We start from the raw sequence: 288,358 nt of genomic DNA on the forward strand, positions 1-288,358 counted from the left end.
GAATAGCACACAGTCCAATTGGTCATATTTCAGATGTACTACTCAAAGTAGGCTAACTCCTGTAACATGTAACCTTCGACTTTCAATGGCTTGATGAAATAAAAGCCTAACATTATTTTTCCTGTACAGTACAATCCAATGTGGAGAATCAGAAGTTGAAGGGATGCTTGGTCTACATAGTCATTCAAGGTCCTAGACTCCCTTCATTTTGTGTCTTCTCCCTCTGTTAGGTCACAGGAGAACTTGCCATCCAGCTAGTGCAAGAGGAAAAAGAGAGATTGGGAAGTTTATTAATGGGTCAGTTCTGGAAGTGTCATGTGTAACTTTTATTTACATCTTATTGAACCAAACCTAGTCATGTGGCCACATCCCACTTTAAAGGAAGGGTAGGAAATGCAGCCTAGATGTGGGTTAAAGAGGAGATCAAGTGTGTTGGTCAATACTGGAGTCTCCAGCACAATAGAGCACATGTAGGATAGGGCTTTGATCATTTGTTCTTTCATTCATTCCTTTAAGACAGGATTTCTCAACCTTGACATTCTTGGGCTGGACAACCCTTTGCTATACAGGGTTATTCTCTGCCTTGTAGGAAATTAACCAGCATCTTGGCCTCTACCTTAATGTGCCAGCACCACTGCCTCCCACCCCAGTCACGTCAATAAAAAATGTCTTCAAATATTTCCATTTGCCCTGGGGGTAGTGCTGGAGGGGATCACCCCTGGTTTGATGTCATATTCCTTTATTCAGTATTTTCCGAATGTCATGAAATATCTCCTATTTGTTAGGGTGGTAGAATTACAGAATTCTTTATTTAATGACATCAGGAGGTTTTTGGTTGTTGTTGTTTTTTTTTTCCTTCCTGATCCTTTATACACAGCTGTCCCTCAAGCATCACAGCAAGGAGAAACCAACTGTAGACAACAGGCCTAATATCAATTTTCAGCCCATTTATTTGCCTGCATGTAATATTTATCTCCACTTTCATCTCTCTGGATCTCCTGTCTCATATTCAATCACTGGCCTCTAGATTATCTTCTATTTTTAAATCCCTTTAGTCATCTCATCCTGGAATATTGAGTGCACCTTCTCACAACTCTCAAATCTACATGCTTAGTCCAAGATAATCTTTCTCCTATTCTCTAACAGAGAATAGGAATCGTACAGGAACTAAAAGCATCATACGTACACCAAGCACGTAAAAAAAAAATGGCACTCATGTTGTCATTTCCACATCCTGTGCCCTTGGTAGACATTGCTAATCAGCCTTGATACTCTTCCCCCCGAGCCTGGAGTCTGCCACTGAATCAAGGAAGTATTTGAAACAGTCACTATTGATTGAACAGGGTTGTAACAAGAGATTAAAATGATTCGGTCTCTGAGTTCTGGTCCCACTCCTTCATTTCAGAGAAAAGGAAACTGAGAACCAGATTATGAAATGGATTGCTCAGGCCACATAGAATTTTGACATTTTGGCCTTTTGTTTCTTCTCTCGTTCCTGTGGTAAGAATTAACAACGAGGCTCGCCCAAGTCCTGTGGAAATGAAGCCTTGAAAAAGGTTGCTAAAAGCAGGACAGTTGCTTAGGAGTGTGTTAGGGTGAACTTGAGCTCAGGCAGATTCTTTTTTCTCTGCTTTTTTGAACAACAAAGTACACTCTAGTATATTGAGCAGAGATTGGAGGGGTATAATTACCCCCACCACGCTGGTTTTTTAAGAGATCAAAGAAAAAGGAAGATTCTGAATACTAACTAAATGCCTGAATTTAAAATTCAAGAAAAATGCCACATGAAAATAGGGTTAACTGCAGGAGAATTCGCCAAGGGTGAATGTGATATGTATATTTGAATGATAGGATTTGAGATTCAATGTTAGGCAGAGTCTTTTTAGGGAAAAAAAAAAGCATCAGTGTCTGGTGGGAAATCAGAGGCTGTTTATGCTTTATCATTTGTATACAATAAAGTACATTGGGAAGAAAAATTGACCCTGGTTCATTTTCTCATCTGGGTTTTATTTCTCTACTTTCAGCTTTCCTGGCCAAGGCTCATACCATCCATGTTTATGTGAAATGGGCCAGTGCGCCCATCTTGCCTTTCGATAATTATAGGTCTCCCCAGGAAAATGGCTTTACAGAGGGATTTTATACAGGTTTTAAAGATTTTATTATGAAGGATTCAGCTCTTCCACAATTATTAGTTTTAAAAGGTGCTTTGTAGCCGCTGCTGGTAGAACAGATATTGATCCCTTTACAATGGGAAGCCTAACTCTCATATACCCACGTGAGTGCTGTACTTTGGCATCTTTTAAACTGATATAAGAATGCAGTGAAGCAAAATGATAATTTTCCTTGTTGGAAGGCCTTGTATCCCCACTAATGATGACAGAATAAACTTAGACCCGTGGGCAATAGTAACCACAAATTTCACTTTGGTTTTAGCAGTTACACTGGAGGCTGTAATGAACTTCACACAGTTGCATGGCGTTTGCTCAAGAGGCAATTGCTAAACTTGTTAAATAGACAACATTCTAAGTATCTTTTCACTCAGTCATCTCCTCTCCATCATCTCTGCCTTAGCTACCACCTCCTTTGGTGACTCACTTCCTAGTGGTTATCTCTTTGGCTTGTTTGCTTCCCTGTTGTAATTATTTAGTGCCAGGATCTCCCTTGCTATAGGAGTGAATCCAAACTGTACCGTATGTATTCCAAACCCCTGGCACTCTGGTTCATATATACTTTGTGTCTTCACTTTCTCTCACATGAACCTCATGAACCAGGCTAACAAATTAACAAACATAGCATATCTCATTTGGCAGAATAAAACAATTTATGGTGTGTATTTCAATGCAGCTATATGGTCCAAAAAATGGCATGGAAGTTTTAGAGCCAGCCTGATTATATCTATATCTATATCATCTATATCTATATCTATATCTATATCTATCTACATCTATATTTTTAATTTTTTTGTTTCTTCACTTGGTGAATGGCCTTGAGAAAATCATTTAACTTATCAGAATCATACGTCCTAAAATGAGCATAACGGTGAAGAGAAACAGATGTAAGGGGCCAGACGCAGTGGCTGGCGTATCACTGCTATGCCATTAAAAAAGGGAACTATATTTCCTGGATAGTGCTGGAGCCCAGGCAAAGGCAGGGGGATGCCACAGGGCTGGAAGAGTATTGGCAGAAGGTAGGGGCTTAGGCTGGAGGTGATGGAGACCACTGAAGATTTTTGAACACCAGAGCAACATGGTCAGAGAAATACATGGTCAGACGGCTCTGAAAGACAGGATAGGGGAGGGACAAGATGGAGATTTGGAGACCAGTTAGAGGCTGTTATAATAATCCAGGTAAGAGTTAACAAGGGGACTGAGGTGTTTATCATGGAAATAAAAGAAAAGTCCAGATGTGAGAAAGACTGCAGCTGTTCTAAGGGAATGAACATTTAGTCAATTATTACTATGTGGGGAACACTGTACTTTTTGTTAATTATTGCTGTGTTCTGGCTTGTAAGCCCAGTAATTATTTTGATGTTTAGACAAGAAAAGTTTCTCTCATCCAAAGCAAATTTTGTTAGCAAATATGGTCAGGTGACTTTTCTATGGCCACCCTACAGTCGATGTTGGAACCAAGATTAGAATGTAGATTGGTTCAAAAAATAGAACTACCCTATGATCCAGCAATCAAACTACTGAGTATTTAACTCAACAAATACAAAAACACCAATTCAAAGGGATATATACACCCCTACATTTATTGCAGCATTATTTCCAATAGCCAAACTATTACTCAGCCATAAAAAAGTATGAAATCTTAACCATTTGCAATGACATGGAAAGAGCTAGAAAGTATAATGCTGAGCGAAGTAAATAATTCAGAGAAAGACAAATGCCACACAATTTCATTTATATGTGGAATTTAAGAAACAAAACAAACGAGCAAAGGAAAAATAAAAGAGAGAGACATACAGACCAAGAAACAGACTCCTTAACTATAGAGAACAAACTGATGATCCCATCACCAGAGGGGAGGTGGGTGTGGGAATGAGTGAAATAGGGGATGAGGATTAAAGAGGGCACTTGTAATGATGAAAAAATAAAGTAAAATATAATAAAATAATAAAATAATTGAAAAAATATAGGTTGACCTGGATCCAAAGTTTATGTACTTTCCATGTGTGTGTTCTATCACGCTGCCTTCTGGAAAGGCATGTGCTAGGGTACTTTGCTTTGCTAGGGAAGGTGTGATGAGAGCATAAAGTTCATAGAGGAAAGTGATGAGAGATGAAGCCATACACATAGACAAGGATTAGGTCCCAGGAAGCCTAGTGTGCCAGATGGTGGAGTCGGACCCTGTGGGTGATGTGGAATGCTTGAAGAGTTTGTGAAGTTAAGAAACAAGAACATGGGAAAGAATGGAGGCAGGGAGATAGGTTAGGGATTCTTACAAAAATTCAGGCAAGAAAACTAAGGAAACTTGAACTCAGTCAAGGCGGTGGGAGTGGAAGTGTATTTATTGATATAGAAGATATTGGCTATGTATTGCCAATGAGTAAAAACAAGTTTCTAAATAATGTGAAACCCACTTTGCATTCCAAAGATAAATAGATATGTCTGTATCTTTATATGGATCTTTCTCCCTCTCTCTCTCCCTCTGTGTGTGTGTGTGGGGGGGGGGTGTCTGTCTGTCTGTCTGTCTCTGTAATGTCTTCATTGATAATCCTGGAGTGAGAGGGTGACTGGCATTTTTTCCTGCTCTTTTTGATTCTAGTTAATACATTTTAAGTAATTCCTATATCAGGAACTATGCTAAAAGCTTTATGGCCCTTTGCTTATTTAATAACTATAATAGATGAGGCGGATACTAATATGAAATCAAGTTTTATGGAAAGTAAGCAGTTTGCCTAGAACGTAGTTGCCTTGTTGAATGAATGAATACAGGCTGTGTGTATTTTAGTGGTAGGGGGAGAACCCCCAAAATACCAGCATGCGTCTGTGGATTGGTCTTTTAACCATTACATAATATTTTATAATTCATCTATTAGTTTATTTGAGGCAAAATAGAGCTTGAACAACATGGGTCCACTTACATGTGGATTTTTTCCCAATAAATACATTACAGTACTCTAAATGTATTTTTTCTTCCTTGTGATTTTCTAAGAAACATTTTCTTTTCTCAAGCTTACGCTATTGTTTTTTTTTTAAGAATTTTTTTAAGGGGTATTTATTTTTCACAGAGAGAGAGACACTGAGCGCAAGCAGGGGAGGGGCAGAGAGACAGGGAGACACAGAATCTGAAGCAGGCTCTGGGCTCTGAACTGTCAGCATAGAACCCAACGTGGCACTTGAACTCACAGATCGTGAGATCATGACCTGAGTTGGATGCTGAAGTTGGATGCTTAACTGACTGAGCCACCCAGGCGCCCCTTGAGCTTACTTTATTATAAGAATGCAGCATATAATACAGATAACATGTGTGTTAGTTGACTATTGATGTTGTTGGTAAATCTTCTGGTCAACAATAGTCTATTAGTAAAGTTTTGGGGGAGTCAAAAGTTATATGTGGATTTTCTACTGTGTGGGGTTTGGAGGCCCCACCCCGTACTGTGCAGGAGTCAACTGTAAAATACATCGTATGTATTTGAAAACTGATTTAATAAGGTATAACGTAGTTGTTACAGGGCGCCTGGGTGGCTCAGTCGGTTAAGTGCCTGACTTCAACCCAGGTCACGATCTCACGGTGGGTGAGTTCTAGTCCCACGTCGGGCTCTGTGCTGTCAGCTAGGAGCCTGGAGCCTGCTTCAGATTCTGTGTCTCCCTCCCTCTCTCTCTCTCTCTCTCTCTGCCCTTCCCTTGCTTGCGTTCACTCTCTCTCTCAAAAATAAATATAAATAAACATTAAAAAATTTTTGAAAAATATTTGTTACAAATAATATAGTTATCCAGCTCTCACTCATTCATAGGAAAAATGACCATTTTGTCTATTTTTAAACTTTTATTATAAAAGAAATGCATGCATACGGTAAAAATATAAATCATTTAAATAATAAAATAATAAAAAAGAGTCTCCCTGAAAAGTCAGCTTCACATTTACACACCAAAGAATACCACTGTGGATTGCTTATATGTGTGTATGCGTGTATGAATCTTTCCAGAAATGTTGAAAGCACAAGCAAGCATATGTATATATCCTTTATTTAATTTGTTAAAAACAGATGAGGTCATACTATATACACTGTTTGAAACATTGATCTTGTTTTTCTCTAAATGTGGATTAAAGATCCTTCTGTAATTGCGCATAAGAAAGTCCTCAATCTTTTTGTAGACTGTAAAAAACAAAACAAATGAAGAAACACAAAGCAGAAACAGACCCATAAACACAGAGAACAAACTGGTGGTTGCCAGAGGGATGGGGAGTGGGGGGGGGGATGGGCAAAATGGGTAAAGGGGAGTAGGAGATACAGGCTTCCAGTTATGGAATGAAGTCATGGAGATAAAGGTACAGCATAGGGAATATTGTCAATGGTATTGTAATAGCATCATATGGTGACTGATGGTAGCTACACTCCCGGTGAGCACAGCATAACCTACAGACTTGTCCAATCACTGTGTTATACACCTGAAACTAATGCAACACTGTGTATCAGCTGTGCTTCAATTAAAAAAATAAAGTCTCAGTTTTTTTAATGGAATAAAGAGTTGCATGAGTATACCTTACTTAATTTGATTCATCTTTTATGGACATTAGGAAAGTTCTTACATATACATGACCAACAGTATCTAGGGATAAATTATTAGAAATTAAATTGCTGGCTAAAAGAACCTGTACATATTTAATTTTACTTGAGATGGCCAAATTGACTCTCTCTCTCTTTCTCTCTCTCTATATATATCTATCTATCTCTATCTATCTATCTATGTCTATATATCTCTCTCTATATATAGAGATAGATAGAGATAGAGATAGATAGAGATATAGATATATCAGAAAATATATATATATATCCACAATTTATATATATCAGCAATATATGTATATATATGTATATATGGAAATATATATGCTGATATATACATATATATGTATATATCAGTGGTACATGATAATGTCTTTTTCCCCTTATACTTACTTGCTAACACATTTGCTCTTTGGCAAAATGATAAATAAAAATGGTGTCTACTTATTATTTTAATTTTTTTCCTTTAATTATGAGAAATTTTGGCCATCTTATATACATGTTCACTGGCTATTTGTGTGTGTCTGTGCATGAGTGAAATTTTCTATGAACGACGTTTTTATGTCCTTTCCAGCTTCTCATTGAGCAATAGTTATTTTTTTCTTACTAATTGGTAACGGTTCCTTAAATATTAAGGGGATTAACTATTTTCCCTGTGTTGCATATAAAATTCTCATGACTTATGTTTATATTTTGGCTATGTCTCTAAATGTTACACAAAGTATTTATGTATGTATAGTTAATAGTCTATATGTTGGTAGTTTGTGGTTTTAGGCCAAGTATATTAAGACTGTCCCAACTCAAGACTTTCTTTGGCATTTTTCTCGTTATGTTTCCACTTCATCTTGGATCTTTGCTCCATCTAGAATTTATTTTGGTGTGAAAAAAAGATGGGGGATTTAGCTTCTACTGTGCTACTCACTCTAAATGGCTAGCCTGTTGTCCCAGAAAATCTATTTAATAAGCCATCTTTCCCTCACATTTGAAACACTGTAATAATGCATTTGTTCAATGTACATTTGGGCCCATTTGGAAAATTTTTATTATGTTCCATTAATTTGTTAGTATTTTCTTGCTACAATGGCACATCGTTTTTACTACTATTTCCTTGTAATACATTTTAGTATCTGATGGGACTTGGCCCCTCTCATGTTCTCTTGTTCAAAATGGTTCTCGCAATTTCCTCATGCTTATTTTCCAGATGGATTTTGGAATGACATATTCAAGTTCTAAGGTGAAATATTATATTAATATATTTGTTGGGGTTACCATGAATATTTAGATTAATATAATTGACTTTTTAAGCCATTTACACCTTCTTGTACAAGAATAAAGTAGGTCTTTTTATTCACTATGGTATTCTTTTATGGTTATCAGTAGAGTTTTACAGGCTTTTTTTTTCATACATGCCTTGTACATATCTTATGTTTATTTCTAGGAAATTAATCCTTATTATTACTTTTATAAATGAGATATGTTCATAGGTTAAATTTATATTAATATAATATATAAGCATTGTTGAATTTTGTATTAATAATTCTAACCAATTATCTTATGATCCTCTTCTAATAATTTAAGTAATTTCTCTGTTTTTAATGATAGAGTCATTTCATTTGATGATAATTTTCTATTTTTCCTTTTATATAATTTTCTTTTCTAAAAAATTTTTTTAATGTTTTTTAATTTATTTTGAGACAGAGAGAGACAGAGCATGAGCAGGGGAGGGGCAGAGAGAGGGAAACACAGAATCTGAAGCAGGCTCCAGGCTCTGAACTGGAGCACAGCACAGAGCCTGAGTGGGGCTTGAACTCACGGACTGTGAGATCATGACCTGAGCTGAAGTCGGATGCCCCAACCAACTGAGCCACCCAGGCGCCCCTATAATTTTCTTTTCTAAATGCAATGGCTAATACAACCAGAGCAATATTAAATAATAGATGACATGGTATGTCCCTTCCTTGTTCTTTATTATAATGAAAAAGCTTTCATTATTTCAAAATATTAACATTTTGTTTGACATAGGGCTAAGGGAGTATCTATCTATTTCATACTTTATTAAGTACCAAAAAAATCAGGTATAGACAAATCTGATCATTTTTCTGTTTTGGTGTTTATTGAGATAACCACATGCTGAGTGTTCCCCTTGATTTAGTAAAATATTGACTACTGTTAATTCATACTTAATCTCGAATAGTTCTTTCCTTCCTAGGTGAAGAAAAAATCTATTTGGTTATAATGTGTTAATGTGTTAATTCATGTGAAGATGGGCTCTATTTGCTAGAAGTTTAGGGTTTTAAAATCAGCATTCAGAGGGGCGCCTTAGTGGCTCAGTTGGTTAAGCCACTGACTTGGTCTCAGGTATGATCTCGTGGTCCGTGAGCTCGAGCCCCACATTGGGCTCTGGCTGACAGCTCAGAGCCTGGAGCCCGCTTTGGATTCTGTGTCTCCCTTCCCCACTCGCGCTCTGTCTCTTTCTGCCTTTCAAAAATGAATAAATGTTAAAAAAAAAATTTTTTTTTAATCAGTATTCAGAGATGGGATGTGTCTGCATTTTCCTATTTTGTCCTAATTATCTGATTTTGGAATCAATATTGTCTTTTTCCAGTCACTTCCCCCTGCTCAACATACATAAACACACATACACTCTTTAAAGTAGATAGTCAATGGGGGCACCTGGGTAGCGTCCAACTTCGGCTCAGGTTGTGATCTCACGGTCTGTGAGTTCAAGCCCCGCATTGGGCTCTGTGCTGACAGCTCAGAGCCTGGAGCGGGCTTCAGACTCTGTTTCTCCCTCTCTCTCTGCCCCCTCCCCTACTTGTACTCTGACTCTCTCTCTCTCAAAAATGAATAAACATTAAAAAAAATTTTTTTTAATAAAGTAGATAATGGATGGTCTAATTTTTCCTGCAAACAACTGTCTTTCATTTTATTTATTCTACTGTGTTTCTGTTTTCAAAATCATTAATTTTGATTTTTACTTATTAATTCCCACCTTTTTCCTTCCTTTTATTTTATGTTGCATTTCCTAACCTTTTTAGTTGGATAATTAATTCATTTATTTTCATGCTTTTTGAATATAGCAATGTGTATGCATCTATGAATAGTTCCCTGAGCATAATTATGACTTTATTACATAAGACCCTATCTATGGTATTTTCATCACTGCTATTTTTTAAATATTCAGCATTTTTAGCTGTGCTTTTCTCTTTGTTCTAGGGGTCATTCAAAGAGGGTGGAATCAGTGAGGATTCTGATTTTGTCCCTGTCCTTACAAACCCATTATGACTTTACTGTGATCAGAAAATATGATCTTTTAAACTGTTTAGACCTTCTTTAAAAAAAATTTTTTTTAATGTTTGTTTATTTTTGAGAGAGAGACAGACAAAAAGACTGTGAGTGGGGGGAGGGGCAGAGCGGGAGAAGGAGGCACAGAATCCGAAGCAGGCTCCAGGCTCTGAGCTGTCAGCTCAGAGCTCGATGTGGGACTCAGACCCATGAACCGTGAGATCATGACCTGAGCTGAAGTCAGATGCTCAGCTGACTGAGCCACCCGGGTGCCTCAACTGTTTAGACCTTCTTATACAAGAAGAAGGAACATCTTTTTATTTACTCTAATCTTTTATGATTATGAGTAAAGTTTTATAGTTTTTTTTTCATATAGGCCTTGTATCTGTCTTGTTATTTCTAGGAAATTAATCTTTATCATTACTTTTATAACGGATATTTTCTTACTTTAAATTTATATTAACATAACATAATTATAAGTATTACTGAACTTTACTAATAATTCTGACTAATCATCTTATACATTATCTTACTTCTAATAATTCAAGTCATTTCTCTGAGGTTTTGTTTTTTCATTTCTCTGAGTTTTTAATGATAAAATGACTTTTCCAATTTCTACCTTTGATCAATTATTGAAGTTTTAATAGTAAAGAAATACAAGACTGAAATACATAAATGTCCAATGGGCACTTGTAAACAATAGGTGTTTACTATCCTCTGATATAGAATTAATATCTGCCTCATGGGTTTAGTTATTTAAGTAATTCTTTATCTCTTTTCTTCTACTTGAAGTGTCTTTCTTAAGCTGAGAGTTCATTTAAAAAGCTCTGTCGGGGTGCCTGGATGGCTCAGTCGGTTGAGCTTCCGACTTTGGCTCAGATTATGATCTCACGGTTTGTGAGTTCAAGCCCCGCATCTGGCTCTGTGCTGACAGCTCAGAGCCTGGAGCCTGCTTCAGAATCTGTGTCTCCCTCTCTCTCTTTCTCTAAACCTCCCCCAGTCATGCCCTGTCTCTGTCTCTCTCAAGAATAAATAAACATTAAAAAAATTGTTTAAGTTCTGTCAATGTTGTTTTTTGTAATTTTGACATTTTCTACATTTTTTCCCTTAATATCGATGCTGTGGTATTAGGGACGTAACAAGTGATGATTTTAAGATCCCCATTGTTGTATCATTAGTAAACCCCCTTCTTTATCTTATTTCGTTCTTTTTTCCCCCTGGTTTTGATTTTATTCTATGCTTGCAACTTAATTCCTGGTATGTTTTTGTTTGAATAGTAGGTCTTCATTCGGTACTGTGATCTTTCAAAGGCACTTGTTCAAACTGCTTCTAACTTCGTGTTGTTTTATGAATCAATACAGTGGTCTTCTTGAATAATCCGTGGGTTCAGCCCATTGTAATTAAATAGTATGTGTGGGTTTTATTTCAGTTCTGTCATTTTATCTTATGTTAATTTCTTAGTTTTGTGACCATTAGATTTTCTACATTTTGCTTTTGGACATGTGCTTCTTTGATTCATCTTGTATCTCTCATTTCCTCTGAGAAGTTGGAAGATTCTTTGGAAAGAGTTTTTAAAACACCCTATTGGTTATATTTATAGTTAGTAATAATATGCCTAAATATGTTTTTCTCCACTTAACAAGTAGAAGTAATATTTTTGGAATCCTCCCACCGTGGTGGAAAATAAGAAAAATTAGCTCCGTGTATGCACACACAGACACACGTCTTTACACCTCCCATGTTTCCACTTGAATTTTTTGTTAGTTTCATGTTCATATATATTTTCATGGCTTAGAGGAGCTACATTTTGCACTGCAACCAAAATTCTCACAATTCTTTAAACTTAGTTCTACATTAAAATAAAGTGAGTGCATAAGAACTTTGCTTCTATAGTTCTTCCTTTCTATGCATTTTATTTTGCTTCGTTTCTTGGTTGACTGGATTGTATAACCATGCCTTTTTTTCAAGAAAGGCTCATGGGTGACATTTCCTCTGAGTTCTACCATGTATAAAAATGGCTTTCGGGTGCGTTTATGCTTGAACACCACCAATTTGGCATGGTATGAAATTCTTGGGTCACATTTCCCTTGCCTTGGACCAGAGTAGACATTGCTTGTATGCCTTGCTTCGCTGTCTGCCAGCAGTGAATGTTGTCTAGACAGAAACAGAAGCCAGAGTGTTCCTCATTCCCTTCTCTTTAGGGGATCCTGTCTGTGTGTTCAAGTGCCTTCAGGAGGCATTCTTTATCTTTGAAAATTAAGAACCTATATGGCTGTGTCTCGCAGTTGATATGCTTTTGCTTGTCTGGCTTTGTTAATCCACTCTCCCAAGACCAGTTGTGCCCTTTCACTTGATACATGTAGGTGTTTCTTTAATTCATTATGTTTTCTGTCACATTACTATAAGCGTATCGGTGTGTTTTTTGGTCTAATTTGTTCTCTTTTTAGGGAACATTTATCATCCATATGTTTTCTCTCCTCTAGAATGTGTCACTACATTTTTCTTTCTGATCACTTTTAGTCCTTATTCTTTTTCATGTTATTTTATATTATTTCTCTAAACCTAAACGCTTCGGTGTTCAGTGAAGTCTTAACTCTCTCTCTTTTTTACTTCTCATGATAATTTAATTTCTATAATGAAGTTGTAATTATTTGTCTATTATTTTATTTGTTATATCTAATTATTTGTTATATCCTCTTCCCTGAGTTCATTCCTCTCCTTAGTGATTGATGTCTCTGTTTCTGCAAGAAGAAGTCTCTTGTGTTTCCCTGGAATCCCTCTATGATTATGGTGCTCTAGGTGATGATTTAGAGCTGTTTATCTTTACGCAGCTAATTGTGCCATGTGAAAGATTACAGAGCTGATCTAGCAGCAGACCTGTGTTTCAAAGAGGTATACAGGAGATGAGTTCAGATGAGACCACGGCAAAGGCCTGGTTGCAGTGCCTTAGGAATAGAGTCAGGGCAGAATTTTCAACCAGCTGATCTTCCAGACTTCTAGTGCAGGAGGATTTTCTGTAGCCTAACTCTGTAATTGCTCATCCAGTCATCATGGGGAAAATCATCTCTCCCTACATCATCACCTTACCAGCTACCCCTGACACCCCTGCCTAGAGCAAATACTGTGTATTCCATGGGGGAATCTGCTGAACCATGGCTGAATCTTCTCGTTGTGACCCCAGAATAGTTGAAGCTGTGGAAGGATGCCTACCTTTTAGAATAGCTGCTACAAAAAGCTGGCAATACCAAATGCTGGTAAGAATATACAGCAGCAGGAGCTCTCTTTTGTTGCTGCTAAGAATACCAATGGAAAAAGCCACTTTGGAAGACAATTGGCAGTTTCTGACAAACCAAATACAGTCTTACCATGCCATCGAACATTTGCACACCTAGGTTTTTTCTCCAGTGGTTTGAAAACACATGTCCAGTTAAAATCTGCATGTGGGGGCACTTGGGTGGCTCAGTCAGTTAAGCGTCCAACTTCGGCTCAGGTCATGATCTCATGGTTCATGAGTTGGAGCCCCGCGTCAGGCTCTGTGCTGACAACTCAGAGCCTGGAGCCCACTTCAGATTCTGTGTCTCCCTCTCTCTCTGCCCCTCCCCCGCTCATGCTCTATCTCTGTCTCTCAAAAATAAATAAACGTTAAAAAAAATCTGCATGTGAATGTTTACAGCAGCTGTATTACAATCACCAGAAACATTTTAGATGTCCTTCAATAGGTCAATGCGACAAATCAATAGGGGAGTACATAAACAAATTGTGGTATATCAATAAAATGGAATACTTATTTATTTATTAAAGTTTATGTATTTATTGTGAGAGAGATAGAGACACAGAGAGAGTGAGCAGGGGAGGGGCAGAGAGAGAGAGAGAGAGAGAGAGAGAGAGAGAGAAAGAGACAGAGGATCCCAAGCAGACTTCACACGGTAAGTGTGGAGCCTGACATTGGGCTTGAACCCATAAACCATGAGATCATGACCTGAGCCCAAACCAAGAGTTGGACGCTTAACCAACTGAGTCACCCTGGCACTCCAAAATGGAGCATTTAAAAGAAATAAGCTATATGGGAGTGTGGGGGGGGGGGATGGGTGAAATGGGTGAAGGGGATGAAGAGTACACTGAATATGTTGAGCACTGAATCCTGTATAGAATTGTTGAATCACTATATTGTACACCTGAAACTAATAAAACATGGTATGCTATACTACAATTAATTTTTTAAAAAAGAAATAAGCTACTAAGCCATCAGAGACACAGATAACCCTTAAGTACATACTGCTAAATGAAAAATCCAGTCTCAAAAGGCTACATACTGTATGATTTCAAGTATGTGCCATTCTGGAAAAGGTAAGACTATTGAGTCAACTAGGCGGAGACTGAAAGAGGGAGGGTTGAGTAGGTAAAGCACAGGGGATTTTTAGAAAGATGGGTCTATTCTGTATTATATTGTAATGGTGGATACATGACATTTTGCATTAGTAACACCCACGGAGCTTTATAGCACGAAGAGCAAATCGTAATATATGCAAACTAAAAAAAATCTCAGAGGTTGTGGGATCCCAGCAAGGAATGTACATCATGGCAAGAGAATCTAACTGTATCACAAATGTACGAATGTACAAATGTACAAATGTACGAAACACCCTCAATGTCAGTGGTGGTGGGGAGGGAAATGCTGACCTAAGTCACTTTGAAATAAATAGTGTCTGTAAGACAAAAAGCAAAAAAAAACCTGCATATCAACACCATACTCTAGTTGATAAAGTTGGTTCCCACGGGTATACAGGTTAACAATTCTGATATTTCCATCTAGTGAGAACAGACTCTGGACATACTGAGGCTCCATTTCAGCTCTTCTTCCAGAAAAGAAGCCACAATATTCTCATACTCCATTTCCTCTTCCTGGGCATACAGTAAGACTTCAGTAGGCTACAGCCATGTGGCTCTATCTGGGAAATAAAAGATGGGCTAAAGGGATGCACAGCACAGCCAGGCCCAGCTCCTAAAATCTTCAGCCACGTCCAGGTCCTCCCTTTCTTTTTCTACAGAGACCTGCAGAGGACACATCTTTAGGATACATACATTACAGGAAGAAGGGAGTCCAGATTTTCAAGTTACCACCTAGAGGGGAGCCTCCGAGGAGAACCCCCCAATCCACATTGGAATATCACGTGAGAGATAAATAGAATTGTTACACTGTTATGACGCTGAAATTTGGGGATCATTATAGTCAGTGCCATCTTCCTAAGTGGTCATTCATCAGGGCATCATTCTGTCAATATTAAATATCTGAGCTCAGATTTGGGCTTTGGACAGTTAGGGTAGGAGAGAGAGAAAATATTACTAACACTTGCCTCACTGGACTCGAGGGACGTGGACTCAAGGACGACTATGCCTTGTTTAAAATGGCACTCTTTGCTTCCAGAAAGGCCCGCTGATGCCTGTATTAAATATAAGCTCACGTGCACCATCTGCGTTGCATGCTTAGAGCTGTGAGGATCATGGAGGGGAAGATGTTACTCATTAGAAATTATATTACTCAGCCATCAAAAAGAATAAAATCTTGCCCTTTGCAACAACATGGCTGGAGCTAGACCGCATTATGCTAAGTGAAATAAGTCAATCAGAGAAAGACAAATCCCATATGATTTCACTCATATATGGAATTTAAGAAACAAAATAGATGAACATGTGGGAAGGGGGTGGAGAGAAGAGAGGGAAACAAACCATAAGAGACTCTCAACTACAGAGAACAAACCGAGGGTTGATGGAGGAGGGTGGGTGAGGGGATGGGCTAAATGGGTGATGCGTATTAAGAAGGGCACTTGTTTGGGGCGCCTGGGTGGCGCAGTCGGTTAAGCGTCCGACTTCAGCCAGGTCACGATCTCGCGGTCTATGAGTTCGAGCCCCGCGTCAGGCTCTGGGCTGATGGCTCAGAGCCTGGAGCCTGTTTCTGATTCTGTGTCTCCCTCTCTCTCTGCCCCTCCCCCGTTCATGCTCTGTCTCTCTCTGTCCCAAAAATAAATAAACGTTGAAAAAAAAAAAAAAAAAAAGAAGGGCACTTGTGGGGCACCTGGGTGGCTCAGTCAGTTAAGCATCTGACTTCAGCTCAGGTCATGATCTCCGGTTTGTGAGTTCGAGCCCTGCGTCAGGCTCTCTGCTGACAGCTCCGAGCCTGGAGCCTGCTTCACGTTCTGTGTCTCCCTCTCTCTCTGCCCCTCCCCCACCTCATGCTCTGTCTCTGTCTCTCTCTTTCAAAAATAAATAAACATTAAAAATTAAAAATAAAAAAAGAAGTGCACTTGTGATGAGCACTGGGTGTTGTATGTAAGTGATGAATTACTAAATTCTCTTCCTGAAACCAATATTGCACTGTATGGAAACTAACTAAAATTTAAACAAAAAATAATTTAAAAAAGAAATATATTAATAAAAAGAAAATTTTCTGAGGTATTACAAACACTTTTTCTCATTTTTTCTCCTCCTCAGCTATCTATGTTGATCATTTTACAGAAAACTGAGGTTTAGAGAAGTTAAGTACAAAGCCCAAAGTCATACATTTAATCAGTAGCAGAAGCTGGGCTCAAAATTCAAAATGTCTAACCACTAATCCCGTATTCATTCTATACAATGCACTTTCTCTGAGCCTAGAAATACATGTCAGGCTCAAGGAGAATTATCTGGTCAATCCAAATCCGTGTTTATCTCAAGAATCAAAGATTGAATTTCAAGAATGACCAGCAAACGCTAAGGACTCCTTAGAGTCCCGAGTCACTGGGTAGATAGATATTTGAGACAGCCAGGATGCAGTCTGGCACATAGGTTTGTGACAGACAGTGCCACATGGGACTCAGGGCAAGGGGCTTTGCATTGTCTGGGTGGGTCTGAACATTACCTCTATCATGTATCAGCTCTGGAGACCTGAGCACTTTTAATACCCCTGAGCATCCATCTGTGATTATTTGTAGCAAAAAAAAAAAAAAAAAAGTAAATTCTGCCTAGAAAATGCATGGAAAATTACCAAGCACGAATGAGATCTTCAATACGCCTGCAGTAACTGTGGTGGTACCCAGTAGCCGTTGGTGGAGTGTTCTTGGAGATAGTTAGGTTATGGCTTGTACGACATTGGGAAGTCACGTGGTCTATTGTGCTATGCGTGAGCTGCCTCTGTTTGACCCTGACTCTTGAGCTCCTGGGGAACACACACAAAGGCAGCTTACCTTCCTCACCTACCACAATCTTGCCCACAGAATAATAGATGATTTCGGATACAAAATAAGGAGCAGTCTTGACTCACTTCATAGTCTAAGCTGATTTCAGGACCAAGTCACTTCCAACATGGCATAAAGATAAATTTTGGCCTTCGTGTCAGCCGGCTTCTCACTCTCCCCACCGAGTCTTTTTATTCAAGGATGCTGGATGTGATTTAACTCTATTCCATACAAACTATTTGGGGGGAAAGATCTGGTAAATAATAGGAAATGTTGATTTACGTTCTTATGTTGATGATAAAAGTAAGAGTTCATTACAGAAAATACTTACGAATATGAAGTCGAAAATAAAAATCACCTTTAATCCTCCCCAACCATAAATAAGCTCTTTCATTTTAAGATGCTTTCATTGTATTTTTAATGCAGACACACATATGTTTATGTGTAGGTACAATATGTTTGTAATATATTTAGCATTATGGGGGAGAGTATCCCGTGAATATTTTAGAAAGATATATAAGCCTTAAATTTACAGATTAGCAAACGAAAGAAAACATTCGCCAAACAGAAAATTATTCTTTGAAGAACCGGTCTTTACCTTTAATGAGCAAACACAACAGAAAGTGCTTCTTGTGGCCCTTCTGGAATCCCTTGGAGGTGTTCGGAAACACTGCCTCTAAACAGGTGAAACTTCTCACCCTGCAGTCTTATTTCCACTGCTGATTTATTTAGGAAATCTTTTTACTTCTGGAGAACACAAAGTTATGTTTTAGTCTGGCCTGAATTACTGGAGCCTGAATTAATGCGATTTGCCTGTATTTAATTCAGCTTCTTTAAGCACGTGTTCCTCCTGGTAAAATCACCTCGGGACGCGAGAACAAAACGGTAACAATTCAAATATGCAACAGCAGAACACCGGCTCTGAGCAGACCTTAAGAAATCGATGAGACGCCATTAAGGTTTTAAATCTTGCCTCGTAACCAGGAGGTGAGTGGATTGTGTTTCAGCACGGATAAGCAATTGCGGGGCACAGGCTTGCCACAGAAAGTACCCCACAGGCTCCGGGTCTCTGGAGGTGCAATTCGGGCTCTGTCAGCAAGAGCCTTGCAGCAAAAGGTGCTAAGGCAGGCTGCAAGGCAGGCGGACCACGAATCTGAATGGCACTAGAGTTTGGTATAGACTGAGCACCGGCCAGCGGTCAGTGGAACGTCTGGCCCGAGATACCATTGTTGGTGGGGGATCAGACAGCTGCCAAATCACAAGTGGGTGTTGGGAATAATTGGGGGGTGGAGCAAAACGAGGCAAATGGAGGCCAGAGAGAGGAAGAGGAGGTGATGGGAAGGCAGAAGAGCAAGTGTATTTGCAGGGCACGTAAGAGGTGACCGACCTGGAAATGGACCACTTCCTCATCAACACCCTCCTTTATCCTGCAAATTTCTTGAGACTCCTACTTGCACTCTTTGTGAGTATGCCCCACTTCCTAATACTGTAAGTAAATCCTCTGAGGCAAAGACTTAGTTGTTGTCAGATCCTCAGAAAATAGAACAACATCTAATACATAGCTAATGCTTAACAAACGTTCATTCCATCAACAGATGAAGGAATGAAACCACTTTATTAGTCCGCCAAAAGAGGGAAAGGCGAAATAGGCCCGCGAAGTGGTGACATAGCCAGGTCTGAATAACTGGAGGCACTCTGATGGGAGGTGAAGCGATTTGTACACAAAGGTTTATGCTTATCTTACGTATCAGGTACAGGCTTTGGGAAACAGTCCTGGGTCTGAAGGGAGGAGAGTTGTTTTCCTTAAATAGATGATGTTAATTAAGTTCAATGAAGGTTACTTAAGACTTTTTGCATTTTAAATATCTGCAGTGCCTGACACTGTTGAGACCTTGAGAGTTATAAGTCAACAATAAGAAGCACAGCGTTTGCCATGAAGTCAATGTAGAATGATATCAGGGGATGTGTCCTGGGCTCTAGGACCACTGGGAATTCGAGTCCTGAGAGCATCACTCGCTTCTCACAACATGCAAGACACTTGCTTTCTCCTGGCACTGATACAGGCACAAGGACATCCATTAATTAGAAGCAAGCTCCAGGCCCCTCTTTACCTCTTTAATTTCCCTTCACATGGAAGTAGAGGGCATTTCAACGGTTGTTAGGAAGGGCGAGTGCCCTTTCTTCTCTGAAATCTGTCTCCTTGTAAAGTAGTTCACTGCTCTTCTCCCCAATAGACCATACGCTTGGGATGGAAGCTTTATTTTCAAGGAGAGAGACCTCTGGTTTTCCAGTGTGCTCTGTGTCTGGGTGGGTATACTTGTAATTCTGGGGTGTGCTATCAGGGAGCCCAGCATGATGCACACCTGAGCCTCTCCTTTATCCATGTGCTGGTGATATTTAGATTTTTCAACTGCTTAACCACTCTGAATCTCGAGTGGTTTAGCATGCAAGTGACATTGGTCCCCCTAAGACATTGTCAAAGGAAGGTACTTGTCCTTATGAAGCCTCGCATCCCTCATTCATGCAATAGATATGCCAATGCAAGTGCCCTCTGAAGTGTGATAAGGAGTGAAGCAGATGATGGGTGGAGAAGTGGATGGTTGTTTCAGGGCTGCCCAAGACCACTCTGAGTCTCCATGATTCACTAGAAAAAGTCACAGGACTCAGAAGGTGTCATACTCACTGTTATAGCTTATTACAGGAAAAGGACACAGATTAAAATCAGCAAAGGGAAAAAGTAAGTAGAGTGAGGTCCAAGAAAACCAAATGCAAGCTTCCAGTTGTCTGCCCCCTGTGGAGTTGCATGGATACATTTAATTCTCTCAGCAATGATGGGTGACAACACATGTGAAGCGTTGCCACCCAGGGAAAATCACTCAAGCTTGGTGTCCAAGGTTTTTATTGGGGTCAGTTATGTGGGGATGCAGTGTCTATGTGACTGATCTCAGCTACTCTGACTTTATATCCTTAGAGCAAAAACAGGCATTCATAGTAAATCACATTTGTTAGCATGGACTATCTGGTGAAATGGGTACAATATGGCTCCAGATCCCTAGGTATACATGAACACTCTCACCAGGTAGAATTCCAGAAGCTCAGGTCTCATCTCCTAGGAGTTGGCCAAGAGCCAGTCATAAAGATGGCTTTGTTTTTAGAACGTGAATGGTTTGAGCAAGCCAGGTCTGCTAAGTCAATCCTTGCTTGCATAATGGTCAATCCCACAGTACTGTACTGATCTATAAAGTTAGGTTTCCTAATGTGATGGTAAAGAACCCAAAAGAATGAGGTCTATCTTTCACATAGAAGACTGATACACTAAAGAATGTTATGAGAGTTTATTGACTGGAGAGGATCCACCATTTCCTTTTGAGGCAGCGAGGCATTTAAGTACAGGACAAAGCACATAGTAGGCACTCAAGATTTGCTAGACAAAAGAAGAAACGAATGATTTTAATAACATGAGCATGGGCATTAGAGCTGATGTGAATCCTTCTCTTCCAAAGCCCCAAAGCCAAAGATGTTTTCTAAGACTCAGTTTCTTCTTCTGTAAAATGAGGATGACTACGCCTGACTTTCTTTCAAAGTGTTTTAGAGAATTAGAAATGTGACCTTCAGCTCGGTGCCAGGCATATAAGTAATAAAATGGTCCTGCTTCATGAGGCACAGTCAGAAGTCAGTCCATTATAGGGAGGCCTACTGTTTACCTATGACTTTATCCCTCATGTGTTGAACTGGCAATAAAACAAATGAGGGATCAAGTGAGATTTATTCCAAGGATGCAAGGATGATATGGTACCACAAATCAGCCAATGGGATATACTACATGAGCAAAATGAAGGATAAAAATAATATAATGATCTCAATAGATACAAAAAAGTCATTTAATAAAATTCAACATTCATTTGTGATAAAAGCTCTCAACAAAGTAGGTATAGAGGAAAAGTATCTCAATATAATAAAGCCCATATAGAACAAGCCCACAGCTAACATCACACTCAACAGTGAAAAACTGAAAGCCTTTCCTCTAAGGTCGTGAACAAGACAAGGCATGCTCTTACCACTTTTATTTAACATGGCATTGGAAGTCATAGCCAGAGTAGTTAGGCAAGAAAAAGAAATAAAAGGCATTCAAATTGGAAAAGAAATAAAACTATGCCTATTTTCAGATAACAATATTATATAGAGAAAACCCTAAAGATCCCATCAAATAGCTGTTATAAGTAGTAAACAAATTCAGTAGTTATAGGATACAAAATCAATACACAAAAATCTGTTGTATTTCTATACATTAATAATAAACTATCAGAGAAATTTTACAATTGCATCAAAAATAATAAAATACCTAGGAATAAATTTAGCAAAGGAGGTAAAAGATCTGTGTATAGAAAACTGTAAGACACTAAAGAAAGAAATTAAAGACTACACAAATAAATGGAAAGACATTCTGTGCTCATGGATTACAAGAACCAATATTTTTAAATTGTCCATATCATCCACAGAAAGCTACAGATTCAATGTCATCCCTATCATGGTATTTTTCAAAGAAATAGAACAAAAAATCCTCAAATTTATACGGAAGCACAGATAAACCCTGAATAGCCAACGCAATCTTGAGAAAGAACAAAGCTGGGGGTATCACACTCCCTGATTCCAAACTATATTTCCAAGTTAGAATAACTAAAATAATCTGATATTGGCATAATAACAAACCTATAGATCAATGGAAGAAAATAGAGAGCCGAGAAATGAACCCAGATTAGTTTAGACTAATTTACAACAAAAAGCCAAGAATATACAATGGAGAAAGAACACTGTCTTAAAAAATAGTGTTAGGAAAACTGGGTAATCACATGCAAAAGAATAAAACCACTATCTTATACCATACATGAAAATTAACTCAAAATGGATTAAAGACTTGTAAGACCTGAAATCATCCACAAAACTTCTAGAAGAAAACACAGGCGGTAAGTTCCTTGACCCGGGTCTTAGAGAAGAATTTTTTTAATGTGTCACCCAAAGTTAAAGCAACAAAAATAAAAATAAATAAGTGGGAATACATCATACTAAAAAGCTTCCACACAGCAAAGGAAATGATTAACAAAACGAAAGGGCAACCTCCTAAATGGTATAAAATATTTGCAAATCATGTATCTGATAAAGGGCTTATATTCAACACATAGAAGGATTCATACAACTCAATAGCAAAAAAAATAGTATCACAAAATGGGTTGAAGGTCTGAATAGGTATTTTTCCAAGGAAGCCATACAGATGGACATCAGGTACATGAAAATGTGCTCAACATCACTAATCATTAGGGAAATGCAAATCAAAACCACAGTGAAATATCACCTCACACCTGTTAGAATGGCAAGTATCAAAAAGACAAGAGATACAAGTGATGGCAAGGATGTGGAAAAAAAGAGACTCTTTGTACACTGTTGGTTGGAATATAAATCGATTCAGCCACTACGGAAAACAGGACTGAGGTTCCCCAAACAGTTAAAAATGGAACTATCATATGATTCATCGATTCCCCTTCTGGGTATTTATCTAAAGAAAAAAAAAAACACTCAAAAAGACATATGTACCCATGTTCATTGAAGAACTATTCACTATAGCCACGATATGGAAACAACCTAAGTGTCCATCACAGATGAATGCATAAAGACACTGTGATATGCACCACACACACACACACACACACACACACACACGATGGGATATTTTTCGGTCATAAAAATGAAATCTTGCCATTTGTGACAATATGGATGGACCTTGAGAGCATTACACTAAGTGAAATCAATCAGACAGAGAAAGACAGATAATGAATAACCTCCATAATATGTGGAATCTTAAACAAATACATACACAAACAAAAACAGAAAAAAAAATAAACAGCAACCAAAAACCAAACTCAGACACAGAGAACAGCTCAGTGGTTGCCAGAAGTAGGAAGTTGGGGATGGAAGAAATAGGTGAAGTTTGTTTTATTGTTGTTGTTGTTGTTTTCTTAATTTCAATAAACTTTAATTTTAAAAAGAAAAAAGGGGAAAAAAGAAACAAGGGAAAGTTTAAATGGGGATATCATCATGTCAGACTTTGCTCTGTCAACCATGAGAAATGTGCCATGATTCAAGTATGAGAATCTTCTAATTCAACAGGATTCCCGCTTTCTACACTCGGCATGATGTTTCCATTCACTATTTCTTATCAGATGTCTGAAAAGTACACATTAAGGCTTCAAAAATATTTTTAATCAGCTTATTAGAGACTTCCATGTACAGTAAAGCTGTTATATGGCAGCAAATCCTAGCTGCTGTGAAGGGTTCCTTGCAACATGACAGATTGAGGTCAGTGTCATTAACGAACATCCAGATTGATGTTGCCAGCTTGATGATCACAGAAGATGGCAAATTCCCTTCACAAGGGGACAGAGGGAAAGAGGATTTGTCACACTAGATCATTCTGCCCATCCATTGGCGTGGCCCAGGCAGAATCCTGAACCAGATGCTTCTGGAGAAAGAATGTTAACTATCTACATAGGCTTTGAGCAGAGCACTGGAATGGAAGTCAGATGTTTTTGTTATTGTATTGTGGACTGAATGTCTATGTACCCCCCCCATTCCAATTCAGATATTGAAACCCTCATAACCCTGATATTTTGAGATGAGGCCCTTGAAAGGTAATTAAGTTTACATGAGGTCATGAGGTTAAGCTCCCAAAATGATTAGTGTCCTTATAAAAACAGGAAGAGTCTAGAGCTATTTCCTCCACACGAAGACACAACAAGAAGCCCTCTATAGGGTCACCTGAGTGGCTCAGTCAGTTAATTAATTGTCTGACACTTGATTTCGGCTCAGGACATGAGCTCATGGTTTGTGGGGAGCTCCCAGTTGGACTGACAGCACAGAGCCTCCTTGCAATTCTCAATTTCTCCATCTCTCTCTGCCCTTTCTCCACTTGTACACACACACACACACACACACACACACACACACACACACATACTGTCTTTCTCTCTCAAAATTAATAAAGACACATTAAAAAAAAATAAGCCCAGTCTAAACCAAGAAGGCCTTCACCAGGAACTGAATGGCATCTTGCTCTTGGACTTCTTGGCCTCTAGAACTATGAGAAATAAATGCTATTTAAGCTACTGATTTTAAGATATTCTGTTTTCGAGGCCTAAACTGACTAGGACACCGCGTGTCTGCCAAGGACACACAATCACTATGTGACATTGGCTAGGTCGCTTTTTCTGCTCTGGGTCTTCGTGCATCTCTGAGAGAAAGTAAATAGCAAATGGGTGAAGTAAAAAGGACATTGCTTTCATTCAACAAATACTTACCGAGCACACACCTGGTGCCAGGGGCTGGGCTGGTACCAGGGATGCAAGAGAAATCGAGATAAAAACGGCCCTGATGCTAATACTGTGACTTCATAGCTATTCTACCTTTATATAAGGGCTGTCCGTTTATTCCACAACACACAAATGCCAGAAATGCTTCCTGCTTTTTAAGTTACGTCTTTGAGTTGTCACCATCCTGATCACCAGGATGACCTCCACCACCCTCATTGACGAAGTGCCCTCCAATCCCCTTTTGAATACTGCATTCATTCTGCACACATATCGTCCCAGGAAAATGAGGCAGAGGCCTGGTGTCTGCTTCCCACTGACCGCTACCTTGCAGCTATCATCGGGAGACGCTGCGGAGGGATTCCGCTTACTTGTCACACAGAGGGTCACACTGAGGTCACTCGGAAGAACCCTGGGTACCTCCCTCAGGCCCTACACTGCGTGTCCATTCTCCGTGGCACCTAGGTCAGCAGTTGCATCAAAGATCCAGTCCCCCACGGGGATGCAGGGTGCAGCCTCATTTGCAGCAAACCCAAGTTCACCGTGGCGTCTCCCGGTGAACCAGTTCTCCCTTCTGATTCAAGTACCAGTCTCTCTCCACCTACCTCCACAGTCACATCAGCCTACTTATAGGCACTGTATGAGCTTCCTAGGGCTGCCACAGACTAGGTAGGTAAACAACAGAAACTCTCACGGTTTTGGACTCTCGAAGCTGAAGATCAAGGCGTTGGAGGATTTGGTCTCTTCTGAGGCCTCTTTCGTTGGCCTGCAGATGTCCAATTTCTTGCTGTGTCCTCACAAGGTCTTTCCCCTGTGTCGACATTTCACTGGTGTCTCTTTGTGTGTCCAGTTGTTTTCTTCTTATAAAGACATCAGTCAGATTGATGGGGGCCCACCCTACCAGTCTCATTTTAACTTCCCTCTTTAAAGATTGTTTCCAAATACGGTCACATTCGGAGGTACCAGGGGTTTAGAATTTTGACGTATGAGTTTGGGGGGAGCGCAATTCAGCACATAACAGTAATTAGCACTTTCAACTACGGCACAAGATGCCATTCTTCTAGACTAAGGTGAGAATGGGACCCATGGAGTCGTGCAGTGCAGCAATTCTGCTAACCTCCCTGGACGGAGTCATTTATAGGATGGCCTCTGAAACCAAAGAAAATGCTTTTCTTCAATCTTTTTCAAAGATTGAAAAAAGCCCTTTAAAGAACACATGCTGCCTCCTGTGGGTGGTATGTGTGAAAACACAAAAAGGACAGTCCTGAGTTGGTTACTTCTTGTTCATTTACTATGAGCCTGTATTCCCGAAAATAAGACACAGTTCATCTCTCCTCATAGGTTATTCTGCTTCATTAATGATAATTAATAACAATAGCTAATATTTATCTTGTGTTTATTATTTATCTGGTGCTTTACACGCATTATCTCTTTTAATCCTTCACTCTTAGGAAGTCAGTGTAAGGATCAAAACCAGAAATGTAAGGAGGTAATGCACTTCCAGAGGAATAGTGAACAGGAATATTTCTTTTCTTCCCACTAAGTGTGAGGTGCTATTCTAGGTTGTTGCTGTTTTTTTCTCTCCATGGTCTCTTTCAATCTTCATAACAGCCCTGTGAGATAGGTGTGAATATCTCACATAAGGATGAGGAAACGAGGCTCAAAGAGATGAATTAACTTGCTAGATCACACAGCTAAGTCTTGATATTGGCCAGGGTGCACCCTGAAAGGAAGTTGACTCCAGAGTTTGGGACCTTAACCACTATTTTCAAGAGGCTAGTGGGTTAGATGGATTTCTTGTGTCATCCCTAGGATGACCAGAACTTGATATGAGACACTATTCTATGGAGTGGATCAGTTCCTGGGCGAGTAGTTGGTTGGTTCAGACATAGTTGCTGCAGGTGAAGAGGAAGATGACCACTCAGTGGATTTTACCTTGTGTTGGAAGGATGAAGAAAACGATAGTCGGTGATAGATAGTCCAATCAACCAGCCACTGGGCAATCATAATGGTATATGGGGAGGGGCAGGAGGGGCAAACCCTGTGACCGAGAGTCCTAAAATAGGCAAAATCAGAAGGAGAGGAAGCAAATGAGCTCAGGCTTAAGAATAAGACTCCGTACATTAGGGTAAGGGTGACAATATGGAGGATCTCTTCACTTCAGAAAATTAGGCAGGAAACCACACCAGGAGCTCAAGACACTAGACCAGGGACCCAAGCACTGGGATCCAAGCATGGAGTGGACTACAGAAGGGCTGACTGTATGCTAGAGAATGTGATCACATGCTTGAAATTCTGCAATGGCTGCCAGTTGCTCTTAGGATAAATTCCAGAAATGTCATGAATCGAAAGACTCTTCATTGCATAACTACATAATACTCATATATTCTGCTCCTACTCCTCCTCACCCTCACCCCCAATTCATTCTCTCCTCCCCCTCCCATCTTCTCCCCTCCTCCCTATCTTTTCCTCTCTCTCTCTCTCTCTCCCCTTTCCTCTCTGTCACTGAACTGGACCATTGCATAGACTGTTACTTCACATGGAACAAATTTCCCTTCCTCTTTTTGTGCAACTCTGACTTATCATTCATGACTCTTATTAAATATCACATCTTCTGGTGCTTTTCCTGACCTTCCCCCTTCGCTGTCCATTCTAGGTTAGGGGTCCATGCTGTATATTCCCACAGCATCTTATACTTTCCCTCCTTAACATGTATCACACTTAAAAATTAATGCCTGTCTTCCTCTCTAACCTTCCAGCTTCCAAAAAATATCTGTTGAAGGAATGAATATAGAGTTGAACTCTAACACCTTCAATCTCTACTGAGCAAGGACAGTATTTTCTCTGGATCTTACTTTGAGATTGAATTTGTAGATGGCAATCAAGAGACCGCAGCTGTTGGGAGAGGTGGCCACATGAGCTAGAAACTGGGCATGTCCTGCTGGCCTCAATTGCCACATCAACATTCAGTGAAGCAGACTCACCAAGCCCTTGGCTTGGCAAATCTTTCTTAGCATAGAATTTCTGCACCATTTGAAGGAAAGAAAAAAAATCACTCTACATTTTCCCAGTAATTTAGACTGAGTATTTTCCCCTATGCCTGCCTTCTGCCCAATCTAACCTCTCAGAAGACTCTCCTCCCAAGTGCTTTCAATTTGCAGGTGTCGCTTGTGCTGTAGGTGGGGTTTAAAGCAAAAGTTTGGTCCTGTTCAGGAGCTCTGGTTCCCAGAGTTCACTCCACTGTTCCTGTTTGGGTTGCTAAGCAACGTCCCTGCTTGCCTGGAAATGGGGTGAGGCTGTACCAGGCTTTGTCAGGGACAAAGCTGGGAACAGTCAGTTGGAGCTTCTTGTCTTCATTACTTCTCTTACCAGGTCAGTCTTCTATTCTCCTTTTCCAAGGTTCCATTTTTATAACTTAAAAATGATTTCTTCGATTGCATCCTGCCCCAATTTGGGGTTTTAAATATGTGTGTTTCTGTAGTGCCTGTGAACTTTTGGAAGACAGGGATTCCTCTAAGTCTTTCGCCCAGTTCCTGGGCAGTAGACAATTCCAGAGGAGTAACATAAGCAACAAGGGATGCCAAAGGACCTGAAGGGGCTCCAATTTCAAGGCCCAGTCTTGAGCCATGCCTGGCTCAGAGGAATAACCAAAGCTAACTTTTACTGAGTGCATAAGATATACCAGGGAGTTCTGGGCAGGCCCTTACCCGCACTAACTCAGGTAAGAGGAGGAAATTTGGCAGAAGAAAACATTCTCGCAGCAACCTGATGAAGCGGGAGTTAGTATTCTCCCCACATGACAGATGAAGAAGCTGAGGCACATACAGTTGAAGCAATTTCCCAAGGTCACAGAGTTTGTAAAGGGAACCAATATCGGAACCTCTTCAAGCCTTAGATCTCATGCTGCTAACTACTCCATCTTACCACTTAATTTTGTGCTAAATGTGTAAATTGCAAAACTAAATGGAGGTCACCTGGCTTTTGCGGTGCCCTATTTTCCTCACCTATATGATGTAAACAATAGCAACTCTCTCAGGGATTCATGAGGATTGAATTAGATACATGGTAAATACCTGGGACATCACAGGGGCTCGATAAACATTACTTGCCTTCTCTTCCTTCTCACAAAATGTGTGCTGAATCCCATTTCCTAAGACCTGGCTGACCTGGCTGACCTCACAAGATTAGAAGGTAAAATGGGCTTGCATATTCCCCTTTTCCATAAACATTGCTTGAGAAAATACTTGTAGACGTGGTTCTGTTTTTAAACATTTAAAATCCCTAATCACAATATAGTTAATATAGTTTTTCCATCCTGCCTTTCTGCCAATAAAGTCTTTGTGCCACTGTAAGAAAATTGATCTGCATGTTATGGCCAAAGATGACAATACTGGGATGGGGAGATGCAAATATTTTAAGCAAGTAGCATGACCACAGGAAGCTCTACCCACTGTTTGTGGAAGTCACCGTCATCCTCCCATTCATCCTGGAGCTCCCCTCCAGCTTTGTTGAGTCTACAGTGGATGGGCCTGGGGTGGGTTTTCAGGAGCCTGGCATCCGACTGGTTCCTTCCCCACCTACTATGTTGGAACATGGGAATTGGCCCAGTTGGAGATCAGAAGACTTCCTCTTCTTACGATAGCTTGGGGAACAGACTATAGTTTCCATCTCCTGCTCACCACCTCCTCGCTCCAGTCCCTCATCACCGTGCTTTTCCAGATAAGAACAATGCCCAAGTCAAACGTGCTTTGCCCGAAGAAGTAGTGGCTATACCTGAAGCCAGTGAGCATCTCTAAGGTGTTTTGAGAAGGAGTAAGAAATGCATCTAGGGCTCTGAGCCAGATCTTGCCCTTGGAGATAGAAGGTCTGTCCTAAGACAGCCCATTCCTCCTGGGTGCCTGCTGAAGCTCTGTGACTCCAGGAGTCAGTGCATTTAACACCATCTGGATACCCACCCTTGACTCTGGCTCCCAGAGGAACCGAGTGGTCTGTACTAAAGGAGTGGCACTAGGTGCCTTTTAAGGTCTGGATTATTCCTTTATTTTTCAAGTATGTATGTATGTATGTATGTATTTATGTATGTTTATCTTTGAGAGAGAGACAGGGCTTGAGCAGGGGAGGGGCAGAGAGAGAGGGAAACAGAATCCGAAGCAGGCTCCAGGCTCTGAGCTGTCAACACAGAGCCAGACGCAGGGCTCCAACCCACGAACTGTGAGATCATGACCTGAGCCGAAGTCGGATGCTCAACCGACTGAGCCACCCAGGCGCCCCTCAAGTTTTTATTTTAAATTCTAGTTAACATATATGGTTATGGTTAACATATATGGTAAAATTGGTTTCAGGTGTAGAATTCAGCAATTCATCACTTACATATGACACACAGTGCTCATCGCAACAAGTGCCCTCCTTCATGTCCATCACCCATCTAGCCCATCTCCCCACCCATCACCCTCCATCAACCTTCAGTTTGTTCCCTATAGTTAAGAGTCATTAAAGGGGGCATCTAGGTGGCCTAGTTGGTTGAGCTTCTGACTTAGGTTTAGGCTTAGGTCATGATCTCACAGTTCCTGAGTCCGAGCCCTGTGTTGAGTTCTCTGTTGTCAGCATGGAGCCCACTTTGGATCCTCTGTCCCCTTCTCTCACTTCCCCTCCCATGTTTGTTCTCTCTCTCTCAAAAATAAGCATTAAAAAAAGATTTGTTTCCCTCTCTCTTTTTTTTCCCCTTCCCCTATGTTCATCTGTTTTGTTTCTTAAATTCCACATATGACTGAAATCATATGGTATTTGTCTTTCTCTGACTTATTTCACTTAGCATAATACTGTCTAGCTCTATCCACATTGTTGCAAATGGCAAAATTTCATTCTTTTTGATGGCTGAGTAATATTCCATTATATATAAAATCTATATACCGCATCTTCTTTATCTATTCATCAGTTGATGGACCTTTGGGCTCTTTCCATAGTTTGGCTATTGTTGATAGTGCTGCTATAAACATTGGGGTGCATGTGCCCCTTCAAATCTGTATTTTTGTATCCTTTGGGTCAATACCTACCAGTGCAATTGCTGGGTCGTAAGGTAGTTCTATTTTTAACTTTTTGAGGAACCTCCACACAAGGTCTGGGTTATTCTTACAGATAATTTAGACCACTTATTTGCACTTATGGGACACGCTAGGTGGAATAATTAGGAGGCCTATTTGCGGACACTGACAAATCATCACTAGCAGTGTGACCACAGGCAAGTTATCTCATCCATTGGAGACTCAGTTTCTTCATGTGTAAACTGAAGTGAAAATTACATCCACCTCACTGAGTTGCCGTGATGTTAAATGAGATTATTGCATTTAAGTTCATCAAATCTTACGACAGTGCTTGGCTGGTAAAGCTAGCTCAATTGATTCTAGCTATTTTAAAGATGATTCATTTGCATATATATATTACATTTTTATTTATGTCACTTATTTAACAAATAGATAGGCTTCCTATATGCCAATGATTCTTCTAGGCTCTTGAAATGTACTTAATTCGTAGAACAACCTTATTAGAAAGGAACTATTAAGAACCTCATTTTTATGGGAAAATTTGAAGCACAGAGAAGTAAAATACCTCAGTCAGGTCACATAGGTAATAAGTGGCTGAGTTCTTTAAAAAAAATTTTTTTTAATGTTTATTTATTTTTGAGAGACAGAGCACAAGCTGGGAAGGGGCAGAGAGAGGGAGACAGAATCTGAAGCAGACTCCAGGCTCTGAGCTGTCAGCACAGAGCCCAATGCTGGGCTTGAACTCATGAGCCATGAGATCATGACCTGAGCCATAGTCAGACGCTTAACGGACTGAGCCACCCACGTGCCCCATAAGTGGCTGAGTTCTAATCACTGCCTCCTTCTTCCTGTCTTCTAGGTCTGTGTTCTCAGCCACAGCACCTGATGCCAGTGATTTTCTCCTATCAGGAATAATGGTGAGTTGTGATGGTTAATCACTAATCTGAGAATTGGAAAATTTGAGTTCTAATCTTCGTTCTGTAGGTGCCTAATAAATAATTCAGGAAAACTCAGCTCATAGGGTTTAATCTCAGCATCCTGTTGTGCACTAATAAAAGATTAGGTGACATTATTATTAATTTATAATTACGTGTTATACAATTAACACCATATAATTAACAATCCCTTGACAGTGTTTATAATCATCCTCTAATTTATAGGAACATTACGATTTCCTCACTTGCACAGGCCTGGGGCAAAGTCAGACCAATTGCTGGTCCCTGGTTCAGGCTTGCAGGGGTCACCTGACAGAAAGAATACAACCATCTGGGTGACATCAACACTAAACTTTAGACCTGCAGCTTGTGTATTCTTTCTCCTATCATCAGCTCTGAAGCTTTCATTTAAATTTTTTATCAAAATAATTTTCTTCATGGAGTAAACGGCTCCATTTAGAAGTTTTATTGACACTGTGAGATCTTGATTGTAGAGAGGCTCCTTGTTCATTCTTAGGGAAATATTGGTCCCTGGGTGGAGCCAGGACAGTTTGGGGAACACCTACCAACCAAGGAAGTTCAAGAATGGAGGTCAGATACTTAGAGAGCAACTCAACTTGTGATTCATGAAGCTCATTTATTTACTCAAGCTACTTAATAGAGGTTTTAATTGTTGTTCCTCACCCGTCCCCCTCCCCTTTTACTGATTAAACTCTGTTAAGGACTAAATATTTGTGCCCCCCTCAAAAATTCCTATAAAAAATTCTGAGTTCCAAGGTGATGGTAATAGGAGGTAGGAAGGTGATGTCATGGGAATGAAGGTCTCATAAATGAGACGAGTGCCCCTATAAAAGAGACCCCAGACAGACCCTTGCCTCTTCTGTCATGTTAAAGCACAGTGGGGTGACAGCCTTCTGTGTATCAGGAAGAGGATTCTTACCAGACACCAAATGCCTTGATCTTGGACTTCCAGATCTGTGGGAAATAAATGTTTGCTGTCTAAACCACCCAGCCTGTGGTATATTTTATTACAGAAGACAGAACTGACTGAGACAAACACCTTCTCCTTCAAACTTCATGTATAATTGTATTAGGTTCAGTGGACTAGACTCTCTGTCCTCTGATGATGCCGTATACATCGCAGCATCCCTGCACACCCCTTAACCATGCTCATGAAAGAGTTTAGAGGCCTCTTTCTTTTATTTAGTACTTACAGTTGAATATACCTACTGAAAACATTTGGGATTTAGTATACATGGGGTTTTATTAAAGTGACCATAACTGCCATTTTCATCAAGATGTTTATCTCTACGCCTTCCTGGAGGGCAGGATTCTGCTGTATGAGCTACATTAACTTGACTTGTGATCCTAGACCAACATACACTTGACATAATGGAAAAGGAACTAAAATCATGCTACGTGTTCCAAACTCGTAGAATAACTTTAGCTATGACTCCTCATCTCTGAAGGTTGAAGTTTAAGTTTTGTAGAATAGAAACTTTAGCCTAGATCCAAGGCACTTACTGAAAGTTTGTAATCTTCCAGAGTGTCCAAGAAAGGTCATCAAAGGATCTATGAAACATTATTCAAAAGTGTATTTGATGGCACGTTTTTATTGGGAAAGAGTCCAGAGCTTTCACATTTATCGGAGATCTGTAATTCCCCCAAATTAACCATGTGATTTTGAGGTGATTTTCTGCCCCTTAATTCAAATCTACACCATTCTATTCCTTGAATCCATCTTGATTTGTGGATTTGTTGAGAGGGAAGAAGGCTTCTCAACTGAAGTAGAGAGAAAGTATACCATGTGCATTGACTCAGAGTGCTTACAATTACATCTGATATTGAAAAGGAATATATGACCTTACATTTGTAACTGTAGGCTCTGATAATGATTTGGAGAGAGAACAGATATTGAGAAAGGACAGCTCCTTCTAGGTTCTTAAGGTTGACAGGGCTAGAGCCACTAATAACATTTAGTTTTCAGGAAGAGAATGATCTCCACTCAACCGGAGTTCCTTATACAATCCAAGGATTTGAGTAGATCCTCAATTGGAAAAATGCTCATACATGAGATGGTAGTGACTTAAGAAAAAATATATATTATAATGTAATATAATGCAATATAATATATAATATAGTATATATTACATATGTGTCTATCTATCTATCTATCTATCTATCTATCTATCTATCATCTATCTATCTATCTATCTATCAAGAGAGAACATAACTGTGTGAGTCTGTATCCTGTTAGTTTAAATGTCATGGGGGTAATTCTTGATTCTTTATTGGAAAGATTATGCTAGACAACCTTTCACTTAGTGATAGTGGAGAAGGAACCATAATCATGGTCGGTGTTGAAAACCTTGTGGAATAACTTTAGGTATAATTCCTCATCTCTGAAGGTTGAAGTGTTACAGATTTTTAATGACCCCTTTAGTGTTCAGAGTCTATGGTTCTATGAGTCCACTCTTGTCTCACTTTCTCTGCTAAATTTACCATCTTTAACACTAAAGATGTATTTTGCCTTAAAGTCTTTTTCAACTGTTATTAACAGTGCTGCATCAGCTTTTTAGTTAATATTTGTCTAGCATATCTTTGTTCTTTTATTTTCAAATTTTCTTTCCCTTTATTATTTTAACATATAACATGTAGTCTGACCACCTCTTTTTACTTGTCAGTTTTATCCAATTACATTTATTGTGAATATCTGTATGGTAAGTTTTGTTATTATGTCTATGTGTCTACCAATTTTAATGATTCCTTTTTCTCCCTTTCTGCCTTATTTTTAATTTTTTTATTTGTCCCTATTAATTTGAACATTATACAACCTATAGCTATTATTTTAGGGGTTAATCGCTCCACACTTTTAACTTTATGGTCTCTTCCCTTGATCACTTATCACTACATATTGGATCCATATTATTCTCACTTTCTTTCCACAGAACAGAAAACAGGAGAAAATATTTGTCATTGAGAAAATTTTACCAGCGTAGAAAACCCAATAAGATACTTTACATTTAAAATTATATTCTTAGACCTGAATAATCCCAAAGCCTCTTTTCTTTCATTGTGTCCATGTGTTTTACTTCCAATCTCTTCCACTTTGTGATGTGTAGTCTCTGTGCAAATATGATTTTAATCATTGAAGGGAGCCTTGCTGTTAGTATGACCTCTTCTTGCCCTCCTCTTTGAAGGGGGCAGATATGCCAGGGTCCAGAATTTTCCAATGATTTTATTTGATAGCTAATTAATGGCTTTCTGTGGTTTCCATGGAAATGCCACGCTTTGCTGCCAGGCCTTATCCAAATGGGCATTCTATCCACCCTTTTGCCTTAGCATCAGCATATTAATCAGACACCATAGGTCCTTGGTTGCTGCATCAAATTGGTAAGACACTAATTGAATTAAAATCTCACTTGAAGGCTTCAGGCTTCTCTTCCTCCCAGCTGGAGAGGAACCTTGTTAGCTCAAAGGGCCAGACCCATCCAGGAGACAGTGGAAAATCCACAGAACTTTGTGTCCTTTTATAGCAAAGTATTTTTCATTTGCCTTGGAATAAATATTTTGATGTCTGCATCTTTCTCGCCCCTTGAAAATCTCTCTATTTCCCTGACCTTTCCAATCACTGGACATTGTTGTATTCTCTTTGTAATATAAAGTGAAGCCGTTGGTATTTTCAAGGTGAAGGAAAGAGGATTTTCTTGCACATACGAAGTGGTAAAGTCAGGCGAAGAACTCAAGTGGAAAGCCCTAACTGAATTATGATAAGGATTTGGTGGCACAATGCCTATGAAGTACAGGGGTTAGTATAGCATGAGTCTTTGAACTACTTGGAAGGTAGAGATGAAAGGAAAAAGGAAGAGAGGCAACTGAGAGATGGTCAGTCTTAAATTCATTTTTCAGGTCATGAAGTTCGTGGATGATGGTTTCAACTTCTCATACAGAGTTAAAATCCTCACTGGCCTTGTTAGGCTTACCATTTAAAATGACACCTTTCTAAAGCTGTTGACAGACCCTCAAATATACTGTGCATATTTGTACCATTTATACCTTTGTGGTTTTGCCTTCTCTGTTCCTTTGGCCCTTGTGCTCCTGCTATTTGCCCAAGTCTGATTCACTTCAACACTCAGAATAAGTATGCCCATATAAAATGCCTTTGCCAACCCCATTAACGAGAAAATTATTTCTTTAGGGCTCCTCTCTGTGTGTCTGACCCCACAATAGCACTCACTCATCATGGTGTACTGTAATTATTGTTTATTCTTTAAATTGATTCGTAAGTCTGTATTTTTCATTAATTTGTGAGTGGCACAAAAGTATAGACCATGTCTTTACGAATTTTTGTTTCTCTGACATGCCCCGCTCATCTAATAGGCACTGGAGAGATGTTTGACGATCTGCTGACCTTCTGCAAAATCTTGTGCTTGATGAATAGCTGCTATGTGATCTCTGGCATGAAAGAATTTCCAATCTAAATGAATCCTGAATCTTCAAAATTTAAAGTCCAAAAAAATATGTTCATGTGAAGTGCGTGTTAGTGTTAAAGTTGGTATCAGAATATATGCTAATTCATACTAAAAACTGGAACATTAAAGTTGGAATTTACCATTACAAAAAAAAATAGTAATAAAATAAAAAGACTTACTCCCTCCTTCCCACCCCCCCCCCCCCAGCAATACACACACACGTACATACACATACATACTAGGTAATTCTTATGCACTGAAGCCCTCTCCTTCTTTCCTCTTAAACTATATTGGGGATGATGTTCCCTTTGAGTCATATTATCACAGACTCGGCTGACACTTGAGACAGGTCTTTCTATTTTATCTAGGACAGCATTAACTTGAGAGAGAGAAATGCACATTCCAGAACTAGAACCAGTGAGTAGAAGGTAGGTAAAAGCTGGCCAAGGTATAGAAGAACTATCTAATAATTAGATCTGTCTCATAACACAAAATGGAATGAATCTTATTGTTGCCTTTCAGTAAAAGAGGAATGCAAGGAATGTAGAAGATAGAGCCAATTGGCTTCCTATCCCGGAAATGGTCCAGGCGGTGAACAGCAGCTATCTCCCCGAGACGGCAGAGAGGAGATTCGCACTCTGCGCACATGTTTAGACCAGAGGGATTCCATTTTCTCTTCTGACCCTGAAATTTGTGATCCTGTTCCTCTGACAATACAGAAATGAAGATTCAGATGCTCTGAAGCACCTCTAGAAAGTACCACTGCAGCAAAAAAGATAAACATAGAGATGCTGAATGCTACGAAGGGATATCTGCCCAAATCCTCTGCTGGAGTGCTTTGAAATGAGTTTTCTTTCTTGAGTTTCTCCTTTCAATTTTGCTCCGAAGTCCCAAAATAAGGCTTCTCACTTTCACAGATGCCAGAGAAATGGCAGTGTTAGTTTGTGCGTGCGTGTGTGTGAGTGTGTGTTCTGAGTTAATGAAAGGATCATTTTTTAGCGACTTGGGGGAAGTGCCTGGCAGAGGAGTGAAGTGAGGAATGCAACTTCAGAACCTACCCCATTTTAGTCTATTGTGGTTATTGACTTGTATTTAAATGAAATTTTAATATGCAAAGCACTTCTAGGAAATCTGACACCATGTCTTTTTGGAAAAAGTAGGTGAAAGGAGTCTCCATTAAAAAAAAAGGAAAAAAAAAAGCTATCAAAACAACCTGAGACTGAAAAACATTCCGTCCTGTGGCAGTGTAGCTGGAAGAGAAAAACCAGAAAAGAGGCCAGAGGAATTTAGAAAAAAGAGCCTTGCCAAGGGGCTCAGAAGGCAGAGTTCAAATCCTTCTTCAGGCAGCAACCGTGGGTTACTGGGCGTGCCATTTCTCCCCACGCCTGTTTCACAAGCTAAATCAAGGAGTGTGACAGCTGATGTATAAGGTTCCTTATTGTTTTAACACCCTGTGATGAGGCTTATGTTTCTCCCCCTAAGCCCACCTGTTGTCCCCCTTCAATTAGCTTCAGTTCATTCTGAATGAAAGAAGCTCTATGGGTAAGATAGCACTGTCGCCCCGTGCAAGAAGGAGTCGAAAGAACCACAAGGAATTAGGCATAAAGAGGGAAGAAATCATAACCCAAGAAATATCTTTATGTATGTCCATTTCCTCCCACAAGGAAAAATGGCAGTGTCGGTTGTACATTACATATATCTCTCTTTCTTTTTAGTGTTTAATCTTAGCACCTGCACAGCAGAGATCTTTGCAATTCATTGCATATGCTCTCCCCGTTCTCCCCCCACAATACAGCACCTGAGGCCTAAGAAGCAACCCCTCCAAGCTCCTCCAAAGGCTGAGACCCTTCTTCATGACAGAGTATAGAAATAACAAACATGCCCAACGGTTTTATACAGTTGCTAGAACGTTTTAGTTTCCAACGAATGCAGACTCTTCCTCCTTTTCTTTGAATTATGAATTACATTTTACAAATTGTTGTTTGTGTTGCTTTGCTTTGCTTTGTTCTGTTATGTGTGTACAACAAAAGGGAAAGCCCGTGGCAAGGAGTCCCCAGGTTAACAGAGTTTGGCCGTCATCTGGTCCGACTGTTTGAGGATCTCGGTGTTGTAGAGGTCCAAGGCGTGGTTCACCCTGATGATCTCGCTGTTGGTCAGTTTCAGGCGGTGCTTGAGCATACAGGAGAACAAGTCCAGCTGGGGTTTCCCCGGGGCCACAGGAGGGGCCAGGCGGTTGATTCGGTCCCGAATATCCAACAAGAGGAGCATCACGGACGAAGAAGAATAGAACTGGCCGCCTTGCGTGTAGGACTGGTTGACCTGTTGCACGGCGCTGCGAAGGAGGTCGGCGTTGAAGCGCAGGCTGTACCCGAACACCTGCACGTCGGAGATCTTGATGTAGAACTGCCTCTTGGAGGGGTCGGACAGGTCCACCGGGCCCTGGCCGGTCTCATTACGCAGTAGGGTAGGTAGCCGAGTCCGACTACGTAGGTAGATGTGGACCGTCTCGAAAAACGTTTTCCACCGATTGCCCAGCAAGAGAGTCCAGTTGTAGCACTGGCTGTTTTGGAGGCGAATCTTCTCCCAGCGCGGGTAGCCAAATTCCCCGAAGGGCATGTTCCAGCCCTCCGAGTGGCTCCCGCTGAAGGGGTTGACGTAGACAAAGAACATGGGGTCCAGGCTGCTGTTGCGCATCTGGCAGATGCGCATGGACATGCCGATCACCATGTGGATGAAGTCCATGCGGTTCTTGTTGCTCTTGAGCGTGAGGGACAGGCGCTTGCGCCACCGGGGATCGAAGAAGGTGTCGAGGCGGATCTCGTTGCTGATGAAGGTGGTGTGCACGTAGAGGCGCGAGTCCATCTTCTGCAGCAGGTACTTCAGCTCCAGGTCCTGGAAATCCAGGTCGGTCTCGAAGCTGATGAACTGCTCGCTGCGCTCCGAGTCCACGTTCTGCGGTTCGCAGCGGCCCCGGTACAGCTTGTAGCCCTTGTTGCAGGAGCCGCACAGGGAGATGTTGGCCAGGCTACACATGGCGCAGCTGTTGTTCCCTCCTATGATGCAGGGGATGGGGCGCTGGCACAGCGTGGTGCTACCGTGGCACACGCAGCTCCTCTGGCTCTCCAGGAAGGTTCCCCAAAACCCGTTCTCATTGCAGTAGAGGAGCGACTGGACCCTTGCAAGCCATTGCTGAATTGTCCTGGGGGGGGGGAGGGGGAGGGGGAGGTGGGCGGAAGGAAAACGGAGATCATTAGCCACCAGGGGGCGGGCTGGTCACGGTGACCCAACTGAGTAGGCAAAGTGCAGGTGCGCAAAAGATGAAGGGACGGGGTAGGACGGTTATGGTAAGAAGGGCTCTGAATACACACTGGAGGCCCTTGTGATGCCACCGACCCGCTGAATAACACTGCACCCCTCCAATGGTCAGTGTCCTCATCTGTGAGGTGAAGGGGCTGGAGTAAGTGTGCTTTGGGGTCCTTCCAGCTCCAGGATTCCATTGCCCTGTAGCCCCAAAGGAGTTTGACCCAAGAAACTAGTGTCTGAACTCCAACACCCCTGCCAGATGACCACAGATTTTAAAAATCAGCAAACAGGGGAGCACTTAGAGGCTAGTACATTTCACCTGACTCTCCTGTTTCAACCTTCTTCCCAGATTCCTCCCAGGAGGTTACATAATGGCCAACGACTTCAACTTCAACCAAAAACAAATTATATTTTATATTGTCCTAGAGATCGTCTGGTGTGTCCACCCTGGTGATCTTACGTGATCCTCACATGTAAGAAAGATGTTATTTGCCCCATTTTTTTCCCCAAGCTCCAAATTCTCAAGTCAGTGGAACTCCCGTCACAACATGTACCTCTAGGTCCCCCTCCCCACAGCCCCTCGATGCTTTTGAAACGCTACCCATGCCCTGTCCCTGGGGTTCCCGCCACTGAAACATTCCAATGGAGACAGATACTAGATCAGATAGGAAGCAGCAGAAGAATGAGGAGAAATACGGAAGGCAGTCAGCTTGGTAGCCTCTCGTCTTTCCTCATTTCTGCAGTAATTTCCCGCTGTCTTCCGTGCAACGAATAATCCCTTACCTGTGCCTGGCACTTTTTACCCTGAACAGGGCACACTCACTCCCATTTTCTCACTTGAACCTCACAACAACACCCTGAAAATAGCTTGGGATGTGAGGCCAGTTGGGAGATTGATGAAAATCCTGGCTCCTCCACTTTCCCGGTGCCGGGCAGTTTCCTCTACCTTCCTAATCGTCACCACCACACGGGGCTGTGCTGAGGATTACCTGAATTTTGATGTGAAGGCTTATCCCCAAACCTGCTAGGTATCGAGGACTCGATAAAAGTTAGTTCTTCTTATTCTTGCAAAGGGACTCTCGGCTCCATTTTAGAGACACGCCAGAGAGAAGCTCAGCGGTCGAAATGATGGACTCAATGTCATAGAGCGAGTGAGCGGAGAAGTCTCCTGGCTCATAGCTATTGGTTTTTAAAATATATGTCAAGCAAGAGTCAAGAAAGCCTTTCTTGGGGCGCCTGGGTGGCACAGTCGGTTAAGCGTCCGACTTCAGCCAGGTCACGATCTCGCGGTCCGGGAGTTCGAGCCCCGCGTCGGGCTCTGGGCTGATGGCTCAGAGCCTGGAGCCTGTTTCCGATTCTGTGTCTCCCTCTCTCTCTGCCCCTCCCCCGTTCATGCTCTGTCTCTCTCTGTCCCAAAAATAAATAAACGTTGAAAAAAAAAATTAAAAAAAAAAAAAAAAAGAAAGCCTTTCTTAAGGTTGCAGTGTGCTGTGGTCATGCGGATGGTGACAATGACGGTGGTGGCAGTGGCTCATGCCCCCCATTTTAGGAAACCGGAAAGAGAAGCCCTCTTGCATCAGACTGCCTGTGCAAGGAAATGTCAGCAATCCATCAACTGTCTCACTTCCACTGTGCCGCCGTGGTCGCTGAGCCCAAGAGCCACGAGGGAGAGAGTAGAACCCGATGTTGACAAAGCATGTGTGTTGGCCCAAGAGGAGCTGAGTTCCAAACTCAGTTCTGTAACCAGGAACAAGTCACTTTGTGTCTCTAAGCCCCAGTATCCATATCTAAAATGAGAATCATAAAGCCCATCTTAGGCAACGGGTGAGAGGATTGAGGGAGATAATATGGTTAAAGCATTTAGCACAGAGTCTGGCATAGATCAATTATTGAAACAGGTAATAACAGTAAGCACTCTTCTCCCAGAGAATAAGCTATTTCTTTGAAGGTATTGAGACACTCTCAGGGATTTCACTATCTCTCTGGAGTCTGAGGGGAGCCATTTTGTTCTGTGGGACATTTGAAAATGGATAGTGTTGAAACGGCTTCCCAGAATGCTCTGCTTGAAGCAAGTTGCTTATCGGCCGAGAGAAAATGGAGGAATAATTAGTGCGCTCCTCAAAGCCGCTCTGCCTTTTACATCCACAGAGCCACCCAGCCCTGGCAATAAAACCTCCCTGGCCACATTCAAAAGACCGTACTGGAGACCCCCGCTTCCCCTGTCAGTTTCCCCTCCAGGCTTGAGGGCTTCAGAGGGGAGATCTGTCCTTCCCTGAGCATCTCACCCCCGAGCTCGGCGCCCCAAAGGTTTGCGGGATGAGTGTTCGCTGAATGAATGAACGCACAAAATCAGTATTTTTCTCGTATTCTCCATTAAAAAACCAAAAAGCAAACCCCAACTTCTCTTCTCCCCTCTGGACTGCGGTATTAGTTTCCGATCCCGTCCACCCACACGGCTCCAGCCCTCCCCAGTGTCTGCTTCACGAGACCAATCCTATTACAGCCTGGAGAACAGCAGCAGGCCCAGCCTTCAGGAAACGGAGCTGGAATGATAATGAGCTTTGCGGCTCCCACCTCCCAAACCAGAACATTGACTGAATATTGGCTATGAGTCATCTGATATTTTTGTGAGCTGCAGGGGCCCGCCACACGTCTCTGATTGCACGGTTCCATCTGACGAGAGCGTCATTCCAAAATGCCTCTTTCAAATGGCCCACACTTGCCCCTGTCACTCCCTCTCCAAGTGACAGGACAGTACCCCATTTAGAGCTCCTCTGTTCCCATCTGCAAGGCATTCTATAACCCCGCAGAGCGCCCCCTTTCTCGTGTCCCATCATTGGGACCCTTTGTCAGCCCCGCAGCCCTCACCCCTTGAATCAATGCCTCATTGTGGCTGAGCCCTCAGAATCCTCGGTGGGGGAAATAAAAAGATGAAAGTCCCTGGTGATGCTGCAAAGAGCGAAGGGGCTAGCGGCGAATTAGGATTCCAGCCCTGTCGAGCAGGAGGGATTGGGGACAGAGGCCCTCTGAGGCGCATCAGTGAGCTGCCTGGCACCTGCATCTCCTGACCTCAGAATAATCATGAGGTTGTGGGCCGTATCAAAGAAGGCATTAATGATACAGCCAGAGGACTTAAAGCGGGGCCGCGTGCGTGCGGGGGGGGGGGGGGCAGGGAGCGCGAGGCCCAGGGCAGGAGGAAAGAGAACGCGGAGGAGGGAGGTGGAGCACGGGGAAGGCTGGCAAGAGAAGAGCTGGTCTCCATGCTGGAGACCTTGGGGGAGACGGGGGGAGGCCGACCTAGAGGAGAGGACGAGACAACGTGGGAGCAGGGCACTGGAGAGGGCCACCGCGAGGGGACAAAATCAGAGAGGGGAGGACAGAAATGAAGCCGCTCGGCCAGGCCTTCATGTGTCAGCACCCAAAGGCTCAGGGAACACGGACGCCGGATGGGCCTTCAGAGGGCGATTCGGCCCTTTCTGGGAAGCGGAGGCCGGGTGTCGCAGACGGGACGCAATGTTACTGGTGACAACCCTGACTTCCCAGCTCGGCCAACTTTTCTTTTGCTTTCCAGGACCTCCTTCCGTGGGGAAGAGCAAAACCAGAATGAGCTCATTCCAGGGTTTTGTGTGTTTGTGCCGGACCCAAGCAGCTTCCCACAATGAGGACTCTGCCTCGGTCAAGGCCCATCTCCTACACCATCAGCAACCAATGCTCTGGGCAGCGATGAGTGAGTGGTATTCAGAAATTTGGCAATGCTCCACTGCGCGTGGCACCCCGAACCAGCCACGGGGATCGGCGGCTTACAACCATTGAGCACTCACTGTATACCAGGCACTGGGCTGCAGGCTCACACACGCCATCTGACTGAGTCACAGATGGAGATACTGAGCCCTGGAGGAGCGAGACGCCCGTCTGAGACCCAGAGCTACTCCGGGTTCACACTCCACGCTCTCTAACCCCAGAGGCACCACGCTTGGTGCTGCGTACTAGAATGTAACATTATGACGGTGAGGCAAGGAGAAGGAGGAAACAGGCCACGAGAAGAGAAATAGATTGAAATCATGGAAAAATACTGCAAGTTTGAGTGTGTGAAGGGCCTATTATCACATTCCCCGTTTCCTCTGGACCTGCCAGGATCCCTCTCCTCCATTCACAGATAATTGGAGCTCACCGACAAGTGCTCGAGGGGAGAGTCTGGGGACCAGGGGTAGGAGGGACTGTGATCTATAAATACCATTTCCCAGGCTAGCTGGTGACAGCCTGCCTCAACCCTGGCAACAGAGGAGTGGCTTAATAGGCCGGTTCCAGAGGGGAGGGTCTCACAAAGGGCCGACACAGCCCCACCGCAAGGCAGTCAGCGTGAGGCAACGGGGACCAAGTTTTAAAAGGCTTTTCTGTCCCTGGGGATCCGGAGCATCTTCCGCTGGCGGCCAAAGATGAACTCCAATACGTCCAAATCAGCATCTTTCTGTTGGAAGGGATTTCAATTCATCTGACCGGGAGAGGAGGGAGGAGAGGAGGAAGGAGGTGAGGGCAGAAGCCTGCATTTTTATTTTTAAAGCCCGAAAACCTTGGCGCCTGATTGGTGGGCTCCCTCCGAGGGCCACGTGCAGCAGCTTGGGCCACAGAAGCAGAAAACCTCCGAGAAGAAGACTGGGAAATGTTCAGCCCATCCCCCTCACGTGTAGACCTGAACGCTGAGGCTTTGCTGCTTAGGTGAAGCGAAGGATCAGTGTCCCCTGAGTGCTTGCTACATTGTGGCTGTTATCCCTCTATCCTCACGTCAACCCCCTGAGTTAGGACTCCTTTGTGATTTTTCCTTCTACTGAGAGGACGCCGAAGGCCAGAGAGGGACGGTGACTTTCCCATGGTCACACAGCATGGATGTAGCAGACCAGAGTTCAGGATTTCTGGATCCAAACCCAGTGTTCCCCTCCAGTCCCCGCTGTGCTTTCCTTACTCTTGACAACCCAGACCCGAGGAGAAGCTAGGCTCCAGGCCATGCTCCCCTGCAGGCCCCTGTCTTTGCCTCAGCCAGGATTTTCTGGCGACCTGACAGGTCTCCCAGTGACACAGCTGGAGTCGCTCGTCATTTGGAGGACAGAGGCTATGCCACCCAGGGCTTCCCATCACTGGCTTCAAAGACACACATCTCCCTTTCAGAACCACCCGGGTGGGGAGCCCAGGCTGGGATTCCTAATTCAAGCAAACTCCCCGCTGATTTTAATTGGAGGTTTTGCCTAAGACAGGAATGCAGTGCCAGGCCAGTGGCATTTTAGGGAAGATCACACAAACTGAGTGCCAAGGAGAGAGGGGGGAGAAACAGATCTAGGCTAAAATAGAAAACTATAATCCATAATTCCCGTTTGCCTACCAGGAGTGTTTATTTAAAAGTGGAGAGGAAATGAAAAAAAAAATGAAATTGGAGCTCTGAATTATTCTTTTATTTATGCCCTGTGCTTCTTCCTTGGCATTTCTTTGACATTGTAATGGGTGTCTGAGTAATTCAGTGATACGCCACAAAATGTATACTCTGTAGATCGTACTCTAGACCGGGAAGGCAAAACAGTTGTTTCTAGGCTTCTGATGATGCACTGTTTTTGTTTTTTTGCCTTTTTTTTTTTTTTTGGTTGTGCTGCACATGACTGTGCGTGTGTGCACTTGCGTGCGTGTGCCTGTTAAAGGCAACGTGCTGATAACAATGAATATGTCAATGGTGTCAGAATGTTCGGGGCTCAAGTGGAGGAAGCCTTGGCCTCTGGACGTGCTAGTGTGAATCATAACTGGCCATCAGACTGACTCTGTGTGCCTCATTTCCCCCAGAAAAATATTTGGCTTTTAATCCTTCATTCCCCTCTCTGACTTTCTGTCGTTGCCTTAAAAACCTGTGTTCCCTGCTTGTCTCGGTTTTTGAAATGACGTCAGAGCCTCATTGAATGGCTCACAGCAATAAGGAAGGAAAGACCAAAAGAAGAGTTTTGTAGTCCGTTGCCGCAGCAAAGATGCCTTCTAGTCTGGCATCGTGGAATAAGTGATCGGTCTTATTTGCAGAGGACAGAGGTAGAGGTTAGAAGGAGGAATGGGGAGAACAGCCATGTAGAAATCCACTAGAGTCTTTAAAATTAGGTTGTCAGGAGCTTAATTGGGGAGGATTGTGAAACAATTTTTGCAATTACACAGATCTGTGTCTGGAAGGAGGTGACAGACAACATCAGCTGCATACTCAAACTCGGCATTTTGCTTTGGGGCATGGATGTGCTGGAGACAAGTGAAGGAGGGACCCGGGAGCCTCTCTGGGGGTGACGGAAAGGCTGAAGGCACAAGCAGTTCCCGGGGGCAGGGCTGCAAGAGCGGTTTATTGTTCCTGGCAGTAGCCAGGCACAGGAATGAGCGACTAAGACCCCAAGGCTAGAAAGTACAATCTTTTGTAATAATCGGGGCTAACGGGCTTCCGTACAGTCATGAAGTACACTAAGGGTCATCTATGTCAACGAGGGGTGCAGTGGGGGGGAGTGATCACAGGTGCGCGAGCCAGCTGGTTAAAACACATCCTGGACCCTGTTCTACCACTATTTGCCCTTGGATACTTGACCTTGCTATGTGACCTTGGATAAGTCCCCTCACCTCGTGGATTCTCCCTTTCCTTGTCTGTCAAACGGGGAAGGTGACACGTACCATGACTTCAGAACCAGGATCAGATACGCCTGGGAGGTTTGCAGTGAAAGGAAGTGATGACTAACCATTCGCCCTTATTGTTACTGAGGGCAAGAAACAACCGGCTGCGGTTTATAAATGCTCTGGGTAAAAATATCGCTCTCAGTTACTAGTTGATTGTAGCTTAGTACCCTAGTCTCTCTGGTTACTCACCCTCCACAGTCTTAATGAATGCTGTCACCATGATGTTTGAAGAGAGAGCAAGACATCGGCTTTGGAGTCAGAAAAAGATTGGGTATTGAATCATAGCTCCGCTACTCATTATTTAACCTTCAGCTAATTGCTTGTCCTTCCAAAGCTTCCGTTTTCTCAGCTACAGAATGGAGTAATAACATAGTACATTTGAGAACCAGGTAAGCTACTATATATAAAGCTTCCGACATATTGTAGGTGCACAGTGTCTCTCATGAAAACAAACTATTGTGTCCGTCTGGCTCACACAGAAAACGGTCCCTTTGAAGTAAGTAGTTACAGATTATAAACCCAGGGTCAGAATTCAATAAATGTCACTGGGTCAGCTGAATACTGATATAAAAACAGCAACAACAACAGAACATCTTTCTGACAATCTCTTACGCATCCGCAAACATAAAGAGATGAAGGACAGATCTAAAGCGGAAAAGTAAAATAATAGTAACAATACTACCAACATCCACAGAATGGCTTTTAGAAGAAGACATAGGGAAGCATTATTGTGATATTGGCGGAGACACAGATCGCTTAAAACAGCTCACCATAAAGGAAAAAATGATTAATGGGGGGGGGCTATATTACCATCAAATATACCCATCAAAAGATATCATTCAAAGAATAAAAAGACAACCCTCAGTCAGAGAGTGCATTTGCAATACCTCTAGCCAATCAAAGATTGTATTTATAATATACAGGTAACTCCTAGACTGGCCGGATGCTGGGTTAGTCTAAGGCACTTTATGCTGTCTAGGGTCTGCCCTTCCTTCCTGGGTCTCTTTCAATCAGAGTAGATGCAATTATCACAATTTTTATTTTTCTGGACAATGCACCCACTGTATAATGAATGTGATTTGCCCAAGGAAGAAAGAAAGAGAGAGAAGAAAGAAAGAAAGAAAGAAAGAAAGAAAGAAGAAAAGAAAGAAAGAGAGAGAGAGAGAGAAAGAAAGAAAGAAAGAAAGAAGCTATATAGCAGTAAGAAGAAATCTGATAACCAATAGGGAAAATAAGACAAATGATAGGAACAAGCATTTCATAGTAAAGGATATTCAGAAGACCAATAAGTACACACAATTCCACTTCATTAGTCATCAGGACAATGCCAATTAAAACTACAATGAGAGGGGCGCCTGGGTGGCTCAGTCAGTTAAGCGTCTGATTGGGCTCAGGTCATGATCTCACGGTTTGTGAGTTGGAGCCCCACATCGGGCTCTCCACTCTAGGCGCAGGAAAAAAAAAAAAAAGCTGCAATGAAATACATACCTCTTCAGCCAGATGGCTAAAATCAAATAAAGAATACAAATACAAAAGATGGGGACCACCAAGCCTGAGCAAAAGGATGTGCCCCAAGTGACACTCTCCGATGCTAGTGGCAGAAGAGAAAAGTGGTTCAGCGAATTTGAAAACCGGAAAGTACCTACTAAAGGTAGATACTGGGTGTGGAAAGGGGCAAAACCAAGCTGCGGTGAGTGTAGCGATGAGAAGTGGTTCCCCCAGAGAGCTGGCTGGCAGTGTCCAGGAGAGGACGCGGGCGGGTTCTGCAGTGTTGATAATGCCCTAATTTGTATCTGGGTGCTGCTGGGTACACGTGTGAACTCATCTTGTGAAAAGTCATCTTGCTGTACATCTGTGATACCTTCTCTTTCTCTGTGTCTTCAATACCTCAATAAAACATTTATTTCAAAAAAAATTCCTTTAAAACATCCAGAATTATGCTATTAAGGCAGCCGTACTTTACATTTTTATTTCATTTTATTTAGAGAGACTCCTAATCAGGCTCCTCACTCAGGGTGCAGACCCACACGGGTCTCGATCTCACGAACCCTGAGGTCATGACCGCAGCTGAAATCAAGAGTCGACGCTTAACCGACTGAGCCACCCAGGCGCCCCTAAAGCTCTCCTGTTTGGGGCTCTAATTTGAGCGTCACAACTTTTCTGTGTTGTGGGCTGGGTTAAGAGGGTATCATGAATCTCACTTTCACGATAGGAAAAACCAGGCTCCGGGAGGAGACGTGACTTATTTTGCACGTCACCAGCGGGCTGTCACATTGCTGGGATTATAACTCACCCGTGTGTGAGCTTGCTGGCCAACTTGGAGGGCGGAAGTGGGGAGGTGGATTGGAATTGGCCCTGGAGGAGAAGAAAGAGCTATCCACGGATATTGTGACAACTTCATTCTATTTCTGACTCGGTCCTCTGAGCCTCTAGATTCTATTCCGAACAGGAAGCCACTTGTGAGCCCCAGGGAAGAAAGAAACAAAACAAAACAACTAAACTAAAAACAACAGAAAGGGTCTGAAGATGTCTATTTTCTTGCCTTACGTCAGCGGAGTGAGTCAAACTGCCCTACTTGCTGCAAATTCAGAGTGGCAAACAGGGATGAGATTGGAGAGACGCCCAGCAGTGCTGGTTACAAGGAACTCTCTACATCACTCCTGGCGAAACCCAGCTGCCCGCACACATCTCCACACCCCTCACCCACGCGGTACACCCCTGGCTTGCCGTGGGGTTCTGCCTCACTGGCTGCCTGCTTTTTTTTTTACCCCCATAAATAGAAAAGCAACGCCAAAGATATCCTTAGCTAAACATTTCGTCGCCCCATCGTTGGGACAGCACTTTGTACGCTTCTCTGACTGACAGTGAACTGCCCTGAGCCAGCCTGGGGTTATTTGTGGGTTTGCACCTCTTCTTTAATAGGACAATTTAATACACACTCAGAATAGGTCTCTGTCACCAAATTGCTACCCTCCCCTCCCCCAGACACATACACATACACACAAAAATGAGTAGGTCAGGGACTATCCACATAGCAATTTGCTCCAGGGAGAGCTGTCTGTGGGTTTAGAGTGACAGATTTTCAGAATCCTGGGGCTGAATGATGCTTAGACAAGCCCTGGTCCATGGGAAGCAGAGTCCAGAGAGGTTATGTGACTTGTTTGAAGTCACACAAGTAGTACCTAGAAGCTCAGAGCCAGAATCATCCCCTTGAGGAAGAACCCCATACTTTGACAGAAACGTACACTGTTCACCTTCCCCCGACCTCTCCCAAAGGTAGCCTTTTACCTGGGGTGACTACGCACTGGGGAAGAGGAAATACTCACCCTTGTCAAGGATTACTGGACACTGGATCTGAACTGATACCAATTCCCAAAGACAAAAATGTCACTGTGGTCCACTAGGCAGAATAAGTGTTTATGGAAGTCAGGTAATCAACAGAGTTTTAGCTTGGTCTTTCTTACAGTGGGTCCAGCGACGATTTCCTATAGTTATTTCCCCGATTCTAGAACACATACTTGGAATACTCGGTAACTTGGCAGAGTCCTCTTCCCACGTCAAATACCCACACTCTACATTTACCCAGCGAAGAATGAAATCATATTATGGAACATTCTCTCCCTTTAACCGGCTTCCAAGAAAACAAAACAAACAACAAAACAACAGCAAAAGAAAAAAAAATGCACCTAAGTTGAAACACGTAGCAAGGGGCGGAAACCTTAAGATAAACACACTAAACAACAATCTTGATTGACAAAGGTTCTAAAGGGCAATTTTGTATTACAAAATGTTTCTTCACAAGGTCTCTGAAGAGTGCACTCTTTCTAGACTAAAATATATTACACTGCAAAACTAAACAAAACCCACTATGCATGGCAGGTGGCTCACAGATCCACCTGTGTCAGAGACAGGAGATCTACGTTCCTTCCCTTGAACCTGGAAGAGTCGACCACTTTTTTTGGACCAATACAAGAAGGCAGAAGCAATTCGCCCAGTGTACGGATTCTGATCTCAAGAGACTTGCAGCTTTGGGAAACTCCCTCTTGGAGCTCTGCGCTCTGAGACCACCTACAAGCAGTCTGACCACCCCACTGGAGTGGTCACATGGAGAAACGCTGGGCAGGGAGAGGTGTGCAGCTGAGCCCAGCCTCTGGCTGTCTCTTCCAAGGCACCAGACACACGTGAGTGAAGCTTTCTTGGAACCTCCAGCCCAATCCAGCTGCCAGCTGAATACCAATTCAAGGGATTTCAAGTCAGCTCTACATGGAACAGAAGAATCACTCAGATAATTCTGGCACAGATACCTGACCCATAGGTCCTGAGCATAATATGATGGTTGGTGCTTTAAGGTTTGGGTCAACTTGTTATATAGCAATAGATATTGAAACTTCTTTTTTTTTAATTTTTTTTTCAACGTTTTTTAAATTTATTTTTGGGACAGAGAGAGACAGAGCATGAACGGGCGAGGGGCAGAGAGAGAGGGAGACACAGAATCGGAAACAGGCTCCAGGCTCCGAGCCATCAGCCAGAGCCCGACGCGGGGCTCGAACTCACGGACCGCGAGATCGTGACCTGGCTGAAGTCGGACGCTTAACCGACTGCGCCACCCAGGCGCCCCTAGATATTGAAACTTCTATATACTGTGAGCCCCAAAGAGAACTCAGGATATCTCTTTCCTATTCCATTACTACCAACCTATGTTACTGTACGAGGCAGAATTCTAAACATGTCCCCTCGTCCCCCGAGATTCCCAGCAGTAATCCCTAGGATCTGTGAAAATGATAAAATATCCCTCCTGTGATTGTGGCCTGTTAACTTGGCACAGCTGACCTAAAAAATACGCAGATAATCTAGGCGTGCCTAATGTAACCACACGTGCCCCTTTACAAGCAGAATATTTTCTCTGGCAGGATTCACCGCACCTTTGCTCCCTTGAAGGTGCAGGCGGTCGGCGTACAGGAACTGGAGAGTGGACTCCAGGAGCTAAGAGCAAACCCTGGCCAGCAACCATCGAGGAAATGGTGACCTCAGTGCTCCAACCACCGTGAAGCGAATTCCGCCAACAACCCGAATGAGCTTAGAAGCGGGTTCTGCCCCAGAACCTCCACGGCTGTATTCCTGCCTGTGAAGCACAGGCAGAAATCCAGCTATCCCACGCCCAGACTCCTGACCCAAGGACACTGGGACACAGTAAACGTCTATTGCTTTAAGCCTCCGGTATGTGCTACCCAACAATACCAAACTCATACAACTACTCTGACCGAGACTTGGTTTCATTTTACTCTTTAATAAAATGACAGGAATAAATTAGTTGCTAGGGTCCCTGATGGCTATGCTATTTTATGCATTTCATAATTTTATGTCATTTAACCTTCCTGAGCCTCTGATTCCTAAGGTAAAGTACGGGCGTGAGACTGGTCCTCTGCCAGTTTTATTTTATGGGCTGGATTTCAAGCTTTCTGTGAGGTCCCCCTTGTTTCGTCGACCGCTCCACTACTCCCCTTTGCATAGTTCTTGCCACCTGGTAGGCACACACTAAGCATCTGCTGAAGGAAGGAACGAACGGATGAGTACATGAAGATTCAGTGAAAATATTCATGTAAATATTCTTTGGCAAGAATAAAGGACAATGCCTACGTAGAATGGCAGCAGAAGGATATTATTTCATAATGCCAGGCCAGTCATTAATTTCTGTGAGCCTTAGTTTGCTTACCTGTAAGTGGGAGACTAATCATTGCTGTAGATCCCTGACAGGTTATTTATGTATAAAGATCAGATCAAATCATTGATGTGAAAGCCCTCTGCAAAGCAAAATAACCTGTACAGAAGGTATTTGTCTTAGCTTACTTTTAAAGGTTAGGAATGTCCCCGAGCCTAATGGGGTAAATTTATTCTCTAATTATACCAGGAACTGAATACGTTCCTGCTGTTACTTTGGCTGCTGCTGGTTAGGACTCATGCCACCTCTCAGCAGGACTGGTACCTGCTGGGATACAAAGCCATTAGCATCTGCCTAAGCAGAAGGTGTGAGAAACTCAACTCCAAGAAGACAAGCTTCAAGATGAGGATCTGCTGACAGGAAGGATACCTGTGGTACCACACCAAACAATCTGGGTCACTGCCTCTTAATCTGGTGTAAGGCATTGATTTTGTAAGGTTGTGTATTAAGGGACCCCCTCTCTTGAGAAAGTTCAAGAAAAAGGGGTTCGATGGCCAAAGAAGTTTGAAAAATATATACATATGACCCCATCTCGCTTTACTTTTCTTTCTAATTGGAAAGTTTTAAAACTTTTTCAACCAAAGACATCACCTCCTTTCCCCCCACATCACAATATCCTATAGGATTCACTCAGGGGGATTCATTTTTGCTTCATTTCTACCAAGTGAGGTGATGGTGTACTTAGGCCATTGAGAGGAGTATTCTAATCCAAGGTTAGTGTGGTCCCCAGACCAACAACATCAGTATCATCTGCAACCCAGGAACCAACCCAGACCTGCTGAATCAGAAACCCTGGGGGTGGGGCCCAGAAACCCATGTTCAGAAAGCCCTCTAGGTGATCATGATGCCCACTCTAGTTTGAGAGCCACTGCTGTGATCCAGAGATCAGTGGTAAAGCTCATGACAACCCAGGGAAGAAATACTGAATCTTTTTGCACCCGGGAGAAAAATTCCATCGATTCTCTAGCTCATATTTCAAATGGCTAGCAGAGATTTACTAAACCATAGCATTCCTTCCAATTTTTTTTCCTCTCTACTCATCACCTAAATGATAATATACAAATTCCATAGTTAGGTATTCAATTTCTCCAGAGTTTCATCTCAACATATGGGTCTCATCTTTTTTTTTTTAATGTTTATTTTTGACAGAGAGAGAGACAGAGAGACACAGGATGAGCGGGGGACGGGCAGAGAGAGAGGGAGACACGGAATCTGAAGCAGACTCCAGGCTCCCAGCTGTCAGGACAGAGCCCAACGCAGGGCACGAACTCACAGACCGTGAGATCGTGACCTGAGCCGAAGTTCGACGCTCAACCGACTGAGCCACCCAGGCGCTCCCATATGGGTCTAGTCTAATCTTATTCAATAACAATTAAGACCAATACACTAAGAGTTAATGTTAATTGATCACCTACTATATGCTAAGAACACTGCATATATTGTCTTGGGTAATCTTTACAATAGCTCGGTGGGCAAAGTGCTGCTTTTGCCTTATTTTACAGATGATGGCATTCAAGACCAGAGACACTGAGCAAACAGCTCACCAGGATTTAACACCAGGCTGTCAGGTTTAAAGCCTATGCACTCATGTCGATTTCTGCTCTCTATTTTCTGATTTCCCACTTCTGGATGAAATTAATCTTACAATTAAGATTACATATGTTATTTTATTTGCTGCTTTCCAGAACAGAAAACCATTCTCTGCCCGGAAGGCAAAGCGTCATCATCCTGCATCGTCCTAAAACTTCCATCTCAAAAGCTCCCTCCCTCACTTCAGTTTGGCAAGCGCTGACTGTGTAATTATGCACCAAGCACCTTTTCCATCACTGTGAGGCGGAGGGATCGACTTGTCCCTGCCTTCATGGAATCTGTGGTCAAGAAGGGTAAGTCTGGGATGAAATACACCATTGCAAATGTGCCATGTGGGATGCAGTAAAGACATCCTGCAGGACAGCGCAAACTGGTCTAGTGCATCAGGACATGCATCCTAAGAAGTGCGGTTTTGATCTGAAAAGTAAAGGACAGAGAGAGTAATCCAGGCAAAGAGGCCAGGGGATTCTCCAGTCTTCTGCAACAGGAACGAATTTCTCTCCCTTCTTACCTCTAGTGCTACTCAAATTCTGTTTTCACAAAGGGAACTATAACAGAATCTATTTCATAGGCCCGCTGTGAGGATTCGATGAGTAAATATACGGAAGGCACTTAAAACTGTGTCTGGTATATACGTTAACTGTTATGATCATTTTTTTCCTCACTATATGACCTTACACAAGTTGCCCCACTAACAGTGGAAAATTAGCTGGAATAAGTGCTTCTGTCTCAGGACGAGCTCACGTAATTGGCCTCCATGTGAGTGACTCACCTCACAATGACTCCCTCCCTTCCCTCAGACAAACGTGTGACACTCACGGCACACTGAATACTCACGACTCGCTGGTCTGTTCCCTCCAAGTAACACGCACGCTTGTTCCCACATCTGCTTCTGCCACTTGTATCTGCTATTATTATATCACGGAATTAAAAGTCAAATCAATTAAAATATGAGCTGTCTTTTTCTGTGGAACCTAATTTGCATGCTGTGAACGAAATTCTAGAAAGACGTTTGCTGGCCAAAAAATGTCATCGATTTAACTAAAGGGGGAAGTACCTGAAAATGATTGGGACATGAAAATCTACCACTGTTTAGATTGTCTTAACAGTCTTCGAGCTATTCCTCACTTTGAATAAACCAGAGTTGGAAATGTTATGCAATTACGGGCATGGTTTATGCAAGAAAGCCAGCAGAATGTCAAATCAAATATACCAACACCCTCAAAAAAGATTCTGGCCCTACTTCAAAAGGCTGGCCAAGGAATATGCATTAGACATTTTAAGTTAAAATAAAATGTGTTTATATATGTGCAGCATGTATATGCCTTTTAAGAGTCTCCATTTTAACTTAACTTTTTCAATTGACTGACACACTATTGGTCTCTAATTTTGTCTGATAAGGAGCCTTGTGCTTTGACATCTTACTATACGCAAAAAGTGACATACGTGATCTTTTACTGATTTTCCAACATTAGGCATGATTTTTATCTCCACCATACCCATTAGACAAATGAAGTTCAGAAACCTTAATACTGTGCCAAGCTTACGTTGTTAGTAAATGTACCTTCTTCTTGGCCTGTTAGACTCCAGAGTCTGAAGTCTTAAGTTCCTTTTTTTTTAAGTTTTTAAAAAATGTTTATGTACTTATTTTTGAGATAGAGAGGCAGAGAGGGAGAGACTGAATCTCAAGCAGGCTCCACGCTGTCAGCACAGAGCCCAACATGGGACTCGGACCCACAAACTGTGAGATCATGACCTGAGCCGAAATCAAGATTCAGATGGTTAACCAACTGAGCCACCCAGGCATCCCTGAAGTCGTAAGTATCTTCAATCCCATTGCCTGTTTACTATATTGTTACGTGTGGTCGGGCTTATGCTTTGTCTTCTCCAGTGGAAACATTCATTTCTTGGGGGCAAAAACAGAGTCTCCATCAAATATCTAGGGTTTGCCACCCCTGTGTTCTTGATTATATTAATATTGTATCTGCACTTTTTTTTTTTGTAAGTTACAAAGAGTTTTCACATATATCCTATAAATTGCCTGGGACATCGACTCTATAGGGTAGCTATTCTTATTACCCTGACCATACAGATGAGGAAACAAAGGGCTTGGGTAGGTTTAGAGATTTTTGGAGGTCATGCATCTAATAAGTGGCAGAGCAGAGACTGTCAGTCTAATAAACTGAAATTGACTTCAGTTCAAATAAAATATAAGAAGTCCTATCCCTCTGCTCCACTGCAGGAGTCTATGGAGATTAAATCCAGAGGCAAGTAAGTATAGGGTTCAGAGAGAAGAATCAAAACCAGCATGGATACTGAGGGTCATCATAGTAGGGATAACAATTATCTTGGTGGCCAGAATCTTTCCATAGACACCAATTAAACACTATGTGGAGCAAGAAATATGTTAAAAGCTGACATGGGTTCAGAAGCCATGGCCCCAGGATTGGAGCCTGAGGTGGACGCCCCCAAGAGATCTTCATCTCAACAATGCATAATTATACTCTGCTTGGCGAAAACCCGGACTGCTGGATCAAGGCCATGTGAATATGAGAAGTAAAAATAAACCAAAGTCATCGGAAAATGCCAATAATTACACTGCCTGCCCTCGAGTTGAAGTGCCATGAATCTGCTTTGCCTTACAAGACTCTAACCTCCACAAAAATCAGGAGACAGCACGTAGGAAAGAAACCCCAAACCGCACTGACATGAAGGACCTACTCGGTGCTACGGGTTTTTCTTCATCCCGCTGAATTTCATAGACTCTGGGAAGTGCCTCTTTTCATCCTCTTTCTGTTTCTTTTTTCTTCTTTTCTTCAATAGGGTGCATTTCCCAACGTCACATATGTAACAAGAGATACTTTCAGGATTTGGATCCAGGTGAGTTGAAGACACTCTCCCATCTGCAGTTTCCATGTGACCATACTGTTTGGACTGTCACAGTCTGAGGGCCTCAGTTCTAATCACGGTCTATTCACAAATTCCCTGAGTGACCTCAGACAAGGCACTTCACCTCCTTCAGCCTCAGCTTTTTCACCTAGGAATGAGGAAGGGGACCTAACCACACACAGTTTATGCGAAGAAACCCTCAAGTGATTTATATGGGAACGGGGCACAGTCGTAAAATACAACATCACCGTGCCTTTGGGACCCCATTCCACGTAGAAAATAACTTATTTGTCCATTCATCGAACGAAGTTTTTTTTCAATAGCTACCATGTGCCAATGGCCATGCGAAGAAGTTATGATGTTTAAGTGGTCAAGAACATGGGTACAGATACACGCCTGGAACCGACAGTCTCACAAGAAGAGTCAGGCGTTAATGAATATATAAACAAAGGTATTATGGTAACCTGAGGTTTGGGGTTTCATTTGGGAATTAAGGATGTTAGGAAAGCATATCAAATGGGTCCCAACACCCTTTCAATGCAAGGAGCACAGCCTTTGGAGCTGAGTTCTGAAGGACACACAGAAGCTACGGAAAGGGAGGGAAAAGGAAAACACATTCCAGGTAGAGAGAACAGCCTATGTGAAGCCCTGTGGAGCAGAAGGAAGCATGTACATGGGGCACCTGGGTGGCTCAGTCGGTTAAGCGTCCGACTTCGGCCCAGGTCATGATCTCACGGTTCGTGAGCTTGAGCCCCGCATCGGGCTCTGTGCTGACAACTCAGCGCCTGGAGCCTGCTGCAGGTTCTGTGTCTCCGCCTCTCTCTCTGCCCCTCCCCCACTTGCACTCTGTCTCTCTAAGAAATAAAATGAAAACATAAAAAAATTTAAAAAAAAAAGAAGGAAGCATGTACATCTCATGAACTGAAACATTAGTGGGGCTGTAGCTGTGAGAGCCAAGAAAAGGCATGAAACACAGACGGGAGGTAGACAGTGGCCAAATCATGGCAGAACTATAGGTCAGCTTAAGATTTTACTCTTCCTGGGACCCCTGGGTGGCTGCGTCGGTTGAGCCTTGGACTTCTGCTCAGGTCACGATCTTGCGCTTCCCAAGTTTGAGCCCCACATCGTGCTCACTGCAACTCAGATCCTGCTTGGGATTCTCTCTCCCTCTCTTACTACCCCTCCCCAACTTGAACTCTCTCTTTCTCTCTCTCTCTCAAAAATAAATATTTAAAAACAAATTAAGGGGCGCTGAGGTGGCTTAGTCAGTGAAGCGTCTGACTTCGTCAAGAACTCAGGGTTTAGGGGCGCCTGGGTGGCGCAGTCGGTTAAGCGTCCGACTTCAGCCAGGTCACGATCTCGCGGTCCGTGAGTTCGAGCCCCGCGTCGGGCTCTGGGCTGATGGCTCAGAGCCTGGAGCCTGTTTCCGATTCTGTGTCTCCCTCTCTCTCTGCCCCTCCCCCGTTCATGCTTTGTCTCTCTGTGTCCCAAAAATAAATAAAAATGTTAAAAAAAAAAAAAAAAGAACTCAGGGTTTGTGAGTTTGAGCCCCCATTGGGCTCACTGCTGTCAGTGCAGAGCCTGCTTTGGATCCTCTGTGCCCCTCTCTCTCTCTCTTCCCTCCCCCTACTTGTGCTCTTTCTCTCTCAGAAATAAACATTAAAAAATTAAAAACACATCTTAAAAACAAATTTAAAAAACCGATTTTGCCCTTCCTCCTAAGAGCAGTGATTCATCACCAAAGGCTTTAAGCAGAGATGCGACAAGACCGAATTTGCTTCTTAAGTAATAACTCTGACTTCCTCGCGCAACATAGATTGAAAAGTGGTTACAGCAAATTCTGGGAGATATAGTTAAAAGGCCACTGTAATTTGGGGCCAAAGATCTTAGTCTGAAGTACAAGCTACTCATTAAAATGGACTAAGATTCAATTACTGACCTTATACCAATATTTGGGAGTTGAACTGTTATTCTCTCAGTCTCTGGGAGTGATATTTCTCCTACATTTGGGCAAGACCTCAAGGTAACTGAGTCCAGCTGTTTTCAAATTGCTTAAGGAAAAAAAAAAATCCCCTATTTTCCCAAGTGAGTTTTAATGCAGAATTCCCACAAAGAACATAGCCGCTCTAGGGAAACGTGAGGGGTAATTGTGCAGTACTCAACCTGCACCTGCCCACGCAAGGCACGAGTTTTATACCCAGGGCTCTCAGGAGCATCCCATTATGGATGTAGGCTGGCCCACACACAGCAAAGCCGTGAACTGAACTCAGGTCCTCTGGTTCAAACACTGTCCTTCTCCAAAGCACCTTCTGATGCTCAATAATGATGTTTAGAGGGCAAAGGCCCTGCTGCTTGCGTATTTAAGTGACTTTCAGGGTCTGGCATTGGGTTGGGAGGCGAGGAGGTCAGTCCACACTTACGGAATTGCACAGAAACCTGCTGAATCCAGCACTGCCCAAGCTGATTTTCTGCTGCTTTCTTCTCTCCTCCCCCTTTCCTCCTTTCCTTCCTATCTTCCTATTTTTTCCCATTCTCCCTCTCTCTATCCCTCCATCCTCCCTTCACTCTTTTGCAAGGAACAGTGTGAGGTGAATTCCATCACCATGCAGTTTGTAGTCTAGGCGGGTTGATCTGAATGCCCTGGACCATCATGCCTCAGGGAGAGGTGTAAGAGCCTACAGGTTATAGGAAAAGACTGCTAGCACCGGAATCCTGCCTCTTACCTGCAGTGTAATTTTCAGCAAGTCAATCAACATCTCTGTGCCTTAACTTCCCTACCCATAAAATGGGATGAGTCAGTGCTACCAGATAAGGTCATCATGGTGATTACGTGGAGGTGAAAGTGGTTAGGACGGGGCCTGGTACCTGGTAAACTAGAAATGTTAACTATTACGTGTGGCCTTGGACCTAAACTCAGCCTCGTCCTCTTCCTGATGAATTTCATGTTTCTCGTTCACTTTGCTTGCATAGTTCCTTTCTGCAGAGCTCTCCGAGTTTTACAAAGTGCTTCCCCACACACCATCTCAGGTGAGCCACACATAGACCCTCTGAGGCAGGGGGAAGACATTATTATCCCTATTTTACAGAGGAGAAAAATCAAGGTTCAGAAAGTGTCAGTTTGTCTAAAAACAGCCGTGACCAAACTCAAGTTCCACCTCCCAGTCTTTGCCCCTTTTTAGCTGCACAACATGAGGATCTCCGGGGAGTGAAACCATCCACAGCTCTTTCCTGTGGGTCTCTGCCTTCCCTTCGCCTGTCCAAACTGCAGCACCGTGGTGCCACATGGGCGTCAGCTCCTGAACAGGCTAACCGGTATCCCTGGGACCCCAAAAAGAACCTGACCCATGATGGGGACCCATAGATATTTGGTTGGCTGTTGAATCCCCTTTGGCAAGTGCAGTCTGGAATTAGCATTGCTGCTCCCATCCCAACAAACACTGAGCCTTGCAGTGGGGTGGGTCTTACTTCTCGTGGTGCTTTCAGAGCCCACCACAGAGTAAGCTCTCAGCAAATGCTTGCTGAGTTGACTTACACCGAACCTGACCTTCTCTCTCTACTTACAGGGGATGGGTCTGATGTGTCCGCCTGGGTTTCTGCCTGGGCTCCAGAGTCGATGGTTCAGGGCTCCACAACCCGGGGCCATTTCCATTCCAGCCTATAAAATTCTAATCTTGATCCGTCACCACCCCCATGCCCTTGAGGAGCTAATCCTGCCTTTGGCATCACGTACACTCAAAACGGGGCGTCCCAGCCAAGCACAGCTGCGTCTCTTTGCTGTTGCACACTGCTCAGAGCCTGCACAAGGCTCTTGACCATGAAGCCCACCGATGGTGTCAGCAAGACAATTCCAATCCTGTCACATACCTGCCCTGTGACCCAGGGCAAGTTAATTACACCTTTGCCTTATCGGTTCCCCCATCTATGAAACAAATCCAATGGCATCCACTTTGTAGAGACAGTAGGAGAAGTAGATGGGTCCTCATCATTAGCAACACTTAGACCTATTGAGCATCACATGGGCTAAGTAACGTACATGCAAAGTATCAGTTCCGGGTAAAAATAACAAGAAAAGAAGCTAACAAACCGCGTGTCTTCCGTGTGCCAGACACTGCTCTCGCATTTGATGGGGTTAAAGCACTGAATCCTCCCGGCAGGTTGGCACTATTATTAGCCCCATTTGACACTTGAGAAAACTGAGGCTCAAAGCTGGTGCTGACCTCCCCAGGGTTACAGTGTAAGCAGCCGACAGAGCTGGGATGCGAACCCAGCCAGTCTGACTGTAGACTCTTTATACTTAGCCAGCTCTCCTGCCTGTTATAACAGCTGCTCAGTAAGAGGCTGTTATGGTTTTGTAATTAATTTTATTTGCCCTACATGTAAGATGGTCACGTCTAGCTCTATTTCTACTTAATTCATCCCGTAGTACCTAACCGCCAAAAACGATTCCCTCTGCCTGCAAAGACCCACAGCTCCCAATATTCACACCCTGGAATCTGGGCGGGGCTTTGGCCAGTAGAATACGGTGTCTAACTTCCGGAGCTTAAGATGTAAAAAGTCCCACCGCTTCCTTCCAGTCCCAGGACGCTGTCGCGCTGCAAGCTGCCCAGGCCACATGGAGAGGGCACGTGTAGGCAGTCTGCTTGGCAGCCTCGGCCGAGCTCCCAGCTGCCAGCCAGCAGTCTGCCAGCCGTGGGCGTGAGTCATCCTGGACGCCCAGTCCAGTCGGCCCTCAGATGACCCCAGCCTCCGCCGCCTTGATGGACCCCCGGCTGTGCCCAGTCAACCTGCAGAATCATGATGGCTGATGAGAAAGTGTTCTTTTTGAGCCGCTGAGCCTTGGGGCGAGTGTATTGGCGGCATTTGCCTTCCAGACCAGCGTCGAGTTTCCAGGATGCCTTAAAGCTAGCTCCGATTATCGGCTCACCACTTAATTTTAGGGGGAGCCACCTCTTTGAAGTAACAATAAAATAATTAACACTTATTGACCTTGGGGATCTTATTAAACTCTCTGTGCCTCAATTCCTTTAGCGGTAAAGTAGGAATAGTAGGGTAGCAAAGGTACCTAGTTCGGAGGGTGGCAGTGAGGAAGAAATGAGCTAATTCATCATCGGGTGCTGAGAACAGTGCCTGGCCTTTAGAATACATGTATAAAGTGACAGCATCCTCTTTCTCCCCGTCTGCCTCCAGTCTTAACTGAGTTAGGTGTTTTACCAGGTCTTTTGTATTTCAAAATCTTAGTCTTTGTACTTAACCTGAAGGCAAAGCGTTATTATCCCATCGCCAGGGAGGCGCAGGGACGTAGGCAGAGCCTCGTGGCTGGAATGCCACGGAGCCAGGATTTGGACCCAGTCCGCGTGCAACTAAAGCCCCGTGCTCTTTCCCTCCCCCACCCCGCCTCGACATCACCCCTCTGCGACACGTGTAAAAACCCCTCTGACACCTGTGGTAGCAAAGGCATCTGCTCAGTGGACTCATCTCCCCCGGAGCCTGGCACACACAGACCAATGCACAGCAATCGGCTCGTTTGCAAACTCCAGCTCGCTCAGTCCAGGTGGCCCAAGGTCCCCCGTGTTAGCACCTTTGTCTGACACTGCTCTGCGGCGGGGAGGTGCCCTGCCTGCTGGTGTGAGAAACACTCATTAGAAGCTCCGATTCGGATGTCAGGGAGCAGCTCACAGCCAGCAAGGAGGTTCAGCTCTCCTGGGAAGGCTTCAGAGGAATCCACCCAGAGCCGAGTTTCTGTGCCCTGCACCCCCCAGCCCCCGGCAGTCAATACTTGTTAAATGAACATAATTGACTGCCTTGCTAAGGTGGAGTCCTAGACATCCTCTCCAGATGAGTTAGAGCAGGGATGTTAGGATTCAGGCAAGTTTTCTCTCGCGGGAGGACAGAGGGCCACACTGGGAGGTCTTTCTTTGAAGGTCCTGGTGATGGTGGGACACTTCTGGCCTGGCGGCTTGCAAGGGAAGAGCAGCTCGTGGACAGATGTGGACATCTGCCCTCCCAACAGGGAAGCGACCTGCCAAAGGTCGCGAAGCTTGCCAATGGTGGGGCGGGATCACAGTCTAGCCCCGTGATTCCGTGCGGTGTTCTTCCCGTTGCCCATTTTTGCCCCTCTTTGCTCCCGCCTTTTGTTTCGTTTAATTTAGTTTTGAGAGACACAGAGACAGAGCATGAGCAGGGGAGGGGCAGAGAGGGAGAGGGAGGCAGAATCTGAAGCGGGCTCCAGGCTCTGAGCTGTCGGCATAGAACCTGAAGTGGGGCTTGAACTCACGAACCGCAAGATCATGACCTGAGCCGGTCAGACGCTTAACGGACTGAGCCACCCAGGCGCCCCTTTCCTTTCCTCTTTGTAAGGAACCCGTCTGGCTGCTCTCCTTCTGGAGCCCTCCTGAGCCTTCCTAGGCCTGGCAGGACTGATGGTGCTCTGTGACCTGCACCCTGGAAATTCTTCTCACCTTTAATAAATGTGTCCGACTTTGGACCTTCCATTTCATTCTCTGAGGGGACACCCGGCAAAACTGACAGACCGATCTGTTTAAAATCAGGTAACGGTTAAAGGTTACCCTTTGCCACCAGATTTGCATCCAGTGTGGCGAATCCTGGGGGTGCAGGGTTTCTTCACCTATAGATCACAAGCCACTTTTTCTGGGGTTCTGGGCTGAATTATATCTCCCCCACATTCGTATGTTCAAGCCCTCACCGTCGGTACCTCAGAATGCGACTCTATTTAGAGAAAGGGGCTTCGAAGAGGTAATTAAGTTAACATTAGGTCATTGAGGCGGGACCCTAACCCAAAAGGACTGGTGTCCTTGAAGGAAGAGATTAGGACGCAGAGACGCACAGCGGAAACACCACGGGAGGACACAGGCAGAAGGCGGCCACGTGTCACCAAGGAGAGAGGACTGAGAAGGAGCCAACCTTGCAGACCACCTCAACCTCAGACTCCCAGCCTCCAGAACTGTGAGAAGATCCACTTCTGTTGTCTAAACCGCTCAGTCTGTGGTACTTTGCTATGGCAGCACTAACAAGCTGATTTTAAGCACATATATATATATATATATACACATACAGGGTTTTTCGTGATTGCTAACAGAGCCCCTCCTCTGAAAGACATCCTTCACAGCCCTGTGTACTGTGCTCCTTTCTGAATCCCTCATTGCATCCAATGCGGGTCACGTGACCAAAGCCTGATGGATCTAGATGGAATCTGGGCACTCGCTCGTGGTGGCAGTTTGGGCACCTGCTGCAGATGACAAGGAAGCCATTTTGTGACTGGACCCCTTTCTTTAGTTCCTGTACTGGCCGCACTGCAGCGAGGGAGCGACTGCCAGAGCAAATCCTGTTTGGTCCACCAAGTAATGATCACAAACTAGCTGCCAAGCAATGGGTTCAGAGTTGGAAGGAATGGGAAACACACGGGTCAGCATGGCCAGGAGTAAAAGGAGGAGACTTCACAGTGGGGGGAGAAAGGAAAGATGGGTAGGGGTTTTAGAGTAATGGGGCCCTAGAATAAAGAGCCTCTGTAGTGGCTGGTGCAATCAGGAAAGACTTCATGGAGGAGGCGGCATTTGATCTGAGTCTGAAAAAATGAAGAGGAAAACGAGTAAGTGCGTGGGGGTGGCTGGCATGAGGGAAATGCTTAGAAGTGTCATGGATCTTTAATCTTTGGGTGTCTGCCCAGTAGGGCGAGGAAGAACACGGTATTTAGCATCATAGTGCTGGGGGATCCTGTCTCTTCCTCTTATGTCAGGGCTTCCAAACCCCAACATCACTGACTTTTTGGTGAAGGATAAACTCTTTGCTGTGGGGATTGCCCTGTGCAATAGCACCCCACACCCATTATGATACTCAAAAATGTCTTCAGACATTTCTAAATGCTCCCCGGGAACAAGATCACCTTCTCTTGGGAACCACTGATGTGCACTGTAGCTCTGGACCAAATACTGGGCCTCTCTGAGCTGGTTCTCTGCTCTGTGAAAAAAGGGTAGCACTCAGCTATACAGACACGTGGCTGACCGCAAATCTGGTAAGTGAATGTGCCTTAGCCTTACTCTTTTAAAGAGTGGATCTCTTCTCTCTGAATAAAGTTGAGTGCAAAACCCCCAAATATGAAACAAATCAAGGTACAGCTGCGCTAGCCGAAGCAGGGTGCACAGCCCCCAAACCTGCCTTCTGCTGGATGGAGATGCCTTTGTGGAATCCACAGAGGCACCACTACAGAAACCACCGCACTCCCCCCCCGCCAGGGAGCAGCTCACACATGCCCTGGGAGAATGGAGTCTGAAAGGGCTGGATCTCAATCCTGGCTTCTTCCCCAGAAGCTCAAGAGGGAGCAAAGAAACCCTAAGATCTGTGAAGACCCAGGAACTTCTGTCTTAGCCCAGAGGGAAGGAAGTGAGGCATCCAGGTGTGTAAGGAGGCTCTCACTCTCAGGTGAGGACCCTGCACTCACAAGACCCAGCCAGGGAGTGCCTCCTTAAATTTTCCTGGTCCGTGCCTTTTTTGTGTCGCTGACTCCAGGCCCTGATCAAAGGTCCTCAATATATAGCTGAGGGATTAGTTAACCCAGTTTCTTCACCATTAAGATGGGGATGCTAAAATCTGCTTTGTTAAGTAATTTCTGTTTTTTTAAAATGTTTATTTATTTTTTAGATAGAGAGAGATTGGCGGAGCGTGAGCCGGGAGGGGAAAAGAGAGACAGGGAGACACAGAATCTGAAGCAGGTTCCAGGCTCTGAGCTGTCAGCACAGAGCCCGATGCAGGGCTCGAACTCACAAACCACAAGATCATGACCTGAGCGGAAGTCAGATGCTTAACCAACTGAACCACCCAGGCGCCCCAATCTGTCAAGTAACTTTTAAATTAAATAGATAATACCTTTCAAGCAACCAGAATAATGTCACATAGCAGTCAGGGCTATTGCGGGCTCCCTCCCACAGTCCCACGGATCAGACAGAACACAGAGGCTGAAAGTTCCGGGCATATTCAGGAAACAGCGAGAAAACCCAGGACAGCAGCAACCAGAAGCAGAGAAGCCAGAGATGATCCAGAAAATGGTTGGTCTGGACCACGCAAGGCCTGGCCTGCCACCAGCAGGTGCATCATCATCCGCATGGCATTTCCCTGGGCCACGGGGGACTTAAGCCAGAAACAGGTCTGAGCCTGCAGAGGCGGTGGGGGCGGGGTGGGGGGGTCGCACTTACCTCTCTCTAGGCAGCTGGTGGTTGGGATTGTGGCGACAGCGGACACTGAGGCCGAAGAGCTTGCGGGCGGTGCGCTGGATCTTTTGCCTCTGGGCCTCGGTGGCGCTCTGCAGGAGCTTGTAACGGTTCTGCAGGTCCCAGTCGTTGCCCCAGTGCTGATGGATGCTCCCGATGGTCAGGAAGTGGTTGCTGGGCAGACGCTTCATAAACGATTTAAACTCATCTAGCGAGAGACAGAGGCCAAGAGAGAAGGACTGAGCAAGGCTGCCCCCCCTTGGAGGCTGCCTGGAAGGCTCAGCCCCACCTACCAGTCAGGCAGGCTTGCAGATAAAACTCACTCCTTTGAGGCCCCATGAACTCTGCACTAGCCTCTGGGCAGCTCCAGGGAGGCCGTGCAAGGGCCACTACACTTTCAGTGAAGGTTCTTTTACTTTGCTCCCACAGGAGGGAATCTGCATCCTGTGTCCTTATTAGAAACGAGGTTGTCCAGGGGGCGCCTGGGTGGCTCAGTCCCTTAAGCATCAGACTCTTGATTTTGACTCAGATCATGATCACAGCGTTCATGGATTCGAGTCCCGCATCGGGCTCCAAGCCGGCAGTGTTGAGCCTGCTTTGGATTCTCTCTTTCTCTCTGCCCCTCCCCAGCTCATGCTCTCTCTCTCTCTCTTTCTCAATATAAATAAATAAACTTAAAAAAAAAAAAAACAAAAAACAAGGCTTCCCAAACTTCCGTCATCTGAATGCCAGCTTGATAATGATATTCACATATTTGTACTTATATTTACTTAGTATTTTCTTTGAATCGATTCAACCAAATTTTTATCCAATTCTGCATTAGAAAACCTCCATCCCATGCCTTCAGTAGAATGGGAGCTATAAAAATAAAGCTATAAAAGTATACATTTATGAAAACAGTATTAACAAATCCTGGCCGGATAGTGTTGCCAGCTAAGTGATCAAACCCTGGGTCCTGCTCTCACTGTGAAGTACCCAGGAAGGTAGAGAGCCGAGCCACGGGGAGGTGCTATGGGCATATTAGCACCAACTGGAACGTTCTCTCTGATGTCATCTGCAGGGTCGAGGGAGAGCTGAGATGGGTCAAGCTCCTTGCTACATGATCCAGTCCTACTGGAACTTGTCTGTGTACCACCTCATGTCACATCCCATTTAGAGACACCCCACCTTAAGAGATGGGGGCAAATCTTGGGTCTCCCAGGTGAAGGTTTCTGCCTCAGTTTGGTTCTGTGTTTCAGAGTTTCCGTGTTTTCTGCAACTCGACACAACCTTAGAGATAATCTAGGTCATCTTTCTTCTACACAGAGGGAAAATGAAGCCCAGAGCAGGGAAATGATTTTCTGAAGGTAGAACAGCCAAGGAGTGACAAGAGGCAGGACTTGAATCTGAGCTATTCTTTTTTCAATATAATACTTACCTTTGTCATGCTCCCCAACTATCGGGAAAATAAAAGAATTAGGAGGTTGGTCATTTTGCGGGGGGAAAAATCCAAATGGTTGGGGATATATATATATATATACACATATTTAAATATAAATATAAAAATATGTATAATATATGCATATTTATATGTATAATATAAATATAAATATATGTGTATATATATGTATGTATATATATTTGCAGCTTAGTACTTTTAGTTCGTGCTGCAAAAGCTATCAGGAAATTTCAGGTACATTAGGCATTCATTTTATTTTTAAAAATGCCTACGTAGCTTTCAGTAAGCACCACGCTCACTCTGAAACACCTCACCCATATAAGTGATTTTACAGCAAATCTACGAGGTGGGTACTTTCAGCGCCTTCTTTTATAGAAACTAGGACACAAAGAAGTCAGTTGTCTTGCCAAGGTCACACAGCCAGTAAATGGCAGAATTAGAACTCTAAGCAGGCTCTGAATGTATGCTTTTACTCAGCATTATACACTTACTCTCAACACATAAAGAGGATCAGTATACTGGGGGAAAAAACGAAACTAACTAAATAAATAAATGGTGCCAAAAATAGGAATCTCTGACCCCTACAGAACTCACAGTGCCTCCTTATTGCCAGTCAGACATTCAGGAGATCAAGTTGCATCTGGACCCCTGGGCAGCTGTATGACCATTATTCTTTCAACACCTCAGTTTTCCCATCTGTCAAACAGGTAACCTAGCACCTAATGCAAATCAGGAAAGAGTGACACAGCACTGTATCTGCCTGAATAGTCCTCGACATACAGAACGCGCTCAGGAGATGGGCGGCTAGCATAGGACAACGCCGGCTGGTTTATTCGGGGAGTTGGCTGGAGGCAGGGGGCTGGCCCTAATGACCCTGTGTGTTGGTTGCCCACAATACACAGCCTCCCCCAACCCCCAAGGAAGATATGCTGCTCTCCTGTAGAAAGCGCTGTTGACCTTGGAGAACATGACAGTCGTTTCACTGAACCTGAACCTGGGTCAGTTAGGAACATAGAATTTAAACGTTAAAATGATTTAATTTTTTGACTGAAAGTGGAAGGGTTCCCTCCCAATAAAGGAGGTGTAGACCGCCATTCATGTGTGTAAACTAGGTTCTATGTGACCACCAGTGCTCCGACCATGAAGGAATCATTGGCTTTTCCCTTTTGGCCGGGTCTTGAATCCCTCCAAGCTGCCTAGTTGCTGAATCATTAAGGCCACTGCCTGAAACGAAGAGGAGGAAGATACACACGCACAAGCCACATCTACACGAAGGTACGGATGGATTTGTCTTAATGGGTAAAACCATTCCAGATGGATAAGCACAGGGTATCTAGAGCGAATGTGTGCTCTTGTGGAGAGAAAGCGTGCCACGTAAATCATTTCTGCGGCCTATTCAGCTACTCAGCGGCATTTCAGCTTTCTGTGTTTCCTTCCCCACCCACCTACCCACCCGCTGAAAGTGGTTTCTCTTCCTGGGGGATAGGATTCTATGCTAAAGATCCCTACTGCTTGTGCACATCGACTTCATGCCCCTCTGTTTTTTAGCAATCAGTGGAATCTCCTTGCAAAAGCATGTTATCAAATGCTTCTTTTGTTTGAGGCCAAATAATTGTCGTAACACATTTCCATCATGAACCTCTCTTCTATGAGTTCCTGGGATTTTAAATGGACTGGCGGGTGCGGGTCCATAGGGCAGCCACAGCTCCGTTCGAGCTGCACGAGAGCAGAATCACTCATGCATTATGTGCTCCCAAAGCTGGTTCAGGGGCTTAGAGTTCATGGAAACCAATGGTTTTCAAATACAGCTCAGTAGGGCTCAGCTTTTACCTGTGGTACACAGTGGCTCCAAGGTACGATTTTGTTCGATCAAAGGGTTTCTCGGCTAAAAATTTAAATAAATTCAACTATTAAAACCACAAACATGTCCTCTCATATATCAGATGAGGGAACTGAAGCCTCGGGGGTAAAGGAGCATTAATACAAAAAGCTGCTACAAGCATGGGGTTTGGAATCAGGGATTCCGTTCCCAACCCTGTCATTTACTAACTATGTAACCCTGGGGATGACACCGGGTCTTGGTGCCCCCCACACACACCCCCCCAAGATACAGGAATATCACTACTCATTGTAATGCAGTTGCTGTCATAAATTTAAGAAATATTGAGCTGTTCTAAAAACCAGTAATGCTCCCTGCATATGTCCATTTATTTGACAGATATCTGAACGCATAGTAGATGCCAACTGTTTACCTGGCATCTCTTCTTAGAAATCTCAAGGATGCCCAAGCTTTTCATGCCCAGCGCTGCATACACTGTCTCTGTTTCCGAACCACCCAGGGTATTCTAGCTCAGTGAATGGTACCAGCCTCCATCAAATTGTCTACCAAACAGGGGCGCCTGGGTGGCGCAGTCGGTTAAGCGTCCGACTTCAGCCAGGTCACGATCTCGCGGTCCGTGAGTTCGAGCCCCGCGTCGGGCTCTGGGCTGATGGCTCAGAGCCTGGAGCCTGTTTCCGATTCTGTGTGTCCCTCTCTCTCTGCCCCTCCCCCGTTCATGCTCTGTCTCTCTCTGTCCCAAAAATAAATAAACGTTCAAAAAAAGAAAATTAAAAAAAAAAAAATTGTCTACCAAACATACCTAAAAAAAGCTCTTGAATCTCAACGCCCTTCTCTTCGACCACGTACAGCCCGTGTAACACCAAGCCCTGCTAATCTGCCCTTCTAAACGCCTCGGTACCTCTGCACCTTCCCCACTTTTAGCACCTGTCCCACCACACTAACCACGTCTCCGTCCTCTCCCTCCGAGGCACCTTGTGATGGCCTCCCGCTCTCTGACATGCACTCACCCACTGACCTCTGCATTGAAGTTTGATGTTCTTCCCCAAGGTGCCTCTCCTGACCTCCCTGACCCTCCTGACCTCCTCAACCTCCCCCTGCATGGATTTGCTCACAGTAGCCTCTCCTTCACATGATTAAAATGTCATACGATTCATGGCTGGCTTTCACATCAACTAGAAACTCCAGAAAGGCAGAGATCCAACTCTGTACCTCACCCACTGTATGGCCCTGGGTGGCTGACTTTCCTCCCCTGAAATTCATGACCACGCGTCTCCTTAACCATGAAAAGTGGGAAACAGCCACGTACCTGAAAAGTCGCTTTAGCTTTGACAATCTGTGAATTGTTTGGATATCTCTAGCTGTATCATTATCTATATACATGTACATGGATAAAAATACATACACATATACATATTTAGACATACATACGTGGTTATTTATCGAGAGATACAGGCGCACACACACACACACACGCACATGCACACGCACACACAGACTCGGGAATCAATACAAGTACCTTTGACTCTCCATTCTCCAGAGGCTTCTATGTGCTATGTGGCATTACTCTCTCTGTCTTCTGGGTACAATGCAGACAATACATCTTAGGACCACAAACTCAATTACGCGATTCATTATTCCATCCAATGGAGACTGACTGAGGACCTACTCCATGACAGCTCCTAGACCTGGCTCTGGTCCCTCCCACGTGAAATAACTGGAGTCACTGGACAGTCCCTCACAGTGGTCCTAATTCTGGCTAGACAGTTTTCTTTTCTAGGCTTGGCTCAGGGCCACGGATGCAGTACGACCACGTTCGGCTCTCTACCTGAATTCTCCAGGTCCTTATAAGCTTCGGCCCAAGACTTGGCCATGTTGGCCAGCGTGTACTCCATGATCTGGATGTCGGTGATGGGGCAGTTGCACTGTGGGAACTCCTCTGCACACTGACACCTACACTGGCTGTGCTGGCACACATACTCCCCCTCACCATTGCACATGATGTAGCTCAAGGCCGACTGGACGAACTTCTCTTGCAGATACTGAGGGAAGATTATCTGAAGACCTGTGCGAGAACGGCAAGAAGGGGGGAAAAAAGAGAGGTTAAAAAAGGTGTTTCATTAACAGGTTTGAAAGGTGAAACATAGGAACCTGAAGCTGTTAGCTTTCTCCCTGTGTACCGTAACCGAGTATTTCTGGGCCCGCCTAGATCCACACAGGGCCCGGTTGGTGAGGCCTCCAGCTACACTGTGTCTACTTAAACTTCTCAGGTCATGACCTCGGCCACCTCTGAAAGGCACACTCTAGTCCGTTACATTAGGACTGAGGCCACAGCCAGATCTGGTATATACCTTTTCCATTTTGGGAGAAAACCCTTCTTGAAAGCACAAGATTATTGTTTATTTTTTCTTGTTTCCTCCATTTCTTTTGTTCTCCTTTTTTCAAATATTGATGGACTCTATTTACGAAGCCCAAGTCCTGAGCTAGGCACTGAGTCTATAGAGATGAAAAAGACAAGATCCTCGCCCTTGGGGAGTTTACAGCGTAATCAGCAGGGATAGACACAGACACACATCATCATAACACAGCTTTCTGGGCCTGGAGCAGAGATGGTCCAGACGAGGCACCTGGACAGAGAGGACCGCAAATAACCTTGCCAGGGCAGCAGGGAAACCTTTAGAGAGGAGATGGCGTTTGGGCTTCTTGGAAGGTAAATAAGAGATCACCATGTAAAAAAAAAGGAACAGGAAGCGCATTCTAAAGAGGGTAGCAGCAAGAATAAAGATGTACATGTCTGGGAGTTGCTGGTGAAAAAACGAATTTGGATGGGTGGGGTGCATTGCTGTCGGGGAACATGTGTCAGAGGCAAGTGGAGGCCAAAGTGCACAGGGCTTTCTTGTATGCTAAGGGATTTGGACTTCATCCTGTGGATAATGGGATACTTTGGTAAATTTCGAGGATACGAGTGATAAAGGAGAGTGGTATAATTTCATAAGACCAGGGCATCATAAAAATAATATCAGTGCAGAATCCCATCAGAGAGGATTAATTTTTTTTTTTTTTTCTTCTTAGCTGTAAACACAAAGAAGCAGAGGCCCATGGAGGGGAAGTGACTAGCCCAAGGCTACAGGATGAACACTCCGGACCACACCTCATAATCTTGTCTCTATATCTGAGTAATCAAAGTCTTAATCTGGACAGCCAAGGATGGAGAAGGATCTATCTGGGCACATGCACTACTCATGTACCTCTGAGATGTCATCATAGCAGGCTATTGACTAGGGTGCCCAAAAAGAAGGACAACTCTGGGCTAAATTAATTCACGAAAGACATCTCTCCCCACCTCGTCTAGTGCCGCAGACAGTTTCAGCTACCGGTGCATATAGGGGTAATGGTTTAATGACCCATTGTGTGAAAAATAACTGTGTTCTTTGGATTAAATGTTTTTCTTATTCATGTTTTAGGGACACACCCTCATCCTACTCATCAGGGGCTTGCTGAATCAGCTCGGCATGTCTCTCATTGTACTTCACAGTTGTGTTTCTGGGATTTTTATCTTTCCCTCTCTCACTTTCAATTTTTTAAAAAATGAAGCCCCATCATTTCAACCTGTCTTCACCTGGCAGCTAAAAACAACTGTGTTCAGAGAGGCATTGTGGGGTGGAGTGGGGGGCGTCTGGGTGGCTCAGTCGGTTAAGCATCCGACTTCGGCTCAGGTCATGATCTCATGGTTCAGGAGTTCAAGCCCCGTGTCAGTCTCCGTGCTGACAGCTCGGAGCCTGGAGCCTGCTTTGGATTCTGTGTCTCCCTCTCTCTCTCTCTGCCCCTCCTCCAGGAGTGCTCTCTCTCTCTCTCTCTCAAAAATAAATACTGAAAATATTTTTAAAAAGGCATTGTGGGAAAGAGGATGATGTGTTCGGCACACCTTACTGCAGGGATGCAGAAGGTAGTTAAAAGCTGGGCATCGCTAGTCAGGCTTCTCTACTTACTACCTAGACATCTCAGGTAAGTCACTCAACCTCTCTAAGCCTCTGCCTTTTCTTTTGTAAAACAGAGGTGCTTTTAGGTTGTTGAGAGGGCTAAGTGAAGGAATCCCTGCAAATCGTCACAACAGTTCCTGGGCACACGGCAAGCACCCAGTAAATGCTATTCGTTCCCATTTCTGACGATGATGATGACGGCGATACTGTGATGGTGAAATCCCTCCTGTGACTGACGTTTTTTAAAGTTTCAACAGAACCTTCAGGATACGCGAACGATAGCTGTGGGCAACCAGAAGAAAATCCTCAGCAGGCAGTCTGGAGTTATTTGTAGAGGAGGGTTTAGAATTCTGTGCCTGTTGAAGCAGCATGGTGGGGGGGGGGGGGGACGGCTATTCAAGAAGGTGTATCCATATCAGTATGGGCGAAAGGGGTTCTAACAGACAATGGAGCTACAGGGCTTGGGCACCAGCCGGCTGCGAGAATGGGTGAACTCCACACCAACGAGCAAGGGGTCTGCACGAGTCTGAGTGATTGCTGGGAAGGGCTCGCAGCATAGGAGCAGGAGACAAACACCAAACGATGGGGCCAATCACTAGAGCGAGTCCCTGCTCAACTAAGTCTGCAATTCTTTCAGAGCATGCATTCCTGAGTCATTTTATCTGTATCAGGGTTTTTCGCTTCCAAAGCAAAATTTATTTTTAGCTGATCCCAATCCCCTATAGGCATCTGAGTCTACGGATTGGGGTTAAGTTTCTGTTGGAACTCTATAGACTATACTCTCAGTCCTATTTTTCTAGCTTGCTCATCATTTTCTTTCTCCCTTTTGTAGGGGATAAAATATTCTATTCTTGGTCCCAGCCCAAAAGGAATTTGGGGAGAGCATTTTTAGAAAATTGCGTCAAATCATTTCTCCGTTTGGCAAGGATACAAAAGGCAGTATTACCTACCCCGTTTAATGCAACTGAAAACAGATGAAGTTTTGGGTTGGGGGGTTTCTGGGAGCAGCTGAAACACAAAACTGATTGCTCTTTAAAAATGGAAACTCAGATCATGCCGAGCTGTCTCTGAGGCAGAATCTCCTGGGCAATTTTGAAAGAGAATAATGAAGACATAGCAATTAAAAAGCACTTTTCTGCAAAATGTCATTACTGTTTAAAGTTACATAACCATTTCTACGGCAGCGGAGGTTCACAGAGCAGTCACCGCCGCAGTCGTCTCCTGATGACCTGTGTCCAACAAAGAGGCCCATTGCTGACCTCCTAGGTTGGCGCCTGAGTACCACCGGCTTCAATGGGAGTCATAAATAACTTGGAGGGAGATTTGGCCTGTGGAACCACTGTTTGAAAGATATACAGCTGCCGGCTGGGGTGGAATATTCTGGCCCCACAGTTCCCAAAGACACACAGAGAAATAGAGAGAGAGAGAGAGACAAGCTGAGAAAATCAGAGACAGAGAGAGGTCACCATTATGGGCAAGCATGTAAATTTTGCCTCAAAACACCCAAGAAGGCGATGGCTGAGAGTTTCACTTGCACACCCAGTGACTCGTGCTGAACATATGGGATATCTCCCCCAATCTCATTATACTTTTTTTTTTTTTTTTTTACAAAAAATCTTGTTATACTTTAAAATGGAATGTGTCACTGTTCCGCGAAGTGAGTGGGCAATGTAGATATGGGAACATCCACATCATCTTCTTTCTCTTTTCTTAATTTTTGCCCTGTCTCCCTTAGTCCTCCTCCCACCTCACCTTCAAGGCAGACATCTCAGGATATTTCTTGTGTTTTACATCCAGTCTTTGTGTGTGGAGGAAGGATTTCTCCTCTGTGTCACACGATAGGCTATCTCTATTTCCTCGCTTCCTCTCTCCTTATTTCTTAATATTCTATTCCTTTGTTTTGTTTTTTTTTTTTGAAATATACCAGGCATCCTTCTCTTTCCTGGTCCTTCCCTTGTGCTGGTCTTGTTCTCCCTAGAGTCTTTGCAAGTGTACCTCCCAGGGCCAAGAATATTCTTTTCCCAGATCTCTGCATGGCTCCCTTGTCCTGCAATCCAGACCTTCCCAGATGACCCATATTAAAAAAGCCTCTTCTATTTTCATCATAGAATTAGCTACTGACAGAAATCATCTTATGCATGTGTTTTTGTATTTGTTTTCATCTTCCCCATTAGGGAGTGGGCTTCCGGGGGACAGGAGCCCTGTCTGTCCACTATAGATCCCCCAGAGTATAAATTAAGGCCAAGGCCAGTATAGGTTTTCATTCAACAACCGTTCTCTTTTTCACCCCAACTGAAAAACAAAAAAACAAAAAAACAAAAAACAAAACATTGGTCTCTAAAAACTCTGAGGATATTGGAATCGGCCCTAAGTTGGCCTAAAGCCCCACAACCAAACTAACAAACTCAAGATTCAAATCCCAGAATTCTGAGTTCCGAAACCCTTACGGGCCCTCCCAGCTCTCTGGCATGAAAGACTGAAAACTGAGACAAACTCCTGCCTCAGTGTTCTCAAGGTGCCCCTGGCCCAGGGTGGCCTCTGCAGGTGTCTTAGCCTCTCTCTGAAATTCAGGCTACTTGCCTGTGAAGGGCTGTTGGGAAGAATAAATAAATGGGAAAGGCATAAAGGGCACCCAGCAAGAGCCTGGCTGCTATGGGCTGAATGTTTGTGACCACCCCCACCCTCTCCCCCCTCTCCCCTGCCCAGTTCACAAGTCGCAGCCCTAACTCCCAGAGTTATGGTATCGAGATGGGGCCTTGGCTGGTCATTGGGTTTACATCAGGTCACAAAAGTGGGGCCTCCGTGGTAAGATTAATGGACTTGTAAGAAGAGTACGAGACAGGAAAGCTGTCTCTCTCCCTCTCCCTCCATGAGCACACACTAAGGAAAAGCCACGTGCACATGCAGTGAGAACACGGCTGTCCACAAGCCAGACACTGAATGGACCGGCATCGTGGTCTTTGACTTCCAGCCTCCGGAACTGTAGAAACGAAGGCCTCTCACTTCAACGATCCAGTTTTTGCATTTTGTTATAGCAGCCCGAGCAGATGGTTAGCATAATTAAGTGTTCAATAAATGGTAGGTCCCCCCATTTATACATCAGAACATAATCCACTCCCTGAACCAAACCTGAGTCGTTCTTGGAAACATCCTCTTGAGTAGCCCCCTTTGGACCAGTAGGAGACATGTCCAGAGTGCATCATCTCTTAATACCATTACAGGAATTGCCACGGGTCTCCATTTTTCATCCTTCCATTGGTTATACTTCAGCGAATCTTCCTCCCTTTCATCTTTCCTTCTTTTCTTCTCTCCCTCTGTCTTCTTTCCACACGTAGGCCCTCCCGTGTGCCAGTAACAGCACCATAGACACCGGGGTGAAGAAAGCAGGCATTCCCTGCCCTCATGGACCTCACGGTTTAGTTAAAGAAGCAAACATGCAAACAAGCTGCTTGGATGCACGGAGACCAGGGCTCTACCCAAAGCACAAAGTTGCTCATGGACCACAAAGGAAAACACCTAACCCAGGCTGGATTAGGGGCACAGACACTCTCCTGCAGAAAGTGGCTTTTGGGCTGGGACCTAATGGACTCACAGGAAATTACAGGACGAGGGGTCCACAAAAAGAGCCGTTTAGAAAGTGGGAACAGCGGGGAGTGGAGTAGAAGAAACAAGAAGAAAGTGGGAACAGCCTGTACAAAGGACTCAAGCAACAGAACTCCTTCCAGCTAAGAACCTACCTGACCATCACCCTCCTTTCTGAATAAGGTTCACCTTTTTTTGTTTTTGTGTTTGTTTCCAGGTTCCCTAGAGAGGAGATGAAAGCTTTCTCACTGCCTCAGAGAAGATCAAGACTCCTAAGGGAAGAATGACAGGGGGCAGAGATCTTCCAGCTTATTAGAGGAACAGCATTGCTTACAGCAACAGAGGTCAAGGATCCTTGTCCATTACAGACCAAGAGTTTAGCTGGGAGTCAGAAAAAGCAAAGAGGGCTCACTGCATTGTTGATTTTCAACCACTGGGGAGCACTAAAGTAACAGACGAACTTTCTGGGGACCCCTACATTGAATTCCTTGGTGCCTTCAATGACACGGTCAGTACAGCTGTCTGAAGCAGACACCTGGTCCAGGTGACTGCTCGGTGAGCTAGAGAAAAGAGGACCCAATCAACAAAAGCTGAAAGCACCTCTAAGATCTGCCGAGGGTAGTCCAGCCTTCATCTCTGACCCTGATCTGCTCTCTTTTGCTGTTAGGAACTCTTAGCCTCCTTCTCTTCTTTCAACAAGTAGTACGTGGGGATTTGTTGGAGGAGATGCTTCCATTTTCCAAGGACACCAAGGGGCTACTTGGAGATTCAAAACTAAAGCATAAAATCCAAGTACAAGAGACAAAGGCCCGAACCGATGATTGAAACGTAAAAAGCAGCATCACGTCTGGAACATAGTAGGTGTTTAATAAATATATCTTACATTTTGAAGAAGCCAGTCATCTATTATGAAGATGAAAGAAAATGACTCTGGAGACAATAATTAGGGAAGACTTCGTGATGTGTGTGGGATGTGGGTAGATCTTGAAACAGGAGCATGGTTTTTAATAGATACAGAGGGAGCCACAGCATTCCCTGCAGAGGGTGTACCTTGAGCAAAGATGAGTCAGTGTGTGAATACCTTGGATCAATCAAAGTCTTGTTCAAGGCAAGGACCATATATCTTTCTGGTTTTGCTTGTTTGTTTGCTTGCTTGTCTTTTGGATGAACTTTGTTTTATCTTATTCTATCTTATCGTAATTACCTAAAATAGTAGTAGTTTTGATGGATGTACTCTTTTCTGACCTAGTTCATTACGTATTAAATTCACTTTTTTTTTTTTTTTTGGATCAATCAAAGTCTTGTTCAAGGCAAGGACCATATATCTTTCTGGTTTTGCTTGTTTGTTTGCTTGCTTGTCTTTTGGATGAACTTTGTTTTATCTTATTCTATCTTATCGTAATTACCTAAAATAGTAGTAGTTTTGATGGATGTACTCTTTTCTGACCTAGTTCATTACGTATTAAATTCACTTTTTTTTTTTTTTTTTTTTTTTTTGGTGCTAAGAGGCAAAGGGAAAAAAAATACAAGATTCTATTTTGGTTGAGTGGCAATATTGTTCTCTCCTGTGCTTGCATCAGAATGTGGCCCCCTGTTGATATCTCTGAGCGCTACAGAAGTCTGGCTGTTGCCTGGTACCCGCTAAGTTCTGCTTGTCAAATTCTGTCCATTTCCGAAAAGCACGGGTTGGGGAGAACGAGAAGTGCACCTTTCGCAGAAAGTCAGCCTGATCCCCTTCCTTGTGAAAGCCCGGGGATCTCAGACTGGCAGATAAAGGACTTTATGGCTCCAACAGCCATTCTGAACTCCAGTGTAATGAAGGCATGCAGGTCAATTACCCATCTGTTTGTGTTTCTATTGCTGTGAATTACAGTATCCATCGCTGACAGCTCATTGGAGTGGAATGAAAATAAGACGATAATTCACCGGGTGAAACCGTGCAGAAAGGGCGAAAAGGCTATGATCTCATTCAGAAGTTCAGCCCTGTCTCCGTGATGGGTCATTTGCACTGGGAGAAATGAAGAAAGGCAGCTACCTGGGGGGAAAGTGGGTGGGTTCTGGCGCCCCCTTCTGGACAGAGTAACCTTTGTGTTCCCAAGGATCAGCATCCATTCTGCGGGATCTTAAGGAATAGACTTGGAACCCTTAGATGCAAGATTCAGGTAAACGAAGTTCAGCACAATAAAAGCAAAACCTTTTTACCATCAGGAGTTTTGAGGGATGAAACAGGTTGCCTTAGTAGGTAGAAGACTCCTCATCATCGGAAGCATACAAGCAGAATTTAAAGAACCCAGGGCCCAAATGGCATGTGGTTATCACTAACCCATATTCAGTTCTCCTCCCTTTCTCTTTGAAGAAATTACACACACCCCACCGTCCGCACTCAGATGGGTTCATGTGACACACTTTTGCCGATGAAATGTGAGCGCAGGTGAGGGGTACAACTTTCCAAAGCAGAGCTATAAGAACCAACACGTGGGTTTATCGGTTTCTCTGTCCCACCACCACGGAAAACAGCCATATTCCACATAGAGGCCACCGGAGGAACAGAATCACAATTGACTTGTGACCATGATGCAGCGTAAGCAAGAAATGAGCCTTTTCTCTTGCCAGCCACTGAGATTCAGGGATTGTTCGTTAGCACAACACAACCAAGCCTATACAGGAGTTGGCAAACTATGGCCCATGGGCCAAATTGACCTGCAGCTTATTTTTGTAATTAATTTTATTGGAACACAGCCACACAGATTCGTTTCAGTACTGTCTATAGCTGCCTTCACATTACAATGGAAGAGCTGAGTGGTAAGAACAGAGATAACAAAGCCTAAAACATTTACCATCTGGCTCTTTGCAGAGAAAGTTTGCTACCTCCCCTACTAGCTGACCATTAAGGTCCCTCCAATCTTGATTGTCTATGCATCTACTCTGTGCTGTTGTTCATTCACTTATTTTTATTTACTTTTTAAAATGTTTATTTATTTATTTTGAGAGAGAGAGAGAGCAGAAGGAGGAGAAAAAAAAATAATAATCCCAAGTAGGCTTCAACACTCAGTGCCGAGGCTGACGTGGGGCTTAAACCCACGAAACGCAAGATCATAACCTGAGCCCAAATCAAGAGTTGGATGCTTAACCAACGGAACCACCCAGGTGCCCCATTAAATGACAATTTGAACTTTGAAAAAGCAAATGTGGTCGGACTAAGCTATGAAATCACCAAGGATAAGGAGGCCAACATATATTTTAAATTCAATTTCCCAGGGGCGCCTGGGTGGGTCCGTCGGTTGAGTGTCCGACTTCAGCTCAGGTCATGATCTCTTGGTTCGTGAGTTTGAGCCCCGCATCGGGCTCTGTGCTGACAGCTCAGAGCCTGGAGCCTGCTTCAGATTCTGTCTCCCTCTTTCTCTGCCCCTCGCCTGCTCACATTCTGTCTCTCTCTCAAAAACAAATAAACATTAAAAAAAAAACTAAATTCAATTTCCTAAAATTTCAACATGAAGATACCCTTACAGAGGGTGTTAAGAAGAGGTTGATTCTATTTAATTATACGCTTCTTCACAGAATTCATGATAAAAACCCAAACCTGACACCTATCAAACCCTGTGCTACAGATCCCCAGATCAGTTGATGTGTCCAAATCTTCTCTATTTCCCTTTCCTTGCTACAGCCTGCCACACCACAGCCACTGGCCCTCAAATGTAGAAAGTCGCCCCCGTTCACATTTTGCCTCCAGCTCTTAGTAACCGCAGGACCTTGGGAAGTTAAGATCAAGAGGCTTAACTTCTCTGATTCTCAATTTCTCCATGAGAGCTTCCATTGTGGGGGTGCAAGTAAAAAAAATCAAATAAACCATTTTGTATCTTGTGGTGGTATCTTGATTACAGAACGGATATTTCAAGTTCACAGAACTCTTCACCTCGAAAGGGTGAACTTCTCTGTATGTAAATTAGACCTCAATGGTCTGGAGAAGAAAATCAATCAGATCACACAAGCGAACCTCTTGGTACAGGACAGTTGCTCGACTAACGTCATTTCTTGTCCTCACCCTGTTTTCTACTGCTTTCCCTGGAGGCCTTTGGCAATCTCAGGCACCCCCTCTGTCAGTACCCAGAAACACCTTGCACACTTCTCAAATTTTAATAGAACACCTATCACACCATATTATGTGCTTGTGTTCATGCTCCTCCTGGTCTGTGATCTCCTTAAATGCCAGAGGCAATGCCTCGTTTGTGTTCCGTCTCCCTGTCAGCTATAGCACATTAGTAGGTTCCTAGTCAGTGTGTTTGAATGAAGCTGAGTTTAGACAGAACATGTTTCAGGGAAGACCGTGGTTTTCTTCTGCCCTGTGCTTGGCATGCTCCTCCTCTCTACAGCCCTCCTTCCTGAGCAGGCCCTGTGTCACCTTCCCCACCATCAGAGCTTGAAATCTCGAGCTATTTCAACTTTGACGCAGTAGTGACAAGAACAGGTGTTCAGAAACATCTGAGTAAAAAAAAAAAAAACACAGAGACAAAACAAAACAAAAAAAACAGAAAAAAACCCAAAAAACAAGAAACAGAACAAAAAAAAACCCCCAAAAAACATCCTAAGAGAAAAATGCTGCTGAAGGTGTTTCTTGACTACGAATTTTTTCACACATACTTTGTTTCGGGTCCATTGCTACAAATTATGATTCTTGAGAACTATAACTGTTTCCTATATTTCTTGGCATTCTTTCCAAGATATCAAGCAAGATCACAGTAGGTGTGCAAACATAAAACTGCTCAGTCCAGCAACTATTAGTGAAGTCTGTCCACCCTCCAACTTACCGAGCCAGGTGCTATCCTAGATGCTAGATATGGAAAATGAATAAAGCACAATTTTCTGATCTCGGGAGCTCCAGTTGGGTGAGAGAACAAGATTCATAAAGATAAAATTATAATAACACACACATGCAAATGTATGCAAGATTCAGTAGGAGAAAAAAGAAGACACTTCAACTTTTATCAGAGTAAAAGTGTCCAGAAGAGTTATTTTGGACAAGACTGAACCAAAATGGTATGAACAGTCAAGCATTTTCCAAGTTGTATGCTGCAGAGCCTTAGATCTGCAAGTGTAACCAGGATAAAATATATTCAGGAAACTCCATATTTAATCTACCTCTTGAGACTCATAATGTATATTAGCATAGTTAAGGCACTGAGAAGTCCTGCAGTAAATAAGTGCGGTTTATGCTATTTAATACTGATGTTTCAGTATTATTGAGCTTTTTTAAGTTACTGCATGGTAACAAATAACCTCAAAATCACAGCAGCTTATAACCACAAAGGTTTATTTCTTGCTCTGTCTCACGTTGGCTGGGCTTTGGCTCTGCTCCAGACGTCTTCTTCATTTTGGATCCAGACTTGAAGGAGCGGCTTTGCTCAGGGGTACGCCATTATCATGACAGAAGGAAAAGAGCAAAAGCCAAGCCAGACAATGTCTCCTCATGCTAAGGCGGGGCATGGGTTATGTCCTCCCACATTCTATTGGCAAAAGCGAATCACATGGCCAAGGGCAATGCCAACTAGCCGGGAAGTATACATCTCCCACAGGACAGCACCGCCAGTCACACGGGGACGCACTGGTGTACATAATCCTTTTAGGGGAGGGAACAATGGGATAGATTAACTTGTTTTTGCATCAAACCTTTTCTTAAAAAAAATTCAATTACCATATGATCCAGTGATTCCATTGTTAAGGTATACAGCCAAATAACTGCAGACAGGCATTCAAACAAAAAACTTGTACACCAATGTTCCTAGCGGCACTATTCACAATGGTCAAGAAGTGGAGACAATCTCCAGGTCCACCAGCCCATGAATGGGCAAACAAAATGTGGTATATCTATGCAATCAAATATTAATTCGGTCATAAAAGAAAAAAGTAGTGATACATGCTACAATACGGGTGACCCTTGAAAGCGTTCTGCTAAATAAAAAGAAGCCAGACACAAAAACCCCACATATTGTGCTACTCCATTTGTATGAAATATCCAGAAAAAGCAAATCCACGGAGACAGAAAGCAGACTAGTTGCCTGGGGCTGGAGGGAAGCGAGGTGGAGAATGACTGCTTATTTGAGGTTGTGAGAAAGTTCTGGGACTAGTTGGTGACTGTTGCACAGTAACTGTGAGATGCTTAGCGTCCCTTAATGAATTGCGCATTTTAAGATGGTTATGATGCTGAACTTAACGTAATACATATTTACCTTCATAAAAAGACTAAGATTCCAAATACATTGATGTGACAGTTCAAATTACTTTAAATCAGTACAAATTTATTGAGCACCTACTACGAGCTAAACACTGAACTCCAGAGAAGTGACTAATGAAGACATTAAAAAAAGGGTATGGCTTCTACTCTCAGGGATCTTAACTACAATTAAATAATGCCACATCCAGTTTTGCGCATAAGACAAGCTAGAACATATCTAGGAGCAGAAAAAGAAAAGCAGGTGGACAGTGCTATGTTTGCAGTGTCAAAGGACAGCTTAGTTATGACCAAGATGAATTGTGACAGGAAAAAAATAAGGATTGACTTCATTATCTTAAATATAAACAGGTGCCTTAGCCACATGGGATCAATGAATTAATTTTCATGGGTGGTTTATTCAGGTTTGAGGTGCCCTGATGCCTGGTTTCTGCCCAATCAATGAGACCAACCAGGAGTTCAATGAGACACGGTTGTTAAAATAAACCAAATCACCACACTGTTTATCAGCCAGGATTCCCTTGCTGTACGCCTGGCCATGAGTTCATTTGAAAAGTATAGACCCTGCAAGACTACAATGCCAAGAGATGAGGGGCTAGGTGGCTTAGTCAGTTGAGCATTCGACTCTTGATTTGGGTTCAGGTCATGAGCTCATGGTTGTGAGATCGAGTCCCGTGATGGGCTCTGTACTGAGCGTGGGTCCTGCTTGGGATTCTCTCTCTCCCTCTCTCTTTCTCTCCCTCTGCCCCTTCCCCAACCATGCCTCTCACTCTCTCCCTCTGTCTCTCTCTTTCAAAACAAAAACTAAAACAGGGGTGAGTCCTGAGATCACTTCTCTCAACATCAGCTTAGATGCCATCAGAATTTCCAACACTTTCTGTACAAGTGTGAGTCTTGAGTTACCAAATGATTCCAGATGTCCCCAGGAAAGTGGCAGCACATTTTATAGTCATGTACACTGGGTATATTGCAAGGCCTTAGTAATCTGTGTTCTAGGGGTATGTGATCCTGGTTCTCAGTCTTTTTGGGAATATGACAATAGCTATAGAAATGGGGCACCTATAAACATATACAAGTTAGCAAGTAATTTTAGGAAAAGCGTAGACTTTCCAAAGTAAATAGCAGAGCCTACAAGCACACAGAAAGGGCTATGGAATTATTTGCTCTAATAAAAATCATAGTTATGATTCATATGCTCCAGGTTGAGAAACAATATGGTTCAAGAGCATTGACATTGAATGGACTTGGGTTCAAATTCTTATGCTGCCACCTACAAGACAGTTACTTAACATCTGTGAGCCTCAGTTTTCAAGTCTTCAAAATGGGTCTTTGGTGAGGTATACAGGAGATCTTGATATAGAGAAATGAGCTCTTTGCCCGGCAGATGAGAATCACGCAGTAAATCGTAAGCATAAGTATTATTTTATATCCGCCCTATTGGTTTTTAGGTCAGGTGCTTTCTACATGTTTTCCAATGAAATGCAGAACAAAGGCTCTGCCACAGAGGTGTTTTTATGCCCGTTTTGTAGAGCAGAAGACCTAGAGAAGCTCAGAGGGTTAACTAGTCCAAGGTCTCATCACCATCAAGCCTGCCCTCCGGATCCTCCTGATTCTATCTGCGTTCCGACTGAGCCTTTAATTGACGCTTCGATCCACTTCCTAAGAGGAACTCCGGTTGTCCTCATCACAAGGCCGAGAACAGAGTGCTCCTGGGCGCATGAAGGAAAACCAGCTTGGATGCGGCCAACTGGGTGGACGTCAGCAGCCCCCTCAGTCATGAAGACACTGCCCTTTTATTCAGTGGGCCTTCCGGACAGACAGAGCCGCGGGAAGGGAGAAACACGGAGCCCCATCAGTGCCTCCAGGCGCTGCTAATCAGACAAGAAGGGCCTAATCACAAGCCCCTGCCCGCACCCTGGGCTCTTTCTGTGGAGGACCTACCCCGAAGCTACCGACCGGCATTGGCAACAATCGCTCGGCCTTCCACCCTGGGGGCCCGAGGCCACACGGGGTGACAAGGGGTGAGAGAGGAGGGGGCTTTGTGGACAGAAAGACTTAATCATGTCCGGTGCCCCCTTCCTCTACTACTGCAGTTGGGCAAAGACTTATTCCCATCGTACCCACATCTAGAACTGTGCTATGCTGACTCAGAGCCTCCCAGCAAAGTCAAGCAGGCTTGGGGCCCAGGCAACAGGGAACCAAAAGCCAGGGGGACCTCAGGAAGGTTACCTCTCTGGGCCTCAGTTTCTCCATCTGTTTGATGGGGAGCATGATCCTTATCTCTCAGTTGGTGGGAGGGCCCAAGTGGCTAATGGATATACACACAATGCCTAAGAGGGAGTAGCAGCAGAAAAAAGTATCATTTCTGACATTTCTACACTCTGTTCCTCTGTTTCTGCTACTTGTCGCAAGATGAGTTTGGGCATTAATGATGCCCAGCTACTGAGGAAAGGGATGGTTGATGCTACTTCTCTTCCTCAACCTCCTCCTCCCGCACTGTCCTCCCTCCTTCAAGTCCTTTCTGCCCTTCACCCTCCTCCCTCTTCTGCCCTTCGCCCTCCTCCCTCTTCTGCCCTTCGCCCTCCTCCCTCTTCTGCCCTTCGCCCTCCTCCCTCTTCTGCCCTTCGCCCTCCTCCAAGTCCTTTCCCCTCTTCTTCTCCCTCTCTCTCCTTCCCTCCACCTCCCTCTTCTTCCTCTCCTTCTGCCTTCCCCTAGTCCCCCTCCTTCCATTGCTACTTAAGCACCAATCATAAGGAAACATTCAATTCAGCAAACATGTATCGAGTTCCTATGTCCCCAGCACTGTTGAATATAATGAAAAATAAAGTTGGCAAGGCAAAAATCCCTTTTCTAAAGAAGCCTATCATCTACTCTATAGAACAGGTAAAACCCAAACCCCCCCAAATATGTGGCAAGGTACAGGAAAACCAATAAATCATGCCAGAGAAGAGGTCTTAAAAGAGGCTTTTCAGAGGTGGTGGCATTTGGGAGATGAAGGGACATGACTCTGGCCTTAAAGATGTCAACTCTAGTGCCGTAGAGAAGACGCATGCGCTTTGGGAGAAAGATCCTCATCAAGTTCACCGATGCCTGCCATGCTACTACTCAGTTGACCACAATCTCCATTTTGTGGAACATTCTTTTTATCTTCTTTTTTTAAGCTTATTTAGTTTAGAGAGAGAGAGAAATCGCGAATGGGGGAATGGGAAGAAGTAGAGAGAGAGGAAAAGACAGAAAACCAAGGCAGGCTCCACACTGTCAGAGCCCGATGCGGGGCTCGAACCCACAAACCATGAGAGTGCCACCTGAGCCGATGTCGGACGCTTATCCGACTGAGCCACCCAGGCGCCCCAGTAACATTGTTTACTTGGCCTCCAGGACACCATGCTCTCACCACTCCCTTTACACCTTCCCCAGCCACTTCTTAGCTTCCTCTTCCTGTTCCTCATTCTCATTCCATTATCCCAACCCTTCAATATGAAATTTTTCACGGCTCAATAACTGAATTCCTTCTTTTCGTTTCTATGTACACTCTTTTCCAAGGTCATCTTACCCAACCTCACATCATTAAATATCATTTCTATGCTAATTTAGATTTCTAGTCCTCCCCCCACCCCGACTTTCCAGATGCCCATTCAGCATCCACATTTGTATCTAGAACACACTTCTCAAACTTGGTTCACCCAGTTCCTCATGTCACAGCAAAAGTGACCTCTCCTGCAGTCTTCATTGTATCAGCAAAGTGATTCCATCACTGCGGTGGCTCAGGCCAAACTCTGGGGTCATCCTTTACTTCTCTCTTTCTCTCACAAACATTTCTAGTTCATCACCAAATAATGTCAGCACCACTTAAAAAATGCACCCGTAGGGCAATCATTCCTCACAACCCACATCACCAGCTCTCATGGTCCTGGCCGCCATTTTGTCTTACCTTGGTAAACACGACAGCCCCCACACTGGGTTCCTTTTATGTGTTCTTGCCCTCTGTGTTAGTCTTTTCCACACAGCACTCATAGCGATTCATTTAAAATGTAAGTCAGGTCAGGTTACGCCACTGCCTGAATTTGCAATGGCTTCTCATTTCATCCAGAGTAGAAGTCTAAAGTCTTTTCCATGGTCTACAAATTTCTACATGACCTGTTCTCTCACCATCTCTCTGATTGTAAAGAAAATATATTTCTTTGTTTGCTTGTTTATTGGCTGCTCCCCTAACACCCACACACTAAATATAAACTCCAAAATGATGGAGACTTCGCTTATTCACGGCTATATATCCAGCTCTTAAAACAGTATCTGACATGTAGTTGATATTCAATAAATATTGCTAAATGAATGAATGTATGAATGAATAAATTTATGGATCATCCCAGATTTCAGCAAAATATTCTCTCTGCATCCCTTTCCACATCAGTGAGCTACCAAGGCAGAGCTCTGCTCTCTGTATACCTCACCAGATGGATACTAGATTAAATTACATGACAATGTCAGCAAAACACTCAATGGGCTTCTTGGAGAGAGAAGTATAAAAATAAGAAGTTATCATTATGCCATTAGTGTTATTACTACCAGTTTGGCTGTTGCTGTTTCGACTACTAATAGCCTGTGATCATTTCTATGATCCTGTCTTTCTCACTCCTCGTGTCCTTCTCCAAACCTCTTCTTTCTTTTTCCGATTTCCTTCCACCTTTGCCCTGTTCTGCGAACAATTTGTGAACCACCACAAGGTCAATGTCATTAGGGTGCCATTCACATCGTCCTCAATCCACCAAAATAAACCTCTGCAGAATCTCCCCTCCCAGCCTCCTTCAGCGGAATTAGGAGAGGAAAGAGGAAGAGAGAACAGGAGCGTTTTGAGAAACAAAAGCTCTGAAGTCAGACTGTCAGGGTTAAATGTGGAGCTCAATCACTGACTGAGTGACCTCCCTCACCCCAGTTTCCTCACCTATGAAGTAGGGATGTTACTTATGCTTTCCTCCCAGGAATGGGGTGAGGATTCAAAACGTAGTAAGTGCAATTACATAATAAAATTAAATGGAAGTTAAAATGAATAAAAACAAACAAATAAACATGCATGTAATACAAATCAATGAACACAGGCCCTGGCACACTAGGAAGTGCTGGATAAATATTATCCATTGTTATTTCTGACTCCTCTGCCCTCAGTCCATGCGGCTGTCTTCTGGCTGGGCTGGACCACCTTCTGTTCTTCTATGTGTCTGCTTTATTCATGTCTTCTCTTTGCAGACGATGTCAAGATGGAGCACATTATTAAATAAATTTTTCATAGACGCACATTATACACACAGAAATGTATACATATAAATCACGTGCGTACAGTGCTATGAATTTTCACAAAGTAAACACACCCATGTGCTCCCATCCAGATCAAGAAACAGAACATCATAGATACCTCCAGAAACCTCTCCCATCTCCTGTCAGTCCCTTATTCTCCCTCCCCGAAGGTTAATGCTCTCTGAGCTACAAAAGCAACACATTTTTTTTTTGGCTGTTTTTGACCCGTATAGAAATGGAATCAAATAGCACATATTCTTTTGTGTCCAGCTTCTTTTACTTAATGTTATGTTCATGAGATTCTTCCATACTGTTGCAGAAAAGAATAGTTTATTTTCCCCCATTTCTGCATTGTAGCCTGTCATATGAATGCATGACAATGTATTTATCCATTTTCTTGTTGATGGGCAATTGGGGCTATTTCCATTTGTAGGCTATTTTGAATAAAGCTGCTATAAACAGCCATGTCCTTTGGTGAACATAGATGGCATTTCTGTTGTGCATACTCCCAAGAATTATAATTTCTGGGTCAGAGGGCCAGGACATACTGAGTTTTTTGTAGATACTGCCAAAAGAGTTTTCCAAAGTGGATGTACTGATTTATTCTCCCACAAGCAATGCAGATGTTATAAGTAAGTTTCCATTGTAAGTTTCCATGTAAGTTTCCATTGTTCCACATCATCACTCCTTGATGTTGTCAGTGTTTTTCCTTTGAACCAGACTGATTGTGGGGTTAGCATACTAAATTGTGGCTTTAATTTACATTTTATGAGGGCTAGAAAAGTTAATCACCTTTTCAATTGTTTATCTGCCATTTTGATATTCTTGTTTGTGAAGTGCCTGTTCATGTCTTTTACCCATTTTCTTGTCTTACTGGACAGTCTGCCTTTTTCTTGTTGTTTTTAGGAGTTACTGATATATTTTGCACAAGGTTTTTTTTTTTTTTGTCAGATACATGTATCAAAAATCTTTCCTTCTACTCTGCAGCTTGTATTTTCATTCTATCAGTAGCAGCATCTGATGAACAGAAATTCTTTTTTTTTTTTTAATTGAGAGAGAGGGAGAGAGTGGGGGATAGGGGCAGAGGAGGAGAGAGAGGAGAGAGGAGAAAGGAGAGAGGAGAGAGGAGAGAGGAGAGAGAGAGAGAATCTTAAGCAGGCTCCATGCTAAGCATGGAGCCCGATGCAGGGCTGGATCTCATGACCCTGGAATCATGACCTGAGCTAAAATCGAGAGTTGGATGCTCAACTGACTGAACCACCAGGTGCCCCTGGAAATTCTTAATTTTAGTGTGGTTCAATGTATAAATCCTTTTCTTTATACCTACTGCTTGTTGTATCCTACTGAATAAATATCAGCCTATCCAAGAATCATGAGACAGTCTTCTGTCTTATATTTAAGAAGTTTTTTTGTTTTACCTTCCACCAAGAGAATATTATTCTTCCTTAGATATTTTTTTCTTATGACTCCTCTACCTAGACAGGCCAAATGAATTACTCCCTTTTCTGAATCTCCATAATGGTATGCATTACTTTCATTATCTCTATTATATTATATATTGCCTTGAATCTTATGTATTTCCCTGCCCTTCCTCTCTATCTCATCCCCACACTCCACTCACCAGATTATCTAAATTCTTCATGGTCGTCTCACTAAATTCTGGTCATGATGCCAGCTAAATAACTCTAAAAGTGGTTGACGCCAGCTAAGTAACTCTAAAAGTGGTCTGTTTTTTTCAACCTCAACTGCTACCTTCATGGTCTGAATCTGTGACCTCTCATCTTCAGTACTGCAATAGCCCTTAATGGGTCATCCACCCCCAATCTACCCCGATCTAATTAATTGGACACATGACAGCCAGAGTGATCTTCCAAAACATCAATCTCCTCATGCTACTTCCTTTTTAAAAACCTTTCCTTGGTGCCCATGACCCTCAAATTAATGTTCGAGTCATTAATGTGCTGCACAGGCCTTCCAGGATCCGAAGGATTATTTCATCTTTCTCACCACTGATGTCTCTGCTTTAATCTCTTACGACATTTTCATTTCCTCAAATGCTCCTTCATATATACTCATTGTCTGCCTCCATATCCATGACCCTGACCTCTTCATCATCCTCCAGGTCCTATCCTATCCATCTTTTCCGATCCCCTGATAGGTTAAGTCCCCATACCATTAGGTACCATGAAGCCCTCCTATTTTTCTCCACTACCATTCCTTATGCGTCTTTTTGTTTGTTTAAGCCCATCTTCTCTGATAGGGTATATATTTCCTTGGGACACAAACTGTTTCCCACTACATCCTGATGCCCACTTTGACCCAACACAGATTCTTAAAAGAAAGCTGGGATCTTTATTGTCTTCTGCAAGTGCATCAGGTCTAGGCTCATTTTATCCACATTAATGAATTTGACTAGCTTTTCTGTAAGACAGCCCTTTAGGTATCTGTAGACAGTCCTTTTGCCCCAAGTCAACTCTCTTCAGCTGTTCCTCATAAGACACCGTTCTTTAGGAACACTGTAGTTTCTTAGTGTCCCTCTTGAAGTGTGATGCCCAGACCTGGCCCTAACCTTCCAGATGTGTTCTGACCAATCTAGAATAAGACAAGGATGTCACCCCCTTTTTGGTGGATAACGTACTTATAATCATGTAACCAATGGTAGACCTGCATTTTGGAGGACTGAAGCTTATACCATAACTGCTTGTTGAGAAAAGGAATTCAACATGAGGTGTGAAAGTCAGTATTTAGAATGAGAAAATTCGGGGACCTACATGGTGAGGGAGCCCTGGACCTTAAGCTTCATTAGCTTCGTGGGAAATCAGCCTCTTACTGGCCCTAAGATCTTAATACCTTCCTGGTAACTAACATCTTGTTAATCCCTTCTAAATTTACTCCAATTATAACTCACAGGTCTCTCCACTGCCAACATGCACAGCAGGGTTATCAAATGCAGGCTGGAGCCAAGCTTCCTGGACTCCAACACTTCTCTCACTTCACAAGGTCACCAGTAGGTATCACAGGAACTTTAATAAGTTGATCATCCGGGCACGCCCAAGGCAGATCTGTCTTATGTACTTTCTTATCAGGTTGTTACCAAACCCACTCATCCACTCTTTTCTCTACTAAAGGAGGTAGGGTTATTCTCTGTGTGTCTGGGTGTTTTCTTTTAACACTAAACCACTTTCTTGGCCTGCAATTCCCGGAGGGGTTTTCAATTCAGTGCTCCCAAGTGACTCTACCAAGCCCTCCCTGTGCCATTTTCCAACCATCTTCTGTAACAGGAGCATGAATCAAAGGATTGCCAAGGAACTGGAATATAAAAGTCATATTAGGCTCTGCTTAGCTCCACCTGCAAATCTCAGCTCTGCTTTCCTCCCACTGACATTCAGAGTCACCTTTATCAGACACCTTTCTAGAAGGTCACATTTTAATCTGCTCAAAGTTAAAGCATGCCATTTTTTTTCCCCTAACTATAAAGTTAATACATGATCGTTGTGGAAAAGTTAGAAAAAGAACTGGGAAGCCTAAAATAAATCATCTGCAACCTAACCATCCAGAGGTAACCTCTTTTAAAATCTCGGCATATTCCCTTGCAATATTATTTTTCCTTACCCTTTCGCATTGTTAAGATCATGCCACACATTCAGTCAGACACTACCCATTTTTAAATTAACACTATATCAGATCGCTTTCATACATTCTTAGAAATTCTCATAAATAACATTTTAGTACCTGCCTAATATTATGTTGTGTGGATACTACATAATTTGCCTAGTCCTCTCATGCGGAAAATTGAGATTTTTACTTTTTTTTTTTCCATTATAAATTATGCTTTTTAAAACAGCACTATCTGTACTCAAAGCCTTGTAATTTTTCCTTATAATGTCCTCACCTGTTCATGATGAATTAACAAGGGTAAAATTACTATTTTAAAGGGTATCTTTTCCTTAAGGTCATAAGTATATCTGGAGCCCCTAACATAGACCTGACATAAAACAGACACTAAACAAATACACATGTTGAAAGATATCAGCGAAGTAATCCCATAATTGTTGCATTCTTTTTTTTTAATTGTTGCATTCTTTTTTTTAATTTTTTTTTAATGTTTTATTTATTTTTGAGACAGAGAGAGACAGAGCATGAACGGGGCAGGGGCAGAGAGAGAGGGAGACACAGAATCGGAAGCAGGCTCCAGGCTCTGAGCCATCAGCCCAGAGCCCGACGCGGGGCCCGAACTCACGGACCGCGAGATCGTGACCTGAGCTGAAGTCGGACGCTCAACCGACTGAGCCACCCAGGCGCCCCTTAATTGTTGCATTCTTAACTAGCAGTGCCTGAGTGTCTGTCTCTGAACACCCTGTCAGCATTGAGTGTTCTCATTTATAAACTCTGCTGAAAGCACACACACACACACACACATACACAAACACATATGTACGTGTGTATACATATATTAAAGACTACAGACGACGAATGAATAAGGAGAAAGAAGATTACGTAGAACCAAAAATTCTATAAAATGCTCTATAGCTCTTGGAATTCAAACAACACCTGCCAAAATACATTGAAAATCAAACACAATAATCTAGGAAATTCAGACAGCAAGATATGAAACTTTAATATATATTAGGTCTGGAGCATCTATAAATAACACTGTTTAGACATTTTCATCGAAATAATCAGATAAAGCTCCCATTTTCATACTTTATATCTGAAAACTAATTAATAACCATGAATTTAATGTCCTGTATATGTTAACATTTTTAAAAGGCATCATGTCCTAACTGTCCTAAGTTCCATATTTGTAGTCTTCCTTGGTTTCTCCGTCTTGCATCTTCATTGCATCTTTATTCTGCCTCCACATCATGCCTCCTCAAAATCCCAAGGCTCCCCCCCTCCCCCTCTCTGGTCTCCAATTCCCACGGGCATCCTACCTTGAAGGTGCAGTTTGCTCTCCGTGCTTTGCAGAAGGACGGAACTCACAGAGTCCAGATTGTCATAGCTGTTACAGCCCAGAGGCCCAGTGCGTGTCTCTGTGACCTGGAGTGCACATCAAGGGTGACAGGTGTGAGACAGGTGCCCTTGTCAGAGACTTGTGAGACAGGGCCCCGCAGAGTCAGCCCTCAGCAGAGCAAAGCCGGCAGAGAAAGTCTCCTGGCCTGAGCCAACGGCCACTTCCTGGGCACCTCACCTGTGGCAAAGACCACACTTGGGCTCTCACCAAACAGGCATCAGGATAGCAGAGCAATCGAGCACACAGACGGGACCCATTCCCTGGCTCTCGCTTCACAAGGTCACTCTACGTATTATATGAATTAATACGTTGAAGCACAATAGTGTATTTCAAAAGCACGTGCTTTAGAATCGGGAGAACCAGCATGAAATCGTAACGGGGCCATGACTTTGCTGTATGACCTAAGGAAGTCACTTACCTTCTCTAAGTTTCTGTGACCTGAAGCTAGTAAATCCTTTCCAGGAAGGGTGTGAGACAAGACACGACAGGTTTGAGCGCCTGACGCTTCGCACATGTTAAAAAATGGGCATCGTATTACCCTAGATCTCTATAATCTGTGATGAGTACATATACACTATTAGGCAAGAACGATGAAATTATCCCCGTTTTCTAGAAGATGTTTTATAAACTTGAAGTAAGCATGATTTAGGATGAAAAGAGGCTTCTCATCCCTTTAGCCTTAACTTCCCATAATTTCACAAGATCATTTATGGGCGAGTTTTGAGGTTTGCATCCAGTAAAGACACAGCCTCACTTGTCAGGAATGGTGTGACCTGTGACATGGCCACGTGACTTTCCAAATGCCAGCCACGCCTTCCCCCACCTGCAAAACCCTCCCTTTCTCAGCCTCAAGGTCCCATCTATAAAATGGTAGCAATACTTTTACCCACCTCAACAGGTAAAAGAGATCATATTTTTGAAGCCTTTAGCACTTAGGAAACTATATAAATGGAGGGTCTGTGAGTCATGTTTTTTAAACCATTTATTCTCTTTGTGTGTGTATGTGTGTGTGTGTGTACAAAATAATAACATAGTTGTTATCGGTTGAGGCTCAAGACGACCAGTTCGTTCTACTAAGGATGCCCTGGGCAAAAAAGCTACCAGCAGAACTTCCTCACCTGGGTCAGCTGCTAGTCTTAAACAAAGTGGCGATTCTAGCCAGCTGGTCTTGAGGTAGCATGAGAAATGGCAAGCGAAACAGCCAAGTCCCAGACTGAGTGTGGAAGACAGTGGTACTGTAAGAATGGCTCCTTGAGTGGCCTCTGGGCAATTTCTCTGAGAAATTCCTTGTTAAGGAGGGAGGCTGCATTTCCAGGGTGCACAAAAGAAGATTATCTTTCGACAGAGCCTCCACATCTCAATTCCACATCCCATCCAGGGGGGGAGAGAACCATTCGGTGATAATGAAAACCAGGCTCTTGCTTCACTCTGGCTCTGATGGCTTCATAAAGATCTGTCTTTCTGTGCCGAGTTCCCTAACGACATAATCCCCCCAATGGAGGCGATTCTTCTGGGATAAGCTGGCTCTTTGTTTGTCGATCTGATTTATTTCTCTCTTGCCTACCTCCCTCCTAGGAACACCCTCCCTCATTTTTCTGTTGGCTTGGTCAATTTCTAACTCCACTGCCCGAGTCTCCCTCAATGCCTTCCCCCTTACCCCCTCCCGCCTCCTGCTGCCCCCCCCCCGCCACCCACACACTTTTTCCCGAGATATTTTTGAAAATCTTAATATAAGGCTTGGTCTGTAAAAACTGGATCGAAGATTGAGATGTAGAATGCAGGTATAATCTGGTTTAAGAAAATGTGAGATGCAAAAAATCTGCACTGAAACCGTGAGAAAAACTAATCCTTTATATCAAAATTCACCCCCATTCTCTTTATAAAGGTAATTCCTGAATTTATTGCATTTGAAATAGAATCTTTTTTTTTTTAAATTCCTGTACTCTAAGGCACTGAATTGAAAGTCTAGATCCACTCTAGTCAATGTGGCTATTTAAATTAACACAAATTAGGGACGCCTGGGTGGCTCAGTCGGTTAAGCGTCCGACTTCAGCTCAGGTCATGATCTCGCGGTCTGTGGGTTCGAGCCCCGCATCGGGCTCTGTGCTGACAGCTCAGAGCCTGGAGCCTGTTTCAGATTCTGTGTCTCCCTCTCTCTCTCTGACCCTCCCCCGTTCACGCTCTGTCTCTCTCTGTCTCAAAAATAAATAAATGTTAAAATAAATAAATAAATAAATTCACACAAATTAAATGAAATAAACTTACAAACTTAGTTCCCTGGTAGCCACATTTCAAGGGCTCCATAACACATGTGACTAATGGCTACTGTCTTGACCATAGATATAGGGCACTTCTACGATCTTGGAAGGGTATATTGAATAGCACTGGTGCAGGGGAGTATGGGTCAGCACGTGACAGATGTCCTTTTTTGTAAATAAAACTTTATTGGAACACAGTCACACCCATTTGTTTGCATACTGTCCATGGCTGATTTTTGTGTTACAGCTGCAGAGTTGGGTTGTAGCAACATTGACCATATGACATGCAAAGCTTGAAATTTTTATTACCCGGCCTTTACAGAAATAGCTGAGTCCTGGTCCAGAGACGAATTTTAGTCCCTGTTAGGGTATTCTAGCTGTATAACCCTAAACAAAAAAAGTCTTTAGCTCCTGGACCTCAGTTTTCCCATCTGTAAAATGGGGAGGGGTGAGTAAGGGAATGGAAAACACAAATGTTTAAATTACTGGGGCGCCTGGATGGCTCAGTCGGTTAAGCGTCCAACTTCGGCTCAGGTCATGATCTCGCAGTTTGTGAGTTCAAGCCCGGTGTCGGGCTCTGTGCTGACAGCTCAGAGCCTGGAGCCTGCTTCGGATTCTGTGTCTCCCCCTCTCTCCACCCCACCCATGCTTGTTCTCTGTCTCTCTCTTTCAAAAATGAATAAACATTAAAAAAAAATTGAAAGAATTACTGATCAGGCATCTGTAAGCTGCCTCCTGCTAGCTCTATGACCCTGTGAAAATCATTTAACCACTGTAGCTTTCAGTTTTTTCACCTAGAAAGGGAGTCTAAAAATCATCCACACGGGAGAACTTTAAGAGCAAATGAGAGGATTGTTGATTATTACGCCATGACCATAGCCAGAGCTGCCCCAGTAAATCAGTGCATGTGGTCACCCCAAAGACAGTGCTCCTGATCCTACAAGGCACTGGACTGCGTCAGTCAGGGGCGGGGGTCGGCAGGGGGCGCTGTTCGCTCTATGGCTGAAGCCAGAGACTGTATCTGCCCACCTGCTATCAGAACACCAGCGTTGCAGTATGGCTGTCTAGGAACCTTCAGCCCAGACCCCCTCAAGCCTACCTTGATTGCTCCAGTTGATATCTGGATCTCATGCAGCCTCCTCATGGTGCCATCACGGTCCACAAAGTAGGACGATGCCAGCTGGTGCAGAGCTTCAACACTTTGAGTGGCATTCCCTGACTTCCTGTCGAGGCGACTTTTGTCCATGTACATGGTCAAGGCCTCCTCCCCTGCATGGAAAAGGAAAGAAGTTCAGGGAGGGAGCCTATCAAGCTTTGGGGGTGGGAGGAAAGGCCCCCCCCCAAGGGGTTGGATGCTGAAAAGAGCCTTGAGCTTCCCACTGATTTTGCCCAAATTCCCTTCTGCCTCTGAAAATCAAGAGCATAGTGAAGGAGAAACAGTGCAGAGGTGGCTGGAAGCACCCAATTCTATCAGGACAAGGACCATGGAAAGACCCTCAGCTGTTAAGTCCAACCTCTACCAACCCACCACATACTTCTCACCGGTATCATCTCCTCTTCTCCTCGACGCTCAGACTCTCCCTCTGTAAAATGATGGGCTTGCCCTAGATGGTCCTTTCCTCCTCCTCACCCAGGTCCTCCACTACTCACTCCCCTCTCTTTCTTTCCTCCTTCCCTTTCTCTCTTTCTCCTGCTGCTGCCCCTTCCTAGACAGATGGATACACGGACAGATGAACAGACGGATGGCTAAAGAGGTAGACAGACACAGAGAGAGATAAGACATTGTTTAAAGGCAGGGAAAACTGCACGCCTAAAAGAGGGAAAAAACAAACTGTCGGATCAGTGAAGTCAGACACCATCGATATTAACCAGCGCCCTATCCCTTGTACAGAAGCCCTGGGCTGGGCTTATAGTAGAGGGTAACCGGGTAATGCACCAGTGTTTTTTTAATTCCATCAATAAATATCTCATTGCCTCCGTAAGCCAGGCACTGTGTTTCTGTCAGTGGAATGGACAGGAGGTTACCTCCGGAGAGGAGGGAAGGCGGCAAGAATGTCAGGCACAGAGAGGGGAATTCGAGAGAAGGAAAGAGAGAGTGGGGGTGGAAAAACAGAGAGTGAGAAATGAATGCACAGACTCATGTATTTTATTCCATTAAGTTTTCCATAGTAACACGTGCATAGATTACTAACAGCACTAACTTCGGGCGCCTTTTATCTTGGATAGCAAGACGTTTCATCAGAACTTCAGAAAAAAGCATCCAGAAACACCTGCTAAACCAATCTGACCATTATATGTCTGGTTTCACCTCCTATGAACGGTGAACTTGGGGATATTTCTTAACGTCTCTGTTCTCAGCTTATTCATTCACAAAATTAGGGGAGGACTGGCACCTACTCCATAGAGTGATTAAGAAGCATAAATTAGTGAATACTTGTAAGGTCCTTCCAGCAGGGTCTGGTTCGCTGTAGTAAGCAAAGTCGTGTAGAGTCGTCGTAAAAAGCAGTCTCCAGGGGCAAACCTTCCTGGACTGAGCTACCTGCACGAGCAGTTACTTACCGTCCTTAGGCTTTAATTCCTCCATGGGCAGAACTGGGGATAGGGTTATCATGGGATTAAATTAGCTAAGTGCATAAAGTACCTGCACCCTGCCTGGCACATGGTGAGTACCATGGAGTGTTGATGACCGTTACTTGATTACTGAAAAATAATTTTTTCTTTTTTTTCATACATTTTCATGCAATTGCATGAAGTTTATCCTGCAATAAAATAGGATAGTCAGAGAACAACAGTCTCAATGCTTTCTGAGGACAAAAGTCTGATATCTAAGATAACTGAAATTTCTTGAGGATGCTGATTGCTTTTTGAATTTAAGAGAAACAAACAGGGGCGCCTGGGTGGCTCAGTCGGTTAAGCGGCCGACTTCGGCTCAGGTCATGATCTCACGGTCCGTGGGTTCGAGCCCCGCGTCGGGCTCTGTGCTGACCGCTCAGAGCCTGGAGCCTGTTTCAGATTCTGTGTCTCCCTCTCTCCGACCCTCCCCCATTCATGCTTTGTCTCTCTCTGTCTCAAAAATAAATAAACGTTTAAAAAAAAAAAAGAAACAAACAAACAAAGTTGCTTTCAGGACAGTGATTATCCTAGGAAGGGCACACAGTACTGACCCACAGATTAATTCCTGTGCCTCAGATCCCTCCATGACTGCTTCTAGAACTGAGTTCCATTGCTGTCCACGGTTCTCCACATGCACCCTCCAGTCTGTTCACCGCTGTCTCCCTCTATGAGCACCCGTCAAACCATTCCCTCCGTCTCCATGATTTATTGCTGCCGATTTCCTCTCCTCAAATGCTTCTCTCTGCTTAGAATGCCATTCTGTCCCTCCCCTATCTGACCGTTGAAACCCAACCAGCTTTTGTCACTTTCTCTTACCCCTCCCTCCTACAGGGGTAAGAAACCTGGAATACTCCTATACATTCCTCAGAACCCACTGGGGCATCACCTTTCTGGTGACCTTCTCCCACTACATCCTGACCCCAAGGGCGATGTCATCACCTTCCCTCTTTCACTCTCTATCATGTCCATTCAGTTTAGCTCAGCACGCATGCATTGAGCAGTTTGGTAGGCACTGGGGTGACAAATAAATAAGACATTGTCCTCGTTCTAGAGTCACTGAGTGACTACAAGTATGTTGTCCAATACAAGAGCCACCAGACCAGGGTGGCTTTTGGGCCCTTGAAATGTGGCTAGTCCAAACTGAGATGCACTGTAGGTGTGAACTCCACGGTAGATTTCCAAAATCTTAAAATGTAAGAAAACGATATACAATACATCATGAATTGCTTATCCCATTGATTACACGTGGAAATGACAATATTTGGGATATGCCATGTTAAATAAAATATATTGTTAACATGATTTCTCCCCTTTCTCTTTTTACTTTTAAAGAAGTGGTTGTGAGAAAAATCTAAAATGGCTTACGTGGCTCACACTTCTATTTCTAATTGGTCAATGCTGGTGCAGGGAGACAGAGACATAAGGGGACCATTTCAATATACCAGACGGACAGCAAGGTAGAGGGATACAGACAGTGGAATGCAGCCTGGAAGAAGGGTGCTTGCCTCCCTGTTGGGAATGTGGAATGACCCTCTGGTCTCTCCAGCTGCCTCCTTGCCACTCTCTAGGGATGCTCTATCCTGCACAAATGCGCCTTGTTCTCTCATTGTTGGGACTTTTCTTTTCTTTTCTTTTTTTTCCTCCTGCCTAACTTCTACTCATCCCTCAGATGTCACCTACGGCAACACCTCCTCTGGGAAGCCTTCCCCGAATGCCCCACTCTTTACTTAAACGAGATCAAGAACTCTAACCACGTGCTTCCTGTCTCTTTTGTTTCTCTTTTATTTTATTTTATTTATATCACCTACCACATTTCCTGGTGATCGCTTGCTTAATAGCCTATCTCCTTCGTTAGAAGAGAATCACTGTGAGGTCAGGGAGTCTGTAAGAGGCTGCCATCATTTCACTGTCATTGTCCAGCACAACGTGGACCAGTATTATGTGCTTAGCAAAGATCAGAGTGCTTGTGGCTGAATAAATATATATGGAAGTGATCTGATTCTACAGTATTTATTGTGCGATGTCTCTGCCTCAACTACTAGACTGAAATCTCCCCATGAGAAGACTCATCATTATCAAAATTAACCTCTGGGTTCCACAAGCCTAAACGTGAGTTCAGAGTAAGACACTCATGTTTGCACCTTCCCATGAAGGCTCGTGGGTAGTGCAGGAGGACATGATCTTCTGTCCTTTGGACTCCACAGCGACCTGGATAGATCTGACATAAAAATGACCTTATATACAATTAGACAATGAATTCGAGGACGGTGGGCGGTGGCCTGGTGGAACGAGGACTCTATGGATTCTTTTGTAATGTTCCCAACAAAGAACAGGTGTCCAGGTATCCTGGGAGGGGTAAGTGGATTGATGAATGGATGGGTGGATAGGTGATTGAATGGATTGATGAACAGATAGGCGGGCGGAGAGGTAAATGATTAAATACGTGAATATGCTGGAAGTTAGAGCACATTTACAGGAATAAATATTCCAAGCGCAGGCTCTCCAAGGAGCCCGCGCAAGAGAAGGTAGAACAGGCCCAGCTCCCTTTGGACTGAAAACTGGCAGAAGCAAGCCTTAGATCAAGAGGGGTTAATGGGCTTCTTGCTGCATTATTAAGACTTAATTTCTTGTTTATTAAGAGAATGCTCTGTTTAGAGTTGCTTTCCCATTTGGGCATTCCTGCAAATTGCCTCTTCACCCCACACAGGCCTTTCCTCTGTGTCTCTGGCCTCCAGGGGATCTGCCTCACTCTGTCTGTACCGCAGCTTTCGGAGGGGAACACAGTGAGACTCAGCCGCGCAGTGGATGAGGAGGGGGCGGGAGCCGATCCTTTCACCTTTCGAGTATATAGGGGATACCATTCTTCACTGGGGGAGGAAGATGTCTGGATTTGGGACCCTCTGGGGCCTCTCTCATCCTTTCCTGCTGAGTCCCTGTGACTTTACCCTCAGCCTTTCTCTCAGCCCAGGGAAGCTTTCCGAAAATGCAGGGTGGGGAATAACGAATATACACACAAACATACACACACATACAAAAACATAAGGCTCCTGCATAAAAAAAATTCATGGAATCTGCACACATTCACAAATGTGTGCAACCTCACACACACATATGTGTACATTGCACCTATAGACGTTGAGCCCAGTGTGTCTGCAAGTGTGCACCACATATGCATGGACGTCTGCGTGTAGATGAACTTGCATCCAAGTCTAGGTGGGGATTTGTGCGTATCTGTCGATGGGGAGGCATGCACCCCCATTCACGCCAATTTAATCACACGTATCACTCAGGCTCCCAGGGGTTGCCTCTGGTCCAAAACATGATCTTCAGAGGGGCTAAGGGAAAATGCTATCTTACCCCTGTATCCCCATGGGTCATTCCAGACCAATTTCCCCCTTACCACCTTCCATGAGGAAATCACTCACACCAAGTACTTTATGAGATGAATCAAGTTCACCAACAACCTGAGGAGCCCATGAAAGTGCCATGTGTCAGCCCTCCCACTGGCTGCACTTCCTCTTTCTCACTGCCTTTCCTTCCCCTTCTCTCTCCCTCAGGAGCCAAATAAATGCATTTACTTGTCCTACATGTGACAGTTTAAGAATCATCTTTTGTTGTCTGAGTATGCCCTTAGGAGCTCACCTGACACCTCCAACAGCTTATCAGAAGGCTTCTTCTAAATGAACACGGTGTTCTTAGGAAAAATTACAGAGAATAACATTTTCTGCACCTTCTTGTATTTAGGCAGGAAAACTGATATCCAGACAGGAAAGCGAATTTCTCAATGTCTCCTATTCACCTGGTGAGTGGTAGGAATGGGCTCGAATCCCAAATCCCCAAGCTCCTTAGCCCCACTACATTACAATAATTATAGTGAGAATAATGAAACAACACCAACAATAGCAACAACCTGTTTGTCCAAACACCGTGCTCAGCACTATTAACACACCATTTTATCTCATTGTCACAACGCGCATGAAGAAAATAGTCTTAGTTGTTTCTCTTTCTAAGAGAGGAAACCGAGGCTTGGAGCAGGTGACGCCAAACTGGTGTGGAACCAAGGCACGCAAACTCCAGAAGCTGCCCCTCCATTCACTACAACTTACCCCTTCCCTTTCTCTCCCCTTGCACGGGGAGGCTCTCAAGAAACAATTTTCCACGATCAAGTAAATGAAATGATGATGTTACCAGGGACCTCATGCACTATCTGGCACACTTTCAACCGACAGTAAATCTTTTCCCCTTCCCGCTCCCCGCTCCTCCACGGTGAGGACCGAGGGCACAGTTAGGGCCCGCTTGTCCAACACTAGAACTCAATCCAAAGCTTTGCATATTTTAAAATGTTGTGCTGTAAAAACAGAAGAGGGACAAGGCTCCGTGAATAATTCACGACTCCGCCTTGGAGAAATTAAAAATATATTTCACAGCAAAAGAAACGTCTTTGTTATTGGGGATTTCCAGGGACTCGGACAGAACACAGCTTCTAATTAAAGAACAGAATAGGTTGAAATATATATATTTATTCAAGTAAAATGGGAGGTGGAGAAATTCAAAGAAAAGGGGTGTAGCTTAATGAAACACTCAGTGTAGAAGTGATTTCGCTTTCACTTCACAATAAAATACAATTTATACTACATGATTTAACAAAGTCCTACTTAGTATTTGAGTAGCATCAACAGATCCATGCTGGTTGGTAGGTTTTGGAGTGGGTGGATTGGGGAGGTGAATGAGTTGGTTAAAGAGGGGGTCTGGATTGGACTCAACTGATATTGAGTCAAAATATATATATGTATACACACACATACACACACACACACATGCAGGCTTTGTGGACATAAAGCCCAAAGTTAAAAACGTAGGGTAAACTGTGAACTGTGTTTTGTTTTTAGTTTAAATAAACAGAAAACACAAACAAATGAACAAACAAAAAACCCTTAGCGTGTCACTTACTAGCCACACCCCTTCTGCCTCTTAGCTTCCTTATGTAGAAAATGGAGCTCATTGGACTTAGCTTGCAGATTTGGGGGACTAATGGCGATGTACGATGCCTACTATGGGCAGATAATACACGATGGCTCCTCTCACTGTAAGGATGAATGAAGTTGCCCAACCTCCCCTCACACCCCCGTGATCACCAAGTTCCTAATCTGGGCTTCCTCACAATGCATACTGTGCGCTCAGCCTAGAAAGCACCTGCCACCTCCCCTGTGCCTCGCCAGCTCCTGCCAGCTACACGGCTCCTTCTCCCATGGAGTCTCTCCCCGCCACTTGAGCTCCTGGTGCTCCCCCTTCCTCCGAAGGAGAAGATCGAATGTTCTAATTATACCTCAGTCCACCCACCCCGCCTCCATCAACACACCATTCTTGTTTAGCGGGCAAGGGTCACATCTAAAGGCAACCTCTCAGCTCCCTGAGCAGGAGGCATGGCGTTCCCCCACCAAAGAGGCTTTCTCAAAATGTAGTGGCCCTTGTCATTATGGCAGAAAACTGATGTGCGAGGAGATTTAGCTCATAATATAAAATGATGCACGTGGGCAAGAACCATAAGCATCAAAATACACTAGTCTCTACCTATCCCCATCTTCAAAAAAATGTATTTCCTCCGTTCTCTCCTCCTGTCTTAAGGGTTGGACTTGATGGGGATGGAGAGGTAAGGCAAAGCCACGTGAAGCAATTGGTCAGCTTTCCTATTAACCTCCTCCAAGCCCATAAAACGTACAAATAATACCCTATTTGTAAAATGATAACCTCAAGTTATCAGTCCCTAAAGCAGACTTACATAAACAAAGGCAACTCTCTAAACAACACCTGAAGCTTAATTATTTCCCCAGATTAGACCACGTTCCAAAGGAACTAATACCACAGTCAGATTAAGTATCCCTGAAGAATAGAGCTAATTCCAAGGTGAAGCCACAAAAGTTAGTATTTCTACAAAAGTTAGTAAACTCAAGTCTGACTGTCTCGGGGAATGGAACCCAGGGTTCTGAAATGATCAGAGCAACCAAGTCAGTTTGGCTTATATGCTTTTGAGTGACGTACAGCGGCAGAGATGTTAGCTTGGCTTGGATCCCAGGGCATCCCAACCTCCCCTCCAATCCAGACCCCCAAGGCACGAACAAGGCCATGGCCCGGGAGCTGCCAACCTACCTCCCAAGGTGGCAGAGATGAGGAGGTGGGTGCCGTACTTTTTGATGATGGTATCGATGAACTGCTGAGTGGTGGGTCTTCTGCCAAGCAGGCGGATGCTTCTTTGAAACTCTGGCATGAGGGGCACTGGATGACGGACCAGGTCTCTCCTCTCGATGGCTGTGTTCCTCACCTTCCAACGGGCAAACTCCCTGGGCAAGAGAGATGAGCAAGAAGCCTCAATTTACTGCCTCTGCCCCCTAAGGCAAAGTCCACCCAACCATCCCATCCAGGCATCTCTCCTTGGGTGAGAGAGTGACGGCAATTATTTTTAATATTTGTCAAATCATACTTAGATCGGGAGCCCTCGATTCTCTTCAGCCAACAAATATTTACTGAGCACTGTTCTCACCACCAGAATACTGTAGTAGGCCAGACATGGCCACGTTCTCACGTTGCTTACAGAGCATCAGGATACAAGAATCATTGTTGCCTAGCTGCTTCTCCAACTTTCTTGCTAGACTGTGAACCATACCACAGAGATGGAACTTTCTTAGGTACATGGTGCCTGTTGCGTGGTAGGATTCCTAAGAATGCCGGCCATCTGAATAAACAAATGAGTCGATGGAGGGAAGGCAGGGAGGAAGAGAGGGAGGAAAAGAAGGCTCTTTAACAAGGGGCAAGATCTAGAGCACAAGGCAACTTGAGACCTGCTCTAAGATGGTTCCAGAATCCAATAATCAGCCCAGATTTCAGTTTGATTCACGCTTTTCACATGCATTCAGGGAGCAGGAACTGTGTGCAAGAAACAAAGCTGTATTTCGAAGACCATGTGGGAGAATTTCCACTCTTCCCTTCACTAATGATGAGGAGATCAACACTGAAGAGGCTTCTACCCGGGAGTCTCGCTCAGGATCTCACTCTGCCTCTTGAAGACTATGTGGTGTCATCTTGGACCAAGTGTCATCTTGGACCACCTCTCCGTACTTGCACTTTCTTATCTATAAAATCCAATTAACATTATCTACTTCTTATTGCTGGCGTACAGATTACACGAAACACTGGGTGTGAAAAATACCTTTGGAAACTGCCAGGTACTAATCCAATGTGGAAGACAGTTTTAGAATTATATTTTCTCACAAATCCCCAGACATGAAAATCGCTAAAGGTTCACGGACGGGGAACAGAAAGCATGCAAACGGAATACAAGTAGAAAGTTGAAGGGCCTTGGTTCAGGTTCCTTTTGCTTTAATAATGATCTCTGTTCCTCCCAAAGATGAAGCTCCTTCTGGAACCACCAGGTCTTCCTGAATTACAAGCTCCTAGACCCTTGAGAAAAACAGACGAGCCAAGAGGATGGTAAGGTCAGCCTAGATGAATGATGGGAACCGGAGTTTAATGAAAAGGTCTCTCTTTCCTGCCACAGGATGGGAGAGATGAATGAAGGAAGGGGTACGAAGCAAGGAGAAGCCGAACGGGGGCGGGGGGGATCACCCCAGAATACACCCTTGTAATTCAGCCGTGGAGTCTGACCCCTGAAGCAGAGGAATGTGGGTCTGAAAAAAAATGCTTTCAAGTTGGAATACATTTCCAAACTTCAGAGCTTATGGTTCACGCTTGCTTATAGAATCTCTGCTCACAATTCGTGACACCGTTCAAATTCTAAATAAAGTCAGCTCAAAGCACTTATTAAGTTAATCAGCTGCACTCAGTGAACCCTCGCAGGGCACCTACTAAGTGAAAAGTATGACGTCTCCAGGAGGGGTATCGACACACCACAGTCCCATGTCCTTAAGAAGCTCAGGCAGGGAAGATGAGCACTTTCCAGTTTGTTGTAAATCAAGAACTACAGGACACAGAAGAGGACAGATTTCTCAGGTCTCCAGGGAAGCTTCGGAGAGGAGGTCATATCTGAAGCATAGATTCAAAGTCCACATGGGCTTAGATAGGCGGAAATGTGGTTAAGAGCAACTGTCCCGGGGCGCCTGGGTGGCTCAGTCGGTTAAGCGTCCGACTTCAGCCAGGTCAAGATCTCGCGGTCCGTGAGTTCGAGCCCCGCGTCAGGCTCTGGGCTGACGGCTCGGAGCCTGGAGCCTGCTTCCGATTCTGTGCCTCCCTCTCTCTCTGCCCCTCCCCCGCTCATGCTCTGTCTCTCTCTGTCTCAAAAATAAATAAAAACATTTAAAAAAAATTTAATAAAGAACAACTGCCCCCATGGAAGGAAGGGCAGGAGCAGAGTGGGGGGGGGTGTTTGGGAGCCAGCGGAGGAGGATTTCATAGTTGTGGTGGGTAGCTTGTGACGTGACTCCCATGCCCCCCACGCTGTGGTGTTCACACCCCACTGTACTCAATCCCCTTCGCTTGAGTGTGGGGTAGGAAGGGACCCAGCCACGTGCTTCTAATGAATGTGGAAGTGATGGAACATTACTTCCAGGAGTAGTTTACAAAAGATTTCGACTTCTGTTTTGCCCGCCCTGTGTGTGTGTGTCCATCTCTCTCTGCCGTGGTGTGAGATCCAAATGGTCAGGAGCCCAGCGAAGCCTCTGGCCAGCAGCTTCTGAGGAACAGGGGCCTCGGAGGGACCTGGATCCTAACAGCAACCACACAGGTGAACCTGGAAGCAGACCTTCCCCAGCTGAGCCTCAAGCCCACTAAGCACAGGTGGGAGGCAGCAAAGGCATCCAGCCAAGCCACGCCCAGGTGCCCCGCCCACAGAAACTGACGGTAATAAATACTGTTGTATTCAACATTTATTTATTTTTGGGACAGAGAGAGACAGAGCATGAACGGGGGAGGGGCAGAGAGAGAGGGAGACACAGAATCGGAAACAGGCTCCAGGCTCCGAGCCATCAGCCCAGAGCCCGACGCGGGGCTCGAACTCCCGGACCGCGAGATCGTGACCTGGCTGAAGTCGGACGCTTAACCGACTGCGCCACCCAGGCGCCCCTAAATACTGTTGTATTCAATCACTAAGTTATGGAGGGAATGTGCGACTCAGCAAGAGATGACCAACAAAAGGCGACGAGGATCATCAGATATTTCTAAGGAAAAGAGTCTTTCTTCATGAGGGTTCCCCTGAAATGTATCAAATTATATACACATGTAATTATGAAGTTATATATATGCATAGAAACATAGTCATACTTCAGTAAGCAAATATTTATGTACCTACACAAATATGTACATATATAATCACTTTGATTTATAATAACTTATGACCATAGACTACTGATTTTTTTCTTACGTGGATATGGCTACATTCCTCAAAGCTAACTTGTCTTGACATACAGAGAGGTTGACTAATGTATCAAAAGTCACACAGCTAGTTAGTGGGAGGGCTGGGAGTGGCAAATTGGTATCCCGATTCGTAGAGCAGTCTTTTAATATAGATACTGAGAAGTAAAATGTGAAAACCATAGAACTAGTATTTATACGCAGGAATAATGCCAACCCCACCATCAACTTACAAGCCCATGACTCAATTCCTTCTCTCCCTTGCTCCCTTCCTTCCTTTCTCCCTCCTTTCCAACCTTCCTTCCTTCCTTCCTTCCTTCCTTCTTCCTTCCCTCTCTCCCTCCCTCCCTTCCTTCCTTCCTCCCTCCCTTTCTTCCTCCCTTCCTTTCTTCCTTCCCTCCTTTTTTCCCACAGCCTCTACATCTTTCTGATGCCCACCAGCTACCCACCCAGGGCCTGCCATCTTGGTTGCTTCCTTGAAAAAATTAGGTAAGAAGCTGATGCTGAGTACCTAGCTCCTTCCTCACAGGGTGGACACAAGGCCTAAGTGGGGGGAGGCATGTGACCCGGTAGGACACAGCCAGGAATGTGGGAAGAGGTCAACAGCTGGGGTATGATTATGAGGCACTGCCTCTGTGCTAGGCACGGCCTGTTTAGTGTCACAGGGTTCCTGACCCTAAGGAATTCTTCCATCTTAGTGGACAAAAGTGCCTGTTTATGAAAGCTATGTAACTATGCTGTGCTATTGGCAACAGTAACTTTAGTCAGAGAAAGGGTCCCTGACCCAACCTGTACAAAGGGCTGGGGCCGGAGTGGGGGGTTCAACGAATTCTCCTGTACAAGCCCAGTCTATTTTTTTTCAATTTTTTAATGTTTATTTATTTTTGAAGGAGAGAGAGACAGAGCATGAGAGGGTGAAGGGCAGAGAGAGAGGGAGACACAGAATCCGAAGCAGGCTCCAGGCTCTGAGCTGTCAGCACAGAGCCCGACGCAGGGCTCGAACCCACAAACCGCAAGATCATGACCTGAGCCAAAGTCGGACGCTCAACCGACTGAGCCACCCAGGCACCACCAAGCTCAGTCTTGATGAGAACATACGGCCAAAGATAGAGAAAGGGTGTTTCCAGAAGAATGAACTCCACCTGCGAAAATGGAGGATGAGGCGGTTGGCGAGAGAGGGGTGTGTGTGTGTGAGAGAGATATAAATGGTAGGAGGTAAAGACAGAGAGGATGTCGGTGACCACACGATGAAGGGCCTTGTGGGCCAAACCATGTTATTAGATTCCAGCCTATAAACTCTGTTCTGATTGGCCCACAATCAAGGCTAGAAACATTCAGAGAATGAATTCATGCGACTTTGTGGCCATCGCAGAAATGTTGGTGCAAAGACCATACGGGTTACAGGATTCTAAAATTTTACACCTTTGCCCATAGCAGACTGAAGTGAAAGAGCTCCATAGCACTTAGACCCATTCAGAAGTAGATTTAAATAGCATTAGAGCTGAAACAGTTGATTTCTGTTTTCAAAGTTTGGGCACTTACTGTGTTTTCCAGATCTGAGGGTATTGCAATAAACAAATTAGCTGATATCAAGGAGCTTAAGCTCTAGTGAGAGTGCACTGATCATAGAGCCAAATCTAACAAGTCAGAGAGGGAGAAGGGCTGTGAAGACAAATAAAGCAGAGAAAGGCAGTGGGGATCCCCGGGGGTAGGGTGAGAATGTGGTTTTATATAGATAGCCTTCTTGATGTGATGACAGGAAAGGAGAGCCCTGAAGGAAATGAAGAAGAGAACATGGGGCCACCTGGTGGAAGAATGTCCAGGAAGAAGGGATAGCAAGTACAAAGGTCCTGAGGTAGAAATGTTTGCCAGGTTTAGGGGTCATGAAGGAGGCAGGCCTACATAAGCAGGTAAGTATAGGAGAGGAGATAAAAGGAAGGGCGAGAAGAGAAAAGTAACAATAAAATGTAGGGCAGAGTAGGCATTGATCTTAAAAGGCTATGTTGGATTTGGTAAAGATGTCTTATTTTTAAATCCCAAGTAATGTGTAGAGTCAAAAGAAGGTTTTCAGCAATGACACAATCTGATTTAGGTTCTAAAACAGGAGCCAGAGAGTAAATAGTTTAGGCTCTGCAGCCATAAGTTATCTGTCACAGCTACTTAGCTCTGTCCTTGAAGTGTGATCAACCACAGACAATACATAAACAAGTGAGTATGAGCATGTTCCAATAAAACTTTATTCATAAAAGTAGGTGTTGGGCTGGATTTGGCTCACAGGACCCCTGTTCTTTTTTTTTATGTTTATTTATTTTGAGAGAAAGAATGCGGGAGGGGCAGAGAGAAAGAGAGGGAGAGAGAATCCCAGGCAGGCTCCGCACTGCCAGGGCAGAGTCCAATGCAAGGCTCAAGCTCACGAACCGTGAGATCGTGACCTGAGCCGAAACCAAAAGTCAGACGCTTAACCAACTGAGCCACCCAGGCACCCTGAGCCCTGTTCTGAGAGCATCACTATGACTCCTTTCATAGAAGTCGTCAAATCCAACTCCCACAATTCATGGAAAGGAAAACTAAATTTCAGAGACACTAAGCTTTTTGCCCCAAATCACAGAGCGAATGATTGGCAGGGCTGAAATTAGACCCTAGGGCTCATGGCTCCAAACGCAGTGCCCTTTCCACTGCAACAAACCACCTTTAAAAAAGAGAGACGGAAAGAGGTTGAAAATAGAGGAAAGTGAGAAAGTCTTGCTTGTCTGGTTGTCTAACTGCTCTGCTGGCCCAGGAACAATTTCATGTAAGTTCTCAGTGCACTGAGCACAACATAAAGTACATCTTTCCTTCTGAGCCCACAGAGCAAGCAAATTCCCTTCGGAGCAGAAGGCAGACCTCACAATGGTACAGGATCCGTGCAATACGCTTATGCCCAATTAAGCATCTCAGCAGGGCAGGCAAACCAATTAGACTGAGATTAAAAAAGGACCCTGGATGGAAGGCATGGGGTGGCTGTGGCGAGGCCCATCCCACTGGGGGAGCGGGAGGCGGGACAGGGGGCGGGGCTGCGGGTGACATCAGAGGCAGGGGATGGATGAAGAAGACCAAGGCCAGGATGGCACATTTAAGATGAGGCTGGAGAGAAAACCATAAGGCCAAAGCTCTCTGCTTAGAGCTAAGCATTGCCCTTCTGGGACTCCTCCCTCCGCCTCCTTTCTACAGTCCCTGCTCCCCTGTGGGCGCGAGCACGCACACACACACACACACACACACACACACACACATACACACACACACACATCCTCAATGACACACGGAGGAGAAAAGGCTGTGAGACTGGCAGGGGACTGGCTCTGTGCCCTTGGGAAGGTGTTGACTCTCCTGGGAGATAAGCTGATTGGATTAGATGATCCTCAGCTCTGTGTCTCTCAGCCTGGGCGCTGGAGGTGGAAATCCTGAACAAAAACCCGGCTCTGCCACCAATTAGCTGTGAAACTGTGGAGGAGTTTACTCACCCTCTCTGAAGTGTGGATGTCATCAGGGGGAGCCTATCTATCACGGAGGGGTGGGTTCAGCGTCACATTAAATCATGAAACACAGCACTTAGAACGAGCGCTCGATAAACTGTTAAAGTTACTGTCGATATTGTCACTATGGTTCCGGTCCTGGGAGAGGCTCCAATGGGAAGCTGGGTGACGGTGGGTGGATCATGAGGTGGGAGAGGAGCTGAAACAATCATGCTCTTTTTCAAGTTACCTGTGGGTAGAACTTCTGGGACAGATGGGATCTGATTCTTGTGAAGTCTGTTAGAAAGAGTGAGTCTAGGGGCACCTGGGTGGCACCTGGGTGGCTCAGATCACGATCTCATGGCTTGTGGGTTCGAGCCCTGCATCAGGCTCTGTGCTGACAGCTCAGAGCCCGGATCCCGCTTCACATTCTGTCTCTCTCTCTCTCTCTCTCTCTGCCCCTCTCCCACTTGCATTCTGTCTCTCTCAAAGATAAATAAACAGAAAAGAAAAGAAAGAAAAGAAAAGAAAAAAGAAAAGAGTGAGTCTGAATTTAAGAAAGAGACCAGCAGCTTATAAACGGCTGTGAAGCAGGGGCACCTGGGTGGCTCAGTCGGTTGAGCATCCGACTTGGGCTCAGGTCATGATCTCACAGTCGGTGGGTTCAAGCCCCACGTCAGGCTCTCTGCTGACAGCTCAGAGCCTGGAGCCTGCTTCCGATTCTGTGTCTCCCTCTCTCCCTGCTCTTCCCCTGCTCATGCTCTGTCTGTCTCTCTCTCTCTCTCTCTCAAAAATAAACATTAAAAATAAATAAATAAATGGCTGTGAGGCAGGCAGGCAATTTCCTGATATGTGTGATGAAGACAGAGACCACCCGTCTCCCCAAGTCGTGCTGAGAGATCAATGAAATGATGGTCGATTGCAATAGGGTCTGGACAGCTGTAAACTGCTCTTGGTATTTTTCTATTATGATCATTTACAGAGGCTCACTCATAATAATGTTTCAATTGCATAACATTCTCCTGTTTGTTCACTCATGTATAAAATGGGGGGGGGGGGTCACAATTCCGACTTCTCGGGGTTGTGAAGAGAGCACCATCTACTGGTGGTGGCCAGTAGATAAGTGTTGGATACATGTGAGTTTCTCCCAGTGTTTTCTAGGGAATCGAGGCTACTAATGGCTTTTGAAGAGTGAAGGCTTGCTTTACTCTTCTTTACAGAGTATGCTTTGCAGCTTTTATTTTTTTACTTGAATCTGATTCCATAGCAGAAATAGCTGGAGGTGGTTTTCAAAAACACATACCATGTAAATTTAAAAATACAGAAAAATGGGAAAATAAAGGGAAGAAAATATTTTATTTTAAAGCTTCGTTAAAATTAGCACACAAACTTCATTCTGTAATGTCCTGAACGCTTGATAGAAGTGGACTACAGATGTCTCTGAGCTTCCCTGCAGCCAAAGGAAAAAGGGAATCACAGCCCAAGGAGCCACACAGTCAAGCAGACAACAGGGCAGTTGTTCACAGTTGTGGGAGAAACACACATCTGCCACATGTCCCAAAGGCTACAAGAAGACACAGACGTCCCCCATGGTTTCTCATAAAGAGATGCACGTAGTCGATGCTGGTCGGTGATATACCAATGCTTGACTGGCTCAAGACAGCCACGTGCATATTCCAGAAGCATCATCCACTACAGCAATTCCCTGTAGTCAACCATACTACAGTCTAAATACGTAGCTCTCTAGTGCTCTGACTTAATCCAGGGTTAGATACCTTTTAGAATACTTTATAGACACGGTCTCGCCAATAAATGTTTGTTGATGGCATAACTGATTACGGTGTTCATCTCCGGGTGGCGAATCCCATTGGTTGCATTAACTAATCATTTGGAAGTGGAATAAAAATGAACCTCTGAGTGTGTGGGGGATGGGTGGGAGGATCTGGGACCCCTGCTTGCAGCAAATTGTCCCTAGAGATGAGCAAGAAGAATTGCAGAGGAGGAGAGTGAGGAGAAGTCACTGAACCAGAGAGAGAGAGAGAGAGAGATCACATTTCTCTTGCCTGCTGTTCCCAATTTCTCCCTGCATGATCCCTAGCTACCTCAGGGAAAGGTGAAACCAAGGGCATATGTGAAATGGAAATGATGCATCTTAACAACCAGGGCATCCGAGACAAATCCCCTGTTGTCTCTATGCCCCTCAACGTAAGTGAGAGGGCAGTTGAGGAATCGGGGCATCCAAGTGGATCTCTGGGGCAATTTGGTGCCAGAGGGTGACAGAGGTAGAACAGGGAAAAAATATAAAAGCTCTCTGAAAACACGACTGTGAACAGTTTCATTTTAATTACAAGTAAAGACACTGACTTAACTGTGGAGAATAAAATAATCCTTGCTTACGATGTGTATATAATCCTTTCTGTTTTCCAACGTGTGTTCACTTAAGTAATGGCATTTATATTTGTATACCAACCCAGCAGCAGTTGTAAAGGCTCAGATGGGAATAAAGTTCAGAGAAACCAGGAGAAGCATCTTAGAATGGAGCTACAGGCTTCTCATTGAATAGAAATTTGAGAAGGAAAGACAGAAACACAACAGGCATACTGGAATGGCCCAACTTTTGTATAAACAGACCATTTCCTGAAAAGCAAGTGGGGTTTTTCATGAAGCCCTGTGACTGAGGGCAGGGGGCGCAGTAGGGATTATGGGAATCCACTGTGGGCAGAAGCTGCTTAGAATGCACTTGCTTTATGTACTCCAAGTGGCTTATTTATTTCCTGAGATGCCCTCAATCTCCTGAGCCTCAATCTCCTGGCAATCTCTGTGCCAAAACATCCCAAACTCAGGGCAGAAAGGCTTTGGGAGCCGCCAGCCAAGGACGTTCCTGTCATTTCACAACTGAGGCAACTCAGGACAAGAGAGAAAGGACTTGGCCCAAAGCCATTGGTGGCAGGCGGCACTCGAATCTGGGTCCCTGATCTCAGATTCAGCGTCCTCTGTCATGATCCACTGCCCCAGCCCATCACCTCCAATGTGTGGGGTCTATAGGGCACTCGGTCCTTTACAAAGCTCTGTCATCACACACATTATCCTTCCAACAACCTGAAGGAGGGAGAGTATTGCCATCACCATCACAAGGAGGGGAAACTGAGGCCCAGGCCAGTGATGGCCATGTGGCAAACCCGTGCCGGAGTGGAGACAGAAAGTCCAAAGGCATGATTCTCTGCCTCGGTCCTCTTGGCCTCTCCCTGCCTTCCCCTCCTCTGCACACTCCGGCATGACCACGCCGGCGAAGGACAGGTGCACGTGCTCCCAAACCACCGTGCCGATGCTCTGCAGAAGGTCTCAGGGAAAAGCAAATGGCTCGTTCCCCTGAGCACCAGAAAATGGGCCACGAAAGAGGCCCTTTGCGAAGATGTCACGGCACCCCGTAAGGACACAGTGTCAGAAAGTCAGAAAGCCCTGGCCGTGAACGAGCATAAAGCCATTCATCAGCTGGGTGATTCTTTGCAGATTCCTCAGCCTCTCTGAGCTTCTCTCGGTGCAGCAGAAATTCTAGTACTTACCTTGTAGGGTTGCTGGAAGGATTAAGCATAATGAATGCAATTAATCTGGCAGTAGTAGCTACTCAATAAATGTTAGCTATTTATCCTTTGGCGAGGCATTCTAAAAGGGGAGTTTGTCGCATAACACATAACTTTTAATGGATATTTTAAATGATCTTAATATGCTCATGGGCTCCAGGGATTATACAAACTGCATATAAATAAAATATTTAAAATTCTGTTTACTCAATTTGTCTCTCTGCTTATTTCCAAAGCATCTATTGTGAAAGCATGACTCATAACTAAATATAGATTAATAAAAGTTTGGAGCAGCAATTATTTTCCAATTATCATAAATCCCATTAAACATTGCAATTATATGAATTTTCTCTTTCAGTCCACAAAATTTGAGAGCTCCAAGGGACCACGATAACATCTTCGTATGGCCCTCAATCTTTAGGCGGAAACACGGAGAGTCTGAGAGGGAAGATAATTTTCCCAGGGACACACAGCCGTCGGTACCAGACCTGGATTTAAACCCAGGTTTTGCACAGCCAGACCTCTGCTCATTTCCTTCCGCCTTTGGTGCATAGTTTTATGAGAAAAAAAAAAAATGAACAACTTCCCCAGCAAGTAATATTGCATTTAATTGCCAACTGCTTCCTCGTTAAAATATTTGGGTATTGGCGAGCAAGATGTCATCTCAGAGCCTTCCCCAAAGGCCTTCTCCTGTTTCCCTATATAATAGAAAGCTTCTCTGTCCTTATTTTAAACTAGTTAAGAAATAGCTTTTCCTTCAATTCATTCAACGCACATTCACTGAATTGCGGGTTCTATGTCAAGAATTAGGGATTTAGAACCATCCTTTATTCAACATAGATGAGCCAAAGTCCTCAAAACCAGATTTAACTCAGAGGTCAGTAAACTATGGCCCACAGACCAAATGTGTCTTACTGCCTGTTTTGTAAATAAATTTTTATTGCAACACCATGGCATTCATTTATTTATGAATTGTCTATGGCTGCTTTTGGACAACGTGACAGAGTTTACTAGTTGCAACAGAGACCACAGGGCCCAGGAAGTCTAAAATATTTACTATCTGGCCTTCACAGGAAAATTTTGCTGACCCTGATTTAACCCATTGACTTGGCCAGTCAAATAATGCATGTTTAAGGAAATAATCAGGGAGGCCAGATCAAAGATTTATAGATTGAGCTACTCCAACAGATAGGTCTGTAAATTGTGTGTGTGTGTGTGTGTGTGTGTGTGTGTGTTTGCGTTCACGTGCATGTGTGTGTGTTTGACAACAAGATTCCCTTACCCTAAAAATGTTTTTAAACTACTGGGCCAAAGAAAATTAGAAAACAAGGATGTTTTCTCACACAGCCTGTCTGCAGCACCTTTAAACCTAAATAACAAAGTCATTACTTAAATACAGATCGGAAGGAGCTGATTTTTTTTAAATGCCCACATCACACCTGAGTTAAGAAAATAAACATGTTTTTTCAAGTGGAATTTCCTATTTGATGACTAAACAAGTTAATTAACTTAATATACGCAATGATGAGGGAAAAAAAAAAAAACCACATCATCTGGGAGGGTCTAAGGCATTTCCAGAGGTACCTGATTGCCCAAACAGCCCAAGAAGAAGAAAGACTCCACCAATTTCCCTAGTTGTTGGAACCCGATGAGTTGTAAGGCCATGAAAACACAGCTCTGAGGGCTATAACCCGATTGACGAGGAAGGACCGACAGCATGATAAAGCCCCACTCAATACAGCAAGCTCCTGACTGACAGAACTAATCAGAAGAGAACAGGACGCCCTGAGAATTAAGGAGGTCCCTGTCCAAAGCCTTCAAAGCAGAATCTGAATAACTGATTGAACAGAGATGCTTTTTAGGAGGGATTCAGAACTCACGAGGCGGTTGGAAAATGTTGTTGTTGCTGTATTTACTGACTAGGCGACCCAAGGAGTTTCAAGAAGACAAAAGTGTGTTTGGAACATGAGGAACTGTCTTTTGGATGCCCAGCTAAACTGGAAATGTTTCAGTCAGGAGCCAGTAATGTTGTAATCACTGACAGGTGTGTTAGTGTCACATAAGCACCAGGGTGACAGGTGACAGATACGGAAGAGGTTACCTACTTAGTTGTTTGGTTTTTTTGCTTTGAGTTAGTTGGATGGTACTCCCAAAACACATCGAGAGATGCAAAGCCCCTGGTCTATCTCACAGGTACCCCTCCATTCAAGATTTGAATTCTACTTTCTCCCCTGAAGCACATAAAAAATGGCTCCTCTTCATCACATGACATTTTGGTTCTTTTTTGGTGTCCCCATGAGCAACTAGCAAATGTTACTTTTCTTGGGTATGAAGATGTTTCAATGGCCACCTCCTACGAAAGCCATGGCCCAGAGACCATTCTTCTGTAAGCTCACGTGGAGCCTTCCAAAAGAAGCCTCACCCCCTCTCTCTCATATGCAGACTCTTATGTACCAACATCCCTACATGCAGCCATGAATATATACCGCTGTTCCAACACCGACACCCTTGATTCTTCAGATCCATATGCCTAAGCCAAAATAATATTGGCCACCTAATACGAGCCAGGTGCTTTGTATTAATACTCACAAACCACCCTATGAGATAGTTATGACCATCTTCATTTTATCTTTTAATATATTTTGTAATGTTTTTTTTTTCTTTTAATCTATTTTTGAGAGAGAGAGACAGAGCTGGGGAGGGGCAGAGAGAGAGGGAGACACAGAATCCAAAGCAGGTGCCAGGCTCTGAGCTGTCAGCACGGAGTCCAACGCAGGGCTCGAACTCTCGAACCGTGAGATCATGACCTGAGCCGAAGTCAGACGCTTAACTGACTGAGGCACCTCACTGGCCCTCTGCCGTTGCCTTTTTAACAAACTCCTGGGTGACCCTTGCAGAGTAAAATAGAGGACCCCAGGGCTGAAGGACCGCTGCAGTCTCCTTTCCTACCTTCTCTACCTTACTACTACCTTTACTCCTTTGGACTGCCGTCTCTTCCATTGTCTTCTGGCAAACTGCTTTTCAATGTACTGGGCCTCAGCCATAAGGTCACTTCTACAGCAATCTTTCTCTGATTCCCCCAGCCAGCTCTGGTACCCCGGATCACAGAACACAGCTGGCAGTGACGTGCTTGTGTGGTGACTTTACCATCATCCCTTCTACTAGACAGTAACCTCCACGGGGCAGAAAGTGTATCTCTTTTTGTCCCGCTCTTGTATATTCCTGGAACTTACAAAGTGCCCAATAAATAATTCTTGAATAAATCAAGGCAGAATGAATGAGTTTGTGAATGGATCTCTCCTTTCCAGCACCGAGAAACTCATGTTTTTAGGCACCCCCCACGATCAGAACGTTTCACTGCCAATACTTCCCTCCTGGAGTCTGGCAAGTTGCCTGAGGACCCTGTTTCCGAACTTTCCAAGTCGTAGCGACTTCCTGTTTCCATTTATGACTTCCTGTTTCTATTTACGCCTGCACCCTGTTCCACATGTAGGCGGAGGTGGCAACTGAGGCCTCAAAGGTGAAGAGTTTTGGAATTAATCCTTAACACCTTTGTACTTTCATTTTTCCATTGTCCAATCAGTAGCATAATTAATAAGTTCGGGGAAAGAACTCTTGAGATGAAAAACAAAAAAAGAAACCAAAGAAAACACAAGATTTGTAGTCAAGACACACAGAGGTACAAATGCCACCCACCTGGGTCCCCTGCCTCCACTCGACAATCCCACAATTCTTCCACATATTACGGCGAGAACTCCTTTTTTCCAACTGTGGATTGGCTCATGGCTCAGCTTGCCGGGAAGCTGTCAATGAGTCTCCACTGTCTACAAAATACAGCGGACACTCTCTGGATTCCTACTCAAGATGTCTCGTGACCACAGGTAAACTTCAGAGGCCCTGCTCCTTCCCCTGTTACACTGTCCTTACTCTAGTCAAATGTCAACTGTGGACCCGTTCATAATTAATATCACCCACCTTCACCTTTCCCTTACATTTTTATGAACACTGCGAGATGAATCACTCCCTAAAATGTAGCCCAGACCTCTTAATTCTGAGTAGAATGACCTCCATGACCTGTCCTGCCTACGTAATTTGCCAGCTTCTTCTTGACTCCTAATCTCCTCCCAGTCCCTTATTCTTTATTAAGCACCATCAAAAATACCAACCCTCTGTGACCTCCAGGCGTTCTTACTCATTCAAGAGCACACTGCCCTTCCCCAAGCAAAACGTGTACTGAAACTGCCTGTTTACTTCTTTCTGTCTCTGTTACAGGATTCATTTGGCATGAGAATGGGGGGCGGGGGTTGGAAAGGATGCTTGTTCAGAATAGTCTTCGCACCTAGCTGTAGGCCTGGCAATACAGTAAGTTCTGAAATGATTGAGAAAAGAATAACCACGTGTCTCTCATCATGATCCGTTGACTCCATGACTTCCGGTCTATTCATTCATTCAACGAGTATTTTTTTAAAGCACTTCCTCTGTTCAAGGCAGTCCACTAAATTCAAGATACAGCAGTGACAAGGGCAGGCCAAATGTTGCTCTTATCAAGTTCACATTCTAGTGGGAGAGCCAGTCAATAAACAAACTGATGTTTACACCATGAAATGCCAGGCAATGGTTAAGTCTCGTATGAAGGGACAGAAGGTGCTAGGGGGAGAGAGAGCGTCTTTATACATGGGGGAGAGAGAGCGTCTTTTGTAATGAAGAGAACCTAGAGACCTAGCAGAGGGAAAGGAAGCCTAGACCTCTCCCACGCAGGGGGAAAAGCAACTACAAAATGCCTGAGGCCGTGAGAGTTGAGAGATCTCGAAAAATGACAGAAAGCCGGCTTGGAGAGAGACCATAGGGACAGGTAGCAGGGGACACATGAAGGAGGTCCTGGTGGACCATCGTGGGACTCTGGATGTTGGATTAAGCATAATGAAAAGCCACCGAAGGGATCTGAGAAGCGCGACAGAATAGGAGTCAAATTTCAGAAGGATCGCTCTGGCCGCTCTGTGAACAAGAGCTGGAGGTATGAGGGTGACATGGTTGGAAGCAGAGAGGCCACCAGGTGGCCACTGCAGTGGCCCAGTGAATGCTGATGAGGCTGGCACTGGTCAGGTTGGCGATAACGCCGGAGACGCCTTCTGTAAAGAAAATCTACCGAATCTGCTGGTGCAGGGTGTGCAAGGAAGATAGGATCTCAGGTGCTCCTGGCTTGGGGTACAAATAACTGGGACAGTAGCAACGCCCTTAGACGAAAATGGGAATGTCAGTGGAAGAACGTATTTGAAAGGAGAAACCAAGAATTCAGACTTTGATCTGACACTTTAAAGGAGGCTATTAAGTAGCTGGGTGTATACATGTGGATCTCAGGGGAGGGGTCGAGGCTCAGGATATAAAAGCGAATCACCAGGAGAGAGTCTGTAAAGCCACTGGAGAAAATGAGAATAGAAGAAATCATTGAAACGTGGGAGGGATAGAGAAGAGGTGTAAGGACAGAGACCTCAGAATAGAGAAGGATCCAGCAAAGGTCCTGAGAAGGAGATCCCGCTGAACAACGATGGTCAACGAGAGACGAGTTGAGTAAAGAAAGTGCTTCAATTAACGTGAAATCAAAACTCTCTGCCGTGGCTTCTTTGCGCTGACTGCTTCCCTCTCAACCATTCTTCTCCCATTAACTGTGCCTCCCGCATGGTGGCCTTGTTCAGAGCTCCCAGGGGGCTGGGTGCGTCGGCCTTCCGTGCCCTTGGAGCCTGCAGGCAACTTTGCCACTGTCTGCAAGTATCTCATCCACGTGTTTACACTTCACGACCTTTCTCCACACAGTACCCTCCACCACAACCTAAACTCCAGAACAAGGACACTGCTGTACTCACTGGGGGCTTCACAGCATGGGCCTGGGCACGTGGTAGGTGCTCAGGAAGTATTTGCTGAAGACAGGAAAGAATTCACCTGTCCCGGTCCCATCCATCAAGACCAAAATAAAATCCTATTCCATTTATGGAAACTTCCCTAACTCCCCCCACCTTACAGCAAAATATGAGTCACTAAAATTGATAATTTTTTTCGTATTCATTTATTTTTGAGAGACAGAGAGGCAAAGCATGAGTTGGGGAGGGGCAGCGAGAGAGGGGGGACACAGAATCGGAAGCAGGCTCCAGGCTCTGAGCTGTCAGCACAGAGCCCGACGCGGGGCTCGAACTCACAGACGGCAAGATCGTGACCTGAGCCCAGGTCGGACGCTTAACTGACTGAGCCACCCAGGCGCCCCGAGAGTCACTAAAATTTAGTAGAAAGAGGATAGGCCTGGAAATCAAGTCACAATGGGGTCCAAGTACTGACTCTGCTTTTTGTCAGCTGTATGGCTTTGCCCCGGTCACATAAAGCCTCTGGGCTTGTTTCCTACACACTAAACTCCTCCATGAGTTTCCCTTTTGAGAAAATGTACGTAAGGGGCCGTCAAGGTGTCCATAGAGGGTGTTATCTTCTAATCATTCCCTTCCCTCCGCTGCATTCCCAAAGCTGACACTTGAACCTGTCACAACTCTAGATTACAATTTCTTTCACCGGTGGGCTTTGTCCTCATCAAACACTGCAATTATCGACACCGGTTCAACTCTGAACGCAGTGACTTACAATTTCTCGATTCTTTGCACACGCTTGGGGGAGGATTCACCCTCGCCTTCCTCGGGGCATGGAGTGTTTTTAGCCTGAGTGTCTTCTACTTCATTTTAACCGGTGTCTTATCCCCTCTAGGGCTTTGCCTTGGGATCCTGGGAGTTTGCATATGTCACTCCCTGCTGGTCCCTCTTACCTCATGGTTTCTATTCTTTTTTTTTTCCTCCCCTTCTCCCTCCCTCCTCCTTTTAAGCTAACATTTATACAGTGCCTTCCAGTTTGCAAAGCACATTTCAAATACCAGAGTTTAATCCTCAAAGCTGCCCTATGTGTAGAGAGTTTTATTTACCCCATTTTTAAATGTAGAAATCAAGCTGCATGGGTGATAGGACTTGTACAAGACCCACAAAGCCAACAAGAGCCAGGCCGGGAGAGCCAGGAGACTCCAGGTACCTATGAGCTTGACCTCTGCTCTCTGCATTTTGTCATACCATTCATTCACGCATTCATTCATTCAACATGTCATTAATTCATCCATGTACACATTCAGCAAATACTTAATAAGCAGCAGACACTAGTTGAAGCACTTGAGATACATCTGTGAATCGATCATCCACAGATCCATGCCTTAAGAACCTTCTTTTCGAGCAGGGATGTTAAAAAAATGCTTTGAGCAAGGAAAACGTGAAATTATAAATACTATGGAAACAAGGAAAGGTGCAGTGGGGTAAAGGGGATTGGAGAGCCGGCAGAAAGGGGGTGCCATTTCAAATAGGGAAGTCAGGGTAAGTGTCACTGGGAAAAGACCTGAAGCCTATGGAGAGTGAGCTCGGTCTGTCGACACCTGGGAGAAGAGCCATCCAAGCAGAAGGGACACACCGGAAGGGCTGGTGACGCCAGAGCAGTGGGGGAGGGGCAGGGAGTAGCTGGAGGTAATGTCAGAGAGAAAACAGGGCTCTGACCCCGTAAGACCCTCTTGACCACTGGGAGGATGTTGGTTTTCGTTATGAAATGAATGGGAGCCATCGCAAGGCACGGGGGTCAATGCGTGACATACCTAACTTATGTTTTACAAAGCTCACTCCGCGTGGAACATAGATGTGGAGGAGTCAAAGCGGCAGGACTCTGCAGGAAGCGTCTACACAATCCAGGAGAGGGAGGAGGGAGTAACAGGAGAGGAGGTAGGAGGACATGGTCAGATTCTGGATCTGTACTTTCCTCCCTTCCTTCCTTCCTTCCTTCTTTCCTCCCTCCCTCCCTTCCTCCCTTCCTTCTTTCTTGTATTTATTTATTCATTCATTCTGAGAGAAAGAGAGAGCGCCAGTGGGGAAGGGAGAGAGAAGGAGAGAAAACACAAGCAGGGGACGGGCAGAGAGAGAGAGAGAGGGACAGAGGGAATCCCAAGCAGGCTCCGCACCACCATGCAGAGACCGACGCGGGGCTCAAACTCACAAACGAGATCATGACCTGAACCGCAGTGGGACGCTTAACCGACCGAGCCACTAGGGCGCCCCGGACTTACATTTTCAAAGCTGCAAAAGTAGGATTTCCTAGTGGATTAGATGAGGGGTGAGAGAGAACAAGAGAAACTGAGGAAGACAAAGGGTTTCCATTAAATGAGACGGGGAAGCAATGGGCAGAGGGATGTGGCTGGTGACCAGAAGGCACAGTCAGAAGTACAGGTCTGGATGTAACGTATGGAAATGGGACATGTCCAGGGTGCCCTGGGATACACAAACCTGGATTCGGGGACAGACATTTCGGCAGGAAATATTATTGATAACCTTCTACTCATTTTCAAAAGTGATCTGCACCAAGATTTATTCAACCAACCAATATATGTGTGCTGTTCACGAGGAACTGAGCCAGAAACTGGTGTTGATACGGCTGGGAGAAAATGGGCAGGGTTCCTGCCCCGCAGTGCTTACGGTCTATCCAGAAGACAGAGGAAGCATAGGAAACAATTATGACAATAAACTCTATTACAATACGATACGATCTTTGGTAGGGGGAGTACGGTAGGTAATGGGATTTACACAGCCGTGGCATCTGACCTAATCTAGGGATTTTCCTGAAGGTTTCCTAGAGGAAGTGAGATGTAAGCTGATACCTGAAGAAATACTTGGCTTCAGGCACAGGAAGAGGAGGAGTATTTCAGGAAGAGGGAATGGCCCAGAAGTGAGAGAGAGCATGCTGTGTCTGAAGGAATAATCAAAGTTTAGAGGCAATCGGGGGGGGGGGGGGGTGGAGGGTGGAGGGCTGCGTGGACCTGGTACCAGATGGTTGCTAGAAGGATGGGCACTGGGCAGATCACTAAGGGAGGTGACATCGTACACGTGTAGGTTTCATCTTGGGGACGGTAAAGAGGAAATGGAAGTTACAAACAGGAGTATCACATAATGAGCTAATCCATTAGGAAAAGCTTTCCCTTAGGTACCTGGGTGGCTCAGTCGGGTAAGTGTCCGACTTCGGCTCAGGTCATGATCTCGCGGTTTGTGAGTTCAAGCCCCGCGTCGGGCTCTGTGTCGACAGCTCGGAGCCTGGAGCCTGCTTCGGATTCTGTGTGTGTGTGTGTGTCTCTCTCTCTCTCTGCCCCTCCCCTGCTCGTGCTCTGTCTCTCTCCCTCAAAAAATGAATAACATTAAAAAAAGTTAAAAAAAAAAAAAAGAAAAAAGAAAAAGCTTTCTCTGGCTGTAGACTCCCCAGCAAAGAGAAGCTAACAAAAGGATTTTGCTTGTCCCAGTTGGTGGCACAAAGTCTGCTAAAGCTATAGAAGACTCCATTTACCAGGAGAGAGGGAGGAAACAGATGTAGCAAAACATTAATGATTTCCAGATCAAAGTAAAGAGTTCACAGTAGTTGTGGATTTTCCTTTTCTTTCATTCGTGAAAGCTTCCGAAATTTTTAGTTTTTAAAAGATGTTTCAAACGTATATATTTTTTTCAAAGTAAAAAGTTGGGGGAGGTTATTGTTAATAGATCACTGTACATACTGCACTTCAAGGTGACACCTTGTTGAGGCAGCTGATGTGGGGAACCCACGCTGAAATGGGCGTGTGAATGACCGATGCTGAATGCACGAGAGCGGATAAAACTGTCACCTCCCGGGTGTGGCCCAAGCCTCCTCAGGACTCCACCGGCAAGTCCCCACAGGCCAGCTCCAAGGAGAAGGAAAGCCGGCTGCCTAAGCACAACGAGGGCCACGGGGCAGCCCAAAGGATAAGCAGGCTCTGTGTGTGTTGAACCTGCTCCTTGGCAAGTTTTTTTTTCCCCCACACCATTTCCTGCAATAGCAACAAACGTGAAAAACCAGCTTCCCTAGTGGGCGAGCTGGCCCCAGAGCCCACATTGCGGAAGCAGCCACCTCTCCTCAAAAGTGCCCCTGCTCCCTCTCTTTGTTAACAACTCAGGGTAGTCTGTATTTATGTTACATTGTGCTTATGGTAAAAATACAAGTGATCGGAGCTACATCCTGTCTTGTAGGTGCTCTGTCCTTAGAACAGCTGTCAGGTCTGAGAATGTAGGCCAGGGAGGAAAGTGTGGACAGAATTCCCGGTTCCTTCCAAAAGCAGGGGCTGAAATCACACAAGCAGCAGGGGCTTCAGGGCCCTGCGGTTTCCTGAGCAGATATTCTAGCAGCTGTTAGCACCCACTGCCTGGTGAGTAGAAAATTTAACAGGGAGGCACTCCAGAAATTCATAATCCACATAAGGGAAGAAAAAAAAAAGTCAAAATGCTGGAAAACAGAAGGAATCCAGGATCCCAGGTCTGGCTGTATCACCAAAGGGTTTTGTCAACTCTGGGGCGCCTGGGTGGCGCAGTCGGTTAAGCGTCCGACTTCAGCTCAGGTCACGATCTCGCGGTCCGTGAGTTCGAGCCCCGCGTCGGGCTCTGGGCTGATGGCTCAGAGCCTGGAGCCTGCTTCCGGTTCTGTGTCTCCCTCTCTCTCTGCCCCTCCCCCATTCATGCTCTGTCTCTGTCTCAAAAATAAATAAACGTTAAAAAAAAAAAAAGGATTTTGTCAACTTGGGCATGCTGTTTCTTCTCTCCGGGACTCAGTTTCCCCATCTATAAAATCAAAGGTCTGGATGAGATTTCCCTGTCACTCCGTAACAACGTTCCTTGTCAATACGTACTATGATTCCGTGAAACAGGTAGACAGCAAGTAAGTATGAACCTTGGGTGATTCCAAATCTGGATGCAAAATGAGGCCACAGAAGTTCACATGGACAAATCGGAAGGGCGGGATCTTGCTGGGTTCGGGGATGGTGAGGATGTGACTGAGCAAAGAAGGGGATAAAGGAATCCCAGCCACGGGGAGCCGTGTGAGCAAGGCACGGAGGCTGGACTAAGAAGCATAGAAAGAGGGATGGCATGGGGTAGAAAGACATGCACTTTCAGATCTCCAATATCCATGCTGTCTCTCCAACCCGAATCGGTCTCTCTGATGATCTCCTAAGCAACCATTACTATATATCAATTATTGACCACCTACTCTGAACCATGTGCTTTCAGGATTATCTCATTCAACGGTTCCAGCCAAAAGGCCAAGATGAAAATGCAAAGATATCAAGCTCAGAGAGGTTATGTTACTTATCCAGGGTCACCCAGCCAGATCAAATCTCTTTGTCACTATTTCATCCTTTCTGTCCACTGCTTAACATTCTTATTGGACGTAGAGCTTCCCAAGGGCGGTGACCTCCACCTCCAGGCTCTCAGGGCTTGACACAGAGTCGAAACTAACTATCAAAATGCAAAGTCAAGTGGGCTGATATTAGGTGCCTAGGACAGATTGTAGCAGGCCAGGAGGCTGAAAGTGGGGAGAGAACCTTACCCTACTTAGTCAATCACATTCTGTTTATTCTGAGTCATTTCCCAGATTGCCCAGCCAAGGAAACCTCTGCCCTCCCCTCCCCTCCTGCCTGCCGGCTGTGTTCTCGAAATGGCAGGTGTTTCCCAGCTCAGGGAAACAGAGAGCACATCACAGGGGATGAGGGCGGAGGGAGAAGCCAGCTTCCCTCTCCTGACCTTGAGTGACCCAGCCCTGGAAAGCAGGGCACCGGGATGTGAGGGCACAGGAGGGAGAAGCAAACTCCAGGAGGAAAAACAAAACGAAGGGCAAACAGAGTCGAGTGGTTCCACCACAGTGACTAAGAGACGGACTTGGTCGAGATCACGGAGAATCTTTGTGAGCCCAGGTGCCTCTGCCAATGGATATAGCTGGACGGGTCTGGATTCAATTCACTGGAATGGACCCTACCTGGCCCTGATCTGGGAGAACCCATGTGCAGAGCCGAAGGAACTTCCATTCTGTCCCTGGGCAGCCCTGAGAGAAAGTCCCTCCGATTTCCTGTGCAGCAATGTGTCCTTCTCGGTAGAATGGGAGGGGTGGTTCCAACCCTGCCTACCTCCCAGGTCAGTCTCAGGGCCCAAGTGAGAAAACGGGCACAGAAATCTATTGCACACCTAATCTACAAGCTAGGAAACTGGGGTTCAGAGAGGTATGTGATTTTGGCAGAATCCTAAAGCATCAAGAGGTGGTTCCAAGTCCCAGAGAGTAAATCTGGCAGTTACCTTGGAAGATCTCCTAAATTAAATATGCACATACCCCCCCAAACACACGTGTGTGTGTATCATATATGGTAATATATAAGCATATGTATACATGTACGTGTATAGTACCTGTATATATAAAATACATATGTAGTATACATATATACAAACACACATATGTAGTATATGTACATACAAACATACTGTATGGAGTTACATAATTATACTATTTACTGTTTATGAGAACCCCGTGGGTTAAATCCTATCTCCATTTATATAGAAGAAAATAGAGGCTAATACAGGAAAGGGACTTGCCTAAGGTCACTCGTTAGTAAAACCAGAGGCAAGATTTGAACTCAGGTCTGTCTGACTCCAGCCCTTGAACGATTTCATTGCTTGAGAGATGGCTGGAGTTCATAATGCAAGTCTAAAAAGAAAATCCTTTTTCTCTTTTAATAAATATTTTAGGCTTATAGAAGTCCAACGTCAAATGAACAGGACCTCTTCTAGCCAGTAAGGACACACTGCGGTCTGTCTGCATGAAGCCACCCCTATGGCCTGTGCTACTCTGTCCCTCCTTGGCTTGTGTATATATTCCTGCCTCCCAGCAGACTGTGAGCTTGCACCTTTAGGGTTTGAGCCTTGTTCCATTGATCTCTGTCCCTCTGTCCCGATTTAGTATAGTGTCCCAAACACAGTAGGTGCTCATGAAATACATGTTGAGCCCAGTAGGGCCATGTAGGCACTCTATTCTGACAAATCAAAATGATTCCCACGGGCTACGAAGAGAGGTGGGGAAGTCCCATGCACAATCTTTTGTTTGTTTAAAAATTTTTAACATTTATTTATCTTTGAGAGACAGAGTGTGAGTGGGGGAGGAGCAGAGAGAGAGGGAGACACAGAATCCGAAGCGGGCTCCAGGCTCCGAGCTGTCAGCACAGAGTCTGACGCGGGGTCAAACTCATGAATCGTGAGAGATCATGACCTGAACCGAAGTCGGACACTCAACCGACCGAGCCACCCAGGTGCCCCAGCATACACAGTCTTAATATGATGGGCCTTCCAAGACTAATCCTGAAATGGACACGCTGTTGGGTAGGTCCAACGAAGCACACTAGATGCCTGTGACCAGGCCACCCCACACCATAAGGTCTTCTACAAGCACCAAGTCCCCCGTCACACCTGCGGTGCTATTTCCTTAGTTTTGGCTGGAACCATTAATCCTAACACAAGAGTTGTGAGTGTCTGGGCACCTGTTATTGATGGAGCACATTCTACCAGATGGGGACCGATAGTTCACTGACTTCAGCTCACCCCTGCCCCTCTCCTTCAGTTTCTGTTTCCTGTCACTTTCTCTTCATCGTTTCTCACCTTTATTTCCTTATTAGTTATCTTGTCTTCCTCCCTGACTACTTCTTTCCCCTCTCTTTTATGGTTTCCCCTCATGGCAGCCAGACAAACCAACCTTACTTGAGGACTCATTTGCCTGTAATATCTATAACAGTGATCTTAATTGGGTACTTTCCTAAACACATCCAAAACAAGGTCCATAAGTTTCCATCATAATATTTCCTAATGACAGTCCGTTTCTATTTAATTAGCCAAGCAATATCTGAATGCAGTTTCTTTGTTTTAAAAAAGGTTTTAATTATAGATAATCGCCATTATCATGCTAAAATCTCCCCAATTTTTCTTTTTTACATTTATGGGTGTATAAAATACTCTTATAGAATATACCGTGTTGTGTGTGAGCATGCATGTGAGTTTAACACACCTGGGGAACACCGCTATGTGGAATGTTCTGTAACTTGTTTCTTGTCCCAACAAAACCCCCTACAGAATTGTTTACATCAACAAAAATAGCTACGCTTTATTCTTTTTTAATTACTTCAGAGTGTTCTATGCTATCAATAAACCACAGTGCATTTACGCATTAACCTGCCGGTGGATAGCTAGACCACTTCTAATATTTTCACTATTCTTTTACAAGCATTTGGCAATGAACACCCTGGTCCATACCTCCCAGCGCACAGGTGCAAGCTTTCTCTACGGGCGACACTCAGAGAAGGCATTGCTGAATCAGAGGACAGGCCCATTTTAATGATATAGATACTGCCCAATTGCACTCCAAATATATATTTTCCCCTTCTTAATTTCCTTTATGATTACCTGGATGCACCAAAGTTTGTTTATCCGTTCACCTGGTGAAGGACAGGTGAATTGTTTCCTCTCTTTACTTTTTCCTTCTTTTCACATCCTCTTTCCTTTTGTTCCTCCTCCCAATACACTGCCTTTTGCAGAAGAGGTGCAATGACACCTCCAGCAAGGAAGCGTAACGTGCAGTTCCGGGCACTGGTTGGCAGAAGTCAGGTGCTACCGGCAGGTGAAAGCTGATTGCACCTCTGTCTTCCTAGCCTGGTGGTGGGAATATTTCCACCACGGAAATCGGAAAAGACTAATAATCAGAGGGCTTTCATAGGGGGGTAGGGATTTGCGTTGTTAACGGCTGTTAAACATTGGGAACGGTTGTTAAGCATACACTAGCACACGGGTTCCAAGAGGAAAGTCCACCACGACAGAACTAGAGGGAAAGCCCAACGTCATTCAAAAGGTCCTAACTTTGTGACACGTGGTATATAGGGGAACGATGAGGGTCTGATGGTCAGAATCGGGTGCCTTGCATCTTGAACCAGGAAAAAAAGACTATAACTTTCTAGAGATAAAGGAAGGTTCCAGAAATTTCAGCGTACCTGGAATCTTTCAAGGCAGTGAGGATGGCATGTGTGACAAAGATCTTGGAGATCATTGTGAGGACAGCTCATGCCACCTCCCGCTTCTCACTTACTCCCCAGTTCCCTTGTTTGACATATTTGAAAAGGAGGTCACCGACTCCTGCTTAAGGAACTGTCATAGAAACAGAGGGTAGAATGATGGTTGTCAGGGGCTTGCCGTGGGAGAAACAGGAAAACGTTGGCCAAAGGATATAAAGTTTCACTTACGTAGGATGAATCAGTTCTGTAGAACTAACGTACAGCCCAGCGACTTTAATTGCCAATGATGTGTTGTATGCTTGAAATTTGCTAAAAGAGTAAACATTAATTGTTCTTCCCCCCCAAAATGGTAATTAATGAGGTGATAGATGTGCTAACTAGCTTGATTGTGAAATCATCTCCTAATATGCATGTATATTGGAACATCATGTTGTACACTTTGCATATACACAATTTTGAGTTGTCAATTTTATCTCGATAAAGATAGGGGAAAGAACATTCCAGTAGCTGGCAACTCCTAATCTCCTCAGGACCGGCGCTCATCTATAAAGAATCAAGCTGCACTCCTGGGTCCTCTGCCCACTGTTCCTCATCCCAGGGCTTGGACAAGGTGGACAGATCTTGTTCTTGGTTCCTCTCCTTCTCTGGGAACCTCTTCTGTATTTGCAATTCAGGGTTTGTACTGGATGCCATCTCAGGTCCCTTGCAGGACTCCTGACTCCCCTGAATCCCCACGCTGGTCCTCCACGGATGCCCCTCCGCCTCCCAACATCCCTCCCTCAGCCCCACGGCACAGAGGGCAACTGGCTGTATTTAGAGCCTAATCTTCCTGAGCGGTGAACCATTCCCCACCCAGTTAGAGGCAGCACTGCCTCCCTGACTGATGGTTTGCTGATTTTGTTTGGCATTTTTTTCCTGGCCTCATACAGAGCTTATTAGGGAACCATTTTCACATTCCATAGATTATATCTGCGACTCTGCTCCAAGAGGGAACTTCAAATGAGGAGATGGATGGGGCACTCCTGAAGAGCTAAGTGAGGCCCTGTATGAACCGAGTAAGTAACACAAACTCATTTACCTTGCATCTTTTTTTTTTTTAATTTAAAGCACTTTCCTGTCAATTGAATTTTTTTATTCTCACAATACCCCAACCTAGGAAACAGATCTAATACTTTATTTCCATTTTACTGATGAGAAAACTGAGGTTCAGACACATACATGGATTTGCTAGGGCCCAGAGCAAATCAACAACACAGCCAAGCCTAGAACGCTGATTTTCTTAAGTGCTCCCTGTGTTCTTGGCCAAGGAGAGACACAAAACAACGCAAACATGGGCTGTTTGGGGGAAAATTCAGTGCAAATTCCTGAGAAGTCTGAATCACTTCATATCTGAACACAAACAAACATCTCTAGCATATATAGTAATGGAAACAGGTGTCCCCATTTAAAGTCTCGGGTTGGCAAACTGCCACTCCTTTGCAACTCAGCTCAGCTCTATGGTTGACCATGAGTTTTCTGCCCAGGCCCCTGGCTGTGGGAAGACCTCCTCTGAGAAGCTGCCAGAAATCCACCATACATCCACACCTCCACCGCTCCCCTGACCCACTGCGTCGCGGGTCTCCCTTACCAGTCGTGAGCTCCTAGAAAGAAGGGAGATCGTGTCTTACTCGTCAGTGTCTTTCAGCACCTAAAATAGTAGCCAGCACCCAACACATGCTTCATACATATGTATCAAACGAAACCAATGGGGGACTCTTCAGAGGGAGCGAATGTCCTATGCCCATCGATTGTGCAGAGAAAGGTGGAAATCAGTTAAACCAGTGTTGGTCACGGAAAGCCCGCACTACCGAACTGATGAGAATAAATTGTAATGGACCCATCAATTCCATATGCAAGAAAAAGATGCTTGCAAAAATGTTTAAAATATTTGCATGAAATGGTGTCAACAGCACCTTGGAAATTGTGTTTACATCAATTTATTATTTAGCAATTTTCCTTTCAAGGAGAGAGTAAAAGAAAGCTCACTACCTGCCCAAATCAGCACAAATTCTGAATTAGTGGGGTCAGAATTAATGAGGCTTACAAGAGTGTTCATATGCTTTGCCCTAATCATCCTCCTCCTGGGAATCCATCCGAAGGAGATAATTCAAAAGAAGAAAAATGCTATGCGTACAGAGAGGATCATAACAGCCTTGGTTAAAATTTTGAAAAGACGGCAATAAAACAAAATGTCCAACATAAGGAAAATGGTAGATGATCTCGGGAGAGACTTTTTGGGACCCAGGAACGTATTTGGAAAATTAATGTTAGAGCTATGGATATAGGATGACGTACAAAGGAAGAGAGAGGAGGTCGTAGCTTTAGGTAGTGAAAGTGGGAATCTAGTGTCTTTAATGATGTTGAGTTAAGCCCACTTGGGATTTAACAGTAATTACTTAGTGGACCTAAGTGAACCAGGAATCTCCCAACTCAATGTATGGTCTGATCGTTTTCCCCCTCCTTCATCTTTCATCCTTTATTTCACTCACTGAACACCTGCTACGTATGAGGCACTCAATACACACACACAAGACGTGATTCCTGTCCTTCAGGCCAATCTAGTGTGAAGAATCGGCCCCAACCAAGGGTAGCACAATGCAACATCCAGCAACTGCTCTAATAATAGAGCAGGTGAGGGTCACCTGATTCTGTAAGAGCAGGAGCATGTGAAAGGAAGAATCACCGGCCCAGGCCCCGAAGGCTGCCTAGGATTCTTGCAAACGGAGGAGACACGCGAGTAAAGCGACACAGTGTGTCCAGTCAAGGACACAGAGGCCAGAGGCCATACTCAGAGCCACACAAGGACACAGAGGCCATACTCAGAGCCACCTGCACAAAGGGGCAGGAAAGGAAGATGACGGAGACAACTGTGGCTTCGGGATGGATGGTGGAGCGACCCTGGGTGCCAAGCCGAGGAATCCAGCCAGCGCAGCGCTGCCCTGGTTCCCAGAGTGTAGAAATGAGACGGGCTACAGCTAGGTCAGGAATTACGCACAATTCTCATTGCTCACTGCCTTTCATGCCTGGCCTGGCAGAGATACTCCTCCTCATATGGGATATTTTATTCTGTTTTTAAGAGCTCTTCATTTGTCATTTGGGACAGAAAGTTGGAGCTGGTTGCAATCTGCAATCAATCAGCCTGCCTTTGCGGAAGACCTACCAGGAACTATGGTTCTTCCTCTGTGGGTCTTTTAGCATCGATGTAAGCATTCAAAAATCACTTACACAGTGTGTATGAGGAGAAAGGGAGGGAAGGAGGCAAGAAAGAGGGGACAGAGAGACAGAGAGGGTGAGCGTGACAGAGAGAGCAAGAGACTAAAATAGAGACGTGAAGGCAGGATAGAATTTTTCATGGGCAAATAGGAATAAATCAGCATTTTGCCAGAGAATACGAAGACTGGAAAAGGGGAGATCTTTTTTTGAGAAATACTGAAAATCCACTAGTTTATATTATATCTTTGCACTCTTATTTCTTTCACTTACGTTTATATAAATCTAGTATCTATACCTAGAGACACAAACTTTAAAAAAACATTTATTTATTTATTCATCTATTTATTTATTTTGAGAGAGACAAGAGACAGAGCGAGCAGGGGAGAGGTAGAGAGAGAGGGGGAGACACAGAATTGCAAGCAGGATCCTCACTGCCAGGGCAGAGCCTGATGCGGGGTTTGAACTCACGGAACTGTGAGATCATGACCTGAGACCAAACCAAGAGTCGGACACTTAACTGACTGAATCTTCCAGGTGCTCCCTCTCTCTCTTTTTTTTGTAGCAGAATTGGGTCATGTGTGTATGTGGAACCTTATTTTTCACTGGATAGTACCATGTTCTGGTTTTGGTTTTTCTTTTTTCCTGCGATAGGTACACATAGATTGTCTCCATTCTTTTTTCAGTGGTTTTGCAGTATTATAAGGATGTAATCCTTACTGCTAGATATTCAGGCTGCTTCCATTTTTAATTTTTTTTTTTTTTTTTTTGGCCAGTATAAACAAGGCTGCACTAAAGATCATTGTAAGTGCACCCCTGGACACGTCGTGAATATTTCCTACAGTGAAACTACAGAATCCTAGTGTACAGACATCTTGAATTTTCAAAACTACAGATTTATGCTTCTATCAGTTAAGATCTGAAAATGTTGCCTTGTCCACCTTCTCTAAGGGTTGGGACAGTTTCGATGAGGCATTTTGCCACTCCGTCTCCCCCACATCTGCACCCCATCCCTCACCTGGGAATTGCTCTGAGTGAAAGAGGTGTCACCGTTGAGGGCAGCGCTAAGCTTCAGAACGGTGCTGGGTAGAAAGCGGTGGACAGCCAAGGTGGGAAAAGCCAGGATACCCGGGTCCAGCCCTGGGCCTGCAGGTGCACAGCGCTATTGCTCTGACCACGTCTCTTCTACAAAGCCTAGCGACTCAGATGTGAGGCTTTCTAGACCCTCCCTGGTTTCCTACCTGGGAGTCTCGGCAGGCGGACTTGGTGACTGAGGGTCTTTTTTGGCTCCGACATCCAGTGATGCCAGGAAAAGAGAAATGGAGGAGAGAAACAACAGAGGGAAGGAAGGAAGAACATAAAAGAGCAACGGGGAGGAAGAGGAAAACACGGGTAACGAAAAAGACAGAAACCGAGGCACCTGGGTGGCTCAGTCGGTTAAGCGTCCGACTCTCGATTTCAGCTCGGGTCATGATCTCACGGCTCATGAGATTGAGTCCAGCATCGGGCTCTGCGCTGACAACGCAAAGCCTGCTTGGGATCCTCTCTCTCTCTCTCTGCCCCAGCCTGGCACGCGCACGTGTGCTCACCGGCTCTCTCAAAATAAATTGAATAGACATTAAAAACACAGACACCAAAGAAAGGAAACAATAAAGAAGAAGCCCATCTCCACCCATGGTTACAGAAAAGCCTTAAACTTTTTCAATACACAGCTACACCAGGAGCTACGGCCTTTAGAAGAAAGAGAAAGGGATTTTGGAAGGGGAACTAGGAACACAAACGTTGTTCTCTTTTTTTCTCAAAAACCCCAAGTTTAATTTTGTCCAGAAATAATATTTTTCATGGTGAGTGAGACCAAGGAGAGAGTGATATCTGGTTACAGGGGGGCAAGAGAGGAGCTAGATCCCCTCTCACAGGTACATGCTTCTGCGTGTACCACAGACACAAAAGCACCCTGCCCGCAAGGGCAAGGTGGGTCCTTTTCTCTTCAATGCTATATTCGTCACAACCGTACAAATCACCATCCTCACTGACCACCACTTCTTAGATTCCTCTGAACCCTTTATCAGAAGCGCGTTGCTGCTGGCCTCTGACCCGCGATGCAGAGCCCCGGAGACGTACAGAGACCAAGGCGCTAACTGGCCACAGAGAGAGAGGCTGGTCACAGAGTTTGAGACCTAAATTCTGGGCCTCGCTGGTCCTGCCACTCTACCTGAGCCCATTTTCCCTCTTTGGGTCTCCTCTGATGTCTATAATGAATGCGGTGGAAATAAAACAGTGGTCATTAAAGTTCTTGGATGCACCTGCAGCATCAGCAACGTCAGCACCATCCGGAACATGATAGAAATGCACGAGCTCTGGCCCTGCCCCTGACCTGCCGACCCCAGGTCTGTGAGTGGGGCCTGGCGGTCTGTTTAGCAATCCTCCCGGTGATTATAATGTCTGCCAAAGTTCCAGAATCACCGAACCAAAAGATCACGAAAGGACCTGCTGCTTTCATAGGACACAAGCTGAGCCCTAACAATTAAAAAAGGGGGGGGGCTGTAGAGGTGAAATTATACAACCCTTTCCTCAGCTCAGATCCGCAAGCCCAGGCTGTATGGATACCTGGTCCCATCACACCTCCTGCTTCTTCCTTAGGCCTGTTCCTTCCCACCTTACTGCTTCCATTGTAGGCTTTGGACCAGCAGCAAGAGAGTTGCCTGGAAAGAGGTAGAAATCCAGAGTCCCAGGTCCCACTAGGGACCTCCTGAATCCAAACCTGCATTTTCAATAAGATCCAGAGCTGATGTGAATACACGGTAATGATGGAGAAATCTGCCACCAAATCTCTTCCTTTTGTCTCCTGCCTTCCCCTTTCTTGCTGCCTCTTCTCGATCATTTTGTACCACTCTTCTTTTGCCTTTAGTTTTACCCTTGGAAATGCCCAGGATTAAGAGAGGCCCAGCCCAGACCTAGGCTGACCCTCGGGTTTAACGAATTCATGCTACCCAGTGACTTGAATATCAAATTTTTAAGTTCAGGGCCAGCAGCCATGGATGCTGCACTTCTCTCTTCGCCCTGTGGGAGGCAGTATGGCCCACACGAGAGTCCTGAACTTGGTCCTCTTTGCATCAGAGTTCCTTCCAGAACCAGCTAGGGCCCCATCTCTGTGTTTGACAGAAATGTTTAACCTCTGGAGCCTCGTTTCTAAAATGGAGACAGTCAGACCTTTTTCTTGGGATGGTCGTGGGGATCAAGCGAGAGCATGGAAATGAGTGTAAAAGACCCAATTCAAGTGCTAGGAATTACAGTGACTATTACCAGAGCAACTCTTTTCCTCGCCCCTTCCTCAGGGCTCTTCCAGAAGCAGACCTCAAACCCTTGCCCCCTCACCACATGATGCTGAAAATGGGCACCAATTTCCACACCCCTGAACCTGTTCCCAGGGTTTTTATTAGGAAAGAAAATACTGGATTGCCCCACTCCCTCCTTCTCGATAAACGTGTTTATCCCCCTGTAAATTCCAACATATCAGTAGCTTGTTACAGAGAGAAAAGGTCGCCACCAAGAAAGATGTGTCATTCTACTGGAAATTTGGGTTTAATATGTACAAGGAAGCCTGCACATGGAAATCTCTTTGGAAATGATAAAGTCCTATAATGAAAAATACCACTACAATACGGGGCTCATTTCAGCAGATAAATATTTAATATAGATCAGCCAAGATTAATTGCCTACTGAAACGCGCCCGTCCTCTGGCTGGTGAGGGAAAAAAGAGCATCTTTACGTTAATTTATGACAGAGTTTTTGAAACAGGCAAAGCTTAGCTTGTCCCGGGGTTCATTTTGCCTGCCATTGAGAAATGCATCACAGGGTTCCCAAGGCTTTCTGCGCCGCTCTGGGCTCCTGCTGCAGTGTGGAGTGCACGGGCCACTCCTTCGCATACTAATCAAGTTCTTGTAGGCGTGAGAAAAAAAAAAAGAAAGTTCTAGAGAATCACTGAAATCAGGACATGGAACAAACCAGTGGGAAAGACCTCCTTGGTTCTCGTGGGGCTGGGGCTGGGTGTATCTGCACATTCATAACAGAGCAGGGATGACAGCGGGCATCCAAGAAACAAGGGAAGGGCATGCATGTGTCAGGCACGGAGGCATCAGACTCCGAGCACTTACGTATATTCAACCCTCACCAGTGGAAGAATAAGAATGTGCCCATTTTACAGATATTTCCAACTCCAGAGGCATGCTCCTAAAGCTTAATCTAATGACTTATCTGATTGCTAAAATTTTGCATTTAGCGATTAATACCACTGACAGAACTTCAAGTTCAGGACTCTTGGCCCCAAGACTCTTTATGCCTCCCATTCTTTCATTTGTTCCCCCTATGTATCCTTTCTTTCTCCCTCTCTCTCTCTTTCTCTCTGTTTTTCTTCCTCATCCCCTGACCATTCATCAGCCTTTCTTGCGTCCCCGGTGGATTTCCAATGCCTCAGTAGTGATATGTGGCATCACCGAGGAAGAAACACAGTTCACCAGGGGCCTCAGCAGAATCCTTCTCCTGATTTTCAGTTGCAGTGTACTGCTAACTCATTCTGTTTTTAGGAGAACTGGGATCCGGCTTGTTCCAGGAAGGAGAACTAAATGGGTTCAAACAGAATCATTTTTGCTTAAACAAAAAGCAGAACAACCTAGAAGCCGAGTAACAACTACTAACCCTCAATTAGCTGCACCTTCAGAAATCGCAGCTGTCACCCAGAACACACGAACAGACATTCCTTTAAAGACGACATGTAGATGGCCAAAGACACAGGAAAAGATAGCCAGCATCCAGTCGTCATCGGGGAAACACAAATCAAAACTATGACGGGATGTCATGTCACACCTGTCAGAAGGGCTAAACTCAATGACACAAGAAACAACGGGTGTTGGCCAGGATGTGGAGGAAAGGCACTGCTTGGTGGGAATGCAAACTGGTGCCACTACTGTGGAAAACAAGATGGAGGTTCCTCAAAAGATTAAAAATAGAATTACCACATGGTCTGGCAATTCCACTTCTGGACATTTACCCAAAAAGTGTGAAAACACTAATTTGAAGGGGTAAAGGCACTCCTATGTTGACTGCAGCATTATTTACAGTAGCCAAAATATGGAAGCAACCCAAGTATCCATCCATAGATGAATGGATAAATATATGGATAAATATACACATACGTGTGTGTCTATGTATGTGTATATCATGCATGCATGCATGCATGCATGCATGCACACGTGGAATATTACTCAGCCATCAAAAAGAATAAAATCTTGTCATTTGCAACATCAGGGATGGATCCAGAAGATATAATGCTAAGTGAAATCAATCAGTGCGAGAAAGACAAATACCATGTGATTTCACTCATATGTAAAATTTAAGAAACAACACAAATGCACAAAGAGAAGAGACGAACAAAAAACCAGATTCTTAACTACAGAGGACAAACTGATGGTTCCCAGAGGGGTGGGTGAGGGGAATTAAAGAGTACACTTATCGTAATGAGCACAGAGTAATGGGTAGAATTGTTGAATCCCTATATTGTACATCTGAAGCTAATACGATACTGTATGTGAGTTATGCTGGAATTAAAATAATTTTTAAAAGTCATAGCTTCTATCACCTTCATCTTCATTAATATGGACATCAGCATAGGAACCTGGTGAGACACGATTATTTGCTATCACAGGCAAAATCGCCATCACTGATCTTTGTGATTGTTAACATCACTATCACCGGCAACTTTTCCCACTGTAATCATATATCCTCTACATAGCTGAGGGCATCTAGAATGCAATTACCACAATCATTTTCAGCAAAGAGTAACAAATGTAATGGATACCTACTATGTACTGGAAATATGAAGAATTAAAGGTATCTTTGCATATACGGAATTTTGATACAGCTGGGTAGACAAGATAATCGACAATCCAAGGCTCTGATTTTACATGCCAACAGAATGCTGTTTGGTATTTTGAAAGGTCAGAGACAGACCTGTAAGAGGGCACACACGAGAGGACCAGGGAAATCACTGGGCAGGTGGGCAGTTCTAGCCCTGTGTCTGTCATTACTGCATGCATAATTGTGATGTCTTCTAACCACTCCCAAAAAAGTGCTAAACAGACTTTTTAAACACTTTTCCAGGCCTAAACATCCTTTGAACATTTGAATTGCACTAACATGTGGTTGGCTGCATTTTTTTCCCCCAAATAGTCACATAGATTGGTTGATTTCACCTTGAGGAAATCAAAGGTAAAGAGAAATTTGAGACAGGAGGGGAAAAAAAACCCACCTTGTGGAACTCAATTGATCGATCTCTCCTCTCTAGGGATCTACTCCTGGATTATTCCAAAGGCTCAGTTTACAGGGTATGGAGCACTTTAGTTTTAAATAATTCACATGGTGCTTTAAGTTCTCTCTTTTGAGAGTGTTCCATCATGACAGAGACTTGGTTCCAAGGAACAGTTCTTGAATAACACCCTTAGTATATCATTGCAAGATGAAATTTCCTCACTACCCCTGCTCGGAGCCGGTTCACATTTGTTACTTTTATTCATGTAGTCTTCTGGGAGTAGTCAACTCTAGATGTGAATCCTAGCTCTTCTCATCATTGTCCGGCTTACCTGGAACAAGCTTGTTAACTTTTCCGAACACCAAACGCTTCAACAGTAGAGATGATCTAGTCATATCTCTATGGTGGGGTAGTTATGAGAATTCAACTGGTGGCATGTATCGGGTCAAAGAAATGGAAGTAAAATAAGGCAACATAAACGATCTATGGAATCCAAATCTCAAAGGCTTCCAGGACCGTGGAAGGAGTGTTCAAGTACCTACGCATCTACTAGAGTTGTCTCAGTGTCAGAGAACTATCCACGTCGGAAGGAGCCGCCCTATCAGAGTCAGCCCACGGCTGATCTGCACAGATGACGGCAAAGGTTTACCAGATGTACCAATTTGTCAAGAAAAAAACACGCATCTAATTTTTTTTCTGAAATCTTCCTTTTTTTTTTTTTTTTTTCTTTAAATCAGAGGCACATCATTTCCTTTAAAAACTCACTCTGGGCCAAGCAAAAACATGTCTTGTCTTTGGGCCAAGGCTTATATATTGCATCGCAGAGCCAGGACAGATGGGTGGGTAGTTGTTAAATGTCTGGTCTATTTGCATACAAGGGCTTCTTCCCAGCATCCTTCCTTCTTCTCACCTCACCTGAAGGGGTTCATTAAAGGAGGACAAATCACTTCAGCCTCCCAGTAGCTTTCTGTAAATAATTCACCGTGAATGATGCCGTGACTCTTAGAGGCCAAATATAGATGGCGACGGTTACCACTCAGCACTTTTTTTTTATTTCTGCCTTGTTGCTGTAGATAATTTTTCCATACCTCAGACATAAAATGGTGTCCCGATGCATGCAAGATATAATGGGAAATGCCTTGGAGAAAGAATGAATGACTAGTGTGTGAGCCTTGACCTCATCAACCAATAGACTCCTTGTGATGGGAAGGCATCGAAAAGAGTAGCAAAAACACAACACGGAGAGCAACTTGTCTTTCAGCACCCATTTCACTAAGAAACCATCAATATGTGCCTACTGTGTGTTCTACCTCAGAGGTAAAACAAAGGCTGGGAATAACAGGTTTTGGGGGAGAATGGCGGTAAATCTTAAACAGGATCCCACCATTTGGGGTGATGTCTACAGTAAGCGATGGGAAAAGGCTTTTACTCAACCGCATAGACTTAAGATACAGCGCAGTGCCTGGCACAGAGTAGGTGCTCAATAAAAATATTGCAGTCAAATGAAAAGAGGTGAATGCACCAAAGAAAAGGTATCATTTAAACAAACTTTTGAAATCTGAATATGGGTTCCAAAGGCAGAGGATGTAGGGGAAGGAGAAAGAACAAAAGAACAGGATAAGAAAAGGCACAAAAGCAGGGCAGTGCGAATCAAGGTCAGGAAATGGTAAGCAAGTGGGTGTAGCCTTGCTTTTGTAAAGAAATAGAACAGTAAGGAAATAATCTGGAAGATGAAACTATTTATATCTGTAAGGACTGGGAGCCTTTGAAGATGACAGAGAAGAGGTAAAGTACGGTCTGATCTTTATTTTAGGAAATCAGTGAAGTCTGGCTGTTCTGCGCAAAAAGGAGATCTAATTAGGAGGCTCACAATTATGGGGCAGAGAGAAGCTGATGGTGTGTATTAGGGCTAAGGAATGGAAGTAAGAGGGTAGAAAGGAGAAATCAGAAACTAGCGTTTGATGGCTCATTTGATATGTGGAAAGTGAGAAGAAGATAGTGCCTCTATGAATCTGGCTGAGAACCCTCCTTAAAGAACTAACCTCAGGCTCAACCACCACAGATAAGGTCTGAAGAGCACCACGTGTCCCAAGAGCTTCTCATTCCAAGTTCTTATCAGCTCAGAAACGCAGAAGAACCCACGCATTGGCCAATAACCCGTTGGCGTAAGTCAGAAGACTGGTGTTTTCCGTCCTTAACTAACTATGAGGCTTCTCATAATCCTTTCCTCTCAAAAGCCCTGCATTTGATGACTTTTCACCAACTCCATTACAATCGCCTAGTGCCCGCTGTTACTGTCTCTGGCCTGGAGCATTCTGAAAGCCTCTTTATTGGTCTGAGCTTTACAATCTAGTCTCCCCTCCTGGTTGATGGACCCACCGTAATCCTTCAACAAGTAAATCGGCAATGTGTAAAGGCATCAGAGGGAAATTGTCAAGCAGGTAACAATTAGAAAAACCAGATAAGTTAAAAAAACTGACAAAGACAATAACTACTTAAAGATAATGGAAAACACCCCAAAGCAGACAGAGCTACAGGAGAACTTATTCTTGAAAAACTGCAACCTGAAAAGCCAAGAACTGCAAGCCTCTGGCTTCCTGGCCTGAGGCGCTCCCTGGCCCCAAGGCAACAAACAGTGGTGGAAATCTGCAATCTTACAGGCTCCTGAGCAGTGGACAGCAGAGGTCAGGCCCAGAAGAGCAGGAGAAAATTGTAAGGGAGAATCTCCTAGCAAGGGAACTGTAAAGGAGTGGGAACCAAAATCTGCATTAAAAACTGCCCCGATGACATGCTGCTGGCTGGCTCAGCTACACAGGGTAGGCGAGACCCCAGAGGGCCCAGGGAAAGAAAGGAATCTGCCCATCAGTTCTAGAGAAGCACAGAGAAAGATTTCTGTTTGCTGCTTTTGAAAAACTGAGCGCATATCCTAACTGCGCACTTTCGGTGGCAAAAGGTGAATGTTGATGGGCTTGGAAGTTTCAGAAGGTACCAAAGGTACGAAGAAGAGATGAACATCAAAGGGGTATCGGGAATTCTTAGAAACAAAACCAAAGAGAGAGAGAGAGAGAGAGAGAGAGAGAGATTCTCCAAATTGGAGTAGAATCTCTCCAAATGTTCAGGTGACCGCAAAATTGCGGAGGCACAGGGAAGAGCTGCAGAGGACCAAGTTGAAAACGAAGCAGCTGCAAATCATGGAAACAAAGCAGGAGTATCGGTGCCTGCATCCTATAGCTGAGACCAATTTTGCAGCATCGGGTCCAGGCAAGTTAACTGCATACTAGAACAACAACAACAACAACAACAACAACAACAATGACAACAGCAAATATTCAGAAAAAATAAAACATAACCCAAAGATACTGTGTCATAGTACCTATCATGCTTAATTTTCAGCCACAATTAACTATACTTGCAAAGAAAAGGGAAACTATAGTCCTTTAAAAGGGGGAAATAAGGCAGACAGTAGAAACTAACTCCAAATAAACCCTGATGTTGGATTTATCAGACAAAGACTTCAAAGCAGCTATTATAAATATGTTCAAAAGACTTTAAAAAACTACATTGGTGGGGGCACCAGGGTGGCTCCATCGGTTGAGCGTCCGACTCCGGCTCAGGTCACCATCTCTCGGTCCCTGAGTTCGAGTCCCACATCAGGCTCTGTGCTGACAGCTTGGAGCCTGGAGCCTGCTTCGGATTCTGTGTCTCCCTCTCTCTCTTACCCTCCCCCGTTCATGCTCTCTGTCTCAAAAATAAATAAACATTTAAAAAAATGTTGAAGAAACTACTTTTAGGGGCACCTGCGTGGCTCAGTCAGTTAAGCGTCTAATCCTTGATTTCGGCTCAGGTCACGATCTCATGAGATTCGTGAGATTCATGAGATCAAGCCCCACATCAGCGTGAGATCAAGCCCCGCCTCAGGCTCTGTGTTGACAGTGCTTAGCCTGCTTGGGATTCTCCCTTCCTCTCTCCCTGCCCCTCCCCTGCTCATGAATGCACACGCCTGTACCATCTCTCTCTCTCAAAATAAATAAAGAAACTTTTAAAAAGTACATTTAAAAGATTAAAAGAAATAAGGGAAAAATTAAATAAATAGGCAAATGCAACAGATAAGTATAAACTATACATAAAAAATGGGAAATTCTAAAGATGAGAAGCATAGGAATTAACATTTAAAAGTTCCTAACACAGGCTCAACAGCATAATTGAGATGACAGGGGAAAGAAAAGTAAATTTGAAGACAGATCATAAGAAATTGTACAACCGCATATGAACAGTGAGGAAAACAAGACTGAAGAGAATGAACTGCACCTCGGAGACAACAAGTAGTCAAAGACACCATCATCAGTCCCAAAAGAAGAGAAGAGAGAGCCTAGGGAAGAAAAACACCTAATAAAATAATAGCTGCAAATTCCCCAAATTTGGTTAAAAGCATTAACTCACACAAGGCAGATGAAGCCCAAACAGGATAAAAACAAAGGCATCAACAACAACAAAAAACCCTACAGCTAACGTCACATTTAGTGAAAGAATGAATGCTTTCTTTTCTAAATCACTGAAGATTTATACTTGCAACACTTCTATTCAACATTTTCCAGAGGTTCTTGCCAATGAAATCAGGCAAGAGAAAGAAAGAAAAGGCACACAGACTGGAAAAGAAGATGTGAAACTCCTCACAGATAGTGTGATCAGATATGTAGAAAATCCTAAGGAGGCTACAAAAAACTACCAAAAGTCATTAGTGAAGATACATCAAGGGTGGAAGATACACTATATAAAATTCAATTATATTTCTCTATACTAGCAGTGAAAATATTTAAACATAAAATTAAAATTAGAATTTTATTTACTATTCAAAATTGTGAATCCTTAAAAAATACATTACACCCCTTATACGCTGGGAACTGCAAAATATTACTGAATACAATCAAATATCTAAATAAATGAAGCAATAAACCATGTCTGTGTACCGGAAGACTTGGTGTTGGTAAGATGCCAGTTCTCTGCAAATTTACATACAGAATTCCGATCAGCTTTCTAACCAGTATCAAGAAAGCGCCGTGCTGGTGTAAGGAATGTAGCACAACGTTCACAGGTAAGTGGTCAATTGATATTCAAGAAAAACATCGATGTAATTTAATGGGAATAGGAATGTCTTGGCAGCAAATAAAAATGGAAAAAAAAATGGATATTCACATTGGGGAAACAAAATAAACACCGACCCTTACTTGACACCTTGCACAAAATCTGACTTGAAATGACTCATCTCAGTTACCGCAGGTCCACATGTAACTCTGGCAGAGAGAGTTCTTAGACACATGAGGGCTGGGCAGCACTGCCTTGGCTCACCTTTCTGGCTTCAGCTCATTACAACCTACAACCAAGCAGCTTACAGGTGCTTGGTCACATGGGAGTTTTGAATTTAAGCCAGCTCTCCTAAAATGGACAAATAGCTTCGAGAGTTTCCTGCAAAGAAACCACCAGTTGAAAATAAGACCAATAATACAGGTAAAAAAAAAATGGCAGAGCTGGTATTTCTCCTTTCCCTGGGTTAAGCCCTTCGGCAGTCATAGTATAAAGTCATGACGAAACGATCCTATCCGCCAATTGATTTAAAATAATCCAGGGGCGCCTGGGGGGCTCCGTCGGTTGAGTGTCTGACTTCAGCTCAGGTCATGATCTCATGGTCTCTGGGTGGTTCAGTCGATCAAGGATCTGACTTCATTTCAGCTCACATCATGACTTCATGGTCATGAGATCAAGCCCACATCTGGCTCTGTGCTGAGGGTGGAGACTGCTTAAGATTCTCTCTCTCTCTCTCTCTCTCTCTCTCTTTCTCCCCTCCTCTTCCTTTCTCCCACTTGCTCTCTGTCTCTAAAATAAATAAACAAATAATCAAAAAGACTTCTGATTTAAGTAAGAGGTTTATATCTATCCACAACTGCTAATAAATACATGGGTAATCAATAAACTAAAATTATGTTTTAAAAAATGTTAACAATTCTTACTTATTCCTTCCTATCTTTTAAAATGTCTATGTCTATGCTTACATAATAGTAAACATTAAATATTAGTAAATGTTTATAATATGTGATGACTATGGTGGTATGATTTTTTGGTTAATGATAAGGATGCATAATCATTAACGACCACCGGCTTAGGAAATAGGTATTGGGGAAATACGATAGAAAAGAGGAAGTTGGAATAGGGAAAAGTACATGAATTGGAAGACATATTCAAATTAAGAGAGAGAGAGAGAATGGTGATGAACTGGATATGTGAGCAGCATATCGAGGAGAGTAAGAACCCAGATTCTGTACTCTTGAATCCTAACCCCCTCACCTATTAACTATGTGATCTTGGGCAAGCTATTTATTTTCTCCATTCATGACACAATGCAACAGTCAGCAGCCGGTCAAAGGATTGAGCGATATAATCCACGTAATGTTAACACAGAACGGGAAACATGGTAAACATTCAAGTATTGGCAATCACAATAAAATTACTATTATTATTACTATGTTTCATTGGGTAAGGAAGAGGAATTACCTGAGAGTACTGTCCAACCTCCTGGCTTGGACCTTTGACGGATGACGGTACCATTATTTGAGACAGAGAACACAAGAAAAGAAGTAGATGGGTAGAGAAGGCAGAATACGAGCATCCTGAGATTTCACGACAAAGTCCAGTGGAAATATCCAGCTGGGGGTTGGGTGAAAGGACCTTGGAGTTTGGAGGAGAGACGGAAGTTTGGGAGTTGCTGGAGTGTTCGTGATAACGGAAGCCACAGGAATGGGTGTGACTACCCAGGGAGAGCAAAAGAAGAACTACCATCTGACTGATGATCTGGCAGACGAGAGGCCCATAGAGAAGACTCAGGTAAAACATCAGAAACACGGCGGGATGTTAATCAGACACGCAGGGCCTCCCCTCATACAACATGCCCCTAAAAAATTAGAAGAAGGTGCTCTCTCCAATCCTACAAATGACAGCTTTTAGGCATGATTATGCAATGTTGGGTGGTCAAGGGTATCCAAGGTCACGGAAGGCAATCTCCTACCTGTGCTTACATTCTCTTTTGGTCACGGAATGCTATGCTAATTAGAGTCACTTTTGTGAGAGAAGAGGGACTTCCTCCTGCGTTCCATCAGGGTGCCCCCCTCCCATCTTCTAGCAACTCTGACCATTAAAAACATCTCACCTGGAAGACTGTTGTCCAGTAAGCCACTACCAGTTCCCTCTCTGGAACTAGACCTTGAGGAGCTCTCTGATCCCCAGTACAGGCTCTGTATGTATAAGTTCCCAAGCTTACTGCATACAATAGCTATTGGTCCAGTGCCGGGGCTACCTTCTCTGGTTCTCTCAGACAGACAGGCCTCCAAGTTACTACTGAAAATCCAGCCCCCACGGACAAGTGCGTGAGGATGTTGAGAAATCTGAAGATGTCTTTCACCTGGCCTTGTCTCCCAGAAGTAGGTGGGTGGAACTCAGCAACAGAATAAGATCCAAAAAAAGGAAGAGAATTATACAGTAGACTGAAATAGAACAGCATCATACATACAGCTATGTATCTTCTCTCTATCATCCTCCTTCCACAAGAGACAAAATGATCTCTACCCTTAGGTGTGGGGAGTTAGTTGTTTTTAGTGATACCATATCAATCTGCTGATTTTCAGAAAACAACCTTAGAAAAAAATACTTTGTTCCCAGAATCTGGAAGTGACACTTGAGGAGAGTCGATTTCCTTTCTTTTTTGAATTTCTTTAAATGTTTATTTTTGACAGAGACAGAGAGAGAGAGAGAGACAGAGACAGAAAGAGCATGGGGGGGGGGCAGAGAAAGAGGGAGACACAGAATCCGAAACAGGCTCCAGGCTCTGAGCTGTCGGCACAGAGCCCGACGTGGGGCTCGAACTCACGGACAGCGAGATCATGACCTGAGCCGAAGTCGGACGCTCAACCGACGGAGCCACCCAGGCGCCCTCGATGAGAGTCGATTTTCTGAGATAAAGAGCGAGTGAGATAAAGCCAAGGGACCCGTGGAACCACACCATGTAAGAATTGCATTTGTCTCCGTTTTCCTTCTTTCAAATAGCACCTCTGGAATCCTTATGCAGGTACAAAGTAAAGTACTCCCTGTTTGCAAAACTGCCATTCTCTCTCAAAAAGTACTGCGATCAGCACCAAGGATGCGTCTAAACTGAGTACCAGTGAAAAGAAGCGCTCATCAAACGAAAAGGGAGCTGTGGGCAGTTACAATGAGCACTGAAAGATGTGCCAGAAGGCTTGGATACAAGTCAATGTTTTACCCCTTCCAGACATGTCATCCCAGACCAACCAGTTAGCCGCCCAAACCTTTGGCTACCTCATCTTCAAAACGGGGGACAGCGGTACCTATCTCAGACGGGAACGTGTCTTGTGAACTTTAAAGCATTACATACCGAAGGTGTATTTGAACAGGAAGAAAAGGAACAGGAAGAATAGTGGAAAGAAAAAAGGAGGAGGGGAAGTGAGAACTGTAGAGCATTAGAAAAGGAAAGTTCCCTAGGTCAGAAGATGATTCAGTATCGAGGACGGGGCAGGGCACAAGCTCCGTGGTTCCCACGGCTGCTCTCCCTCCCCAGCACTCTGCACAGCCCGTGGTCACAAGCACAGACTGTGGACCCAGACTGCCTGGGTCTGAATCACAGTCATGCTACCTCCCAGCTGTGTGACCTCGGGCAGAATACTTCTGTGAACCTCTATTTCCTCATCTGTAAAGTGGGGCTAGAGGTAGAAGCCGTCGCCCAGGATTGTTATGAGGATCAAATGATTTAACTTGACCATTTAACATTACTAGGTAATGTAGTTATTAATATACGCAGGATCACGTCAAACTGGTTTCTTCATACCATTCTGTAAGGGCTTTCATTTTTCAATGTTGTTCTTGGCTCCGGAACGAATTTCAACTGGATTCTGTTATGGAATTTCCCCCAACATCCTATTCATTTCTGCTCAACACCAAGGGTGAGGGGATTCTGCTTCCTGAACATTCTCCCTTCGGAAGCCCTTCATCTCTAACAGCCACTTCCCTCTCCTTCTTAATAATAATGATGATGATGGCGTAAATGCAGCTTGAGCTGAAGCTGTTACAGAATTCAAACTCTGCGTTGTCTATAGTAAGTGCAATACTATCTAAATTTCCCTTTTGCTGACAAGCATCCCAGGCTTGGGTGCCCCAGCGCCTTTTTGTAAATCAAAAGAATATTGAACTCATTATGTTGAAGCACAAGTTACCCTTCATCGGTCAATTTGTCTGGGTCAACTGTTCTCGCACATTTATTCTGGACATCTAAAAGATAGGACATCCAACGGTTCGTCTCTGATATTACAGCTGTCATTCATTTTGTTATCCTAAAATGATATTCTGAAATCAGGCCATTCAAATGCAACTATTAGGTACCAACGCACTATCTTCCATCAGTGCTGTGGAAGGAATCCAAAGCCAGTCCTCGGGGGCCAGTAGACAGGAACAATAGGGTCCATATCTACACGAAGGTGCAGGGGTTACCAAGCACATTTACTTCCAATTTCTCTCTTTCTCTCTCTCTCTTTTTAATGTTTATTTATTTTTGCATGTGAGAGAGAGTGAGTGTGAGCAGGCGAGAGGCAGAGAGAGAGAGAGAGAGAGAGAGAGAGAGACAGAATCCAAAGAAGGCTCCAGGCTCTGAGCTGTCAGCACAGAGCCCGATGCAAGGCTCAAACTCACAAACTGCAAGATCGTGACCTGAGCCGAAGTTGGACACTTAACCACCTGAGCCACCCGGGTCCCCCACTTCCACTTTCTCTCTTGAGCATCACATTCTACAGCTCTGTGGGGGGAGGTACAGATTTTAAGTTCCTCTTTAAGGAAAAGAAAATTGAGGCTCAGAGAGAATAGATCGTTATTCAAAGATCTAATGGAGAAAGAAAAAAGACTCAAATGCAAATCTTCTGTCGTAGATGGAGTTATCTACCCCATTCTCTTCCTTCATTTCTTCCTTTTTGTGTTCAATAACCAGCCTCCAAAGAGCGCTCTCATGTTAAATAAACACCTGAGCACGTGATTTTCACACTGTGTCTTCACCCCCAAGTTCTCCCTTCATCCCATGTGACTAGAATCCGATACCCTCAGCCTCTCGGCCCCTTGACCTATTCCACTCCAATGATCTCCATTTCCTCCCTCTTCCAGCCCCTACTTCCTGCCATGGTTACTCCTAGAATGTGTCATCTCCCAAAGTCCCTTAACTCTGACATATCATATCAAAAGATTCCATTCTCGGACTTGTCCGTCACAACACCCGCTCCCTACCTCTTTAAGACCTCTGGGCCCGTGACGATCTCCTTTCCCTCTACCCACGATCTAATGTCTTCACTTCTTTCTAGATCGACTTAATTCCAATGATCCATCTGTTTACTTTTCGCCAACACTTTCAACCCCTACACAATTACTCTTCCATCTTGTCTACTTGGCAAACCCCCACCCCATTTGAACCTCCGTCCACCATGCATGCTCCTACCTCAAAAGTTCAGTTTTTTTGGAGAACAATAGCCCAGCTGCACAGACTAGAGCCCTTATCAGTTGATGGTTATCAACATTATCAGAGCCCTCAATGCTTCCTGGTGATCTTTGTATATTTCCTTAATCAGATCCTTCTACCTTTCTACAGACCAATGACTTCAAAACACTCCAAACTCTTTTTGGCACTCCCCAAGTCCCCCTTCCTCAGCAATTGGTTTCACATTGGATTTCTACTTCACAAAGAGAACAGAGGCCGTGGGAAGCCCTTTCAAATCCTGAATAAAATCAATAGATTTGCACCCACACGCTCTCTTTCCTTTCTTTCTTCCTATTTCAGCTGAAAGCTGTCCCTCCTTTTACCTCCATGGATGCTTTACCTCCCTCCCTGCCTCTTCAGGAAACGCTTCATCACAAATAACTCCACTCAGAACCTCCCTTTCTTAATGGTCTCCTCCCTTAGAAACCAAAGAACAACAAAAACCTCTCTGCTCTCTTAGTTATGATTCTTAAAGAAAAAAAAAAAGTCTACTTCCTTGTTTCTCACTTACTTCTCAACCACTGCAGTCTGGCTCCTGTCCCCAACATTATATTTAAACATCTCTTGCCAAGGTCAAGATTTTAAGCACAAAAGGCTATTTTCAGTTCTCACTTGATGTTCTCTATCAGAAACCATGGCCCCTGATTACCCACATCTTCCTTCTTAAAACATTCATTTATTGTAGCTTCCGTGGTACCAGATGTCCCTGACTTCCCTCCTCCACCATCGGCCAGTCCTCAGCCACTCAGTGTTTTTCTCTGCACATGCTAAGCAGGCTCCTCTGAGTGAACACATCCTTAAGGGACATCTAACAATCGCTATCGGTAACCTTATGATTCCAAATACCATATATTTTTTATCAAAGGGCCAGAGCCATTTATACAACTGCTTGCTAAGTCTCCATTTGAATGTCATGGCTAGTTTAAATTTACCAGTTGCAAAGCTGACTCGTCATCTTCAATCACACACAACCCCAGAGTCTCTTTGCCTTACAGGGTTGCTTATCTTGATGGAAAGCACCACCACCCACACAACTGACCCTATGAAAAATGCTCCCCGTCTCTTTTTCCTGTTTGACCCAGATCCAGTGATTCGCCACTTCAGGTGTGATCTTGCCAAGTCCTTTGCAACCTTCAAATTCCAATACTGATACTTCCATCACCTTAACGTACCTCAAGTTATGATTTCATTTGTATGACATTTCTTGAAATAAGGGACTCATAGAGGTGGAGAACAAATCAGTGAGTGTCAGGGGTTAACGATGGCAGGGGAGGAGGGAGAGGGGTGATTATAAAGGGATAGCGCACGAGATCTTCGTGGTGATGGCGTTTTGATGGTGGCGATGGTTACATGAATCTACACGTGTGATAAAATGATGCAGAATGATACCCATCCATTGTACCAATATCAATCTCTTGGTTTTGATATATTATATTATATTATATTATATTATATTATATTATATTATACTATATTATATTATAGTTATATAAGATGTAACCATTGGGAGAAACTGGGGAAAAAGTACATGAGACCCCCTTTTACTGTCTTTGCAACTTCTTGCCCGTTTCAAAATAAAAATTAAAAAATACATATATCTCAAATCCCCATTGATGCTACTTTAGTCCAAGACACCTTCCTCTCTTACCTGGGTCACTGCCATAGCCTTCCTGTTCCCCGTTATACATTTTGCACCCTTTCCCAATTTTCCCCCATCAGTCTATTCTCCCCATTTTAGCAGCAGTCACCTTCCAATGGTGACAATGTGACATGCTCTCCATCTGGGCAAAATCCTCTAACGAGCTCCCCATTGTCCTTAGGACATGATTCCTGAATTGCGTGCTGAGATGCTACAGAGAAAACTCATGGGGACACAGAGGATGTTATAAATGTTCGAGAGAAGGGAGGGGTATTTGCCATTTATTGGGCATCCGCAAAATTACTAACCTGAAATAGTATACAGTTTCAACATTAAAACATATGTTGTATAAACACATACAAACCTTTCTTTCATATGGTCTATCTTCATTAAGGTGGATTTTTAGCAGTTGATACAACTACAAAGTACCGCAGAAAAATTAATGAGGAATAGGAAATGAGGGGGGCAGTATCCGATTGCAAAGCATATGTAGGAGAAGCTGTGGTTATTATTTTCTTTTTAATGTTTGTTTATTTTTGAGACAGAGAGAGACAGAGCATGAGCGGGGGAGGGGCAGAGAGAGAGGGAGACACAGAATCTGAAGCAGGCTCCAGGCTGTGAGCTGTCAGCACAGAGCCTGATGCAGGGCTCGAACTCACGGACCGCGAGATCATGACCTGAGCCGAAGTCAGACGCTCAACCAACGGAGCCACCCAGGCGCCCCGAAGCTGTGGTTATTTAAGAATAAAATTAGGAGTGCCTGGGTGGCTCTGTTGGTTGAGCGTCCGACTTCAGCTCAGGTCATGATCTCGCGGTCTGTGAGTTTGAGCCCCGCATCGGGCTCTGTGCTGACAGCTCACAGCCTGGAGCCTGCTTCCAGTTCTGTGTCTCCCTTTCTCTCTGCCCCTCTCCCACTCATGCTCTGTCTCTTTCTCTCAAAAATAAACGCTAAAAAAAATTTAAAAAGAAAGAATAAAATTAAAATACAGCTTTTTCTTTAGATTTGCACACATCATTTTTCAAATGGCCACTAAACTTTTGGGGACATAAATATTTCATTAAGTTGTTTGAACGTAACTACTCAATAAACAGAATTAGTATTTCCCTGGTTCCTACAGGAACCATAACAAAATCACTCAAAACATCCTGAAATGAGAAAGTGTGGAAGGCACCATGTTAGGATAAAGTTCAATGTCTTTTATGTAACATACATAAGGCTCCATGACCTAGTCCCAGCTCACTCCTCTAGCGTGCATGCTAACATTTTCTCTGCCTGTCACTCACAGTGACTTACTGCAGACCCCAGGATAAGTCTGTCCCTTTCTGGACATGACCTCAACACACACACACACACACACACACACACACACACACACACTACCTTCTTATGTCTAACTCTACTGTCCAGATCTCAAGTTAAAAAAAGAATAAAAATCCTCTTTTTGAAATCCTTCCTTAATCTTGCAAGACCACCAGAAGTGCCCCTTCTTCGCAACACCACTCAATATTCTTCTTCTTCCCCAGCACCCCTAGAGGAGGGAGCAATGTGACTCCTTACTGTCTATCTCTCACCAGCTCCCCTACGGTGCTCCTCGGGGTGTGGATTAGTACGGCTTCGTTGGCATCAGACGTTCCTACAGTTCTTGCACAACACAGAGACTCAGCCAATATAGGTTGAATTAATGCACAGGTGAGCAATTCCTTCCCAAATAGTACAATCCCAAACCATTCGGCGGTGCAGAGACCCATATCGTTTGTATTCCATTCCTTCCTGCCCACACAAGCCACACCTCCCCTCATAAATGGGACGTAAGACTGGATGTCACGCTAGAGTCACAGACAGGATGTCACAAGTGCTCAGGGATGGAGGCTGCACCTTGCTGACCTTCTCTGGATAACACGCAGGCAATCTGAAAAGAAGTAGAGTTACCCCCACCACACAACCACACCCCGTTCTGAAATGCGGCTGGTGGCCGGAAGGTGCCTGGGCGAAAAGTCATCCCTCGGGGATCAACGTCTCCTGAGCATGACACATCAAAGATAACCTGGTGGACACCGTGCAGCGGGCACTGGAAGATGAGGTATCGCAGACTGCTCCCCGTCACGTGGGCTGATTAATAAATTAGACGTTTGCAAATCATGGGATGTGTGCTGTTTACATGAATCAACGCCTGCTGCTAGCTTAAGGGTACCTTGTCAGTATGTAGGCCTCTTGATCCCTGCCGCACGTGCTTCAGGGCATCAGACATCTTCCTCTTTCTGTTCCTTTTTATCTGCTTCCTAACAAGTGTCCTCTTGGTCTAAGAATGGAGCCAGTGTTGTCATCCTAGGACACCTCTTCCACGCAGCGCCCAGACCCCTCCTGCTGTCGGAGGTCTCCTGCAAAGCTTCTCGGAGCCCCTGTTGCTGAATTTCCAGGGAATGGTGCTTCGGATATTTATTTTAACTACCCCTCCTCAAGCACTTGTTCTGTGCTAAATGTGATCCTTTGTTATCTTCTCAAACCTTTGCAACAATTATGGAATGTCTCCCCATGCTACAGATAGACAAGTTGAGGTCAGAAAGTTTCGGCAACATACCCCGGATCTCATAGGTGGGAAACGACAGAGCCAGGATTCAAACCAAAATCGGCTTGAATCTAAAGATTTCCTTCCCGTCGCTCAAGTATAGCGACTGGTTTAAGTTCACATAGGCTTAGAGACTGACTTGGGGCTGGAAGTTTCCACCGAGGTTTGCAGAGACAAGCCAGGGACAGATAAAGGCTGGGCTGCAAAGCCTTCCTCCAAGCCAGTCTGGGAATCCACTGCTAATGAGACTCAGTAATTCTTATGCCCAGAAGGAAGGCCTTGAGAGATAAAGAAACTGCCTGGAGGCAGAAGCCTGGGCATTCTGATTCCTTTCATAAGGGATACAAAAGTATCCAGCAACTGTTGAATTGTACGTAAAAAAATGCATCCTGCCAAAGGGTGCCAAGAATGGAATTGGGGCAGGTAAGTCTGGTTGTAGCCCGGGAAGAGGACTGCCTGACGGGTAGGTCCGGAGGAACTCTCCTGGTGGCACTGAGTCGTACTTGGGAGTTAATGAACTCCATCTTTACTGCCCCCGTCTTGGCTCGGGCGCTCCCTTCCTCTCCCTTGAATTATTGCCACAGCTTCTGAACCCTTCTCTCTTACTCCCTTCCACTCAGTCGGCACGCTGCAGCCAGCGCGGTATTTCTAAATGCATTATCAGACCACGTCCACCCCATGTTCCAAACCCTTCATCATTCTGTTGGCCACATCAGGAAAGGCACAGGTTCTAACCTGAGCCCATGGCAAACTCTGAGGATCAAACCCGGCACAGCTGTCCTCTGAGCCCCAACTGACCACAGTATAGACTCAAAGTCAGCGTCTTTCAGACTGTAAGTCCCACTCCACCGGTGGAGGTTGAAATCACTTTAGTTGGTAGGTAGCAACGTTTAAAAAAAAATAGGGCCGCCTGGGTGGCTCAGTGAGTTGAGCGTCCGACTTCGGCTCAGGTCATGATCTCACGGCTCATGAGTTCAAGCCCCGCATCAGGCTCTGTGCTGACAGCTCGGAGCCCGGAGTCTGCTTCAGATTCTGTGTCTCCCCTCTCTCTGCCCCTCCCCTGCTCATGCTCTGTCTCTCTCTGTCCCTCAAAAATAAATAGACATTAAAAAGAATTGAAAAAAATAAATGAATCAGAAAGGAATAGGCAGAATGGAAAAGAACAGTAAATATCAAAATATATCACATGTACTAAGGTTAAGTATTTTTTTTCATGAATTTTCATTTCAATCATACATCTTTAGCTCTGTCTGTACTGCGTCTATATCTGTTTATTGAGTGTCAATATGAAAAGAAAATGAAGATGAGTCAGGGTTAAGAAACGTAAAACCAACAGAAAGAAAAAGCATTGCTCTAAATAGGTGTCTAGTAATATTCTGACAACTAGCTAGAGTTTGGTTGAAATCAATTTGCCATTCCAAATCTCTTTCACTGTTGCCTCCAAGCTGCTGTTCAGCCTTATGCCCTAAGTCGCTGCGACACACACACACACACACACACACACACACACACACCTATAGATCTAGGCTTTCTCCTACCTCTTATCTTTGCAGACTCTCCTCCATCTGCCTGGGCTGCTTTTCTTTCCACAGCCTTCTCACAAATTCCTAATCGTCCTTGAACACTGAGTTCAATGCCCGTTCTTCTAGGATGCCTTCTTAGACTTGTCTTTTCAGCCCACACTTCCCCACCGTCACAACCCCAATGCTAGGGGAAGTCCCCCCCCCTCCGCGCCCCCCCCCCCTTCAAACACAGCACCAAGGGCATTGCTCAGCCAGGGAACTTAGCACATGCACTGTGCTCATTTGTCTTTCAGTCAATTTTCCCCAAGATATAATGAATTCCTTGAGGGCAGGGATCAAAGTTTCCCCTTCTCAACCCCAAGGGAACAGTGCAGTGCCCCCCGCTGGTAGGAGTTTGGAGATCAGTAAACATTTTTCAAAGGAATGACAAAGCTGCTGGGTGCTCCAGGTCATGGGTCCAGTTCCTGCTTCCTTGGCCAAGGTTTGGAGCGTGGAGTCTGAAGCTGCAAGGCCTTGTCTCTCTTCCCTTCCAAATTCCTCAGGTCATAACAGTGGCCATGTTTGGTGTCGGCAGCTCCGTGTGAGGGAGGTGCACAAGCCTGTCCATTTTCGGTCATTGCTTCTCACTAAAGCTGGGTCATTGCTTGGCCAAGATCGAAGCAAACTCAAGTTTGCAGCTCACGAAGTCAGCTCAGTAATGACAAGGCAGCAAAAAGGTAAAGGATAGCAAAGGTACCAATTTGGTAGCAATAAAGCTATCATTCTTGGAAGTGGAAGATCAATTTTAAATAATCAACACAAAAGATTATCTTTGAATCGACTCCAAGTGGCCCGGGGGATGTTTGCTGTGTATCCTTCCCCAACCCTCTCTATTCAGGGAGAAGTTGATCAGAAATTTGGATTAAATGAGGGACAATGTAGGGGGAGGGTATAGGGTAATGGTTCTCACCAGTGACACCACTCTTTAAGTGGCTACAGCTGATAACTATCAACAGGGGACACCGTCCCACTCTCATCTTCTTTCATACCTACTGGGCATGCTCTTAAAGGGATAAAAAGTATCTGTTAACCCACTTGGTCCAAACTGGTTTTTAATAACTCAGGCCATGTATATCTGAACCTAGCAACAGAGCGTAAGCATCTTACTTCCTAAGGAATTCTGTAGTCAGAGGAGAAACCCACCAGATCTCCCAGGCCTTCTGGAAGAATGGAGATTGTTTTTTGTTTGTTTGTTTGTTTGTTTGTTTGTTTCTGGAGGAGAGAACTGGTTTCCCTTAAATACTGCCTCTCTGCAGCAGGAAGCAAAAATTGATTCACCTTCCTAAATGCATTAACTTGCACTCTGGTCTGAGGCCATGTCTTGAAACATGCAAAATCACTTCCCCTTTGGTCCTACAGCCAGACTCTTTGGGAACGTGGCCATTACACTGATGTCTATATTGCAACCAGTCCAACTCAAACTCATGAAGACCAAATTCTAAGACTATTTATTCCAACATCCTTCTCACCAGCCTTTTTCCTTTTGTTCCAAAAATACTTGCTCCAGAGCAGAATTTCTCCACCTCGACACTACTGACCTTACGTGTCAGATCATTCTTTGCTGCAGAGGGCTATTTGTACATTATCAGATGTTTAGCAGCGTCCCTGATCCCTGACCTCTAAATGCTGGTAGCACCCATTTGCATAACCAACTGTGGCAACCAAAAATGCCCCCAGACATTTCCAAATGTCCCTTTAGAGAGCAAAATCACCCCCGACTGGCAATCACCGTCCCACTTCCTTGGCCAAGTGCTAGCTCTCCAAGTTAAAGAGGTGTCCCTTTAAGAGCTATGACACAGGCGGGTGTCTTAGCCTGGGTGGCTAAGCTTCAGACTTAGACTCAGGTCACGATCTCGCGGTTTGGTTTGCGAGTTTGAGCCCCACGCTGGGCTCTCTGCTGTCAGCACAGAGCCCACTTCAGATCCTCAGTCTCTCTCTCTCTCTCTCTCTCTTGCCCCACCCCACCTCATGCTCTCTTTCTGTCTCAAAAAAAAAATAAATAAACATTAAAAAAAAAAAAAAAAGAGCTTTGACCCGGGCTGGTGTCCAAAAGGGGAAGACTCAAAGCCAGGTAGAACCAGCAACTCCTTAAACTTGCTGTTAGAATTCCAATACCTCTGAGAATAAGAGCTTGCAAGGTCAAAGAGATTTGATCAAATCTGGGAAGCAATGGTTAACAACGGTTAAACACACAGGCTCTGGAATCTGCTTACCTGTGACATATCCTACTCTCCCAGAAATTAGCTCTCTTTCCTTGGAGAAGTTATGTAAACAGAGATGCTGACAATACCTAGCGCACAGAATGACTGGAAGGATCAATCCGTCGGACTAATTTATAGTCAGTGTGTTCATCCTGGACCGTTGGTAAGCTTTCAATGCTAGCAATGAACTTGCCATCATTGTTATCATTTATTTGACTGCGGGATCTTTTTTGTTGCCGTTCCAAAAAACACCTTTTAACATCGCATTGAGCTGGAGTTCTATATAATCTACTTTAAGAAATGCTGATTTAGACTCAATTTCCCTATGCTAATAGAAATCTAACACTGGCACCATGGGATGCTAAGATCCTGTCTGGAATCCAGAGGCTGCTGGTTTCCTTTCAAGTTCAGCCACAAGCATCCTGAGTGGTGCAGTGGCAGACCTCTCCCTCGCCACCGCTTGTCTGTAAGCTCCTAGAAGGCAGGGACCACTCTACCTTGTACTTTATTGGTTCCCCAGTGCACAGCATCTGGCATACCTAGGTACCCAACAGATACTCTTGAATGATTTCTGGATAAGGACCGCATCTCATTCATCTGAGGGAGACCGTCCACCTAGCCCCAGCCCCATTCATTCAGCCAAGTAGCTTTACCGCAAAACCTACTATAGATATTTTTGTGAAATACGTCAGGGAACCATTAGGATATCAGATTAGAACTGAGATTCATGCAAGTCTGAAATAACTATGCAAGACAGTTAGGCAATCAGACTTGGTTTCCCAGGATTCGATTTACATTCAACTTTTAGGTACTTATTTTGGGCTCAAAGGAAGGTGCACCATAAGCCACAAATCACTTGCTCAGCAACCTGCAGGGAAAACCACTCAATCTGAAAGCACCTCTTGCGGCATAGTGCCTGCCATTGTCAGTATCTCCCCTCCACCCTGACTCTCCAGAACCAAGTGTACAAAGGGTTCTATAATTTTTCTATTAAGTACGCCCCCGAAATAATTGCTACATTTTCCCATTACTGATGATTGCAAAGTCAGGAAAAAAAATAAACAGAAAATAAAATCCAAAAAGGCAGGAAACATCTTTGGACCAAACGGAGCTTTTTCAGAGCAGACTGACTTCTAAATCGTCTTGAGAACAAAATAAATAATTTTTAGCAATGCAGTCGGCCCTCTGAGGTAAAGGGGTCAAGTCGAATTTATACAGGTCCTGCAAAATTTCAAGCTCTACGTGTTTTTTTTAATGTTTACTTATTTTTGAGACAGAGAGAAACAGAGCATGAACAGGGGAGGGGCAGAGAGAGAGGGAGACACAGAATCTGAAACAGGCTCCAGGCTCTGAGCTGTCAGCACAGAGCCCGGCGCGGGGCTCGAACTTATGGAGTGTGAGATCATGACGTGAGCCGAAGTCGGATGCTTAACCGACCGAGCCACCCAGGCGCCCCAAGCTCTACACGTTTGATATCAAAGTTACTTCTTACCACAAGCACACAAGGCATTTAATATTAGCCCCATATTACAAATGAGAAAACTGAGCCTCAAAGAGGTTGCAATTTGCCCACTGGCAAAAGGAGTTTCTCAGTATTTGATGGTGAACCAGGTAACTAAAAACCAGAAAGAGTCATGACAGCATAAGGTAAGGGCTCTTGTGGGGTCTCAGAGGCTCGCTTCTGACTCCCAGCTGTGCCACTTTCCAGATGTGTGACCCTGGACAATTTGCTTACCCTCTTGGTGCCTTAGTATTCTCATTCATAATATGGACAATAATAGTATTTCCCTCCCAGAAGGGCTGTGAGTATTTAATGACTAATATATGTATGGGCTTAGCAGAAAGTGAAAATCAATGATTTCTTTTTAGAATGATGACTTAGAGCCTTAATGAAAAAAAAAAAAAAAACATTGGTAGATAGAAGAACATTTAAATTTCATAAAGCACTCCTACACAAACTTTACCTCATTTGACCTACTAGGTCGGCCAGACATCATTATCCCTTTCTACAGAGGAGAAAATTGAGGATCTGAGCCGTTCCTTACCCATTCCTATCCATGGAACGATAACTGTTTGTTTATTGACTTGTATGTTTCTTCTACCTTCCACCCTCAACTCCAAGTCTGGTGGAGGAGGGGCCGGGCACTACAGGTTGTGCACATGCGTGTGTGTTTGTGAGGGTGTGCGCCTCACTGTTTTCTCTTGGTCATTTCGGGATCACTAAATCGTAGCACAGCTCATGGCATTATGACCAGAGATAAATTTTACAGCAACCGATGTATGAATGAGTGAATACGCATGAATGCCTCGGCCCAGGACGAGAAAGCTAGAAAGTGGCTCAAAAATAAACAAAGTCTCCAGACTCCAAGTCCACTCTTCTCCACTACCCCAGGCTAAATCCTCAGGGGACATTATTTCATGGAATCATGGAATTTCAGAAAAGGCAAGGACCTTGAAGATCACCTTCGCTAACAGTCTCGTTTTACAGATGAAGAAACAAGCTCCAAAAGGTCCATTATTTGGCCAAAAGCACGCACGAAGGAGGCAGGAGAGGTGGGCCAGCATCCAGGTTCCCTGACTTCAAGTTCAACGATGCTGGCAGGTTCAGGCAGGAAATGGCCCAGCCTTCCCTCCATGTGTCAGCTGAGACTTACGCATGACAGAGCGTGTGCCTCGTGCACCCAAACCACTGCCTGTACACATATTATTGCTTGGCTTGTGAAACAACGTGAGAGAAGACTTCTGCTGGGATCTAATGGGAAAGGTTCCCATCCTTGCCATTGGCACGGACTCCCCACCATGATTCTATGAGCTGAAACCAGCCTCTGTGTGCATATGCATGAGGAAAGAAATGGCCTTACCCCACTTAAGCGCAGAGAGCAGACCTCCTCTCAGACTTTTTTTCTTTCTGAAGCTCCCAGATCATCCTGGGGCCCGCCATGGGTTCAGGGTGGGGTGAACTGGCCAAAGCTTGAAGACTAGACATCTCAATAAAGCTGGCTCTCTAGCATAAGAGAATATGGCGCATTCCTGGAGAAAGCCTTTCTTTCATGATGCAAATGTCCATTGTCTAATACGCTATGTTCACATTAGCACGTAAGAAGGCACATTGGAAATCACCGGTTTCCTGTTTCCACAAAGCAGCACTCAATGAGGACAAAATGTCAATTGACTATTATCCTGATGAGCATGTCCTAGCTGGCTTTGGCTCTGGTCTGAACCTGGCCTGGATGGGCACCATGTCTCTGGGTACTTATTTGCATGTGGGTACACGTGCAGATTATGATAGGAGCCCCACCTAATCTTTGCATGTAAGAAACTGGTTCCAGATCAATGTTTACAGTATTAATGATCTCCCAGTTACACCTACTCTGCTCTTTTTTCCTTTGTGGCACTTATTGTGTGTGAGTGTGTGTGTTTAATCAAAGTCAGTCTCTCCTATGAGAGCAGGGACCATGTTCATTGTACTCATCGTTATATCATCTGCACCAAACACAGTGCTGGGCCTGTTGCTGGTACTTAATAATTATTTGAAGATTAAATAGAGGAAGGAAGGAATAACTAGATGACCAGGGGCCTGACTTCTGGGTTGAACTCCATCATTTAATTAACCATGTGACCTTGGTTAAATCTTATCCTTAATTTTAGAACTAGAAAGCATGGTAGAAATCAGCTTGTTGGATGACCGCACACTTTGCTTTAGCAGTGGGATCCAACGGAAAGGATACGTAAAATTCGACCGTGAAAACAGCAGAGTCAGACCTTCTCTTGTGTAAGCACTGTGCACAGCTGGGGGGGGATCCTGCCTGAGCACCCCCCCACACACACACACACACACTTTGCCTATCTTCCCACACTAAAGTGGCTTTTTTGACTTCTTTAATCGATCCTCAAGATTTCCAAGAGCACAGGTTGAAAACCACTGATGTATTTCAAGGCTACCATTTGACAGATGAAGAAAGCAGGATCCAGGAGAGGAGGGAGCCTGACCAATGTCACAAGACCAATGCCCAGAAAGCTAGAGTTAGTATCCAGATGTCCTGACCCCCAACCTCACTAGCAACCTTTCACTTCTTAGCATCTCAGAAACCAACCCCAAAGGTTCACAAAGCAGTTGGGAGGAAAAATGTTTGCAAGAGTCCCTTCAGAACTCTGACACACTCGACGTTGGGGCACCAGGCTTGGGGGAGGGGCAGCCGTGCAGCACAGTGGCTGGAAGGAGGGCTTTGGGGTCAGGCAGGTCTGTGTTTGGACCCCAGCTCCTGTTCCTTACCACAAGGAATGTGTCCATGGGTCCCACCGAGTGGGTCAATGCACTCCGCCTCCCCAAGTCCTGGCCTTCCTGCCTACAAAATGCCAAGGCACTGCTCACCTGACAGAGGGTGCTGTGAGAACTGAATGGCCTCTTTTCTTTTAAAAATTTTTTTTTCAACGTTTATTTATTTTTGGGACAGAGAGAGACAGAGCATGAACGGGGGAGGGGCAGAGAGAGAGGGAGACACAGAATCGGAAACAGGCTCCAGGCTCCGAGCCGTCGGCCCAGAGCCCGACGCGGGGCTCGAACTCACGGACCGCGAGATCGCGACCTGGCTGAAGTCGGACGCTTAACCGACTGCGCCACCCAGGCGCCCCTGAATGGCCTCTTTTCATGGCACACCCTAAGTGCTCAATTAAAGGCTGCCACTGTCGAACGTTTGTGTCTATGGTTCTACTCAGGGTATCCGCGGAAGTCTAGGTTATTTCAACAGCAATCACAAACATACGTTAATCATCTAACATGCAGGATAGCTCCCATCTAAAACTCAAGCATAGCCCTCCTACTGTATCATTACTACTCATCTGCAAGCCAACACAGCCCCTGTGTCTAGCACCGGGCCAGGCATACGGCAGTCGCTAAGAAACATTTGTAAATAATGAACGGATGCCTTGAGTTCTGCCGTATTCATTGGCGTGGTTATGGATTTATAATCAGACTTTGTTTCCTCCCCAGACTCCGTCATTTCTCGGCTACCTCACTCTATTCAAGTCAGTCACCTTCTGATCTTTAAAACGGAAATTTGAACCCCAGTCATCCAACTTGAAGGTGGCTTCAGGAGGCTCAAGTGGGAGCAAAAGCCACATGGGAAACCAAGGAGTTATCGTCTGACAAAACACAAAGAGTGTGTTTCCTAGATCTCCGCTACTTGCTCCGTTCCCCTCAATCCTTTATCTCCAGCCTCCATCTTTCCGAGCACCAGGAATTTCAGATGCCGGTGCGTTCTGCTGAGTAATCAGGGAAGCACCCATGTTTGGTTTATGCGTGTTCGCAGATAGCAATGGCTGCATTCTGCCAGAAATTACGTTAAGGATCCAACTCTGAAATTAGGCAGACAACTATTGTTCTTGGGTAGTTTAGGACTAGTTGTCCCCAGGAGTGGGCTTCTGAATCAATAATTACATTTCTATCTATTTATTTATTTTTTATTTAAGACAGAGAGAGACTGAGAGAGAAGGATACAGGCGATCCAAAGCAGGCTCTGCGCTGACAGCAGAAAGCCCGACGCAGGGCTCGAACTCGCAAACTGTGAGATCACGACCTGAGCCGAAGTCGGCAGCTCGACCAGCTAAGCCACCCGGGCACCCCAATAATTACGTTTTTAAAATTCTGGTATCCTTCTCTTTTTAAAGAGGAAATACCCCTAATTTTTCACCCTTGTGTTCCTTCCCCCTTTTCCTGCCCACCCCGTGTCCACGCTCCTTTGTGTCTTGCTTCCCATCAGGCTCAGAGCACCTCTCCCCAGTAACTCTCCGATTGTTTAGCACCCTTCAAGGCTCATCTGTGAACTCTTTCATAGATGGAACCGCTGAAGAACCTCAGCCACTAGTGGGCCAACTTCCAAAGTAGGGTTTGAATATTCAGCAGAAGCCACAGGCAGGTACAGCTGGTAGAGGCTGCATGAATCTCACATCCCTAATCCATAATGCCCCCAAATGTGCAAAGGAGACATGTCTATTTTCATACCAAATACAAAAAAAAGACTTACGCCCTGAATGCAAGCCTTCCCTGATGCAGTCAGCATCCTTTTCCTCCACCGCGCTCCCCAGCTCTCCTGTTCTCACTGGCCCAGGAGGGTTAGGGTGTGCCCCTTCTTCCTTGACCTTGAGACAAAGATTATACCTCTAGAGAGCTTTTGGCATTTTCCAACTCATTTAAGTACACAACACGTATTGTGCGCTTTTGACACACCGTAGCAAAAAAAAAAAAAAAAAAAAAAAAAAATCACTCAAGGGATCAGATCCAAAAATGAATTGCATGGAGGTCCTGCCTTCCAAGAGTTTCTAGTTAGGGAAGAAAGAAACACAAAAAGGCACTCTCTAATTTCAGACGGTTTAAAACGAAAGAGATGTAAGTGTAGAGAGCTGTGGAAGAATCAAAGAGAGGGTGAAAGCCCGGAATGGGGAGAATCTCAGATGGTTTCAAAGAGAAAAAAAACTTGGGGCTAAGTCCTTTTTGGATGAATGGCATTCTAAAAAGTCAAGAGCCACTTCAGACCTGCTCAAGAAAACATTGTTCGTGGACAGTCCCTACTTGTTTCCAGATGTGTGAGTATGTTTGGGAAGGATACGGGTACATCAGTGGCATTTGCAAGCGACACCACCTATACCTGACGCGGTTGATTACAAATTCTGTGACCACGGATACCGATAAAATGGGGTTTGAACCCCAATCCCATCACTTACTGACTGTGTGACTTTAGGCAAATAATTTCACCTAGCTGAGGATCAGTTACTTCATGCATACAGTGGAGAGAACAAATGCAATCTACCTCCGACGGCTATTACGAAACCTTATATGAGATGGCATATACAAAGTAAAGCACCACGCTTGGCACACAGTAAGCACTCAATAAATGTTAGCTATTTGCTCTTCTCCTTGTCATTGTCAATCTCTCGTGCAAAGTACAAAAACAAGGTGAAAAGGCGAGTAACAACCCGCTGAAGGCTCACAATCCCTTGGCCCAGACGGTCCTCCACGCGGCAAGGCCCTACCAACACCGGACGCCAGAAAGCACCCTGTGAATGAAAGGCGCGGAAGGCAGGGACCAGCTTCACCCAGATCTTACCTGTATATTTTATATCTGGTTGTAAATCCTTGACGGTGTCTTTCCACAAAGGATAGGTAGCTCCTGGAGTGGTGGAAAGGCCCCCTGTCTGAAATAAGCCAATCAAATTCCTTGGAGACATGTTGGTCTGTCCCAGCTGGTTCCTGGTGGGAGGGCTGCACTGAGATACGGCCCCATACAAACAGGAAGTAGAGGAGCTCAACAAACCTCCAGTTCATGCTTTTCTGCCGGCCTTTTTCCTCTCATTCTTGCTCCATTCTGTGGAGTCCTGAGGAGAAAGAGTAAAAAAAAAAAAAGAGAGAGAGAGAGAGAGAGAAAGAGAGAGAGAGAGAGAAAATAAAACAAAAGGAAGAGAAAGACACAGGAAAAGAAGAAAAAATGTGGTTAAAACATCTTCATAACATTATAACAGTAAAGTGTATCAAGGTTTACAAAACCCAGTATGTTTCTGGTTAAGGCATGGCACCTGGGGAGATCTGGGCTCGCGTTCCTGCTTCGCTGTTCACATACTGTGTGAACACGGACAAATGCTTAGCCTCTTAGGGATGCAGCCGCCTCAAGGGCAAAACAGAGGATGGGCTTCGATGCCTACACCGTGGCACTCGGCGCGTCATAGGAATGCAAGGCGTATGTGTTCGAAGGACGAGTGAAACGGAGGAAGGCAGAACCAGAGTCTCATACAGCCAGTGAGGGATGTGGCAGCAGAACTCAGGCGTCTGTCCCACCCAGTAGCTCCACGGACAACCTGCCTCTTGTGATCGAGACTCCACAAACGGGAGCTCTTTTCTCCCCTCGTCTCACGCAGACGCGTTCGCGAGTACACGCTTGGCTTCTGCGTCATCGGAGGAATGCCCAAAGTCTGAGGATGGCCTGTGACCGTGGCTCTGGGGGCTGGACACCTTGCGGGTCAAGCGTTTGCGGAGCTCCTGAAAGTCCAGTTCTACACCTCTCAGTGGAATGTCTCCGTGACCCCAAGGACACGTGGCCAGTGGTTTCACTGTTGAGGATTCTGAGCCTCAAACTCCCTGAGGTTCAGACGGGAAAATAAAGGCGAAGAGATTAGGTGGGGTTTTGCCCACCTCCCTTTTTTTTGGGGGGGGAGCATTGATAACAGCATAATGGTGCCATGTTGGAGAAAAGTTTAAGACTAAGGGAGAGCTGAGGCAGAGGCCCTTCATGGGGAGAAGAGAAGAGAGACCACAGGCCATGCTTAGCTTTTCGACACTCGTCTTTACCATCATTTTCTAATTATCAGCTTAACACAGTGCTTGTGCCCCCAACCCCACTCATTCTAGAAGAGCTTATCTCGCTCATTATTTGAAAGGCAGATTCGAACCCAGGTTCCATCAGTTACAAACAGCATCATTTCAGGCAAGTCATTTCATATCTCTGTGTCTTCCTTCCCCTGTCTGCAAAATGTGGTTAACAGTAGCCCCTAGCGTGAGAACGGAGTGACATAACTTCTGTAAAGTGTCCCAGCCAGGGCTTGCCATTTAGTAAGTGCTCAATAAATGGCATCAATGATGAGAAGGATAGTGACAATGATGAATGTTGACACTGATCGTGTCCACATCTTCCCTGGTGGGGGGAGGGGGTCTTTGTGCATACTGTCTCCACTGCCCGGCCAAGTCCTATTTATTTTTCAGTAGCCAGCTGAGGTCGGGTCCTCAGGGATCATTTCCCGTCTTTCGTTCTCTCTAAAAGTGTTTGTTCCTTCCTCACGGTTCTCACTGCTCACTCTGTGAAACTGTACATCAGTCCTTAGTTATCTTTTCTTATATTTATTCGTTCCTGGGTCAGCTTTGCTCTTCGTAACTGGCCAGAACCTTTAAAAGACTGTCTCTACACAGGGCGAGCTGTGTGACGCAGGACAATCACCTCCCTTCTCCGGAGCTCAGATTTTTAGGCCTACCATTTAAAAACGGCCAAGACACGGGGGCTCCTGGGTGGCTCGGTCGGTTGAGTGTCCGACTCTTGCTTTCGGCCCAGGTCACGATCTCACAGTCGTGAGTGAGCCCCCGCGTTGGGCTCTGTGCTGAGAACGGAGCCTGCCTGGGATTCTCCCTCTCCCTCTCCCTCCGCCCCTCCCCCCACCCGGAAAAAATTAAAAACGGTGAAGACATAAACATGTTGTCAGGTGTAACGCCATGCGTAAACATGAAGAGATGGGATATCTTCGTCGTCTACGCTTCTGGCTGAAAATGGGAAGAAAGTAAAGCTAAGAAAGAGAAAGTAAAAAAAACAGACAAGAGATGTGAATTTCCTACCCAGGCGGCCATGGCCCTCTGGCGCCCAACTGCACCCTGTTATTATGAGAAGCTGCAAAAATCTGCTCGGCGCTGCAAGCCCCAGCTGTCGGGGGCAAAGGACAGAGGCACGGGAGCAGAGCCGGGGGCCGCCAGAACCCGTGGCCTCAAGTGCTGTTCAGAGCCTCGAACAAAGCAGTGCGTGTCGAGGGCAGAACCCGGGCAGCTCCAGCGGCCAAAACCGTCCACCTGAGCGCAAGCAGGGGGCGGAGGCGGTTGTTCGGCACGGCCGGCAGGGGGCGCTGCAATACACCGAAATCGCATTCAGCCCTTCTCCAGGGCTTCCGCTGGGAGTGGGTGCGGGGTGAGGGCCCATGACAGAGTGCTTGGCTGCCAGCCGTTTGCAAGGAAACAGGATGCAGAGGGCTGCAGCTTTCAAAAGAGGAAGAGCCTATCCGTGGAACCGCAGAGCTTGTGTGTGTGTGTGTGTGTGTGTGTGTAAGAGGGTGAGCTCTTAGCCCATAGTCCTAGATTTAGCTGACAGCTGACCCATCTAATCCAGTGTTTCCCAAGTGGCAGCCATGTTACCCCCCCCCGAAGGACATCTTTTTTTTTTTAACAAATATTATGTTTTTTAAATTTGTTTATTTTGAGAAAGAGAGAAAGCGTGAGGGGGGAGGGGCAGAGAAAGAGGGCGAGAGAGAACCCCGAGCAGGCTCCACACTGTCAGTGCAGAGCCCCGTGCAGGGCTCGAACTCACAAACCATGAGATCATGACCCGAGTCGAAGTTGCATACTCAACCGACTGAGCCGCCCAGGTGCCCCTCCAAGGGACGTCTTGAGTGTCACGAAAGAGGGGGGTGCCACAGGCATCTAATGGGCAGGGTCAGGGATGCTGCTAAACATCCTGTAATGTACAGAACATCTGCACAGCAAAGAACATTGGACCCAAATGTCACCTGGGCAAAAGTTAAACCCTGGCTGACTCAACTCTCCACAGGACCACGACCCGGCTCCTGTCTTCCAGCTCCTGGGGGTCATTCTGTCGTACTGTCTGGGCAGGGCAGCACGTGCATGTGGCTGTGTTTGAGCCTTCTCTGTCATCGGGACAGTAAATGTCACTGAGACAATTTACATCCCAGCAAGTGGAGATGAGTGCTTCGTGGAAGAAGTCTGGACACATCTCTGTTGACTCAGAAAATCACAATCATCCACAGAACACTAAAACTGGAAATGAAAGTTTCTAAAGGTGCGTGTTAAGAGAAGTGGCTGTTTTGCTGGGCAAGAGTAAGGACTAGTAGGTGTGAAACAGACATGTCATATCATGAAGACGCTAGGACTCATGGGAACAGACCCCAAACAGTACCAACTGTACTAGAGGCCCAAGATAATAGTAGGGTCTGTGACTGATATTTATTGAGCGTCTACTGTATACTTGGGTCTAAAGCAGTCTGTACCCTTGGTGGCAGCGAATGTACCCAGTACAGGCTAGATGTTAATAAAGGTTTCTTCATGAGATGTGTACAGCTGCCCATTTAACAGACGATAACCTTGCGGCTTGGAGACATTGGATGACTCCTAAGTTCACAACTTCTGAGTGTTAGATATAAGATCCTAAGCCATGCATATCCTTGTATAAAGTCTTTAAAGTTTCCACGACATCCCCCAGCCCTACCACACATCAGCTGAAATTAGGTCCTACCCTCTAGGGATTCAACATATGAAGGGAGGTGGTATCATACCCACGCAAGAGGAATTTTAATATAAAATAGGCTGTCATGAAAACTACAACAAACAAAAAATATTCGGTGGAGACATAGATGTGCAGGCATTGTTTCCAACACAGCGATTTGGAAGGATCCTACAGAACAGGCGGTATTTGAGCAGGTCCTTAAATAGCATGTAAGGTTTTGGGGTTTGGGTTTTTTTATTTATTTATTGAGAGAGAGAGGGAGAGAGAGAGAGAGAGAGGCAGAGAGAGAGGGGGGCAGAGGACCTGAAGCAGGCTCTGGGCCAACAGCAGAGAGCCCAGTGTGAGGCTTGAACTCATGAACCAGGAGATCATGACCTCAGCTGAAGTCGGAAGCTTAATCGATTGAGCCACTCGGGGGCCCCACACCTAAGGTTTTATTAAGCAGAGACGGAGAAAAGGAGATTCTAGCAGAGCAAGTAGCATCAGACAAGCCTTGGGGGGGTAGGGGGGTGGGAGAGGGCAGAGTGAGGGGCGCGTGCCCATGTTAACACACAGGGTGGCAGGGACTTCGGTGAGAACACGTCCTATGAGGTTTTATCTGTGTGTGCGCGTGTGTGTGCACGTGTGTGTGCGTGCGTGTGGGTGTGGGTGTGTCTGTCTCTCTCTCTCTCTCCCTCTCCCCCCTGCCCTCACCAAGAAAGAACTGCATATCCCAATTCCGTGCTATACGTATACTAAGAGCAAAGAACTATAGATGTTCAAGAATTCGTTCACTCATCCATTAACATATTTAGCTGGAAATTAAATGAAAGGAGCAGAGCAGCGAGGGCCCTCAGGGGACGTATTCTCCGCTGGGCTGGGATGAGTGAACACAGAGGCAGAACCTCCATGTGCGATGGTGAGCAGGCCTCTAAAGAAAATCAAAGCAGATAAAGGGGACTGGGAGCGAGGCTGTTCCCCAAAACACGTGGTGTTCAGGAAAAGCTCCTCCGGGAAAGCAGTTTTTGAGCGGATACCTGACGGAAGGGAAGGGGTGAGGGGTGCAGATGCCTCAGAGAAAAAGAAATGTCCATGGAAGGGAGGAGCGAGGGAGTAGTCAGAGGCCAACCCGTCGTTCAGTCTCCTGCAGTTTAGCTGCGGGAGGAACCGCGTATTAATTGAGCATTTACTATGTCCTAGAAACCACAGAGCCGCTTTCCACACGTGACCTCGTGGCAATACAGTAACAACTTATGGTCTCCACGTTACACACGGAGGGCAGGGAACCTGAGGTTTGGGAAAGTTAGGGAGGCGTCTCAGCACCACAAAGCTGGCAAAGGGCATGGCTGGAACTGCAGGCCTCGCCGTCCGATTTGGGAGCCACTGACTGCACGTGGCTGGGAAGCATTTGAAATCCAGATCGCTAGCCCAAATCGAGATGTGCTGTTAGTATGAAATACACACCCGCCGGATTTCAAGACCCAGCAGGAATAAAAAAATGTGGTACGATATCTCACTAATATTTATATTGGTTACATGTTGAAATAGTACTATTTTGGCCGGGCTGGGTTATCAAAATGTATTCTTTAAATTTTTTTCACCTGTTTCTTTTTCATCGTTTGAGTGTGGCTGCCAAAACTTTAATTTCTTTTAACGTTTATTCCTTTTTGAGAGATAAAGTGAGACAGAGCATGAGCAGGAGAGGGGCAGAGAGAGAGGGAGACACAGAATCCGAAGCAGGTTCCAGGCTCCGGGCTGTCAGCACAGAGCCCGATGCAGGGCTCAAACTCCTGAACCACGAACTCAGGACCTGAGCCGAAGTCGGACGCCTAATTGACTGAGCCACCCAGGGGCCCCTGGCTGCTAAAACTTTAAAACTACACACACGGATGGTGCTGAACTTTTATTGGATGGTACGGGGCTAAAATGAGCCTTTTCGGCTCTACGACGCTGCCCAGGAGGGTCGTTCATCAATCCCCCTGTTTTTATCAACATCTGGAGAATCCACTTGACTCTCTGTCCTACCACTGGCTGAGCCACAGTGCACTTGCCTCCCCTGCCAAAATCACTAAAGAAACAGACAATAGGGGCACCTGGGTGGCTCAGTCGGTTGAGCGGCCGACTTCGGCTCAGGTCACGATCTCGCGGTCCGTGAGTTCAAGCCCCGCGTCGGGCTCTGTGCTGACAGCTCAGAGCCTGGAGCCTGTTTCAGATTCTGTGTCTCCCTCTCTCTCTGCCCCTCCTCTGTTCATGCTCTGTCTCTCCCTGTCTCAAAAATAAATAAAATGTTAAAAAAAAAATTAAGCAAAAAAAAAAAAAAAAAAGAAACAGACAATAAATACATTACAAGTAAAAACTCCCGTGTTCAAGGACTAAACCTCCAATCCTCATTTACTAGAGACAGCCCTGGATATCTACTACCATGATTTGGAGGACTGCTGTTTTTTCCAATATTCATGAAGGGAACTTCCGGCCACTGGGGTTTAGAGCCTGTGAAAGAGAGGCTGGTTCTATTCCGAGCACTGCCCTTGACCTCCCGTGACCTTGCGTGAGTCACAGGCCCGCTCCCGCTGGGTGCCCCGGTGGATGTGGGGCAGCTGATGCGGGCTGTGGCCTGGAGAGCACGTGGGCCCTTGGCTGAACTGTGCTATATATAAGCCTGCAGTGTTATTAAGGGAACCGGGTTCATCCCACACAGAGCACACTCTCTAATCGTTGCCAGCGTAAATTATTTACATCCGAGGAGCACAGGCAGGACAAAGAGACAGACAAGGGTCTCCCAGGAGAGGAGGGTCACCAAGCTCCTCCTCCAGAGCCCTCTGCTTGGACTGCTGGGCCACGCCCGCATTCTGGGCCAGAGCGGAGAAGGGAGCAACCCCAACCCCCCAAGCCTCCATCCTCGAGGCCCCTGAGGACCTGAGGTCACCCCGCAGTGTTTGCCTGCTAACCCTAGGTCAACCTGATAACCTCATTCAGATTTCAACTTTTTTATTTTTTTTTTAATGTTTATGTATTTTTGAGAGAGCCACAGAGACAGTGTGAGCAAGGGAGCGGGAGAGAGAGAGAGGGAGACACAGAATCCGAAGCAGGCTCCAGGCTACGAGCTGTCCGCACAGAGCCCGACTCGGGGCTCGAACCCACAGACCATGGGATCCTGACCTGAGCCAAGTTGGATGCTTAACCGACGGAGCCACCCAGGAGCCCCCAGGCTTCAACTTCTAAACCTGGATATCTGGATGAGACTTCTCACCAGATCACCGCCCACAGAGCCGGGGGACCGTGAACACGCAATAACCTCCTGCCCTGTGCCTCAGTGTCCCCATCTGTAAAACGTGGGCAACACCGGGAGGATCAGCATCTCTTAGGGATCAGATAAGGATGAAATGGGATTTCAAATGCAGCTTTTTGGGCCTCAGCTTCAGCTGGAGCCCCAGACATTAGAGACTATATTCTAAAGAGAGGGATACGCCCACTATACAGGTCCTAAAAGAAAAGGTAGCCAAACTACACCTTCTGAGATTCTTGACCGCTCACCCACATGGCGGCATGCTGGGATCAGGAGTGGTGCTTGAGTGAGCCCTGGCAGTGTTGGGAGTGCTCCTGCCCACCCCCAAACAGGGGAAGAGACGGGTAGTAGCCCCTCACCTCACGCTTCAACACGATCGCTCAAAGAACAGGATCAATGTGCCCGGGAGCCTGGGGGGGGGGGGTACGGCTGATTGGCGTCTGACTCACACCGGAGACATCTAAAAAAAGAATCTTAAAGAAAGATAGGCTGAAACCCGGTGAAGGGGTAGGGGTTGCAGTTTGGAGAGCGACTGCCTCGCTCACGTGCAACACGTGCTCCCCGTGGCGCAGAGGTGAGCCACGTGCAAAAGAAAGCCTCAGGAAGAGGGGTTGCCCCAGATCCCACCTGGAGGGAAAGGGGGTCTCGGGTAAAAGGAAACTGGACTCTCCCAGCCATTTACCAAGGGTCCCCTACTGGTCAGTAAGGAGCTGAAAAGAGATGCATTTTTCTTCGTCGAGAATCACAAGTAAGAGAGCCCAGAGAAGAAGGGAAGCTCCAGATGTGCCCCCCAGAACGCTGCACGGAAAAAACGTTAGCACTCGCCCTGCCAGAAGCACTGACGCTAAGTCTTTGCCAAGGTACTCGTCGAGGAAGACTTGCTTTCCTTTTATCTGTCCGTTCTTGACCCAACCTTGTATCCAAAAGAAGCTGTGATCAAGGTCAGCCGGATGGAGGAGACACAGCGCAGTCATAAGCCAGGGAAAGACAGGACAGTCTGGGGAAAGAGCGACGTCTCCCCCTTAAATAAAATGTGATTTATTTGTTGTAATATACTGACCCGGACACGTTCAGTACCGAACTAAAACTGTGTGTGAGGAAGAGTGAGCAGAAACAACGTGGGACGCAACTTGAAAAAAAAACATGCCACGAAGGTTTGCCAAAAGGTAAGTGCAGGTTAACTTGTTGAGTGTTCTTTATATTTTGTGTTTTCTTTATTATTTTGTATTCTATTATAGCACTGCAATCATTTTAAAAAGGTTTTTTTTAACGTTTATTATTATTGAGAGACAGAGAGACACAGAGCGTGAGCAGGGGAGGGGCAGAGAAAGGGGGAGACACAGAATCCGAAGCAGGCTCCAGGCTCTGGGCCAGCAGCGCAGAGCCCGATGCGGGGCTCGAACTCACAAACCGCGAGATCATGACCTGAGCTGAAGTTGGACGCTTAACCGACTGAGCCACCCAGGCGTCCCTGCAGTCATTTTTATATGAGTATTTTTGGGTTGTGGAATGAATCCTCTGAGTTTCCATGATTTCTTATGGGGAAGTTTGCTTTGACAAATGCTTTGGATTACAAGCATGTTGCTAGAACGAATTAAGCTCACAAAGCAAGGTTTTCCTGTATTTCTATTTTGTATCTAATAAAACGGAGACTCTTCTAAAAAAAGTCATTCTTTTTCCAATGTCACATTATTTTAAAATGACAGAATTAAACTTCAATCCAAGCCAAATCTAACTAAATTTTATGACTCAGTGCTTTAACACACCAAACTAAGAAACTGCATCATCCTTAAGTTGGAGTTTTCTTGTTTTGACAACCATCAACAACCACAAATTAACTGTGAAGACGTTAACAAAGAGAATAGCTGATAAGTTGAGGTGTGAAACTTCTAGAAATGTGAAATCTAGGGACGACCGTGGCAATCTGAGAAAAAACTGAAATATGTGGGCTCATTATTTGTGTCATTTTTGAAATACTATTTTTTTGTTTGTAATTAACAATATAAGTACGTATAGTAAGTATCCTTCCTCCATAAAGATTTCATCTGGAGCCACATTTAGGATATGAAGATCTAAATTCAAGGCAACTGCCTTTTAAGTGTTCCCTCAAAATTATCAGCAGTCTCTGCAGGAGATCTTTCAAAAAGGAATGTGAAATTAACATTTTTGGAAGGTCTTTTCTGGGCCGGTTTGGTAACATTCAATAAGTATTTGTTGAGTATCCCTACAATTTTAATTAGGTCTCACAGTCCACAGTAGGAGATAGACAAAGAAACAGGTAATATTTTGGGTACAATGGCATAGGGCCAAGTCAGGGTATACCCCACATTCTGTGGAGTCTGGACCCCCAAGAAGGGGTGTCCAAGGAATGTTCCCTGGAGAGGACATCTAAGCAAGCCTTAGGAGATCAAGAGACATTCGTGAGGTGACACATCTGGGGTCTACACTTCAAGCCAGGAGAGAAACATACAAAGGAATGAAGGCATGTGGTGTGGATATAAGATCTGAAACATTTCAAAGCTACTGCAGTGGCAATTTTGAAGCAGAGAATGGCAGGAAATGAAGCAAAGGAGCTAAATGGGGTCACATGCTTCATAATCATAGCTTTTCACATGACTGGCAGTTTCTTAAAGACATAAATTCTTCCCCGTCACCCCCATGTATACCCAGGATCTGGAACCAATCATATGCTAAGGCACTAACTCAGCATTTATTCAATGAATCAACTTCACAAATCAAGGTCTAGGATTAGACCTGTGGGACCACAGGGAACCTCTGAAGGCTTTTAAACAGAAGCATTTTGTGTTAGAGTTTCATTTTAGATGGATTACTCCAAATGTAGGGGCAGTGAATAGATTTAGGAAGAGACACGGACAAAATTGAGGAGGCCAACACAGTAGCCTAGGCTAGCGATGGTCTGAAAAAGATTCCTTCTATTTGACAGTTTTTAAAAAATGGGGGGACAAAATTAGCAAGATTTGATGACTGGGCAGGTGGGGTGGAGAAAGAAAGATGTCTACGATGTCTCCTAAGTCTGGTTGGATGATTAGACTGATGATGATATCATGCACGATGATAAAGAATAATGAAAAAGAAATGTCCATGGATGGGGGCAAATTCCCTGTTGAATCTGTTGAGTTTGAGGTGTCTTTTGAACATTCGAGTCAGAATTTCCAGTAGGCTATAGAATCCTCGACTCCAAATCATCAGGGAGGCCAGGGCTAAGAGTAGAAATTTGTAGGTCAGTATGAATAGTGATGGTTAGAGCTCTGGAAGTGGATGAGAATTCCCAGTGAATACGTGTGAGACAAGAGTGGTGGGACACACACACAGAGCAATGCTCCTATTTAGGAACGAGGAAGAAGAAAAGAATCCCATAAAGTAGATTATAGGAGGAGGGGAAGAACAAGAATTATCAGAGAATAATGTCCACAAAGCCAAAGGAGCAGAAATATTTAAGAGAAGGGTCTCAAGTTTCAAAAAGCTACAGGATGAGCAGTTGAACAAGATAAGGGCTCAAGACCCCTATTGGAATTAAGAATACAGAGGTGGTGACGGTTTTCAATGCTTCAATGGGAGCTGAATATTCATTGAAAGAGATTAAGGCGTGAATGCGACATGAACACATAGAGGCGGAGAGTGGAGAGTACTTGGCAAAGAAGGAAAGATCAAAAAATCAGGAGTCAAGGCTCCTTTCCTCTCCACCAGAGAGGGATGTGAACAGTCAATGTAGGATTCTGTTTTTTCTTCATAGGATGAGGATATTTATAAACTCAGAGGCCAGATATAGAATTAAGGAAAAAAAGAAAAATAGGAGAAAGAAAAGAAATTAGTACTGATTGAAAGAACGGCATGGGGTTCTGCTACGGGGATAGAGTAGCAGACTCGGTTCCAGCCACTAGGGCATCAAAAAAGAAGAAAGTTTCCGTGGCCTTAGGGAGCCATGAAGCTGGTGAGAGAGAGAAATACGTACACTCCAAATCGCAAAACAACGGATTGAGTTTGATCAGAGTCCCGAACGATGTGTTGCTGGAACAAATAAAAAGTAACTCACGCACAGCCCGTTGAAGACGACTTCTCAGGGGAGCTGAGATTTTACTGGGGCTCTCATGGTTCAAGTAGTGATTGTCCAGCTGAAGGGACTGGACAGAAGGGACTGGATAGAAGGCATTTCAGGTAGTAGGACCAGTGTGAGCAAAAGGTGTGGGATCATGCAAACCCACCTACTGGGTGCAAATCACTCAACCAGATACTGCGTGGGACACCGAGATGAGTGAGAAAAGGCTGCTCGCCCTACAGAGGCACATGGAAGATTCTGGCGCTAGAAAGCAATGCCAAAGATGGGAACGGGTACTACACAGATGCTCAAAATATAATTGTTCAATAAATAAACAGTGTTCTGCTGAGTTAATGGCTCTGAATTCTTCCCTGTGGCTCATCCATTCTTAATATTCAGTGGAGCAAATAAATAAAACACTTAAGTTTCCATCTGCACCTAAATTTCAACATTTACTCATCAAAAGCTCTGACCCTTGGCTTGATGTTTCCATCAGGTCACTAATGAAAACAGCTGAAAGTTTCCTGCTGGATCCATTTGGATAGAAGCTCCTTTGGCTCTGTTATTTCTCATGCAATGGCGTCATTCCTTCCTACAGTGTTTTCTTTCTTTCTTTCTTTCTTTCTTTCTTTCTTTCTTTGTTTCTTCCCTTCTTCCTTTCTTTTTTGTAGATGCAACCTTAACATTTTATTTATTTATTTATTTATTTATTTATTTATTATTTTAAATTTAATTTATTTTTAAAATTTACATCCAAGTGAGTTAGCATATAGGGCAACAATGATTTCAGGAGTAGATTCCTTAAGGCCCCTTCCCCCTTTAACCCATCCTCCCTCCCACCAGCCCTCCGGTAACCCTCTGTTTGCTCTCTATATTTAAGAGTCTCTTATGTTTTCTCCTCCTCCCTGTTTTTTATATGATTTTTGCTTCCCTTCCCTTATGTTCATCTGTTTTGTCTCTTAAAGTCCTCATACGACTGAAGTCATACGATATTTGTCTTTCTCTGGCTAATTTCGCTTAGCCTAATACCCTCCGGTTCCATCCACGCAGTTGCGAATGGCAAGATTTCATTCTTTTTGATTGCCCAGTAATACTGCATCCTGTGGTGCTTTTTAAATGATGGACCAAAAGGACTGTTACAGTTACACCTGCTGCTTGCCCATGACGATCATGATACCCAAGGAAGACATCAGGGGGACACACATCTGAGAGTTTAAGTAAGTGCTGGGTGGGCAATCACTGATTGAAAAAACGTGGTCAGTTTGGAGACTGTACACGTTCTCCCTGACTCCTCTTAAGGCACTAATCATCCATCCTTGAATTCCTGCATAACTTTGTGTTGTAAAGGGATCGGGCTCTCGCTTGATCTCAGAGCCACTTTTCACAGATAGAGGGCAGAGATTTAACCTCTCATTCCAGAGATGAGAAAATTAACCTTCAGCAAGAAAACACCAGTGAAATATCTTAACAAGCCCTACGTAATTCACTTAGTCCTCAAAATATGCCTCTGAAGAAGGTCTGATTATTATTCCCGTGTCATGGGAAAGGAAACAGAGGCCAGAAAGGTTCAGTAATTTATCCATGGCCTCACCGCTAGTGGGGTATTTTGTTTTGCTTTCTTTTTTTTTAACCTGAATCCAGTATAAGTTTGGTTTTTTTTCTATTGCTAGCAATACATAAGGCCCTACCAGAGAACAGCCATTTCTCAGCACACATGTACATTTTTAATAGGTGTTTGAGGTTAATACAACATACATGTAAGGTGCACTGTCCTGGCAGGACAGGGAGATGGGCAGGGTTATTTGAGACCATTGATTAACTCCAGGAAATGCCGCACTATTGTCGAAAAGTCAAGTAGCACCCTGAGCCATAACCAGGGTTCTTCCTACTGTCCATCAAATCTCGAATTAAAATCATCGCATCGATTTGGAAGGGCTCAACTAGCTCCTTCCGTGTGATTTCAAGAAAGCTTCGCCACCTCTCTGCGCGGATCCTAGCTATGTTGCTGGGTTTGGAAACTCTCGATTTAATCCTCCCAGCCGCCATTCTTGAGTCCTGGCTACCCTAATGATTGTGATGAAAATAACTCATGAACATTTAGTGTACAAGAGGAGCTGTGTCAAGAACTATACAAACGTTACTTCAGTTGACGTCTACCACGACCACCAATGGGATAGATGTGCTCGATGGCTGGCCCCAAATCGTCACCCCTCTCCGTAACCAGGTTCTTTCTCATAGACTTTTCCAGCTGTTCTCCTAAAGCCGCGGGGTCTGTTCCCCATTCCCTTAAATTCAGGCTCATCCTTGCAGCTCCCTTTGGTCGTTAGCATGAGACAGAAGTGATGGCGTGCCAGTTCTGAGCCTGCGCCTCAAGGGACTGTGTGGATTTCTGTTTAACCCCTTGTGCTCCTATCATCACAAGAAGGATGTGACGGTGTTTCAGAAAACTGACAAAGAATGTGTGGAAGAGACTGACCAGCCAGCACGCCTCCGTGGGGCAGGCTGCGAGTAGAGTCCTAGCTAATCCGCAAGAGCAAGACAAGCCCAGTCTAGATTAGTGAGAGGTGCTGAGATCAGCTGGCCTACAGACGATTGAGCTGTAATAGTGTCATTTGTTGAAAGCCACTGGGTTGGCAGGGTGTGTGTGCTGCAGGGGGTGGGGAGGGGTGGTAAGCTAACAGACATGCTAGGTCATAATGTTACCATTCTCATGGAGTAGATAAAGATACTGAGGTCAGTGAAGTTTAGTCACTGGCTCCAAGTGGCATCGTGGATAGTAAGAGTCACGCTTGACATATGTGATTCTGGGCATGTCCAGGCTCTTCACCTCCACAACTGCCCTGTCAGCCACCGGGCTGAGGAACGTGGCCCCCACGCCAGGAGCCTTTAAGCTGGCGGGGGACTTCTGAGTCCTGAGCAGTCTCTGCTTGGGGCGCCTGGGTGGCTCCGTCAGTTGAGCGCCCGACTTCGGCTCAGGTCATGATCTCACGGTCCAGTCCGTGAGTTCGAGCCCCACGTCGGGCCCTGTGCTGACAGCTCAGAGCCTGGAGCCTGCTTTGGGTTCTGTGTCTCCCTCTCTCTCTGCCCCTCCTCTGCTCAAGCTCTGCCTCTGTCTCTCTCAAAAACATTTAAAAAAAAAAAAAAAAAAGCACTTTCCTGTCCTGACTCAATCAGAAATTCTGATAGTGAGGGGCACCTGAGTGGCTCAGTCGGTTGAGTGCCCGACTTCAGCTCAGGTCAAATCTCGCAGTTCGTGGGTTCAAGCCTTGTGTTGGGCCCTGTGCCGACAGCATGAAGCCTGCAGCCTGCTTCCGATTCTGTGTCTCCCCCTCTCTCTGCCCCTCCCACGCTCTTGCCCTGTGTCTCTCTCAAAAATAAATAAACATTAAAAAAATATATATATAAAAATTCTGATAGTGAAAGCCCAGAATCTGTGGTCTTAAAACACTCCTAAGGGACTTTACTGCATTTGTATGGATGAACAGGCCACGTGGGGAGTAGGAGAGGAAGGCTAGTCCTAAAAGAGGGCCAGGAGGCACTCACCCAGCTTCCCTCCTTCTCATGGGCTGTGGATGTGCAGTGTAACCTAATCCATCTATGCATAAGAAAGGAGGCGCGCAGGTTTTAAGCCAGAAAGGAACAAGGTGTTTCACTGGGAGCTTGAGGAAAGAAATAAAAAATTGCATCTTTTGGATGAAAGGACCCTTAATCTTCAAAACACAAACCATTTTTCCATACCAAAGCTCCTTCAAAACCTAGGAAGTCTGCTGAGGCCTCAAGTCAGGCAAACAGCTTGTGTTTTGCAGATTAAGGAGTCTTTGACCCAAAGGATCCATTTTTGTGAAACTCTAAAGGAAACGCCTGGTCTATTTCTAGCCGATGCACTCCCGGACAGAGGCGGCTTTAAATGCAGTCAGAGAAGGTGGCAGCTTCCCTGCTGGGACTGGGCCCGCACAGGGAGGCAGCAGATGAAGGGCAGAGTTCCGAAAGGAGAAATTTTGCCCCAAAATATCGTACCTGCTTTCTTGCCAGGATGCCCCAAATATTCACTATAGGATAAACACAGCTTTGAAATACTGAAAGTTCCTATTCAAGGAAGAGGGCTAATAATACCAAGTGCTCTAGAACTGAGGGGCCACGCTGCCTCGTCAGAGCCCCACAACACTGCACCATCTGCAGGGTGGGGAAACTGAGGCCTCACTTCCTGGGCAAGGAAATGCGACTCCCAGAGAGTGGAGGTAGGGAGCCTAAGATTATGCCAACACTGCCTCATGTTCCATCCTACATCTGACCCCGGCCCCCAGGGCCAGCAGCAAAGCTACAGCCTGGAGCAGGGTTATTTATGAAGGATACGTCGGAAGATGCCCTGAGGTTTGACTGGCAGTGGGCTAGGCTGAGTTAGGGGGACCGCATTCTAGCCCCATCACTAATACCACTGCAGAGGCAAGACAAGGTAACTGATACGCCAGGTGTCTACACCTATACAAGCAGGAAGTTTGGCTTAGGTGTCTTCCTCGATTTCTTTCCAATCTAATGTGGTCTTGGGCTGGGATTCTATACTTGTGGAAGAAAGAAGAAGAACAGAGAGAGAGAGAAAGGAAGGGGAGGCAGGAGGAAGAGGAGAAGAAGGAGAAGAAGAGGAAGAAACCGAGACAGACAGAAGACTGAGAACCGGGGAGGGAGGGAAAGGAGAGGGGAGGAAGGCATGGAGGGAGGGAGCGAGAGAAAAAGAGAGAGAGAGACAAAGAGAGGGAGGGAAGGAGGAAGAGAGAAAGAGAAGGAGAGAGCACACCAAGTTCCATTTTGGCTTGCTTTAGAGGAGGGGAAATTATGCCAGACAAGAGGGATCGAGTCTAAGAAAGTGAATGGATTTGATTTGTCTAAGCCTTAGGAAAGCAAATATTACTGAAATGTTGGCTGACCGCCACTGACTTCCAAACAGAAAATGGCTTCCAGATAAACTGTGGGTACTCAGCAGGGTCTGTTAGAGTGAGTGATGTGGTGCCGTGCACTGCTGGAGAGAGGGGAGAAATTATCATGTTCTCCTGACAGAGACCAACAGAAAGAGCCAGCCCAAGAGGAGGAGAGGAGGCCCAGCTGGGGTCCCAAAAGGCTCAGAAAATTTACACAAAACCCAGAAGAGCTTCCGGAAGCAGTTACCCTGCTCGAGCCAAGTCACAACGTTGAACGCGATGGGAGTTGGAAGGACAGCAAAGCACGGGTGTGGGAGTCAGGAGGCCCAGGCTCCAGGCCCAGCTCAGTCTCTAAGTCACCTTGTGATCTGGGTCAAAGCTCATCCTGTCCACGCGCCTCAGTTTGTCCGTGTAGAAGACAGTTGGAGGTTTTAAATGATCTCCAGGGCCTTTCTGAGTCAGTCATTCTGTGATATATTGTGATCAAGTACCAGTGACCGTCGCCCACTCAACGGGTACTTATTGGACACCTGGTACCATAGGGCATCAAGTAACTGACATCCATAAACCTACAAGTGGCTTTCTATGAGATTATCAACTCTCCTTACGCGGGGAGTGACCCAAAGGTGCCATGTGATCTAACCTTCTATCTCCAGGAAGTACGGAATCTGAACGTTACGCGGTTTGACGTTCACCTTAAACTTGATGTATAAGGCAGGGAAAAGGCTTTCCTTAAGAACCATACGATTTCGCAGGGTCAGGAAGTTCTGTTGGTCTCACCTGAGCCACGCCAGCCCTCCAAGGGGGTAGTTCTCATTAAGGGGAAAACACATGGGTAAAAGTCTTCTGATTTACACATCAGTACGTCTTAGAGGCATCACCAGCCTTGTGGGAGTTGAAAAGAAAACCCATAGGAAACGTCCTGCTAATACTCTGAACTATTTTAGGTTGAATAAGCCTTAAAGAGAATCAAGTCCAGAGGCTTCCTTTCATGACAAAGGTCCCACAGCTAGTTAATGGCAGAAACCAAACCAAGAACACATCTTCACATCTCCTTCTGCATACTATTTTTACAACTCTGAGCATCTTCTCCTGTTCCTAGAAGCATTGATTTTTTTGGGGGTGGGGGTGGGTTGTTACTTTGTTTTGTTTTGTTTTGTTTTGCCCTAAAGACCATTTCCAGGGAAGCCAAGTTCCCCAACTCAGCTTCTCATTACTGTGACAGCGATCTTACTGTGATGCGTGTGGGGGGTGGAGGGGCCTTTGGGGAACACGCTGGAGGTGATGAAGAGGGTGGGAGCCAGTGCAGGAGCGTGCGCAGTGCGGGGGAGCAGAGGGAGCAGGAAGGCCGCAGTCAAATGCAGGGGTGGAAACAAAGCTGTTGTATTGATTCAAAAAGGCAGTTCGCTGAGGTTGACGCTGCTGGCCTGGCTCTTGCTGGCCCGCTCTCCTCTCGGCCACCCTCAGAGGCTCAGACCCATCTACTCTGTATGCAGAGGGTGCATCGCACAGGATCGGGACCAGATGGGATGTGTTCACCTGACCAGATGAGGGAGAAAGGCAGAGAGGGAAGGGAGAGAGAATGTGGGAATGGAAGAAGACGGATCCCTCTTCTCAGACGGATATAATAAATGAACCAGGCGAAAGAGTCTAAAGGGACGAGTGCCTGATTCCTAGGAAATAAGTTGGGGCAGCTTTTTCTATGAAAAGAAGGGCTGTGGGGACAGAGGGGGAAGGGTCCAACCTCTTCCCCATCACAATGGTTCTGTTTCTAAGCAAATTTTCACCCTTTCATCCGGAAAGTGAAAAAAACCACTGGACCAGCCTCCTAATTCCTTCCCTTCTAAAATCTTGCAGGAAATAGATCCTCAGTAAACGTTTGATGAGCAAATAAACAGCCTCTAACTTTGATCTCATGATATCAGTTAAAAAAAATTTTTTTAACATTTATTTATTTTTGAGAGAGACAGAGCACGAGCAGGGGAGGGGCAGAGAGAGAGGGAGACACGGAATCCGAAGCAGGCTCCAGGCTCTGAGCTGTCAGCACAGAGCCTGACACGGGGCCCGAACTCACGAACCGTGAGATCATGACCTGAGATGAAGTCGGACACTTAACTGGCTGGGCCACCCAGGCGCCCCCTTCATCATGTCAGTTTTAACGAATTTTTAGTGAATCACCACTTCTTCAGAGAACGTAAATTCAAAAATCTGGGCCATAAACACACGGAAATGGAGCGGCCAGGCACAGAGTTTAAGAAAGGGTTACGATGACCAAGGGTAGGCAGGTGACCCAGTCTAGGTCAGCAGACCATTTCCACATAGGAATGGCATCTCCAGGCTGCCAACCCACCTGGCTTCTCAGGAAAAGCCAGAAGGAAATCCAATTTTTTTATATGAAATCTCTTCATTTCTAAGCATCGACAAATGATCTCTCCCCCACCCCTGACCTGTGAGGGTCAAATGCAACGTAGCCATGTGGCAACAGGTGCATCTGTTCATGACCCTGGACTTACAGGGATCAAGTCCAAACATCTTAATTAAGCATCCAAGCCTCTCCCTTAACTAGTAGGTTCGCTAACCTTGCTTTTTCATTCTGTACAATAGTTCCTGTTTCTAGCTCTGAAACAATAGTTTCATTCTGTACAATAAATCCCGTAACTACCATAAGTCCAATTTCCTAACACTTGGGGAAATATACTGCTGTCTTTACAGGTGCAGAATGTTTTCTCTGCTTTTTCCCTCCGCCTCAGACTTGCCTCCTCCAAAAGCTTTCCTAAAGGTGTCACCCCCTTCTCAAATCCTGTAGCGTGGAGGGGATATAACTATTCTTTGTCCTTCAAAACAAAGGCCATCATTCCATAGTTACTTAATAGAATCCTGCGGGGGTAAGTGTTTGGGGACCTAAGACATCTGGATTCTAATCCTAACTGTCCCCCCACTTTACTGTGTGGCCTTGGGCAAGGTGACTTTTCTGAGACTCAATTTCCACCCCTTTTGAAATAAGGATATTGGCTTAAGGTGGCAGGTTTAAAGTGGGCTCAGAAGTGACCTTGATGTAGAGAAGGGTATCAAAGTGCTAGTGTGGCTGTCTGGGCCAAGGCTGCCCCTGCCTTGAAAACACCAATCCCAATCCGTAGGGCTCTGATTAGTTCCCGGCATTCAGATGGTGGGTATATGTTTTTGCCTCTGCAATTAGACTCAATGATTTTGAATTCAGCTAAGCTTCACTGGTCATTTATTATGTGCCAGGCTCTGTGCTAAATGATTTTCCTATATTTTTATACCTCGTCCCCTCTTAGCTCCTAACCACGATCTGTGCACAAGGGGAAAGATGCAGGGAGAAAAGCACCAACTGGGAAGTGGGTGTCCCTTCATGGCCACTCTCTGGCCATGACTCTCTTATCTTGCTGTCATTTCCAGTTTTTGGAGTTTGGTGCCCACTTCATAAATGGGAAAGACTGGACTAGAAGGAATCTTTAAGTCCAAAACAGGAGGAGAGAGAGGAAGGAAGGGAGGAGAGTGAGGCCAGAAGGAAAGGAAAGGAAGAAGAAATCAGGGAGGAAAGGAAAAGTGAGACACTAAATTAAGCAGGTGGAACATAAAGAAAACTTCAGAGTTACTCAGTCGCTTGAGTATCCTACTTCGGCTCAGGTCATGATTCCGCGGTTCGTGAGTTCAAGTCCTGCATCAGGCTCACTGCTGTCAGTCTGTCAGCACAGAGGCTGCTTCGGATCCTCTGCCCCCCCTCTATGCCCCTCCCCCACTTTCACTCTCCCAAAAATAGATAAGTATTGACAAGGAAAGGAGAGGAAAGGAAAGGGAAAAGAAAGAAAAGAAAAGAAAAGAAAAGAAAAGAAAAGAAAAGAAAAGAAAAGAAAAGACAAAAGAAAACTTCAGCTTCTCTTTCTACCTGGATGGCAGAATGAACTAATCTTGTTTTCCTCCAGACCAGGAATAGAAGACTTTTCTTCAAAGGGCCAGATAGTAAATACTCTAGGTTTTATGGGCCATACTGTCCATGTTTCAATTACCCAACTCAGCCGTTACTGTAGCATGAAAGCAATCACAGACAGTAAGAAATGGGCGTGGCTGTGTTCCAATAAAACTTTACTGGCAAAAGAGGTGGTGGGCCAGATTTGGCCCCTCCTCAAGTGTCCTTGTCCTCCAGAACGGCTTCCCTTCCCCAAGCCACCCTCTCAGGAACAACTTCACCTTTTCCATTGAGAAGAAGACCCATGAGCTGTCCTACCTCTCCAGAAATGACACTGAAGTGATTTCATTTACTTATTTAGAATTCACACCCCCACCTACTCCCAGACACAGCTAACGTGATATTACAAAGTTAAATAAGATATAAATCAGGACAATTAAAAATAAAAATGGAACAAAGAATAGTTAAAAATGAGTGCAGGAAGAGATGCTACCAGGCACCTGGGAAGAGCTAATTGATCTGGATTTAGTTCTGAGGTTCCTGGCAGCTGAAGTAAAGTGAAGTTAATTGGCCCCCAAGGGGCTCAAGTCCCTGAGTAGGGTCTCATTAGCATCGACCATTTACTGGTGAACAAAGAAAGGCTGAGCTGAGAGGTGTGACAGTGTCCCCTGCCCCCGGGGTGTCGGGACAGCCGGGAACTGCCCCCAATCCAAGAACTCCTTTTCCCCAAGCTAGGTAGTGCTTCATTCAGCACACCACAAAGGATTGAGACGGTCGGACTCCATAGGCCCCCAAAGGGCGAGACTTCCTGGAGTTATCAATACTCTCCGTGTGGCAGTTTCGGACCTGTCAAATGATACACTAACCCTTGCTTCCTTCATTGAGTTGTTGGGGGAAGTGAACTTACATGTACCAAATGCCCCATCCACGATGGGTGGGAACAGGGTAAACTCCTATGACTGTTAATTCCTCCAACAGAATTGTTAACAGGCAAAGCCTCCTTAGAGCTTCTATGTTGCAATCCGCCTTTTCCTTTCAGTTCTCGCCAAAAAGGGAGAGACAAGGGACCATCAGAGAGTAGGAAGACAACAGGCATCGAGGCGAAATGATAAAAGGGTGGGAAGCAGATTTCCAGCACGAGGGGTTTTATAGCCTCCGGTCCCTGCCTCCCTTCTAAATGCTTCAGGTAGGTATTGCATAGCAGGGCCTCCTTTCCTGCTTCCTTCTTACGTCCCTCAGCCTGGATGCCTACCCTCCACTCCGTCACCCAATCAAGTCTGCTTCTCTCAAACTGCCTTTAAGTATGTGAGAACCCCTAAAAGATTCTTAGAAACAGAGAATGCAAGACCTAGGAAGATGCTACAGACGCCAGGTTCAAGCACTTCACAAAACCAGGCTGTCTACACTGGCCGGAAGAGACTTGGCTGTAAGTGGAGACCTGGTCTCCCATAAAGTCACTTTAATTCATAGAGTGAAAAAGAGAAAATTCCCTCTTGAGCTCTCTCCCCATCATGATTAAGTTAAGGTGAAACACTCATTTTGCTTCTCCTATGTTTTATCTTCTCTCTAAGATTTTACAATATTCCTTTTGACACAAAGTGGGCCTAAAGATGGGAGACGTGGCAGGAAAGAATATGGCTAGAATATAGAAGCCAGACCGTAAACTACAACGTCATCGCACTGGTTTTGTTTTCATTGTATAATTTGTACAATTAACCGTCTATTTAGTGCAAATAACGCTGTATGAAAAGGAATTTTGTGGTAGTGATGTGGAATTTCCTTTATGAATGTACGCATTTATGTAAGAAGCCGATACGTTCAAGGCAAAATATGAAATGGCAAAGATGGAAGGCAAGGAGAACAGAAATTGTTAAGAAGGTACCTGGAAGACTGACATTTCAAAAATATTGATCGAATCCAATTCCTTTGTTTTAGGGACAAAGAAACACAGACAAAGAGAAGGAAAATAGCCTGCACAACGTCTCACGTAAGAACGAGGACTCTGGAGCCAGATCCGTCTCCCTTTTTTGTGTTTTTGTTTTTGCTTTTAAGTTTATTTATTTTGAGAGACAGTGGGAGTGCGCACGCTCATGAATGGAGGAGGGGCAGAGAGAGAGGGAGAAAGAGAATCCCAAGCAGGTGCCACACAGTCAGAGTGGAGCCAGATGCGGGGCTCGATCCCATGAACCGTGAGATCATGACCTGAGCTGCAATCAAGAGTCGGACACTTAACCAACTGAGCCACCCAGGCGCCCTAGATCGGTCTCACTCTGAACCCCAAATCTGCCGACTACCACAGTTACCTGGCGAATGTTATCACACTTGCCTAAGTTTTGGGGAGAACCCCACAAAAGGGGAGCCCTACTAACATTTGCATCATGGCCTGGAGCTAGACCCAGAGTTAGTATGTTCAACACCCAAGAGACCTTTAGACACGAAACCAATAAAACTCCCCCGTGACCCATGATACACGTGATTTGTGAGCAGAATTCACTCAAGTGTATTTGTGATGGCCAGATATTGCTTTCCCTCCTATCCCTAAGATGTAGCTACGACGACGCCACAGCTCCAAACCGCCCTCAGGCTTGTGCTGGAAAATCTATGCACAGCATCAAGCAAGCAGCATCCTGGAAAGATCAAGCACAAGTTTCTGGAACTGAGACTCCCTCAGTTCAAATCCTAGGTTTTCCATTAACTGTGTGACCGCGACAAGTTGTTTCATTTCTCTTTGCCTCAGTTTACGTATCTATAAAGTAAACATTCATAGAATACGTGAGGCTGTTGCCTGGAGTAAACCCATCCGAGCACATCAGGCAGTTAGCAGAGTGCCTGGAACACAGGAAGTGTGCACTGAACGGTCCCTCCTATTATCAGGGCACAGCGTCAAGCCGGGCTTCCCCCAGGTCATTCGTCACAATGGTACTTTGGCTGTTGTGCTGGGTCCAAGATGTGATCCACCAGGTGTGACAGGAGAAGGACCCACAGCTGTAGAAAGTGCAGATGCAAACAGATTGCTCTATACCGCCCCTGGGGAATGAGATATGGAGTCAGTGAAGGGTGAATTTTAGAAGCACATCCGATTAAAAACACATCAGTAAGAGAAAGCTGGCTATATGGGTCACGTTCTTCAAGTCATAAACCCTGAACTTAACAACCGCTCCATCCCTCGCCCGGCACCATGCAGGATTTCTCTCTGCTCGCATTTACCACACTGGCTGCATTTACATTGCACTTTACGGACCTGGCTTTTTCAAAACATTTCCTCCCCCTGCACAGCACCCTGTTTGAAAGCTACCCCTGCCCCTTAAACCTGAAAGCCCATCTTTCTGCATCTAATACGTGTTTCCTCGTGGCTCTTTCCCTCTGTCTCGGCAGGGGGGTTCCTAATCAGGTCAGTGAATTCTTGCTCTTTTACTCAGTCCCTGAGAAGTAAGTGATCCTGGAAGGTACTGAAATCTGAGATGTTGTTAACCTGCCCAAGGCTGAGTTGTGCAGAGGGCCTGGAACATCCCTCTCACGTGCCTGAACTCCCTGACTGCCCTCGGCCCGTCTACACAGAGCTGATTATTCGTCCTCAACAGTCCGTGATGGGTCAGACCTCCACGTGTTTGCACATGCTGTTCCCACAGCTAGAAATGATCTTCCAGGAGGTGACCTCCTGATGAACTCTTACAAGACCTGTGATCCCCAGCTAAAACTGTCCTGTCCCCACCCCGTCTCACGTTCCAACGGTATTCGTGGTTCTTTCCTTCAGTGCACCCATAGCATGTTGGGAAGATGGCATCGATGGAGAGAAGCCAAAAGGGGGGGGGTACCGGAATCAGAAGACCTCAGTTTGTTTCCCACTAACTGCCTGCTAGTCTCTTGTTTCCTTGCATCACTTATTAAACATCGCTGAATCCACTTTCTTAATAGTACAATTTGGATAATAACCATATTCTCTATGTCAGAGCATAGCAGGGAGAATTACTGGAGACAGTATATATAAAGTTTACTGTGCCTTGCACATAGTAAATGCTTAATAAATACACAATATTATTATTATTATTATTTGGAATATATACATATATACATATATATATATATATTCTAGCACTCTCCTACTCTATTTGCTTAATAATAATTTTCATCCTGAATTAAAAGTAAATCCTATTGTCTGTTCACTCTTACGTCACCAGCACTTAGCACGCAGTAGGTGCATACAATGTTTCTCAACCAATTAAACTCCTCCAGAGAATGGACACATCTACTTTGTCACTGTAACCATAGCCTCTAGCACAAGGAAGTGCCTTTCCACGCCTGTCACTGAGGGAACAGATGAAGACACCAATGGATGAGTGGATTTCCTTCCAAATTCTTTAGTTACAAGGCTTGCCTGAGACCCAGTGCTGAGTTTTTGAGACCACACCCCCTCCCAATTTCTGGCCACAACCACCATCCAATTGTGCAGATACCTTTGTTTCGCTAAGAGGGACACTCATTCAGCGTCCTCTGTTCACACCTGATTTTTGAAAACTGTTTATTTTGAAAGAGAGAGAGAAAGAGAGAGAGAATGCGCACATGTGCATGTGCAGGGGAAGGGCAGAGAGACAGGGAGAGAGAGAATGCCAAGCAGGCTAGGCACTGTCACTGCAGAGCCTGATGTGGGGCTCGATCCCACGTGAGATCATGACCTGAGCCCAAATCAAGAGTTGGCTGTTCAACTGACTGAGCCACCCGGGGGTCCCCACACTTGATTTTTTTAACTCACCCCTGCTGTGGCTTACCAACTCCCCCAAGCACAAGTGGCAGAGCCTCAGGCTTTGGTCTCCACCCCACGTGCCCAGCCTTGTCCCATAACCTTAACGTTCCAGCATGTATTTCTTCTCTGCGCGAAAATAAGCAAAAGGCATTGTTGACCAACTTCTGAAAATCAGCAAGAACCCACGCAACATTCTGGATGCAAGTATTATCCAGATGGCAGTCTAATCTCTGGCCACGAGCAAAACCCAGAGAGCCGGAAGAACCCACGACCTCTGTTTCATCGAGTATTCACACAGTGCGTGCAGGCACACAACATCTGATTCAGCTCATGTGATGCAGAACCCCCTTCCAGATTGAGCCCATCTTAAGTACACTTGATAGCAATCCCAGACCCTGAACAACATCCTTCTAACTTGATTTCCCTTCATTCCGTCTTCAACTTCAGCTCTACTCTTTCATCAACGCCCTTATGATAAGGAGATTCATCATGGTAGTGAGTTCCTGGGGAGAATGGAAATTCTGTCTCCGGGTGTCTCTAGGAATAACAATGTCCCATCAGTTGCAAGAGTTTCAATACCTCCCACCCTAAGAGAAAAGAACAGTCTTACTAATTATCCAAAGAACTTTCCAGAAAGAGGAAACTAGGCAGCTTCAAATCTTTTCCCTGGGCTACCTTTTCCGCCACCTACCGCAGTCTTCCTTGTAGCAATACCCCACTCAGCCTCATGGGGGCTTCTTCAGCTTCTGCATTTTAGGTACATTAGCTTTTATTCGTTTTTCTCTCAAGACTTAGGGACTGTTACTCAGTTCTGAATTTGGTCTTAGACAAGGAGGTTAAGTGATTCTTTCACGTTTACCCAACCAATAAGTGGCAGAGCAGGAACCTGTGCCCTGGTCTTCTGACCCAAGTCAACCCGGGCTCCCTACACCCTCATTTCTGATGTGTAAGCCTTAATGATGAGAATTAACAGCTACTGGCCCCTGCCTACATATCAGGCGCTGCTCTAAAAACTTGACCTCGATAAACACTCATGTAATCTTTACAAACCTGTGAGGCTTAGATTATACCCACTTACAGAGAGAATAAGTGAGGAAAGACATTGTTAAGGAAACTGCCTGAGGTTATACAGCTAGTTGGAGGAGAAGCTAAAAAGTTCTTGTCCGCGAACTTTAGCACTTCACCTCCAAGCTTACTCAACGCTGGAGGCTTGATTGTAAGCTTTGTCATCAAATTGAATTTATTTATAGCATTGTGCATACTTCATTACATCAAGCAGCCCTGAACACAGAAAAGGTACTCAATTCATCTCTGATTACCTGGAGATTCACTTACTCATTACACATGCAATGATGACCTACTATGGGCAAGACATTACCAAGGTATTACAGGAGATGATGAAGCACACAAAGATATGATCATTGTGTTTTGAAGGCAAATGCGGAGTGAGAAAGAGATTTATTCTATGTGGCATACTGTGTCAACATCAGCCTTTCAGACTCCACCGCCAAATCAAATTTTTAAAACCAAGTTTTTCAACCAACATGAGGCGTTCTTATTCTAGGAAAGGGCATTTAACAATACAGAAACTGCAATTACCATTACCCGCATTTTGCAAGAGAAAGTACCTTTTAGCCAGCAACGGAAAATGGAGAGGACATAACCTTAAAATAAAAGATCACCCTTCACACTTAGACATCAAATCTCAGATCAGCATTTGAGAACCATCGATCTACAAGACCCGGGTAAGGGAGAATGGCATAGAAAGGCTTGTATATGAAAGAAAAACCCAATGGGCAGATATTGCCACAGTAGAAAGAGGTAGAATGCAGCTGGAATTGGCATTCACAAACTGAGAATGAGGCCAAAAATCCCAGACACATTTCAGACCACAGAGTTCTTGATTCTATGGCTGTCCTTCAAGGATTTGTAAAAAATGCTATAAAAAATGAAATTACAGAAGCACCCACAAAACAGTTTGTGCGTTGTTTTATGGCCTTTTCACTTTGGGGTTCTATCTCTGGTGGATTGTCAAGGAAGGACGCCTCCATGACATTATCCAGAAATGTTAGGTAACTCCTAAGAACCCACTGGAGTCCACGTGAAGGATGTTAATTAACGGAAGCCAGAGATGCCCAATTTCCCCCCAAAGTCTCATCTCCTCCCCTCAGGGCACCAGGAAGTTACCCACATAGACTCGCTTTCTTGCCCCCAAATTCCTCCCTGAAAACGCTGAAAATTATACCTAGCATTCCATCACCGGTGACCTGGTTTTTTAGAAATTCCAAGGAATTTTCTTGCCCTCAGGAGTAACCCTAATTTGTTACTTGCTCAGCCTCTCCCTCTTTCCCAGCTCCTTCCCAGAGCTGACCAGGTATTCCTAAAATGCCATTCTGAATAGTGAGGAGATTACGAGCAGAGACTATAGGCAAACCCGCCCGGGCCTGGCTTTGGTTCCAGCCACGGGGCTCACCATCCATGCGGACAAGTCATGTCAACTCTTAACCTCAGTTCCGACGTCAGTCAAATTGCACCTTCAGTACATTAACCATTAACACAGAGTCTGGCACAAATACAGCAAATGTTTGGTAAAAGGCGGCTATCGTTACTAGTGAGTCTTTAGGTTTTCTGGGACCAATTTCAGTGTGGGAGTTCCCACACCAACAACAGACAATTCTCTAGACACTAGCTGGGTATCCTACACTTGAACGCAATTCTGATACCATCCCCCAACAGGTTTGGGTTCGGTCCTAAAGATGGCCCCTCCTCTGACATTTCAGATGCCAGTCACAAGTCTGGGTTGTTACCTGTGCTTCTAAGTGACCAGCTACAGACTGGATATGCCAACAACCCGCTCTAATTCAGGATGCTAATCCCACGCTCAGGTGGCTTTCTGTACATCTGACTGACTAGCTATAGATCAGACACCCCCGCCGACCCTCTTCTAGGATTCAATTAATTTGCTAGAATGGCTTCCAGAACTCAGGAAATCCATTTACTCACTAGATCATGGGTTTATTATAAAAAGGTACAACTCAGAACCAGCCAGATGGATGAGAGGCACGGGCAAGACTGGGGAAAGGGCAGGGAGCTGCCATCTCCTCTCTGGGTGTGCCACTCTCCCAGCACCTCCACATGTTCACCAACCCAGAAGTCTCTGACTCTCCCCCTTTGGGTTTTCACGGAGACTTCATTAGATAGGCATCACTGATCATATCATTAGCCATTGGTGACCGATTCAAGCTCCGGCCCCTTTCCCTCCCGAGAGGTTGAAGGGTGGAACTGAAAGTTCCAACCCACCAATCACATGGTTGGCTTCCCTGACAAGGAGCCCCCGTCCTTACTGTGAAGCCCAAAAGCCACCTCATTGACATAACAAAAGACACCTTCATTGCCTCTTAACCACATAACGAAATTTCAAGGACGAAGACCAGAATTATATTTCTTAATTATAAATCACAACATTACATTGGACTACTTCCTTGATGACATCTATCAATGGCTCCCTCCTACCTCTACATGTCAACCATTAGCTATTGTCACTTTACCCCATTGTTCATCACATCTCACTCTCCAAGTCTCTTGCCAGCACTCTGCTTCTGCTTTCTAGATTCCCTGCAGACACTTCCAGCATGCCCCAATCTGTTCTAACCCTGTGTTACTTTTTCCGAGGCCAATCCCTCCGCCAAGAATGTTTTCTCTACCTTATCCCCACTCCAAACCTAATAACCATCCCCCATTCTAATGTTCAGTTCAAGGTCATCCCCTTTTTGAAAAATCCCCCGATCTCCCTCAGGAAGAGGAAACCAAAGCCTGTTCGTGATTTTATGCCAACACTTACTATGCCGCCACGTGTGTGGGCTTTTGAAGGGTATGTATGGAGTTGGTCTTATTCATGTCGGTATCACCCACACCAAATCAGGCCCCGGTGCATAGCATTCATCCGGCAAATGTCCCGTAAATAAATAAGTGAAAGGATAAACAAACAAAATGAAGTAACAAACGGAAAGCATGAGTGAATACGCATAGCATGAGTGCAGCATTTCCAATTTCAGAGCATGTGGGTTTTAATTAAACCATTTGATCCTGGGGCTTTCCCAGCAAATCCGGGCTCAGAGAGTTCGAGTGACGTGCCAGGTTAAAACACGGCAAAATGAGGACTTGAACTCACATCTTCTGATGTCACGTCCAATGCCCCTTCACCAAACACTGTCATTATTAAAAATTGATGATTAAAAAAAAAAAAGAACTAATGGTAGTTTATTAGAAAAAACCCCAATGTGGGATCTAGCTGAGAATGGGGCACAGACAAAAAGAAGAACAGAATTGATGGCTCTGTTGACAAGGAGAGTGGGAAAACCTAAATGTGGAGTGTCCAGCAACCCCTAGATGAACACGGGAGAACACGGTGGTGCTGGCTAGGCTCTCAGTTTGGGGAAATGATCATCAGAAATATACTGGAAACAGATTTTGCCAATTTCCTCATTTCACTGATGGCCAACCCCATTTCCTGCACTGCATTCCTTGCTACAACGGAAGTTTCAGCCCTTGGAGAGAAGCCGAGGGATTTCTGCAAATGTTTTCTCTTCAACAGATGGAGCAGAAACCGAGAAGCGTTACAAGGAAGATGGATCGGTGCGTCACATTTGCAACAATAAAAATACAGCAACGGTTAAAAGCGGTCCCAGTTAAATGGAAGTGGAAACCCAGGGTTAGCCTAAATCTTTTTTTAATTAAAAGTGAAGAAGAATTTCAAAGTTCTATTTCAGCCCCTCGGAGCGTCAACACAGTGAATCTGGAATGTTTATGTGGCTTGGCTGGGTGTCAGACTGCTTGAGATTTATGTGGGTTCAGGTCACAGCCTGAGAAAAACCCTCAGCACAGGAAACTGTGAGGGCAAGTGCAGGCGAGGGAAATCACAAGCACGGGAAAATGTGGGTTCAAATCCCGGCTCTGTTCCTGTGTGACTTCAAGAATATCACGTAGCCCTGAGCGCCAGTCATGTCATCTGCAAAAGAGGAAAACGGGGCCTCTCCCTGAGACTTCCTGCAGGCTCTGGGTGAAATAATGGGAGTGGGGCACGGGAAAAATCATCTCTGAAGGTTTTACTCACCCTGCACCTGCCCAAGTGACCACACAGGAGCTTCCCATTACCTTAAGCGTCTGTATCATGAACATCTTTGGCATGCACTTCCTTTTCCTCCCTCTTCCTTTTAAGACTGCTTTACCATCTAGATGAGCATTTCACACATTCTGGTCTTGGGACACCTGACATGAACACACCTGGATGCTTTTCAAAAGATTTTGAAAAAAAAAAAAAAAAGCTCTCAGTGGTTAATAACTTGTGCTGAAGAATCCCTACAAAGCACGTAGCCATGTCAACACTGTGGATGAATTTATACTGGGCTGTCCATCCTGTACCCCAACAGCTCACACAATCCACATTCCCATGGCCCCCCAGACCAACCGCACAGATGTCCTTTGCTGGATGATTACGGTTTTGATGGGTGCATACATATTCGCGACATACATATTCATATATTTACACATCCATGCATTTTAAGAAATGCGTATGAATAAAAGGAACGCATGCACCTCCACATGTCCATGAGTATACGGGTACGTGCGTGTGCACACACGTACATATATGCACACACATCCATACTCACACACCAGTACACTCAGACCAAAAACATGTAAACAAAATCTTTAACATAAAGACTCCATTTCAAATATCAGCCCTGATCACTTCAATTCTAAGAGCCTCAGTTGACACATGTTCAAAATAGAAACCTTAATACCTACAATAACTACTTAATCATTGTAAAATCAAATACATTACTGTCCATGAAAACACTTATTTCATTGTCAGAAACACTGTAGATGCTCAATGAACGTATGTCAAGAGCCACCTAATCATTTACAGATCTTACCTATTCAAGAAACATGCATGTCCACATAACATTTATCCACATATGAAGGCACATAGGAACCCATGAATACACTGAAATGCAATTCATACGCATGTGAAAAACATCCAGACTCATGTTATGCAGGCAGCCCGTGTATGTATGTGCACATACACACACGTGCCCGTGTGTGCACACGCACACACACACACACACACACACAGCTTCCATGGTATAAAGCAAAAGAATCTACATTCTCTGCACTTCTTTAAGCCAGGTTTTTGCTGTACCTGTCAAAATATACTGCTGGATCTGAGGTCCTGTGAGAAAGTGTGGAGGAAACAATTACTACAAACAAAATGGATGCCAGGTTTTAAACAAAAAAAGTCTTGGCAATAGAAGCCAATACTTCAGAGAAAACATAAGCAAGGACACACATCAACGATAATTTGCCATGTGTATACAAGAGGCATCTCTGAGAAAAGACAGTAAGACCGGATGCCTGAAAGGCACAGCATGCCAAAGACTTTTCTAGAAACCTTATAGAAGTCCTATGAATCACCTATCGCTTGGACCCTCCTGAAGTTTACCATCCAAAACAAGAAGACCAACATTTAGGGGACGATTTTCTTTTTTTATTAAATTTTTAAAAAATGTTTACTTATTTTTTGAGAGAGAGTATAAGCACAGGATGGTCAGAGAGAGAGGGAGTCACAGAATCCGAACCAGGCTCCAGGCTCCAGGCTCCAAGCTGTCAGCACAGAGCCTGATGCAGGGCTCGAATCCACAAACCAAGAGACCATGACCTGAGCCAAAGTCAGATCCTTAACCAACTGAGCCACCCAGGTGTCCCTAGGGGATGATTTTCTAAAAGGACACCACTGTTGAGTTTGGCCCACATGAATAATTATAGCAGGGATGGTCAGTAAGCAAAGACATGAATTCCTATTTTGCTTTGAGCTTTCTAAGAAGATAAGTGTTTGTCTTAGGTTACGGTAATGTCAATGATCACCCCCACCAAAAGCTCCTATAATGTTCAGAAACTCCATCTGTCTCCACCATCAGTGCCTCTTGGAAAATATAATCATCATTAGTGTTATTATGTATTATATTTCCTTTATGGCCACCTTCTCCCTATGCAAAGATTCTCAAGAACGTTTGTATTTTTCATTCTATATTAGTATTTTCCATGAATTGGGAAGGGGGGTGGACCAGATAACCGTAAAATGCCATTCTCTTCTAAAAGACTCTAATTTCATGATTCTACGATTTTGAAGATGCGGTGGTACTAACAGTTGATTTTCACATTCCATGAATATTACATTCTATGAGTCTAAGAGATTCTGGCACTAGTTTTTATTATTCTAAGATTCTCTGATTCCAAGGTTTGATAGATCCTAAAATTCTACAACCATGATTCTAAGATGCCAATATTCTAAGAATCTGACACTTTGAGCTTACAATCCCAAGCCACCATCACCTACGAATGTGATTACCAGACTCTTCCCCACGAGCCAAGCAGAACCTAAGCCAGGGTCCAAATCCCTGTACTTGAACGGAGAAGGCAAAGGGGTTGTGAATAGAAAGAAAAATGCCCATCTGAGACAAGAGTTTCTCAGACACATCTCAAGGCTTTCCAAACACCTTCCTTAGCTCAGTCTCCCCTCTTGACTCCATTCTATGGCCTACTTAGAGATGAGAATATTTACTGCTGGAATATAGATGCTGTAGAGGCAAGACTCGGCCATTGCTTGCCTTTTTATCCCCCAGCATCTAGCACAAGGCCTGAACAAAGAGGTTCTCAATAAATATCATGTGACTGAATGCATCGTTGGATTCACTGTAATATCCTTCCTCTTCCTTCTTGTCTACTGCCTCTGCCTTTATTTTATTTCAGGCCAACAGATGTTCCAGAAGTTTCCTTTAAAATCTACCAAGTTTAACAAGGGTGCATCAGGTAATACCAAATGAAGCATAAGATTAGGCCCTTAGTTGAAAGGAAAATATTGAGTCTGATATTGGACCTCCTTCTTTATCCTGCTCATTTTTTTCTACCATCCTTCGAGGTATGTCGGAACTTCCGTGTACAATAATCACATACTCCTCATAGGAATCCAGTGACCTACAGATTATTACCTCCCTTTTACAGATGACAAGCCCGAGGCCAAGAACAACTTCCCAAAGGCCACACAATTAAAAGTGATCCAACCCACATTGTCTGGCTCCAAGCTCAGCGCTCCCTCCTTTACTCCATGACTGCCTTATAATGAATGTTCTTAGTCATAATAAAAATAACCACCTTACAAGACATCCAGAAAACCACTACCTGGACAGAAAGCCTCTACTTCCTGTCCCTGACTTTAACCCTGAATTCATCTTCTCCATCAACACCAATTCTCATTTCAAGATTCCTCATCATGGGGGGCCTACCACACCCAACTGTTCATTTCATTTTCAAGCCTTCTTTCCTCCTCTTGAGAGTGCTGTACATGACATATGTTTATTTTTCAATTCAAGCAAATTAAACTTAATTTCGCTTTGAGACTAATTTTTTTTAGAGAATTTCACAGCCCACGGTGAGATAATTGAGACCCCGCTGTTTCTGGAAACACTATTTAGAGGGAGCAGGACTAGCTCCGGCCCAACCTTGGAGAAAGCCATCCTTACCCCTTCTCCCCTTTGTCACACACCACAGTATTTCTCCAATCTGTCCACTTCCTTAGCACTGCCTTATTCTAGAAGGTCATCCCTGTGTCATCTGAACCATAACCAGCCAAAGGGCCAGCAAACCCCCTCTCTCCACCTCTCGCCCTCCTTCTTGTCTTAATCCCAGATCCGATCATGTCAATCCTTAAGAGTTGTCAACAATTTTCTAAACACATATTACTTAATATGAGTTCTAAAGCTTTATATGTTCCAGCCCTAGATTATTTCTCTAGCTTCACCCCCAAGCATATACTCCAGACACACTGAGCTACTTCCTGACCCACTGTCCACCAGGAATGCCTTTTCTCGGTCTAGCCAACTGGCTATTCCTTTGTGGCTCATGCAGACAGACCTCCCCTCCATTACCTAACATGCCCTGTATGTTCTAATTTCAGCAGCAGCTACTCTGTATTATCTCAGTTTGCACATCTGTTTCCTTATCAGACTGGCAGAGTTTTAGATCAGGAAAATGTCCTATTCATCACAGATGGTCCAGAATCTGGAACATAGTAACTCCTCAAAAAGAAATGTGTTTTGGGGAAAAAAAGGATAGTAAGGAAGCAGGAATAAACTAAAAGAGAGAGAAAGAAGAGAGTAAGGAAGGAAAGGAAAATAAAGCAAGAAAGTAAGATGATAAAGGCTGAGGGAAAGAAGGAAAAAAGGAAGGGAGGGAGGGAGGGAGGGAAGGAGAGACAAAAGGAGGGAATGGAGTTGGAAGGTGAAACATTAAATCTGGGAAACTTCCCTTCTTACTGTTCTTTATAGTAATGTTCTTAATATGACCATCATCCCTGAAATAATATAGACCATCAGAATTGCTTATAAAACATTTTTTCCATAGGCATAATCTGATTTTTCAATGGAAGATATATTTCTCTAGTGTAGGTTTCCTAAAACAAGCTACATAGAATTATGAATAAGAATTAAATGAAAAATATAGAACGTTACAATTTGTGGCCAAATAATATTGAGAAGGCTTGAATTGGCTGGCACTAAAATCTCCCTCGATCAAAAAACTTTGTCAGAACCTCAAATTTGCTTGTATCTCACCTAATTTCCAAGAAGAGGGTAGATCATGAAGCATCTCCCAAATTTATTTGACCACACAACACATTTTCCTTGGTGTTCTTGAAGAATTAGCACACCATGGGAAAGGACTTGATAATGTTCCAGTGGAATGACTGCTGTCTGGGAGTCGAGAATCTGGGGTTCTAGGTATAACATCCCTATTAATAAAGATTATGGTCTTTGCCATGACACTCCTCCAGCCAAAGCTTTAGTTTTCTTCTCTCAAATACAGAGGTAGTTTGGACACAACAGTTTCTTCTGGCTCAGTTCTGACATTCAATGTTTCTGTGATTTGAAAGAAAAGAGAGAGGGAGAGACACACATACACTTGGTGTCATGTCTCTGTGCCCCCCATTTGCTCTACCTGGAATGTCCCCTTTGCCACTTCCACAAGGACAGACCCTGTCTCCAATGCTATCACATGTCCCAAGACTTTCCGGGCAACTTGAATTAGCATGCTTTCACTCCCAAGGTTTCTTATGGAAACATTTCATTTCTATAAGAGGCTGCCTTAAATATAGCTCCTATTTTCTTTAATTCACTTAATCCGTTGATGGCAATTATATGTGTCATATGATGTTATTCCAAAGGTGGCCAAGGCACCATCTTACATGTACCTTCTGTTCCCACTAAGCCCTTGGGGATATGCCATAGTCCTCTATGGCCCCCCAAAGAGCTCAGGACAATGACTTCATCTAGAACAAAATCTGTCATGTGTTAAGTCCACTTTAGAGACCGTTTGAAGTTTCAGCCAATGATGTCAAATCATTTTTTTAGAGCCTTGGAACTTCTCATTTAACTCTTATACAGAAAAAGTAATAAAGCAACGCAGATAAAGCCGCTGCTTTGTGCATGGCAAGGTGACCGCCAACCTCACCTGTTCTATGACTCCTACTCCCACGGTGGGCCTCCTTACCCAAAATTAAAAATGACGATGGAGTCAGAACTCAAGTCTTCTGATTCCAAGATGGCAGCCACTAAATCCATGCTTTCCAAATCGTGGTACCCAAAGTACAACCAGCACATCCAATGATTCTAGGTGATACACAGGTGGTACAGCTTTTCTTCTAAGGATGTAATAGCTACTGAAACGTGCATCAGAGTGTATAAATCATTTATCGAATCTTTGGTTTTTACAAGTAGCACTGCTCAGGCTAAGGCCACATAAAAAGAGGGGGAAAAAAAAAACCTGAGCATATTTAAATGGGATTTTGGACAAGTGACTAAGAAATTTAGCAAACTCTGCATTAAAGCATGTGCCTCTGCCCTTCTTCCTACCAAAAACTCCTCACCGATCCCCCCACATCCTACTACTTAAAATTTTAATGACCCAAGGAACGCACATTCATTAAAGAAATATTAGGCAACACAGGTAAGCATGAACGAGGGACTGAAATTCACTCACGATCTATCACCCAAAGATAACCACTCAAACATCAGGGTGCACCTGACACAAGAGCATGCCATACGTAATATGTTTTACCTTATATATTTTTTTAACATAATGGCTCACCACAAATCTATCCACGTCAATAAATGAGATCATGAGTGCCATACACTGAGCGCTGGAGGCATATTGCTGAATACTTTACATGCATGATGTTTGAGCCTCACAGCAAAACTACCAGGGAGGTACCACAGTTAGCTCCGTTTTAGAGATCGCGTTCCCTGTCTGCATTCCACTTTCTAACTTAAAAAGGTGCTCCTCTACCGTCATCCTTAGTGACTGTAGATATTCCATTACACAGTCTGTTCTGTTGTTCTTTTCCTTTTATCCCAAACACTCCATAAAGTTCCTTCTTCCCATATCTGTGCACATATAATTAGCTCACTTCTTAGAATGGGGAGTTTCTTAAAATGGAAGGATTTGCACCTTGTTTTTAAAAAGAGGGACGACTGGGGCGCCCGGATGGCTCAGTTGGTTGGGCATCCGACTTCGGCTCAGGTCATGATCTCAGAGTTTGTGGGTTCGAGCCCCGCGTCGGGCTCTGTGCTGACAGCTCGGAGCCTGGAGCCTCCTTCGGATTCTGTGTCTCCCTCTCTGCCCCTCCCCCACTTGTGCTCCTTCTCTCTCTCTGCCTCTCAAAAATAAAGACAAATAATAAAAGTAAATAAATAAATAAAATAACAAAGAAAAAGAGGGACAACTTCGGCTCAGGTCAAGATCTCACCGTTCGAGTTCGTGAGTTCAAGCCCCGCTTTTGGGCTCTCTGCTGTCAGCGCGGAGCCTGCTTTGGATCTTTGGTCTCCCTCTCTCTGCCCCTCCTCCATGTGTGCTCTCTCTCTCTCTCTCTCTCAAAAATAAACATTTTAGCATACATTAAAAATATTTTTAAAAAATAAATAAAAATCAAACAAAATGAAAAGAGGGACCGAGATGGAGATAATGGTAGCAATGGAGATGGAAATACAGATCTGCTTGCTCCCTGGCCCATCTCCTCTTCCCCCTCTTCTCCTCCTTGATCACCTCACTGCAGCTGGTTTCCTTCCTGTGCCTTCAGCTCACCAGGCCCAGTGCTATCTCAGCAACTGTACTCTTCTGCTCTCTCTTGCCGGAATGTTCTTCCCCTAGACATCCATCTGGCTATCTCTCTCGCTTCCTACAGATCTCTGCTCTAATGTCCATATTTCAATGAGGGCTTCCCTTCTTCACTACCTGAAACAGTGTGCCCTCTTCCGCCCAGCCCCCCTCCATCTAGAATACACCAACCTCCATCTGACACACTACACGTTCACTTGCTTATCTATTTATACGCTTCTCCCTCAAGAGAACGTCAGCTCCGAGAAGGCAGGGGCAAGTCAGCTGTGTCCACTGCTGTATTACGAGCTCCTAGGACAGAGCTTGGCACAGAGTAAGTGCTCAGTGAATGACGTCTGTTTGCTTGTTTAAAAGAAAGATTAAAAGCCACATTTTATCAAGGATATATTCATATAGATTTCCACCAATGCTACAGAACAGTGTCTTGTTCCCTGCCTCCTTGCCAAGACTAGATGCTGTCATTTAAAAAAAAAAAAAAAAGGCCATTTGGGAGCACCTGGGTGGTCCAGTTGGCTAAGCGTATGACTCTTGATCTCGGCTCAGGTCATGATCTCACGGTTTGGCAGACTGAGCCCCACGTTGGGTTCTGCACTGACAGCATGGAGCCTGCTTGGGATTCTTTCGCCTCCTCTCTCTGCACCACCCCCCACTCTCTCAAGATAAATAAACAAATAATTTAAAAAACAGCCATTTTGATGATGCTTTATGGTACCACATTACTATTTCCATTATTTGATTGCTAGAGAACCTGAATATTTTGGCTTTCTAAATGGGTTCATTGGCCATGCGTGTTCCCCATTCCATTTTTAGCTGTAAGTTCCACCCCCAGATCACATTCTGACAGTAGATGGCTTTATGATAGTATCTGGGCTCATGTTCTATTAATAAGGAAGGAAAAATCTGCTTTGGACATTTCCCGCTGTATGTGTTGTTTTTCTCCTCCATACCAATATTCCTTTCTTATACGTGTGTGTGTGTGTGTGTGTGTGTGTGTGTGTGTAAAGAGAGAGCTCTCCATATGTATGTATATGTATGTATATACATATACATATATATACATATATATACATACACACACATACACACACACATATATATACACATATACATATATATGCCATTTCTCTTGCAGCATCTGGCTATAAAAATCCATACCACTTCGACCCTGCTATTTCCTGAGATGCTTTTAAAAGTGCTACTGTTTCCAGAGGTGGCTTTGGTGATTTTATTCCCAAGAAAAGTAACATTTTGGTTCTTGGCTCTGGCTCAGAGCTAGAAAGTAGCTCTCCTACGACTCCTGTTCCTGGTCTGAGCAGCATTTGAACTCTCACAACTTAACGGTACAAATAAACACACTAAGCTAAGGTTTCCTGCTGAGGCATTGTGAAGTTAAATTACTATTTTAAGAGGCTATGAAGTTGGCAGCCAGAAAGCACTGGAAGAGTGGAAGATATTCACGATGCTGACAGATAAAGAAGGAGAGAAAGCAAAATGCAGGTTATTAAGGAGATTTAAGAAGCCTCCCTCCAGTGACGCCATTTATAACATCTCCTGGAACTTGCAAGATAGATGCCTTTCTCATTTAGGAGTCTGCAAGACCGGGATTGAGGGCAGGGCCCGCGTGACAGAATGGTTGAAGATTTGCGACAACAGACCTGGCCTAAGACAATAGAGACAAAGCAGCAATAATCAGCCTTGATTTTGGGAGGCCACCAAGCCGCTAAGGGCTGGACAATGCCTTCAACGGGTAGGTGGAGAGAGGGCAGTTCAATGAAAGGATGTTAACGCTCAGCATCTGCTGATGATACAGGTTTGAGACCCGGTGCTATCATTTATTATATATCTCAGAGCAAGTCCTTTTGCCTCTGAGTCACAAGGTCCTCATCTGGAAAATGGGGAGAATAAACACAACTTGAGAGTGAGACTGTAAAGGCTGAAGGAAATAAAACACGTTAAGATATACCAGCACTTGGTGAAACTCATGATAAAAATGAGGAAGAAAGGAAACCAAGAGGACGGGTAGGATTAATATGGTTCACACAAGAGCATGAAGCATGCTGTCAGTCACGCTCTCCCATAGGCATGTGCTGAACGCTTGGTCACATAGCTTAGAAAACCAAATCAAGACATGTAAGGACACAGACTGCAGGGGTAGGGTACTAGAACCAACTCAGATACAGTTTGGCGTTAAAGAGGAAAAAGTTTGTATGTAAAAAAGTGACAGAAAATTGATCTGGACTCTAAGTTGATTTTCAGCTCTGATGGCCAATGATCCTATATCTACATCTGATGTCTGATCCACAGTAACATAGAGATTCAAAAAAAATCTGCCTCGGCCATTTTAATTTTATTATTATTGGGTTGTGTTTTGTTTTTTTTTTTGAGAGAGAGAGAGAGAGAGAGCGAGCTTGTGAGCAGAGGAGAGGGATAGAGGGGGGTGGAGAGAGAAAGAATCTTAAGCAGGTTCCATACCCAGTGAGGAGCTCACCACGGGGCTCCATCTCATGACCGTGAGATCATGACCTGAGCCAAGATCAAGCATCGGGACACTTAACCAACTGAGTCACCCAGGCGCCCCAGTCATTTTATTTCTATATCCTTCCGTGCCTTTCCCTACACTCTCCGTCTCTCCCCTACTGTTGGCATCGCATTGCCACATTGGGGGAGGGGGACTGGTAAAAATGATTGAGCAAGCTCATTTGCAAGGTAGTGCTTTGAACCTGGTAATAATCTCTGTGCTCCGGAGCACCCCCAGTTAAAGAACACACCTATAGGCATGGGCAACATTCAATCTAATGCAGCAGGGGATAGCAATAATAACAAGTAATAATAGCTAGCGTTTGTATAATGTGGATGATCTGTCGGGCGTTGCTCAAAGCGCTTATCATATGGACTCATTAAAACCCACAATATCTCTATGAGGCGTCAGCATGGTCCTCTTCATCGTGTAGAGGAGGAAACTGGCACCGGAACGTTAGGTCATCCGGCCAAGGTCACAGTGCTAGTCAGTGGCAAAGCTGGCGTTCGAACTCCAGCATCCACCCTTTCACCCACTACACTTTTACATCAGACAGAAGCAGCCCAAGGCCTCCACACATCATTGATTCCACGTGTGGCCTTAGACAAGCGGCATCACCACGCTGTGCCCCAGTTTCCTCCTCTCTAGAACAAGGACAATAGCACCTAGGCACGAGTTTGTTGAGGTTATTCAACAAGGTATCTATATCACGTCCTCATTATAGCACAAAGAATATACAACATCCTTGGCACATACACTTTCCCCTCCAAGAACAGCTTGGTCATGGTGACATTTCGGCCACCTCTAAATATTGTGGGTGAAGATCCTTCCAGAATCCCCTCAAGTCCCATCCTGTGTTCTGCCTACATGTATAATCCCACCATCAGAAACAGGGGGCGAACGCAGGTGAATCCGTGGCTGAACTAGTAATGTTTTCAGGAATCCTTCAACGGACACTGAATTATGCTGTCCTGTTAATATGCATTTGGTTTTTTTTTATTTTTTTAACGTTTATTTTTGAGACAGAGAGAGACAGAGCATGAATGCGGGAGGGTCAGAGAGAGAGGGAGACACAGAATCGGAAGCAGGCTCCAGGCTCCGAGCCATCAGCCCAGAGCCCGACGCGGGGCTCGAACTCATGGACCGCGAGATCGTGACCTGAGTCAAAGTCAGACGCTTAACCGACTGAGCCACCCAGGCGCCCCAATATGCATTTGAAATAAAGTTCTTTAGGACCCCTCTCAGCCCTCCTTGCCTCCGCCGTCTCTGGCAATGGCATTTGATGAGGATAGCTTCATCTCAAAGAGTCTTGCCTCCCACATTTGTCTCAGCAGAAAAACCGTATTACCACCCCCTGCCAGGTAATCTATTTTTTTATCTTTCTCCTACATTCCTAAATCTCTTTTTTTTTAATTTATTTCTTTTTTATTTCTTTATTTTTTTTGAGAGAGAAAGCGTGTGAGCATTGGAGGGGTGGAGAGAGAGAGAGAGAGAGAGACAGAGAGAATCCCCAGCAGGCCCCATGCCCAGCGCCAGACATGGGGCTTGATCTCATTACCCGTGAGATCATGACCTGAGCCCAAATCAAGGGTCAGATGGCTAACCCACCAAGCCACCCAGGCGCCCGTGATTTTCTTTTTTTAATGGCCCTTTTGCTTTGTGCATATGTTTTTTTAGAGTACCGGCCAAGACTCCTCACAGGTCCTCCGCCTCTCATGTGCCCATAGACTCAGAGCCTATCAAATCCCATAAGAAATTTAGCTTATCCACTACCACGCAAAGTGAATGAAACGTACTTGCTTAAGGCAGAGGTCTCTGTCTCAGCTCTCGCAATGCTCTTCCAGGTTAACCTTTGGGTTTCTGTCCACAGCCCACCAGAATCTCCTCAACTTTTGGGGATTGCTAAGTCCCAGAACGGAGACGTGTGAACCGACCGCTCGGAAGCGATCATGTATCCTAGATGTCTGCCCTTCCTCTACCCGAATCAGCTTGCAATCTGTAACTCGGCTGCTCCGCATTACCCCCAGGATCCATTATTTCTCATCGAGGTTCCCACGGGCTCATTTGCAGGACCTGTGAAAGGCTCGATGAATTATATCTCCGGGCCAGTATTGGGTTAACCCTTACAAAGGGTTCTAGCTGTTCGCATGAGCCATTTACTTGGAGCCCCGTCGCTTCGACCTTTGCAGTTTAGACAAAAACGATTTCATCTTGCCTTTGCTAATTGCCTTATGAATCTACCTCCTCACCGGAGGGGGGATACAGTCTCCTAGCTTCTCTCAAAGAGACCCCGGCATCGTTGGATACATCTCTGCACCCGGTGAGAAAATCTCCACACACTGAGAACGAGTTGTTCAGAATGATGTATTTTGTGTCTGCACTGGGTTTCTGTTCCCACGCGTGTCCTCCACTGGGTAGCAGACAGGCCCAGTAATTTAACCCTCTTAACTTTCTCAGACCCAGTCCTGTCCAATCTCTTCTCCGCAAGGCCACCTGCAATCTCTGAAACATAGTTCCTTTGAGACACAAAGATCCCCTTCACCCTCATATGAAAAAAAAAAGAAATTAATTTCACATTTCCTCAGCCTCATTATCTTCTTAATTGTCTTCTTGGCCCCCCTCAGTAGCAAGGACTGTCTATGGATTTCTAGGCAGCCTTTTTAGGCCACTGTGTTCCAGGAGGACAGTGGGTTTCATGCTACCACTGAATCACTCTGATATTAAGAGTCACCATGGTGGTGTATCTATCCCATTCAGCCACCGTGGACTGAGTCACAGTCAGTGCTCTGAGGTATGACTTCTTTTTGATTTGCTCATTTTTGAGAAGATCTCTAAACATTATGATGAAGTACGGCCATCATGTGCATCTCTCCGTGCTTGTGCAAGAACTTTGTCATGCGTTATTTCATTGAGCTGGGGGAAATCCCTCGGTGAGACAGGCCACTGTTTGGTCCTTTCCAACTGGCAGCAGGCAAGCCCAGAGAGGGGAAGATATGTCCTTAGGGTGCTCCAGAAACACAGCGATAGGAGCTGGGACTAGAATTGGGTGCCCCGAGCCCATGTGCTCTGACTGTATGAAATTGAAAATGAATGGAGATACAAAATGAAGAGATATGGTCTCATCTCCAGACCTTTTAGTCACTGCCATCTTTCTCCTCCTCCCCCCCCACCACAACCACCATCACATGATCTAATCTTCACCTTCCCCAAACTCTCATAAAACTGCTGAAATGAGAGTTGTCGGTCTACCATGAACGATCATTATGGATCTGCAGATCTCCTCTGTTCGATTGCCAGCCCCTGCCAGGATTCATCACCATATCTACCAGGCCATTTTGTCCAGGGCCTTTCCCAGCCAAGATATGCAATAAAGATTTGGTGATCCAAAATGACTCTGGCTTTCATTTGGTTTCACCAGACTTCATTTCAATTACCCTCTCTCTAGGTGTTCATTCTCTTCCTCTTTTTCTGTCCATTTCCCCCTCTGCAATTCTCCCCATCCCTTTAGAGCTGGGTATGTCCAGAGGGTGCAGCACCCAGGGCAGGACTAGAAATGAAGAGCAGAACTTACTGAAATGATGGACTAAAAATGGACAACATGAGGGGCGCCTGGGTGGCTCAGTCGGTTAAGCATCATACTGTTGATTTTGGCTCGGGTCATGATCTCGTGGTGATGAGATCAAGCCCCACATTGGGCTCTGCACTGAGCATGGGGCCTGCTTAGGATTCTCTCTCTCTCTCTCTCTCTCTCCCTCTCTCTCTCTCTCTGTCTCTCTCTCTCCCTCCCTCTCCTCCCTCTACCTCTCTCCTGTGCACACATGTGTATGTTTCTGCTTTCTCTCTCAAAGACAAAAAAGGGACAGGATGGAAACCTGTCAAGGGTACTTGAGGCTGAGTTTCTATCAGTCTCCACGCTCTTCGCATTGCAGTTCTCAGGCTGTCCATTCCCCAAGCAGGGACATTTTGAGGGAGAGGGTATTTCTAGACTCTTTATTCCCAAATCTTTTAGAAGACCTTTTGATCTAGTCCCTAACTACCTCTCTTATTTCCATCTCATGACATTCTCCTTCTCGTTGGAAAGCTCCAGCCACACGATCACTTGGATCTGCTAGTGGCTTCATCTTTGCTGTCTCTGCCACATGGCTGGCTTCCCCTCGCTTAAACCAGTCTAATGTCACGCCTTCGGAGAAGTCTCTCCCGACTACCCTATCTAAAGCTACACCATCCACATTCCTTTCTAGCCTCTTGCCCCAAATTATTTGCATGACATTTACTACTACGTGAAATGATTTTGCTCATCTCTTTGTTTACCCTTTTTTACCCGTCTCTTCCCACGGGACTACGAGCTTCACGAAAAAAAAGGACCATGCTTGTGCTACATTACTCATGCCCATAGCTGTGCCATTCAGTCCATTAGCTACTCATCACAAACAGCTACTGACATTAAAATTAAAATTAGATTAAATCAAAAACTCAGTCCATCAGTAACACTAGCCACATTTCAAGTGCTCAGCAGTCACATGTGCTTAGCGGCTACCGTAATGCATAGCACAGAGAACACATCCATTACCTAAGAAAGTTCTACTTGATAGCACTGGTCCAGAGCAATGCTTGAGAAATAGCTGTCACCTAATAAATATTTGTTGAAAAAATGAAGGATTCAATGTCCCTTTTAATCCTCACTCAATTTTAGGTCACCCTCCCCCTTTTTCGGCTTCTAAACCCTGTAAGTGTGATCCACTAGAGAATGCCCAGAGAACAACATTGAGCTTGGTGTTGCAGGATCCAGGCCTGTGGAAACAGGCCCTTCTGGTCTGAAGAAGAATATCTGTGGTGACATGATGATGCTTCCACGATATGGGAAGAACTGAGATTAGAAGAGACTTATACTTGTGTCACATGATTTGAGACACTTACGATAAAAGGCAGATTTAGGGTCACAGTGAGAACACATCCCAACAAAGCTCTCCCAATACAACACAGGTTGGTTTGTGAGATAGTGACTTCACTGTTGCTAAAAACGAGACTGAGTGGACATGTGTTATGAGTATTCCAAAAGGGATTCTTGATTCTTGAGTAAGGAGAAAGATCTGGTTATTCAGAAACCTTAGAACACTAAGATTCGTTGATCAAATGAGTCCATGAGTCCTTCATAACATCAATTTCAAAGGGTCAATACTATGCTCTCAGCTATACTGGAATCTGCTGAACAACCCAGTCCTGTTGGTCATCCACAACGGTTACCATTCACTCAGTGGCCCCCAAGAAAGAGTAGAGGTGCTGAAGCAAGAAGGAGTCAGGTTCCACTTCTGGCTGTGCTGGTCGTGTGACCTTGGGCAAGGGACCTAGCCAGCATGAGTTGCACTTCTTCTTCTGTAAAAGGACTGTATCTGCCTCACTGGGTGGAAAGGAAGATTGAATGAGAAGAAAACTAAAGACCCTGGAACACAGTCGGGCAATGTTTATTCCAAGTAGGACATAATTTCATCCATCTGTATCATCGATATCCCTATGTTGATAGTATAGGTAGCATGATTTGAAACCATGATTGTATTGCTTTGCGAGAACATGAAACGATTATCAGAAAGAGAAAGAATAAGAGAGAGAGAGAGAGAGAGAAGGATGACAGCTATAACTGAGCCTAGCCTCAAATGCCATAGCAAACATTTACAGAGCTACTACTATGTGTCAGTCCCTCGAGATAAAAGAAAATATTCCTACTAAGACCCTGTTGAAGAGACATATATCCGCAGAGTTACAAAACAGGGCAAACAGGGATAGAAGCTAAAATAGAGTTTCAGGCAAAATTATATGAATGAACAGGGGAGAAAGATTTATTCCAAAATAAGATTTTGGGAAGACTTCTTGGCAGGGTCATTTGAGCTGGATGTTAAAAAGTGGGGGCTGAAGCTGAGGGATGGAGGAGAGAAACATAAAGGTGCTCCTTGCAGATGGGGTTAGCATGGAAAACCTGAGGGGGGATTATCTGGAGGATGACATTTGAAAATCTGTCCTCTTCACATGACCCCCATCTTGTCTTTAATATGATTACCAGAAGTCCAGCGGCCAATTTATTAATCTTTGGATTTTAGCGAGGGGAACGCAGGGAGAGAAGGGCGGGTTATGTCTAACCTTAGTGGCCTATTCGGGTGATAAGTACTCATGATTTCACCTAAGGAATTGGGAGGGGGCAAGCTAGAGGGTGTCAAACAGAAAATGTCTCTTCACACAACCAAAGGCCCTTCCAGAAAAACGGAAGACTTTGTGGTCAACAGCATAAACTCTTGCAAGCACGAAGACATTTTATTTGGACTGACCAGGGGAGAAGGGTTTTTAAAGTCCCCACCTGTACCATTTCGAATGTATTCACTGCAGCCTGAGCTGGGCCATGGAAACTCAACGGGGGCCCAACAGCTGATTTGGAATCTCTGAGCCAGTTCTCCTCCGTTGAAATGGAGTCACAGCTCCCCCTTCTGGGAGCTAAAGTGCCATCCAGCCTCGGAAAAGCCTGTGTGGAAAGGCTCTATTGCAGATGGGCCTGAAACCCCCATGTTTTTCTCAGTGCTCGCCTGCACCCCAAAATGAGCATCTAGGACTCTGGGAGCACTTTTGCGTGGGCTTGGCTCTGACTTCTCAAGAGCCTATCCTTCACAGGGATTTACATTTCCCCTTCTCCGGGATGATGAGTCCCAAGTCTTTGTGTGGGTGATGCCTTTATACAGGGGAACACAATTCGGTGCGGAGGTTGAAATTCCCTTTTGGGGACTATAGCAAGGAGGAAAGGTTTCTAAATCTGCATGTGCACATGTGTGTATGAGTGCACGTACACACGTGTGCTTGGACATGTTCCTGTGACTGCAGTATGCATAACTGTATAGGGCAAGATTCTCATTAATATAAAGAAATTAATTTGCCTGAAGTATTTGCATTGGTAGATGGGTATACACTTAACTCTGGAAGGCCAAGAATTCCTTAATAAAGAACTCAGGTACAGTCCGATGCTCTGTTGGATTCTGTCCACCAGTCATAGTCAGTATTGGGTCCCTGCCCGTGTGTAATTCTCTGAAGCCACCGGAGAAGGAATGGATGGTGTGTGTGTGTGTGTGTGTGTGTGTGTGTGTCTGTGTGTGTGTATCTGACTATCTGTCTCTCTGTCTAGTGGGGAGAGTGACTGAGGCATTGGATCCCTTCTCTCCGGGGTCATGTTTATAGATGGAGCACCTCTGAAATGAGAAGTTTGAAGACGGGAGACAGTGATTGTCTTGGGTGGGAGCACAGTGGCCGGTTGGGACTGGGGAACAATACATAGTCCCCGGGCAGTATGGTGAAGTGGAAAGGACATTGATCTGGGTGTCAGGCAGACACCCGTCATAGCTTCTAGCCCTGGGCATACCACGAACTTGCTAGAGAATGCTGTGGAATTCTCATCCCCTCTCCGGGCCACAAGTCCTGCCTGTCTGCTCTTTAATATTCCTTCCAGCTTTAATTGTCGCTGAATTGAAAAAGAAATAAAACGAGAGTGGATCCTAACACAGGGTGTCCTCCTCTGACTTTACATCCCCACACAAAATGAACCAGGGGGCCCTGCTCTGACATGAGTTTCCCGAAGCAGATTCCTTGTGGCCCCGTGAGGGCTGCAGCCTGAGGTACAAGTGCCTGCAGGCAGCACGGTCACCCACCCGCCAGGGCAGATCCTTGCAAACACATGTTTGCTTTTATCTTGCCTCAGAAGCTACACGCGCCTGCACATATGCACACACACACACACACACACACACACACACACCCCTATCATTTTTAAAACACAATTATATTTCTACTTTTCTTTTCCCCAAAAGGTCTTTTCAGTGGCTCCTTGCCAGCTGGGGTAGACGAGGGGCCGTCCCAGCATCTCAGCCCTTGTCCTCCACTAGCCTCCATGCCTGGCGGCAGAACGGCTGCCTCTTACCTTGGGAAAGTAACAGCTGCCGAGTCTGGAAGCCATGCTAACAGCAGTAAAACTCAGCATTTTTGCTGAGTAGGGCAAGCCTTGAAGAGGCAGCCGGGAATCAAATCAATGGCTGGCCCCAGAGTCCAAACCCAGCAGGACCTAGCCAGGGTGGCCAGGGGACTTACCAAGAGAGCCTCCTGGGAGGTGGAGGAAAGAGGAAAGAGAGACCTGACCCAAACTGTCTTCCTTACTGACATTCTCCCCACCGCCGCCACCGCCCCCCCCCCCAACCCATGCCCTTGGCAGTATTTTGGAGCCTAGCAAGAGATGTGAGGTGCAAATCGATAGCAGTTTAAGTCAATTACGGCCACATTCTGCCATGAATTCCCCACCCACAACCATTCCCACATTGTGGATCTCCCTCAGCACTGAAACACACACACGCACACACACACGCACACACACGCACACACGCACACACAATCTCTCTGCTCTCCCATCTTCCTCCCAACTCCAGTGGAGCCATAAGGAGGCACAGTTTATGAAGAGATTCTCTTGGGGCTTCCCAAGCCTTTCTGAAATGGGGAAGGGAAGGAGGGATCTCTTAGGGAAGTGCCCCATCCATCTCCTTCCACGTTACCCACAGCTGCCCCCATATGAAATTTTCCCTGTGATCCTGTGTAACTATGATGGATGAGCAGGTCTCTGAGGACTCTCCTCCTTTCCCTTTAGGGGGATACATGCAAACTTGCTCAGATCATCCCCAAAAGCACCAGTACCAGGAGGCGCTGTCCTGCTGTTATGATTACACATGGAGAGGCATGGTAGACTCTATCCCAGACTTGCCAAGCCCCAGATAAGGAGCCCACCGCTGACTTCTCTCTCTGTCACCCACTACCCAGTGACTCCAAATTCCCATCAGAATCCTGGAGCCTGCCCAGTGTGGAATTTAAAGTGACAGCATGTCATTGCCTCAGGGTTTGGCCATTTCTCTTTCATATTAAACGATGAGTCCAAGTCTACCAGGTCTCCAACGTTTGGAGGAATTTTCCTTCCAGGGTATCAATATTGGGGTAAATAAGGTGCTGTCCTTATCCCTGGAATGCTCCCCAAAACCCAAGCCCAGAGCGCCAAGAAGTCCACAGCGGGTCTCCCGATGGCTACGTGATCCTATACTAAGGATCCCATTCCATGTAAGCTGGAAAGACCTAATTAAAAAGACACACAAGTGCACACATACAAACACATACGTACAAACATGCACACACACATCGCGCCTTAAGTAGGTTATAGGACCTCTCTTTACCTCCTCCCCGACACACACACACACACACACACACACACACACACAGAGCACAGCACAGCACAAACACGCATCAAACGCAAACGACGCTGCACACGCAAACACACACTAGCACCACATCAAGTTCCCACCACGGTACACACGTCGGGAGCGCGCGGGGAGCACACACACCACTTACTAAAACCCGCATTTAACCCCTTGCGCCCCAGAAAGCAGAGCCCTCCCCCTCCAAGGAACCTGCGAGGACTTGGAGGCGGCTGGGCGGCCGACGGAAGAGACGAAGGGTGACGGGAGGGGGAGGGGAGGGGCGGGCGGGGGCGCCCCGAATGCGGTCCGGGGCCGTCTCCAAGGGCAGCGGGGCTGGCGGGCGCTGCGCCCGGCGCCGCCTTACCTGGAGTCAATGTCCGTCTTTGGCGGAGAGCTGCGGGAGGACGCTTTTTATTCGGCTCGGTGGGAAGTTGGGAGAGCCCTGCGTCCAGCTCGCATACCGGGAACGGCGCGGGGACTGCAGGCGTGGGGGTACCTGGCTCCTAGCAGCCTGGCTCATACTCAGCCGTAAAGTCCCCTCCGCAGGTCCCGAGGACAGGCATGAATCCCGGCTCCGGAAGGCGGTCACTACTCCCTCAGCCTCCCGGCTCTCTCGCTCTCGCTTTGCTCTCTGGCTCGCTCGCCCGCTCCCTCGCTCCCTCGCTCGCTCGCTCGTTCGCCTGCGCTTTCCTCCTCCCCCCTCCCCGCGCCAGATCAGTTCACAGCCGTGGGGACCGGGAGCGAGGCGGCCAGCGAATGGAGAGGGAAGTCCAAGTGCGCCGCGGTCTCCGGGCGGGGAGCAGTGGAGGCCGGGCTACGCGGGAGGAGGGACTTACCCGGCGACGGGCGAAAATGAATGGGGGAGCGGCTGCCGGGGGCGGGGAGGGAGGAGCCTAGAGCCAGGGTTTATTCTGAGGAGTGTTTTGTACATCTTTAGGCGGAGGAGGAGAAGGGAGAGGAGGAGAGAAAAAAGGCCTTCTCCGAGGGAGGGGCGGCCTGGGTGGGCTGAGGCTGAGCCACTGGGGAGTCTAGTGGGTCTGGGGATAGGGTGGCGTGTCTCCGTGTATGAGCGCCCAAAGGGACTTTGTGATGTGTGTGTGTGTGTGTGTGTGTGCGCAAACCCTGCGTCGTGGTGTTTCTAAGCGTGTCTGTAGCTGTGTGCGTCGCGAGTTATATGAGTTTTTCCGGGTATGCGGGTGCTAGTGCGTCTGTGTGTATCTATTCGAGTGTGGTTTTGTCTGGGGACGTGACTGTGTGGGTCCGTGTGTATCCGTGTGCCTCTGTATGCGTGTTTAAGACTGTTTGTTTCTCTGTATGTGTAGGCATGAGCCCCACGGAACCTCCCAGAATTAAGCAAGTGCTTCTCGGAGCAAGAAGCTGATAGGACGCAAAGTTCTCTAGATACAACCAGAGAAGGTATGGGGGCGAAGGCATTAATACAGAGACCCAAAGACTCCGAATTTAGCCTGAGGTGCAGGCTGGGGTTGCTGACGTGGGGCCTCTCCCTGAAGCAGCAAAGAAGGCCAGTACACGATCTAAATTCTCACGCAGCGCATATTCTCTATGTTTGCTTACTTTGCTTCTTTTTATTTTTTTTTTAATTAAAAAATACCAGCAATGGAGATTGCTAGTTCCTGGAAGCTTAGGCAAGGATAGGTAGCGTCAGTGAAGCTACCAGATGGAGGGGCAAAGAGTAATAAGGAAAAGGTGATGAAAAATTTAAAGGAAACTAGATTCGGTAAAAGTGTCAGCTCCCGCAGGTTAGAATCCTGTCTATGATCCTGGCCAAATTAGTTACCTCTTAAACCTTAATTTCCCATCTGTGTATTCGAATAATATAACTGCCTATCTAGCATGGTTGGTGTAAGATTTAAATGAGTTAATTTATGTGAAAAACACTTAGAATACTCCCTGACACCTTGTGAGTGCCTAAAGCATGCTATCTGTGATTATTATTGTTATTGTTATCATGTTAGGATTATTCAAAGAGTGTTAGGAAAGAGACATGATAACTAGGGAGGTCCAGAAGGGTCTAGGAACTCGTGAATTAGAAGTCTTGAAACAAAATGGAAGAGAAATTCTGGAGTGAGGAATTGAGAACTTGAGAAGAAATATTTAATTGGCAAAGGGGGAAAGAAAAAGAGAGGAGGAGAGAGTGCCCTAATCCGAATGAACTCCAGCCTCAACAGTGCAGGACTGAAAAGAGGGGGCACAGAAGAGGGGAGCGGTAGCCTGTCCAAATCTCCTCTCCGCGGTGTCTCCTCCTCCACGCTAATTCAAAGGACACGCATTCAGCACCACGGACAGCTCTCCAGCCACTGACCAAGAGCGCTGTCTCTGTACCTGGTGGAAGAAAACTTGTTCTGCTTGAACAATTTTTTCCTTCCCTAGGCTTGTGGCCCAGGTTCAGATCTTGGGCAGTGGTTCCCAAGACAGTTCTGTCTTTGATTCGAACCACAAAGAAAAACACTTGCAACACACACTGCATTTCCCGTCCATTTCAGTGTGAAGCTTCAGGTGGCTCTCTATCTCCTATCCCTTCCTGCTTCATTCTTTTGTTTCTTCTCCCTCTCTCTCTTTCTCCCTCTCTCCCCCCATCCCTTCTTTTATTCTTTCTTCCCTTTCCCTCTGTTTTTCCATCAGTCTTCAGCTCAGATATGCCTCCTTGAGTGAGAGTAGGCAACAGCAGCCCTTCTGGGAATGCAGTTCTGAAATCAGTCTGAAACAACCTCGTTAGGCAGCTTCAGAGGACAACCGAAGAACAGACTGATTCCTCGTAGCTATTCTCTTCTAATCAATCTCCCAAGATGGGTTGTGGTCCAGATGCCTTAGAAAGAGGGGATGTAACACTCTGGAACATTTTCCCATCTTCCTCTCCTCCACTTCACATAGTTAATATTTCCCTCAGGGAGCACAGATCTCTCCCCAGATCCAACCACTGTCAGACAGGGAGAAAGAGAAGATTTTTTTTCTTCTTCTTCTTCTTTTTTTTTTTTTTTTTACTTTTCCATGCACAAGGCATTTCATTTGGGTCTTCCATAAATTATCTTGTATAATTCACAAAATGCTATGAGGTATGAGCTAGGTAATATGACCCCATTTTTATGTCATAGGAAATTGGAGCTTGGAAAATGTGAGTAGCATGCCAAGGTATAGCTAGCGAGTCAGTGATGGAGTCAGGAATTCCACACCCAGATCTAAGTCCAAACTCTTCACCGTGTCCTCTGGAAATAATGCGGGAAGCCTTGGGGTGATTGGAAGAGCTCAGAATTTAATGGGGTCACCACAACAAAGCCTAAGTATCAACTTAAATGGCTGAGACCATTGCATTTTCTCTACCAATGGAGTATTTATCAATTCTTGTCCCTGGAGGAGGAGGAGGCGAAGGCTTTTCCGGGGCAGATTTAAAACTCACCCGAGCCTTATGATTTCTGAGTTTTGACTAAAACTCCAACCTTTCCAGGTCTTAGTTCATTTGCATTTGGCTATGTTTAGCTTCCCTGTTTCTATGAAGAAAGGCTAAAAGGGCCATTTAAAAAAAAGTCTCCAAAGACTCCTTGGCCATCAGAAAAGTTCTCAGTGCAAGGCATTCCTAATGACTTATGGAGAAAGCAATCGGAACCATATGGATAACATTTCTACAGAAATACACACGGGTGGGAAAAGGTTTAGAGGCCAAAAATATATTTCTTTTTTTTCTTCTTTGCCAAAGAAAGAACATTTAAGGCAGCTTGAGATATGTGAGAAATGTCTTGTTCTTTCTTTGGGGTGGGTGTTGGTGAGCAGCTGTTTGCTATTTCCACTAAATTTACCAAGGGCTTGCATGGGGAAGAGGCGCCAAAGGATTAGGGTAGACTTAAGAAAGAACTTCCTGTCTGTAGATCTTGGTTGCTACTAGAATGAAACCATTTTCCAAGGACATTTAACGTGACAATGTGATGGTTCCTTTTTAGTCTTCCCAGCATGGTGATTTGATAAGCAATGGATCATATTTTTAGAGTTGCAGACCCTTTTTAGAACCTCACATCGCCATGGGCCCTCTCTCTCTTATGAAAAGTATACTTACAAAAATGCCCACAAAATTTGTCATTGAATTTCCTAGAATCTCTTCTCACCATTCTCTTTTAAAGATGTCTACACCTGGACCCCCGCTTTAGAACCTCTCAAGTAGATAAATTTTCTGGTCTCCAGCCTGACCTTAGATCTCATAGGTTGTTGCTTCATTTAGGTTTGAGCTGAAGAAATTGGAAAGGGGAAACCAAAAAGTAGGTAAACAACCTTTTCCAGGAATAGACGAGAAATATAGATAAATGTTCCATGATGAAATGGAGGTTCCACTTCCCCCTCCTTAAATAAAGATAAGATTTAAACCTATTTGTGCAGGCCTCGGAGCCACCTGCCGCTGCCTCAAAAGCTTAAGTTTACTACTTCTGTCAAATCTCAAAGGAGTTAAAATCCCTTAATCTGGGGTGCTTTGGGTTCAGAACTGACTGAACAACTCCAGAAAAAAGCCCACGTTTGTTAAGTGCCGACTGAAGGTGAGGTTGTGTAAAGGATTCAGAAATAAATATCTTTTCTGGTCTCTGTTTTCTAAAAGTCTGAAGTCCATTGCCAAGCCATGCTTATCCCTAAATAATCACAATGCACCATAGAATGTTGCTGGCGTATGCAGGGTCTATGGGAAATGTTGCAAGAGAGAAGAGGAGAGAAAGTTTGCCTCTGCATCAGGCATAATATTTTGCACCCATCGAGAGCTATTTTTACTTTGTTTTAAAAGCAGTTGTATTAATAAGAACTAATATTTATTGAGTGATTACTATGTATGAGCAACATTGAAGCCTTCCACGTCTCCCATCTAGGTTTTTATGAGCGTGTTCTCATTGAATAAAAATGCCACATGCCATTTGGTGCGCTCCCTCCCTCCCCTCCCCCTTTTGTTCTCCCTCTCTCTCCCTCCCTCCCCCATCTCTTTCTTTCCCTCTCTATCTCCCTCTCTCTCTGTCTCTCAACTCTCTCTCTCTCCAGCAATGCTTCACTTTGCGTGACCATATCTGACCCGTTCTTAAATATTTAGTTTACGTGCCATATCCTCTATCGATTCAATTAGGGTAAAACAAATTTTACCATGAACTGTACAAGGCTGTGCATGATCTTTCTCCTTAATATCATGTCTCCCCCTTCATTCCAACCACACTGACCCCCTTCCAATTACTAGAGTTTACAATTTTTTTTTTAATGCCCCTTGGACTTTGTGCTAGCCGATTCCTCTGTCAGAAGCCACTTCCCATTACTAGCCAAGCTCTGTTTGTTCTCTAAGTAACAGGGTAAATGTCACTTCCCAGACCCTAGACTAAGGCAGGTCCCCTGCTACCAGGTCTCTCACAACTCGTAACGTGTCCTTCATAACGTGTATCATCATTGTGTTTAAAGTTATGGGTGATATTTTTAAATGCATGTTTCCTGAGCTAGAACTAAAAATTACAAGCACAAAGGATATCTTCATGATGAGATCTTGGCACATAAAAATATAGTGAACATGCATTAACCATGCCCTATGTCCCAGGAGCCACTCTGTGTGCTTCCCAAATATCCTTTCTTTTAATCCTCCAAACTGTCTTTAATATCCGTATTATTCGTATGATCATAACCCCCATTTTAAGATGAGGTAAAGTGAGAAGGTTAAACACATTGCCCAATATCACATAACAGAGCCAGGAGTCAAACCCAAGCTACCCTGCTACAGACACCAGGCCCATAGTCCTTGTGCTACCTGGCCTTTTATATGGGAGGGGACCATTATGCATTTATCGAGTAAGTAGGAGTTCGGGAGTTCTTCCTAAGCCCGTCAATCTTTAGCTATATTGATACTCTTCACTTTCTGCTTTTGATGCTTATTTGCATATGTGAACCTTGATCTTAGTGTTCCCAGTTATTGACTGTGTTCTTTCAGCAAACAAGTCTGGAGACTTGTCCTTACCTACTAATACCACGAGTTGTACCCTTCCTGGTCTCCCAATAGGCTCCCCCAGCCACTAGAATGCATGCTTCCAGAAATGAACACATGCATTCCGGTTTTGCTAGACAATCTCTCTCTCTCTCTCTCTCTCTCTCCCTCTCTTCCCCTCTCCCTCTCCCTCTCTCCCTTTCTTTCTGTCTTCCCTCTACCTTTCATGTTGCCCAAGTTCCAGCTTCCTTAGGTCTGAGCTTGCCTAGGCCATTACCCTGGTGACATATGATTTCTAAAAAGGAATTTAGAAAAGGTGTCCAGAAAAATACTATCTTATTGGCTGAGGCTCAAGGGATATCCCTATCGCAAATTTCAATATTCTACTTGAATTAATAACGCAGCATATGTAAGCCCTTTTGAAATCTCAGATGGTCTCTCCCTTGTTTTACTTTGTTTTTAGGAGCCTCTATTTTTGCAATGACTGAAAGATGAGGTAGGCGTGGCAGGTAGCCCCACTTTACAGAGGAAGATAACAGGCTCAAGCACTTAGTATAATGTACAGAAGGGTAACACGTATCAAGGAGGGACCCACGACTTTAACCCAGGTATTCAAACTCATAGAGGCTGGTTACTGGTTCTCTTTATTTTCCTGTTAAACACGGAGTTGGTGGCTTAATAATCAACCCATTCCGCTCTATTCTCTCTTGGCACCTCCCTCTTTGCAATTGGCTTGCCCTGCCCCTGCTCTCACTCGCTTCCACATTCCACTAGGGGGAGCCCTACATAGGCTATTGGTAGCTTTTGCCAGCCTCACATCCATTTACTCTTCTGCTAACAGCACCTTTATTTTTCTTTAGGAAACTAGCCTTCTAAGATTCTCAGCTCATTTGATTCCAGAAGTGCTGATTCTACCCCCTAGCTCTAGGACACATGGTCAAAGCTGGCCAGGCAGGGTGTTCTATCCCAAGGGTCACTGTGATTGGTTTAGAGATGAGGGTTGACACAGATTGGTACAATGAGTCAGCCCCAGAACATTTACTGGAACCACGATTAGAAAGTACTCCTAAAAGAAAAATTAATAATAATGCACATACTTATCTTGTAGAAGCCAATCCTGGAGTTCTGAAAATTACCTTTGCCATCACCATGAGGAGAACACACTGGGAAGAAGGCAACAAGAAAGAACACTTGTCTACAAAGTAGATCCAGAGATGCCTGAAGTCATAGACAGATAGTTGACTCTATGAGCCAATGACTTTCCTTGCTCTTTAAGCCAGTTTGATTGGGGTTTTTGTCACTTGCTTCCAAATGTATCCTGACTAATATAGCATTATAAATCAAGATGATTGAGTTTCAAATGTGGAACTTTGAAATATTTGATTTACAGAGACCAAAGTAGAGAGATGAACTTGGAGCCAGATGAATAGCCATCAATCCAGCTCTGTCTCTAGTAAGCCCTGTGCCCCAGACAAATTAAGTCTACGTGTCTTTCAGAGTCATACGTTCTCAGTGAAAGTGGTAGGGCAGAATTCTAGATTGACCCTCAGTCACCCTTGTCTTTGTAGAATCCCCTCCTTTCAGTGTGTGTAGAACCCGTGAACAAGATGATATGTCTCTTTTGTGATTATGTGATATTATGCAGCAGAGAACAATGGATAGTGTCTAGGAACTGTAAGTAGTCCTCACCTGACAGGTAGCAAGAAAACAGGAACCTCAGTCCTATAACTACAAGGAGACGGATTCTGCCTACAACCTGTTTGCTCAGAAGAGGATACCAAGCCCTGGGTAACGATCGCAGCCCTAAATGACCCCCTGATTTCAAACTCGTGAGACCCTGAGTGAAGAATCCAGTCCCTCCAGGAAACTTACACACGTAACATTAACCCCTTCAAGCCTCAATGTCCTTATTTGGCAAATGAGGATCCAATAACTTACCCAGAACCTTTTAATTAAGCACCTTCTCTGAGCCAAACATCTGGTCTACAGCAGTGAACAGACAATTCCCCTTGGGAACATATAATCTCATTAGGAAGTAACATTTCTCCCAATAAGGTTGTTGTAATGATTAAATGAGATAAGCAGTTGCCATGAAAACCGGCATGCAGTAAGCCTCTATCAATGAGTGCCAGGCTTAGATGTGTTACACCTCCAAAGAGGAATTACATAATTATTAATAACAGCATTTATTAAATGCTTACTTTGGGCCAGGCATTGCTGTAACTGCTTCCCATGCATTAACCCATATAATCACAAAAATCCCAATAAGATGCTATGATCACCATCCTCAATGAAAAAAGAACTAGTAAGTATCAAACTAATATTTCAATTCATACAGTTGAACTCACAGTTCAATGTACTTAACCATGATTTCCTACCACTTCTAATGACATGCCTTTAAAGCAAAGGGCAGAGAATTTCTTTATGTATTTGTTTTTTACATGGTGGCTCTCTCTCTCTACCCCTCCCCCACTCACACTCTGCCTCTCTCTCGCTTTCAAAAATAAATACTAATTTTTTTTAATTTTTAATTAAAAATTTTTATTTTTAAAGAAAAAAAATTTTGAAAGGGGGGGTGCCTGGGTGGCTGAGTCGGTAAGTGTCGGACTTCGGCTCAGGTCAGGATCTCGTGGTTCATGAGTTTGAGCCCCGCATTGGGCTCTGTGCTGACAGCTCAGAGCCTGGAGCCCCTTAGGATTCTGTGTCTCCCTCTCTCTCTAGAGCCCAGACCCCAATCACACATGCCACCTCCACACCATGAATACCCCATACGTGACACATTCTGGCCCATCACTTGGCCAGAATCACATCACTTGGTCAGAATGTGATTGGCTTAGACAAAATGATATGCCTTGTACTGCTGTTTCTCGTTGTTGTGTTTACTCGCCGCTAATTTTATATTTATCATGCACCAGAAAGGTAGCTAAGTACTTCACAAATATTGTCAACTTTAATAAAATAAAGAACTTAAAATTAGCGTCACAAAAAGCTGTGACTCAAGGTTGTCTCCCAGGTTATCTATGGCAACAGAATCCTGGCTGATAATGCTGCTTTGATCTTTTGTAGATGAAGAAACTGAGGATCTGAGAGGTAAAATGATTTGCTTACAAATACAATGTACCAAGAGCTGAAGTTTGCCTTGAAACTCGACCCTGTAAGTCTGTGTTCTTAATTGCCGCCCTCTTCTGTGCTCAGTCATGCTGGGCTACAGTTTTGCAACACTGTAACACGGAGACTGCATCCCCCAGCTGCTTGAGTCCAAAGTGATATCAAAGTGGCATATAAAAGCATTTTTTCCAGTTTCAGGGTCACTGTTTTTGAGAAGGTATAGTTGGTTATTTTATGATGTAGATGTATCTTTCTATTACTGTTTATAATTTTTTCTATTGCAGTTAGCTTGAGGTTAGCTGATTAATCTGTATTTTGTTTCAAACCACCAGATATTTTCAGATCGTCAATATCTCTTGGTGTCTCCTCCCTGTTACCTCTTGTTCATCTCTTGCCTGGGGCAGCAATTGCTAATTGATGGTGAAACCCTCTCCCACAATACCCCAAAACAGTTTTTAGCACAGCCCTCTAGGCAGCAACTACCAATCAGTTAGATTTTGTCACGGGAGATGAAACCTACGTGAAACCTACGTGTCATCTCAGCGTGTTCTCTTCCTGAGACAGGTGAAGGCCCTCTATAGATGTGAGAGATAAAAGCATGCCTGCCTGATGGCAAGATCAAATAGAAAGAATTATCTAAATTGTGAATTAAGGATACCCTTACCTTTCTGCCCTGAAGGTCAAGCACTACTTGCCTTTTATCATTCTTTGTGTGTTATTGCAGATGTCAGCACACAAAATTGTTTACGGAGCCTGGGTCCCTGCTGCTGCTGCTTGTGAGAAATACAATATTTATGGAATCTGGAAATTTATAGATGTCAAACCCTCTTTCCTTGATATGTGCGAACCGAAGGCTTTCCTAGGGACAGGTATCCCAAGAAACACATTAATGTCTGTTTGATTAAACAATACGAGGGCAAACAAAGCCATGGCTAATGAATGTAGTCATTGTTTTTCTCTGCTAGGACATTTGCCTGTGTTAGATCTCGCTGATAATAACACTGTTAAATAATCAGACCATGATACAACCAAGCTCTATACTTTTCCATGCTAATCATCTCGCCGAATCACTACACACTCCAGGGGGCTGCAACAACTTCAGATGGGCTTTGAACGGGAGTAGTTAATCAAACTCGCTGTATCAATTAGCGCTCTCTTGCTTATAAACGACAAGAAACTCATACGAAACTGGTTGAAGCGAGGAGAGATATTTGTCGCTTCTTGGAACTGAAAATAAAACAGACATAGAACTTGCTTGGGGTTTGGCCCCATGTCTTCAGGGTTCGTGCCGTTTCTCTCATTTCCTTCACCCTCTAGGTTGGCTAGAAGCCCGGGCAGACTTTCTCTACACATAGCTGGCAGATGCATGGTAACTCTTCCCCAAAGTCCCCATTAAAGTTCTAAGATTGGGTCCACCTGGCTGGGATAACGTTGTGTTCCCACTGTTGAATCTCCATCATGGTCCTCTGATGCTCCAAATCCAGGAAATAACCCCATATCACCTCAACCAGATGGACCAAGGGGGAAAAGGTGGCTCTTTCCAAGAAAACTGGGGTGCTATTACTGGAAACATAGAGAAGACAACCAATGTCCACACAGCCAGCCAGATTGACCCTAGTCATATCTGGGTATTAGCCTCTCCTTGGAAAACACACACACACATAATTTTGAATTTCAATTTTTAAAACTTTCCCCTGGAAAGCACCGGGCACGCTCAGGATATCACCTTCCCTCTTGGTTGTCTCTCCCCCAGCAACTTCTTACAACCTGTTTTCTCACCTTCAACATGGAGATAATATTTTCTTATGTTTTTTTCAAGGGTTGTTTCAGAATCCCAGAATACTCTATCAGAGAGATTGTTCAATACTGCTGAACCTCACACATTTTACAATTCAATGATCACAGTTAATTTTGAAATATTTTAATGATGTTATTAAACATCACCAAAGATAGTAAAAATTGATTTTATTTCTTCTTAACCTGACATGCCCAAACTCACAAGCATCACAAAGAATAGGAGAATGTGCATGTGCTTAGGAAGTGGAAGCTAGAATTTAATTGTCTCTTTTTTCCTGTCTCAAGGAGACTACAGGGCATAATTCAAGTGTCTATGTAACACCAATAAACCAGTTAACAATAACTTGCATGTCATTTTCCCACACTTTGATCTCTATCTGTTTCTTTGATATATTGGTTTCTTTGAAGTACATGGATGGCCATGTCTAATCAATATGTTGAAAGATCTATGAAATCAGCATGTAAAAGGAAAGAACCCAAATTAAATTCAGAGGCCTAAGTTCTCCTTGTAGCTTTTCTACTCCTTCAGTGATGTGACCCAATGATGGTTAATTTTATGCGTCATCTTGACTGGGCCACAGGGTGCCCGGATATTTGGTCACCTGCAGAATCTTGGGACTGGTCGGCTTCCATAATCACACGAGCCAATCCATATGTATAAAAAACTCCGTTACTCTGGAGAACCTAGACTCACACAAACCCTAAGGAAATTACTTAATCCTTGTGGGTCTTAGTTTTGAGAATATTAAGCAAAAACATCTCAAAGTACCTTTCACGTCTGCTAGCCCGTGACTCCACGAGCATCTGGGACCCACGATTGCCACGTGGCAGCCTGCTATGTTACATCCAGGAGCTACAGACCCAGAACCAGGTGCCGCACAAGCTCTGATGCCAAGGTCTTGGCTCCATGGCAACAGCTGATACGTTTTTCTGATGACCTGGTCCCAAGGATGATAATGACCCACTTTCTACCCTACCACATCATCTCCAACCTTCTAAATGGTTTTAGTAAAAGAAGTCACAAAGCTTCTTAGATCCCAGAGAGGTATTTAGGGTTAGTGTATGAAATCAGCTATATCATAAAACATTACAGGAAAATAGTTCCGTGTAGTTATAAAGAATTTCACGTTGTGATAAAGAACATACTTTTTGGAGCCAAACAGACTTGGGTTCAAATCCCACCTCTGCCATTAGTTTGATTGAGCCAGATTGCTCTGAATCTCACTTTCTCATGTGTATAATTGGCCGAGTAATATTTAGTTTAAAGAACTTAGTGAAGATTAAAAATATTGTTTCTTGGCATCATGCCTGATGTGCTTAATTCTCAAACCAGTATATGATGAAATCAGATTGTGTGTTATATCACTGTCAAGGGAATTAAGGTTCAGAAAGTAACCTAGACCTTATGGTTTTTAAATGGTAGATTAAGGATTAAAACCCAGAACCTAGAGTATCATCTGGCCCAAAGGATGCATTTAGCAAGAGTCTGTTGAGTGAATGAATGAATGAGCAAAACCAACACACCTAGGTTCATCAACACCTCATCTTACCTTCTTTTTCCTCCTTCTTTCTGCATACAAAAATTAGAAAATCTAACACATAATGAGCAACCAGAATATGTTGTCTGCTTGGTGCATTAATGTGGGTTATGACCTAGTTGGACAACGGAAAATATTTCCCTAGTAGGCACAATGTTACCACTTTTTACCATATACAATGGGGAAGGTAGAGCCAATGAGTGAGGGGGAAAGCATTTGTTTGTTTGTTTGTTTGTTTGATTGATTGTTTTAAAATTCAACCTGTTAAAAAAATTATCTGTAAACTGAAATGAACCTCGATACTGGAAAAGGCCCAGTAAGTGCTCCAGCAATGGCTGTTTCCCAAACCCCTGACAGGCCACCCAGAGGGGTCAAGATATGTCCTGCTTGCTTTGCCGATCTTCTTGGAAGGCAGCCCGGGGGTTCCCTGAGCAAGGGACCCTTCATTCCCCATTGACATTTTAGAGACAAGATTAGCTGCAAGTTCCCTGGATCAATGAGTCAGAATCAGACTCAGTTCCTTGTTCCTCTTGCTGTTTTCACAACTGTAGCTTGGAAGCTTGGAAGAGGCAGGGAGTTGCTCTTCCAACCCATTTTTAGGGCTTGCGGCATGCATTATTTTCAAGTTGGAACAGCTACGTCTGTTCTTTACAAGCTCAAATTGGGTTGTGCGTCCTCCTGGAGAGCTATGTTGATACTCCACTGCTCTCCCAGTCTCTCATGGAATTTGAGCTGCATGTCTCCTCTGTAAACAAATACTACCCTAAGTTGTAATCCTATGTGACGGTGCCCAGAGCTCGTTGTGCGAACATCTGTCTCCTGGGAAATCGCCATCTACCTTAGATAGGATCAGCGGGCCTTGACTGCCTACTGAATTATCATAGGTCTGGACCCCACCCACAGGCCTCTGCACAAACACAGGGGAATCCAGACCCCTCCCAGGGTTTCTGTGCTTTGAGAAATCCACGGGCACCTTTTCCACCCATTAATAGCTATGAAATGTCAGGATTAACAGATTGCATTGAGACGGTGTGGTTCTAGATTTTCAGTCTAGTCTGAAGACCTGAGATAACACGTTATTCCATTGGTGGAAGGGAGAGTCTCTGTTTTATTTTCGTTTTTGATTTTTGTTGTCTGCTGATGATACTCTTTTCAACAACCATCACCACTCTCCAACAATTTAAACTGCATAATCCTCATGCCTTAGTGAGCCTGCCAAATTTAGGACATGGTAGACTGAGCAAGGGTCTTATACACTTGGGTACATCTGCATTCATGCTGCACAAACAGAATCCTCTGGACTCCAACAGCATTCCAACTCTTGAACATTGCTATGCCATAAAAGAAGGGCAATGGGTTTCCACACTGGTCTGGTTCGCTCTCTTCCCAGCTTTATTTACCTGAGGGACGGAGGATGCCTTTAAAAGTTTCCACAGGGCACTGAATTAGAGCCACAAGAACTTTTACAGGTCAAGTCCCGCCCTCACCTCCTTCCCATTTTCAAACTGATGTTTGAACCCCAGCTATCAAGGAACATAGTTAAAATGATTACGACTCCCAAACTGAACTGGTATTACAATGTTTTCCAGGCCGCTGAATGGTTATTGCCACTCAGGAATACTGCTAGGAAAAGCATCCAGGCCACAGGAAGGAGGGAAGATGTCTTCTCTTGGACTAGTTCTTGGAAGTAGCGGTAGCTAATCACATGTGGCTGTTGAGAAATAGAAGTACAGAAATACGGCCACTATATGTACTGTGAGTCTAAAATATACACCATACAGCAAAGATAGAGTATGAAAAGGAAATGGAAAATGTCCAAACTGATGTTTATAGTAGTCACATGGTGAAATGATGTCTTTTTAACATATACAGTGACATAAAATGTTATTATAATTAATTTTGTTCATATTATTTTACTCTTTGTAATGTGGCTGCTAGCTGTTTTCAAGGATTTGGGGAGAGGGGATGGTCACTTTAATTTTTTTTTAATGTTTTATTTCTTTTTGAGACAGAGAGAGACAGAGCATGAGCAGGGGAGGGACAGAGAGAGAGGGAGACACAGAATCCAAAGCAGGCTCCAGGCTCCGAGCTGTCAGCACAGAGCCTGACGCGGGGCTCGAACTCACGAACGGCGACATCATGACCTGAGCCGAAGTCGGACACTTAACCGACTGAGCCACCCAGGCGCCCCTTTTTAAATTTTGTTTAATGTTTTATTTGAGGGGATGGTCACTTTAGATGAAGGTAATACAATGATTGGATCCTGAGAAGACCGCCTTGGTCGTGACCCTGGGGAATGAGTAGAGAGTAAATAATAAATGATAAAACCAGTGCTCGTGTTTATTCTCACATATCCAGAACAATTTTATGGCGGCATCACTCACTGAATTCCCATTTGGAATGTCAAGGCACGGAGGCCAGGAAAGTTGAGGTGATACACTAAAAATCTAGCCACAGGAAATGGTAGAACTCGGAGCATAAACTCGAGTCTTTCCACTGTAGAAACCCGGGCTCTTTATCCTACCTCAGACTGCACCTTTCCGAAATGTATTTACTTTACTATAGCCAGTGGGCTAAAGATTTTCGGTTCTGATTCTTCGTCTTCTCCTCTTATCTCCTTCTACCCATCACTCACAGGACTGCGAACAGGATTTAATATTGTTATTTTATTTACTACAACCATTTCTGGCCCCTGCACTCTGTTTGATGCTGTACAAAAATAGTTTGCCCTTTGGGAAGAGAGTGCTGGGTCTGTGCACCCCTCCATGCCTGTATCTGTGTTTATGAACCAGGCAGGGTACAGGGAGATAGCAAGTTGGCTAAGTATGGCTCCAGGGGGAGTGGATTTCTGGCTGAGTTGATAATGGAAAATGGAGAATTTCATCTCCAGGTCAGTGACTGAATCTGGTCCAGTCTTTCACTGTCTGCTCTATATGATTACTTGCTGGATAGAAGCTGGGATTTGGGACGTCCCCCAAAGATTCTTCTATTCTCCAAATGCTCCCCCTCCCTCCTCCTAGCGCATTTCCATGTCATTTTTCGTAGGCCTACTTTTCCCCCTAAACCTCTCCTCGTTAATTGGGAGTCCAAAGTTAATTCCCACTGACTTCACTTTTTCTCATACCTGAAATGAAAGGAAGAATTAAGGGCAAATGGTATAGAAACACAGGATTAAGAGCCGCCTCTGATATTCTAATATGGTTATAATTATCATCATTAAGTCATATTAATTTAATAAAATATTTTATGTGATTTGTTCTGGAAACCAAGGTTTTAATCATGTTATAAAGGATTTTTGAGTTAATGGTAGTTATTAGGCTGTTTGATAATGTTGTCCACATATATCTGGCATAGAGTATCAGTTCCAAAGGACAGCACACAATGGTGCAAAGGAAAATTAATTAGATTCAGAATGAGTGGGCTTGCATTTATATTGGATTCTTCTGTTTACCTTACATTTGATCCTACCTATCTAAACATCAGTTTCCTTATGTATAAAATGTGAAGAACAGCTCTGTGAGTTTTTGAGTTGTCATATGACTACTCAATAAACAGGTTGCCTTGCCGGTCCGTGCTATCTTTTCTAGCATTTTGTATTTGAGAGTAGTGATCTCTACGGTGAGTAAATATACATCTCACAGACACAAAGATAATTCATTTTGAGATTTTAGAAGAAAATATTAGAATTGTATTTCTATTTTTCCCATCTTCCAGAGTTTATTTTCTTATGTATGTAGGTGACAACAAATATACTGTATACATGTAGCAATGTCAATAAATACATATATAGGAGTGTATATTTACGATATTTTAACTGTTAGGGTTACACAATCAAAAGTGCTATCAAGACCACTGTTTTAAAAGAGCCTTTTAGGGGCGCCTGAGTGTCTCAGTCAGTTAAGTGTCCAACTTCAACTCAGTTAACCGGCCAACGGTTTGTGAGTTCGAGCCACAAATCTAGCTCCGAGCCTGGAGCCTGCTTTGGATTCTGTGTCTCCCTCTCTCTCTCTCTGTTTCTCTTCCACTCGCACTCTGTCTCTCCCTCTCTCTCTCTCTCAAAAACAAATAAACACTAAAAAAAAGAGCCCTTTAAAATTTTTTGAAGTCATGGAAGTTGAAGAATTGAAGGAAACTGAACCGTATTAATTATAATGTAAGGTCATGCCTTAGAAGATAAATTTTAAAATTAATAAATCACATTATTTTTGTGTATCTCCCTCTTTTTCTTATAATTTCAAACCGTGTTGGGGCGCCTGGGTGGCGCAGTCAGTTAAGCGTCCGACTTCAGCCAGGTCACAATCTCGCGGTCCGTGAGTTCGAGCCCCGCGTAGGGCTCTGGGCTGATGGCTCAGAGCCTGGAGCCTGTTTCCGATTCTGTGTCTCCCTCTCTCTCTGCCCCTCCCCCGTTCATGCTCTGTCTCTCTCTGTCCCAAAAATAAATAAACGTTGAAAAAAATTAAAAAAAAAATAATTTCAAACCGTGTTAAAGGATAATTGTCTGTTTTAGAATAAAACACATTAGTAGTGTGGTGTGGAGTGTAGAACATACGTACAAGGACAAATGTATGAAAGCAACAGCATGAAAGCCAGAGTAATAGAAACGGAAGTCTGCTTTTGCAAGGTGTTTTCAATTTTTTTAATTTTTTTAACGTTTATTTTACTTCTGACGGAAAGAGAGAGAGAGAGACAGAGCACAAGCAGGGGAGGGTCAATGAGAGAGGGAGACACAGAATCCCAAGCAAGCTCCAGGCTCCGAGCTGTCGGCCCAGAGCCTGACACGGGGCTAGAACCCACCAACCATGAGATCATGATCTGAGCTGACGTCAGATGCTTAACTGACTGAGCCACCCAGGTGCCTTCCCTTTTTTTTTTTTTAATTTTTAAAAAAAAAATTTGCAAGGTTTTTATACAATATGTGATTTGACATAATATTACTTGAAGATGGATTGTAATAAGTGAGAGAAGGGTATATGCCATAAACCCTACAGCAACCAACCACTACAATGAAGAAAAAGAAGATTAACTGTAAACAAATAGTAGACATGAGACAGAATCATAGAAGATGCTCAATTAATGAAAAAAAAGTTGGGAAAATTTACCAAAGAAAGGGAACGAAGAACAGATTGTATAAATAGAAAGCAAATAACATAACAGTAGCTATAAACCCATCTACATCAATAATTAAATTGAATATAAAGAATCAAACTCCAAATAAAAGCCATAATGGTCAGGGGCAGCTTGGGTGGCTCAGTTGGTTAAGTGCCCAACTCTTGATTTCGGCTTTGCTCATGATCTCACAGTCATAGGATCCAGTCCCGCTTTGGGCTCTGTGCTGAAAGTATGGGGCCTGCTTGGGATTCCCCCTCTCTTTCTCTCTCAGACTAAATAAATAAACATTTTTTAAAAAGACATAATGGTCAGACTGTATAAGAAATAGCAAGACTTGGGGCACCTGGGTGGTGCAGTCAGTTGAACAGTTAATTTCGGATCAGGTCATGGTCACAGGGTTGTGGAATCAAGCCCTGTGTCACACTTCATGCGTGGAGCCTGCTTAAGATTCTCCCCCCGCCCACAATAAAATTTAAAAAAAACAGCGAGACTTAAATGTATGATGCCTACAACTACTTAAATATAAAGCCAATGATAAAGTAAAGTTAAAGAATGGAAAAGAAGTATACCGCACTAACACTGAACAAAAGAAATATAGGGTGTCTATATTAATAACTAAATAAAGTTGACTTAGGAAAAGGTATCTTAGGGGCGCCTGGGTGGCTCAGTCAGTTAAGCGTCCGACTTCAGCTCAGGTCATGATCTTGTACTCCATGAGTTCAAGCCCCATGTCAGGCTCTGTGCTGACAGCTCAGAGCCTGGAGACTGTTTCAGATTCTGTGTCTCCCTCTTTCTCTCTTCTCCTCCATTCATGCTCTGTCTCTCCTCAAAAATAAATAAACGTTAAAAAAATTAAAAAAAAAAAAGGTATCTCAGCACAGGACAGCAGCAGAATTTATATACTTTCAAGTAAAAAGGTAGTGCTACATAACATTGTAAGCACCCCCCAAATCTAAATCAGTTTGAAATGATAAAATATTTATGGAGTACATTCTCTGACCGAAATGAAATGAAATGAAATTAGATGTGAGAAAACAGAAATGTTTTGGAAAAAATCCTCAGATGTTTGAAATTACACAACACACATCTGACTAATCCATGAGTCCGAGAAGAAATCACAAGAGAATTTGGAGAACATTCTGAATTGGGTGAAGATAAAAATCACAACATGGTGAAATTGTGAGATGCAGATCTATCGATATATTAAAAAAAAGAAGGAAATTTATAGCATTACAGATGTATTTTAGAAAAAAATAAAGGTCTCAAGTCCATGCTCTAACTCCTACATAAGAACAAAAAAAATAAAAGTCAATGAAATGTAATGTAAGTTGGGAAAAGAAAAAAGAAACAGTGATGGTGAGAATGGAGAGCAAAGAGAAAGCAAACAAATAATTGAGAAAATCAGTAAATAAAAATCTGATTTTTGTAAAAGATCAACATTTTCCAGAGCTCTAGCCAGATTTAATAGGGAGAGAAGACACAAATTACCAATATCGAGAATAAAAAGGGGGGCATTGTTGTAGACCCTATAGACATTATTCATTATTAAATGAATAATAAGAGAATATCACATCACAACTTTGTGACAAAAATTTTAACAACTAAGATGAAATGTATTAAGTACCTGAAAGGCACTGTCAGTTTCTCTTGAAGAAGAAATGAATAATTGGAACACTATATCTACTAAAGTTATTAAATTCACTCTTAGAAACCTCACAAATTTTAGGCCCAGGTGACTTCAACCAAATATTTAAGGAAAAAATAATACCAATTCTACAAACGCTTCAGATAAATATAAAGAGAAATAACACTTTCCAATCTGTTTAATAAATACAGCACTACCTTGACATCAAAACCATTACAAGATATTAAAGGAAAAGAAAAATATAGAACAATATGTCTCATACATGTAGATTAAAAACTCCTTAATACAATATTTAAAACCTGAAATCAGTGATATTTTAAAAAGATAAATTGTATGAGTAGGTGGATTTTTTTTTCAGAGATATAAAGTTTGCGTAACATTTGTAATATTGCAGGGCAATTCTGACGCTAATTATCCTGAGTTAACACAAAATTCACAAGTTGAGAGCACAGTCCTCAACAAGACTGCCATGATTGCGTAGACTTGTCACTAATTACAGGGTTCCCACGTCCGCCACACTTCTGACCAACTGGCTGCAAATTCAGGGGTTTTCACTATCCTCTTGGGTTCAGCAATTCACTGCAATGACTCAGAGAACTGAGAAACATATTATTCTTGTAATTAAAGTTTTATTATAAAGAATATGAATGGGGGCCAACCAAAAGAAGATTCCCATAGGATGAGGCCTGGAAGGGTGCTGAACTTCTTTGTTCTGAAGGGTGGAAATTCTTTGTTCTGTCTCTGCTGAATCAGGGTGTGCTACCCTCCTGGCACACCAATGTGTTAATTAACCAGGAAGCTCAACTGTACTTTGGTGTCCAGAATATTTATTGGGTTTCATGATGTAGGCCTGGTTGACTGAATCATTAGGCATGTGATTGAGCTCAACATCCAACCCCTGTCTCCTCCCCAGAAGTCAAACTGATATCATCTGGCTCAAAACCCCAAGCTTCTAGTTACATGATTGGTCTTTCCTGCAAGGCCAACCCCCATCTTAAACTATTTAAAGACTCATTGTGAGTCAATTCGTTAACAAAACCTCAGGCATGTTCCCAGGAGCCCATCATGAGTAACAAGATACTCTTACCAACTGGGAAATGATAAAGATTTAGAAGTTCCATACCAGGAACCAGGGACAAAGAGCTGACAAATTATTATATAACAACATTCAAAAATTTATCAGTATTATTATCTAGCATATTAATAGACTAACAAGAAAGTCCATACAATTATACCAATCAATGCAGAATAAACATTTGAAAAAATTAAATATTCTTAATGACACAAAAACTTGCAGCAAACTAAGAAAATTTTTTTTTTCTCAATCTGGTAAAGAGCATTTACAAAACTCTTATGACTATCAGCTTATTTAATTCTGAAAGACAGAATGTACTCCCCATAAGTCCAGGCACAAAGCTAGAATGTTTATTCATATTACTTCTCATCATTACTATACCAGAGGTCTTAGAGTGTGCAATACGACAAGACAAAAAAAATACATATAGATTAGAATATAATAAGTAAAGTTTTATTTATTCCCAGATACATGATGATATATATACAAAATCCCCAAAAATCTATTAACAAAGTTAGTAGAACTACTAAATGAGTTCAGTAAGATTGCATGATATCAGTAAATGAACAAAAATACAGCTTTCCTATATACCAGCAATGAGCAATTAGATAGTGAGATTTTAAAATACACCATTTATAATGGCATCAAAAAGCATGAGCATGTAATAAAACATGGTAATATCTGTACATTGAATGTTAGAAAATATTGCTGAAAGAATTTTTTAAAGATATGAATAAATAGAGATGTATATCACGTTCATGAATCAGAAGACAATAGTTTTAACTTGTCAGTTCTCTCCATTATAAATCTCAATCAATATCCCAATCAGCACTTTTTTGTAAAAATCAATAAGCTGAAAATATAATGTATATAAGAATGCAAACAATCTCACATAACCAAAACAATTTTGAAAAAGAACAAAGTTTGAAGATTTCAACTATCTAACTGAAGACATTAGAAAGCTACAGAATTAAGTTGGTATTGTTTTGGCATAAGGATAAATCAATGGAACAGAACAGAATGTCAGAAATGGATGCAAACATAAATGGTTAATTGATTTTTGACAAAGAAGCCAAGATAATTCAATGGGGAAAGGTATCATCCTTTTGAAGAAATGATGGTGGCAAAATTGAATATGCACGCACTTAAAAACTTACTTAAAAAATGAACCTCAACCCTTACCTCATACCAGGCACAAAAATTAACTCAAAATGTATTGTAAAATTAAGTGTTAGAGCTAAAAAATAATTCTAAAAGATAACAGAGAAAGAAATCCTTGTGACCTTGGGTTAAGGAAAGATTTCATCCACAGGAGAAACCATAAAGAATTTTCTAGTAGGCCTTCATCAAAATTAAAATTATTTTCTCCTCAAAAGACACTGACTGTAGTGAAAACGAAAAGGCAAATTATGCACAGGGAGAAATATGTGATAAGTATATATCTGATAGAGCACTTGTAATCAGCGTATATAAATAACCCATTCCACTCCGTAACAAAAAGATATAAACAACTACATTTTTTAAAAAGGATCTGAACAGATACTTCACCAAAAATTTAATATATACAGATGGAAAAGAAACACAGGAAAAAGTCCTCAACATCATCAGTCTTTAGGTAAATACAAATTAAAACCCCAATGAGGTAGTTCTACGCACCCATTTGGAATGACTAAAGTTAAGAATGACAACAGCAAGTTTTGCTCTCACACATTGCTGCTGGAAATGCAAAATGATACACAGTCAGCGATTTCTTATAAAGTTAAAACTGAACTCTGCATTTCCATTCCTAGACATTCACCCAACAGAAAGGAAAACATATGTCCACACGAAGATGTGTATACGGGACCGTTAAAAGCTTTGTAACAATAGTCAAAACTGGAAAGCTAAGTGTCCCATCAACTGGTGAATGGAGAAACAAATTGTTGTGTAACTATAAAAAAGAGGAACAAACTAACGATATACGACAACATGGGTGAATCTCAAAAGCTTTGTGCTACGTGAAAGAAGCCAGACGCACTGATTCCAAAGAAGCCGGAAATCAGATCAGTGGTTGTGAGGGGCCCCGGTGGGGGAGAGGAGATTGGCAGTGAAGTGTCACGGAGGATTTATTGAGGATGAAGAAAATGTTCTCATCCTGATTATGGTACTTGATCTTGATTGCATGACTGTATACATTTGTCAAAACTTGTTGACTGTATACTTAAAATTGATGACTATTATTGTATGTAAATTATACCTCAATAGAGCTGATTTTTAAAAATGAATATGTATATGTTTTGTTTCTGTGAAACCTGAATGGAGGTACACTTCACGTTCACAGTGGTTATCTCTGTAGTTCAGGATTAGGTGTGCTTTTTTTTTTCCAGCTTGCTGGCGTTCATTTACTTATTCATATATTCAGAATCTATCTATTAATGAGTCCCAGACATTCTACAAATCATTGGAGGTACAATGGTTGGCAAGACAGACATAGTTTCTGTGATCAGGGACTATACACGCAAGCCAACTGTTTCTTCTCTGCATTTCCTAATCTTTCTATGATGAACATTTTTATTTTTGTCCTAGCAAGGAGAAAACCTCCTCGTAACGTCAGGAATTATAGTGTCTTTCAATCCTCTCTTCCTATAAGTTTGCTTCTCTGGCTCTCTATGTTGCTACCATCATGATCATCAGCATACGTTCAGTGGGCAGAATGTATCGTGTGTGTCAACCACTGTCACCATGAAAAATAAGAAGAAATGAGAATCTAACGGCTTCCCAGTATGCATTAGAGAAAACACGTAACATGCTTCAACTTGTACACAAAACGAGTCAATATTGGCATTTTAAATAGTTCCATTGTTTATATAAGTAAATACCCTATTCAGGTAATCTGAATGATTAAAAAGAGGGGGGAAATGTATGGGTACAATAGGATTGAATGTGCTGTTATTATATAAGAGGGGGCATGCTCTACTAATACAGTCATTATAAACTTCCTGTAAAATCACAGACCATTTCAGCTGCGTGAAACCTTACCGATCATCTACTACAATACTCAGAGTTTACAGACTCATAGTGACCTTTGAGAAGGAAATGACCTTTGGAAGACCACACTGCTCATTATGAAAAGAGTCAGAAATAGAATCCAGGTGTCTTGATGACTCAAAGTCCAGATGACACAGATGGCTAGAACCTTGGAACTTGGAATTTACAAAGGTTTTACATTATACGGCGTGTGTTCTGCCTTTCCAGCACCTCCACTGCCATGGCCCTGACAGACATTATTAATCAATCACCGTACTTTCTGGCTAAATTCTGACACAGCCTTACGCTTCTCCCTAAGAGTTTTCTCCACAGTGACTACTTTCAAGTAACATTGAAGAACCATTTAAGTTGAAACGCTTGTGAAATACACACACACTCACACACACACACACACACACACACAAGCACACATCTTTAATGGTACATACAGAAGCTTATCAGTCTTCACAAACAAGTCTTTATGTTCCTGCCTGGGTCCCACAGTTTTTAGATGGTAACCTCCATTTTATTGTTTGGAAGATTAGATGAGATACTCTATGTGGAAGGACTTCGGAAGTTCTGACATTAAACAGGAGCAAATTTTCTGTTTCCTGACTTCCGTCTCCTTCTCTTTTTGCCCAAGTTTATGCGGCTCATTTCCTCTGCTGAACATCAGCCTGTGTCCCGATTTAGGAATAAGGTGCAGTGATTCCTTCTTATTTTAGCATTCCCTTTCCATTATATACAGTGAAAAGAAATTAATTATAAAAATGGGAGCTGAATAAGAAGTTCCCCGGGAGAATACCAATGGAAAAAACAAATAATGCTGCATATTTGGAGGTCGGAGTGAGTGATTCCAAATCCTCCTGCCATATTCCCTCAGCACTCTGACCAGCTGAGCAATGATTTTCTCCAGCCATGAACTGGGGGAGACATGTATACATTTGCTACTCTTTAAAGTGCTTTCCAGCGTGGATGATAGATTTAAAAATCAATTTCCGACCCTAACCGCTAACATTTGCAGTAAGTAAAGACCACTGTGGGTAACCCCAAACTCTCTCTTTTGCAGGGGTGAGGCAGCTGAGAACAGCCTTGTGGGGCTTCCACTATACGTTCAATTTCATGGCTAAAATTGCATGGGGGGAACTAACCACTAAAGAAGCAAATAATAATTAAAAAAAAAACCACATAGAGAAGCACGGTAAGAGAAATGATAATACAAGAAAACATGATAAAAATTGACAAGTGGGGAGTGCCTGGGTGGCTCAGTCGGTTAAGCGTCTGACTCTTGGTTTCCACCCGGGTCATGAGCTAGCGGTTTGTGGGATTGAGCCACCACTCAGGATCTATGCTGACGGCGCAAGCCTGCTTGGAAATCTGTCTCTCCCTCTTTCTCTGCCCTTCCCTCTCTCTCTCTTTCTCTCTCTCTCTCTCTCTCTCTCTCTTTCAAAATAAATAAATAAACTTTTTTTTTTAATTTGGCAAGAGGACGGAGCAGGCCCAGTTGAGAAGATGCTATTTGAGCCACGTCTTGCGAAATTTGAAGGTGCCCGCAGACGCACAGACGGAAGCACATTACAGCATATTACAAGGGGAAGAGCATTATAAGGAGGCAGGAAGGAGCTGGACAAAAATCTCAACGTGGCTGAGGCTCTATAGCACAGACAGCTTGGCAGTAGCTTGAGTGGGGTGGGCAAGAGAGATCCACAGTTTGGGATAAGGCAGGCTATTCTTTAAGGAGGACTTCACACAAGATGGTAGGCTTCTGGGTTGTGTTCTTCTAAATTGTCAAAGGCAGCCTTTGCAGTTTGTAAAAGGAACACGGGCTCCTCAGCCCTGGAGAGAAGAAGAGGAGAAGAGAGCTTTAAAAACGCCAACAGTTGATTTGTCTGCAAAACTGCAGCGTACAAGCCCCTCTTCCAACATTGCTGGTCTGAACCCAACAGATCTGTATGGGCTCTCAAGAATCACATGGAAACGCAGACACATAAATAAACATCATTCCCTTTCTCTTAACAAGGTCTGTGCTACCTTTAGCAAAAGGCTTGGCTTAGCGCAGAGACAATTAATTGTAGCTGCTCGGAGGACGGGGCATGTTGTGAGTGAATTAATGTGCTTCAAGGACCCTGTGTGTCTGACTTTTCATGTTGTCTAAATTTGTAACCTGTAAGACTGCATTTCCATAAGTTTTGAAATGCAATGTGTTCTGTGGCGCTCAGAACTCGATCAGGATGAAAAGAGCTTTAGAAAGTAAGATGTTATTATTGTATTTGCCTTCACAAGAGAAAATAGTCAAAGGAAGACAAACAGAGGAGAAAAAAAAAGATCCTATATAGATTAGCACTCCCACACACCCTGCAACCTGGGGAAAAAAGAAAAGAGAAAGAAAACCAGAAAACCAGGTATAAGAATAAACCTTATCAAAGACTGAACACTACAATCAGGCCTCTGTGTGGGGAAAGTTCTACCTTTTTGAACCCCAGAGAAGAAAATTACACTCACTGGAGGAAGAAAAAGAGTTATTAACAAATCAGTTATCTGATGGTTAAATAATGCACCTGCTAAGATGAGCCCTTCTAAGTAAACCTACAGCCGAGCTAATTAGTTCAGCATTTTGGCAATAACTTCATCCCCCTTCCCTTTAGCTTAAAAAAAAAAAAAAGGGTGGGCTCACACCATTAACACATAATACCAGCTCTGTGATAAAACAGGTATTTCAAAGGAATTAACATGGTAAGCTGGTCTTCAAACCTCCCTGCTTTTCAAATAGTACGTGAACAGTAGGTGGAATTTTCATTAAGGATTCTGAGCAGAGCCCTGTTCAGGAAACTGGCAACCCTGAATTCTGGAACTGGCTCTGTGATTTACTACTTGTGTGGCACTAGACTGGCCGTTTAACCCCTCTGAGCATTAGTTCTCTGCAATGGGTATATTATTATCTATCCAGCTTGTGTCTGCAGTGGTCACAAGAAGCAAATAAACCATCACAGGCGCCAGTATTTTGAAGATGTTTAAGTCCAAAGCACACATGCGCGCGCGCACACACACACACACACACACACACATTCTATTTTACAGAGAAATAAATATAAAAACAAGGTAAAATACCAGATCTTGCCATCTAATATGATAGCCACATGTGATTATTGACTGAAAACTTGAAATATAGCCAGTATGATAAGGTACCAGATTCCTTTCCTTTCCTTTCCTTTCCTTTCCTTTCCTTTCCTTTTCTTTTCTTTTTTCTTTTATATAATTTAAACCTAAAGCTGATGCTCAATTGAGTTAGTAGAACAATTTTAAGTATGTTTGGAAAGCTCGGGTATATGAGTCTACTTTTTCAAGGTGTAAAGCTTTTGAAATCATAATTCAGGTCCAGTTTTCTTGAGAAAATGTATAGTTTATATTGAGATATGCTTTAAGTATAAAATACACACTAGATTCTGAAATTTTAATGTTATGAAAGTAAACTACTCCATTAATAATTTTGTATTGATTACGTGTTGAAATGAGAATATTTTGAATATAATGAGTTGACTAAAATACATTCTGCCTGTTTCTTTTTACTCCTTTTTAATGTGGCAACTATAAAATTTAAAAGGACCTACGTGGCTTACTTTTATTTCTATCGGATAGGTCCAGGCTAGTGTGAGAAGTGGGATCTTTAGTGAGCGGGTTCCAAATGCGAATGTTTCCACAACCCATATCCTGACAAGAAACAGACTGGGAAGAGTGAGCACTTAGCAGAAACTCATACAGCCACAAACGGGCAGCTGGTATTTGAACCTGTGACTTGAAAGCCCCGGTTTCCTTATAACTTCAGCCTGGGGCCAAGTCCAGCTAAAGACTATGTTGATAGAGTTTTGGTCTTAGAACCATCGAGTCTGAAGTCACCAAACTTCTTCGCCACCAAATTTCTGTATGACCTACCAGGGGACGGAACCTGCTTCTCCCTAGACTCAGTTTTCTCTCTGTCTATAATGAAGGTGATGCCCTAGGAAAAAGTGTTTTAAAAGGGAGACACGTGTCACTGGCAGAGGTATAGTTTTAGGAGATAAGCAGGGACTATACACCTGTATGTAAATATTAAATGTATTTTGATTACTGGTGCCCCTGGGGGTTCAGTCAGTTAAGCGCCCAACTCTTAATTTTGGCTCAGCTCATGATCTCGTGGTTTGTGAGGTTGAGCCCTGCATCAGGCTCTGTGGTGACAGCTCAGAGCCTGCTTGGAAGTCTGTCTCCCTGTCTCGCTGCCTCTCTCCCACTCGCTGTCTCTGTTTCTCTCTCAAAATAAGTAAATAAACCTAATAGACACATAGATAGATAGATAGATTATAGTAAAATAGCTATGTATTTGTGTATGTAGAATAATATATGTAATATCCACATCAGGCTCATGTTTTCAAACATATTGTTTTCCTTCAAAGATAAATTTATTTAACTTTAGAGAGCAAAGAGATTCAGAGAAAATGAATCACCGAATGCAGATGAGCGCTACAACAAAGATCCGAGGCGATACGCAAACACCTGAAGTTTGGGAAACTGCTTTTGAAGCTGTGCAAGGTCCCTTTGAACTCAGAGCTATCACGGTTATGAGTTATTTGATTCTGAGAGACAGCTTCTCCCTTCGAACATAGACTTGCTGTGAGACCCGGTGGAAATCCACAAGGTGGAGAGACAGAAGTATCGCCCTGTCTCAACGGAAGGGGGTGCTTCTGGCTGCACAGGCCGGGTCTGGGAAGGGTTCACGGACTTGGCCCTTGGCTGGGCCCTGAAGGACGGGGAGAATGGAGTTATAAAATGATGAAGGGGCGGGGAATTTCAGGGGGATGTGTTCCCAGCTCTGACACCCTGTCGCTTAAGAGAGGACGTTTGGAGTCCAGTGAGCCCCGAGCACGTTTGATTGAAAGGAACCAGGGAGGTGGGCTTCTGTCTTCTGCTACGTAAAGGGCATCCAGCATCCTCCTGCAGGCGAATTCAGATCCCAACGCGATGAGTTCCAACCGTGCCTGCTGGACACATACTCACAAAGACATTTGAACAGTAATCAGTGCCTCAGCATCCACACCTCCCTAGCCTGTCCTTGACACGAATGTTAGGCATTCTTCCAGGTCCTGAACATAAATCAATTTTCATGACAGCAGGGTAGAGGGAAAAGAGCCCCGGGCAGGAGGCTGGAGGCTCGGGTTCTCTACTCTCCTCTCTTACCAATTAGTGAGGTGACCTTTCCCTCCACACACATTTACCAGACACGCGTCAGGGGTTGTGCTGAGCACTGGGGTAACCGTAGTCAGGAGTAGGCCGGGCCTGCTCCCCAGATGGGTGCCGTATTTACCTTCTAGTCCCGGAAGAAGACCGTTCGGTGAATTGCTACCTAGCAAGTGACTGCCTTTCTCTGGCCTTGTTTCGCCCTGTTGGATACTAGGGGGCTGCCTTAGGGGACTTCTGAAGTGGGCCCTTCCAATCCATTCGTTCGTTCATAAATACATTTTCGAGTTCCTACTATGTGCTGGGCACTTCTCTAAGCTCTAGAGCTCAACTGTCCAACATGGTGGCACCTGTGGTTTTGACGCACTGAAATGGATCTGAACTGAATTGTGCTGGTGGTATAAAAACATTCACTGGATTTCAAAAACGTGGTATGAGAAAAAAATGGAAAAAATGCCCTTTAAGGTTTTACTGTGGTTTTTTATTTTTTATTTTTTTAATACTGTTTTCCGTTGGTTGCATGTTAAAATGATAACACTTTGGATATATGGGTTCAAATGAAATAGATTATTAAAATCATATTTACCCGTTTCTTTTTGTCTTCATTTCCCTTTTAAAAATTTTTTTATTTCTTTTTTTTTAACGTGTATTCATGTTTGAGAGACAGAGAGGCACAGGGTGGGAGCGGGGAAGAGGCAGAAAGAGAGGGAGACACAGAATCCGAAGCAGGCTCCAGGCTCCGAGCTGTCAGCACAGAGCCCGACGTGGGGCTCAAACGCACGAACTGCGAGATCATGACCTGAGCCGAAGTCGGACGCTCAACCGACTGAGCCACCCAGGCACCCCTGTTTTTTTGTTTTGTTTTATTTTGTTTTGTTTTTACCTTTTAAATGTGGCTACTAGAAAGTTTTCAGCTACAAATGTGGCCAGCATTCGTGATTCGCATTACCTTCTTATTGGACATTACTGCTATAGAGATGTAGCAGTAAACACAAGAGACAAAAATCCTTCAATGATGAAAGCTCCTATCACCATTTGAGAAGAACAAAAGGACTGGGAATCACATCCCTAATGGTGCTGATAAAGCCACACTGAATTTAAGCTGGTTGAGAGGAAGAATAGTGCTTTGCTCCTTTTGGTTTCTCTGTTCAGGTGAGAAGCACTGAGGTCATCTTTGGTTGGACCATATGTCAATATCATTGCATCTGGGGGTCACGAAGACAGCTGGGGGTCTATCAATCGGGTTCTCTTTCTTGTTCTGCCAGCAACTGCCTTTGTAGTCTTGACTAAGTCACCCCATCTCTGGGCCATGATCCCCCCATATGTACAATAAGGGAACAAACACAATGACTTCTAAAGCCCTTCCCAGGTCTGGACTTCCACGAAGCCAGGAAGATGGAGCCCAGGTGTGAACTGTCCCATCAAATGTCAGCCGTCACTGCCTTCTGATTTATTAGGAGTTATTAAGCAACATTTCTACAAACCCCTCTCTTGCCCAGAAGGGTGTTTAGGGAAAATTAGAATTGATGAAGAATCCTCTACATACGGCATGTCAAACTTTAAAATATGAACCCACAGAGAAGGGGGAAGGGTAGGTCCTTCAAGTGAAGGCATGAGTTGCCAGGCTGCAACCAAAGCTGAAATTCCTTAGGAGATTATAATTGGGATAATCCCTCAGGGACCACAGAAGGAACCGGAGGGGAATTCTTGCTCAGGCCATGAGAGGCCAGCTTTAGGCATGCACTGTAACCAAACTGGGTTTTGGCAAACCAGGTGGCAGCCTGTGTTGGTGTGGTGTCCCGTGGAGGGGCCTGTCCCTGGGGCTGGATGGGCCATTCAACTGGCAGCCTCCTGTTCATGAAGGGCCCCAGGTTTTTGACATAATCAACAAATTAAGTTGTGTGTAGTCATCTCTGTGTGTGCGTGTGCGTGTGTGTGTGTGTGTGTGTGTGCAAAGCTTTAACTTTGCCAGTGTTTACATGTACTAAAATAGGCCACCATTTTGTTTTAGCAACGGGCATTTACTCACTCAGTACGTAGCTCAGCCCCCTCACTGGTTCTCAGAGGTGGTGGTCTGAGAAGGCGGTCTTTTTCCATTTCTCCATGCCTCCCAGACACTGTAGTTTCCTTCCAAGAGTGATAAAGAGATTCAAATGTAAATACCATTGGAGGAGGGACACAATGATGTGCCAATGTGAATGGCATCCACACTAGACTAAAAAGAGGGACTGACTAGTAATGAAGATCAAGAACCTGGGGTTGCTGTGTGACCTTAACTAAGTATGTATCTCTGAGCCTTGGTTTAGTCATTTGCAAAATAAGCATTCGATTAAGTCTAAATTTCCTTTTAGTGTCAATATTCTCAGGGTATTCAACCTTGAATACACATTAGAATCAGCTCAAATGAAGTATTTAAATCAGAACCAATGAAGGTCATTAGTTCCTTTGGTGATTCCAATATTAGGAATTTCTAGAAGTGAAACACTTTCTGATGAACTAGTAAGCTAATAGTAATAGCTAAGAGGTCCTTCGAAGAGGGGAGAACAGTGGACATAGTTCACAGAGTAGGAAAGTGCCCAACGTGTTAAAGGAGCCATGAGAAAATTAACTACAGCAGAGGGACAGTCCAGGCTGTGCAGTCCAGTAGAAATACGACATAAGCCAACATATGTAATTAACATTTCCTGCCACCCACATTTAGAAAAGTACAAAGAAAGAGATGGAAGTAATTTTAATGATCATTTTATTTAAACCAATATATCCAAAATAGGTGAACATGTAATCAATATATGTAATTTAAATATGTTTGTAGGCACGTTCAAGGAGCAAAAATGAGTGGACTTTATCTTAATGGCATATTTTATTTAACCCAATATACCAAAAATATTATCATTTCAACATGCAAACAATAAAAAATTACCAAGAAGTCATTCTTACATTCTTTATTCTATCAAAGTCTTTGGTATCGATGTGTAATTTACATTTAAGCTATATCTCCATTTGAACCAGTCACATTTCAGTTTCTCTGTGGTCACATGTGGTTAGCGGGCACCAAGTTAGATGACATAGGTCTGGGCCTTCTTACTCAAGTGTGGTCTGTGGACCGGCACCTTGGGCATCACCTGAGACCTTGTGAGAGAGGCAGCTGATGAGACTCCATCCCAGACCTACCAAATCAAAATCTGCGTTCCTCGGGTGACTCATTTATACGTTTAGGCTTGAGAAAGTCCTCTCCTTTCCCATAGCCACTCGTATTGACAGTCCCTTAGCCCCTGGAGACCTTTCCATTGCTCAGACCGAGGCTTTGCTGGCCAGCTTTACCATGAGTTTCCCCCTCTCCGGTGCAATGGGCTGCTCTCGGCGGCACAAGCCAACGTGACCTCTTACACTCTGAGCATTTGTATGTGTTTTCTTCTAGGAAACTCTCCATCTGCCCTGTTCCCCTTCTCATAGCTGATTCCCACTTGAAATTCAACTTTGATGCCATCTTCTTAGGAAGATATCCATAACCCACATCTCTTGAATTCTTCTAGCTCCTTGTATTTTTCTGTTTTTGCATCTTCGGTTATGATTTAGGGATGCCATTCTGTCCTTCCTCCTAGAGGGAAAGCTTCAGGATGATAGGGACAGCATTGGTCTCACTCACCATTCCATCCCAAGGGTCTGGCATGGGATTGGCACATAGCACATAGAGGGGGGTTCAATACATTTTATCTGGGAGGGAGGGAGAGAAGAAAGAAGGCAGGAAGGCAAGAAGGGAGGGAGGGAGGGAGGCTCCCTCTAATGTGAAACGAAAATCGCATGTTCTATTTAGAAGATCCTGGATATAACACTGAAAGTTTGGGGCAGAAACGAGAACAGACGTGGATCCAAGACCACTGTGGCTTTACAGGCCACAGGCAACTTCAGTCAGGCTACGTAGGGTCTGGACAAGCCACTTCACCTCACCGAGCCTCAGTTCCCTCACTGTGAAGTAGGCACGATAATGCCTGCGTCAGGTGTGAAAATTCAGCGGAAAGATGCATTTGTAAGGCTTCAGACACAGCACAGTGCTTGGAACAAGAAGGCATTGTGGTTTGGCTCTCCGACATTGCAACCCCTTACCTGCTCCTCTCCAGGCCCTGAGTTTCATTTTCCACTTGAGTTTAGAAGTCCAATATTTAGCTGTGCTAATGGGGTATTGGATCTTTTTATTATGGCCCCACTACTCTGTGTGTGCAGCTTTGCCGAGATAATCAAAGATGTTAGACTTTGTCTTGCAGCTGCTTAATGCAGAAATGCTATGGGAACACACCTGGGGTGCGGCTTCCAATGGAATCAATGGTGAGATCAGCCATGTCCCCAGCAGAGATAAAAGCACTAATACCCTATTTCACCTCTGCCCACACGGGCATGACGTTGATTAAAATTATTTTCTCCAGTTTGAGTTCTTCTTTTTTTTAAAGGAAATTTGTAAAGGGGTGTGTGTGTGTGAGAGAGAGACAGAGTGGGGGGGGGGCGGTTAATCGCAGTTGGATTTGATACCTCTGCTTGAAGTCTGGTTTCAGATCTAGTTTTAATGACACACATTTCACAGCCCCATGGCTTGGATGGGGCCACAGGGAGGTTTTGTTAAGTGCACTGGGCCCCCCTCACTCTCCCACTTTCCAGCCCCATCTTCTCGTCTTTGGTACAAATGTGTGGATTCACGTGTGTGTCTGTGCAAGTCCATTGGTTGAAGCCCATTTTATGTGATTTAGAAGAGACAGCCTCTGCTGCAGAGCTGACATGTCTCATGAGAGAAGGCGCGGGTGAGGGTGAACAGGCCAGGTCTCTGCCCAGGTGCACATATACACGCATATACGCGGGGGTGTGGGTGTCAGATCGGTGTGCGTAGAAGGGGAAGCTGCTAAGAGGGCTTATTTGATAAGAGGCAAATTATATATTAATTAGGTGGAAGGAGCTGTGTATATATGCCATGTGTCTTTACATTAGAATCCCAATGTAAGGGTGTGGGAGGCTGTATATAGAAGAATAGGATTGGCCATTGGGAAGGAGGCAAGTATAAGCATAGGTTTGTTCATAAGATTGATCCAAGGGTGTGCATGTGTGTGCGTGTGTGTGCGTCCACAGATAGTTTTGAACATCACTATAGATCAATCAATGTGCTTGTGGCCCAATGCAGGATATAGAGTTATGAATGTGACAGCCAAGGTCTCTACCCATATCAAACTCCCAGTCTATGACAGGTTCTCAACTGTGGCACCCCGGATCATTCTTTTCTGGGAAGGAGGCTGTCCTGCACATTATAAGGCATGTGGCGGTACTCTGGGCTCCACCTAGGAGAGCATCTACTGATTGTCACAACCCATGATGTCTCCAGATATTGCCAACTGCCCATTGGGAGCAAACATCGTCATATGCTGACAGGCCCCGGTTTATGGGGGCAAGATAGATAGTCAACAAAAGAAAGAAATAGAGAATTGGTGACATAAGCCACCACAGGTTGTGAGAGAGAGGCGGGGAGCTGTGAGATCTTACAACTGTCAAGGTGAAGCATTAGAAAAGCCTCTGAGGGGCTCCTGGGCAGCTCAGTTGGTTAAGCATCCAACTTCGGCTCAGGTCATGATCTTGGGGTTCCTGAGTTTGAACCCCGCATCACAGGCTCTGTGCTGACAGCTCAGAGCCTGGAGCCTGCTTCGGATTCTGTGTCTCCCTCTCTCTCTGCCCCTATGCTGCTTGTGCTCTGTCCGTCTCTCTTGCTCTCTCTCTCTCTCTCTCTCTCTCTGTCTCTCAAAAGTAAATAAAAATGTTTAAAAAATTAGAAAAGGCATCTTGGAGGAGGGGGTGGATAAATGGGGCAGGAAAGAGGAATAAGATTCTGCTGGGTGATATGAACAAATGTTCCAGAGAGGGGACAGTGAGTGGAGAATGATCGTGATAGAAGAAGAAAGGAACACATCCTTCAAAAGAAAACCAAGCAAGAGACCTAGGAGAGCCCTGTGGATGTGCAGTGAGTAGGACAGGGAGGAGTGAGGCCTGAGGCCAGCTCTTGGCATGGGACTCAGGCCCCCAGCCCCCAGAATATGCACCAGAAAGTGGGTCAGAAGATGTGGGCATCGGACAGTGGCACCCAGAGGCCATTCCCGTTCTGAGAGGTTCCGTGTCTCTGAGAGGATCTTGTGATTACAGGGATGCAAGTGTGGATAAAGCCTGCACACCCTGCTCCCACCTGACGTTTCTGCTTAATGAAGAGAACTCGAGGCAGTGTGGAGTCAGCCACACTTGTCTGAGAGATGCTCTCGTGAGAACAGGTGGTTTCAGCTTTATGCAGACTGAGAATCCAGCTTGTTAGTAGTGTTTCTACTCGCCTTCGAGGGGTACCGAGGGTCCCAGCTATTTCTCAGGCTCGCCCACAAAAACGACACTGTTCCGTGTGCGCACCCACGCAACTTCACCTACCTATAATTAAGCAATAAATAATAGGGTTGGGGCAGAGGAAGGAGGAATAAGGGGTGTGTGTGTGTGTGTGTGTGTGCGCGCGCGTGTGTGCGTGTAGGGGAAAGTGTTCATCAAACGGTCAACTGAGTTTCCTCAGGGAGGGGCCCATCCACATTGCCTCCTTTGATGTGACCCTGCCCACCAGATCCAGTCCAATAATTCTGGCTTCCCAGGAGAGCAAGGCACCTGAGCAAATTCCAATCCCAGGGCTTTCTTCAGGGACCCACAATGGGAAGTTCAGGGACTGTCGGCTATCCCAGCTTCAAGATGGCAGAAAACGCAGTAATGCTGCCACCTTGACCTTCTGAATTCTTACTCAAGTGTTCCACGACTAACCTAATTAGTCTGTTTCTCTGCCTGCTTCCAGCTAACAAATTCTTTCCGTCCTTCCAGTCTGAATTCTCGAAGAAGAAATCTGACGAGTTCAGCTCACTCTCCAGGACAAGCTATTTCATGCTCCACTACCAGCCAAAGAATTAACTCTTCTTATGTCAGGTGACTATTCCTGGTCCAACTAGTATCTACCCCAAGTAGCGGGTGCTTAAAGTGGGGCAGTTCTGTCTAGAAGGGAAGGCCATGCATAGCAGGCACCATACCCCACATAGTCCCTGAAAACCTGGTTAACCATAAAGAAGGCAGGTTCATTGGACTGGAGCCTGGAATAGTCCCAACCACTGGAGTAGAAGTGACCTTGAAGACTAAAGTCATATTAGGAAGGGCATTTCCTCTTGCTTTCTCCCTTCTTCCCTTCCTTCCTTCCTTTCTTCCTCCCTTTTTCTTCCTTTCCTTCTTTTTTCCTTCTTTTTTCCTTCCTTTCTCCCTTCCTCCCTCTTTCTCTCTCTCCTTCTTCTCTCTTTCTCTTTCTTTCTTTCTTTCTTTCTTTCTTTCTTTCCTTCTCTCTCACAATGGCCTCCATATGTTTGTAGCATTTTACACATTGCAAGACACTGGTCTTAACAAACAAGCCACGTATTCAGGACCCTTGCACATCATCTACCATTAAATCTGGTGTTTTCACTCTCAGCCTCTTTGAGTTTGCTAGAAATTCTACAAAGATGCAGATTCACAGAGTCTGACCTCAAAGAGGAAGGGCAGGCCTTTTAAAGAATAAAACAAAGTTGCCAGAGGCTGGGGTAATTTACAACGAGCTCAAAACAGAGGGCTTTGGGTTCATATTGTGAGTAAGTCAACTTTGAATGAGCATGTGACATTTCGAGTGGTTATTGTGAAACTTACAGGGATCCGATGCTCTCTGAGCCTCTGGAAAGTCCAGATCATGTTCTACCAGTGCCCTCCCAAGGCCGGGCACAGTATCTAACACAGAACCAATGGTGACAGGAGTTTGTTAAAATGAAGTGAAGGCCTTAACATCTGCTTAGGTTGGCCACCCTCTCGCCCGCTTTAAGTTCCTTGAAAGTAGGCCTGTGTCATCATATTCATCCGCCATGACTTTGTGAGTCTGGCACCAGGCCTGACAAAGAGTAAAAGTTCCATACACATGTGTTGAATGGGTTTTAAAAAATCACACCATGTGCACATGCTTCTTAGTTATTCCTAATACACACAGACACTTTTTATAGACACTGAAAATATAAGTTGTGGAGTGAGGACAAAATCTAGGCTCACCAGTTAGCAGCCATTTGACTTTGAGCAAGTTACTTGCTGTACCTGAGTCTCCTTTATAAATGGGAATTATAACCCCTACCTTACATGCTTGCTGTGTGTCTTAAATGAGCTAATACACGTGAAATGTTCAGAGTAGTGGCTGACAGGTAATACACACTAAATGACACGATTTTCCCCTTCACCTATGAACATACTCAGTGAATAGTTTCAAATACACGTGCATCAACCCAATAATTATTTTTACCTCCTGATTTGTTTACCTGGAATAGTTTCAAAGTTTTTCTTTGCTCAGAAATAATCTCAATCAGTCGAGAGTTTCCTAAACAAAAGTGGCCCAAATGGCCCACTGTAAATTTCACAACAATCATGTGAAATGTCACATGCTCATTCAATGCTGACTGAGTCACAGTATGAACCCAAAGCCCTCTGTATTGAGCTCGTTGAAAATTACCCCAGCCTCTGGCAACTTTGTTTTATTCTTGAAAAGACCTGTTCTTCCTCTTTGAGGTCAGCCTCTGTGAATCTGCATCTTTGTAGAACTTCTAGCAACCAAAATGGCTCCTGATATTGTTCTCACAAGCTGACACCCACCATCTTGCTTGTAAGTACCCATCTAGGTAAAAAGATTTTTTGTCTTATTTTTTTTTTCACAGCTTCTCCTGGATGTTGATTTTCTGTGGTTGCTGTGGACAGTCTTCCAGAGGCTCCTGCCACAGCCTGCATCCATATGTGTTGTTTGGGCACTAAACCCAGCCCCATGGCTGCCCCTGCATCTGGCGTGCCCTTCCCCCACCATGACCCTGATGAAAGCCTAAATGTCGGCTGCCTTGGGAATAGTGATAATGAAAAAGAAGCGTGACAATGGAGAATAAGAAAACATATCCTTCATTCTTAACACGTTCCAGGTCCCACGCCAATGGCCTCACAGGTATAAGTCATGGAACCTCTTAGGTAGCGCTCACCACGTGATTGCGGCATGATGAGGGTTTTGAGAAAACTGTAGGTCACACAGGGGACCTTCTGTCCTCCTGATGGGGTCAGAGAAGATGTCACGGGAGATGTAGCACTTGGTCCATGCCTTGTAGGTGATGTGCCTATGTGGTCATCCATTCATCCTCTCATTCATTCATTTGGCCAACGTGTTCATGTACCTCCTCTGTGCTTGGCCTTTGGTTAAGCACTGGGCGTGTAGAGACGGCCAGACTTGATCCTTGCACCCTCACACACAGAGTGCAGTGGGCAGGGGGAGAGATGCAGTGACTACGAAGTGCACTGTTCAGTACAGTCATGGCAGTAATTTGATGCGTGTTGAAGGTGCATTTGGATCATTCACGGAGTAATGAGAACAGCACCTAAATCTGCACGTGAGGATCAGAGAGGGTTCATGCAGGAAGTAGCAGCTGAGCTAAATTCGTAATGAAAAGAAGCCATTTACCAAGGACTTTCCACGTGCCAGTGTTATGTTCCATACCTCGCATGCATTCACCAACTGGATCCCAATAACAACCAGGAAACAAGGGGAGCATTCTCGCTTCTGGCAAGGGCAGGTAACCGGAAAGTGACAGAGAAGTTGACTGACCTGTCCCGGTCGTGCAGGTAGGATGTGGTGGAAGCTGGCATTCAGTATGTCAAGTGGCCCACATCACATCCTGGCTCGTAGCCGTTCCCTGAATATCCCCGAAAATCCCTGAAAATCCCTGAAACCTAGGAACGGTCCAAAGTAGAAGGGACGGTAGGGAGAAGGAACTTGCACCTGCAAAGGCAGGGAGACAGCAGATTTGGGAACCCATCAATCGGTGTGGCTGCTGGGGCCAGCATCGGGAGAGTGGGGAAGTCACATGGTACAGGAGGAACAACCCAAAGGGCTTTTTGTGCTCCAGTTAGAAGTGTGTTTGGGGGCGCCTGGGTGGCTCAGTGGGTTAAGTGTCCGACTCTTGATTTCGGCTCAGGTCATGATCTCGTAGTTCCCGAGATCAAGATCGAGTCCCCGTCGGGCTCCGGGCTGATGGTGCCGAGCCTGCTTGGGATTCTCTCTGTCTGCCCCTCCCTCGCTCTCTGTCTCTCTGTGTCTCTGCCTATAAATAAACAAACAAACAAACAAACAAACAAACGTTAAAAAAAAAAAAGAAGTTTGTAATTTATGCTGGAGTCTTTAAGGAGGCAAAAAAAGATTTTGAGCAAGACTGAAATCAGACCAGATCTGCCCGTGGAAAGATGGATGAGGGCAGAGGCCAGAGGCTTCGAGTGAAGCTTAAGGAGTGTTTGTAGACATGTGGGAATGTATTGGCAAGAGTTAAAAGAAACCCTCTTTTGCCTTCCTGCCTCTGCCTGTCAATCTAACCCATTGAGACGGAAGGCTGTAAGTTTATTTGATTTCAGGAAATGATATATTCTTTATGGTTTTTTTCCCCCTCGCTCTCTTCGTTTTCCCCCTGGACCGCGTATCATTGCATGCAGTGGCCTGCAGGTTCTCAGTTTTCGCCGAGAAATGTACTTTTGGGGTTGTTGGGCCTGTACAACATGAAATTAACCAGTGTCATATCTTTCACGCCCTCCTTCCTGCTCACCCAGGAGCCCAAATTAAATTTCACACCGAACAATCCGAGCAGCCGACATGCTCCACAGACACCCAGCGCCCGGCTTTGATGGCCACAAGGTGGACGTCTCTGTCACCAGGTCCCTATCAGCTCTGCCACCTCCGTTTTGATGGCAACATTCAGCCGATTTTGGACTCAGTCTCAAGCTTCTGTAAATTTCCCCGGGACCAAACAAGAGCCACCCCTCAGGGCATGAGGGTGCAGCCCAGGTTTACAGCGTGCAGAGCAGTGTCCATGCAAGCCCGCAGAGCAGGGACTATTACTCACAGACTTGCAGGCTGGGAAGCCAAGGCTCTGAGAGGTATCTGAGGCCACATCGTGAGCTCACCCCACCCTCCACCAGGACAGCAGGCTCTTGGCCACGGCACGACTCCCCGTGATACCTTCAGAGGAGAGGCTTTGGGGGGTAGCAAGGAAACACCTAATACAAGACAGTGTTTGGGTAATTTCTTTTTTTAATTTTTAATTTTTTTTTCTTTTCACCGTTTATTTTCGAGAGGCAGAGAGAGACAGAGCACGAGCAGGGGAGGCGCAGAGAGAGAGGGAGACACAGAATATAAAGCAGGATCCAGGCTCCGAGCTGTCAGCACGGAGCCCGATGTGGGGCTCGAACTCACAACCTCTGAGATCACGACCCTGGCTGAAGTCGGACGCTCAACCGACTGAGCCACCCAAACGCCCCTTTTTTAAATTTTTTAAAGTTTATTTACTTATGTTTGAGAGAGGAAGAGAGAGAGCGCATTAACAGGGGACGGGCAGAAAGAGAGGGAGACACAGAATCGGAAGCAGGCTCCAGGCTCTGAACTGTCATCCCAGAGCCTGATGTGGGGCTCAAACCCACCAACCGTGACGTTATGACCTGACCCAAAACTGGATGCTGAATCGACTAAGCCACCCAGACGCCTTTTGGGTCATTTCTTGAAAGTGGAAATTGTCACTTTCTGTTTTCTTTTCCAACCTCTCCCTTTTAGACCCCACCGCTTCCTTGTTATTCCCTCGGCCCTCGCAGCATCTCTCTTCCCTCGCCGTCTCCAGATCCCGCTCAGCACGTTCTTACTTACCCTCGCTCTGCCACCGTGAACCCTCCATCCATAGCGCTCTTTCCAGCACACCCCGCTGTGCAAATCTCGTCCATTTTCGCCCTCAGCTAACATTCCCCATCCACAAAAATGTGGTTCCTGTTCCTCACGGTGATTGATTTGTCCCCACCTCACAGTTCTACGTAGCACATCTTATAAGCTGCCGTGTATTTCACTCCGAAACCGTGCTGCCTGAGGCCAGGGGTCACGCCTGGTTCACGCTGGATCTTCATGCAAAGCAGTGTTTTTACGTACTGCAGTCATCAGCGTGTGCCTTACAAATCCGGCCTCATCCACCAAATCAAAAAGCATTGCTGCTCTCCCCTCTTCCAGTGCCTTGCTGGGTGAGAGTATCTAAATTGGTTTAAGAGATTACCCTTGTGATAGACAGTTAAGCTTATGAATAAACCTAAAGCATGCATCTGAGAGGTGCTGGTGAGTAAAGTTTCCTCCAGGATCCGCTTACATTTTGTGTTGCATGGCAGTCAGTTGACAAACGCGGGGGGTGGGGGGCAGGGGCGGGTGGGAAGGGTCCAGGCGAGAAAAGGAGAGAAGGCAAGCCTCACCAGCAGCAAGGAATAATCACCCAGATGCCTAATGACAGGCATTTGTGAGTGTATCCAGCCCAAATGTAATGCCTTCCACATTGTCCTCCCCCTTCAATTGTCGTTTGAACCCCTCCTAGAGCAGGGAGGTCATGATCTCATAAGACACCCTCTCTTATGGCGAAATCTCATGGTGAGAGGAATTCTTTTCTCATGCTTAAGTTTGCATTTCTCCTTCCATGCAATGGCCCTGGCCCTGGCCTCTGGAACGCTATAGAAAGAACCTGGGTGTTCCTTCCATGACTCCCACCTCCCCATTAGCTAGAGACAACTCCTCTCTGCCTCCCTCACTTGTTTTTTTTTACTTTCTTTACTCCAACTATTCTGCAGAAGCTAACGCTGAGCATCAGAGAGAAAAAAGGACTTGGCCAAGACAATAGAAAGTCAGAACTGTAGCCACTTTCCTGGTCGTTTTCCCATTGCACCATGAGGGGTGCGATGGTTGGTTTCATGCACCCACTTGGCTAAATTAAGTGCATAACTGGGTGCTAAGCTAGTATGCGGTTCTGCAATTAAACACCAGTGTAGGTGCTTCTAGGAAGGTATATACAATTCACTTCGAGGGACATTATCTTCCGTAATCTGGATGCACCTCATCTAATCAGTTGGAACTTTGAGAGCAAGACTGAAGGTTTTCCTGGGGAAGAAGAAATCCCACCGATGGATTGTAGCTCCTGCCCTAGAATTTCCAGCCTTCTGGCCTGCTCTACAGATACACGTGTGTGTGTGTGTGTGTGTGTGTGTGTGTGTGTGTGTGTGTCCTATTGGCTCTGCATCTCATATGCTTCTGCTTTTTACTTCTTTGTTTGAACTCGGATTCATATAAGGAGCTTTACCCTAAGACTTCATTATTTGGGAGAGCATTTCAGACCCCGAGACAAGACTGGAAGTGGAACCATCTGTTAAAGGGAGCTTCCGAACCCCGCTCGCTGGCCATGGAAATTGAGGGCTGGCCACGGCCACATTGCTGGGCTGAATTCCTCCTTAGATCCTAAGAGAGCCCCATGTGGCCCTGAGGGTGTGTGGGCAGAGGGAGCCAGGCCCTTCCTGGGCTCCCGGAAGAGGGGCTGACTGTGGCTCCTTCAGAAGCAGGCTTTTGGCTCTTTCTGCTGCTGTACCAGGCTGCATCTGGGAGAAGGGAGACCAGACTGTGTGTCTCCCTGAGGCTAATGAGATCTATCAGATGCAGGTGACACTTGGGTGAGGCCGGCACCTGCTCTTCTGAGGCCCGAGGCTCTCTACTAACCTGAGAAGGAATTTGCTGCTACAGCGTGCTCTGGAAAGGTTAGCTGAGAATTCTTTGCCGTGGTTAAGACTTGGAATGCTTTTCAAACTGCCCCGGGACACTGAGTGCAGAGTTAACTGGGGTTGGGGGTGGAGAAAGGTAGGTTCAGCTCTTGGAGTCAACTTCCCCCCGCCCGAGAGACGGTGGAGTGGAACGGTAAGAGCACGCTTCGGGGTCGGGCTGCGTCACACCCCATTTCGGATTTCTCACTTACCAGTTTGTGACTTCTCTGAGACCCAGCGTCCTCATTTGTTAATCAGGGACCCAAACCGCACTTCCTTGCGGGGTTTCTGCAAGGGTTAATTAGCACGGGTGACACATAAAACATGCACAGGTCTCCTGGGGCGTGGAAGCACTCGGTAAAAATCTGCTAATATCATTGCTCTGCTTCTCTTTCTTAAAACATTTGACTGACGCCTCACTTGTTCTCAGCCACGACTGGAAACCATTGCCCTTAGCACACTGAGGTGAAATGTGCCGGCCTTACCATTGTGCAAAACAGGGTCTCTCCCTCTTCTTCTCTGTGACTTTGAGCAGGTGATCTGACTCTCGTCTCAGTCAGCTGGGGTGAAATTGGGCATAATGATACCCAGGACGGTGACATAATATAATGGGTATCAGAATGGGCACTACAATCAAGCTGTGGGGTCTGAATCCCAGTCCTTAGGAGCAGGGCCTTAGACAAGTTCCCTAATCTCTGTTTGCTGCAGTTTGCTCATTTATAAACCGGAGACGACAATAGTACGTATCTCCCAGGGCTCTTATGGGGATTGAATGCATTAATATGTGGAAAAGGCTTGGAGCCGTGCCTAGCACTTAGTAAGAACCTGATCCACGGCCACAAGTCTCGTGCTCTGAGTCGGGATTAAATGACATAACGCTTTGAAACAATCTGGTAAACCTAGCCGGTGCACCGTAAAATAATGGTGATCCTAGTGGTTGTTATTGCTTATAGTATTAATAATAATAGCACCAAGAATAACGTCATCATATTCTGACTTCTGGAGACCTAATAATACACTGTGTGTACGGTCGGATTTGTCTACTGGCCCTCTCTGTTTTAATCCCTTTTAATTTTCTGGAAGATTAATCTGGCTGAATATCGGCTCCATGAGGCCTTCCTGTTGAAGTAATATATTCGGGAGTTTTCGCTTGCAGAATAAAATCCAGCACCTTTGCCGCTTTAGCCACTTTAATAAGCTCAACTTCGATGAGCTTTTCTGGCTGTAGGTCCTTGTCTCATAGTATTCCTTATCTCTTCCCTGCTTTCATCGCACAGACTCACTGGGTGCTGAAGGGCTTCTTGATTACGATTAACACTGAGACAGTGATTAACGTTGGACCACCCGGTTCGAAATATATCAGCCCGAACAGTGTAAGGATGGCAAGCAGACGCTGGATGTCTGCTGTGTACCGGGAATCATCAATCCCGTTTTAGAAATGAGGCATCTGAGCTAAAACGACTTTCCCAAAGCACTACCGTGAGTTCCTGGCCGGGTGTCTCCTGAGCTTTGCTGTCTCACATTCAAGGCTCCTTGTTCATTTTGAGATTTTTTTATAGAAGTATGACAGGCACAGAAAAGTAGAAATATTATAAATACATAACTTGGTAAGTTTTTATAGACTGAATACATCCATGGGTTAAACGCAAGAAAGAGAGCATCAACAGCACCCCAAAAAACCTCTGATGCTCTCTTCTGGTCACTACTTCCCTGCGCGGGTAAGCACTCGTGTGTTCAATGATGCATGAGTCATGTGTTCAACGAGAGGGGTGAGTTTGCTATGTTTGCTCTTTATAAAAAGGGACTCATCTGTGACTATATTCTTTAGCTCAAGATATATGTGTGAATCATCCATACTGTTGCCTACAATTGTAGATCATTCATTCGGATTGCTGTATTTCATATAGAATTATCTACAAATGCAGTATTGGATGGGCCTGGCCACGTGCAAAGCTTCCACAGAGGCAAGTCTGTTAATCTGAATAAACCTCGCAGCACTTAACGACTGGGAAGATAGGATTGGTACCAAGAATGTGAGCAGGCTATCCATGTGTTAAAAAGGAAAGCGGTGCAGGATTAGCTTACAGCCTTCAAGTTCAATACCTGATCATGTATTATTTTAAAAGCTGTGTCTCATGAGGAGCACATAAACTTGCACGTGTAATTAAGAATTTGGAAACATTTCAGAGAATTTCTTTAGAAAGATGTGAACATCGAGTGAGTTGTTGCTGTCCGAGAGTCAAAAATACCCAACCCTATTCATCCTTCTTGTCTCGCTGACTCTCTGACCTCCTTGATCTGGAAGCTGCTTGTTTTCCTCTCTCTGAGCTGGTGTCCCTGGACACGAGACGGTGGCCTGCCTAAACCTGTAGACCCTGCCAGGTACATCGTGCTCAGCCACCCTACCACTTACTTATCCCCTCAACTATTTTGGGTATTAGCGTCAATTTCAGGTTTTTTCCAGGTAGGGCTGCTGTGAACATCCAGGTACCCATGGACGTATTTCTGGACTCGCACAGTTCCAGACCTCTGTATTAAATCAGAGTGGTGTGTCGGAGCTCTTTGGTGACCGAGATGCATGTGCGTTTTCTTCCTAACAAGCAGAGACATAGGCATACACATCCTTGCCGATATTATTGTTTTATTGCCTCTGACAAGGAGTGGTCTTTGGAAGAGCTCGAATCTGGTGGCTCGTTACTGTCACAGGGCTCCCCTCAGCGCCAATTACACCAGGTAGAAAGGAGCCCATTTTGGCAGGTGCCCTCCAACATCTTAAAGAGAGTCATGGATTCTCCCCGTTCAACAGGTTAATTTAGACAGCTCTTTTGGGCGATCGTTCATGGTCAGCTCACTTTGCAGGCCTTTCGGGAGGTAGTCCTATGCAGTAATAATGGCGACACCTCACATTTGCACAGCATTATACAATTTAGGAAGTACTTTTCACACGTATTTCTGAATGCCATGTGCACACCCATGTGTATTTTTGTCAATACCCTCTCTGTTGTGTTTTACAGACAACAGAACAGGCTCAGAGGTATCAGCTTACACAGCTGAATTGGGCCTCACGTGTGTCTCTGTTGACCCCAAATGTCCTTGTAAAGACATCCTGACTTTTTTTTTTTTTTTTTTTTTACTTAAAACAAGATATTTATTTGGGTGCTTACAGAATCCTGTAGATAAGGAGGTTATATGTTGATTTATATATGCCTTAAAGAAAAAATATGGGCTCAAGTAGTCTTTCTCAAGCTACACAGAAATATGGGTCTGCCATCAGCTACTCGAGTAACTCCCAACAGCTATTTGTATGCCAGAATGGCCCTAGAAATCCCTTTAACGGCAAGTTCAAGGGCAACTGTCAACCTACAAATTGAAGTGCATCAGAGTTGGGCCGGACTGCCTGACCATCCATTCCTGATTCCCCACACCCATTCCTTCTGGTTTCTAGGTTTGAACCTCAGTAATTGATCCAGTTTCCCCCTTGGTTGTGGTCACGTCTCCTGTGGGCTTTGCTACCTCTCCGGTATGCATCCAGGGTTGAGTCTTGCTGTTCTCTACTCTTCTTCCCGTCCAAAGGCTGGAGACGATTTGGGGTTCTTTTGTGTGAAGAAATGTTAGCTCTGCTTACCGATGCCCTTCCTGTCTATGCCTGTGGTGAAGCGGGCTGCCCTTCTGTTTGGATGAGAGCAAAACTCTGATGCCCAAAGTTTTCCGACGGATGACCGTGTAGTCTCTTTTCCATCTGGTACCCGAAACACAAGATTTCCTCTTGGACCAACAGCTGAGGTATCTGTATCAGGGATCAGCAAACATTTTATGCAAAGGGGCAGATAGTGACCATTTCAGGCTTTGGGGCCTTTGGTGTCTCACGATCTCTGCCCTTGTAGGATAAAAGCAACGATATGCAATGTGTACATAAATGAGGGTGGCTGTGTTCCAATAATGATCTACAAAAATAGTCAGTGGTCCTGATTTGATCTGTGGAGCACAGTTTGCTGACCTCTGATCTACAGGACCAATTGTGGTTGGAAGAGCCTACCATTAATTTACTGCAATCTAGAATCTGCCAAAGATTAGTTTTGACATCAGATATTTCACAGCAGAGTCCAATGGCCATGTTAATTTCTCTTCACCTAACACTCTCTCCCAGAATAAGTAGCACACTGGGTTGGTAAAGACTTAAAATGATTTTTCCACGTAGATTTTGAAGGGGAGAAATGCAAAAGGTCAAGACTGTGTAAGGAGAAAGTTAAGATGTTTTAGGCTCCATTAAAGGATCTAACAATGACTTAACCATTGACTAACAAGGCTTAATAACCCAAAGCATATGTATTATTCATGCAGTTAGACCAGAGTCAGTTAATCTCAGGATTAACTGAGTGGCTCTAAGATTGTCTTCAAGGATAAGACCCTTTGCATTTTTCTACCCTACCACCCTCACCATTCTGGCTTCTCACCCTTGTCTTGGTCATCTTATAACTGTAAGATAGGTGTAGTCCCTCCAAACATCACATCCTAGTGGGCCTGTGTCCAAGTTAGGAAGGGAGGCGATTGAGCAAAGAACCTTCTCCTTGTGTAGTTTTCTTTTATGAGAAATCGGAATGCTTCCCAGGGATTACCTCCACCAACCAAGCCCCGGCAAAGACTTTGGCTCACCTACGCCAGAATTAGGTCACATTCTCATCCATAGCCAATCCCCAGCAAAGAAGAATGGAGGTGGCCCAATGGCTTAGATAAATTAGGATTCATCCTCAAGGACTGGGTACATTCCCCTCAATAAGTTGAGTATTGTGTGCAAGGACGCAGGTGATGGAGAGAACAGGAATGACCGGCGGGTAGATAAGCAAGAATTTAGATCATAAAAAATGTGAGAAAGATACAAACACCCTATGTGAAGATGACGGCATGCAAGGCCTGCTGGGATAATGTGAGGGTGTTGTCCTACCTTGAATTCAAGCTCTGGCTGAACCTCGGTTTTCAGTCACAGCAGTTCTCAAACATTAGGGCTCCCAAGAATCACCAGGGGCCCTTGTTGAAATGCAGTGTCCTGAGTCTCTGTCCTAGGAATTCTGATTAGATACTGCCAGAAAGGGACCAGGAGCATGGTTTTGAACAAGTGCCCCGGGAGATTTTGATGCAGTAGTCTTCTGCTTACACCATGAGCAGCCATCGCTACATAATTTTGAAACCTTGATGGGAGTGAGGTGCAAGGTAGAAACTACCGTCATTCCACACTTCTGGTTTGTCTTAAAAGCAAAGATGCAGATGTGTAACTACTGAGGGCATCGAGCGTCCTCGTTCTGAGAAAAAAATCGAATTTGTGACTTTTTAATTACATGATTACCAAGCCAAAGTGCCTGTATCAAATGTACCTCTCGCTAAGTGTATATAGGACTGCAAGGCTCAATATGAAATCAGGGGAATTTATGTGAACGTGATTTGTAAACTCCCTGATATTTTATATAAAACAAGGGCTCCGGGTCCACAGAAATTTGGGTTTGATCCCTATGTATGTATATATATATATATATAGATATAGACATATATCTATATCTATATCTATATCTATATCTATATCTATATCGATAGATCCCTAATGTTACATGTATGGACAATAGCTTAAACACTTTAGCTTCCATGTCCACTTACATGAGATAAAGGAAAATATTTTCCCTATATTGTATGATAGGGCGATTTAACAAAATCATTAAGAAAAAAACTATCCGTATAAAGCATCGATCATGGTACTTAGCATCTGCAAATGCTCAACAGACATACCATTCGTCACCATCTTTGTCCCGATATTTGTAGCAGTGACCATGGCTTTATTTATACTTACGTGGTTTTAAAGTTATTAAAGTTGTCTTGCTAATTTCCTCATTTATAGATGTGAAATTGAGTCCCAGCTATGTGAAATAGCTTGCCAGGTTTACCAAATTAGTTGGCTGAGGTCTTGAACTCAACTTGACTCTTGATTCTCTAATCAAGTTCTCTGATGATCCACATACAAAATTCACAGTGAACAAATGGGGCCCAGTTTCCTGGTACAAGAAAGTACCCCACTCTGGAGAAATTGGTTTTATTTCAGCCCTCCTTTGTCTGCCCTCACCACCCCCCCTCCCCCCACCAACCTGGCCAATACCCAGAAGGCCTACTGGAGTAATTAAAACAGGGAAGTCAAGGGGCTCATTGGTGGGACCAGGACACAAGTCGATGTGGCTCAATCTGCTGGGAATTGACTGCAATCAATTTCTCTGAAAGCTTGTCCAAGGCTGCAGCCGTAAAGCGCTCAGCGCACTGATCAATGGTGGCCTTGAGTGCAGCAGAGGGAGAGACATAGCGGTGGCGGCAGCCGCCACGGGGCAGTCTGCAGCCAGGAGGCGAGCCCAAGTCCAAGGTCAGCCTCTGGATCCTTTCTCCTCTCCCCTCTCCACACAGCTCCTTGGCAAAGTGTCAAAACAAGATGGGGCAGCTGGAAACACACGAGAAACGTTCCTGGAATCTCCGGGGGGTGGAGTGGGGAGAAAGAAAACTCATTTGCCTAAGATAATAAAAATAATAACAATCTCATATTCATCATCATCACCATAATGACGGCGGTGGTAATAATGACAGGGCACCTCATTTTATCTTCTGCTCTCTGAACGTGAAAGTACATCTCTATATCCAAATGAAAGTCATTTGAGGGCCGCTGTTTTGTAGCAAATGGAATTCATCACATTTAATAAAGTGTTAATTGAGGTGGAAGAAGGAAGCCTGTCTTTCTGGTTTTGTGCATTTGTTCCTGCATCAAATAAATGGTCAAGTGCTACAACGGTATGTCATCCCATACACACAGTAGGTGCTAACTTCATTTTTTTAAGTGCAAGGCACTGTGTCCCATGTCAGGAATGAAAACCTAATGATGAAATATGCCTTTTGCTTTCAAGGAATTCACATTCTGAGATAGCATGGAAACAGAGTGCCTTAGTCCATTTGGGCTGCAACAACGAAACACCAGAGACTGGGTGTCTTATCTGCAACAGAAATGTGTGTATTTTTCAAAGTTCTGGAAGCTTGCGTTCTGAGATCGGAGTACCAACAAGGTCGAGTCAGGGCCTCTTCCAGGTCACGGACTTCTTTGTATCCTCACATGGTGGAAGGGGCTAGGGAGCCCTTTTATACAATCATTAATGCATTTTTAGGATCTATTTTATAAGAGAGCTCTTTTGGGGCACCTGGATGGTTCAGTCGCTTAAGCATCCAACTCTTGATTTTGGCTCAAGCCATGATTTCAGTCATGAGTTCTCAAAAAAGAAAAAGAAAAAGAAAAGAAAAGAAAGAAAAGAGAAAGGAAAGAAAGAAAAAAGAGAGAGCAAGAGAGCACATGCTCTTTTATAAGAGGACTAGTTCCATTCATGAAACCTCTACCCTCATTACCTAATCACCTCCCAAATGTCCCACCTCCTAACACAATCACAGTGTGTGTTAGGATTCCAACAGGTGAATTTGAGGGAGCCACACATATTCTGACCATAGCACGGCGGATTATAGCACTAGAGGTATGAACCAAGTGGTTGAAGGATCAGAAGAAGGATGAGTTAGTTCTGATGGGGTGAGGGAGTGAAAGGGATGGGAGTAATTTGAGCTCTGATTTGAAAATTAGTTACAATTTCTTTGGGAAGAAACAGTCATTGGAGGCAGAGAGAACAGCGCAGAGCTGAGAGAGAGTACAGCAAGTTTGGTGGAAGCAAGCAGTCCAGTGTGGCCTAAAATACTGTTCTTGAAGGAAGAGTTACAAAAAAGTATGGAAAGGAGGGTTGGGACTTGGAGAAGAAGGGTCCTTGTTTCCTGCGAAGTAATGCACACACTTCCTTTTCTGTCCTATAGCCAATGGGAACCACGAAATATTTTTTTTTGTTTTAAATGTTTATTTATTTATTTTGAGATGGGGGGTGAGTGGGGGAGGGCCAGAGAGACAGAGAGAGAGAGGAGAATCTTAAGCAAGCTCTGCACTGTCAGCACAGAGCCTGATGCGAGGCTCGAACTGACGAACAGTGAAATCATGATCTGAGCCGAAAGCAAGAGTCAGGTGCTCAACCTACTAAGCCACCCAGGCACCCCGACCAACAAAATACTCCTAAGAGAGTGTTTGGTTCTCACCTGGACGTTGGATCATTGTGAATAAAAAAGAAGGCACAGAAATAAAAGAACAGATAAGAAGGAAAACAGGTGAAGTCAATCGCTCGGGTCAGGGAGCAACCGTTCATCTTACATCCAAGTGTTTTGACTCAAATGCCGGTATGTTTTCTAATACTTCAGGCAGGGATGGCAGGGAGGAGCCCTGATGTTGGAACTAGATAAATGTGGTTTAAATCCCGGCTTGACACTTTCGGGCTAAGTCACCTGGAGTGGGTCAGTTCACCTCCCTGAGACTCAATTTCTTCATCTATCGAATGGGGGCAAAATTCCTGTCTGTTGGAGTCACAGTGAGAACTGAATGCGATAATGTCTGTAAGGATTTCTGCAGAGTTCTTGGCATACTGTAGGATTTTGATAAATGTTAGATGTCATTGTAATTAATATTAACTTCAAATACCCTCCCCATGTTTCCTTTCTGAAACTTTCCTCCACTTCTTTTGACATATCTTTGAATACTTTAGTACCTTGGATTAATTTTAGGCATGATGAGGGACTATCAGAAGAGCTATTTTGGTTTGGAGGGACTTTCCCTCACCTTTCTGAACACATCACCCAGCTGAATATCATATATCATATGAAGAATGGTTAAGGGAGATGAGAAAATCTGGAAGGGCATGCAAACCGTCTTCGTGTATTTCAGAAGCTGTCAGTTTTAAAATGGATAAGACTGATTCTTGTTTGACTTCAAAGGTAAAAGTTTGGCCAGAAAGGGGAAGTCACAGAGAAGTTTGTTTTATTCTGATAAGGAGAATTTTAATGGCCGGGGCTGTCTGCCAATAGAATGTGCTGAATTCTGTGGTAGCAAGTCCCCCATCACTGACAGGATTTGAGATTGATGGCTGCGAAAATATGTGAACTGGAGACTGAGTTAAATGATCTTCAGAGCACTTTTATTAAAACCATAAAGTCACCCGTTCAACGTAAATTAAAGTGAGCCATTTACATAGGTGTTGGAGTTTCTAAATAAGATATGTGATGTAGTAACGTATGCATACTAAGGGCCAGGAGCCAAATCCATTCCGTAGATGTGTGTATGTTTTCCCGATCATTTTCTTTCTACTTCACCACACTCCCCACCATTCCCTATGGTGTTACCCTAGTGAATTACACCCACCTACTTTAGCTACTTGGCCCTGTGTAGAAGGAGCCCTGGACCAAAAGTCAGGAGACTCAGTTCTGCTCCTGGACGTGCCAGTGATTTGCTTTGCCACTTTCGTTCACCAGTCTCTCCTGCCTCCGCCTCAGTGTCTGATCTGTAAAATAAAGGTGTTGGACTGAATAGCTAAGGGCCTTCTCTGCACTAGCGTTCTGAGATCTATCATCAGAAGCTGAAAAACTCACTCTAAGAACCTTTGGAAAAGCAGTGGCTTTCTCTGCAATCCCAGCAGAGGGGTATCTGTGCGAGCTGTTGCAAGCGTAACTTGTAATCACTAATAAAAACTGATGAATCTTCCATCAGTCGCCTTGGCTTTTCCTGGATCCCCAAGTTATTCCAAATAATTAAAACGCAATGAAAATATCTGAACACTGCCAATGTGTTCTCTGTCAAGATAAACACTTAGTAGGATTTGTACTAAAAATAGCTACCTCTCCCCCTACATTGTTACAGTGAACTGATTTGACTGGCCGGAGGTTGATTTGTTGGTTGCTGTTGCCGTCCTGCCCCGACAGACTGAGAGTTAAAAATATGAAGGAAATGGCAAGGCCAAAGGAAAATCTCAAAGACTAACAACATGCAAAATAAGTAAATAATAAAATAAAAATCCAGTAACTTCCTGGAAATGTGTACAATGGCCATTCTGAAGTTTATGTGTGAAGCTCTTTTAGTCCAAAGAGCAACTCGGCTGTGCGACTGGAGTCCATTTACTAATTGTCTGCCATTGGGTGCTCCCCCCCTGCTCCCATTACATAAAGTCCCTCTTATCTGTTGGGATCAGGATCTATAATTGTAGGTTAATGGAAAGTCAGTGAAAGCAGACTGTGCTGGAGTAATAAAGAGCAGTCTTACCGGCTGGGAGGGTCTAACTTGCAGTGGGCAGTAGTCCTATCTGCAAAGAAGATGGAAAGCATTGGTTAATCCAGAGAATCGATTAGTTCAGGAGTCAAGGATGCTCATATGACAACAATCAGAAAATACAGAAAAGCCAAAGGAAAGAGAATTCCCTAAATCCACTCAGAGACGGTCAGCGTTTTGATGTAAGTACTTCAAGAACTTCCTCTTCTCAAATATTTTCCATATGTAATTTACATGTATATGTAAATGTATTTTATCGTATGTGTAAATAATATAACATCTGTAAACAGATCATGTAAGTCAATTGATTTATAACCCACATTCCACTTAGTAGGTCATAAGTATCTATTAGGAGCAATAAATATACATCCACGTAATGATTTTATCAGTAATTTTATTTTGCAATTGTAAACCCCCGAATGCTGCCTCTGGCACACTTTTGTCTTTCAGGTTTTCGACAATGAGCATGCAATCATTATTTACTTAAAAGTGTGAAAAACAGTAAAACAAACCAAAAATGCAAATATGCTGGTTAAGGAGCAGCATAATTAGATGTTAACAGTGGTGATTTTGGAATCAACCATACCTGGCTTTTGAATTTCAGATCTGTCCCTAAAAACTGGGTGACTGGGCAAGTTGTTTAACCTATCTGAGCTTCAATCACCCCATCAAAAAATAGGGAAAGTGAAACAAATCATCGAGAGTTGTTACCAGGATTAAAGAAACCAATGCCTGTGTAGTGCATTGTATAGATTTAGCACACAATAAATAGTTGGCAAACGGTTGCTATGTTCATTGTCATTGTCAGGATACACAAGACTGCTCCCTCATTTTGGATTTCATGTGTAGGGGTGTCCCATTTTATTGAGAGAATATTCTCTTTCCCAATTATACATCGCTATGGCATTTTGAGTGCAAGGTTGATTAGCACTATTTACGATGATTTATAACAACAATGCAAATTCAAATAGCGGGTGACAAACTTTTGTTAATGGGCCTATAGGGCAAATATCCTTGCCTTATATTTTATTTTTATTGTTATTGTTGCCCCTAGATTTTAACAACTTTACTGAAATATTAGCACACTGCACAATTCACCCAATTTAGGTACAAAATCCAGTGGTCTTTAGGGTATTCAAAAGTCGTGCAACCCTCACGATCAATTTTAGAGCATTTTCATCATCCCTCCAAAAGAAACCCCATATCTATTAGCCGTCACTCTCCACCTGCTGCCCCCCGAACTTTTGTGGAACTGTCAGACTGTTTTCCAAAGTGGTTGTACCATTTTATATTTCCAACAGTAGCATGTAAGGGTTCCAATAATCCACATTCTTGCCAACATTTGTTATTGTCTATCTTTTTTATTAGAACCATTCTAAGGTGTGTGAAGAGGTATCAGTATGGTTTCGTTTGCATTTATTTAAGGGCTAATGATGTTAAACATCTTTTTTTTATGTTTATTGGCCATTGTTATATCTTCTTTGGAGAAATGTCTATTCAGATTCTTTACCCCTTTTTAATTGGGTTGTCTTTTCATTATTGAGTTCTAAGAGTTCTTTTTTTTTTAATTTTTTTTTAACGTTTATTTATTTTTGAGACAGAGAGAGAGAGAGACAGAGCATGAATGGGGGAGGAGCAGAGAGAGAGGGAGACACAGAATCGGAAGCAGGCTCCAGGCTCTGAGCCATCAGCTCAGAGCCCGACGCGGGGCTCGAACTCATGGACCGCGAGATCGCGAGATCGTGACCTGAGCTGAAGTCGGACACTTAACCGACTGAGCCACCCAGGCGCCCCTAAGAGTTCTTTATATGTTTTGGATACAAATCTCTCAGCAAATATATTCCTAGCAAGCATTTTCCCCATTCTATGCACTTCTCTTCACATTCTCCAAGGGTCCTTAGGAGCATAAAAGGGTTTTTGGCTTTTTTGTTTGTTTGGTTTTTTAATTTTGATGAAGTTCAATGTGTCTATTTGTTCTTCTGTCACTTGTGCTTTTGGCATCATATCTGAGAAACCATTGCCTAGCCCAAGGTCACAAAGACTTGCTCCTATATTTTCTTCCAAAAGTTCTATAGCTTTATCTTATACATAGGTCTATAATACACTTTGGATGGGTTTTATATAGGGTGTAAGGAAGGACCCAACTTTCTTCCTTTTCATGTGAATTTTTGGTTATCCCAGCACTTGTTGTTGAAAAAAAAAATAAAAACAAACAATTTCGCCCAGTGAATGAATTGTCTTGGCATCTTTGTTGAAAATATACTGACCGTAAATGTGAGGGTTCTGGGCTTTCAGTTCTATTTACCTATATTTTTATCCTCATACCAGTGCCATACTATCTTGATTACTGTTTTTGTTTTTTTACTGTTAAGTTTTGAAACCAGAAATTGTGAATTCTCCAGACCTCCGCCCCACCCCCAAAATTGCTCTCTCTATGCAGATCCCTTGCATTTTCACATGAATTTTAGGATCCACTTGTCAATTTTTCAAAAAAGCCAGATGGATTTTTGATAAAGATTGCTTTAAATGCATACATAAATCATAACAATATTAATTTCCTGATCCATGAACATGATATGTCTTTTCCTCTTTGTCTTTTACTTAAATTTTGTTAAATTTATTCATGTTTTATTTTCAATGCATTCGTAAATAGCATGGTTTCCTTAAGTTCATTTTCAGATTGTTTATTGTCACTGTATAAAAATACGATTAATTGTTGCCTATTAATCTCATGCCCTAAAAACTTGGTGAAATCCATTAACTCCAAAAGTTTTTTGTGCATTCCTTAGGATTTTCTATTTATGAAATCATGTCATCTGCGAACAGAGATAGTTTACTTCTTTCTCTCCAATTAGAATAGCTTTTATATTGTTAAATGCCCCAGATAGAACTTCCAGGACAACACTGAATAGAAATGCTGAGAGCAGACGTTTTTGATCTTAGAGAACAAGCTTTCAGTCTTTCAACATTAAGTGTGTTGTTAGCTGTGGGTTTTTTGTAGGTATCCTTTATCAGGCTGAGGAATAATTTTTAGTTTGCTGAGTGCTTTTATCATAAAAGAACGTGGAATTTTTGTCAAATGCCTTTTCTATATCTATTGATATTTTCATGTACTTTCGGTCTTTTATTCCATTAATGTGGTACATTTCATTGGTTGATTTTCACATGTTGAACCAATCCTGTGTTCCTGGGACAAATCCCACTTGCTCATGGTGCAAAATTATTTTTATATTTTGTTGAACTCACATTGCTAGTATTTTTAAATGCTTATTTATTTTTGAGAGAGAGAGGGAAAGAGGCAGAGAGAGAGGGAGACAAAGGATCCAAAGTGGGCTCTGTGCTGACAGCAGAGAGTCTGATGTAGGGTTCGAACTCATGAACCCTGAGATCATAACCTGAGCTGAAAGTTGAATGTTTAACTGACTGAGCCACCTAGGCACACCAGTTTAGTAGTATTTTTTAAAGGATTTTGCATCTAAATTCATAAGAGATATTGGTGTTTAGTTCTTTTCTTTTTTGTTCTTGTGATGTTTTTGTGTGAATTTGGTGTCAGAATAATATTGCATTATAGAATGATTTGAGAAGTATTTCCTTTCCTTATATTTTTGCGGGAGATTTTGTAGAGGATAATGTCAACTCTTTTTTAAAAGTTTGATGAAATTCAACAGTGAATCAGGTCTTAGGCTTTTCTTTGTGGGATTTTAAAATTACTATTATTAATTTGAACTCTTGACTTATTTTCAGAGTTTCTATTTCTTCCCGAGTCAGTTTTGGTAGCTTATGTCTTTCTAAATATTTGTTCATTTATTCTGGGTTATCTAATTTGTGGGTTAGCTACCCAGAGTACCATTTTATAATTTTGTTTTATATCTTTAAAGCCAGTGATAATGAGAGTTCTTTCATTCGTGATGTAAGTAATTTGAATCTTCTCTTTCCTTGGCCTGTCTAACCAAAGATTTGTCAACTTTGTTGATCTTTTCAAAGAATAAAGTTTTGGTTTTGTTTATTTGCTCTGGTTTCTATTATTTACATCATTTTTTTCCTTCTTTAATCTTTATTTCCTTCCTTGTGCCCACATGGCTCACGTAAGCTTTCCAGCGTCCTAAGGTGTAAGGTTATTTCCTGTCCTTACAGTTTGGTGGAATGGAGGCTCAGAGTAAAAAAAAAAAAAAATAGTCATAATAAAAGTTGCCTCTATTTATTGGGAGCCTTCTGGGTTAGACCCTTATGAACATCATTGCTAGACCTCCTAACAAATCTGCAGCTCAGGCATCCTGAACGCCATGTTACAAGTGAGGAAATTGGCTTTCAGAGGGAGCAGATTGGGTTGCTCAAGACTACATAGCAGAGACAGTAATTATATCCAGTTCTGTATGGCTCAACGTTGGTGCTCCTTCTGTGTCACACAGAGAGGGAACAGAGACAGCATGAACTTGGGAGTTATTACACCCAGATTTGTTTACCCTAAATGCACCAACAGGAATCCTGTCTGAAAGTGTTTCCCCAATTCTTTGCAGAGTCACTGCCTTCTCATCTTTGGGTTTTAGTTTTTGCATCACTTCTTCTGAGAGTTTCTCTGACCACTCTTTTTTTTTATTTTTTTTAACGTTTATTCATTTTTCAGAGACAGGGAGAGAGCGTGAGAGGGGGAGGGGTAGAGAGAGAGGGAGAGCCAGAATCTGAAGCAGGCTCCAGGCTCTGAGCTGTCAGCACAGAGCCCAATGCGGGGCCCAAACCCACAGACTGTGAGGTCATGACCTGAGCCAAAGTCAGAACCTCAACCGACTGAGCCAACCAGGTGGCTACTCACTCTTCTTAAAAGAGACCCATCTCATTTTCCTAAGTCTCAGAATTCTATTTGCTTCTCGTTTTTTTTTTATTTAGTACGTTTGTTAGCGTGCTGTCATTTCTGTGTTTATGTATGTGTTTTGTTCTCCTACCTTTGCTTTTGTTCTTTCTTTCTTTCTTTCTTTCTTTCTTTCTTTCCTTCTTTCTTTCTTAAAATGCAAGTTCTATGAGGTCACAAGATGTGCTTGTCTCGTTTACTGTTTTTTCTTGGCTTCCATTATAGATCCTGGTTCATAAAACATGTTCAATAAATATTTGTTAACTGAATGAATCAGCAAGAGGAGAGGCACCTAAAGCCTGCTCCCATACAGAGTTCCAGAATTCTCTCGGCAGTTGTTGCCCAGTAGTCAAAATTCATTCAAAGAAACTCAAGGGGAAAAAAAATGAGAAACTTTCATGGAAATCAACTTCCAGGCCTCACAGGAACTAGAACATAATCAGGTGGTTGCTTTCTCTCTCTCTCTCTCTCTCTCTCTCTCTCGGGCTACTTGGTCTTCCACCTCTGCTTCTGTCTACCCATGTGCTCTTCTAGTCTCCTGTCTAAGGACCTGTTTCTTCAGATTAACCATAATCCTTTGCTCCTGCAAAATGGTGCTTTTAGCCCTGGAGATAATTGACTCTTACAACCCCCTTGCCCGCAGTTAACTGCATCCCTCTTTGCAGCCAATGATTTCAAATCCCAGAGACATGGAGTCTGATTGGCCCAGTGGGTCAGTGGTGCTCTCCGGGCCAAACAGCTGTGACCAACAGGTTTGGGGTACACGGTGCCCACGGAGGCCTCTTCTCTGCTCTTGGGCTATACATGGCTGGAGTTGAGGAGATGATTGGCAGGTCCATGAAAAATTTAAAATTTTATGTTTAAAATTTTAATCTAGTGTTTAAATTTTCTATGTGAATACCCATTTCACATGGATGGTAAACGAGATGGAAAACCAGGTCTTCCTGCTTCTAAACACATAGCTATTTTGCATAGACGTGGCATTCAAGATACCCTGTCCTGGGCCCGCAAAGGAGAATCCTTTCTGTAAAGTCCCTTCTGTTTCAAGGGCTGGGAATCTGGCTACCATCCATTTGTGGGGTGTTCAATGTAGAGGAGGTCTCTTGCCTCCTGCTGCTGAGGAAATTGCAGTATTGGATTTTTAAATAAACCATTGGCCAGAATGTCTAAAAGCCTTTCTTGCAGACCTTGACAGGTTTATTTTTTTTTAAATTAAAAATCCTGGCCTGGGGCAAAATGAAAATGTCTTCAGATTTGCAATCAGTGCTTGTGTTTCATATTTGAAATGCATGCTAGAAACTGGAGTTCGGTGTGACCTGATCTCGAGACTCCATTCAGCAGATTGCTGACTTGTGTGAATTTAGGTGTTCTTGATGGAAACTGTCCTTGATCATTACACGTGGGCAAGAAAGACACCCAATCACCCTAGTGTGGGAAGGGTGGTTTCCTTCTTCTTTCCCACGGTCTGAGAGCGAACACTCAGTCAAATACCCTGTGTGATTGGGAAAACAAATGGCACACGAAAGAACCCTAACGGTGTGTAAGGCCTTCTTGTCACCAGCTGATCCGAATCTGAAGACCTTATGAATGTGCATCCGCATACACTCTTATCGATGTGAGCAAAAGCACTGAGGAGTGTCAACACCAAGACAGCATCTTCCGAAAATGCATGAATTAGGGGTCCAGTTGATAGTTTCAAACACAATACATTATCAGAAAAAGGCTTTCAGTCCCATTAAAAATGGCAGGCACGTACAATGACGCTAGGTTGGGATTTTTCATAAAAATGTTTGGATTTCACACATGTACCTCATAAGCTATCGAGAAGGCAAGGTCTCGGGGCTTGAACTAACAAATGATGATCTTTCACTGTAAGAGGGTAAATAAAACCTACTTCATGTATTTACTTTATTTACTTGTGTATCAATACCCCCTCCCCCCACCCCCAGCTCCACAAGGATTAACATAGGAGTCTAAACAATATATATATATATATATATGTTTCTTAATTTCACCAGTAGAAATTTGGTTTTTACATTTAAGCTTAAGTCAGATGTTAAAGTAGGGTGGGGATTTTGGAGGACTCTATCCACACACACTCTCATCCCAAGCTTCACTATTGTATGCATTTGAGAAGTGAGACTCAGAGTAAAGCAACTGACCTGAATCCTCCCAATTAGTGAAAAACAGAGTTAATACAACAACTCTAGTCCTCTGACCCCATATCTAGTCCTCTTTTCATTATCTATGTTACTTCTGATTCGAATCACCTCAAGTCAATACAAATCAAGGGTCTGGTCTGCTCAGGGCCAGGCCCTGGGCTGGAACTGGACTCAAACAGATAAATGAAACATGGCTCTGTCTGTCCAGGAGGTCATGGTCTAGTGAAGAAACAAACAGACAAATACCCATGACCTCACTGGGGCAATAGCTATGGGAGGAATTGAAAGAGTTATCAAAGAATCACTTCCCTGAAAGCTGCAGATCCCAGTTTGTGTGTGTGTGTGTGTGTGTGTGTGTGTGTGTGTGTGCTTTTTTAACCCCCCAGGTAACTTCTTTCAAACTTTCAAGCAACAGATAATTCTCATACTTTATAAACTGCTTCAAGAGCAGAGAAGAAGTTGAACAGCTATTTCATTCATGGTCTGAAACCGGCAAAACTTGCCAAAAAACAGAATTCACAGACCGGAGGAGAGACAGACTTCAGAATCGTGTTTCTGCCATATGACGCAATCCCAGCCTAGGCCCTGCTGCATGAACCAGGTGTGGACCCCTGAACCAACGTGGGCTAACCTGTTGACTGGCCAGCAAGCTGAATCTCTTTCTTGAGCTGCTGGACACAGTCAGAGGGAGGATCATGGGTTCACGCTGGGTGTTAGCACTAAGAGGACAGGAATACATTCAGCAGCCAGTGCCAGAAGAGAAAGTTTTCTAAGAGAAGACAGACACAAGGAGAGATTAGAAACTCAAGAAGTGAAGAGGAAACAAAATATCATATAGCTCCTAAGGGACAGAAAAAGAGGCTTTGGTTGCTAGTAAGCTCCTTAGCTCCAGTTCCCATGAGACCAGGCTGTATCAGGCTCCAGTTTCCATGGCATCTGGATGTGTCCTTTCCATAACAGCTCCTTCACCGCCCAACCCCCACCAGACGCATTCACATCTCCCTGTGTTGCATCGCATAGGTTTCTATTTTCTGCAAGAAAGATAGTTTTGCTCGAATAATAATGGCTTAACACGAAGAGACAAAATTATCATTATTTGCAAAAGATATATTTTGATACCTAGAACACTCCAGAGAATCAACTGAAAAACTATTAAAATTAATGAGAAATCTCAGCAAAGAGACTGGTTACAGGGTAAATACATTAAAATAATAGTGTTCTTCTTTACTAGCAATGACTAGTTAGGCAATGTGATTTTAAATATCATATTCACAGTGACCACAGAAAACATAAAATGCCTATGAATAGCTTTAACAAGAACTATGTAAGGGGTGCCTGGGTGGCTCAGTCGGTTAAACGTCCAAGTTTGGCTCAGGTCATGATCTCACAGTCCGTGGGTTTGAGCCTCGTGTCAGGCTCTGTGCCGACAGTTCAGAGCCTGGAGCCTGCTTCGGATTCTGGGTCTCCCTCTCTCTCTGCCCCTCCCCTGCTCATGCTCTGTCTCTCTCTGTCTCAAAAATAAATAAAAACATTAAAAAAATTTTTTAACAAGAACTATGTAAGATGGGTGTGAAGAAAACCACAAAACTTTACTACGAGATGTCAAAAATACTTGACTGAATAGGACGATAAACAGCATTCTGGGGCAGAAGGTTCAGTGATGTAAACAGATCCATTTTTCCTTAAGTAACTTCTAGGTTTATCATAGTTTCCAATCAAAATCTTGACAGCATTTTTGGAAACTTAACAAGATGATTCTAAAATTTTATCCACGATAATAATAGATAAAAATAGCTAAGTCATTTTTGAAAAAGAAGACTTAACTGGAAATATGAGCCAGCAAAAATCATAAAAACATTATGTTTCAGGCATAATCATAGACATGTTGATGGGCCAAATAAGTATTAGAAATAAGACTGGATTTACACACATCCACACATAAAAAATTAATAGATCATTAAAATGGCGTCACAAATTTCTGGGGGAAATACTATCTTTAATACTTGGTCATGAGCCCCTTTTACAAAGGGAGTCCAGGGAAGCAGTCACCCACACTATCAAATTTAATGAATTGCAAATTTACAAAAGAATTCAATTAAATGCTTTTACGTTTATAAAGCAACAAGTAATATCAGGAAACGATGAGAATGGAGGAAGAAGTGAAAGAGGTTACCTTAATTTAAAAAGGAAGAAAAATGACCCACAAAAAGAAAAACTTGATACTACTGTATAAAATATAAAATAATCTGTGCTTAAATATAAAAGACAAAATTGAAATACTAAAGGGGAAAACTGAAAAAAAAATGTAAACAAATGTAACAGAGTAAGAATCATCTTTAAGAAACAAAGGAAATTGGGGCACCTTGGTGAGTCGGTTGAGTGTTCAACTCTTGATTTCAGCTCAGGTCATGATCCCAGGGTCTTGGGACGGAGCCCTATGTGGGGCTCTGTGCTGAATGTAGAGCCTGCTTAAGATTCTCTCTCTTTCTCTCTCTCTCTCTGCCCCTCTCGTACTCTCTCTCTCTCTCTAAAATAATAACAACAAAAAAATAAACAAAGGAAATTGATATAAAACATTCAGATTCCAACTGATAAGTGGCCATAAAATGTCATGAAGAAGGAGTTCATATAAGAGAAGATGCAAATGATAAATAAACCTATGTTTTATGGAGGCAACCTCACTAGCGATTAAATAAATGTAAATTAAAACAATGAGCTCTTATCCTTACCTCTCAAATTAGCCAAACTGAGAAACAAAATTCTCCTCCAAACAGGGACCTTTGATATAAGCACTCTTCTCTGCGGCTGGGAATATAAATTTGTATATCTTTTGAGAAAGCAATTTAACTACTGTATCTAGAGCCAAATATATTCAAAATTTTAAAATCTGTATTCCCATTTATAAGATCCAAAGAAACTCATTTGCAATGCAGACAAAAAAATACACAAAGATATACATTGGAGAAATTTGCGTGTGTGTGTGTATACACAGTGTAATAACAGTATAATTAGGGCCGCCTGGGTGATTCAGTCGGTTAAGCATCCGACTCTTGATTTCAGCTCAGGTCATGATCTCACGGTTTGTGAGTTCAAGCCCCACATCAGGTGCCTTGCTGAGCCCGCTTGGGATTCTCCCTCTCCCTCTTTCTCTGCCCCTCCCCTACTTTCTCTGTCTCTGTCTCAAAAATAAAAATAATTAAACCTTAAAAATTTTAAAAAAATAATTAATAACAGAATTAGAAGCAAAAATATACTCTAAAAGAAAAAAATATTAAAATTGTGACACTTCCATATAAAGGAAATTGACGTCATTGTAAATATGGAAAGTTGTCTTTATCAAGGCCATATTTTCAGAAGAGAAACACCCCCTTCATGTAAATTAAGATCTCAACTAAGTTCACACACACACACACACACACACACACACCAAAAACACTTCAAACACTGAACTGTTGTCAGTGATTTCATCTGGCAGACAGAATTACGAGGGACCTTCAACATTTTAAAATTCCTTTCCTGTATTTTTAAAATATTTGTGTAAAAGAATATACATCGCTCTCATAATCAGGCATAAGAAAGCAAGGGAAAACAGGAAAAAAATCACCTCGCTCTAATGAAATAAACGCTTTGATAAAGGTCATTGCTTTGAGAACACTAAGCCTATCTTGAGGAGTCAAGGAAAAAACACTTCAGTTAGAGCTTCCAGAGCTGACATGGGAGAAGAGCAGGGAAAAGTGTTCTGGGCAGGGCCAACTCCCTAAGAGGAATACAAATTCAGAGTGAGAGAGAAAAAGATGGAAATTCTCATGTGGGGAAGAAAAGCATAAAAAAATGAACAAACCCAGGTACTTTCTGCTAAAGAGGAAATGAGTATTTTCCTAAAATTTTTTAAATCTTTATTTATTATTGAGAGACAGAGAGAGAGAGAGACAGAGCACAAGTGGGGTAGGGGCAGAGAAGGGGGAGACACGGAATCCAAAGCAGGCTCCAGGTTCCGAGCTGTCAGCGCAGAGCCCGACGCGGGGCTTGAACTCACAGCCTGTGAGATCATGACCGGAGCTGAAGTCAGACATTAACTGACTGAGCCACCCAGGCGCCCCTAGAAGAAATGAGTATTTAAACAGTAAGAGTGTTGGGGCGCCTGGGTGGCTCAGTCGGTTGTGTCCCGTCTTCAGCTCCGGTCATGATCTCACAGTGAGTTCGGGCCCCGCAACGGTCTCAGTGCTGTCAGCTCGGAGCCTGGAGCCTGCTTCGCATTCTGTGTCTCCCTCACTCTCTGCCCCTCCCCCGCTCACACTCTGTCCCTGTCTCTCTCTCAAAAATAAATAAACATTAAACAGTAAGCGTGAGATCTGGAGATAGATTTGGGGCGTGGGAGAAAATGGCAAAACAGAACTCAGAGAAAATGACATTGAGTCCTCTTGCGGCCTTTGAATCCTTTCATCCATGGAACCCTACCCACGTATTAATATACAAATGGTCACCTTGTCTGGCCCTTTCTCTAATTCTGCTGTATTTCTCACTCTCCACCACCAGCCATTCCAAAAGAGGGAGAGAAAGAGAAGCACGGCCTGCATACACAACTCTGTACAAACTCTGGGGCCATTGTGTTTCCCAGCAGGACATCCAAACGGTAAGCTTAGGGTGATCTCCTAATGTTGCACTCTTGCCTTTTCTGAAACTTTCACATCTGAGAAGGGAAGGCGGTTCTACATGGAAGGTAACTGAGTACCTCATCATCCAAGTAGACACTGACTTAATTCACCAGCAGTCAGGTACAGAGACTCTTCCCTCTGCAAGACATTGTGCTAGGTTGATGCAGAGCATGGGATCGGATGGGTGACAAAGAATCCACCTCAATAAATTTATCATCTAAACTACTGAGTCTTAAACGTGGCTGCGCATTGCAATCACCAGGGAAGCTTGACAAACCCTGCCGCTCAGATCACGTCCCCAGAGATTCTGCTTTACTTGGTCCGGGGTGCGGTCTGGGCGTCGGGAATTTTAAAATCTCCCTGAGTGATTCTAACGGGCAGCCATGTCTGGAAACTACCATTTAAAGGGAGCGGAAGACAAAATGCCTGACCATTGAACGGCTCTGATCACATCACTTTCCTCAATCAAATCCTTAATGGCTGGCTTCTCTATTGCATGTGGAAACCAGCTCAAACTCTCGGTTGGCGTTCAAGGCCCTATGCAATCTAGTGCCTACTGAACCTTTTTCTTCTGAAGCTCTCCCAGTAGAAGGCCCGAGCATTCCTTTAGTCTGCGGACTCTGCTCCAGAAACAGGAAATAGACAGACTTCTGCCAATTCTAACTGATGCTACTGGCTACCTAGAGAAGTGTGTTTAGAAAGATCTGGGGATGATCACAGCATTCAACAGGAAAAAGTACCCCGATCTACTAGTAGTATCTGTCACGGGCAGAAAATGGAAAAGGGCGGTTCCAGTACCAGACATCGACCATGTTGACATTATTCCTTTTCTCCTCTTGCGTGCTTGGTCTGGAATGTCCTCCAGACTATCCTCGAAAGCACAACCCAGGGCCCTCTCCTCTCTGAAGCTCTCCCGTTGTCCTCCAAATTCTTCCTGCTTTCCCTCCTAGAGTTTATCAAGCCTTATTCTGAGTCCCCATTAGCACTCTCTTGTCACTTTGCTACAGAAATCAATATCAGCTTTTGTGTACATGTCTCAAATACTATATGACTGTGATTTTCAAACTTAAACTTGCATTAGAATCACCTGAGGGTTTTGTTAAAACACATCCAGAATTTCTGATTCAGTGGGTCCCGGGTATGGCCCGGGATTTTGTATATTTGACAAGTTTCCAAGTGGGGCTGCTCGCTGCTGGCTTGAGTGCCACACACAGGAGAACGACTGCTTTGTCATATTATAATTACGTTATAATTTCCTAGGAGGCCTGCCTCAACTTCATCTTGATCTGTGCATTCCCTTCTAGCAATATCCTTAACAGAATAGTTGCTTAATTTTCATTGAATGAAACCACAGTAATCCAAGACAGATACGATAACTGAGAAATGATTGGTAGAGACATACACTGTAAGAAGTCAGACTCATTTGGAATGATCACAAAAATCTTAGGCGACCGATTATGTCTCGGGCAGGAGGAGAGAAATAGGGATACCTCCCGTCTCAGCATCTGGAGCCGAGGTCACAAAGATGAGAAACATTTGAGAAAGATGCCGGACTAGTAACCTAGAGACACATTTACTTATTGTCCCCATCAGTCCGGAACAAGCAGGCCCCAAAGGACTGCGGATTTCACAAGGAGGAAGAGAGCCCGCGAGTGCGTTCGGGGGTGAAAGCACACAACAGTTAACCAGGGAAGGAGAAGCGATGGCGGGGAGACTCCAGGAGGATTTTCATCTGGCGTCTCTGGAAAATATGTCTCCGTTGGCTTTATTGAAAGGCGCCCCAAGGCTGGAGGAGGAGGCGGGGGAGCTGAAGGAAGATGAACAGAGATGGCTCATTGGGAAACTTCTCCCCCCCCACCGCTCTCACCGGCTGGGTGTTAAAAGCCATTTCAGCAATTGTTCAAAGCTGTCAAATGTCTCTGTCAGATCAATAGGTTACTGTGGAATTTGCCCAGACTGTTGGCCAATCAAAATGTAAATTCCAGATAAATTTAATACATAAACCAACTGGTCTTCTTCAAGCCATTTTGAAAGTCATGAAAGGCAATTTGACTTTGCTTCGCGACTGTCCTACAGGAGACACATTTCTGCTTGTGTGAAGTACTTATTTGGCCTCCAAACTCGTTGCGGGTCCAGTGGTGGCCGGGGAGGTGCAGGGTGTATGCGGGTTTATGGTCTCGTCATCTCTGTGCTTCAGAGGGCGCTGGCAGGTTTGCTTCTTGGGGTTCCCTTCACGGGAAACGTATGAGTTAATGTGAATATGTGTGGTGTCTGTACGCGCATGAGGGTATTAGGCACACTTGTGGAATGTGTGATTAAAAAGTCATGACCCCCTTATGTGAATCTCTCGGGGCAATCTCAGTTACTAGCACATGCGGCGTGTGTCTGGATGCGTGATGATGTCTACGCATGTTGCAACTTCTCTTTCCCAACAAGAATCATAAATCTTTACGTTGAAGGAGAAGATTTATCGTCGAGGTAGGATGGCTCCAGGCCCCGTGGGGAAGTATGCTTTGGAGACATGCCCTAATTTTTCACACTGAAGAAAGTCATAATGGGAAAGTCATACAGGCGAGAGCTACAAAGCTTTAACCTCAGAAATGTTGGAGGTGGAGATTTTGCGTCGAACCAGTTTTCCTGTGGTCCTCACGACAGCGGATGCTTGCTGCCCTGTTGCCACCTCAGACGCTCTGGCCTCCTTTCCATCCTTCTACCTGGAGAAATTGTTCTCACTGGAGGCCTTTGCTCGTGCTGTCTCGGGGAGCCAACACTTTCGCATCCATGATGCCATTTGGTTCTTAATGACCCATCAAAATAGCTAGGATGGCCCTCGTTTCACAGGGGAGGCAAGTGAGGCCCAGGCAAGCGAAGTGGCTTGACCGAAGCCATAGAGGAAGTGTAGAGCCAAGGCTTGAGCCCAGGTGTGTGGAATATTCTCCACCATGCCCTCAGATATTCTTTCTACACTCCTTCCCTGTGCATTCTTTAGGCAATGCATTAGCTGAGCTTTTGTGTTCGTTTTCTACGGCTGCTGTAACAAATTGCCACAAACGTGGCGGCAAAGGCAGCAAAAATATATTCTCTTCCTGTTCTGCAGGTCAGAAATCTGAAACGGGTCTCCCTGGGCTAAAACGAAGGTGTCGGCAGGGCCCCGTTCTCTCTGGAGGCTCTAGGAGAGAATCCATTTCCTTGCTCCTTTCAGCTTCTGGAGGTTGTCTGCATTTCTTGGCTCCCTTTAAAGCCTTTAGGTCAGATGGAGTTCTTTTCCTGTTACCGTCTCTCCAGTTTTCTTCTCCTTCCCTCCGCCATTTTTACAGACCCTTCTGATTATATTAGGTCCATCCAGATAAGAAGACAGAAATAGTCTCTCTATCTTAAGGTCAGTTGATTAGTAACCTTAATTCCACATACAACCTTAAACCCCTTTTGCCACCTAGCCTAACATACCCACAGATCGGATGGTTACGAGGTAGACATTTTTGATGAATATTTAGCCTACCACAGTTCTCTTGCTTGTAGCTTCTAAGCGTTCAGCCAGAACCCTTAGCAGGAGATCACGAAAGGGAGAAGAGGGAGATGTGGGCATTTATTCCCCCTGTTGTCTCCCTACTGGGACGCATCTCCTCAGAGGCTACATCACTCTGTTAAAGGCACAACTGTTATGTAGCCCTTTCCTACAGCTACGACTTTATCCAGGTCCCATAACCACTCTCTACTCTTGTCCCCCAGGCTTGGGTGGTCACTGCCCTCAGTTGTGATTCCCACCCTGTTTTACCACCCTGGGTGGTACTCTTAGCCCTTGCCATACCTTTGTCAATCATGTTTTCCTTTAAACTATCTCCAACCGTTTCTTTAAGTGTGGCATCTGTCGCTTGCCAGGATCCTGGCTGATGGGTAAAGGAAGCATCTTCCAAGACCAGCAGTTTCCCCGATACCCAACTATGGCTACGAGACGGTCAAAGGCATGGTTCCGTTTCCACCATTATTTCCTTTCTTTTCTTTTCTGTCTAGGGTATAAAATCAAGAACAAACTGACAGCACTGCTTACTAAGCTCATTCTAGTCCCATTTCTTATTCAGCTGTGCAACTAGATTGCTTTGCGTTGCCAACTTCCTTCCTGTATAGTGCAGGCCCTACATCATGGACTTCCGTGCGCTTCTCTGACCTCGCGTCTCACCCCAGCCCCCCTGCACCTCCCTGCCTTCCGTCTCATATGCTCTGGCCTCCTTTCCATCCTTCTACCTGGAGAAACTGTTCTCACCGGAGGCCTTTGCTCGTGCTGTCTCTCTTCCTAGAAACCTCCATACGCGTATCTTGCGATGGCTGGTCCTGCTCAACATTGGGGTTTTAGCTCCCATGTCACCTCTTCAGAGAGACCTTCCCTGAGGAACCCAGACAATCACTCCGTCACCATCACTCATCCTGTTTCTCTCCATAGTACTCAGTATCATCTGAAATTACCTTTCACCGTTTTCTTTGTTTTCTGTTTTCCCCCCGCCCCCGCCCTGGTAGAATATGTCTTCCGTAAGATCGGTGGCCCAGCCTCTAGACCTGGGATGGCAACGCCATCAGAGCTGTGGCTGAATTCTTAAATTTAATGACTAGACTAACACTGGTTCAAAACTTAGTATGAACAGTGCCAGGCACTGTTCCAAGTGTTCTAGGTGGATTTATTCATTCTTATATTTTCTCCAGCCGTGCTCTGAGGTTGGTGCTACGGCTATCTCGATTTTACAGGTGAGAACCCCAGAGCCCCCAAGAACCGTGGGTTTGATTATCCTTGGTCACAGATGATGTGTGGTTGATAAATAGCAGAGGAGAGTTTTGAACCCAGGCAGTTAGCTGCGGGGCCTGTGTTTTAATTATCACATCGCACCCTCCATCCCCACACAAGGAAGGTTTGGGACTTTCTGTGTGTGCTTTCTTGACGCTCACTCTTCCTCTTCACCTTCTGAGGCCCAATCGAATGTGACCTACATAAATTTCAATATTTACCCTGACAGAAGCCTTCTTTGCTATCCTCCTCATATTATATGCATTTCAGTTATAATATGTATCAACTCACGTCAGAAACACGGGCTGACTTCTTACTTAATTGTGGAATCTTTAAGGCAGAAATCCATACGCCTGTCTCCCATCTCCAGCAAGGGTACATCCTAGCCACTCAGTAGCTGATATCTATTACACGTGCTGTATTTTAGACACTCAAAAAATGTTGCATATAAATAGACTTAGGGCTTCCGAGCCATGTAACTTGGTCCAAAGTTGAGGAAGTTTTGTCCCAAAGTTCCAAAGAATACTTGAATCAGTAGACTCAAGGAGGAAAAGTTGACGAAAGAGGTGGGAGGGGCTCGATCAAGGCGCCTGATTCTGACACCGGTGTCCACAGAACAGTCAGGGAGATGAGAGTATGTCCTGAGAAAGCAGCCGCATTGGGACCATTTGATAGAGAGGCGGCCGATGACAGAGAAACAGAGGCAGGGATGGAGATGTTTCTACAACTCAGCAGCTCATCAGAGCTAAGTGGAGATCCAACCTGGGGCAGCGCACACCCTGACGTCTTCTCACGTCTCTTGGACAGAAAGCCTGTTTCCCATCTCCCAGAGTTTGCTTTTGCTGGTCCCCCTACTTGGTGCACCCTTCTTTCTCCCAAGCACCTAACCAAATATAGTCATTTATCCCGAAGAGTTTTCAAGAAGAAAACTGAACGTGTTAGGGATTAATTAGGAAACATGAATTCCATTAAATGGCCATTGGTTCTGACCTGAAGCAGTTCAAAACCAATAGGAATAAGGAATAACAGCACTGAGAAGAAAACGGGGAGAAGTCGTTGGTGATTCAAGTAGCTCCTTGGGTGGAGAGTTGTGTTTTGTTTAATCAAAATAGTGGGTGATAAGAGTGAAGGGAAAGAGTAAGACGCCAGAGGAGTCATGGAGCCTGAGGTCATGCTAGAAAAGGATGAACGTCATCAAACACGGGATTTGTTTTTTCTTTTAGTACAAGTGTAATTAACACACTCTGTTTTGTTTGCTCAGAGATGCTTAGGTCTTATGACCGTCTAATCACCTGATTTAATAATAATTGTAATCCCAGTAATAACAACCAGCAACGCGTACTATGGAAATTCCTGCGAGGAACATAATTCTGTTATTGTGAGCATGAAACGATCTAGTCCTAGGAGTAGGGTCTCCCCACCACTGATAAATTAGCGTTTCTTTGGCAATGGGAGGTTTCTCAAGAGCCCCATTGCCCTGCTTTTGCAGATCAGGCCAAGGCTCTCATTCTGAATGGTTCAGCCTCAATCCTCCCCCCACCCCATCCAAGCTGCCCCATTCTCCTCCACGGCATTCCAGGCTCTCTGGCACCTTTGGTATCTTTGGCTCAAACATCTAAATTAACATTTGGGTTGTTCTCTAAATATCTATCGTGCATTATTTCTCTCCTACCGAGGTGATGGACTAGCAGAGAAGGAGAAGTCCGGCATGCCTGTAAAGCCAGTAAAGATAGGGATGGACACAGGCTTGACCTTCAATGAATGTTGGTTGAGTTGAATCAGAATGAACTTTGCCAAAGGGCTTTGTGGAATGTTGACCGATGTTGTGCAAGTGTGGGAGGCCGGAGGGAAGAGGCTGGCAGGTCTCTCTGGTCAAATCCATTTGGAAACACTGGACTCAACAAAGTTTAACAGGTTTCCTCCTACAGGGCTCCCCCATCCGTTTGATATGCAAACGCTGTCCCGACTCCCCCAAGAGGGGGCTTTCCCTGTGCAGAATTTGCAGACCTGGTTCACCCTAGAATCCTTTATTTTACGGAGAAACGTCTGCAATTAGTACTCCACAGAAGACACTTGGGAAACATTGATTTTAATTAAATAAATTATAGATCAAAAAGAAAGCTTCAAGATTACTTTTTTCTACTCGCTTCAGTTTCCTCATATGTAAAATGGGAATGATAATGCCCAGCCACCTACCTCAAAAGTTTGTCACCAGATTAAATAAATGAATATTTTTTAAAATTTTATTTATTTATTTATTTATTTATTTTAACGTTTTATTTATTTTTGAAGGAGAGAGAGAGACAGAGCGTGAGCGGGGGAGGGGCAGAGAGAGAGTGGGAGACACAGAACCCGAAGGAGCCTCCAGGCTCTGGGCTGTCAGCCCAGAGCCCGATGCGGGGCTCGAACTCACAAGCGGTGAGATGATGACCTGAGACGAAGTCAGATGCTCAATGGACTGAGCCACCCAGGCGCCCCTTTTTAAATTTTATTTAAATCCAAGTTAGTTAACATATAGTGTAATAATGGTTTCAGGAGCAGAATTTAATGCTTCATCATTTCCATATAATACCCAGTGCTCACCCCCACAAGTGCCTTCCGTAATACCCATCACCCATTTAGCCCATCCCCCCACCCACCTCCCCTCCAGCAGCCCTCAGTTTGTTCTCTGTATTCAAGAGTCCCTTTTGGCTTGTCTCCCTCTCTCTTTCTTATTTTTCCTTCCCTTCCCCTATGTTCATCTGTTTTGTTTCTTGAATTCCAGATAAAGGCTGATATGTATTAACAGAAGACCTCAATACATTTAAGAAGTGGGTTCATTTCCGGTCCTATTTTACAGAAGGGGAATTGAAGGGCAAAGAGGTGAAACAATTTGAGTGAGGTCACACGGCTAAGGAATGAGAAGGTCAAGCTCAAACCCCCTCAGGCTGACCCCCGGGGTGAGTTCTCCCAGCTATTGAGCCTTCTTGCCCCTCAGCTCCTCGCCGGCCAGGTCTCCATCCACAGTGAACGGCATTGGTTTCAGCAGGTCCTCGGCTCTTGGCTCCTGGCCGTTTACTGCCGGGCGGTGTGCTCACGACGCGATACATTTTGCCAGGCGGCACCGTGGGCTCAGGGGTCTTGGTCAAGGCTTTCCCAACTTGTCTGCACGTGCAGCCCGGTCCTCTCCCCAGGCTGAGAAAGCTGCAGCCACACGCTGTGGTTGATAGAGGCCTTGCTGTATCCCTGTGTCCAGGCCTACCCAGGCGGGGAGAATCCAGAGTCGGAAGAGTCTAAGGATGTCATGAGCGTCAGAGGTCTGGGGTACGGTGGCCCTCTGTCCCCGCCCCGAGAGGCCCGGGGATCTTGACCTGCACAGGGTCAGCCCCAGAGCGGACCCCCTCCTGAGAAAACCACAGGAGGAAGAGAACACCTCGCCTACCGTGTCTTCCTAAAGAAGCTTTGAGTCTGATGCTGAGTTGCGCCCACGACGCGGGCCATCATCCTCCCTCTGAGCAAACCGAGAGCTAGAGAAAGAAGGTGATTTGTGTTTGGCCGCGGAGCCAGCAAGCTGCAAAGTAGGGACGCGGACTTGAGTGGCTTCACTCCAAACCCCGCTCTAACTTTCCTGCACATGCCCAGCAAGCGTAGCGGGGTCAGAAGGAAGGACCTGTGGGTGAAATTAGGGCAGATCAATCTACAGAGGCCCTTTATCTGCGGCTGTGATGCAACGGGCCTTGGGCTTAACTAACACCAGCCAGTTCAGAGATGCCCAGGATAATAAGCTGTGCCTCTGTCCAATTCTCTCTGGAGTTATAAGCTGAGACCAAGACATCCATCTTTCTTCCTTCCAAGGAGTCACCTGATGGGAACTGGGGTCATGTCAGCGTTTCCAGGAGGCGTATTTATGTAGTGCTTTTATCAAGCAGAGCCATGGCCATGATCCCACAGCAGGGCTGGGTCAGGCAATTGAAGCATTACATCATCTCAGCTGAGCTGTTTTGGAAAGAGGAGCCAGAAGAAAAGGGTGAAACGGTCCAGGATGGTGGAGAGAGAGAGAGAAAAAGAAAAAACAAAAAACAAAAAACAAACCTCATGTGTTGAGCAGCTAAAGTATGCTAGATTTCCAACCAGGTATCTCACAGACATGATCTGAGTCCGTCTTACCTGAGTTCCTCAAAGCAGATGAAAAGCCAGTTGCACAGATGAAAAAATTAGTCTGGAGGGGTAAAGAGGTTCTGCAGTTTGGCATCTGTGATTCAGACTCAGATCTTTTGGATTCCAACACCTGCCCTATTTTCCCTATTCCTTTCGGCGTCCGTGTCTTCAGAGAACGGTCCTGATTCTCCCACTTAACTGACTGCACCCAAGTTCTCCTACCCTGCTGAGCCTCAGATTTGTTGTCCAAAAACAGTAATACTTCCTCCCTTCTCTAGAGATGGGCGGGACGTGAAGATCACAGATTTGAAAACATTTCAATCACTTGGACAATAGGTATGTAGTATTTTTGTAATTAGAAAAAGTGCTATTAAAAAAAGGGAAAGGACTGAATATATATCTTTTCCTCTTTTCCTCTTTATATATGTGTACGTGTGTGTCTGCATATATACACACACACACACACACACACACACACACACAGACACACACGCATAAAGGCACACACACTGTGTATAATTATTTGCATATAATTATCGCATCTAATTCTTCCGTAGAATCTTTCATAAACATTCAGCCTCGTGTGCATCCTTTTCTGACATGGTGATCGTGTGTTTTCCTGTTTGGGGATAACAATATCATTTTAAATCATGTAATACTTTACCTTGAAAAGGTTCACTTAACATGCTTCCAACACTCTAGTCTAATCGTGCCACTCAATGATTTATCTTCACGGTTTGTGCCAAATGTAGAGCATTTTGTGAGTTCTTCCTTCCTAAATAAAAGCTAAGGTTATATATTTCCAGAGGGGTGGTGGTAGGAACATGGTCACTAGTGTTAGCCTGGGTTCAAATCCTGACTCTGCCACTTGTCTGCTACATGACCTTGGGTACATTACAGCCCCTTCTAGATATAAAATGGGACAGTGGTAACACTGGCTTCTTAGGTAATAAAAGTTCATGTGAAATGCTCAGAATAGGGCCTGGAAATAATAAGTGCTCAATAAACATTTACCGCGATTATTTTATTCCAGCCCTAGAAACATAGAAGAGATGATAGTAAATTATTTCTGACCATTGTCTGTTTGAAGTTGCTTCCAGGTATGACTAACAGGGTCAGTTTAGAAATGCATTTTTTAAAGTTTATTTATTTATTTTGAGAGAGACAGAGACAGTGTGAGTAGGGGAAGGGCAGAGAGAGGGAGAGAGAGAATCCCAACCCTCTGTCAACGCAGAGCTGGATGGGGGGGGCTCGAACTCAGGAAACCGTGAGATCGTGACCTGAACTGAATCCGAGAGTCAGGCACTTAACTGACTGAGCCACCCAGGCATCCCAGAAATGCATTTGACCTGAAAACCATTGCATTTCTAGAGGGGTCTAGAAATAAGGGATTGTCCAAATAAACACGATTGAGAACTGTTAATTAGTACTTTGAGGGAAAATTAGCAAGGTACTCTGAGAGAGTGAAACAGGCATATTTTATACAGAAGTTTCAAAAAAGACCTCCTTATGGGAGAAACATTGCAGAGGAGGCCTGGTGGATCATAGGAGAGGTTAGCTAGACTAAGGGTGAGAACAGGGGGCAGATTTCCAGGGAGAGGAGACAATGTTATAAAGGCCCTGAGCCAAAAAAGAGCCTGGGATACTTGAGGAGGAACAGTGTAGCTGGATTGCAGTGAAGAAGGGACAGAGAGGAGAGACATGTAGCGGGGGAGGAAGACGGGGAAGTTTCTTAGATCATGAAGAGTTCTGATTTTAATTTGAGAAATGGGATGCTACAGAAGGGCTTTGCATGGACAAATTTTGTGTTCAGTTTCACATTTGGCGTGAGGCGAGGCTGGTGGCCACATACCAGGAACAGACATAAAAACCAACTGAGGGGCTATTGCTATAACCAGACTGGAGGTGATGATGGTTTGGTCTAGGGTGATGGTGATAAAAACAGAACCAAGTAGATGGTTTCGAGAGGCACGACGGAGGCGGAGGGCATGGGTATGGAGGTGACTAGTCTGCTTTGAGATTTAATGTATTGAAATAATTTGCAATAAGACAGGGACAGAACCAAATCATTGCGGGGGAGTCACTAGAAGGCCCATCCACATTAAACATTTATTAAAGCCATCCCAAAGTGAAATAATCTGTCTAAGGAGGTAATGGATTATTTGACTTTGGAACTGCTCAAAAAGGATCCAGTTCCCCATCTGTATGAGATTTTATGAAAATGGCTTGGGAATCCCCCTTAAAGATATATTTCAATATTTTGGAAAAGAATATGTGTCAGAACATTCATAGTTGACTTAGTTATCAGCATAGCTAACACCTATGGAGTGCTCATCGCGAGCCAGTTGTAAATGCTTAACATGGATTAATCCATTTGACCCTCACTGGTCTATGAGCTAACTCTAATA

The 288,358-nt window shown here is 44.3% G+C and overlaps 1 protein-coding gene across 1 annotated transcript; it reads right to left on the reverse strand.

Moving 5' to 3' along the window:
* Positions 1–38,093: 38,093 nt before the first annotated feature.
* BRINP1 (BMP/retinoic acid inducible neural specific 1) lies at positions 38,094–164,452 on the reverse strand. The gene is made up of 7 exons (XM_047099694.1): positions 164,235–164,452; positions 103,823–104,013; positions 96,162–96,331; positions 92,725–92,830; positions 70,539–70,775; positions 65,421–65,643; positions 38,094–39,234 (listed from the first exon to the last, which is right to left on the reverse strand). Exons 1-7 carry the CDS (start codon positions 164,450–164,452, stop codon positions 38,094–38,096), a joined length of 2,286 nt encoding a protein of 761 aa, XP_046955650.1.
* Between the last annotated feature and the right edge of the window lie 123,906 nt (positions 164,453–288,358).

Source organism: Lynx rufus, unplaced genomic scaffold, assembly GCF_022079265.1.
Source record: "Lynx rufus isolate CCGP_SWC_20201006 ecotype Redwood Valley unplaced genomic scaffold, mLynRuf1.p SCAF_10, whole genome shotgun sequence".
Classification (NCBI taxonomy): domain Eukaryota; kingdom Metazoa; phylum Chordata; class Mammalia; order Carnivora; family Felidae; genus Lynx; species Lynx rufus.

Bases quoted from the DNA above. Each gene is read 5' to 3' on its own strand.
- BRINP1 (XM_047099694.1), bottom strand. From the start codon at position 164,452: ATGAACTGGAGGTTTGTTGAGCTCCTCTACTTCCTGTTTGTATGGGGC. The intron at 96,332-103,822 runs GTAGGTTGGCAG...TTTTCCATGCAG, and splicing joins CATCTCTGCCACCTTGGGAG to GGGAGGAGGCCTTGACCATG. The intron at 65,644-70,538 runs GTAGAGAGCCGA...GTCTCTCGCTAG, and splicing joins TAAGGACCTGGAGAATTCAG to ATGAGTTTAAATCGTTTATG.